Genomic DNA, 256,912 nt, shown 5'->3' with positions numbered 1-256,912 from the left:
TGACAGTCAAGTATCATCCAATTGGGTATTGAGTCTTATTGCTTTCCAGTTGGCATAGGAAGACAAGGATGGGATGTGTTGGCCAACTGATGGCTGGAGTGTGGGAACAAGTCATGTGATGAAGAAACAGGAATATACTTAATTACAGCTGCAACCTCAGACAGCAGCAAGACTACAGTATCTTTTCCATTACTCCTGGTTTTGCTGAGAGGGAAGCCTTTTGGAATCCTGCAAGGCTGAGGAAATTAATCCGTATTTAACTGCACCTTTAATACCATTTCAAGGGTAATCTCTCTGTGGGGAAAGAATTAAGTAGGCACATTCTGTTGTGAATCAGGCTAATTGCTCAAGGAAGTTACTTTATTTCCCCAACTCCTGTTATCAGTAAGAGATGAGGTTATTAAGGTCTTATAAAGGTGAAATGAAAACAAAAAATGCAAGTGATCCTTGATGCCACACTCAGTCAAATGTTACCTTGATGTCAAGGACACCTCAACTTTTGAATTCAGCTCTTTTGTCCATGTTTGGACCAAGTCTGTAATGATGTCAGGAGCTGGGTGGTCCTGGCAGAACCCAAACATGACCATCAGTGAGCAGGTTATTGCTAAATAAGTGCTGCTTGATGGCACTATTGACGACATCTTCCGTCATTTTGCTGATGACCGAGAGTAAACTGATGGGACGGTAATTGGCCAGGAGTGGATTTGTCCTGCTTTTTGTGGACAGAACATACCTGGGCAATTTTCCACATTGCTGGGTAGATGACCATGTTGTAGCTGTGCTGGAACAGCTTGGCTAGGGATGTGGCTAGTTCTGGAGCACAAGTCTTCAGTACAATTGATGGGATGTTGTCAGGGCCTTTAAAATATCCAGTGCCTTCAGCCATTTCTTCATACCACATGGAGTGAATCGAATTGGCTAAAGACTGGCAGAGGCTGGTGGCCTTATGAGGAGGCTGAGATAGATCATCTATAAGGCACTTCTGGCTGAAGATGGTTGAAAGTGCTTCAGCCTTCTCTTTTGCACTGATGTTGTGAGCTCCCCCATCATTTAGGATGGGGATGTTTGTCGAGCCTCTTGCTCCTGTTAGTTTTTTAATTGTCCGCCACCATTCCTGACTGGATGCAGCAGGACTGTAGAGCTTTGATCTGATCTATTGGTTGCGGGATTGCTAAGCACTGCCTATCGCATGCTGTTTGGTATGCAAGTAATCCTATGTTGTCGCTTCACCAGGTTGACACCTCATTTTCAGGTATGCCTGGTGCTGCTCCTGGCACACCGACCCGCACTCTTCATTGAACCAGGGTTGATTCCCCCGACTTGATGGTAATGTTAGAGTGGGGGATATGCTGGGCCATGAGGTTACAGGTTGTAGTTGAATACAACCTGATGCTGGTGATGGCCACAGAGTTTCATGGGTGCCCAGTTTTGAGTTACTAGATCTGTTCTAAATCTGTCCCATTTAGTACAGTGATAGTGCCACACAACATGATGGAAGGTATCCTCAATGTAAAGACGGGACTTCATCTCCAAAAGACTGTGCAGTGGTCACTCCTGATACTGTCATAATCAGATGCATCTGAGATACGTAGATTGGTGGGACGAGGTCAATTATGTTTTTCCCTCTTGTTGGTTCCCTTACCACCTGCCGCAGATCTAGTCTTACAGCTATGTCCATTAGGACTCGGCTAGCTCCGTCAGAAATGGTGCTACCGAGCCACTCTTGGTAATAGATATTGAAGTCTCCTACCCAGAGTACATTCCGTGTTCTTGCCACCATCTGGGCGTTTCCAATTGGTAGTCAACATGGAGGAGTACCAATTCATCAGCTGAGCAGGGTGCTAGTGGAGTGAATCAGCAGGAGTTTTCCTTGCCCATGTTTGACCTGATGCCATGAGCCTGGAGTCGATGTCAAGGACTCCAAAAGCAACTCCCTCCCAATTGAATACCACTGTCCAACCACATTTGGTGGTGATGGTAATGGTGATGGAGGGGTCTGGGACACTGTAAGGTATGTATCGGTGAGCATGATTATGTCAGGCTGTTGATTGACTAGTCTGTGGAACCGTCAGCAACTAACGATAGTTTTAAGTCATTTAAATTTGTATTTATGGGTGGTTGGAAAAGCTATAGCTTGAAGTTTATTTTTTTAATTTTTGTGGATCAAAAAAGTGAATCCTGGGTCTAGTTTCATTTCGAGTTTTTCTTTGTGCGTTGGAGCCATCAATTCTGAGGCCCTGTTTGTATACCTGCATTTTTAATTAGGTTTTACAACTCTTGAAGTGAAGAGCTGTGTTACCAAGGGGATTAGTAGTTTAGGGAAGTTAAACAAATGCAAGATAGCAAAAAAACTGTGCTGTTGCCTAGCAACAGGGTCCATGGAGAGAGACCCACAGAGAGACAGGGAGAAGCAGAAAGCAGTTTTAGTTCACTTGGTATGTTGATGCCCCAAGATGAAGGCAGAAAGGTGTCAGAACAAAGAAGAAAGGTCCCAAAGCCAGGGAGTGGAATAGAAAGGGGGTCCTTCTAGTCAAAGGAAAAGAACAGGAATCTGGAAAAGGTCCTGTTAAGTGAAGTTAAGAGTGAGGAGCAGAGGAAATGGCTCTGAATTAAAGAGACAGAGCTGCAGGGAGCAGAATTGGAATAAAGTGTGCTTTTGAGAAGACAGAAGCACTGAGGAGATAGTCAAAGGTCAGTGGCTCCTTGCTATGAGCCTGTGAAGCAGTGGTGTTCTGTTGGCACAGTTTGAATGCACATGGCAATCCAGGGGAGAGGAAAATCACAAGGAGATATCAAAACCTTGGAGGTGGTTCCTTGTTGAAGACATCTGAGAGAAAGTGTCATTTGGGAGAACATTCCAAGATGACTTCTTCAAGAGTGGAGTTTGGAAACCCTCATGTGAAAGACAGAGTTTCCATGAGACCGTTTGGCTCGCAGTGTGACGAGCGTCTGGGGAGTTGATGAGTGATCCATAGCATCTGCTTTAGGTGGCATCTGTCACTTGATCGTGGAGTGTGGTGTGTCCGACCACAGTTCGCCTATTGGTTTACATGGACTCTAATGTGAACATTATCGTATAAGATAGATATTGTAAGTAGTGTTACCCTTATGAATCTGTAGATATTTGTAAAGGTATGGCTACAGGTGAAGGAGTAGTGTGATATAGTTAATCTTTTTCTTGTTTAATAAATGTTTTATTCTTTTGATAAAAGTTCATCAGCAGACTTCTGTGACTCTGTTCAGTAGCCGCCCTCCACATTTCTAAACAAAAAAAAATAAAAGTTAGGATCTGTCAAGCCAGGTTTCACCCAGGGATCTGACTTGTTTGGTAGTAACATCAGCAGATCATGACAGGGCCAGCTTTCCCAATTTTGGCACAGGCTCCCACAAGCTAATAAGGAGGACTTCGTGGATCAACTGGGCTGAAGGTGCGATTGTTGTTTCCAATGCCTAGGTCAATGCTGGGTGATCCCTCCAGGATCATTCATTAACAACTTTGATGTATCAGTCTGATACAACTGAATGGCATGCAAAGCCATTTCAGAGGCCAGTTAAGAATCAACCCCACATTGTTGTGGGTCTGGGGTCTGGAGTCACATGTAGGCCAGACCAGGTAGGGACAGAAGATTTTCTTCACTCTAGTGAACGAGGTGGGTTTTTATGACAATTGTTTATTGGTCACGATTACTGATTCTACACTTATTATTGAATTTAAATTCCACCAGCTACCTTGGTGGCAGGAGCTTTAGCCTGGGCATCTAAATTGCTAATGTAATGATATTACCACTATGCTACTGTCTCCCTGTTTGTCATGTAAGTAGAAATTTTTGATGTCATGATTTGGGTACTTGATCTGCTAATAATTATTTTTCACTCTTAGCAACGCTGAGTGAAATGTGGATACTGTGGCCCAGATGTTCCGGTCTCCAGATCGTTGAAAAATGTATTATGACCCAAATGTGTGTCAGGACCTTGCAGAAGTCCCAACGCACTGACCTCTGAGGCAATTACCTGGGAAATTTGAACTTCCAATGGGCAATTCCCCTGCTCTTCATGACCTGCGAATGTCTCTGACTCTAAGTTAGAGTCAGAGACTTCAGACAGTTCTGATGTACTTACCTGGATAGTTATCCAGGAACTGTTAGACAGAAAAATCCTAGTCTAACCCCTGGGTAACTACTGAACTGACCTCCCAATCGCTCACACTAACCTCCCGACTACCCTCGCTGGTCCCCCAACTATCCCCCTGACCGACCCGCCCTGCCTACCCCACCTGACCCTCACAACCACCTGAGTGCCCAACCCAATCTGACTACCCCTCCAACCAGGTTAACCCCCCAACCACCTGACTACCCCTGACCAGACCTCACTCTCCCCTGACCAGACTACCCCTCCCAACTCAACCCGATTACCCTCTGACCCACCTACCTACTTCACACACCTACTCACCTGCCATGCTACCCAGTCCACCTCATCCACCTGCCACCTTACCCACTTACCTCACCCAGCCTGTCCACCCTACCATCCTACCCATTCACTCATTCATCCACACAGCCATTCACTAACATTCATCTAGGTAACTAATGCTGTAAAAAGAAGGCACGTCCAGTCTTCCCCCAACTCTACTCTGCTGCAATAGAATTCTCCAATGGACTATTCACTCCATATTTCTGGAGAATCTGGGCACTGGAGACCCGACCACAAATGCGTAGCTACGTAAAGGCACAGAAAAGTACGGTCGGAGTGGTAATCCATTGGTGATTGCCGCTTCATGGAAGATGCGGACCTGTCTTTCCAATTGGGTTTTCCCCAAGACATCAGTAAAACAAATGCCTAACATTACTTGACCATGCCATGCTCTTCTGCCCAAGACTGTGGGAGGAGGATCATGTCAAGCGTGAACACTGACATAGATCTTTTGGGCCAAATGGCTTATTTGGGGCTGGTCAGGTCAGGTGCGGGGTAGTCAGGTGTTGGAGATTAGTCAGGTCAAGTCAGGAGGGCAATCAAGTCAGGAGTGGCACTCAGTTCGGCTCAGGGTTTTGATTGGGGGTCGGGATGGTGGTCGGGATCAATGAGTATTCGGCTCTGGTCGGATGGGATAGTCGGGTCGGGTCAGAGTGTAGTCAGTTTAGGAGGTAGTAGTCATGGGGGTCAGAAGGTGTAATCAATGGGTCGGGAGTGGTAGTCAGGGGTCAAGGGAGGAGTTGGAAGGGTCAGTGTGAGTGACTTGGGGGTCAGTCTAGCTCCCTAGGAATTAGACTAGGATTTTTCTGTCTTACATTTTTTGGATAACTGTCCAGGTAGTTATCTCGGAACTGTCTGAAGTCTCCGACTGTAACTCAGCGAAAGTCCCAGGGAGCAGGTTAATTGCCCATCAGAAGTTCAAACGTCCCAGGTAATTGTCTTGGAAGTCAGTGCATCAGGACTTCCGTGGTGTTCAGATGTGAATCTTGGGCCATACGTCTGGTGTCCAACAATCCGGAGACCGGAAGCTTTGAGCCATTAACTTTGTCATAAATCGCTAGTCACTCCTCAGTCATCAAATTGCCCACTTTCAACCTCTCTGTTCAGCAGTACCAACACATTTGATCTGTCCCACTGAACTGATTTCTTCCTATTTTGACTCTATTTTTCTCTGCTTGTCCTGTCTCTTCCCACTTACATCTGTGACACTTTCAATGTCCTCCATCGCTATGGCAGTTTCCAATTTCCTGTCCCTCTCCGCCATGGATGTTCAATCTCTCTGTACCTCCCTCTACTACCTGGACAGTCTGAGGGCTCTCCTCTTTTTCCCTGAATAGAAGCACAACCATCCCCTTCCAGTACAACAAAAATTAAAATACCTGGAAAAACTCAGCAGGTCTGACAGCATCTGCAGAGAGGAACACAGTTAACATTTCGAGTCCATATGACTCTTCAACAGAACTATGGAAAAATAGAAAAGAGGTGAAATATAAGCTGGTTTAAGGTGGGGGGGCGCGGTGAGGGCTGGGACAGGTAGAGCTGGATAGAGGGCCAGTGATAGGTGGAGATAACCAAAAGATGTCATAGACAAAAGGACAAAGAGGTGTTGAAGATGGTGATATTATCTAAGGAATGTGCTAATAGGTGACATTAAGGGTAGAAAGCAGGACGAGCAAGGTACAGATAGCCCTAGTGGGGGTGGGGTTGGGGTAAGGGATCGAAATAGGCTAAAAGGTAGAGATAAAACAATGGATGGAAATACATTTAAAAATAATGGAAATTGGTGGGAAAAGAAGAATATACATAAATTATTGGAAAAAAGGTGGATCGGAAAGGGGGTGGGGATGGAGGAGAGAGTTCATGATCTAAAATTGTTGAACTCAATATTCAGTCTGGAAGGCTGTAAAGTGCCCAGTCGGAAGATGAGGTGCTGTTCCTCCAGTTTGCATTGAGCTTCACTGGAACATTGCAGCAGGCCAAGGACGGACATGTGGGCATGATAGCAGGGTGGAGTGTTGAAAAGGCAAGCCACAGGGAGGACTGGGTCATGCTTGCGGACAGACCGAAGGTGTTCTGCAAAGCAGTCACCCAGTCTGCATTTGGTCTCTCCAATGTAGAGGAAACCGCATTGGGAGCAGCGAACCGGCTGGAACTTGTTCTCACATTGAATAACTTCTCTTTTAAATCCATTCACTTCCTCCAAATAAAAGATGTTGACATTGGTACCCGCATGGGTCCGAGTTAATCCTGCCTTTTTGTGGGATATGTGGAAAATTTCTTGTTCCAGTCCTACACAATCTTCTTCCATCACCTCTTTTACCGGTACAATGATGACTTTAGCAGTGCTGTTTCCTGCTCTCACACTGAACTGGAAAATTTCATCAACCTTCCTTCCAATTTCCACCCTTGTTTCACCTTCACATAGTCTATCATGAGCTCTTCCCTTCCCTACTTCAACTTCTCTGTCTCCATTTCTGGGATAAACAATCAACCAATATTCATTATAAGCCCATTGATTCCCAAAACTAACTTGATTACACTCGTGCAAACCCTGCTTCCTATAAGAACTCGATTCCATTCTCCCAACTTCTCCAGCTTCATCACACCTATTCTGATAGTGCAACCTTCCAAAGCAAAGATTTCAACATGTCTTCTTTTTCCACAACTGAGGATTCCCCCCAACATAGACGACAGGGCTCTCTGCAGTGTCTGCTATTTCCTGCCCATCTGCTCTAATTCCTTCCTTTCCTCACAGAACTCTGATGGGGTCCCCATTGTCCTCCTCATCTTCCACCCATCAGCCTCCATGTTCAATGGATCATCCTCCATCATTTATGTCACTTCCAATGTGACACCACCACCAAACAGGTTTCCTTCCAACATTCCAAAGTTCACTCAATGATATCCTGGTCCACTCCTCAGTCACTCCCAAAACCCTTCCCACGGTACCTTTCAATGCAAGTGCAGGAGATGAAACACCTGCCCATTTCCCTCCTCTGACCTCACTGTTCAAGGCCCTAAACCCTCCTTGCAGTCCAAACAGCAATTTGCTTGTACTTCTTTCAATCTACTTTACTGTATTTGGTGCTCACAATGCGGTCTCCACTAGATTGGAGATTGGGTATCAGCATTCTGGAAAACCTCCAGTTCCAAGTTTCCGATTGCCTGTCATTTTAATTCTCCACTTTGCTCTCATATTGGCTACTCTGTCCTTGGTCTCCTGCAGTGTTCCAGTGAAGCTCAATGTATGCTCAAGGGACAGAACCTCATATTTCAATTCAGCACTCTACAGCAGTGCTTCCCAAACTTTTTGCAGTGTGACCCAATTTTTACCTTTGAAAATTGCTGTGACCCTGGAGTTGGGTGGGGGTTTGCAGTGTGGAGAGCTGTCAGAGCAGAAAGGAGGGATAGCTGTCATAGCAGGAGCTTAGCTAGACAGCGATGGCTTTTTCAGTGATTGTTCTGCAGGCATAGATGGGGCTTCAAAGAAAATTCTAATAGGAAACGCAATTTGAATCGGGGATCGAAATATAAACTTGCGGGCACGTATCAAAAGGCCATGGAGCTGCTCCCAGGACTGTCTCACCAGTGTCTCAACTCCACGGACACCAATACTGCCTTGGAGCTCTCAACCCAAATTGCTTGTCCCGCAACCCCAGTGGGAACCCATGGACTACACCCCCTGACACACCCGACAGTTTGGGAACCCCTGCTCTACAGTCTTCTGGAGTCAACATTGAGTCCAACAATATCAGCCTGTATTTTTCTGCCCTGGCCCTGCCACCCCACACCTCCCCGCCTCCACCCCCGACCACTATCATTGTTTCCATTTTTTTTGCCTCGATTTTCCTTTTTGCTTTTGGATGGTAGCTGTTCCTCACATAGCCATTAACTCTTCCTCGAAACACATCTCTTGTTTTTTTTACTTGTCCCATTGTCAATCCCTTTGGTCTTACACCAACAACTCTTTTGTCATTTAACCTCTGTTGTCTTCCACCCTATGAAGGACCTTCCTTTCTGTTTGTTTTTCATCTCTCTGTCAGTGTAGATAACGCTGAACTGCCTGTACCTAAAGAGGTACCTGATGTTGCTGCAGTTCCAGATAATGTGGATCCTGTAAGAAATTCAAAAGACGTGGAGTTACAACATTCTACCCAGATCAGGAAACCACCTGAGAGACTGAACCTATAATTCCATGACCAGTGTACATATTTGTAATGTCATGAAGGCAGATGTTCTTGTAAATACAAACTGTACAAAAAACTTAAAGGAGGATGAATGTAGTAATTGTAGCTTTAAGGAATGTAGTGACTGTAGCTTTAAGACTTATTGTGTTGTATAATATCACATGACAGTGTGAGTGAATCAGCTCTCAGTATGGGGAACCTTTGAGTGGGAGTTCTACTTCAAGTTGAGGAGCTCAATGGGAGCATATAACAGCTGCTGCAGTCTGTAAATAAAGTTTGATATTTCTAATGAGAAACCTGCCTGGAAAATCAAGTCCATAACAAACTGGCAATGAGGATATATCGGGTCTGGCGTTGTCCCTAGCCTAGCGACTGTGAGTATCTTGTGTAAACAGAAGAAAAGGAAGATATACTCACCAGATATGCCGCATTTTGGCAGGATTGACCTCTTCAAACCATCCACAGAGGATTGGTGTCAATATGTAGAATGCCTCTATTTTCAGGCAAACCAAATAACGGGGAAGGAAAAGAGGAGAGCAATTCTCCTAAGTGTTTGTGGGAGTAAATCCTATAATTGAATCCAAAGTTTGACAGCCCCGAACACCCTGATTCGAAGACCTTTGGTGAATTGGTAGACCTCGATAAGGGGCACTTTCAACCCAACCCTCAATCACCATGCAGAGGTTCAGGTTTACTTTGAGAGTTAGAACTCTGACCATTGCTACATATGTGGCGAAATTGAAGCAACTGACTGAACACTGTGATTTCAGGGAGACCCTAAGTGATATGATCAGCGATCGTTTGGTCTGGGGTGCAAAATGACGTCATTCAACAACGATTATCAGCTGAAGCAAACCTTGATTTTAACAAAGCATTTGAATTAGCGCTCGTGATGGAAAGTGAAGAACAGGACGAGCAGGCTATATAAGGTGCACAAAATGGCAGTGTTTTCCAATTGAGATGGGAATGGACAGTCAGGTGTGGTGCGAAAAGTTGGGACTCCGCCGCAAAGCGGGAGACAGTCCCCACTACCTGAAAATTTAAAATAAATACAGGAAACAGCTCAGCAGCAAATCTGAAAATGAATTGTTATTGATGTGGAATGAATCACACTCCTGAAACATGCCATCTTAAAGAGATGGAGTGCTGTTTTTGCTATAAAAGAGGGCACATACTGAAGCATTGTAAAGCAAGATTGAGACAGACTCCTAGGCAGCAAACTAAGTTAATTGAAGTACATAATGTGGAAGAACCAGCAATTCTGATATTTACTCCCTATTTAATGTAAAAGTAGGGAAGTCAGAGCAAATCACTGTTACTCTGCAGGTAAATGGATAACCTTTAATGATGGAAGTGGACACTGTTGCTTCAACCACTGTACTGGGAGAGCACACCTTCAAATATTTAAACAAGGGTACTCAACAATTGAATTTGGAGCAGACTTCAGTCAAATTGAAAACTTATACTGGCGAAGCTATTCAAGTGAAGAGTATTACCATTATACCTCTTTATTACAACATTCCACCTCGATCAGGAAACCATCTGAGAGACTGAACTTATAATTCCATAACCTGTGTATATATCTGTAATGTCATGAAGGCAGATGTCCTTGTAAATACAAACTGTACAAAAAATTTAAAGAAGGATGAATGTCATAATGGTAGCTTTAAGGAATGTAGTGACTGTAGCTTTAAGACTTATTGTGTTGTATATCACCTGACAGTGTGAATGAATCAGCTCTAAGTACAGGGAACCTGTGAGTGGGAGTTCCATTTCAAGTTGTGGAGCTCAATAGAAGCATGTAACTGCTGCCACAGCCTGCAAATAAAGGTTGAAGTTTCTAAAGAGAAACCTGCCTGGAAAATCAAACCCATAACATTTTCAGATTTCCAGCATTTGCAGTATTTTGCTTTTGCTCTTTTATGGTAGTTCAGTGGAAGGTTAAAGGTTCCAGTCTAGTATTAGGAGCAAAGGCACATAATTGAATCCACAAATAGCAACCAGCTGATTGACCTATTTTGGTTGCTGTTGATTGAAAGATTAATTTTGGCCAGGACTCTGAGATGCATGGTCATAAACCTAAAACTTTAACTCTGTTTTTCTCTCAGGGGAGTCTGCCAGATCCGCTGAGTTTTTGAGTTATGAGGTTTAGTCTTATATTAGAACAGGGCTACAAATGAGTCCTGGACAAAATTAATCTTTCAATTTTGTGCCAATAACTGCTCTTCAAGGGTAATTCATATGGTATGAAGGGCATTGAAACATCCTGAGAAAGGTGAAAGGACGCCATATCAAAATGCAATCTCCCTTCACCCCAGCACCAAAGCCAAGTACGGTATCCATTCAGAAAAACTGCGGAGGACGCATGCGCCAGCCCAAGGTACGCAGCATCAGGAGCTGGGAACGCAGTCGCCTCCAGTTCAACCAATCAGATTGCGGCAACCCTGCGCGCAGCCAATCCCTGCCCTCCTCCGATGATTGACAAGGGGGTTTTTTGGGCGGCCATTGAAGTTTTTTTCGTTCCATTGATGTGACGCAGTCGCAAGTTGCAGAGCTCTGGCGTGGAGAACTGGTCAAGCCGGTTCGCTTCTTTGAGTTTGAGCCCACGGGTTCTGGGTCTGGGTCTGGGTCCTGGTCTTGTGGGGCAAGGCGCCTTCCCGGTACTAGCTGTGAGTTCCTGATTTTAATGCACAGAAGGGTTAAGACTGAGGTAAAACTCTTTTTCTCCAATGACATTGGTAATTTCTTGGATATTATATCGTCACTGGGGTCGGATTTACCCGCATCTTGGTTACAGAGAGAAACTCCTCGAAACAGGATTATACTGAGCGTCACGCCTCACTTAAATATTTCACACTGACGTTATGGAAGAGGACATTCCTGACTAGAATGGTGAATAGGTTAGGCGAGGTTGGATGTACTTTGTTCTTTTGATGATTTGAGATTGCTGCAGGATTGCTAACAAGGCAATTAGTTACTGCAAAGGAATGTCAAACTTGCGCTTCAAGTATTAACCACAGCACATAGTTTATTTTCCGACGAAATCTGTTTTGAGGTAATTTTATTTCCAGATTTTTCCGCCTCGTTTATTGACAAGCCATGCCAAGGTAAATAGATGCATGTTGCTGTTATCATATTGTAACTAAAATGTCACTTTGACATCAAAGTTGCAGCTTTCCAGAATCTGACCAATTTGTTGTAGATGATGAAAGATGGATATAGTTGGATTTTTTTTTATCTTTGTGAACTTATTATTAATTTTTGCTGGGAGTTTCTTCTTTTGAAGACATTGACTTTGTGGTCTTATAATTTGATGAACGTGTATGTATATATTACACTTAGTTTGTTATTCTTAGGTTCGGAAGTGTTACTTACTAGAGTTTTCAAATGGGGAGAATGCAGGTAGTTGAAAAAAATCACCACTGCCATAATAACTTGAAATTGCTTCTGCTTCCAATATTTACCTAATATAATTTTGAAGAAGTCCCTACCTCAGATTTACTGTGAAGTATTCTATACAACTGTTGTGAAGAAGCTTCATCCAACCCTTCTCCTTATCCAGTGATAGCGAATAGATGATCCATCATGAATCATTTTTCCAGCACTCTATTTTTATCATTATTGACTAAGCAGAACAAATCCGCTATCAAAATGCTTCATAATTTCAATTGACTGTAATGAAATATCATTTTGGCATTTTCTATTGTAAAGTGAAAAATTCTGGTACTTCGTGTTATGGTAGGTGGATGGTAAATGCCAAGCTGCCCAAATCCCAGAGGGAAACTTGAAGGAGCTGCCGCATCAATTTGCAATTTCTACTTATTTTGAGATGTGGGCTTTGAATTCTGTAAAAAGGCCACCAAGTCTTATAGGTTTCTTACATAACTAAATTAAACCTCCATCAATAGAAGGAAATATTTTAAGCACGTATGTAGATCTACAAATTACTACTATGTTGAAACCCCAGTTACACCTCTGTTAAGGCAACATTGAGAGATATAGGTTTTTAATAACAAAATAACACAATACCCTGATCAGTTGAATTGAAAGTGAGTTTTTCTCAGCTTCAGTTCCTCATAGACAGCTGCTTGATGCTTAAATGCTGGAGGCTTTTCACACTTGTTAGATTTTAGAATCCTGCCCTTACACACAACCTTTGCTCCTTTATACGCATTTTCCCTTTTGAGTGCAAATTCCCTTTGTTTCACTATGTTTTTGGATTTTATCTTTCTGGACTTTGTTTTTCTGATAATCTATCATGGTACCAATTTTACCAGTAATCTTTGGGAAAAATAAGCACACTATTTCTTAACTTCTCCCTAACATTTCACCCCCTCTTTTGAATTCAAGCTAGTCTAGTTTATTCAAAAAGCAAATGTTCCCTTTACACCTATGTTTACCTACTTAACATCTCAAACCTAGCTTATTTTCTGTTACATCAAAGCCTTCAGACGAGTTACCTTCAATTAAGACCCCCCTCCCCCACCCACACACACACACACACACACACACACACCACTATTACTCTTCAATAAACTCCAATAACATGAAAATTATATCTTCCACAAGCTTCAGGTAACTGTAGCTTCCTATGTCTGGCATCCTAGTGAAATAAAAACAAAATGCTGCAAAAATGCAGCAGGTCGAGCAGTATCTGTGGAGAGCAACAGAGTTAGTTTTAGGACAAGGACATTTTCATCTGCAGTGTTTTGCTTTGTATCTATGTATCATTGTATGATACCAGGGTATCTATGCTGAATGCTCTGTGTTTTTCATATTTCAAAATTTTTGCATTCCAAATCTGGTTAGGCCAGTTAAAATAGTGTGCAATGTTTTGAATGAGTTCGTTTATTTCTCTTGCTCTTAAAGTCAAAATTTTATTGCGTTTGTTTGGCTTTATCTACTTGTATTTGCACGTTAAGTGATTGCTCCTTTTTTTTTTCATTTCTCCCAAAATGTATTAATTTACTCTTCACATACTTATGCCATTTTGCTAACTTGTCTGTCTTGGAGTATTTTACAGTCTCTCCCTGTTAGTATTTGTTCAAGACAAAAGTAGGTTTATGTTAAGTCCAAATATATATTGGAGTCAAATTGGACGTAATACTTAACCCTTGGTATGGCACCCACTTCTTGTAGGTGACCAACATCCTGTTATCTGATTTCTGTATCTTACCCGCGAACTTACTGTTGCAATTTTTCATACCAGGCTCTTGAATTTTTCCGATGGAGCTTCTTGTAAGAAACTGTCAAGTACCTCCTGAGTACACTTTTTTCCAAGTGACCATTTGGATAGAGAAAAAGCAATGGAAAAATTATGATAAAGTGAAGGGAAATCTAAGTTTCCTGCACTTTTAATTGGTTTTTGTATTTGTGTTGTGCTTTTAAATTCTAGTAGAAGTCATCATTACAAGTCCCATCCTTTTTTTTAACTGTACCAAGAATGGTGAATCATGCACAAAAAAAGAAAATTAAGTAATGTGACTGTGATGAGAGCAGAAGGAGAGAAAAGTTATATTCAGTAATCACATACTGCCATCTCATTTCTCAAATCCCTGGTTACTGACCGCTCTTGTGCCATGTGTCTGACAGCTTAATCTCTCCATCCTGCCTAATTTTAATACCCTTGTTTTGTTAGCTGAGTAGGATAATTGATCTCTAGCTCTGTCATTTGCTGAGGATAGCCCCTAATTTCACAACCTCAGCTCCAGTGGGTGTAATTGTTTACTTGGTGCACAACCAGCTGATCTAACATTGTTTGGGTTCACCACATCCAGCTCTGGGCCTCTTATATTCTGGGCTTCTATTCTTTGGATCACTGAGTGGGCTAAGACTCCTTTTTATTTTCTACGCTCAACTGCTTCCTTAAGTTTTTGGCTTTCAGGCTTTCCACTCCTTGCACAGTAGAAGGAGCTTGCTTCTCTAAGCCTTGCATCGTTGCCTTCAGTAAAAACCTGCAAAAAAAGAAAATCTCATTGCTTGACTTTGTTGTGCCCCATCCTCTAGTCTTTCTTGGCTGTCTGTTTACCACATGCTAACCTCAAGTAACTTGGGACTGTTGTACTGTTACGGTCTATGTAAATGCCTCGTTCTGCTTTTCAGCCCATCAAGTTTATGCCAGTCTTTTCCCCATTTGAATCACCCACACTGCTACTTTCTTTTTCTACATTTGAATAAGTTATCATTGAAGCAGCTTTCCAGTTCTGTTTTCAATTCTCCATCAACCCTTTGAGGAAGGGTATTCCCCATTCTAACCCGTCAAATTTTTTTGTGACTTCCCCTTTTTTAATAAGTTTCTGCCCGCCTGCAACTGACTCATTGATCAGAGGAGCAAATGATTTATTCCACTGTGGCCCTGAATGTGGAAGACCTTGGTTATCATCATCAGCCATCTCAGCTGTAATGGAAAAAGTCCCGAAACCTTGTGGGCTGTAATCCATCATTTGATGTCATTTCCACCAATCTAAATTTTAAAAAATTGCTTTCAGTTCTTGTGCCAATTCTGTTTTAGTCCAGAATGTAACCAGCAGTCAATTGCTGCCAAATCTTTTCTTCAGCACTGCTGTCAGCTTAGAGATAAAATACAGCTCACATTTTTTTCCAAATTAAAGAAAGAACACCCAGGATACTGAGAGCTCATTACTTTCCCACAATGGTATGGCACTGGACAAGATGCGCTCCTTCTAGTCAGATTGCCTAGTTTTTATCTTCAGTAATATCTGGTTAGTTTGCACATATTGTACACTATTGCCTTCCCTCAGAAAAAATCTTCAGGCTCAGTGTTTATATCAAGGTTTCAGGCGAAGGATGGCACTTCTTCAGAATAAGTAGTCGGTGACTGACTTTTTGGCAGATACTCCTTGCAATTCCTGAGGACAGCTTCAAAAATTGTAAATTCCTTCTCCAAATGTTCATCCAATTCAAGTATCAGTGAACCTTTTCACTAGCTTTCTTCGCAGCACCAGTTGGGTCTCAGAGCAGTCCATTAGGCCATGCCCACCAACAAAAAAAAAGGCAAGCATTTAAAGGGGACTTGCGGCTATCAGAAATCAGCCTGAGCTCCACGGCAGCCTGCTGCCTCTGAGCTTATGAGCCCAAAATATCGTATCGCAATCCACTGTTTGGGAAGCCCTGCTCGACTTTCTTTACAATGGTTTAGTGAAATGGTTTCCAACTGAATGAAAATACTTTGTCCTGTTGAAAATAACTCGTAGCTATGTACTGTATATGATTCAACACCTTGTGTATGAGTATTATGTACCCCATATAAATGCAATTTCCAGGCCAGCAATTGAGGAACTCAGTATAATTCTGCTGGCTTTGGAAACAATGTGCATGATTGAAGTGAAAGGCCAAACATTGTCCAGGCCAGATATTCTCTGGTAGGTAGCTGTTGCATGGAGATTTACAGTAGTTACAAGATGGGCATCAGACTTGCTTTTTATCTGCAAAGGGAAAGATGACCAATAAAATTTCTTCTGAAATTTTAAAAAATTGTTTCAGTCAATAAAAATTTTGTGCAGAAGCAGTGAAGCTTTTACACAATGTTGGATTTGTTATTTATTTGTACCTTTCAGTTGCTGTTTATTTTGTAGTTTGTGTGTAAAAGGGATATAATTAAATCATTCTGAAGTGAGCATTGGGAGAAATTGGCGACTTTTTTTTCAAAATGTTTCCTACAAATATCTCGTCATTGGACATTATTTTTAACTGACTGCAACATGTATATTTATTGATTGAAATAAATGCTGATGCCTATTTTAATGAGTTTTGTTCTGAAGTTGCATCAGACTGAATTGGGAAGAAATGATTAGTAATGATGAACACCTTGTTCTTTGATAGGTGCACACAGTGGAATTTCAACGAAAAGAAGTTGGCTGTTCATATCATTATATTGGAAAGACATCTGAATCCCAAGAGAAGATTAAGAACCAAGAATCTGTAGCTCTGTAAACACACAATCAGGATATTTTGTTCTCCTCCAAGATGGATATTACAACCGATTGTAAACAAGATCTCTCAAATGAACTCTATAGACTTGGAACATTTATCGACTTTCCATCTGATGTCCCAGTGTCTGATGCAACATTGGCCAGAGCAGGTTTCTTTTATACTGGTGTCAAAGACCAAGTTAGATGTTTTAGCTGTGGTGGCATAGTAGAAAACTGGCAGCATGGAGATTCTGCTATAAGAAAACACAGGCAGCTATTCCCAGCTTGTCCATTTATTAACCGTACATGCATGAATGAACAAATGAACTCTAGCTTTCCAGTCATGTTTCATGACCCCTCAAACTCTGAGGAAGTAGCTAATCATCACCCTTCAGAAAATGGCCCTTGCAGCCACTTGAATGGTGATTGCCAATTTCATAACCAACTTCTCAGCGATCCTGTGAAAAGTAGAAGTATTGAAGACATGTCCCATCTTCGACCCAAGAATCCTGCAATGTGCAGTGAAGAAGCCAGACTCAAAACCTTCACTACGTGGCCTAGTTATGGCATTGTAACACCAAGAGAGCTTGCTAAAGCAGGGCTTTATTATTTATGCAAAGATGATCATGTACAGTGCTTTTGTTGTGCTGGGTTAATGAAAAATTGGGAACCTGGAGATCGAGCAATGTCTGAGCACAAGAGGCATTTTCCTATGTGTGCTTTTGTTTTGGGACACTCTGTTGGAAATATACCAATTGATCCAAATTGCAGCAGAAAATATGTTAACCAGCCATTAAATGGTGAACCAAAAGCAAACTTTTTTAATCTATCCAAACACCCAGACAAGCAAACATTAGAATCCCGGCTTCAGACATTCAAATGCCCAGAACGTTTTCCACTGAATACTGCTGACCTAGCAGGAGCTGGGTTTTACAGCACAGGTATTGTAAATTTCTTGAAAATTCAAAGTAGTAAGTATAGTTCAGACGCATGAGCTGAATAAAACAATTATTTTGTTTCTGTTTCTTGCAGTTAAAAATAGCCATTGCACTTCATCAGTGAAAGTGTAGAAATGGAAAACATGTTTAAAAAATAACTTCTGTGTTAATGTTTGTCATTGAGGAAGAGGATAACATGCCAAACATCCCAAGGAAACTAATATTGAATTGGAAATGGCGTTTCGCCTAAGTTAGAAAAATAACTAATGAAGAAAATAATGGGACTGGAATGATAAATCTCCAGGACAAGATGTTTTCCATTCCAGAGCTTTAAAGGACGTAGTAGATGCCATAACTATAATATTCCAAAGTTCTCTTGATTCAGGAACCATTGCTTTAGATTGGAAAATTGCACATGCCACTCTGCTATTGAAGCAAGGTGAGAGATGGGAACCAGGGAATTATGGACTTGTTAGCCTAACATTTGTTAACGGGCTATTTATGCAATCTACAGTTAAGGATAGGGTGATAATACCTTACTTTCAAGTGATCAGGGAGAGTCAGGGTAGATTGGTGAACCTGATTTTTTTTTTTCATTTTGAGGAGATGACTGAAGTCTTGGCCAGGGAAATGTCTATGGATGCTATTTATATGGACTTCCAGAAGGCACTTGATAGACGTAAACTGTTAGCTCATGGTGAGGCTTGCGGAATGAAGACAAGTTATTGGCCTACTTCAGAAATAAGCTGAGCTGTAGGAAATTGAGTAGGGAGAATGGACAGGTACTCTAATTGACAGGATGTGACCTAGTGGGATCCCACAGGGATCAGTGTTGGAGCCTTGGTATTATGATTGCAATTAGTTAACAGCTTAACTGTGTGTGAACTTATAATGAAATTTGATCATTAATCATGAATAATTCTATGGCGGTCCCCTCTTTGGTTCTCAGACAAAATGCTGCAGAAAACTATCCCAGACATAGTGAAGAATTTCAGCTTTCTGACAGGCTTGTCTGCTCACCCCATTAAAATCTCTGTCTTTACTGCATGCTTATCTAATTGCTGCATGTATACAATCTACCATTTATAGCTATTACCAAGACGCAGATACACAACCTGTGCTACAGTCTTAAATCTTTTTCAGTTTCTTCATTCTATCCATCAAGTGTATCCACTGTCTGCTTGTCTCTCGTATCCTCTTAATGTTGAATTGAATTTGTTCCTGAGCACGAAGGCTACTCCTCCCCTCTATCATTTTCTGTACCTTTCTTGTAGACCTCACTTGGTTTATTTAATTCCCAGTTTTGGCAGCCTTGCAGCTGTGTCTCAGTAATTTACACCTGCAATTCATTCAGTTTTTTCCTTTATACTGTGTGCATTTATAAAAGAATGCTTATTTGGGCCACACATTAACCTGTGCTTCTGCTCCAATACTTTACATGCATTTCTTATTTTTCTCTCCTGGTTTAATTACTTCGCAACTTTTAGTTTTCCTTTTTTACCTGTACTGTTACCTAAAGCACAATCTCTGGTTTGTCCACTACTTCCCTTTCATTTGTTTTCAAATCATTATCTAAACAATTTGCACTGAACCACTCCCCATACCAGCTTTTGGGTCCTTGTGGCTGCCCCTCTCATTACTGCTGCTAGGTCCCTGATTCCATCTCAGTTCAGGTGAGCTTGTTCTTCCCAATGTCTTTGATCCCAAAGTGGACTATAATAGCTGGATCCTCCTCAGTACTTTGCAGTCATGTGATATCCTGAACCCTGGCAGGCAATGCAAACTTAGGAATCATCGCATTGCAACTGTACTGTCCCTCTGACTGTATTGCCTCCTACTACTACCGTATTGCTTTTTACTTCCTGCCACCTGACCACCCCCACCAATCTCCAGCGTTTTGTACCAAGGTGTTTTGGATAGTTTGCTGATCCAATGTGTAGACTTTATCCTCATCCACACAGATAGCAAAACCTCAAACATGTTGGGTGAGACACTGCCAGTGCTGTACCTGGATCCCCTTGTGTGCCTCACCTGCAGTCACATCCTCTTGTCCCTAATCACTAATCAGACTGTTATGAATGTGAAGTTTTATAAGATGGTTATATTTTGGACTGTCTCTTTTAATAAATGGTAAAACAGGTGATGGTTGTTATGGGGACTGGGAGCCCAGGTTGAGACTTAATGAAACCCGCATGCCACATTTCAAAACTGAACACACTGTGGGAGGCAGCTGTTCTTGCTTTATGCAAACGTGGAGACTCCCAGGTGGTCCGATTTTAAAAACCCTGGACACAGATAGATGGGGAGAAAGTGTGTCCTGTAGAGAGAGAGAGATGAGGACAGCAGCCGTGCAGAGGGAAGAAGGTTTTTTTTTCTTGGTTGGCTTCCAGAGGGATTGTAGGTGTGAAGACGTTCTTTGGTCCAAGAGACAGAATCTGTGGAAATTTAAGGATTAATCCTGGCGGGAGAGAAGTTTGGAATTTCTCAAAGATGGTCACTGGACACTTCTCCACGTTTTGTTGAGTTGTGGTGAGCCAGTTGCAAGCTGGGAGTAACCTTGTATTGTTTCCTGTAAAGATCGCAGTTCTGTGGAGAGCGTGGTGCAAAGTTTAAATATGGCATGGGGTTTTCAAGTGTGCGGAGATATTCTTCTTTTGTAGTTGGTGTTAATTGTTGACAAATGTTGAGTCAATGTTGATTTTAGTCTTTTAATTTTGCTTATTCATTTATGGGTGTTTATTGTCCTCATTCAGAGGGCATTTTTAGAAGTCAGCTGGATTGCTGTGGGTCTGGAGCCATGTGGACGGCAGATATTATGACACTCAGCAATGGTTTTGTGATCATTATCAGACTTTTAATTCCAGATTTTTATTGGATTTAAATTTCACCATCAGCTGTGGTGTGATTCGAACCTGCACATCACCCTGGGTCCTGTGGATTACTAGTCCAGTGACAAGACCACGATACCACCGCCTCCCCATACAAGATTTTAGGTTCTGAGACTTTTATGATTCCTTTTAAGTTGGTCGCTGGGAGCTCATATACATTTTTAAAGTTATCAGTCTCTATGGGGATCATAACATGACATTTACAATTTCTAACATAAGGGATGGGACTGCCTCCCGGATCAAATCGTCCAGGCAACTCCTTCCCTGTCTTGATGCCTTGAAATACCTGCACCTTTGTCTCTAGCTCAACAACTTTGAACTGAACTTGCTCAGATGCAGACGTTTATTACAGATGTTTGTCTTGGATCACAGTACTCTTGCAAACTCCGAATGCTGCAGTTGCAGCGCACTGCCAGCGCTACCGTCCATATCTAACTTTGTTTCGTTTATTTAATTGAAATCTTTGTTTCATCAATATGGATTTCTGGTTCATATAATTTATTATAGGTAGATTAAATGTTAACCTAAGACTTACCCCATCGCCCTTTGTACTGTAATGTCAGTTTGCAATTTTTTTCCCCATGCTGCTCTTGGCTTTGCCCTTGGGTAAACAAACACATTTACAATATAAACAATACTATGCTCATTATTAAGCCCTGATTCTGCTACTAGCTCTATGCTGACTGAGTTTCCCTGTCTGGTGTAAACTGCTGCCACCCTCTTTTTCAATCTCAGTTGCCTGGAGTTTCCACTGTCTCTCTAATTGGTGTTGCCATCATGAACGGGTATAGAAAATCATCAATAAGACTAATGCAGTGTTGGCCTTTATACCTAGTGGACTATAAGACAAGGGGCTAGAAATTTATGCTACAGCTATACAAAGCTCTTATAAGAATGCACCTTACTACTATACTGTGAGCAGTTCTGGATACCAACCCTTCAGAAGAATATGTTGGCCTTGGAGGGAGCACTGTAGATTCCCTGGAATGATACCTGAAGTTGATGTTAAATTACAAGGAGAAATTATACAAACTAGAGTTGCTTGGAATTTAGAATGTAATAAGATTTTATCCAAGTTTTAAAATGTGAAGGCAAAATGATGGGATAAATAGAAACTATTTTTGCTGGTTCGCGGTACCAAGACCGGGGCGGGGTATAGACTTAAAGCAAGAGAGCCAGGTCCCTCGGGAATGAAATTAAGAATAGTTCTACACATAAAGGGTAGGAGAAGTTTGGATCACTCCACCATGGACATACGTTGATGCTAGGCTAGCTATTAATTTTAAATCTGGAATTGATGCATTTTATTAACAAAAGATATTGACAGATTATGGAGCAAAGTCAGCTATGATCTCATTGCATGGTCTATTCCTGTTTCAAAATTCTCAAGCATATTTGGAGAAATTTGAATCTGTTTGAGTTTAAGCTTTTAAAATTCTTTTGAAGTAGATCACCATTCTATATAAATAGATATACAGTGATGTAAGCAGGTGTTTTCCTTAATGAATAAGGGAAAATAATTACTTAAAATTATTTGTTACAAAAATGCTAATAACATTAAAAATATTCAAATGTAAATAAATAGTGGGCCGAATCTTCAGAGGAGTGGCAGTCAGTGTCAGATTGGGACTTAACTCCTACTTACTTAGCTTGCACTGGAGCTCCATATTTCTCACCCAGACATCTGAACCAGGCCCCCTGAGAAATGTGGAAGAAATCTGCTGCTAGAGTCCTTCCTTCATAGTGTAGGACAGATGAGGGAAACCAAGCTATGCCCCTTTTTTCTTTTTTACAGCACTAGCTGCTGCATACTGGTAATTGTCCTAAAGCCACTTTGTCAAGTTGTAGAGAGAAGCTAAGTAGGTGAGGGGGTTGGATGTGGGGGGTATATGGAGGTCAGGGGTATAGCTACCTAGGAGTTTGAATTAGTTTTAATCTTCCTAACTTTTCCTGAGTAACTATTCTGCTAATAAGTCAGAACCACCTGAAATTTCAGACTTGAAATTGGAGTTTGAGGGTTCCGGAAGCAGGATAATTGCCCAACGGAAGTTGAAACCTTGGCAATTCCATCAAAATGCTTACACTGGGACTTCAGAGGGGTCCCCCAGGGCATCTTCCTCCAGGGTACAACTGGAAGATTTGGTCCAATATTATGGCTAATTATTATGGAAAGAAACTGCATCACCCTCTCACCCCCAGCTAATTGGCACATGGAGGCTAGGTTGGTTATGAATGGCAGATTTCCTACTTTTGAGTTATGGAAATGAAACAGTTGGGTCATTGAGTGGAAACCTTGGCTTTTGATAAAGTTTTTCCTGAGGTCAGAGATGCCAAGATAAATTGTAGATGTCCAGCTAGCAGTTGATTTAATCCAATCATAGTTTACTATCTGGAGCCTGTGTTGCTGTGCATTTAGTTGGCCATCACGGGTTTCAGTTTGCAAACTTGGCAAGATAAATTTAAGAGGTAAACATCTGTTTTGTTAGAACATGAGAAATAACAGTAGTAGACCATAAAGCCCTTTAAGCTTGCTCTACTGTTCAATATGATCATGGGTGATCATCAGCCTTAACTCCACTTTCCTGTCCCTTTGATTTGCTGAGAGAGACAATCCCCTGGGATAGAGAATTCCAAAGGTTAACAGCCCTTTGAGGCCAAGAGAAATTTCTTCACTCAGTCATAAATAATATGCCCCTTATCCTGAGACTATACCCCTGTGTTCTAATTCTCTAGCCAGGGGAAACAACATCTCAGTATCTACCCTGTCAAGTTTCTTCATAAACTTGTATGTTTCAATGAGATCACCTTCTCATTTTTTCTAAACATTAGAATATAGACCCAATTTACGCAGCCTATCATCCTAAGACAACCCCCTCATCCCAGGGACCAATCTAGTGAACCTTTGCTGTACTGCCTTCAATAAACGTAGATACTCCCTTAAACATGGAGACCAAATCTGTTCACGGTACTCCACGTGTGGTCTCATCAAAGTGCTGTTCAATTGTAGCAACACTGCTTGATTATACTCCAAGCCCTTGCAATAAAGGCCGACATGCCACTTGCTTACTTAATTGCTTGCTGTACTTGCATGCTAACTTTGTGTTCCAGGTATGAATACTCTGAAATCAACATCTACAAGTTTCATGTCTTTTTAATTAAAAAAATTCTGCTTTTCTGTTCTTACAACCAATGTGAATAACTTCACACTTTCCCCCCACTTAAACTGCAGCTGCCACCTTGTTGCCCATTCACTGAAGTGTCATCTTTGCCTTCTGCCAAATGACCTCCAATACCCTTTTCAAATATTGTCTACAAGTGATCCTGAATGAAGCAAGTGAATGCATTGCCCCTACAATTGTTCATTTTTATAAACTGCATGCAGCTAATTGCCAAGTGTTTGCAATCGCAGAATTTTTATAGTGCAGGAGGAGGCCATTCAGCCTATTAAGTCTGCATTTGCTCTCTGAAAGAGCATTCCACCCAGTCCCATTCCCCTGCCTTATCCCTGTAACCTTGCACATTCTTTTTCAGATAGCAATCCAATTCTCTTTTCAATACCTCGATGAAACCTGTCTCCACCACCCCCTTGGGGAAAAATCCTTTTGCCAATCATCTTGAATCTGTGCCCTCTAGCTCTTGATGCTCCCTTGATTGGGAACAGTTTCTCACTATTTACCCTGTCTAGACACCTCAGGATCTTGAATACCTCTTATCATGTCTCCTCTCGGCCTTCATTTCACCAAGGAAACTAGTCCCAACCACTCCAATCTGTCTTCATAGCTACAGTTCTTCATTCCTGTAATCAGTCTTGTGAATCTCCCCTATACTGTCTCCAATGCCTTCACATCCTTCCTCTAGTCGGGTGCCCAGAACTGGATGTAGTACTCCAGATGAAGCCTAATTCATCTCTTATACAAGTTCAACATGATCTCCTTACTCTTGTACTCAATGCCCTTTATTAATAAAGTCTAAGATAATATGTGCTTTATTAACTGTTCTCTCAACATGTCCTGCCATCTTCAATGACTTATGTACATATACACTGAGGTCCCTTTGTTTCTGCACCTCCTTTAGAGTTTCTCCCATTATTTTATACTCTCTTCATATTCTTCCTGCCAAAATGAATCGTGTCATCTTGATCACCACAGTCTAGGTCATGAATATATATCAGGAAGAGCAAGGGTCCTAACCTGACCCCTGGGGAACTCCACTGCAAACCATCCTCCAATCTGGGGAAAAAAACATTTGTCACTACTCTCTGTGCTGTTTCCTGTCACTCAGCCAATTTCTTATCCAAGATTTACTTATGCAAAATGATTAGATGGTGTTTAAAAGCGGAGTATTTTGTCTATCATCAAGAATCATGAGGGAATATCCAAACCTTGTGAAATGTATTTTTAGGTCCACACATCTTGTAAACTACTGTCATTTCAGATCGCTACTCCTTGTTTGAAAGATTGAATTTGGACAGCGTCCATCAATAGCTTGTGGTTACACTTTTTTATCTTGACTGTTAACTGGGCTGAATATTGGTACGAATAAGCTAAGGAGGGAATAAAGACAAATTATTTTTTTTCTTGTTTATAACTTAATTGAATTGCTTCTACGTTTGCCCAAGTTTAGAGTATCAGTCAAGATTCTGTCAAGTGACAGTGTGTACTCTTCTGAAATTTTGCTTGAGGGGAAAACCTACAATGTCATTAACTTCTCTCATTCCCACATTTGGATAAATTTGACTCTGCTTAATGATTAGATTAGTTTGCAGGAAAATTTCCCTTCCTCCCACTGCTTCAAAGGTGAGGGTTTTTTTGACTTGCACAACACATTTTTATCAAGGCAGTGACTGTTTTATTCAATTCCAGGGCTATCAACAACCCTCCAGTGCAGTACTTGTGGTCAGTTGACCGTGTGGCCTACAGATCGAGCAGTAAACTTGTCTCATGCTGGTCTGTATGGCCAAATAACACAAACCTTGTGTACTTGCTCCAGAGGAGTGTGTCTCAATTGTGTTCATGAGAAATGCATGGTATGAAAAAACATTGAGTTTTATAAAAGTCTTTTATTTTCAGAGGACTTATATCGTGCAACATATACTGGTTGTTTCAGTGAATATGAAAAATGCTACATTTGACTTAAAATTTCAGGTGATGAAGACAACGTAAAGTGTTTTCACTGTGATGGAGGCCTGAGAAATTGGGAATCGAGTGATGAGGCCTGGGAGCAGCATGCAAAATGGTTTCCAGGGTAAAATATCAATGTTTTCAACTATCTGCATAAGTGATATGTGACTGAATTCTTTGCCGTTTTCAATTGGTTTAGTGTTCATGGGGGTTAGTTACCTACTTCCGTTCCTATTTTTTTTACTATTGTCTTACCCCTTTGGCTTTGCAAACCAGATAATGTGCAACCATGAGGCAAGTTGTCTGCAGTCCCACCAGATTTGAAGTGGAAATTTACATTTTGTGTGCAAACTTCTTTGGATGGAAATTGTTTTCCTTCTTGTGGCACTTTGTCAAGAGCAGAAAATTGTACACAACATTCTCAGTGAGCTAATCACATCTATTTGAGTTTGCAGTCAGGGTACAATCTCTCGGCCTCAAGGGACATTGGCTCAGATCTTCCGGTCTTGTCATCAGAGACCAGATCTATTTCCCCAGATGCATTATGGGACCCTTGGAAGTCCCAATACAGTAACTCCATGGAAATTGTCTGGGGAGTTTGAACTTGTAATGGGCAATTCCCCTTCTCTCCAGGACCCTCAAAAAAAAATGTCTCCAGCTCTTGAGTGAGTTGGAGCCTTAGGGTTCCAGATTGCTTACTTGGATAGCTACCCAGGGAATGCTAGACTGAAAAGTCCTAGTCTAACTCCTGTGTAACTATACAGCTGACCCCTTCAGCACCCCTTGACCTGACCCTATCTACTTACCATACCTACCCACTCTTACCCATACTTTCTCTCCATGGCTTTTCAAAGAAGCTTTGGACATTTTAAACTCTATTTGCCATAATATGGTAGCTAGTTCTGTGAAAAGGGAGCGTGACTTATGTGTAAGCTCCCTTTGCTGGTGTCTTCAAGATTTCCTGCACTGAGTCAGCTTGGAAGGATCCTCCATCGGAAGATTACCCAGAAAAATCTGAGGAAGGTGAATGGGTTTCTTTTTGGAGGTGGGATCTGATCAGGGTTTCAATCCTGATGGGAAGACTTGGGCCATTATTTCAGCTTCAAAAAAAAAACTGATGATTTGATGCTTCCAATCTAACTCTTCTGAATTCAGTTGAAACATAAATGCATTGCTGAAATGCCTGCGAAATAACTGCTGTGTCCAAATAGGTGTGGGTTCCTGAATCAACAGAGAGGCCAAGACTTTGTCAGTGATGTTCAGTTGAGGAAATTACAATCCGGTTCTACTGTAAGTTCACTTTTGAAATGTTTTTGTTTTACTCAAGTGAAACAAGGTGTCACTGGAATCTAGTGATTTAGTAAAATTCTTAGTTTGTTTATTGTAATTATTCAAATATTGAATGTATAATCACCATGCAGGTCTCAGGATATATGAATCAGCCATGTACATAATGGGCTACTTCTGCAAGATCTTGACCAGATTAATTGCTGTGTTACATGGCAAACTGTATTATGGGTTGGATGAACATAGATGAAACACCCTCCATCACTTGTCCTCTGGTAATGACCAATATAACTGAAAACTCAGCATGAATGAATTAATGGTTTGGATTTTCCTGAGGCTCTGGAGTGGTTAGTTCAGTGTTTTCCATTACACCTCTGAAAGCTGAAACTGTCAGGGTGTCGGGCGTGGGCAGATTAACATGGAAACCCTGAATTTGTGGTTTAACACCGTGCTCCACCATAGCCTGCGCTGTGATCTCCCCAACCCGCAGAGCCGACAGTCGTTGAAATCAGCAAGAATTTCAATTTATCCACTCCCACCTTGTTGTAAAACACCCTTTTAAAAAGTTGCACCTTGTTCAATGTGGTGGTGTTGGATTTTTAATGATGGTGATTAATATAATTTGAACCAAACTGGCCCTGAAAAAATAATTTCTTGTCATGGAATGGTGTTAACTGATGGCTTTTTAAAATAAGCTTAAATTTTTTTTCACAATATTTATCCTTTACCTTGTGTGTATGTCCCAATTTTTAATTTGCTCCATGTAAAAGAAAAAAGTGGTTATGTATTTTACTACTTTTTCATTTCCGGGTTGTCGGTGAAAATCCTTTAATCTGATTGGCTCTTTCAGCATCTTGGTGACATCATTCCAACTCCATGTTGGAAATGCCAGTAAAGGATGCTGCAGTCAGATAGAAATTAAATTCTCACCAGAGAAGTCACGACATCTCTCATTGAGGCTTAATCTGAGATTGGGGGCTAGTGCCTTTGCCTTGCCGCTGGCTACAAACACCAACCAACCTGTTGCCTTAGTTGGAGATGACCATATGAAACTGACTGACAGGAAAACAGCTGGTCCCCCCCCCAGTCTACCCCACATCCTGTTGACTGGATCATCATGAATAAATACTTCTTTGCTCCCTTTGCAGCTATGTAATCTGGAAGGGCAAAATGCTGTTGGAAGAGTTCTCACCAACTCCTTAAGATGATGAAAGCCAGCCGAGACTATAAAATGGATCAAATTTCATCTGTAAAGGCACTTGCCTTCTATTTGATGTGATCTCTGACCCAGTCAAGAACCAGCTCAGCTCCCTCTTGAAAACCTTTAGAAAGTCACCACCCACCACAACAGCTGACAATGTTTGTTTCTAGGGGTTCCCTACTCTCTGGGAAAAGAATCACTACCTAACATCTAGTTTGTTCTTGATTTTGTGTAATTTAACCTCTGGTCCTCTCTGATCTGTTGAACCAGAATAATCAATAGGAATGCTAATCAGCCCTTGAAATATTTTATAGACTTCTATCAGGTCTTTGCTTCTCTGAAGTAAGTAGATTGTGGTCCTTGAGTCTGAGTAGCTGAGGTTCTTTGAGCCAGTAACTAAACTTGAGGCTATCTTCTGGACTTGTGTTCAGAAAAGGTATTGAAGGATATGAAACCAAAGTGGTTAAATGGAGTTAACATAGAGATCAGCCATGGCTAATTGAATGGCAGAACAGGCTTGAGGCCTGCACCATTTTCCATGTTATAGCACTAATTGAGGCAGTGAAGTTTTGATTGGGCATCAACTCCAAAACAATGTCAGTAAAGAGCATTTTAAGTCATATGCCTATCATTAATTTAAGTATATTATAATGTCTTGGCTATAACTATATTCAGTACACCACTAGTGGATTTTCAGAGAAATTGTCCATTGTGTGACTTAGATGAAGGTATTGACAGAATGTATCTAAGTTTGCTGACGGTACAAAACTAGGTGGGACAGTAAGCTGAGAGAAGAATACAGGCTGCAAAGGACTTTGGACAGTTTAAGTGAATGGACACTAAAGTGGCAGTTGGAGTATAATGTGGAGAGCTAGGAGATTAGTTACTTTGGAAAGAAAAAAACATTTTTTTAAATGGTCAAGCTTTTAAATGTTGCTATTCAGTGAAGTTTTGGTGTCCTGGTACAAAAAGCACAATATGTAGGTACAGCAAGCATTAATAAGTCAAGTAGCATGCTTGTCTTTATCGTAAGGCAGCTGGAGTACAAGAGTAAGGAAGTCTTGCTACAATTGTACAGCATTTTGGCGAGACCATGTTTGGAATATTGAGCAGAGTGTTGGTTTCCTTGTTGGAGGAAGGATATAGTTGCCTTCAAGGTGGTATAGGCAAGGTTCACTAGCATGATTTCTGGGATAAGAGGCTTGTCCCGTGATGAGCGGTTCAGTTGATTGGGCCTAAACTCTTGAGTTTGGAAGAATGAGAGGTGATCTAATTGAAACAGACAAGATTCTGAAGGGGTTTGATGGGGTAGATGGTGAAAGGTTGTTTCTCTTGGCTGGGGAATCTGTAGTGAGGGCACATTATCAGGATAAGGGGCTGATCATTTTAGAACAGAGATGAGAAATTTCTTCCCTCGAGTGTGGTGGATTTTTGAAACACTCTTCTCCAGAGCATTCTAGATACTTTGTCACTGAGAGTGTCCAACCCTGATATTGATGGATTTTTGGACTTAAGAAGAATCAAAGGGTATGGGGATTGGGTGGAAAAGTGAAATTAAGGTCAAAGATCAGCCAGGATCTCGAGGAATGGTGAAGCAGGCTGAAGGGATTGTATGGCCTACCTTTGCTCTTCTTTCTTTTATTAATGCTTTACTTTTTAAGCTTATGGTATTAATCTCCCTTTTTGTATGGTATTAATCTCCCTACTTGGACCTAACCAACTAGGAGGCAACTGTTTATAACCAGTTGAGCCACAAGATCCTGGGTTGAAGTCCTGCCCCAGAGACTTAAGCACATAATCTAGGCTGACAGTTCAGACCAGTTCGAAGGTACCATTTTTTTCAAATGGTGTTAAACCGTGGCCCCTTCTGCCTCCAGTGGATGTTCATATTTAAAAAAAAAAAAATGTATGGCACTTTTTGAAGAAAGATTAGAGGGGTTACCTTTGGCATTAAGGCCAATATTTATACTTTAACCAATACCAAAAAAACAGATTCTGGTCATGATCGCATGACTGCAGGATTTTGCTGTGTGGGAATTGGCTTTTGTTTCCTACAAGAAAACAGTGACTACTGTCAATTAAGTACTTGTGAAGTATAAAATGCTTTGAGATGTCCTACAGTCAAAGTTCTCTATGTATACAAGACTCTTAAATGTAACATTTTCTTAACCTTTAGCTTTCTTTGAACATCATTTGGAACTTCTCAAAAACATTTACCTGAATGGAATGTTAAATTAAGGAAGTTGGTCTTAAATAGACACGAACAATGTGACAAACTTAACCACGTATGTGAGATGCCACTCAGCTAAATCACTGCAGATATATCTTCCAGGTTTTTAGTTCAGTGGAAATCTGACAGTTACTTGCCAATTCCCAATGTGTATATGTGTCAATATTGTAGAGAATTTCTGTTCAAAGCAGTATTGCAGAACTTTGCCCGATTAGATTTTTGGAAGGTTCCAGCTTGAGTTGATAGGAAAACTGGAAGTTTAGATATTTGTGTGTGTTTAACCTTTAACTTAGTTTCATTTGTGTTAAGAGGGCTGAAAATTGGCAGGACATTTTTTGCCAAGGGTAGCATGTTCTTCTTCTTTGATTTCTACAGGGCATCAACATGCTTGGTGCTTACCACCAAATGTTAAGTTCTGATGTTTGAATGCATAAATAACTATTTTGAGTTTGAAAATTAACCTTGTGAACTGTTTATCCACAATATATTTTGTTTCAGACTGAAGCCTTCCCCCAAAATGGTCTTTCTGCACATCTATCAGAATCTGGTTAGTCTTTTACTAACATTTAAGTTTTGTGAAATGTCGTGCAGGCATTGACCATCAATTGAACCATTATGTATTAGCATTGATTTTTTACTATCATCTTTGTGTAACATGATTATCCTGTTAATGTTTAATTCCTTTTCTCCTGATTGTGATTGATATTTCATCACTCTATTCATGTCTTATATATTGATATTTTCAGAAAGCTCACTTATGCAAACCCCAGTAGTTCAGGGTGCTCTTGAGATGGGATTTGACAGCTTGCTAATAATGGAATTAGTGAAAAGGAAACTTAGATCGGCACATGATACCTACAGTTCTGTTGAAATGCTGGTTACGGATCTTCTGGCAGCTGAAAGAGAAACACAGGATCAGGAACGTGAGGACCAGAAGGAAGGTAATTGTACCAGTGCTATCCCTTGCCTCTCCTCTCACATCAAAGTTCTAGCAAGTGTTCTATTACTTTAACAGGAAATACTATTTCTTTGAACCTACATGAACTAAAGATAATGTACAGCAGAGAAAAGGGCTGTTCAATTCAACTGGGACATGTGGCGTTCGTGCTCCACAGGAGGTTTCTTCCACTCTTCTAACCCTATCAGTATAACCTATTCCTTTCTCTTCATGCTGAAAATTGTAAAATAGATATGCTTGCAGGGACTGGGTAATGTAGTAGATTAGGATTGTTCTTGTATTCAGGACATCTCCAAAACTGGCTGCAAACTTATGTGACTGAAATTTTCTCTTTCTCAATGTACACATTCTGTTTGCCTTGTGTTTTGAGCAGTCTCTATTCAAATTCTTGTTGATTTGAATTCTTAGTCTCAAACTATCTTGCATTCAACTTTGCTCGTATGCGACATGACTGGATTAGAGCTAAGTTATCAGTGGAGTGGGAGATATTTATTCCCTGGAAGATTGTTGAAGAATAGAGCATGAGTTCCTCTCATCTGACCATGCTAGACATCAGCTGTGTCCAATATGCAGACAATAGTCTGCAAGGTTCCTGAGCTCTGACAGTCTAACCCTGATTAGAGGAAGTGGTGTTTTATTTGGGCTTATTCATTAGTTTTGTTCTGCTGTGAATTTTGTTGCTCTGAGGTTTGAAAATGCCTCTTGTACTGTTGCTTCATTGGTCTTAATCTTAAATTGTACCATCCAAGATCATAACTGTTAATAACTGAGAGGTGTGTTCAATAGGAAGGTGGATTTTAACTACTTGTAATCCCAGAATACCCTCTCAGCCCAATAAGGGAAAACATGGACATCCCTATGGTACATATACACAATAGCAAAATATTGAAGAAACAAATTGCTGGATAAAGTCAGCACATCTGGCAGCATCTGTGGAGAGAGAAACAGAGTTTACGTTTCAACTCAATATGACTACTTGAGTTCCAAAGAAGTCATATTGAGCTCAATGTTAACTCAGTTTCTCTCTCCATAGATGCTACCAGACCTGCTGACCTTTTCCAGCACACTGCAAATGCTGGAAATGCGAAACAAAAGTGCTGGAAATACTCGGTTAGGCAGCATCTGTGGTGAGACAGTTAATGTTTCAGGTCGATGACCCTTTTTCAGTGATGTTAATTCTCTCCACAGGTACTGCCTGACCTGATGAGCATTTCCAGCATTTTATGTTTTATTACCTATAACACATGACCTGGAATAAGATTATTTGCTGTTGCTAAATGCCTGGAATGAATTGCATTCCCTAGTAGCCATGCCCCTTGATTAAGATGAGCATAAAATTCACAACTTTAAGTTTGGGATTGCCTTTCTTCTTAATGTAGCACATCAGCTCCATGATTCAGATGAGTGAAGCATTTTTCGATGTTTCATGGGCAGTCTTGTCTATTGCCATAATCTGCAATGTTTGATGACCTTTAAATAGAAATATATCATGGCTATTTAACTGTTGTACAATAAGCTTGTTTCAGTGTGTTTTTAAACCAAGAATTCCTTACTCTTTGAATATGGTGTTGGCATTCAAGTTGCAAATTTGAATTGTTAAATCGTTTGTTGTTAGAAGCATATATATGTTAAGTTTAACTTCGAAACCCATTTTGACAGTCTCTCTTTAAATAAATCTATCTCTTCGTAGATACAAACCTGGAAGAGCAGTTAAAAAAACTCAAGGAAGAGAAGTGTTGCAAAATTTGCTGGGATCGAGATGTTTGCATTGCCTTTGTACCCTGTGGTCATATAGCCACATGTAGAGAATGTTCTGCTGTGCAGAAATGTCCTATATGCTGTTCCCAAATTCACGAGAGAGTTAGAATATACATGTCTTAATTACTGAAGTAAAATTCATCGGAATTTGTTGCCTCAGTTTTGCAGTAAATAAAGATTTTATTAACTTGTATTGTGAATTAAATGAATATGATTGCAACTTGTTTCCTATTTAAACTTTATTGTGCAGTGACTTTTTCAAATAATTGTGTAGTAAGTTTAATTGTGTGCCAATTAACTAGCAACACTGAACACTTAATGAACTAAACAATGTAGTGTACAAATTAAAATGAATTATGATAAACTATTTGATAAGGCCATTATGTTTCAACAGAACTTGTTGATCATTTGGCAGGATTTTTGTGTAATCTTTTATAAATCTTAAATTGCCTTAAAACACAAGGTCTTAATGCTACAGAACAGAGTACCCACTGTCTCTTGAGCAACTTTTGTAACAGCATCCTCGAACATGGAGGACTGTTTCAGTTGAAGCGTTCAATTTAAATTTCTAACTTATGGTATAAAGTGATAAAATTTCAGACTCTTAATATAATGAATTGCATTGAATTCACAGCATTTTAGTACGGCACTTTATGAAACTGGCAGGATTGAAATTGTGGTTAGTGTTGATTTTTTTTTTGGTGAATTTTCAATCCTTTTTTGGGTATATTGTCAGATGATTGCATACTCTATTTCCAGGAGGGTGGGGTAGAAAACTGGTATAGTATGGCTTTGAATTTAGAAATCTGTCAAATAAATATAACTCTGGTTGTGGATTAGTCTACGTTTCAAAATGGTCTCATTTGCACAATCAAAAGAGGCTGTATTATAGGAAGCAGATGGCAAAGGAGTCATGGAGTTTAAAAAAAAAGGTACCGTACTTGCAATTTTTGATTTATGATAATGCAGGATTAAATTTTGCTGCTTGAGTAAATTGTAGTTGGAAGTCCCAATTAAGTATACACCGAGGATTTAAATTAAAAGGTTAACAAATGAAAGAAGCCGTGCACTGGTCAACTGGTGGCCTATCGTAACATTATGTGAAGATTGAATGTGGAGTTTTAACATTGGATTGTATAACCAAGTATCTATTCTGAATCAAGATCATGTACTTCAAAATGATGGCTGCACTGCTGTGATCTGAGTTTCACCAGTAATCTGGTAAACTATGATCCACCATAAATGAGCAGACCCCTTCTCACAATATTCAGCCTTTAAGGAATCATCGTGGAATGCATTATTTCTTAATTTGTTTTAAGCTGACGGACAGTTTTTAATTGTTGACTGACATGCGCAAAACAAATGAACATGTAACTTCCTTTTAGTTGGAAGTTCATCAGATTTGAAAGTGAAATCTGTGACTAGCTGCTAGATCATGTACATGGATTCAACATATTCTAGGTCAGTTGTGTACTTGTAGTATTTATCTGAAACTTTGAAAATGTGCTCATACAGGACCAAATTAATACAACTATTTTTAACATGTACTTTAACCCTTTACCTTTTTAAATATCACTTGGATCTTGATTTGATTCAGTTTTTCAGTTGGAGAGTAAAATAGCTTGAATCTATGCTTTTATTTATAATTTTGCAAGGCTGAGGAATAATTTGTAATAAAAATTAATTTTCATCTTATCTTTTGGTTGTGTGGTCACTTCCCTCTGTTTATCACATGCTGCTTTTGCTGTTTTTGTAGTTTTATGTAGTAGCTTCAAAAGATTGGAACCTCATTTTTAGTTGCACCAAGATACTGCTCCTGGTAGGCTCTCCTACATTCCTGATTTGAACCAGGGGTTGATTGCCTGACCTGTTGCTCATGGTAGACTAAGAGATACATGGGAAATGAGGTTACAGGTTGTGGGTTAAGTATGATTATGTTGCTTTTGGCCCACATCACCTCGAGGATGCTTAGTTTTGACCTGCTTGATCTGATCTGAATCACCATGGTGGCAGTACCACACAATACAATGGAGGGTGTCCTTGGTTTCCACAAGGACAGAGGTTATTCCTATCAATACTGTCATGGTTAGATGCATCTGTGACTGATAGATTGGCGAAGATTAAATTGGGTAGATTTTTTGCCTCTGGTTGGTTCCCTTGCTATTTGCCACAGGCCCAGTCTGGCAAATATCTCTTTTGGGGTTTAGTCAGGAGTGATGCTGCTGATCCATCTTGGTGATGGACATTTTAGTCCCCCACCCAGAATATGTTCTGTGTCCATGTTATTTGGAAGAAGCACTGAAGGTCGTGTTCAACATGGAGGAGCACTGATTTATCAGCTGAGGACGGGTAGTAGATGGTAATTGACAGGAGGTTTCCTTGGCCATGCTTGATCCATGCCATGAGACTTCACTCCCTTTTTATGGAGCAGGACATCCCCAGGGATGATGATTGAGGAGTCGGGGATATTGGCTGTAAGGTAAGATTTGGTGAGTATGGCAATCAGAACGTTGTTATAATAGCCTGTGGGACAGCTCTCAATTTTGGTGCAAATCCCCAAATTTAAATGAGGAAGACTTTGCAGGATTGACTTAGGTTCTGGTGCCTTGGTCCATACTGTGGTTCAACTGGTTTTATTAATTTTAAATTTGCAATTTGACACAACTTGGCCATTTGCAAGGACAATTAAATGTCAACCACATTGCTCTGGAGTCCCATGTAGACAAACCAGCTCAGCACCGCAGTTTCCTCCTCTGAAGTGCATCTTGTTGACGGTACACACTGCTGCCACTGTTTGGTGGTGGTGGAGGGAGTGAATGTTGGGGTTCAATGAGGTGCCAATCAAGCAGGCTTCTTTGACCAAGATGGTATCAAGCTTCTTTGGTGTTGGAGCTGCACTCATCCAGGTAAGTGGAAAGTATTCCATCACACTGCTGACTTGTGCCTTGTAAACGGTGGACAGGCTTTGAAGAGTCAAGAGGTGAGTTACTGTGCAGAATTACCAGCCTTTGACCTGCTTTTGTAGCCACAGTATTCATATGTCTGGTCCAGTTCAAGTTTCTGGTCAGTAACCCCAGAATGTTGATAGTGGGGGCTTCAGTGCTGGTATTGCCATTGAATATCAAGGAGAGATGGTTAGATTATCTCTTGTTGGACATGGTCATTGCTTAGCACTTGGCAACTAACATTTACGTCACCCAATTAGCTGAAGCATGAATGTTGTCCAGATCTTGCTGCATATGGACATGGACTGCTTCAGGATCTGAGGAGTTGTGAATGGTGCTGAATATTGTGCTAACATTGGTGAACATTCCCAATTCTGATCTTCTGATGGAGGGAAGGTCATTGATGAAGCAGCTGAAGACACCATTAAATGGTTTGTCTTTGGGTGTGATGGATTAAGCCAATAATGTTACAAATCTCCTGTAACATTTAGGACTTCGTTCAATTCATGAGTTCTTGGCTTCCAATTTTATTCTGAACAGAGTTCATTTTACTTGTTGTGGCTTCACTTTCCCTCATTCATTGTGGCAAAACTCCTTTCTCTTTAAGTAGGTTTTACAGCATTTCTGTGTATGGAATTAGAAAATTGTACACTTGATTTGGCCTGGTCAACTTTTCCAAGAAAGACATTGATTCCTGACACCCCTGGAGTTCAATAGTTCCTTTACTCTTTGTTAACACCGTACACTGCAAAATCATGAGGGTGCTGACCTTTTAACACAACCTGAACAGGAAGTTCAAAGACACAAACTCTTGAACTCTTCTTGGCTGCAGGTCATTTAATGTCCAAATCTGTAAAGAGCCTTAACTAGCCGTGCAGCTGAATTGTCATCCTCTTGTTTAAATGCAGGATTATTTTCAACTTTAAGTTTGTTGCCTTGATTTAAATTTTCAGTTATCCTGGTGAAGCAGGAACTAAGAACTTAGATCACATTGATCAGTCAGAATATCGTTTTTGTCATTTTACTTTTTGTTTCTCGTCTTCCCATTCAGCACAAACCATTTCCAATTCTTTTTATATGAGTGAGTGCTTCAGCATTACTTTATGTTCAAGAACACTAATCCTTCCTCAGTTCCATGGTATCAGTATTAGTCTGGTTCTGTCTATTCCTTAAATTTCTAAACTTTTGCCTGTCAGCTTCTGGCCCTGACTCTTATGCACTGATAAGAGCAGTTTTCATTATCACCAGATTGTATATCTGAAGGTAAGATGGATGCTTCTAAAGCTTTCCCATGAACATGCTTTGCAATAAGACTGTCTAACATTACTAAAACTATTATAACTAAAGGCTGCCAAGTCCCCTTTACCTGATGGCATGCATTCTCAAGTCTTAAAAGAGAGTGGATGCATTGGTTGTAATCTTCCAAAATTGTCTGGGTTCTGGAAAGGTCCCAGCAGATTGGAAAACTATAAGTGTAATTCCACTATCCAAGAAAGGAGGGATTTGAACAAAAGGAAATAAGCCAGTTAGCCTAACATCTTTGATTAGAAATAATGCTAGAATCCATTATTAAGGAAGTAGTAGCAGGACCTAGAAAATCATCATAAAACCTAGGAGCGTTAACATGCTTTGACAACTTGGAAGTTGTAACATGTAGGATCAATAAGGGGGAAGGAGTGGATGTAATGTATTTAATTTCCAAAAGGCATGTGATGAGGTGCCACAAAAGTTTACTACACAATATAAGAGCTTATGTTATTGGGGTAATATACGACAATGGATTGAGGATTGGCAAACCAACAGGAAACCAAGCTTAAATAGGGACATTTTCAGTTTGGCGAACTAGAACTAGTGGAGTGCCAGAATTAGTTCTGTAGTCTGCTAGTTACAATTTAAGTCAATGACTTGGATGAAGGGACAGAGGGTATGGTGGCCAAATGTGCTGACAATACAAAGATATGTAGGAAAGCATTGTGAGGAGAGACAAAGAGCCTGCAAAGGGATACAGTTAAGTAAGTTTGCAAAATTTTGCAGATAGAGGGTGGTGGGGAAATGTGAGGTTGTCCACTTTGGTATGAAGAATAGAAAAGAGGAATATTGCTTGAATGAAGAAAGACTAAAAATGCTGCATTACAGAGGAATATGGGTCTGCTATAAATGAATCTCAAAAATTTAGTATTAGGAATCATGTTAGAAATGTACAGGGCATGGTGAGACCGCAGCTGGAGTACCACCTAAGCTTTTGGTTTTAGTAATTAGGGAAGGATATGCTTTCATTGGGGCAGTTCAGAGCAGGTTCACTGGGTTAATTCTTGGGATGATGGGATTGTCTTTTGAGGAAAGGTTGAGCAGGTTCAGTCTATAATAAAAAAAACAAAAATAAAAATACCTGGAAAAACTCAGCAGGTCTGGCAGCATCTGCAGAGAGGAACACAGTTAACGTTTCGAGGCCATGTGACTCTTCAACAGAACTAAGTAAAAATAGAAGAGGTTGACGAGTCATACAGACTCGAAACGTTAACTGTGTTCCTCTCCACAGATGCTGCCCACAGTTTTTTGCTTTTATTTTGGTCTATAATCATTGGAGTTCAGAAGAATGAGAGATGACCCTATCGAAAGTCAAAAAATTCTTAACGAGCTGGACAGGTTACATGCTGAGAGGATGTTTCCTTCATGAGGAAATCTCGAATTAGGGACACAGTTTCAGAATAAGGGGTCTTCCACTGAAGACAGAGATAAAGTTTTATTCTCTTTCTATGTTGAGGTCACAATCAGATTGGCCATGATCTTAATGAATGGCAGAGGAGGTGCACCTAGTCAGATGGTGTACTCATTTCTTAATAAGCCTGAAGAGTGGGAGTGTTTCAGAAACCAGCAAAGGGCCATCAAAAAGTTGTCAAGAAGGAAGAAATGTAAGTAAACTAGCCAGGAATATAAAAGCAGATTGTAAGAGCTTTTACAAGTATATATAAAAAGGAGAGTAGCTAGAGTATAGGTCGGTCCCTGAGAAGCAAAGAGAGGAGAAATTATAATGAAGTGGCAGAGACTTCGGGAAAATATTTTCTACATTCGTTGTGGAAGACAAATTACATCCCAGAAATACAGGGTGACCAAGGAGCTAATAAGTAAGGAACTTAAGGTAATCCATTTCAGTGCAAAGAGTATTGTATAATCTTAAGGGACGAATTGCTGGCAAATGTCCAGGATCTGATACCTTACATCCAAGGGATCTAAAAGAAGTCACTGAAGAGTTAGGGACTACATTGGTTATGATCTTCCAAAATAATCAGGTTCTCGACTGGTGCTAGTGGATTGGAAATTAGCAAATTTCACTCCACTATTTCAAAATGAAGGGAGAGAGAAAACTGGGAGCTAGAAGCCAGTTAATTTGAAATAAGTTTTTGGTAAAAATGCTCAATTATAATTGGGCAAGTCTTAATAATGCACCTGGAAAATCCTAGCGACACGTTTAACAAAATGGAAATGGTGTTTGACATTTTTTTGAGAAAGTAACTAGTAGGGTAAACAAAGGGGAACCAGTAGATGCAGTATATTTGGATTTCCAAAAGGCATTTAATAAGGTGCTATACAAAAGGGTCATATGCAAGATAAGTGTTCTTGAAGTTAGGGTTAATAGATTTGCATGGATGGAGGATTGGTGACACATTAAGCAGAGAATAGGAAAAAATCGGGCATATTTAAATTGCCAAGCTGTAATGAGTGGATTGCCACAGGATCAGTGCTGGAGTAAAAACTATTTAGAATCATGTAAATGATTTAGGCGAAGAGACCAAGACTGTTGTATCTAAGTTTATTGACAGTACCAAGTTAGATGGAATGTAAGCTGTGGGGAGGACACAAAGACTATCAAGAAATATAGACAGGTTAACTGGGTAATATGGTAGTATACAATATAGTGAACAGAGTCTAGTAATAATAGGCTTGATAGTAAGAATAGCCATTTTTTAAAAAAGGTGTGATACTGTTACATGTTAATGTTCAGAGAGGTTTGGGTGTCCACATGCAAGGAACACATTTCATATGCAGGTGCAGCAAGCAATTGGGAAGGCAAGGGCATTGTAGTAGAAGAATAAGAAGGCCTTGTTAGAATTGTAGAGGGCTTCAGTGCAGTCATACCTGGAGTACTGTGCAGTTTTAGTCTCCACATCTAAATGAATACATACTTGCCTTGTCGGTACCTGAGCGAGAATTTGCTAGATCAGACAACAGTCTCATCCCACGAACCTATGATGAGAGGCTGAGTAAGTTGTAATGTTAATATCTGGAGTTTAGATAACAAAGATCTCATTGATATATACGTTATCCTCAGCCCAACCATCTTCACCTGCTTCATCCATTCATGACATTCCATTATAAAGTCAGAAGTGCAGATGTTCACTGATGATTGCACAATGTTCATTCATGGCTCCTCACATACTGAAGCAGTCCATGTCCAAATGCAGCAGAACCTGGACAATATCCAGGCTTGGGCTGCCAAGTGGCAAGTAACATTCGTGCCACATGAGTGCCAGGCAATCCCATCTCCAGTAAGAGAGAGTCCAACCCCTTGATCTTCAATGGAATTACCACCACTGAATTCCTCACCATCAACACCCTGCGGGTTACCATTGAAAAGAATCTGAACTGGACTATCCATATAAATATGGTGGCTAAAGAACAGGTCAGAGGCTTGGAATGGTGCGATGTGTAACTCACCTCCTAATTTCCCAAAGCATATCCATCAACTGTAAGGCACAGAGTAGGAGTGTAATGGAATACTCCCCACTTACCTGGATGAGTGCAACTCTCACAACACTGAAGAAGCTTGACATCATCCAGGACACCACATCCACAAATATTCACTCCCTCCAATGTCAACACATAGTAGCAGTAATGTGTAGCATCTACAAGGTGCACTGCAGGAATTCACCAAGGCTCCTTAAACAGCACCTTCCAAACCTATGATTACTACTGTCTAGAAAGTGAAGGGCAGCAGATGGGAGCATTACCACCTGGAAGTTCCCCTCCAAGTCACTCACCATCCTGACTTGGAAATATAGCGCCAGCCCTTTACTGTCTCTGGGTCAAAATCCCTTCCTAACAGCACTGTCGGCGTACCTACACCACATAGACTGCAGTGGTTCACTGCCGCCTACTCAAGGGCAATTAGAGGTGGGCAATAAATGCTGGCCCAGCCAGCAAAACCCACATCCCGTGAGCAAATAAAAACAAAATGAAGGGGCTTGACAGGATAGACAGTGAAAAATAATTTTCCCTGATAGGGGCATCTAGAATTCAGGGTAAGGGGTCAATCATTTAGCGCTGAAATGAGGAGAAATACTTTCTGCCAGAGGGTTGTGAACCTTTGGAATTGTCTACCCCCAGAGGATTGTGGATGTTCCATCATTCAATATATTCAAGAATGAGATCAATTTGTGATCTCAGAGAATAAAGGAATATGGGGATTGAACCAGATAGTAGAGCTGAGGTAGAAGGGGAGTGAAGGCATGAAAGCTAAATTTATAGATGAGACAAAGATAGGTAGGAAATTATGTTGTGAAGAGGACAAAAGGAGGTTGCAGATGGATAGATAGGTTGGATGAGTGAGCAAAAATCTGGCAGATGAAGTATAATGTGGAAAAATGTAAAGTTGTTCACTTTGGCAGGAAGAATGAAAGAGCAGAGTATTACTTAAACGGAGAACAGCTCCAGAATTCCGAGGTGCAGAGGGATCCAGATGTTCAAGTGCATGAGTCACAAAAAGTTAGTATGCAGGTACAGCAAGTAATTAAGGCTATTGGAATGCTATCCTTTATTACAAGAGTATTGGTGAGACCACATCTCAAATAGTGTGTGCAGTTTTGGTCTCCTTATTTAAGGAAGGATTAAATGCATTGGAGATGGTTTAGAGGAGGTTTACTAGATTGATACCTGGAATGAACAGGTTGTCTTATGAGGAAAGGTTGAACAGACTGGCCTTGTTTCCACTGAAGTTTAGAAGAGTGAGGGGTGATTTGACTGAAGTATACAAGATCCTGAACGGTCTGGAGAAGTTAGACGTTGAAAGGATGATTCCTCTTGTGGGTGAGTCCAGAACTATGGGGCACTTTTTTAAAATTAGGGGTCATCTTTATGGGACAGAAATTAGAAACTTTTTTGCGGTTTGTACAACTTTGGAACGCTCTGCCTCCGAAGGCAGTGGATGTGGGATCATTGGATATTTTTAAGATGGAGGTCGATAGATTATCTTTAGGCAAGGGAATCAAAGGTTATTGGGGGTAGATGGGAATATGGAATTCAAAACAAAAACAAATCAGCCATGATCTTAATGAATGGCGGAGCAGGCTCAAGGGGCTGAATGGTCTATTGTTCCTATTTCTTATGTTTATCAGCTGAAGGAGGGCTGTAAGTGTTAAATCAGCAGAACGTTTTCTTGCCCATGTTTGGCATAATGTCTTGAAACTGCATGGGATCTCGAGCCAATGTTGAGGACTCCCAGAGCTACTCCCTCCTGACTGCACCGCACCCCCCCCCAACTTTCTGGTACATCTGTTCCACTGGTGGGACAGGACATTGTCAGAGGTGATGATGGAAGAATCTAGAACAGACATTGGCTGTAAGGTATGATTTTGTGAGTATGACAATGTCAGACAGTTGCTTGACTAGCCTATGGGGTAACTCTCCCAATTTTGGCACAGGTGCCTAGATGTTTGTGAGAGAACTTTGGAGGGTGTGTCTTTCTCGTACTCATGCCTAAATCAATGCTGGGTGGCCTGACTGGTTTTATTCTTTGTGCAATCCAGGGCCCAGGATTACCAACTTATTCTTACTCCACCAAAAGTGTTTTAGAATCAATAAATAACTACATTTGATATAAAAATAGTAATTTTGATGAAAATGGCAGAAATGTTCACAGCAACAACCTACAGTAATGTTCACAGCAATAACCTATAACCAGCAAATGACTGTATGATTATTCTTGGTGCTGGTAGAGTTCAGCGTGCTATTGCTGACAGTATGTTTGAGGAAGCTCTTAGCTCTGAAAGTGCCACTGGGTATTTTATATCCTAAATACCTGATCCAAAAGAAAGCAGAAGCCATTCATGAAAGATACTGTTTTAAGACAGAATTGTCCCTGGCTGTGCGTCAATCTACTTTGCACTTCAACCATTTAAGAAAATCTTAAGACCATGACCTGCCAGGAAGGGATTTGTAAGCACTTTAGATTTCTACATAGTTGGGAATCCCACAAATATCTTTAGAATGAGAACCAGGCCAAATATTTATGAGCAACAAATGAATAGGTTTGTCCATACCTGTGTTGCATTGAAACTTTTTTTTTAAATTTGAAAATCAGGCAATTGATGTTCTTCATCTATACATCAGCAATCAACTACTTTTTGTAAATGAGGAACAAATAGTGCATCGCTTACACAGCCACATAAATATTATGAGGAAGCAGGAATGAAAATAATGAAATTAAAAGTACAGAGTAAGAACACCATGGAACAGTGAAATGCAAGAGGTTTGGGGAAGCAAACAAGTGAGGATATGAGATGAAACCCTGAGGGAACGTGGATGGGAACAAGTCAGCATCAACATCAAACAGCAGGCAAAAGTTGGCATAGAGAAAGACAAGGAAAGGATTGAGAAAGGAAGAAGAGAATAATCGGAACAGTGTATGACTCCAACATGGAAAATCAACTGAAATCAAATTGGTCCAACTCAAAAAGCAAGAATTTCCAACAGAAAGATGCTGACCAGGGAACAAGGGACACCATTAGCAAGCTAATTGGAAAATACACAGGCTTGGATAAAATGCAAAGGAAAACATGCCATACGCAAGGAAAACAATAGGAAAAAAGAAGAGAATGGCAAATATAGGAAAAATAAAAGAGGCATGCACCAACATGTATCTAGCCATAGTCCCAAGGGACCATAGACATCTCTCTCCATTAGAGAGGCATTTTGGCTACTTGTAGCTTGAGGTGTGCCACTCTGCAGCATGGGGCAAAGTGAGGAAGCAGAGCCTCCATGAATTACCATAGTTGTTATGGGGATTGAAAGCGCATAGTTGGCGTCATTCCGCATCACATTCTAACCAGATAGCCAGCTGAGCTAACCAGCCCCCCAACATAAAGACAGTGCAAAATAGATTTTTAAAAATGTGTTATGTAATATCTAATAACATGTTTCTAAAGAGTTTTCTATGTCCCTTTACACCACACATCTCTGATAATGCCCTTTTATTGTAAAAATGCATATCCTCAGCCTATCATGAACAATACCATGAGGTCTGCACATTTGAAGTGAAACCAGGGCAATAAAATTAAGACGCAATGAAAGATTTTGAACATTTCAATTGAGTGTTATTGAGGGCACTGTCAGAATTTTTGCTGTTTGATTTCATTTTGTGCAATTATAACCCCAGCCCCAAATGACTATTAATTATAAATTTTACTCTGTATCACTCTGTGACCAGTGACAAGATGCAGCTGAATTATACTGAACATCTCTTGGCGCAAGCTTGAATCTGATGAATTTATCTCGTCTTTGAGGCACCACTCTGTTCTCATGATAGTGAAGACAATGAGTTGAAGTTTATTTTTACTCTGTTAATCTTGCTCCGATATCAGTGATTTCTTCTGATTTGAGTAACTTCATGTTGCCAGTCAGTTTTTGACAATTAGTGACTGTGTACTGTGTATGTGTCTGCATGTCAAAACATGCTGAAATGTCATTTGGGATTTTGAACAGCTTTGATAAACATACACGTACCCAAGAGTTCAAGTTACACAAAACGTTAAGTTGCTGAAGCTGCAATGAAGCAGTAAACTCTATTAGGATCACTTCAACCACAACAGAATTGCTGAAGCAATGAACACCTGGTGTTAGTTTTATTGTTTTAAAGTAAATTTGAAGTCCCCTCTTTCGAAGCGCTTCCATTAGAGTTTAAATGTTTGCATGTACTTTCATCACACCTTTTCTTACTTTTATCATAAGATTTTACAGCACAGTTGGATGCTTTTTTGTGCATCATAACTTTGCTGATTCTATGAAACAGCTGTCCACTTCATTCCATGCCCCTGTCCTTTTCCATCCTCTTTTAATTTTTTTTCTAAACATTTCTCCATTTTCCTTTTGCAAGGCATATGGTTTCTGCTTTCACTGTTTCAGAAGGGGCACAATACATCCTGACTACCCTCTGTTTAAAAAAAAACCCTTTAATCACCTTTAAACCCCCTGTTACTGACTGACTGACTCGTGAAAATAGATATTCTCTGTTTATACGATCTAAAACCCTCATAATTTTGAACATCTCTATCAGTTCTCCTCTTATTTGTAATGTGCAAAATTCAGCCCAAGCTTTTTGAGTCTTTCCTCACAAGTAAAGCCATTAATCCCTGTTATCATCTTAGCAAATATCTTCTGCAATCTACTTGTCGGTAGTCTTCACATTCTCTTGTGGACTGAAACACTCCCCTGTCTCCAGGGGACATAGGGACCGTCCAGACTGTTGTTGACTGAATGTATTTTTCCAGAAGACATTCAAAAGGGTAATTTAAATTGAATGGGTCATTTAATTACAAAACCATGGCTGTCTCAAAACTCTTAACGTGTGAAAGGCTACAACACTGAATGTCTATCAGCCCAACCCACTACCTTTAATGGATGAAGGATTTTGGATTCATAACTGGTCACATGATTAAGACAGCTAGGCTGGCTACATGTTCTTTCAAAAATAACAACATCTCACCAAGGAAAAACTCAGCAGCTCTGGCAGCATCGGCGGAGAAGAAAAGAGTTGATGTTTCGAGTCCTCATGACCCTTCAACAGTTCTGTTCTGTTGAAGGGTCATGAGGACTCAATGTCAACTCTTTTCTTCTCCGCCAATGCTGCCAGACCTGCTGAGTTTTTCCAGGTAATTCGGTTTTTGTTTTGGATTTCCAGCATCTGCAGTTTTTTGTTTTTAACATCTCACCAAGGTTCCTTTGACAGCACCTTCCAAACCTGCAACCTCTACCACCTGGAAGGGCAAGGGCAGCAGATGCATGGGAACATGACCACCTGCAAGTTCCCTCCAAGCCACGCATCATCCTGACATGGAACTATATCACTGTCCCTTCACTGTCGCTGGTTCAAAATCCTGGAACTCCCTCCCTAATAGCACTATGTGTGTACCTACATCACATGGACTGCAGTGGTTCAAGAAGGCAGCCTTCTCAAGAGCAATTAGGGATGAGCAATAAATGCTGGCCTAGCCAGCAATGGCCACATCCTGTAAAAGAATGAAAAAAGCTGTTCAGATTGGAAACACCATCTGAAAAGCAATTGAACCACCTATGCAGCCAAAGTAAAACACTGTATCTTGAAAGTGGAAGAAGAATTCTCCTCTAACCTGTTCCACCTTCAAGTTTAGCTAAGAGCAAACCTCCTGGCAATTCAACGACAAGATCCTTGCAGCTTACTGAGGATTCTTTGCTTTACAATACCACCAGTCCAGCTAAAGCATCAATTCATCTGATAAATTATGGATCAGCTACATTAGAGACTGAAATTGTACCAGATAGTAACTGTATTTTTTTTCTTCATCTGTATCTAATCTTTGTGTGTTGAGTGTGTAAGATGTCACGTTTAAATCTCCAGGGCAAGTATGTGATAATAAATAATCCTTTTTTTAATTCACAAAAGCTTGCTGCTGGAAAATATTTAAATTGGGACACAGCACTCAGAGGCTAAGAAAACACGCTAACCTCACACATAAAAATACCTTGATCACGGACAATAGGAAAACACATAAACGATGCCATGACATCATTCCCTCTCCTATTTATCTTGAATATGTCTTTAAAGAAGTAGCATTCATGTTGCTTTTTTATTCTTGGAATGCAACTGAGGTAAGAAAAGTCTGAACTTCCTTTTGGCTATAGTTACTTTAAAGAAGATTTTTTCTCAAATTTCTGAGTAAACTTCTGTGAAATGTTTAATTTTTGTATTAATTGGGAAAATGATACACAATGAAGTAACTGTTACTCCTCTTTCAGGTATCTTGTAGAAAGGGCATTAATGTATTGTATTACATTCTACCTGGGGAATGGAATCCAGCTGCAATAGGGTAGCTGCACCTCGCTCCACTCTGCTTCAAGTGTCCCTTGTGAGATAATAATGAAGGCATTACAGTTCTGTCACTATTTGGGATTCTTCAAACAATTCTGTGTGCAAGCTAACAGCATAAAGGGAGTTTCTATAGGCAAATATCACCTCCTCTCCCCAGATGGAAAATGAGTTTTGCCAATTTTCTCAGCTTAATGTTGGTGTCGGCGCCTGCTTAAATATGATTCCATGCACACTAACAGCCTTTGATACTTCACTGAAGTGTACATTCTTTACGTGGATTATATTCTGCCCAGTCCAGGATAGAGACCAATTGTAGCATCCCTGCTGCCAACCAGCTAAGACCAGTAAATCAACACAGAAATTGCATTTAACCTAACATGTTGGCTGTTTGCCTCACATTATCACCAGCTTTATCAGCTGAGCCATAAGTAAAATTGCTGAGCTGTACTGGTACACGTCACAGAGGCTGGATACACTATTTTCAGATAATATGACATGTATTTTGTCCTCTTGGCTCCCTGTGAACAAACAGAAGAAAATACAAGTGAAAATGTAACAAGAAAAGTTTGTAACAAAGATTGTAACAAAGACAAAGCCTCTAGGCTATTTGACTATGGAAGATATCACAGTCAAGCTAATCTGAACAATATAGCTTTTTCATCAGTTTCCAGATGGGGACATTCAAAGGCAATTGGGGTAGCATCCCTTGTTGATTACTTTTTAAAAAACCAAGCTAATAAACTGGTTAAAATACAGGTTGTAGGTGAGAAGTGTAACGATTTTCCCCTTTTAAAAAAGATATTCAAACCCCCATACACTCACACACAAACACAAAACAGGACAAAACAAACACAGTCCCCTGCAGAGACTGGAGCATGGGAACATTTCTTTTAAAAAGGTAAAATTTGAAGAGATCTCGATGCTGTTGATCTAACAGAATTCTTGTCACAATAGATATGGAACTTCTTTCAGGCAGCTTTTTTGGTGAAACGGTCTTTGATGACTTACTTATCACAACTTTGCAGACTTTCAAAATAAAACAGACTCATCTGAGATGTTTCTGACGAAGGTTGAACACAAAGGTGAGGCAGAGAGAGGGAAAGAGAGAGTCTTTTTCTTGCAGCCTGCATCTCTGACTGAGAGTCTAAAATGTTCAAAGAATACTTCTCTTAGGCAGGGTGTTTTTAACCAATCAGCAAGAGTCTTTAGCCTGGCAACAGCAGTTTTAACGTAGATATACAAAGTATCTCTTTCCTCTCCAGGAGTTCCCCATTGGACATGTATCTTGACCTATGATTTATTGAAGAATGTCATTTTCACAGCACCAAATTAATCTCACAGTCTTTTAAAAATAACTCAGGAGGGAGAATGTCCATAATTCAATGTCCTTCAGACTTTTCAAAACGGATTCTTCACGCAATAGGCTAGTCAGCTTAACATCAGTAGTAGGAAAAATAATGGAATCCTTACTAAAGGAGAAAATAAAAATAATCAAGCACCAAAAATATTATAGTGAATAGACAATTTGGATTTCAAAAGGAAAACTCTTTCTTGACAAACCTTATTGAATTCTTTGCAGAAGTAACAGAGGGAGTAGGCAAGAATAATGTCGTAGATGTAATATGTCTAGTTTTTCAAAAGGCCTTTGTAAACTCATCACCTAGTAGATAAATGTATACAGTCAGAGCATTCAGAGTAAGAGGACGTGTAAAAATAAATGGTTTGCTGGCTGAAAAGATACAAAGCAAAGAGTTTGGATAGTTATTCAGTGACAGAAGATCGGAAATGGGATCCCACAAGGAGAAGTGCCGGGATCATTATTGTTCACAATTTTAAAAATTCATTGGGTGTTGTTGACAAGGCCAGCATTTATTGTCCTTCCCTAGTTGCCATTGAAAAGGTGGTGATTAGCTACCTTCTTAAACTGCTGCAGTCCACTTGGTGATGATACTCCCATAATGCTGTTAGGCGGAGAGGATTTTGACCCAGCAACCATAAAGGAACAATTATATAGTTACAAACGAGGATGGAGGGGAACTTGTCGGTCTTGGTGTTCCAATGCACTTACTGCCTTTGTTCTTCCAGAGGTAGAAGTCACAAGTTTGGAAGCTGCAGTCAAAGAAGCCTTGGCGAGTTGGTGTAGTGTATATGGAAAATGGTACACACTGAAGATACAGCACACCAGTAGTGGAGGGACTAAAAAGCTTAAGATAATGGATGGGCTGCCAATCAAGTGGGCTGCTTTGCCCTCGTTGGTGTCGAGCTTCTTAAGTGTTGTTGGCATTACACTGATCCAGGCAAGTGGGAAATATCTCATCACCTTCCTAACATGTGTCTTGTAGATGGCTGACAGGCTTTGGGAAGTGAGAAGGTGAGAATACTGGTTCCAGAATTCCCAGCTTCTGATATGCTCTTGCAGCCAAAGTATTTAGGCGGCTGGTCCAATTGGTTCTGGTCAATGGTGCTATCTCGGTTGTTGATGGTGGGGAATTTAGTGATGGTAATACCACGGGGATTTATATTAACAATTTAGACTTTGGAATGATAAACACAATTTCTAAATTTGCAGATGACACTATAGAACCATAGAAAAGATACAGTGCAGAAAGAGGCCATTCAGCCCATCCTGTCTGCGCTGGCCAAAAAGGTAAAAAATAAACTATCCACTCATTTTAATCCCACTTTCCAGTGCCTGATCCATAGCTTTGCAGGTTATAACACTTCAGATGTAGATCCAGGTACCTTGTAAATGAGTTGAGCATTTCAACCTCAACCATTAACTTAGGCAGTGAATTCCAGACGCTCACCACTCTCTGGGTGAAAACGTTTTTCCTCATGTCCCCTCTAATCCTTCTACCAATCACCTTAAATCTATGCCTCCTGGTAATTGACCCCTCAGCTAGGGGAAACAAGTATTTCCTGTCTACCCTATTTAGGCCCCTCATAATTTTGTACACCTCAATTAGGTCACCCCTTAGCCTCCTCTGTTCTAAGGAAAACAACCCCTAACCTATCCAATCTCTCCTTTAAGCTGCAATTTTCAAGCCCTGGCAGTATTCTTGTAAATCTTTGAACTCTCTCCACAGCAATTATGTCCTTCCTGTAATGTGGTGACCAGAAGTGCACAAAATTCCAGATGTGGTCTAACCAGCGTTTTATACAGTTCTATAATTACAACCCTGCTTTTGTATTCTATACCTCACCCAATAAAGCAAAGCATTGCATATGCTTTCTCGATCACCTTGTCCACCTGTCCTGCCACCTTCAAGGACCTGTGGACTTGCACTCCAAGATCTCTCACTTCCTCAACCCCTTTCAATAGCTTCCCATTTATTGAGCGTTCCCTTGCTTTATTTGCCCTTTGAAAATGCATTACCTCTAGGTTGACTTCTATTTGCCACTTCTCCGCCTACTCAACCAAACCATTGATATCATTCTGGAGTTGACAGCTATCCTCTTCACTACTAACTACATGGCCAAATTTTGTGTCATCTGCAAATTTCCCAATCATGCCTCCCACATTTAACACGGAGCCTTGTAGGACACCACTGGAAACCGTTTTCCATTGGCAGCAATACCCTTTGTTTCCTGTTACTGAACCAATTTTGGATCCAAACTGCCACCTTCCTCTGTATCCCACAGGGTCTCACTTTCTGACCAGTCTGCTATGTGGGATCTTCTCAAATGCCTTACTCAAATCTACGTAGACAACATCCACTACACTACTCTCATCAAACCTCCTTGTTACTTCCTCAAAAAATTCTATTAGATTAATAAGACACAATCTTCCCCTAACAAAACCATGCTGACTATCCCTGATCAATCTGAGCCTTTCAAAACGCCAGCATATCTGGTCTCTAAGAATTGATTCCAATAATTTGCCCACCACCGAAGTCAGACTGACCGGCCTACAATTTTCTGACCTATCCCCCTTGCGCCCTTTTTAAATAATGGTGTAAAATTCACAGACCTCCAAATCTTTGGGACTTTGCCTGTATCTAGTGAGGATTGGAAAATGATCCTCAGAGCATCCGCTATCTCCTCCCTGGCTTCTTTCAACAGCCTGGGAGACAATCCATTTGGCTCTGGTGATTTGTCCACCTTCAAGGATGCCTGTCCCTCAGTACTTCCTCTCTCACTATGCTTATTGTATCTAATATTTCACACTTCTCCTCCTTAACTAGAATGTCTGCATCATCCCACTCCTTAGTGAAGACAAAGTACTCATTGAGAACCCTGCCCACATCTTCTGCATCAATCCACAAGTTACCATGTACATCTCTGATAGGCCCTACCTTTTCCTTAGTTAACCCTAACCCTACCTTTTCCATAGTTATTCTCTTGTACTTAATGTACTGGTAAAACATCTTAGGATTTTCTTTGATTTTAACTTCCAATATTTTTTGTATCCTCTCTTTGCTTTCCTAATTTCCATTTTTATTTCACCCCTGTACTTTTTACACTCCTCTAGGCTTTCTACAGTATTAAATCTTTTGTGACTGTCATGAGCTTTCCTTTTCTGCCAAATTCTAGAAATATATTCTTTGGTATTACTATTCCAGTAATTTGGAAGAAAAAATCCCTTTGGAAAAATAAATCAGCCATATTATTCCGTGCTGTGGAGGGTGGACTGAGTGATATTTGTTAACTTGACCTGTTTGCAAGCTCCTGGAGTTCATTGTCAATGATAAACAGAAAATGCTGGAAATACCCAACACGTTATGCAGCAGCCGTGGGAAGAGAAAAACATCTTTCGTAATAACTGGAAGTTGGGAAATATAACAATTTTTTAAGCGTCATTTCACTGCAGTGTTTTTATCCCCGTTAATTCCTAACAGAAGATGTCCCTGGGCACCTTTTATTCCACACTCATTAATGTATTGAAACGCTTATTACGGATAGGATTAGGCTTTTCAATGCAACGTTATCAAATTATTTAATAAGCGTACGTACATTTCTTTAGTAAATGCATAATACTTTTAGCAAAATTACAACTGAAACCGACGCTAATTGACACATTACGAAAACACGTGAAGCAACACTGACATGGAGCAACACCAACACAATTGTGAAGACGGACGAAAGAATACACGTTCTTTCTGCAGATGGAGCCTGTTTCCGGGTCTCTCTGCGCAGTTGTCGTCGCGCAGTTCGATGCCGAGAAGGAATTGTGTCGACGGGAGCAGTGGCGACCTCCGAACGGCAGGGGGGGGTTAGTGGGTGGGGGTGGGGAGCGCTAGATTGGTTGTGACGGGGTGGGCTGTCGATTGGTGGGTGGGTGGCGGTTACCGGGTGAGGGGGAGAACACGCGGCGCCACTGGCAGCCGCCGGCCGACAGGGGGAGCCCGCGAGCCGGAAGGCCCCGGCGTTGCCCGATAGAGGGCGCAGCGCCTCCCCTCCCCCACTCCGCTTGCCCTTTGTCCGCCAGATGGCAGCTTCACCTTCAGTCGGAGTGAGCGCAACGACATAAACTGCCGTTTGCCAGAGCGAGAGAGAGAAAAAAATTAAAAATAAAAAAAAACCAAGCACTTTATCCGGTGAGGGCTTGAGAGTGAGTGAGTGAGAGAGAGAAAGAGAGAGAGAGAGAGAGAATTGGGGGGGGGGGGGGGGAATTTGGAAAAAAAAGAAAATCAGCCTCAGCTTCCCGAACCGTGGATATCAATAAAATATCGAGAGGGGGAGGGGGAAAACCGGAATACAACAGTTGTGGAGAGAGGGCAAAAAAATTATTTATAAAAAAAAAGGTAAGGAAGAGATTTTTTTTCTCTCTGGGGGCAAAACGTGAAGAATGTTCTGGAAGAGGAGGAGGAAAGAGGGGGGGGTAAAGTTGCGGTGGGTGAGATGTGGTGTTGCTGTTGGAGTCGGGGGGGGGGGGGGGGGTGGTGGTGGTGGTGGTGGTGAAGTGTTTGGTGTGTTTCTCCCCTGGGTGGTGTGTGTGTGTTTTTTTTTCTCCAAGGGCCTGTTTGTGGGAGAGAGATTTCAGCAAAATGGAGGCCGGGGCCCGGGTTTGTTTTTAAAATTCGCAATTCGGGCCTAGTTAGAAAGATCGAGAGAAGAAGAGAGAAATCTCTCTCTCTCTCTTCCTTCCACCACCCCCCCCCCTCTCCCCCTCCTACTCTCCCCCCCCCCTCCCTCCCTCCCTCCCCCCCCTCCCTCCCTCCCCCCCCTCCTCCACCTACTCTCCCCCCCACCCCACGGCTGATTAAAGTCTTTCCAACCTCTCAGCCTCCTCCCGTCCCAACTCCCGGCTCCCACCCAATTTACAAACAAGCGAGAGAGAGAGAGAAAAACTCCTCCACACACACACACAAAATGTCGAAGAGTCGCTTCTTTTTTTAAACTGGTGGGGGTGGTGGTGGTGGTGGTGGTGGGGGGGAGAGGAGGTTAGAAAACAATATTCGGCTTTGGCGACAGCGCTGGAGAAAGTGAGACTTTTTGGCGCCACTTTTTTTATTTTTAAAAAATTAAAAAAATTTTTTTTTGGCAAAACGCCTCGGCCCCCCTCATCCCCTCCTCTCCTCCTCCGTCCCACCTGTGTTTTTTTTTTAAATAAGGAAAGGGGAGCGGAGTCTCTGCTTTTATTGCCGACGACGATCTTTTTTGGATCAACATTTTTTTCTCTCTCTCTGTAGAATCACTTCCTTATCGGAAATAGAGAAAATAAAAGCTGCTCGTTCTTGTTATTCGCGTTCTCGGCCAAAGTAGCACTCCCTCCCCCCTGATTTAGTCAAGTAAAACGCTTTATAATGTTCTTTAGTGAGTTTTATTTTGTGTTTTAAAGGGTTTAAATAATCCTCTTAGCGAGTAAGAATGGCTGTAGTCATGTCCGGGTCCATGTGACACTGTTGTAAACACTCAGCGGTGGAGGGGGAGACATTATTAAGTTTAAGGGGCTTCATTTCACTTTTAATGATCTTTGCCGGCAGAAGTCGCTTCTTAGCACTTTTTAAAAACTCCATAGATTTGCCATCTCTTTTAACGTTTTGTGTTCAAGGATGATTTTGGTTTTCAAAAAATATTCACAGTAAACAGATCCCCATAAATCACCCTGCAATTTTAGCCACACCCTGTTTATGCCTAATCTGGTAGATTTCGTGGGAAGTCCGGCAACTCGGTTTCTTGTTAATCGGCGATTTGTCTTTATTTTTGTAAAGCAAAAATGTTGGAACGTAAGTCGAGGAATATAAATTGGCTGAATTTTTTTTTCGTGTTTTTGTTCCAAGCTTTGGATAAACTGTTGACGTTCGCAGGGAGTTTTGACTTCTACACTTTTAAATGTTATTTGCTATTTACTAAAATGGTTTAAAATGACACTGTCGGGAGTAAGCTTCTGATCCTATGTAAATTATTTTTCCAACTTCGACTTTTGTCGCGTGTGCGTTTTCATCCAGACATTCACTATTCCACAATTTACTCATAAAAACAAATACGTGGCTGCTTTCATCTTCGTGTATCTGGACGTGTTTATTCTTAGTACATTGTTCTTTGAATGAAACGAAAGCCACCAGAGCTTTTAAACAAATTCAGTTGTTCTACATTTTAGCTCGCAAACGAGCATCCTGTTGACGACAGCTATCTTCGTTGTAGTTTATAACTGAAATATCCTCACAGGGATTGAAATAGTGGACTTCTGGTCCAGGTCATCACAACAATTTGTGCTGTGGTAACACCCTCGTGTAGTTAGTTTAAATTCCAGTCCTTAGTTAGAGCCTGCTGTTCAAGTTCATGTGTGTAAACTAACATTGCATCTAAAATTGTTTGTAACTGTTGCATGCACAGTTTATAAAGATGGCATGTCTTTTTGAATATCAGCAGAATGACTGTTAATATAGTGAATTGTACTTTGTTGTGGTTAGTGTGTTAATACAGTGAAATTGTAGCTATTTGTGTTATGGAGAAATTGCATAAGTTATCATAAATATTGACTTATGCTGCATATACAGCAATTTTTCAAACACTGTTAATGTTCGACTTACTTTTGTATAAAACCATTGTTTAAAAAAGAATAGTTATTTCAATACTTAATTTGGTTCTAAAGAATCCAAATTGTCATATGTATTCAGGTAAAATGATGCATAGGGTAGGTGAAGCAGTTTAGTTTTGCGGTGAGACATTCTAATTGAATATTGGAATGGTTACCAAGAGTCCAAGCCAGTGCTCATTCAAAATGACGACAGCATATTACTCTGAAAGAAGCTGAACTCGCAGTTGAACAGGAAGTGGTACAAGTGAACCCCAGCTATCGGATTAAATTTCTCAGCCAATAATGTCCGTTGCCCAGCTGAAAATTAGATTCCATTGTCTGTCCTGTTATCACAATAATGTCAGTCTTCTGTAGAAACAGGGCATAAATGATTGAATTAGAGTGCATGCAACAATGTGTATCTTGTTTGGACTGACTCATGAAATGATAGGATGAGATTAGTTTAGGTTTCTGTGGGTAAAACATTTTAACAGAGTGACTACCCAAATGATCCTTGAATTTCAGCATAGGCAGTAACATTTTTTGAAAAATTTCCAAAGATGCAAGTGCTTTTATTATTACCAATTAATGTTGTTTAAAAGTTTTTACCTTTTTTTTTAAATACACAATTGGCAGAAGAGAAGCAGGCCTCAGTCCCTTGAAGAGAAAATTAATATTTTGTGCACTAGAACTCAGTTATAAACAAAATGTATTTTTTAAACCAAGGTCGCCCTTTAAAATCTGCACTGGAGTTAGAACTATAGAAGAACAACTTGCATGTTTTATGGTGACTGACATGGAACTAGACATTGCAAAAGTTTGAAGAAGAGTTGCCTGAGATAACAGGTGACGTGGTCAAAGTTGATTTTGTCAAGGCTTTTAGAGTTGGAGAGATGTAGAAAAGTGGAGCGTCTTAACGGAGAATTCTGCTTGTTAAGGTACGTTGAGTGGACACACTGGCACTGTTGGAGCAGGAAAGGAAATAGATACAAAGTAAACAAATACTGAAAGAAGTAAGGGTTTAAGCTTCTGGTATAGAGATGGAGAAAGTAACAAGTTGGATGGAGCAAGGTCATGCTGATGGGTTGAGGGGGTGGGGACAAAGAAAATGCAGGCAACTCCTTGTATGCCTTTTGCTAAACACTTAATTTGTGAGGGCAGTTTTGATTTTGACAGAAATGGCTCGTTGTAGATTTGGTTGACGGTGTCTTGCCAACCCTGTTGCATGTCCGTTTTTTCTAAACTCCATTCTGTTAAATTTTGTTTCCGTTCTGTGGGCATCATACTGGTGTCGGCAACCTCAGTATCTTGTCAAAGCTCTTGAAGTCTCCATTTGAGTGATTGTGTTCTGTGGCTTCATGCCAAATTGCTTAATGATTTGTGATATATCTGGTCAACTGGTCTCAGTCTGGAAATGTATGTTTATTTAACATTGGTCAGAATTACTCGTGTACACATCCACTATTCCCCACAATCTGTTTAAACGATTAATATGGATCTGCTCTGAACTAATCACAGATCTAAATTTAACTGTAGCATGTGAACTGATGAGAGCAGCTTAATTTAGATTTGGTCTGAACGTGATGTACCCTCCTCCAGGATCATTGTAATGTGGGAAGACATCGACCTAATTGTTGGAAGTCTTGTGATGTAATTATCATGACAGCTTTTGTTTTATTTTTTCTGTAAACAGCTTTCATTGTAATAGCATTGCAGAAATATTTAGAGCTATGATGGAAGTATGTGCTAATGCTTTGTTATTGATCAACATTGTGTGCACATATTTATTTCCATTTATCTTCAACTGATAAAGCTTGTGTGGATTATTACTATTTCTAACGCATTGAGAGAGGCAGAAATGTGAGCCACATTTGCTTTTTTTCTTGCGACTGACAAAAGGGATTGATATTTTTCAAATTCTTCATTCCAAATTTTTGTCAGCTGTGGAGTTTAACGATAGTGACAAGCAAAAAACTAAATACAAATGACTAGTGCAAATACAAAGCTGTTGTAGGCTCTCACCTGTCCAGTGAGACCAAAGAAAGCTCACAGGCAACACCTGTTCCCAGCTGGTGGTATTCCCTGCAGTATTGTTTATGCTGAAATCATCTGGTAATAACAATCATGATGTCCTGCTGAACAAATGAAAAGCACCATTGTAGATGACATGATGATACAGTGTAGTACATTAAGTACATTAAGATACGCTGTAGAACTTTTTCTCCTGCTTTTCTGCCCTCCTCTCTTTAACTGAAAGCATAGCTGAAGACCAAAAGAAAAGGAATCAACCATTCAACCTCTTGAGCCTGCTCCACCATTTTTATAGTTCATGGCTCATTTGTATGGTAACTGTATTTGCTTGCTTGGTTTCATATCCCTTAGTACCCTTACACAAATTCAAAACTGAGCTTGAGATTTTTGTTTTCAATTCACCTAGTTTCCATAGCCTTTTGAGAGAGAGTTCCAGCTTTTCATTATCTTTTGATTGAGTGGTCAGGAAGAACTTCTTCAATCAGCTTAGCTCTAATTTCAAGGTGAAATTCTGTGGCTGCTAGAAATCTGAAACAAGAACAAAAATTGCTGAAATGTTCAGGTCTGGCGGCACCCATCGAGAGAGAAAGAGTTAACATTTCAGATCTGTGACCTTTCATCATAACTGGGGGGAAAAAATAAGCAATGAGGTTTATAGCAAGTACAGAGGACAGGCAAAGGGTGCAGCAGAAGGAAGGAAAGAACAGGAGGAAAGGCCTGTGATAGGATGGAAGGCAGGAGTAATTTAAATGACAAAATGGATAATGGTGTCTGAAGAAGAGAGCTCTGGTTATGATCTGAAATTGTTGAACTGGATGTTGAGTCCAGAAGACTGTAAAATGCCTAATTGAAAGGTGAGGCGTGTGTACCTCGAGTTCCATTCCAGTGAGACTGGCTGACCTTTTCTCTCTCTTGACCCCAGAGGCATTGACACCAGCTGTAACACATTTGCCTGGACTGAGATCAGTTAACTCAGAACAGACCAGAATTCAAGCCTGGGGCCTTGTCTTTTGGGCTTTGTACTGCATTGCTGTCAAGATATCATTGGAGTCACTGTGTGTCCAGTGCTGCAAAGCTTGAACTGATTGACTTGTTCAGCATATGTAGAATTGTCAAGATAGTAAGTAGGGGTGAGGATATTTTTAGTACTTGATCAGGATATCAACACTCAGTATAGATATTTGGAGAAGTTTGAGATTCAGCGCAGATTGATGTATAAATAAGCAAGTGTTATGTTTTGAGTAATTGTGATGTATGCTTTAGCTGAGGAGGAATGCAGATGCTGAGTTCAATTTAAGGTATAGATTATAGTTTGTGAATGAAATATCACATTGAAAGAATGAAAGTGAACTAATTTTCCCAATTCAATACTGTCACACCCCCCCCAAAAAAAATCAAAGATTTGTCGCACAAATACTACTTGAAGATTGACTTTGATATTTACTGAAGATTAACTTTAAGTTATTTTCCTCCTTGATAACCATGGTTTATTTATGATGGTGATTTTGAAGCCAAAAAAGGAGCATGTAACAAGATTGAGTTGGACGGTCTGTTAGAGAAAAAGAGTAGGTACAACTAGACTGTAGAGAAGTAGTAAAGTTTAGACACGGGAACAACAGCAACGACTTGTAATTATATAGTAATTTTAAAGTAATGAAATGCCCAAAGGTGCTACACAGGAGAATTATAAGACGATGTATGACGCCAAGCCTCACAAGGCAATATTAGGCCAGATGAACATAAACTTGGTGATAGAAGAAAGTTTTAAGGAGTGTCTTAAAGGAAGAAAGTGAGCTAGAGAGGTGTAGGCAGGGAATTCCAGATTTAAGGCCTAGGTAACTGAAGGCATGTCCACCATTGGTGTAGCGATTAAAATCGAGATGCTCAAAGGACCAGCATTAGGTGAGCGCAGACATCTTGGAGAATTGTGGGGCTGGAGGAGATGACATATATAGGAGGGGAAAGCCCATGGAGGGGATTTGAAAAACAAGGATGGGAATTTTAAAATCAAGATGTTGCTTGACCAGTACCAGTTGTAGGCCAGTGAGCATAGGATGATTGGTGAACAGGGCTTGGTACGAGTTAAGACATAGGCAGCAGAGTTTTGATGATTTTAAGTTTACGAAGGGTGTAATGTGGGAGAACACTAGGAGTGCGTTGGAATAGTCAAATCTTGAAGTAACAAAGCCATGGGTGAGGGTTTCAGCAGCAGATGAGCTGAGATGGGTCAAATTCAGCGATGTTACGGAGGTGGAAATTGGTCGTCTTAGTGCTGGTGTGAATAAGTGATCGCCAGAGCTTTTCTGGGTCAAGTAAGACACCAAGGTTGTGAACAGACTGGTTTAATCTCAAACTACTTCCAGGGTGAGGGATGGAATCGGTACCTAGGGAACAGAGTTTGGAGTGAAAAAAGCAGTTTCAATTTCCTCTATTTAATTGGAGCAAATTTCTGTATATCCAGGACTTGATGTCGGATAAGCAGTCTCATAATTTAGCAACAGTGGAGGAGTTGAGAGAGGTGGTTGCGAGAAAGAGCTGAGTGTTGTCACTATACATATGCAAACTAATGCTATGATTTTGGATGATGTTGCTGATGACCAGCATGTAGAAGAAAAATAAGTGGGTGCCAAGGATAGATCCTTCGGGGCCACTAGAGGTGATGGTGCAGGAGCAGGATAAAAAGCCATTCCATGTGATACTCTGATTATAATTATATAGATAAGAATGGAAGCAGGTGAGAGCAGTCCTGCCCAGCTGGATGACAGGAAAGAAGTGTTAGAGAAGGAAGATGTGGTTAATCATGTCAAAGGATGTACTTAGTAGCCTCCAATAGTGCAGCACTCCCTCGATTCTTGCACTGGTGTCAGCCTTAATTTTTGAGCTCAGGTCCTAGAGTGGGACTTGAACCCACAGCCTTCTAACTCAGAGCTAAGAGTTCTGACAGTTGAGTGACAGCTAACACTGACTATTAATTATAAACTTAAACTTTTGTTTTTGACAGAAGAAGGGGAGAATTCGGGTAGAATTTCCTACGCTCGTTTTCTACTAACTTTGTGGCCTTCCGTTATTAGTTTCAACATATGTTACACTGAAATTTACTGAATTCCTTCCTTTCCTGAAAGCTTCCTCTTGGTCTGATGTGTTTACATGGGTGTTAGCAGCCCTCGGGCATCATCAGTCATATTTGAATATTGGTTCTGAAAGCCCTCCTGGATCAATCAAGTGGGATGTATCTCAACTCAGCCCAGTTTTTTCTGCTCTTTAACCAATGTCCATGCATGTGTTTTTTTTTGAGCAAGATTTACTGTATGACAGTCAAGTGACCTCTCTATTTTTAATAATAACTTGGCTTGGAGCCTTGGAAGCCAGTTCTAACTACTCTGTCTAAACTAGAATCAGCTAATGCAGCACAGACTAGCAGTCGGACCTGAGACCTTTCAAGTCTGAACAGTTTAGTGAGACCAAATGCAGTGCTGTTACCCTCTCAAAAGTTTAAGGTGCTAATTGCTGTGTTTGACCTTTCCTTCTTCCCCCTGCTCAGCATCACCTCTTTCTGGAAGACTCTGCATCTAATTTATACTGTGGTACAGTTTCACACTTGCTGGGATTCAAATAGTGTATTGTTCAGTAGGTTGACCTAGAAATTGCACATTTATTTGTTACTCAAATGCTGGAACATCACAACCAAGATGGATACTGCCCTCAATGCCCATACATCGCACTCTTTCCACCATGGGTAGCAATCTGGAATGTGAGCCCTGAATGATTTTTGTTTTGTTGATACTGTGTTCGCTCGGGGAAATGGGCCTGTGTGGAATCCCACCATTCACCTGGCTGAAATCAATGAATGCAGCTGAATGGGTGGAAATTTATTTTTGAATTTTCAGTGTCTACATTATAGTATTCTTTCAAGGAATGTGTGTGTAACTGGTAAGGCCAGTATTTGTTTCCCATTCCCAATTGCCATTGCGAAAAATAACCCAGCAACAGTGAAGGAATGGCGATATAGTTCCAAGTCAGGATGGTGCATGTCTTGGAGGGGAACTTGCAGGTGGTGATGTTCACATGCATCTACCTTGTTCTCCTAGAAGGTAGAGGTTGCAGGTCTGCAAAGTGCTGTCAAAGGAGCCTTGGCGAATTGCTGCAGTGCATCTTGTAAATGGCACACACTGATGCCATTGTGCATCGGTAGTGGGCGGAATGAATGTTTAAAATGGTGAATGAGGTGTGGATGGCTTTGTCCTGGATGATGTTGTGCTTTGAGTATTGTGGGAGCTGCATCCGTTCAGGCAAGTGGAGAGTATTCTGTTGCATTCCTGACTTGTGCCTTCTAGATGGTGAACAGGCTTTGAAGAGTCAGGAGGTGAGTTACTTGCAGCAGAATTCCCAGTCTCTGTCCTGCTCTTGTAGCTGCATTATTTATACGGCTGGTCCAGTTCAGTTTCTGGTCACTGGTAACCTCTGGGATGTTGATAGCGGGGAATCAATGATGGAAATGTCTTTAATTGTTAACGGGAGATGGTTAGATTCTATCTTGTTTGAGATGGCCATTGCCTTGCACGATATGCACAAATGTCACTTACCATTTAACAGCCCATGCATGAATGCTGCCCAGGTCTTGCTGCATATGGACAAGGCTTGCTTAAGTGTCTGAGGTATCATGAATGGTACTGAACATTGTGCAATCATTCCCAAACATTCCCACTTGGCCTTATGATGTAAGGAAGGTCATAGATGAAGGAGCTGAAGATGATTGAGCTGAGGACACTACCCTGAGTAACTCCTGCAGCGATGTCTCGGGACCGAGATGATTGTCCTCCAAAAATATCAACGATCTTCTTTAGTGCTAGGTATGACTCCATTTGGGGGAGAACCCCTGATTTGCATTGACCAATTTTGCTCGGGCTCCTTGAAGCCACAGTCTGTTAACTGCTGCCTTAATGTCAAGGGTAATCACTCTCACCTCATCTTCGGAGTTCAGCTCTTTTGCCCGTGTTTGGATCTAGTCTGTTATGAGGTCAGGAGTCAAGTGGCCCTGGTGGAACTCAAACTGAGCACTGTTAAGAGTTTAGTGCTTTGCAAGTGTTACTTGATAGCACTGTCGACGATACTTTCCATCACTTTGCTGATCAGGAGTAGACTGATGGGGTGGTAATTGGATTGGGTTTGTCCTGCTTTTGCAGACAGGACAGAGCTGGGCAATTTTTCATATTGTTGGGTAGATACCAGTGTTGTAGCTGCACTGAAATAACTTGGTTAGGGGCATGGCAAATTCTGGAGCACAAGTCTTTAGTATTACTTATGAGATGTTGCCAGGGCCCATAGCTTTATCTGTATCCAGTGCCGTCAGCTGTTACTTGATATCAGGTGGAGTGATTCGAATTCGCTGAAGACTGATATTTGTGATTTTGGGGATCTCTGGCTGAGATGGATCATACACCCGGTGCCTCTGGCTGAAGATGGTTGTGAGTGCTTTAGCCATGTCTTTTGCACTGACGTGCTTGGCACCCCCATCATTAAGGATATTTGCAGATCCGCCTCCTTTGGTTAGTTGTTTGATTATCTGTCATCATTCACAGACTGAATGTGGCAGGACTGCAGAACTTTGATCTGATCCGTTTGTTGTGGGATCGCTTGGCCCTGCCTGCCGCATGCTGCTTCCACTGATTACCACGCATGCAGTCCTGTGTTGTAGCTTCAGATTGGAACGTTATTTTTAGTTATGCCTGGTGCTACTTCTGACATGCTCTTCTGTTGTGTTCATTGAACCACGGTTGATCTGCTGGTTTGATGGCAATGGTAGATCTGCAGGCCATGAGGTTGCAGATTGTGGTTGAATACAATTCTGCTGCTGATTATTCCACAATGCCTTATGGATGTCCAGTTTTGAGCTGTTAGATCTAATCTGTCCCAATTAGTGCTGTGATACTGCCACTCACCACAAGGGATTGTACTCTCACTGTGGAGATGAGATTTTGTCTCCACACGGATACAAGGTGGTTACTCCTTCCAGTACTGTCATGGACAGACACATCTGCGACAGGTGGTTTAGTGAGGACGTGATGAGGTAGGTATTACCCTCTTGTTAGTTCTCTCTCACCTACCGCAGACTCAGTCTCCAGATACTCTCTTTGGGATTCGCCAAGCTTGGTACGTGTAAGTAGTGGTGCTACCACTCTTGGTGATGGGCATTACAGTCCCTTCTCCCTCAGACTAATATACTAGGTGCTTCTTCCAAATGGTGTTCAACATGGAATTGTATGGATTCATCAGATGAGGGAAGGTAGCAGATGGTAATCTGGTTTTCTTGCCTATGTTTGATCTGATGCCATGAGACTTCATGGGGCTGGAGCCTATGTTGAATTCTCCCAAAGCAACTCCCTCCTGACCGAGTACCACTGTGCCGCCACCACTGATGGGCTTGTTCTGCTGTTGGATCTGGACATGCTTGGAATGGTGATGGTGGTGTCTGGGACATTGGCTGTAAGATATGATTCTGAGAGTATGACTATGTTAGTCGAGTGCTTGACTTGTCTGTGGAATAACTCCCAGTTTTGGTCCAGACCCCATATGTTAGTAAGGAGGACTTTTCAGGATCGATTGAACATGATGTGCTGCTGTCATTGCTTGTGCCTTGGTCAATGCTTGGTGGTCTCTCCTGGTTTATTTCTTTTCGCCTTTTCTGTTCCAGTTGCCTGCATGGCCATAGGGAAACTTGTTTTTTAAACAAGCTTTAGTATTACAACCATGTCCTTTAATCACATCCAATAAAGTATTTGTAAAAATTTTTGTCTTAATGAAAACTGATTTGTTCAAGTAATATATTTATATTTTCACAATCTTATGGGATGCCCATCTTGTGTTTCTGAATCAGTCACTCCAGGCAATTTGTGTTCACCCCTGTTTCATCACAGCTCAGAAACCTTGCCTTCTGTGAAGCAAAAGGAATCGTCTACATTTTCTGTGGATTGTTGGTGTAATGATGTGTTTAGAAATAGTTTCGAATTGATGCACTTATGTAATAAAATCAGGCAGTGTATAGAAGCTGCTGAATCATCTATAGAAAATCACAGTTGAAAAATCTATATAAATGCAAAGCATTTAATTTTATAAAAGTAAATTAATTTTAGCGGTTGCTTTAATTTTTATTTGAGTTTCCCTGTTCTGACAAATAAAATAGCCGAAGTTGCAATGAAAAAGGCCTTTTTTATTGTGATCAATTCAGGGTGCACACTAACACTGGAAAAAAAAATCAGAAAATGAGCAATATCCCTTAATCACAATGCAAGCTTGTATCATGAATATAAACCCAAATTTTCAAAGGGCATCTGTTTTTGTCATTAAATATCAGAAAGTAGGTAAGATTTTGCTAAGTATCACTGTGGACTTGAGTAAGATTTTTTCATTCATTCATGGGCTTTGAGCCAGCATTTACTTTGCTCATCCTGATTTAACCTATAGAAGATGGTGGCGAGCTGCCTTCTTGAATGACACTGCTCTGGGTGGTGATGGAGGGATTTCCAGGATTTTGACCCAGCGACAGTGAAGGAATGATTATATATTTCCAAGTCATGATGGTGTGTGATTTGGAGGGGAGCTCAAAGATGGGTGTGTTTCCGTGCACCTGCTTTCCGTGTCCTTCTAGGTAATAGAGGTCGCAGGCTTAGAAAGCACTGTTGAAGAAGCCTTTGCGAATTGCTGCAGTGCCACTTGCAGATGTTGCACTCTGCAGTTAGTGTGTGGTTGGTGGAGGGGTGTTTGTGGATGGGATTGTTTATTCTTGGCAGTGACAAGTTTCTTGTGTTCGAGCTGCTCTCATCAAGGCAAGGGGAGAGTATTCCCTCACATTTCTACATGCGCCTTCTAGATGGTGGACAGGTTCTGGGGAGCCTGGAGGTGCATCACTTAATGCAGAATACCCAACTTCTGACCTGTTCTTCTGGCCACCGAATTTGTGGCGGATCCAGTGAAGTTTCTGGTCAATGGTGATCCCCAGGATTTTGATGGTTGGAGATTTAATCATGGTAATGTCGCAGAATGTCAAGCGGACATGGTCCGACCCCCACTTTTGGAGATGGTCATTAACTGACACTTGTTTAGCATGAGTTTACTTGCCACTTAGCCCAAACTTGAATATTGTCCAGGTCTTGTTGCACGCAGGAGACGGTGTCATTATTTGAGGAATTGCAAATGGAAATGAATGCTCTGCAATGATCACCAAACATGTCAACTTCTGACCTTATGAAGGAGGGATGGTCATTGATGAATCTTCTGAAGGTAGTTGGCCCAGGACAGTGCCCCAAGGAACTCCTGCAGTGATGTCATGGGGTGAGATGATTGGCCCGAACAACTACAGCCATTTTTCTTTCTGTGAAGTATGACTTCAGCCAAGAGAGTTATTCCCCAAATTCCATTGACTTCATTTTCCAAGGCCTCCTTTATGTCACAGTCAAATGCTGTTTTGGTGTAAAGGCAGTTGCTCTCGCCTCACTTTCGGAATTCGATTTGAAGTGATATGGTTTATGATGCACCAGAGCTTCAGCTTTAAAAAAAACATATAGTATTAGAGGTATTCCTGTCATTTTAAAATTGTACAGAAGATTTGTTTGAGAAACTAAATATACCAGTTTTTAAGTATAGATGTTAAAAAGGCATCCTACAAACTGACCTTATAGTTTGTTTATGCTTGTATATCCAGTAACCCTGGGCTGGGAAAAAGAAAAATCAGACTTTGTTCTTCTGCTTTTGTTCAGTGGCCCTGCAGAAAGTCTGCACATGAATGTAGGGGAGGGCAGGATTGAGCTTGGCAGTGATGTTTTCCACAGTTGATTAGCCTGCAAACACCCTTCTGTTGACATATAAAGCATGGTGACTTGAATAATATACTGGAGTCATTGCTTTCAATGGAAATAAAAATCATGTTTTTTATATAAGGGCAGATAGTTGATCAGCTTTTTGGTTATCACCCAAATGCACAAGATGAATACCCCCCTCCCACCTGCCTACCCAAAACCAGTGTTTGTTGAACTTTGCATCTGTGTATCAGCAGCTTGAGAGCTGAAAATTAGATTGAGGGAGTGGGAAGAAAGAGACGTTGTTGGATTTTTCAAAATATCTGTCAGCAGCAATTCAACAATGGCAGCTCATACAAGGATATTTCACTACGTTTATTAACTGGCATTGCTCATGTGAGAGGGGGCTGCTTTTATGTTCATTTTTTTCTCCCAAATCAAGTTTGGAAAGTTGCACAGTTGGTAATTTTGTGATGTATTGAAGCAGCTGTTTAAAAAAATGTATCAACTGTAGGGCAGCAAGAATTGACAAAGAAAACTAATTATTACATATTTTCAGTTCTACGTTGTCATATATCGACCAGTGTATGACCCATACATGCCATGTATTTCAAAATACTAAAGTATGATTTCTGAATAAGTGACCCAGAACTGAGATACCGGTAACCAGCTTACAAACACATGTGATTGTCTGAATTCTATGACCAAAGTTTTTTATTTCTTTTTGGAAGTTTCTGGCATCCACATTGCTGGAAGTAGAGATAGAGATCACAGAGTCCAACAGTGGTCTTGCAAAGCAACAGGGCTATCTGGAAAATGGTTGGTATGATAAACAAAGATAGACAGTTGAGGGTTACTTGTACTTCCTAAATTTAAATCCTTTTTGAGTTCCATCTGTAAGGGCATTTTCCACAGCTCAAACATGTCTCATTGCACTTTAAAGGAATGCAGAGTTCATATTCCCTCAGTGACCCATAAATTCAGTGTGTAGCATAGTACTGAGCCATACAGACAAGGAGTCATGGGTTCAGGCCCGGGTGTATGCCGAATTACCAGAACTTGGGAGCAGACTCCAAACATCATTGATCTTAGTCCCTAGAATAGAGGAAAATGTATTCTTGCACCTTTAACTGCGCAGCACTTCTTCAGTGCAACTGAATTGAAGTGTCAACCTGGAAAATACTCTCAAATCGTTTAAATGGATTTTTGAACCATAACTTTGCAACTCAAGTGCTGCCACCGAGCCAAAGATGACACGTTAAGTTCATAGCTAACGGTTCTCCATCGACATTGACACTTGCACTCACTGGTAACAGCTGCTGGCTGGAAGGATGGCTGATTGTTTTCCTTTTCCTTGCCCTGGAGTGCTGAGGCCATTTTCTCTTTCTCTAACATTGGGGTGCTGAAGTCACTTTTGCCCTCCCAAACCAAAGGATGCCTTCTGTGACTACAGATCAGTTCTGCTGCCAAGTTATTTCAAATTAATCTCAGATGTCAATTGTTATTGTTACACATTAAGATGCAATCTCTTTGCTGGTCATTAGCAAGAGGAGTTCAGGTACCATTGGTGTCTACAGGGCTATTTTGCCTCCTATTTCTCATCTGCATGCTGCCCCTGGGCAACATTATCCGAAGGCATTTGTTTTCACATGTACGCCAACACCCAGCTGCACTTCACGACCATCTCTCTTGACTCTGCCACTATTGCCAAACTATCAGACTGCTTAACCAATATCCAGTACTGGATGATCATAAATTTCCTCCAGTTAAATATTGGGAAGACTGAAGCCGTCGTTTTCAACCTTTGCTCCAAACTCCATTCTCTAGCTGCCAGTTCCACCCCTCTCCCTGGCAACAGCCTGAGACTAAGCCAGTTTGTTTGCAAACTAAATGTCACATTTGATCCTGAGATGAGCTTTCATCCTAGTATTTGTGCCATCTCTAAGACTGCCTTTTTCCACTTCCATGACATTGCTCGACTTCGCCTCTGTCTCAGCTCATCTGCTGTTGAAACCTTCATCCATGTCTTCATAATCTCTAAGCTTGACTATCCCAACATAATCCTGGATGGGCTTCCACATTCTTGCCCTCCCACCCTGCAAATTTGAGGTCATCCAAAACCCAGCTGTCTAATCTTAACGAGCAGCATGTTCCATACCTTGATCACCCCTGTTCTTGCTGAACTTAATTGGCTCCCTGGCCAAGCAGCATCTTAATTTTAAAATTCTCATCCTTGTCTTCAAATCCCTCTATTGCTTTGCCCCTCTCTATCTTTGTAACCTCCCCCACAACCCTCCGAGATATCTATGCTCCTCTAATTCTGGCCTCTTGTGCATTCCCAGTTATAATTTCTCCATTACTGGTAGCTGTGCCTTCAGTTGCCTGTGCCCCAGCTCTGGAATTCCCTCCCCACACCTCTCTATTTTGCTTTCCTTTAAGACACTTCTTAAAACCTATCTCTTAGACCAAGCTTTTGGTCATCTGACCTAATATTTCCTTATATAGAAGCAAAATACTGTGGATGTTGCAAATCTGAAATATAAACAGAAGGTACTAGAAATACTCGGCAGTTCTGGTGCACCTTTGGTTAGAAGTCATTTTCGACTTAAAATGTTTCTCTCTCCACAAATGTTGCCAGACTTGCTGAGTATTTCTAGCACTTTTTGTTTTTATATCTAATACTTCCTCTTGAGACTTGGTTTTATAACGCTGCTGTGAAACACCTTGTGTTGCTTCATTACATTAAAGGAGCGATAAATATGTTGTTGTCTGGAGAAGTGCTTTCTGTTCAGTGCTCAACTTGCATCTTACCAGTTGTACTATTTAAGTATAATGTACCATCAGCATGGTGGGGATAAATGACCAGGAGTGTCAGTTTACTGTGAAATAAACCACTAGTGTTGCACAGCATGGTAGGAACAGTTTTCGTCAATGAGATCATAGTGTGACTGATGCATTTATGCTGTCACTTCATTACTGCAAAGCATGTACTGTTTTGCAATGACATTGAAGTTGTAGTATGATTCCAGAGTTGTGATCCAACACCATTCTGGATTCTAGGGGGGACAGCCTTGAACTGGTTGACATTTCTAGCATATAATGTCAGCGCAGTGTCAGATCTGAATTAGAACAAGTGCAGCTGGTGTCTTTTTAAAACTGTTCTGTAGTTGACTTAAATGTTTAGAGAGTGCAGACACTTGGATCTGTGCTGTCTAAACATGTAAATTGCACCAGCTGGGCAAACACATCCTGAGCTTTCTTTTGGCCATGGGTTTTGTTGTTTGCATCAGGCAGTATAAATGAGCCACTGTCTTAATAGAATCAATAACTGCAGTATAAATGCACAATTAGTGTACTTAACCAAAATAGAACCTTCGGTATTAAGTTACTAGGAGCATTTTAGGTCTGTACAAACAGAACATGTTATAAATCCCTATCCGTTGAATAGTTTTAGCTTATACTGTATTACAGCACACTTTTCTTTAATTACAAACCTGAAGTACAAACGGCCATACTCCAGCTGATTGATACTCAATGTGTTTTGGTAGACTGCAGTATGAAACCAGTTTTATAAAATTGCCCATTGCAGTTACGTATGCATATTAAGATTGCACAGCAGTAAATCAGCTGCTCATTTTCTGGCAACTGGGTTGATGAGAAGGGGTTCTCTGAACTGTGCATGCAATTGTCTTGTATAGTCAAATGTGTATTTGAAGCTGGTGCCATATGAGCTCTCCAATGTAAGTTTTTGTGTAGCTCTGTCCATATACCCAATGAGTTACTGTATTTCTTCACCCCTTCACCCCAGGAATGGTCAAGTAAACCTTTTCTGAACTGCTTACGCAATTTCATCTTTTCTTAAGTAAGGAGACCAAAATTTTGTATACTACTCCAGATATGGTCTCACCAACCCTGTGTAACAATAGCAAAACTTTCCTACTTTTATATTCCATTCTCCTTGCAATAAACGACAACGTCCCATTTGCCTTCCTAATTACTTTCTGCACCTGCACACTATTTACGATTCATGTACCAGGACCCTTAGATACCATAAGAGTCTTGCAATCTCTCGCCATACTTGATCCACCTTTTTTTACCCTAGTTTCTATCCGCATTTTTATCTCTCCATCTATTTTAATGCCTCTGTGAAGGCTTATAAAGTTGACTATGAGGTGTAAAAGCAGAAAATTCTAATGGAAGATCATCGACCTGAAGTATTACGTTACTCTGTTTTTCTCTTTCCACAGATGTTGCCTGACCTGTTGAGTATTGCTAGCATTTTCTGTTTTTATTTCAGAGTTTGAGTCACTATTTTGCTTTCGTATGAGCACATGGCAGCCTTGGCAATAGAAAATAGCATTGCATGCTCATAGCTAAAAGACTAAGACAGTTAACCATATCTGAAAAAGAACTAGTTAGTCACAGATTTGAGTTAGAGATCAACATGTTCGTGTTTGGGATTTAGTTCTATCAATGCGAAGCCCACTGGTTGGCTAGCAGTCCTTTGAATAGGATGTTCTTTTTTAGGAAAGGGATTTAAAATAATGCTATGGTCAGTTTGTATGTGATAAGATCATCAGAGCCTAGTAATTAGGAGCATTATGGGTGGCGAATGAGTTTGTGTTCAGTGTGTAGAGTAAACAGAAATAGTTTGCAGATGTTTTTAAGCCAACACGTAATTGACTGAATCCAGCAAGCCTTGTACCCAGTAGGTGGTTTTCAGGAGTTGAGTAGCAGTGCTTGTGTCATTCAAAAATAATAAATAGAACACTCCAGAAATATTAAGAGCCCTGAGCATTTGTGATTGAATGTAAAATAACTTATTGCAGTAGCTAAGATAGAGAAGAGGGTGGGGCGATGACCTTTGCCCAGCCTTTGTTTTGGATCAAACAATAAAACAGAGTCCTATCTGTTCTTTTCAATGGATATAAAGTATTCTGTGGCTCTCTTCTGAGAAATAGGGATTTCTTCTGATTTTTCTGGCCAACATTGACCCTTCAGACTAAAAGAAGTTATCTGGTTATTTATCTCATTAATCTTTTTGGGGATATTGCTGTTCACAAATCCATTGCCACTTTCAATTTAAAGGAACTTCATAGGCTGTAAAGTGCTTTAAGATAGCCTGATGTTGTGAAAGAAGCTGTATAAATGCAACTTCTTTCTTGTGGTATCTTGACATCTGTGTCATAATCAGAGGATTCAACAGTTGTGACGTGGCACTCGCCAAAACCTTTTGGCCTATTGTTAAACAAAAGAGAATGGTGTTCTTCTTGGGTTAATGTCAATTCTTTTCTCCAAGTACAAATGTTGACACCAGTCCTGTAAGCATTGGGACAAGTGGTTTCATGAGGAAGTTAGTTTTCTTAAGAGAATTTTTGTTCTATTTCAGTATTCTTGTGGAAAAAGGGATTCCACACATCAGGATTAGTATACACTGTATAGTCCCTCGTCCAGCAGTTAATCAGGAGCTTACTCCCATTGGCAATATCAATGCAGGCCTGAGCAAGCACATAGTGCATCATAAACATTTAAAAGTGTTGGACCATCTGTTGCCTGATGGATCACCTCAGAGATTAGTATGACATGATGGAAATTGATGATCGACCCTGTTCTTTGGAGACGAACTTTGGAGAGTGGATCCAAATTGTATTCTTTGACAATTGTTGAATAGCTTTAAAAGTCTAGAAACTATTAACACATCTTAAAAGCCTTTAAGCAAAGGACAATTGAGGACGAGTCTTGTTGCAAATTGTTTTGACAGGTATATTTGTTGCTTGAAAGGTAAACATTTTTCAGCTACAGCAATACAGGTTTTTATTTCTGATGGATTGCTCACAAGTCTGGGATAAGGAAGTTAATTAGAATGATAACTAAGAGCTGCATTGATGGAAAGCTATGTACATAGATCCTTTAAAAGAAACTACCTGTGAACAAAATTGCTGGATTGCTTAAATATTCCCATGTGCTGCTAACATTGCAATGTTGGTCCATAGATAATGATTAGAATATTTGATCAATTAAGTGAAAAGTTCATACTGTTTTTGGGGTTACTGGCACTTACTTGCCAGTTAACATTTGTGAAAGTGCTGTAGTAAATAGTTATTACAAAGCAAATGTAGTAGCTATAGTTTGCTTTTTTGAAAGTTTCTGTAAAAAGTTCAAAGCTGTGGTTATTTTATCAATTTGGCGACAATTGAAAGTAATTATATGTAAGAGTGATGTGCTGCTCCTGAGGCTGTTTCCATTATATAAATTTTGCTCTGTGTTGCATGCTGGAATTGTCAGTTGGCAACTTGTCTACCAATCCATCATGAATTACATAACTGCATGATCAGTTTTCCATTTAATGTTTAAACATTATCCTCTGATCCTGGCCAAGAGTCCATCAGAGCAAGTGTAACTGCCTTGAAATCTACAAGTGCTATATATATATATATTTAAAAATGATTGTACAGTTTTGGGCAATATATAGGAATGCATTTCCATTTAGTTTTTTTGTTATGCCAGCTTGAAAATGACTACCTAATCACTAATATTTTTCAAAGCAAGAAAATTATAACTTTTATTACATGACAACTAATACCGCAGTGCTTGCTGTTGTGATAAAGGGCGAATATGTACTGCGAAGATCAGCTAGTCACAGCAAAGTGTAGTCTCTTTTTGTGATATTTTTCTGGGTCTTTAATTACTATAAATTCACATTTCATGTAAAGTTGAAAAGCATTACATTTTTCTTCAAGAAGCCAAGCTGTAAAGTTTTCAGTTTAATTTGGAACATTCGAGTGATTTTGATACTTTATACTGGCATCTTAATCTATGCCTAATTTCAACTATTACCCTGGAAATAATTTTAAGTGGTGAGTTTCTCTCTCCTCCCCAGAAATTATTTTATGCAGGCAAAACAATTTCTTTCATATTGATAACACTGTCTTAGAATGAATGATGGTTGGGCGCTCTTTCTGTAATCCCTTCTCTGGGTCACCATGTTTATGCACATTGAAAATTAAGGTGTAAAAATTGTAATTAAAAGTTTGCTGAACAAGAATTTAAAAATTAAATTGAGCAACTTGACACTTGCTCACCTGGTTAAATATTTCAGCTCAGTGTCCAGTTTGTGTGCCACATATAAACTGTTTGGCTGTCATCCAACATATTATAGGAACATTAAATTATTTTCAATCACTTTTGTGCATGTAAATCATTCCTATGTTTAAAAAACATGTTCTGTGGCTTCAAATTTTTTTCTATTTTTTTGACCAGTGCAGACACAATGGGCTGAATGGCCTCTTTCTGCACCATAATTTTTCCATGATTCTAAGTAACATGCTCTTCTTCCAAAGTATCTTTTCCATAATTTTGTTTGGCCTATGAGCTGAAAATAATTAAAGTTCAGGATGTTCACCCTCTTTCAGCTGTTTTTTTTTATAGATAATATGAGGTAAGAATTTTTGAGAATTGCTGAAGAAAGGGACATGCCTATGCTTTTTGTCTTGCACTCATCAGGGCACTTCAAGAATACCAATATAAGCGGAAAACAGCAATTTATACTGTATGTGAAGAGTGTGCTAACTGGAAAGTGTGTTGCTATGGAGAATGCACCAGTTGATGGTGACTGACAGCTGCCAAGCATTGTTTGAAATTTAAACCAGGCAGCTTGACCCTGATTTGTCAAGGCATTGCCCTGAGGAATGAGTCAGCCAATGGTTGTCACTTATTTTGTTAGCTGAAACAGGTGCAATGTGTGCACATGTTCTGTGTGTTAATTTATGTAGCTTCTAGTACACGTAAATATGCCGCACTGCAAGCCTGACTGACGATCTTAAAATGGTTATCAATGTAATTAGCACAGTGAGATTATTTAGCAAATATTGCCCAATCACGGAATTACATCTAATATTGAGCACTGTGTTTTGAATTTTGCAAGCGCGGGCTGGTTGGGTATGGTCTGTAACCTGCTCAATGCGAACAGAGGCTGGGACATGCTGTTTGATACGATCTGCCAGTTTTTGGGGTGTATGGCCTACGTACCGAGTATTATTCTGGCACTGAAATTCATATACCGTATTGCTCATTTGTGTGATAGGCAGAATGTATTTTTGGATTGAGGGCAGCATCCTGCTAGTGGCGAATACAACTTGTGTTGCTACTGCATAGTGCAATGTGGCACAGCTAACTTCACATGTTTCTCAAATTTTTGAGATACCTTGCCCTGCCAGGATAATCTGAGGTAGATTGGGCATTTTTTAGGGCTGAAAGTGATGGCCTTAGGCCAGTTCATGATATACAGTGCAAAATGATCTGATCAGGCTAGCCAATATCCTGCGGGATGCCCATTAAGGCATGTAAGAGAATTGTTACATGCAGCTGTGGATTTAAATACAGGAAATCTATCATCTACATATAGGGAATATGCGAGGGGTAGGAGGTTCAGTGTCATTCCATTGGGGAGACACTTCTCATAGAAACCAATAAGATGTTTGTGGCAGCTGGGCCTGGAGGGGACCCCATGGCAACACCATCTATTTGGGCATATGTGGTGTCATTAAAACTGAACCCAACTGCACGTGTTGCCGAGTTGTAACAAGCCAAAAAGTTGGTAGACAGTAGTTTTAGTGTAACAAATTTAGAGGATTTTTTAAAAGTAACAAAGCAATACTTAATCACCAGGCTATAGTTCACAAGTCACACACAGCCTTTACTCTTTGGAGCAGCTTGGACACAGGTCAGCGCTGTTCTGGTCTGACTTCTTTCTATTTTCCTTTGCTCTTGCTCTTTTTTTCTTTTGTGAGCCCATACTCGCTGGACAGTGAGCCCTTTTTTATCCTCCTTTAACTTTGGTATCCAGGATTTCTACCATATTTGGTAAAAGCAATTGACTCTCACTATTCATAACACAATCAATATGGTCAATACACCATTCAAAGTTATATCAGTAGACCATCGTTACACAATCAATAACTCCATCCTGAGCGACAATTAACAAAGTGTAAGATATGCAGATGATTTGGAGTCTAAATTGTCCTTTGGTAATACAGTTACAATCAGAGTTGAGCATTACAATCAAAAATATGCAAATAACTTAGTCACTTCGCATTGTCCTTTTCTTGTCTCTTAATGTTAAACTATATATTCTGCAGGCAAACTTGATCATTTTAAATTGTTCTAGTTTCCATTTAATCATTCTGAATTGTTCGAACTTTTTACCTTTGTTTCTATAATTGCCTATTTTTGTGTGTTATCTCTAATTGTCACGTGTCACCCTTTATTTGCACCGAACCTAATCAATGCAGTGACCTCTCAGAACTCAACCCAGCTGCTAATCTTTACTCACCAAGAGTCCACACAAATATTTTTGAAGTACAGTACCTAAAATTCATAATGTAAGGAAAAGTATATGAAACCCCATATTTCTTATAATATGAAGCTATTTGACTGTGCAAGGGATCATATACACACCAATCCTGACCCAGAATATGAAGGAACACATGCTTTTTCCTATCTAATCCTTAACCTTGTAAAGTCAGAACAACACAGGAACAAAATTATAGACCAGTCACTTGCTCCAATTGCAATCCTAAGTTGCAACTCTACCACTACATGGATCATCACCTTGGTTGAGAGGCTCATGTGTTCCGTCAGCCCCTCGAGCGGTGCCATCTTTGTTCCTGGTAGAGCTATCAATGGTTGCAAGGTCAGGAGTGATGCCAGACAAAGTGCAGTCCAAAAAGTCCCCTTTGGCAGAACAGGTGAAGGAAGACTGCGTTTCACGAGCTGCAACGACGTTAGAAGGCTGCACAGCAAATTGTCCTTGTCGTCATGATTCGATGCGTCACCGAAATATGACCACCAAACCATCAAGATTGTGTGGATAATGACTGAGCCCCAAAGTCCTCACGTTAAACAAAAGCCATGCACAGCCTTCTTCCAAGTTCCATTTGCCAAGTCCTGTGGTGATGAAGAATTGGCAAAAGGGATAAGGCTGTGAACCTGGGAGCCCCTAGTCTGCATTCAGGCAACAGATGTATGAAGGTCGTTGGACATCTGTTTTGGAACAGAGGTGTCATTGGGCAGCAGCATGTGTAACTGAGCGGTCCCCTTCTGGATATCCTTGGCTCACTGGAAATGGGGAGAGGCTAGAAAAGATGCCCTAAAAATAAGTTGTTGCACTTTCTTCTGGCTGAGGAACCACACCCTGCTTGATCACAAGCTTTGTGGTCAAAGAAAGATAACTCTAACTTTTGCAACTTGGAATGTTTGAACACTCGTGGATAATTTCAAGAATGAACATCCGGAAATAAGAATTGCAATCATGTTACGTGTGCCATCAGGACTCCAAATTGACATTGCCGTACTCAGTGAGACCTGCCTTTCTGGGGAAGGGCATCCGAAGGAACAAATAGGGCGGTGGGGGGTTGGGGGGGGGGATACACCTACTGGATAGCAAAGGTTGACAGCGACCCTTGTGACCACTGAGTTGGTTTTTCTATCTGGAATAGAATCTTGGATGCACTGCCAGTATTCCCCAATTCTACAAATGAAAGACTCATACTTCATGTACAGCTCAGCACTAAACAATATGCCACTGTCATCAGCTTTTCTGCTCCGATCCTTTACTCCAATGGAGACATTAAGGTCTATCCTGACCTTGATGAAATCTTCACTGCCATCCCAAAAATGGACAAGATCATCCTTCTGGGAGACTTTATTGCCAGGGTTGACTGTGACTTTGATATCCGGAGAGGAACCATTGGGGAAAAACCAATGCAAATGGTGCCCTCCTGATAGTGTGCTCAGCATCGTCTCATAACAAACACCCTTCTCTGCCAGAAAGACAAATGCAAAACCACGTGGAGGCATCAGAGTTCAAAGCACTGGCATCTAGATTATGTAATTATTCAAGTCAAAGATCTAAGTGATGTCTGTGTCACTCAATCCATGTGGCAGGCTGATCCTGCTGGACAAGATCATAGACTTGTTCGATTAGTGATAAACATCTAACTAGTACCAAAACACCTCAAGACTCAAAAGTCCAACAGGAAGAAGATCAATGTCTCAGCCCTAAAACAGCCTGACTGAAGGGAGGAATTCAAGGTATAGCTCATAGCCAATCTAGAAAGTCTTCAACCAACTCAATTTCAGAACAGTAGGATCAAATAAATACAGCTGCACAGGACGCCTGTCTCCGGACTTTGGGTTTGAGCAACATCATCACCAGGGCTGGTTTGATGAAAACAATCTGAAACATGTGACCTGGAACAAAAATGAGCAGCTTTTATTGTCTGGCAGAACAACCCAAGGTCACAAGTCAGGCAGCATTCCAACAGCCAGGCAGCATTCCCACAGCTTGAGGCTGACACCCAAAGACAAATCTGGAAGATGAAGGACAAGTGGTGGGAAGAGAGCGCAAGAGATGCAACAATATGCAGCTCATCATGACACGGAAAACTTGATTGAAGCCACAAGGGCCATCTATAGACCATGGTCAAATGGATAAACTCCCCTTTGCTCACCAGATGGTGTCTCTCTCCTTAAGGATGACAATGCCATATGTCAATGCTGGAAAGAACATTTTCCACAACTCCTCAGTCTTGAATCCACAGTGGCTGCTCATACCCTTCAGGCTATCCCTCAGTACCCTGTGGTAGAATCCACAGGTAAATCACCATCAATGGGAGAGCTACAACAAACAATAAAAAAGATTGAAAAATGACACCCTCTGGCTCCGATTGTTTTCTAGCTGAGGCCTTCAAAGCTCCCAGGCTTTGCTCACATAAAGACTTTGTGCACGCGTCCTGTGGATTTGCACACTCAACTAATAACCTTAAATTGGTTGTTAGTATAATTCTTGGAGCACTTGCAATTCCATTCGTGGAAGCACATCTAACTTCAGGCATTATGTTCTGAAATTTTCAAACACAGGATGGTTAAGTACGGTCAGTATTCTGCCTATTGCAAACAGCTGAAGGGATGTACTGTAGATACAATTTCAGTTGTTGGGATGTATGGCTTGCATACATGGTATCTCACCGGCACTGAAATTTATATACCACGTTACTTGTATGGTAGACAGAATGTCGTGTCGGCTTGACGGAAACATCATTTTTTGTAGAAAATACCACTTACATTGTTGCTGCAGAGTAGCAGTGTGAAATGGCTAGCTTCACCTGTTGCTCAAATTTTTGATAGATAACCCTTCTATGGTAATTTGAGGAAGACTGGACACTTTACAGTTCTGAAAGTGGCAACCTTGGCCCAGCCATCTTCAGCCGCATCATTACTGACCTTCCTTCTATGATAAGTTAGAAGTGGAGATGTTCGCTGATGATTGCACAATGTTCACCATTCGCGACGACTCAGATACTGAAGCAGTCCATGTCCAAATGCAGCAGGACCTGGACAGTATCCAGGCTTGGGCTGATGAGTGGCAAGTAACATTTGTGCCACACAAGTGCTAGGTAGTGACAATCTCAAACAAAAGAGAATTTAACCATTGACCCTTGATGTTCAAAGGCATTACCATCACTGAATCCCCCCATTATCAACATCCTGGGGGTTACCATTGACCAGAAACTGAACTGGTCTAGCTATATAGATATGGTGGCTACAAGAGCAGTTCAGAGGCTAGGAATCCTGTGACGAGTAACCCACTTACTGACTCCCCAAAGCCTGTCCACCATCTACAAGGCACAAGTCAGGAATGTGATGGAATACTCCCCACTTGCCTGGATGAGTGCAGCTCCCGCAGCACTTGAGAAACTTAAAACTGTCCAGGACAAAGCTGCCCACTTGATTGGCGCCACATCCACAAACATTCACTCCCTTTTCCATTGATGCACAGTAGCAGCAGTGTGTACCATCCACAAGATGCACTTCAGGAATTCACCAAAATTTCTTCGACAGCATCTCCCAAACCCACGACCACTGCCATCTAGAAGGACAAGGGCAGCAGATAAATGGGAACACCACCACTCCCTTCCAAGTCACTCACCAACCTGACTTGGAAATATATTGACGTTCAGTCACTGTTGCTGGATCAAAATCCTGGAACTCCCTTCATAACAACACTGTAGGTGTACCAATGTCACATGGACTACAGCGGTTCAAGAACGCAGCATACTACCACCTTCTCAAGGGCAGCTTCGAATGGGCAATAAATGCTGGCCTAGTCAGCGAAGCCCACATCCTGTGAATGAATAAAAAAAACCTTAGGCCCATGAGTGAGTATGCATAATACACAGTGAGTAATGATCTGATCAGGGTAACCATAATCTGCTTGAGAACTTAGTGCCTAAAGTTGAATGTGATTCTGTAATTGGACAGCACTTGATGAACAATCCCGAGTGTGTCAAGAACTAGCTTACAACCAATTTAAGATTATCAGTTGGGCTTGCAATTTGGCTCACTTACACTGGAAGCTATGTATATTCATTCACAGGAACCTGTCCTCTGCAGGCAAAAGTAACATGTCCAGGCATTGTGCCTTTTTGAATTAAACATCAGCCTGAGGGAACAAAGTTCCCTGGTCCATTCTCCATGATGTTGCCATGACCAATCAGAGTCAACTTGCCACCCAATCAGCATCCTTTTATCATGCAGTATAAATTGTTGCTATCTTTGAAATTTGGCATTCTTGTGCCTGTCCTGATGAGTCCAAGACAAAAAGCTTGTCGACAGCTTGTCTCTCTTTTTTCAATAGCAGTCATGTTCTGCACTATCGATTGATGGTGATATAGTTCCAAGTCACAATGGTGAATGACATGGAGGGAAATTTGCCGGTCTGGTGTTCCCAACTATCTGCTGTTCTTGTGCTCAAGTGAAAGGAACTTTGGTGAGTTGCCACAGTGTATCATATAGAAGGTTCAGACTGCTGCCACTGTGTGCTGGTGGTGGAGGAAGTGGATGTTCCAGGTGGTTCATGGGGTTCGGTTCAAGTGGGCTTTGCCCTGGATGATGTCGAGCTTATGGAGTGTTGTTGGAACTGCACTCATCCAGGCAAGTGCAGAGTATTTCATCATACTCCTGACTTGCGCTTTGTCAGATGGTAGACAGGCTTTGGGGAGTCAGGAGGTGAGTAACTCTCTTCAGAACTCCCGATATCTGTCGTGCTCTTGTAGCCACGGTATTTTTATGGCTGGTGTCCAGCTCAGTTTCTGGTCAGTGGTAATTCCCAGATGTTGGTGGGGCAATCAACAATGCCATTAAATGTCATGGGTAGATGGTTAGATTCTCTCTTGTTGGAGATGGTATTTGTCTGGCACTTGTGTAGCATGAATGTTACCTGCTACTTAGCAGCACAAGCCTGCATATTGTCCAGGTTTTGCTGCACATGAGCATGAAAAGCTTCAGTATCTGAAGAGTTGTGAACGATGCTGACCATTGTGCAATCATCAGCGAACATCCCCACTTGTGACCTTATGATGGAGGGCAGGTTATTGAAGCAGCTCGATGTCTTGGCCTTGGACATTTCTACACGGGTTCCTTGGGGTAATTTCCTTGGGCTGAGATGATTGACCTCCAACATCCACAGCCATCTTACTTTGCACTGGTTATGACTCCAACAGTGGGGGCTTTTACCCTAATTTCCATGAAATCAATTTTGCTTGGCTTCCTTGATGTTACATTTGGCTAAGTGCTGCCTTGATGTCAAGGGCAATCACTGTCATGTCACCTTTGAAATTCAGCTCTTTTATCCAAGTTTGAACCAAGGTTGTAATAAGGCCTGGTGGAACCCAAACTGAATGCTGTTGAGCAGGTTCTTGCTGAGAAAGTAGAGCTTGATAGTAATGTTGATGATATCTTGATGACATCTATCACTTTGGTGATTGAGGGGGGACTGGGGTAGTAATTGGCCAGGTTGGGTTTATCCTGCTTTTTATGGCTTGGATGTTCCTGGGCAATTTTCCATGTTGGATGGTTGCCAGTGTTGTAGCTCTACCTGGAACAGGTTGGTTAAGGTTGTGGCTTGTTCTGGAGTACAGTAAATCTCTTCTGAGTATATGTTGTAAACATGTGTAGCTGAGAGGACAAAATCAGACTGAAATTTCCATGTAGGTGTAGCTGAGAGGGGAGGGCACTCAACTCTCAAACAACTGAGGCTGAGCGCTGGGCGATTGTTCCTCTTTTCTAGACCACATGACTCTATGTAATTTTCCATGCTACGCGAGTGGAGCCATAGTTCCAGTTAGTACAGAGGCAACCAGGAAATGCTGCACTTTCCTCAGGTGAGAGAAACTCGACCATGACTATGAGGGAAAGAAAGATGTAAATTCCGAATAGCTTTGTTATATCAAAATGCCTCATATCCGTTAAGCCACTTTACAGATGTATTAACAGTTATGTTGATAAATAGGACGATGAGTTTGAATGCAACAAGTTCATGTACTGCAAACAGTGAGCTTGATTGGCCATTGTTGTTGATGTTTAGTTGCAGAATGTTATCTGAAATGGTGGGAGAACCTCTTGCTCCTTGATGAAACATGGAATGGATTGTAATGCGTTCACCTGTTTTCTGATCTGAAAGCTCTGATATTTTCATATTCCCTCAACACTGCACTAAAGTAATGATCTGAATCCTTCGAAGGAGGCTTTAGGCTGCAAAGGAAGATGAGGGTAGTGGGCCTGTGACCAACAAAAATGTGAATACTGGGGACTGGGAGTAAGCAGGCATTTGAGAAGAAAAGCCACTTCGAAACCTGACCAAGAGTGAAGAGAAAGGTTCAAGGTAACTGCAGTACAAAAAATGCTTTGGTTTAACGGGGGCTAATTGAAAATGGTTACAATCAGCTGAATAAGTGGACCACACGTTGCATTTTGGATGGATATAATTTTCTTTTGTCTCACATGCGTTAAATTAAGATTTTGTGGCACTGTATGGAAATCAGTAGTTGGATTAGAACATATCATTCAAAACAGGAGCAGAAGTAGGCCATTCGGCCCCTTGCACCTGCTCCGCCATTCAATAAGATCATGGCTGATCTGTTTGTGTTTCAAACTCCACTTTCTCACCTATCCCTGATAATCTTAGATTCTGGTTAGGCAACGGAATCAATTTACCTCTGCCTTAAAAATATTCCATGACCCTGCCTCCCCCGCCTAATTGCACAACCCTCAGAGAAAAAAAATTCTCCTCATCTCTGCCCTAAAAGGGCAACCCCTAATTTTGAAAACAGTGCCTCCCTAGTTCTGGACTTGCTCACAACAGGAAACATCCTTCCCACATCTGCCTTGTCGAGACCAGTCAGGATCTTATGTACTTCAATCAAGTCCCCCTTCACTCTTCTAAACTCTATAAACAAGCCCAATCTGCCCAACCTATCCTCACAAGACAACCCGCTCATTCCAGGTATCAATCTAGTAAACTTTCTCTGACTCCAACGCATTTACATCCTTCCTTATAAAAGGAGACCAAAACTTTGAAAGTGATTTTAAATTGCTGATGGAGATTTAAGAACAAATCTTTTCAATCTTTGTGCAATATGATAATTTGACCAATTGCTAAACCCCAAATCCACTTGACATTGCAATTTAGTGCAAGAAAAGCACCTGTTCCTTGTTTTACCATCATTAAGCAATGGGCAGCCTATAACTCCAGAACCCTATTGTATCATTGCTCTTTCACAGTTATCCATTTACTGGCTAATAAGTCTGGCAATTTATTGCTTAAATCACTATAGATGTTTTTATTCTACTGTTTTTAAGTAAGGACGCATGATATAACCAGTAGTCAAAATATGATAGCTTTCTACTTGTTGCCTAGGGCAAATTACCAAGATAATAGACAGGTAAAGACATTCCCCAGGTTATAGGGAGTGATCTGTAATGTGCAACTCAAGGAAGAATTACTTGTTTGAAACCCCAAAACCCCACTGCTGTCTGAGGCTCAGGCTCCCCTGGAGCACGATGGGCTTGTTTTCCACCATCACATTGGACTTTAAATCTTTAGCAGTTCCTTTATATCTGCAACCAAATTCTCTGCCTGCTCAATGGTGACTCTGGGGCATAACAGCAATCCCATATGCTTCAATGATTAATTCCCTTGATTGTCACACACACACCCCCCCCCCCCCCCCCCAACTTCAATTCTCCCCGTCTTCTGCCTTCAAATCTAATGCCAGGTAATGGGAACTTAAAGATTGGAACAGTATATGTAGTTTTCTCAGCCTAGATCTATCCACAATCTTTATTTCTCTTCCTTAGAGTCCTTACAATCTAGCTTCCTGTCTTCTCTTCTCCCCATTCGTCTCATCAGACTCATCTTACCTCTATCAGCTTCCCTTTTTCCACTCTGTACTCAGCTCCTGACATCTAATTTATCTTTCAGATCCAATTGCACCCTCTGATCAGACATATCCCCTGTAATGGTGAAAAAAATTATTTTTTTCAAGAGTTTTTATGATTTCTAGCTGCTAACCATGCTTTTAATTTATCTGTTGTTTGCATCAACTCTGATTTTCTGCTGTCTGCTGTACTTAGAGACAATGAACAAAGTATGACACTAAAAGAATGGTGCCATGTGTTGATGGCAGAAGTGTGATTGAGTCTGTACAGGACATATGCATGATATACAAAAATTAAAATATTGCTAATCGATCTCCCATGACATTGTTCACAGAGCCTATGTCTCAGTTGTCTTGAAACTACCATATTTTTCATAATATTGTGGGGTATTGTCAAATAGGCATATGTTGTGTGTGGATGGTCCTGTCTGTGTAGCTGATTTAATTGAATTACAGTCGGATGCAAGGTTGAACTTATCAAAAGAATTAGGTGTAAAAAGGGTATTTGAAATGCTAATGAGAGAGCTAGGGTGAAGTCAGTAGATAGGGTGTGAAATTTGCATTTTAAGATAAGTAGAGGGGTTTTTGGTTTTCAAAAAAAATGATAAAGATTTACAATTGACAGGATAAATAGGACAAGGTTATTACGTTTATTTTTCCCAAAAGGAAAAGCCCTATTGACAACATGAAAGATTTTTATAGTGTGAGAAAAGTAAATTCCAAAGACATATGGAAATAATGGGGTTGACAGATTGATGAGGAAGAAATATATTTAAAGAAGGACAGAAGGTTGTATCAGGGTTGGCCGTGTAAGATCTAAAAGATACACCGTGTGAAACAGACTTGGGGAAACAGCCTCTAGCCACTTTGACTACTGGAACAGCAGACTTTGGCAAAGTTGTTAAAAAGCCTTGGGAATTCCACTGTTGAGTGGGTGCTGTGGTAGCCTTGCTGGATTGCCTCTCTACATTTAAAATCTATTTTGGACTGTTGCCTTAAAAGGGTGTGTAGTTGGGAGTCAGGTTAATTAGGAATTTTGGGATTTGTTATAATATTGAGTAATTGTGTAACTGTAATCTTGTGTACGCGTTTTAATTCCTTTCTTCTGCTAATAAATGTTTTAATTTCTTTTTAAAATCTCTAAAGGTGTTCGTGGACTCATTACTTCTGAATTCAATGCACAAACCTCTTAATAAATACAAATTGCAAAACCGTTATGATAGTGTGGCCACGTTTCCCTTGTGGATTCGGTCAGCCTGGCAAATATCACTTGCTGTATCATAACACAGTACCTTCACGTCCATTCTGCCCTCTGCCGTGTCTCATTTTTCCTTCTGTTACCTGCATTTCTTTCTCCCTGTCTAGTCCTTTCTGTCTCTCTTATGTTAATCTCTCTCTCTACCTTGATTGTTTGAACAACATGATTTCAATGCATACTTCATTTTTGCTGTTTTTGTGCTGATCTCTCTAGCTTTCTCACTGTCCACCATCCTTCTGATATTTTTCTACTTTTCTGATTTTTGGCTTTGCCACAATCTCTATTCCTTCGTGTGTGTGTATATATATATATATATATATATATATACCCTTCTGTCTTTATGTTGATTTGATCCATGTGCCATTTCTATCCATTTTTCTCTGCCATCTTTGCAGATTTCTTCACCTATCTATTCCACTATTTCTTTACCATTTTAGTGACTTTCTCTATCACAATTTTTCTTCCCATTTTTTTCTGCAAATTTCTTTCTGCCTCAACCCTTCCAATCTCTTCTACCCCCAGCTCTGCTTGTTCTTCCCTCTCTATGCTAATGTCTCACTATGCACTTGTGTCTGGGGTGTGTCACCCCATACTCAATATTGCCGTCTTGAAATGGGGCGGCTTAAAAAAATGTACAGCTGGTAAGCCCAAAAGGAAAAGCTGTCCAGGACAGCTGGGAAAAAAAATAACAGGGTTTATAAAGAAGTAGAACTAGCGTGGCAGATGGGCATGAGAGAGATAATACCAGACGGGAATACGATAGGGAGGGGGCCTAAAGTGTTTAACAAATAATACCAACTATTTTTTGAATATACAACTGAGAGTTAAAATCAGGGAAAAGAGAAAATAGTGTGCCTATGCCATAGCACCATGACAACAAATTTTAAATGCCCAACTGTAAGGAAGCAGATATTATAACGTTCTGTTCAAACAAGAATCCAATGGTTTCAATAAAGCTTAAAGTGTATAATGGAGTATAATGTGGGAAAGTGTGAGTTGTTCACTTGGGCAGAGATGAGAATTTCTTTTTCTCCAAGGGTTGTGTGACTTTGGAACTCTCTGCCTCCAAAGGCGGTGGAGGTGGGGGTCATTGAATATTTTTAAGGTAAAGATAGTAGATGCTTGTGAGGCAAGGAAATCCAAAGGTTATTGGGGTAGATGGGAAAGTGGAATTTGAAACACCAACAGATCAGCCATGATCTTATTGAATGGCGGATCAGGCTTAAGGGGCCCAATGACCTAATTCTGCTCCTATTTTGCATGTTCGTATATGTTCAGTTGGCGAAGAGCTCAGATTCAAATTCCGTTGTCAGCTTCACATTTTTCCAGTAAATGTAATGTTTGACATGTGATTGTAAACTTGCTGTGCTGCTTCCATGTAGAGAAGCAAGCTTATAGACAAATTAATCATAAGTAACTATATAAGTAAGGTTGCATGCTGTTTTTTCTCATCCTGTGCTGTTGTATTGCTTCCTTTGCAAGTGAGATCTGTTCATGGGCCAAAATAACCCTCTGATGTGGAGCTGCCCACCTCAGTGCATTGAATTTGACAGATCTGTTTGATCCAAATATGGATTAATTCCACAAAGCTACAGTTATGCAATAGGCCTTCATATAACTGCAGCATAAGTAGAAAGCAGCAGAGTTTGAAACTACAAGAGGGTTCAGGGATGATTGGTGCGTTTTTATTGTTCTCATTTTTATAGTCACCCATTTTGCCTCATGTAATATCTTTGTCAATGACAAATACTTCAAAAATATTTTTAAGCAATGCCCAGCACTTGGGTAGAGGAGGGAAAATTTCAGAGTTTGCAGGTGACTGAAAACTTAAAAGTGTAGATAACGGTGAGGATGATAACAGGATTCAGGGGGTCAGGAGGGCGTACTTGGATTGTTGAAATAAGCAGATTAAATTAATACAGATAAGTTTGAAATGATGCATTATGGAAGGAAGAATGTGGAAATGCAATTTAATTGTACAATTTTGAAGGGCATGCAGCGGGATGTGGCAACAGACTCCTGGGATTTCACAAACACAAACCTTTGAACACGGCAGAACAAGTTAGTACGTTTTCTTAAGCAGCCAAAATCCTGGGTTTCATAAACAGAGACATAAAGCAACAAAAGGAATTAAGTTATGCTGAAATCATTGGTTAAGCCTCAGGTGGAGTATTGAACGTTTCAAGGCACCACAATTTCAGAAGGATGTGAAGGTCTTGGTGATGTAATATAGTATATGGTACTGTATCAGGGATGAGGGACTTCAGTCATGTGGAAAGACTAGCAAAGCTGGGATTGCTGTTCTTACAGAAAGGGTTAAGGTGAGATTTACTCGAGGTGTTGAAAATTATGTAGGTTTTGATAGAGTAGATGGGAGGAAACTGTCTTTGCTGACAAGTTGATAACTGCAGAGGATGCAGATTTAAGATAAATGGTAGATGAACCAGGGTTGAGCAAATCAGAATTTATTTTATGCAGTGATTTATGATCTACAGTGAACTACTTGAAAAGTGATGAAAGTAGAATCAGTAATAGCTCTCAAATCAGTATATAAAATTTTGGTATAATTTTAATACAGATTTGGTTGCTAATGTGTAGCAGTATCAAGTGTGCATTAATGAGAGTGCCTGTGCAATTTTGCATTCCCCATCTGATTCCTGACTCCCGATGAGAAGGTGCATGACCATCTCTTGTAGGTATTGGCCTTGCTCCACTTGGCTTTGTATCAGGTATGAAATCAGCGTGCTGCGAATCTAAGCTTTGGCCAGTCTTAGAATTTTTTAAACTTTGTTTCAGATCTTTTTAGTGTTGGGAAAAAGATAATGCTCTCATCGTGTGCTTTTGATATTGAAAATTAGTGGCATAATAAATATGGCAAGGCACTGGTACAAGGTTATTTGCGTGCACTGTACAGTTTGAGACCAATACCTGTGGTATTCTGACAACTTAGATATTGACAGGTGTGAATGCATAATTGTGTGAAGCAGCAATTATCTCATTTATTTTAATTGGTTGTCAGTTAGATTTTTCTAAATTTTAAAATTTTTTGTTAGTCATTACTTAGTTACTTAGTTTATTCTACCCAGCCCCATCTTAAGACTGGGTTTTACAATTAATACTCAGTTGCACATTCTAATCCTTTGCAGACATTATTCTATGTAATTGCTCACCTGAGCTGTTTGCTCTAAGCAACAGCTATAGGACAAGGATGATGTTTCGAAAGCAGCCCCCTTATGTACTTTGCTTGTTGATTTGAATGCTGAGAGATTTCACAATTCCCTTGATATATGCTTTGCTTTTGCAGTTTTCATGTAAGCTGGTTGGAAGGACTCTGATAATTCTGACAGGTGATGAGAACTTTGCACTGTTTTACTTGTCAAAACTTTTCCAGATGGGTGAAAATTGATCGGTCCCATTGGTGAAAACATGAAGCAGCTGATTGTTACAGTGGGGCTGAGAAGTTCACTGCTCTTGAGGGACACAACAACCAGCGAACTCACTTGTGCTAAAATCTCTATATTGTGCCGCACCTGAATAGGCTCCAGAGGACTCTGCGATGATGGTCCTGCCATTCCTCTCTTGAAGCGGCAGGAACTATTAGTTTGAAAGCTTTGTCTATTTCCCTCAATTTGCACAGATTCTTCTGTGCACTATGTTAATGTTGATAGAACAGGCATAGATCAAGGAACCAGCCCTCCAAATCATTATGCGCCCCTTCACAAAATAAACTAATTTGCTAATTGTGATTAATTAAAATGTTTTCCGTGATTTCACCTGGCAATCTGATCCTGCTTCCCCCTCTCTTTACCCCATTCCTGCTCAACCCCACTTAGGTCAGAAACAGCACTTGGAGGGGAGACAAGTTGTTTCCTACATCGATGTGACTGAGTGGTGGAGAGAACTGGAGTAGCGGGATGGGAGAAGAGCCAGAGTTGCTGGAGGGAAAGGATTTGGGGGTGGAGCAGGGAGCCAGGGCTGTGTGGGGGAAGAGGAGCAGGAGTGGGGTTAAGGTCTGAGGGACAGACCCTGGCCAAGTTTTCAAAACCTTTAGAAAAGAGTTTCAAGATTTTAAAAGTTTAACGGTTTTAAAATGTGTTATAACTGTTTGAAAAGACTAAAAATCATTTAAAAAAAAACAGTCTACCTGTCATTGAGCTGAAGACTGACGTCAAGGAATGTGTCTTCATCTCATGATGTCTGAAGGACAAGTGGCTCCGCTTGCAGTGCGTCACCCTGGGAGCTGTCACTGCTTGTCCTGTTGCTGGGCCCTGCTGCAGGAAAAAGAATGTTTTCACTGTGGCCTATGGAGAAGGTGGTACAGATTATTTTGGGCAGTCTGAGGCAAACGGCACAACTTTGCTGATCAGAGGAAAGCTTGGGCCATTGTAACAGCCTTGCCGTGCCCTGCACTGGAAGTTATCCGAGTTAGCCATTTTCTAACTCTGTGTGCATGTGGACAAGTCAGGGAAAACAACAACATCAGAGTTGAAATTGGTGTCCTTTTACAGCTCTGCAGGGTAAATATAGCACTGAAATAAGATGAGGCATGCTGAAAACCTGCCAAATAGGAATTCCTCCTGTAAGCAGTATTTGTGAGAGACTGTGTCATTGTTGCAGTAACCCTGATGATACTTCCTTGTTAGCACTAGGTTTTGATCCTAGGCTTCCTCATGCTCTTTGATCTTGAACCCAATAAATGGATGTTAGTGATTTGAACCTGGGTTGGAGGAGATCTTGTCCTTTACAGAATTGCCACCACTTCAAGGGCAGCAGCATTTTTACTGGACTAAAACTACACCAGGAAAAAATATTTACTTATTGGGTTGAATGCTGCATCACCTTGGATTTCATTGAATATGCACTCCTTTGCAATTCCATGACACTTCAAATTTTCTCCGTGATTTTCATTGTATAAATATTTGTCTCCAGCACGGCCAATACACAGGCAAACTTGTTTTGTAAGTTGCTCTGCTGTACTTAGACAGTGTCTAGCCCAGTTCTCTTAAGGACAGGTTAGGAAAAATTCTCAAAAAATTATTTTGATCCAAGTACTGTATAGATTGGGTGGAATGCAAGAAGTTGATCATGTAAAGTTATGTGCACATAGTGTGTAAAATGCATCTTTTGAGGCTTTGATGCTTAGAATGTGGCAAATTGCATTTGAAACAGTCTTAAAAAGTTGCATCAATGAGCTAAAGTACAACTTCCTTAATTATTTGGCATATCGCTTTAAAGAAGTGAGTTTTCATTTTTTTTTAAGTGGCCTGTGATATCTTTGCAGGATGGAAAAGAGATAGTGTGCTGTGTGTAAAGTCAAGTCCCAACTGAAAATACTTTATTCTGATTTGACTAATGAGTGTGGATATGTGTGTGTACAATATTCAAATTCTATACAATTTATATATTTTTTGCTTTTTCATTTATCTAAAATTCACAAGAACCACTGGCTCCAAAGAGGATGCCTCCTTTTTTGACCCAAACTTACAAAACTTGGGGAAGGGCCTGGAGTGATCTGGGCCTGAGTCTGATCTGAATTGGTTTGAGGCACAACTTGTGCTGTAGCAACTATTGGTACTCTACTCATATGCCAACTATCCTTCAGGTTCATTTGATTCTTCCCAACTACCTTATTCAACAACGTCTGAAGGTAAAATGTGATCTACATACAAAAAGCTAACCATAACACTACCTAATATCTTGACCAAATTCGTGCAAGGACCACATGTTTTCATGACTCTTCCTGGTAGCATCTTCGGCCTTGTATGATGTTCTTTCACCTTAACTTTCTTGTTCAACTTCATACTCTTTTCTTTCACTCTATACCCCTATCATGTCTCTCTTTCTGCCAGATTTTGTTTCTCCGCGACTGACTGTGCTAAATGGTGCTTTAGCAATGAAAACCTCATTTTAAACCGTTTTAAAAATCCAGCCTTAAGAGGAAGGGCTGTTTTTATGTGTTGGTGGACTGACCTTCGAAGATGGCTGCACTAATAGGTATTGTTGGGTGACTGGGAGAGTACAGTCATGATGGAAATTCTTTAGATGTGGAGAGGCTAGAGATACATTTCACTGCTAATAATATCCTTGATATTCCTGATAACCTAGCTGTTAATCAGGCACTAGGGGAAAGGAAAAGAATGATTTTTCTGAGCGAAGCAGACTTAGGAGTGAATGGAACGCTCAAGAATTTGCTCACCACTGCTAAGCCAAAAGACACACCGGTGTCAGCCCTTTTATGTAAGCTTGAGCAGCACTACAGTCCCAACATTGGAGATTGCTGGAAGCTATTGGTTTGGAACCAGGAATCACCATTCCTGGGTATGTCCTGTTCCACCGGCAGGACAGACCCAGCAGAGATGGGGGCACAGTGCTATACAGTTGGGAGGGAGTTGCCCTGGGATTCCTCAATATCGACTTCGGATCCCATTAAGTCTCATGGCATCGGTTCAAACATAGGCAAAGAAACCTCTTGCTGATTGCCACTTACACCCCTCCCTCAGCTGATGAATCATTGCTTCTCCATGTTGATCACCACTTGGAGGAAGCACTGAGGGTGGCAAGGGCTCAGAATGTGCTCTAGGTGGGGGACTTCAATGTCCACCACCAAGAGTGGCTCAGTAGCACCACTACTGATCATGCTGGCTGAGCCCTAAAGGACACAGCTGCGAGACTGGGTCTGCGGCAGGTGATGAGGGAACCAACAAGAGGGAAAAACATATTTGATCTCATCCTCACCAACCTACTCGCTGCAGACGCATCTGTCCGTGAGAGTGTTGGTGGGAGTGACTACCGCACAGTCATTGTGGAGACAAAGTCCTGCCTTCACTTTGAGCGTACCCTCCATCGTGTTGTGTGGCGTGGCACTACCACCGTGCTAAATGACATAGATTTCGAACAGATCTAGCAACTCAAGACTGGGCATCTGTGAGGCACTGTGGGCCATCAGCAGCAGCAAAATTGCACTCGAACACAATCTGTAACCTCATGGCCCAGCATAACATCCCACTCTACCATTACCATCAAGCCAGGAGATCAACTCTGTTTGAATGAAGACTGCAGGAGGGCATGCCAGGACCAGCACCAGTCATGCCTAAAAATGAAGTGTCAACCTGGTGAAGCAATGACACAGGACTACTTGCATGCCAAACAGCATACGCAGCAAGTGATAGACAGAGCTAAGTAATCCCACAGCCAAGGAATCAGATTTAAGCTCTGCAGTCCTGCCACATTCAGTCGGGAATGGTGGTGAACAATTAAACAACTTACTGGAGGAGGAGGCTGCACAAATATTCCCATCCTCAGTGATGGGGGAACCCAGCACATCTGAGCAAAAGATGCTGAAGCATTTGTAAGAATCTTCAGCCAGAAGTGCCGAGTGGATGATCCATCTCTGCCTCCACCAGAGGTCCCCAGCATCACAGATGCCAGTCTTAAGCCAATTCAATTCACTCCATGTGATATCAAGAAACTGCTGAAGGTACTGGATAGTGCAAAGGCTATGGGCCATGACAATATTCCGGCAATAGGATCGAACTTCCCGCGTCCCTAGCCAAGCTGTTCCAATACAGCTACAACACTGGCATCTACCTGGCTATGTGGAAAATTGCCCAGGTATGTCCTGTACACAGAAAGGTCAAATCCAGCTTGGCCAATTGCTGCCCCATCGGTCTGCTCTCAATCATCGGTAAAGTGATAGAAGGGGTCATCAACATTGCTATGAAGCAATACTTGCTGAATAATGACCTGCTCGCTGATGCCCAGATTGAGTTCAGCCAGGGCCACTCGACTCCTGACCTCATGACAGCCTTGGTTCAAACGTGGACAAAAGAGCTGAACTCCCGAGGTGAGGTGACATCAAGGCAGCATTTGACCGTGTGTGGCATCAAGGAGCCCTAGCAAACCTTGAGTGAATACGAATTGGGGAAAATTCTCCACTGGCTGGAGTCATACCTAGTGTAAAGGAAGATGGTTGTGCTTATTGAAGTCAGTCACCTCAGCTTCAGAACATCACTGCAGGAGTTCCTCAGGGTAGTGTCCTCCGCCCAACCGTAAGGTAAGAAGTGGTAATGCTTGCTGATGATTGCACAATGTTCAGCACTATTCGCTACTCTTCAGATACTGAAGCATGTCCAAATACAGCAAGACCTGGATAGTATCCAAGCTTGGGCTGACAGTTGACAAGTAACATTTGCACCACACAAGTGTCGGCAATGACCATCTCCGACAAGAGAATCCAACCATCGCCCGTTGATGTTCAATGGCATTGCCATCACTGAATTCCCCACTATCAACATACTGAGGGTAACAATTGACCAGAAACTGAACTGAGCTAGCCATATAAATACTGTGTCAACAAGAGCAGGCCAGAGGCGAGGAACCGTGCAACATGTAACTCGCCTCCTGGCTCCCCAAAGCCTGTCCACCATCTCCAAGACACATGTCAGGAGTGTGATGGAATACTCCCTACTTGCCTCGATGAGTGCAGCTCCCACAACACTCAAGAAGCTTGACCCCATCCAAGACAAAGCAACCTGCTTGATTGGCACCACATCTACAAACATTCACTCCCTCCACCACCACCAATGCATAGTAGCAGCAGCGTGTACCATCTACAAGATGTACTGCAGGAATTCACCAAGGCTCCTTTGACAGCACCTTCCAAACCCACAACCACTGCCATGTAGAAGGTCAAGGGCAGCAGATAGATGGGAACATCGCCACCTGGAAGCTACCCTCCAAGCCACTCCTGACTTGGAAATATATTGACATTCCTTCATTGTCGCTGGGTTAAAATCCTGGAACTCTGGCCCTAAAAGCACTGTGAGTGTACTTGCACAATAGACTGCAGCTGTTCAAGAAGGCAGCTCACCACCACCTTCTCAAGGGCATGGATGGGCAATAAATGCTGGCCCAGCCAGCAAAGCCCACATCCCATGAATGAATAAAAAAAAGTAAGTGTTGGAGGGAGCTCAGGTAAACATGGAGGTCGACACAGGCATCAGACACTGTGATTCCTGAATTGCTGTACCAAAATGACATGCTACGTCAAAAGCTGAGTCAGCATCTGGAGAAGTCATGCATAGAATTACAAATTATGGAGGACAGAAAATCCCCATTAAGGCAAGTGTGTCATGCATGTCATTCAAATAGCACACCACTTAAAATTTGGCTCATCACCCCATAGAAAATTCTAGGGGCTGAATTAACACCAAATGGAAACCTATCAAGCTGAAAAAGACCCATGTGTGTATGAATAGTCAAATACGACTTAAAGTCATCAACTAACTCAAGTTGTAGATCGGCGTTTGCCAGATGTAACTTTGAAAAAAATCTGTCCTCTTGACAACATTTTGAACTGATCCTCCACCTTTAGCAAGTATCTGGTAGATTTCATTCTAGTACCTGATATAAAGATACCCTATAATCCCCACATATTCTTAGACTACCATCTGACTTTGGTATTACCACTACAGGAGCAGCCCAATTACTTTGAGCAAGGTGCAAATTTGCCCTTCATTGTAGTGAATGGTGAAAAACCAGCCTTGTTAGGAAGAAACTGCTTTACAAAGTTTAGTTGGGACATGCTTTTTCCATATAGAAGTGAAATTCACAGCGCAAGAGGACGTGATTGCCAAATACCCTCAGGTGTTTCGTGAAACTGGCAAACCGATTCAAGGATATAAGGCCAATGTATGGGTCCAGAGGAATGTAAGACCAGTTTATTGCAGGCTTCATCCAGTACCTTATGCTCAATGAAAAGTAGAGCAAGATTGAAAAGACTTGAGACTGTGAGCATTATCTCCAAAGTAAAACAGAGCAATTGGGCTACTCCTGTAGTGGTAATACCAAGTCAAATGGTAGTGTAAGAATATATGGGGATTATAAGGTAACTTTAAATCAGGCACTGGAATGTAATCTACCAGATACTTGCTAAAGGTGGAAGATCAATTCATGATGTTGTCAAGCGGACAGATGTTTTTCAAAGTTATATCTGGCAAACACCTATCTGCAATTTGAGTTAGCTGATCACTTTAAGTTGTATTTGACTATTCATACACACATGGGCCTTTTTCAGTTTCATAGGTTTCCATTTGGTGTTAATTCAGCTCCTGGAATTTTCTAAGGGGTGATGAGCCAAATTTTGAGTAGTGTGCTATTTGCATGACATGTTTATTTCAGCTCCAGACAGGCAGACCTATAATCACAGGCTGAATAAGGTACTCCAGCGTTTGGGAAAGCATGGAGTTCGGGCGAAGGCACACAAAGTGAAACGTTACAAAATTCTGTATAGTATTTGGGTCACAGGATAGACAAAGGCTACATCCTACTAAGATTAAGATTCAAGCAAAAAGAAATACACTACACCCCTCAATATTTCTTGAGCTGAGATCTTTTTTGGGCTTAGTGAATTACTTCGTAAATTGATACTAATTTCGGCATCCTTGTTGTATCCATTGAAAGAAGTCTTGAGGAATGGTATTCCGTGAAATTGGATATGAGAGTGCAACAAAGCATTCCAGTTGTGCAAAAGTAAATTGTGCAATGCTTGTATATTATGATGTGTCCAAAAGATGAAGCTAGCATGTGATGTATCTCCAGATAGAGCTGGTGCTGTCACCTCTTGTGTTGGATAAAGGTGAGGAGACTGATTGCATTTGTCTTTGGCACCCTCAGCGCCAGTAAGCAGAATTATGTTCAGGACCTGAAGCATTGTCTTTGATTTTTGAAGTAAGGATAATTCATAAATACTTTTATAGTTGTTATTTCATGATTAAAACTGATGATAAGCCACTGATGGCATTCTTGAATACAAATCTCCAGGTCCCACTTTCGCTGAAGCCCAGATGCAGAGATGGGCTTTTATTTTTGTCTGCATATCAGTACGATATTAAGTACAGACGACTGGAAGATCATGTAATACCGATGCGTTGTCTAGATTGTCATCCCTGTCAGAGGCAGAGTTCAACAGGGAAGATGTATTTTTCTTTTCTTCCAGATAGATGAGTTGACAGTCACAATAGATGACATTGGTAGAACAACTCATAGGGACTCTGTATTGGCAGGGGTGTATGACTATATTGCAAATGGATGGCCAACACAGATTCTGGATTTAGAAATCAGGCTTTATTACACATTTTTTGCTTATTTTTAATACTATTACACTATTATGTAGTTTGCTTAATTTTCTCCTTTCTTCACATGTCCATATAATAAATACAACATATACAATCCTTTTCTCCTGAAGAAAGTGTAAAGAAAATTGGTAATGGTCGTTCCTGTCATTGTGCCATTTTACAGAAATCTCATTAGATTTCACAGTTTTGGAAGCTTTATTTTAACCATTTGGTATTTAAATATTTTGATGTAAAGGTTGAAAATAAAATTCAGAATTAAATAGTGACATTGTCAGCATTTGATAGTGAAAGATCAGCTAACATTTTGTGTGTTAATTTCATGAGAGACTTCAGATGGGAAGGGGACTCTGGTATTTTAGTTGTGACAGCCTGATTATGATCCCAAGAGCCCAGTTTCCTCTGGGTGAATTCAAAGGTAACACAAAAACTTGAATACAGTGACAATGAACCTCAACTTCATATGTGTGTTCAGCTTTGAAAGTTCACGGCATGAAAACTGCAGGACCGTATTTGTTTAATTGAATTTATGTTACCGATCTTTAGTTGACCAAGGACTTGTGTGCAAAATATAATTTCCGGAGTTTTTTCTACATTCTTCTTTAGAAAATATCTTAAACATTATCCTTTTTAAAACTATAAACAAGGTTACTCTAGGGCATTTCTCTGCTTTTTTAAATTTCTGTACATATATTGTGAGTATGTTTTAAGTGTGCCCATGGTGTACACAATCTTATTTTTCTGATTCCTGTGAAATTTAACCCAAATTAAAATAAATGATTCACCACAACTTTGTTACTTCATTGTGTCTTGCAACATCTTAAGCTTCTACCGCATTCTCAGACTCAACATGAGCAACACCTAGGGTGAAATCTATGTATGATGTAGATATATATTCAAATTTACAAAATCATAACTGGAGCTGGGGTGGGTGGGAATTGGTTTGCAACAACAGTTTTTACATTAGTGAGTCAGAAAGGCTCCCGAGGTAAGTACAGCCCAGCCCTGCAGTGTCTCATCCTGCTATTTGAACAAGAGTAGTGGTATAAAAGAAACAGAAGTTGGAGATTTGAACCCAAACAGAAAGTGATGACTGAAGTGATTAAGAGCATACAGTTGGAGGGACAAGTGTGAAATGCCTATCTCAGTCATGGAGATGACTTCATAATTCATTAAACACTGTCATAAGTGAGTTTTGTATGAGACCTCGCCAGTGAACTAGATACTTGGTACTTGCCTGATAGATTTTCTCTTTCAGTTTATGAAGTTGGTGCAAAATTGATTATAAAAAAAAAATTCTCCCATGCTTTGCATTTCACTTTTGTAGCTGTCTTAGTAACTGATGCATAGTCCAACGCACACATGTGTTATGGCCAGCTTGAAAATAGAAACAGAAGGATATTTTTGTTCGTCGGAGGCAATAAAATGTTTTTTTATCACAATCAAAGAAACAGTTCAAAATCTTCAACAAAAATACATTCCACTGAAAAACAAAACCTCTTAAGAAATACCTATCTGTGGTTCACTCAAAGTTAAGGATGGTATTAGATTAATAGAAGAGGCTTACAATGCTGCAAAAAACAATAGCAAGTCTGAGGATTGGGAAAGTTTTAGAAACCAGCAGAGGGCAACTAAAAGTTGATAAAAATGGAAGACTAGAATATGAGAGTAAACGAGCCAGAAATATAAGAACAGATTTCACGAGCTTTTATAAGTATAAAAAAGGGAAGAGAGTAGCTCATGTAAATGTTGGCTCCTTAGAAGCAGAGACAGCGACTGAAGAAATGATCATGGGGAACGAGGAAATGGCAGAGGCATTAAACAAATACATTGTCTCTCTCTTTACATTAGAAGACAAAAGTTCCATACCAGAAATAGACAGTAACCTAGGGACTAAAAAGTGAAGAAATTAAGGAAATTAAGATCAGCAGAGAAAATGTATTGGCACAATTTAAGGGACTAAAATCTGGCAAATCCATGAGACCTGATGACCTACACCCTGGGGTTCTAAAACAGCTAGCTGCAGAGATAGTGTATGTGCTGTCTATAATTTTCCAAAATTCCTTAGGTTTAGGAACATCCCTTTAGATTGGGAGTTGGCAAATGTTGTCCCACTTTTCAAAGAAGGAGGGAGAGAGAAAACAATGAATTGCAGGCCAATTACCCTAACAGTTGTTGGGAAAATGCTGGAATCTATTATTTGGGAAGTCTTCACAATGCACTTAGAAAAGCTTAGTATAGTTAGAACAAGTCAACATGGTTTTACTAAAGAGAAATTCTGTTTGACAAATTTATTAGAGCTTTTTTGAGGACGTAGCTAGTCCGGTAGATGAAGAGGAACCAGTAGATGTTCTAAACCTGGATTTCCAAAATGCATTTTATAAGGTGCCACACAAAAGGTCAAAAGGCAAGGTATGGGCTCATGGAGTTGGGCTAATATTTTATCACGGATAGAAGACTGGTCAACGGATAGAAAACAAAGATTGAACATAAATGGGATCTTTTCAAGCTGGCAAGCAGTAAATAGTGGAATCCCGCAAGGACCAGTGCTGGGACCTCAGTTATTTACTATCTATATTTACAACTTAGGTGAAGAGACAGAGACATGAATCAAAGTTTGCTGATAGAACCATAGAAAAGTTACAGCACAGAAGGAGGCCATTCGGCCCATCTTGTCCGTGCCAGCCCAAGGACACCCAGGTGCCCTTTCTAATCGCACCATCCTGCACCCGGCCCATAGCCATGCAGCTTACAGCACTTAACGTGCAGATCCAGGTACTTTTTAAAAGAGTTTAGAGTTTCTGCCTCTACCACCAGTGAATTCCAGACACCCACTCCCTCTGCGTAAAAAAAAGTTCCCCCTCATGTCCCCCCTACACCTTCTGCAACTTATCTTGAAAATATGTCCCCTGGTTCTAGAATTCTCCACCAAGGGAAACAAGCTATCAAGCTAGGTGGGAAAGTAAGCTGCAGGGATGACATATACTGCAAAGAGATATAGGCAGATTAAGTGAATGGGCAACAAGATGGCAGCTTGAATATAATGTGGGGAAATGTGAAATTATTCACTTTAGTCAAATGAATTGAAAAGCAGAGTTTTATGAAAAGGTGTGTAACTTTTAAGTGTTGATGTTCTTGTATAAGGAATGTGGAAAGTTAGCATGCAGGTGTATCAAGCAATAGGAACGCTAATAGAATGTTGACCTTTATTGCGAGGGATTGGTGTACAAGAATAAATAAACGTTGCTGTGATTGCACAGGGTTTTAGTGACACCACATCTGGAATATGATATGCAGTTTTGGTCTCCACATTTAAGAAAGGATATATTTGCATTGGAGGTGGTGCAGCGAAGGTTCACTGGATTGGTCCTTGAGCTGAAGAAGTTGTCCTATGATAGGCCAAGTAGAGTTTAGAAGAATGAGAGTCAGTCTCATTAAAATCTACAGAATTCTGAAAAGGCCTGATAGGATAGACGATGAGAGATTGTTTCCGCTGGTCGAGGAATCTAAAACACAGGAGCACTGTCTCAGGATTGGGGGCCAATCATTTAGGACTGAGATGAGAAATTACTTCACTCAAAGGGTTGTGAATCTTTGGAACTCTCCAACTCAGAGGGTTCTGGATGCTCCATCGTAGAATTCATTTAAGGCAGGGATAGACAGATTTTTGGTGTCTTGGCATTTGGGAATATGGGGATTGGGCAGAAAAATGGAGTTGAAGTCCAAGATCAGCCATAATGGTACTGAATGGCTGAGCATGCTCAATGGACCTGCTCCTGTTTCTTGTGTTTGTGTTCTTCAACAAAAAAAAATCACATTTAAAGGATATGTATTAACTCTGATTAGTTCCAAAATTTAGCAAAATTGCAATATGTAGAGAATACTTTTTAAATTCAGAATTTCTGTCACCTTAATAGAAAATTAATTTGTGTTTAGAAAGTACACTATAAATTAAGAACTAGGAGCAGGTGTAGGCATTTCAGCCCCTTGAGCCTGCCCCGCCATTCAATACGATCATGGTTGATCTCAGCTCGGCCTCAACTCCAATTTCCGGCCCTCTGCTCATAACCTTTCAACCCGTTACTAATTTAAAATCTGTCTATCTCCTCCTTAAATTTATTCAGAGTCCCAGCATCCACTAGTGAATTCCACAGATTCACGACCCTTTGAGAAAAGTAATTCCTCCTCATCTCTGATTTAAATCTACCACCCCTTAGCCTAAAACTCTGGCCTCTCGCTCTAGAATGCCCCACAAGGGGAAACATCCACTCCACGTCTACTTTGTCTATCCCCTTTAGCATCTTATATACCTCAATGAGATGATCTCTCATCCTTCTAAACTCTAGTGCATATAGGCCTAAATTGCTCAATCTGTCCTCATAAGACACGCCCTGCATCTCTGGAATCAATCTAGTGAACCGCCTCCAATGCAACTACATCCTTCCTCAAGTAAGGGGACCAAAACTCTGCACAGTACTCCAGATGCAGTCTCACCAATGCCTTGTACAGTTGCAACAACACTTTCTTATTTTTATACCCTCTTCCTTGAGCTAAAATTCCATTTGCCTTCCTTATTACCTACTGTACCTGTATACAAGCTTTCAGCGATTCATGCACGAGGATACCCAGATCTCTCTGCACTGAAGCATTCTGAGGTTTCTCTCCATTTAAATAATAATTGCCTTTTTATTCTTCCGACCAAAATGGATAACCTCACACTTATCCATGTAAATTGACAAAGTACATTTAAAAAATAATAGATACAAAGAGTCTTTTGTAGTATGGTCTCCTTTAAAACATCAAACTGCAACTCCCAGTACAAATTTTATTTATCGCTGCGCTTGTCATGCTGGAAATCATACATAACTCTGACTGAGACCCCTCCCCCACCACTGCATTTGCGAATGGTGCTGAGCATTGTCCCTTATCCTCCTATTTCTGTACTCACTTGTTCGTGGTGCTAGGAGTAATCCCGGGATTACTACATTTGAGGTCCTTCTTGCTAATTTTTGACCTAGCTCCCTAAATTCTGTACGCAGGACTACATCCCCCTTCCTACCTAACTCAATGGTACCAATATGGACTACGACCTCTGGCTGATCACCCTATCCCAGAAGAATGTCCTGCAGCTGCTCTGTGACATCCTCTGTGTCATATGCCCTGCTTTTCATGGATAGCATATGCCAAGGCAATTTTCCACATTGTTGAGTAGATAGCAGTGTTGTAGCTGTACTGGAATAGCTTGGCAAGGGCGCAGCAAGTTCTGGAGCACAAGTCTTCAGCACTATTGCTGGAATGTTGTCAGGTCCCATAACCTTTGCGCTATCCAGTGCCTTCAGCCATTTCTTGATAGTGTGGAGTGAATCGATTTGGCTGAAGATTGGCATCTGTGATGCTGGGGACCTCTGTAGAAGGCTGCGATAGATCATTCACTCAGTACTTCTGGCTGAAGATTGTTGCAAATGCTTCAAGTGATGTGCACTAATGTGCTGGTCTCCCATATTGTTGGGCATGGGGATATTTATGGAGTCACTGCCTCCTGTTAGTTTCGTTATTCATGACTGGATGAGGCAAGACTGCAGAGCTTTGAACTAATCTGTTGGTTGTGGGATCGCTTAGCTCTGCTTCTGCTCTTGGCATGCCCTCTTGCACTCTTCACTGAACCAGGATTGATCCCCTGGCTTAACTGTAATGTCAGAGTGAGGGATATGCTGGACCATGAGCTTACAGGTTGTGGTGAATGCTATTCTGCTGTTGCTGAGGGCCCACAGTGTATAATGGATGCTCATCTTTCTGAGTTGCGAGATCTGTTCTGAATCTATCCTGTTTAGCATAGTGATAGTGCCATGCGTCATGATGGAGGATATGCTCAGTGTGAAGGGATTGAAGTCCCCCCCCCCCAAGTAAATTCTGTGCTCTTGCCACCCTCAGTGCTTCTTTCCATTGGTGTTCAACATGGAGGAGAACTGATTAATCAGCTGAAGGGGTTGTGGGGGGGAGGAGGGGTGTGTGTGGTGTAAGTGGTAACCAGTAGGAGATTTCCTTTTCTATGTTTGACCTGATGCCATGAGACTTCATGGGGTCCAGAGTCAATGTTGAGGACTCCCAGGGCAACTCCCTCTTGACTGTGTACCATTGTACTGTAACCTCTTGTTGGGATTGACATACCCAGGAATGGTGATGGTGCTCTTTGGAACATTGGCTACAAGATATGGTTCCAGGAATATCACTGTGTCAGGCTGTCATTTGACAAGTCTGAGCATAGCTCTTCAAATTTTGTCACAAGCCCCCACATGTTTCTAAGGAGTACTTTGCAGGATTGGTTGTGCATTTGTTGTTTCCTGTGCCTGAGTTGATGCCAGATGATCCATCCATTTTTATTCCTTTGTGCCTTAGCTATAGCAGTTTGGCACAACTGAGTGGCTTGCTGAGCCACTTCAGAGCGCATTTAAGAATCAACCACATTGCTGTGGGAATGGAGTCAAGTGTAGGTCAGACCAACTGAGGATGGCTGATTTCCTTCTCTGAAGGGCATTCATGATAGTTTCATGGTTACCGTTACTGGTACTAGCTTTCAATTCCAGATTTTTATTAATTAACTAGAATTGCTTCCTGGTTCAGGACTTTGAAAACCCTGTTCTAAAACTGAGAATTGATGAAACAGCTTTCCGTCTTCACACTTCCTGTTATCACTTGGGGGGAATAAAGCAGTGTCCCTTTTCCAGCTCCTTGATTCCGCACCCCCTTCACACCACATTTCTCCCCCTTTTCTGGTCCCCTGTAACTCCCCTCCGCACATCCTTTCTAAATAGCGCTGTACTCATGGACCCTTTCAATTTTCCAAAGTCCAGCACTTAACTGTTTCTCCCATCACCTGCCATTGCCTCAGGTACATCACCCCTGATACTCCCAGACCATGCAACTCCGTGAGTTCATCCTCCAAGTACTCCTCCAACCAGCAATCTTTCCAAGACATTATTCATTATAATTCCCAACTTCAGAATCTCCCTTTCTTTGCTCCTTTTCAGTGCAAAACTGCATGATTTTTTCCCCCCAAGTTGTTGATTGTCATACGCATGTGGGTATAAAATTTGTAAAAGGCTTATAATTTTGCTGTATTGTATTGTCAGATGTTTCCATCAAAGTAACTATATCTTCATTTTCACTTCTGAGAGAATATAAAATCATGAATAATCTTTTTAGTGTACATGCCTAGGACAACAAAAGATCTCCACTATTAGGAATTTCATAAGTTATTGTTTTTCAGAGTGATATGCTGCTACTTTGAAACTGCAGAAAGTAACTCGAGTGTTGTTGTAAAAGAAGTTGAGTTCAGTTGCTTTGGTGAGCAAAGATCAGGCAAAGCATGGGTGTCATGAGATTGTTAGCTTGATCCATAATAGCTGGTAGTTTTGACTTCTGATGTGTTAACCAAATTTCAGTAATGTTTTTAAAACTTTGGAGCGTTTATTTTTCTCTAATGACTTGAAAATAATTTTAACACTACCAGACTTTTTAGGTATTAAAAAGTTTTGTTCACAAATTGACAAAATTGTTTATTTGGTGTTATGATCTTGGTGGAGACCAGTTGCATTTAACAAGAAATTTGAACTCACTGGCTGTTAACCAAAAGAATTATGCCACAAGATTTCAAGTTTTAAACGCATACTTTTACTATATGAATTAAACACAGCAGGTGCTACATACAACACTAATACTTAAAACCTGAAAATCCCAACTGACTACTTAGTGTTCCTACTTTTACTTCCACCCGAGTCCCTCTATACTTTACTGGATTTTGAGGGTTCATTTCTGGGACCCCAAATCATGGTATGCCACAGCTCTGTAATTCTCTTTGAATTTCCTCAAGTGTTCCTGCTTTTCCCCGAGATATGAGGAGTCCTTCTTGGCATTCTTCTACTAGCATCCAGCTAGGTGAAGCCCCCCAACTCCCCATCAATGCTTGTGACGTAGCAACTTAAAGGTGTTCACCAGGTTCTCAAATCCAGGGCTTTTCCATTTATCTTGCAGTTAAAAATTCAACTTTCAAACTAAAAGTTGTATTCCTAAAACACATGAATCATAAAATTAGGTATTCATAACAATCGCTACAATTTGCAGCCAGTGTGTAGCCAGCCATGCAAAGCAATGCTAAGCACGATTTCCATTGTACTCTGGTTTTGGTGCTTCTCCCCTTTGGGGAAAGAGAGAACATGTCAGGTTTCCTGCTATTGTTGTCGTCCAATTTTTTTTTGGTACAAATTGCATTTTAGTTTTGCATGAGGATGGGATAAGATGGAGATTCATTCTCCAGGCTGATGTGTTAGCATTGACCATTTTAATTAGGGTGGTCTGTGACAGTAGAAAATTCCATTGATTTATGTTTGACAGCACTCTCCCCCAGACTGAGAGAATTAGATGACTCTTACAGTGCTGTGGATTCTGTTGGGAGATTTCCAAATGCGACCCTTATCTGCTGCACCTCCAGGATAAATGTAATTTAGGAATATTTCCCTATCCCAACTGTTGACCTGCTCTGGCTGGTCATAATCTCCCTTCTGCCCTTTACTCCAGGCTCCCTCCTCCTAGGAATTGCGTGCATTGCAAATTGAACTATGTTAGGTTAATTTGCTTAATATATACCAAGTAGACTGACTGGGTGGGTATAACATTAGAGGAAATCAAAAAACATATTAGGACATTTAAGATAGAAATGGTGGAGATGGTGTTTAGTCCAACTTAGAGGGATAAATCCTCCAAACTGAAAGGTGTGATAACCTTCAGAAAAGAGAAGGTTATCATAAGGTTATCATGGAAATCATAAATGGTGCTAGGGCTGACTTAATAGAGGTTCTTGAAATTGTAAAGGAGTAGAGATGTTTCCACTTGTGGGGAAGAAGCAAGATGGTCACTAATATATCCAATAAGGAATCCTGGAGAACCTTCTTTACCAAGAGAGTGATTAGAATATGGAACTTTGTACCAAATGACATAGCTGAAGGGAATGGCATCGATGCATTAAAGGGAAAGTTATGTTAACACAAGGGAGAAGGACATACGAAGGATATGCTGATGGGACTCAAAGGAGGGAGGGAGAAGGCTTGTGTAAAGCGTAGAGCAGTTGGGCTGGCTGACTTATTTTTGTGCTGTGAATTCTATGTAAACTTTGCCTTGGTGTAGTCAGTGGCTAAGAATTCCCTTCAAGCTGCTCTGCCATAATTTTGCCAGAAACGTGGCGGTATTTAAAATGTACAAAAAGGTTGTGGCTAACGGTCTTGAAGGTGTGCAATTTTTAAAATAATTCCTTTTAATTTGAAGTGCTGTAATTGCACTAATCAAATTGAATTTATACAGGTTTTTTTCTGGAATTGTTTGAAACATCATACAAAATTTGATATCTGTAATGGTCATAGATATTGAACATTATAGTTATCTCTGAAGCCCAAAAATCAGTTATGGATATAACTGCTATAAAGTAGAATATGAGTAATCTTGTCGTTAGTTTCAAAGAAATATTTAAAGAATACTTGACTGGCTGATCCATATCATTATGTTTGAAACTTGTACATTTAGAGTTTCCAATTTGATATAACTATGAAGTGGGTGCAAGTTGAGCATGATATTGGATCTTGGGTATGTTTTGTAACTTGTACAAATAAATTTTAAAAACATTAGTGTTTATGTTCTTTTAGAATACAATGTACAGCAGTTACAGTGGTATTAATGGTGCTTGCATTTGTTATGTGTTGCTGAATAGTTCTGCATTTTACTCTATGACTCTAATCTTATTTTGCTCTAAATCTGTTTTTGGTTATTGCTATATTCCCACCTCCCCCACCCCCCCAAAAAGTGCTTTATTTTAGGATTCAGTATATCTATACTTGTTACAACATGTGTAACTGACATTCTGTGAACTTTCTGTTCAAGAGATGCTTTGGAGAATGAAATATGTCACTTTAAGAACCCAGTTTCTGCATAAAGCTAGTTTAGGTACAGGGTATCCCTCTTGCTTTCAGTTTGGCATTTTAATTTCTCATGCTGTCTAACCTCGTGACTATTGAATGATACTGCCAGTGTAGTGGGATACAGTTCCATTTCTTGCTCTATGGGTTGGCATTCACTGAGAATTTGACTGGAGTATCCATGGACTAATTGAGTATGTTTTACTGAGGCCCTTGCAGAAAGGAGGTCTTCATTGTAATTATTCATTTAAACTGGATATGAGCAGAGGTTGTTAAGGTAAAACTCTAAATTATTAGTGAAGTTAAAAATTAAAGAAGCTTCCACTTTTCAATAAAATTATTTCTTTACACTGTTGGTTTAAATTTGTAGTGGGCCTCTGAAAAACAATTAGTAGTAACTGCTTCAATTTCCTTTTTTAACTTACTGTAAAACTATGTTGGGAATCAGATTTTATTACTAGCACCAATTTTATTTCCTAAGTACCAAAGAATTGCAGTAGTTTTTACATCATCCGGAGTCCTTCATCTGTAGGGGGATATGGTGGTACAGTAATAATGTCACTGGACTAGTAATCTGGAGGCCCAGGCTAATGCTGTGGGAACATGGATTCAAACCCCACCATGGCAACTAGTGGAATTTACTTTCAATTAATAAATCTGGAATATGAAGCTAGTTCCAGTAAGGCTGACCATGAAGCTATCATCAATTGTCCCATCTGGTTTACTTATACCCTTTAGGAAAGGAAATCTGCTATCCTTACCTGGTCTAGCTTGCATGTGATTCCAGTCCCACAGCAATGTGGTTTACTCTTAACAGCCTTCAGCAATGGCCTAGTAAACCACTTAGTTCAAAGGCAATTAGGGATGGGCAATAAATGCTGGCCTTGCCAGTGATGCCCACCACCATTAAATATCTTAGGGAGCAAAAGAGGTCCTAGGTTGGTGCGAAGCAGCATAAATACAGTATTTGTTGAAGTTGCTTGGATTTGGCATTTTTCCCCGTTGTGGTTCTGTGAACTTGGAGCATTTTTTCCACATTCAAGGTATGAATGTTGAGTCAGTCCAGAAAGGCTAATTATCCTTACTTATATTTTGCATTGGTATAAATTGCAACTGTTATAAATCGTATAAATTTAACTTCTGAAATGGCTTAATGAACATTTAAAAATAAAAAGTGGAGATACTGATTTCCGACCTTTATTTCCATAGGCAGTTGACGGTTGGCTATCTGAAGAGCAGGTAGTATAGCTCTGCAGTTGTGCTCCCACTTTCTCATAAATGGTACTAGTGCCATCAATATAAATGCACTATTACTTGTTTAAAACATACATGGAATAATCCTGATACAAAATATGACTGTTGTATTTGTAGAAAGCTGTAATGTGTGTATTGTTTACTATTTTACCATTTCATTGACCTGATTCGATGTATTTGGCTTTTCATCTAATTGGTGGAAATTGTGCTTCGTGTCCCTATTACTCCTGTAACGATTTAGCCATGGGAACCCCATCAGTTGCAGGGCCAGGGCCTTCAATGACTTGCTGCACTAAAAGCTCTTGTTTTACTGATCCTGCTTCTTCTTGCCATCATTCTTCACCTGCTGGTCTTGCTCCTCATAACCTTTCTTAACTGTACAATTTTTTTGATGGACGGCACCATCATTGCTGCAGAAGCTGCTACTATGTTTGGATTTGCCTGATCTGTGTTCTCTGTTCAAGTCTCAGACTTGCTTGTTCCCTCCTAACCTATTGTACTTTGATTCTAGCAGCAACTTGAATCCTGACTGCTGGTACTCCTGATCCTGTTGGCCTTGTACCTACCCCCATGTTCCAGAGCCAGGAAAATGTAAATAGGCTTTTAAGCAGGGAAATCAATGTGTGGCTATACCTGGAACATTTGTGCAAAGCCTATTCAAGACAAGAGGGGAGGCAGAGCACTCCGAGTCAGCCTAACAGTCCAGAGAGACCTTTGAGCACCTGATTTGTACTGAGACTGATGCACAGAAACATGCTTTTTTCCATTGGAAGTTTCTTAAATGAAAACCCCAAAAGCCAGGAAGTAGCTTTTTTAACATTTGAAGTTCGATGGATTTAACAGATTATCTTTGCTGGTTTCTACACATTTGTATCAAAGGGATGAATTTGTCAGTTATCTACCCTTATGAGGGTTGTTTTATATCTGCAACTTGTGCCTGTGTTTCTCTCTCCCCTAATTCTTGCTTCATCCCCCCCCCTCTCTTGCACCCCACACCCCCTCCCACCCACCAGAGCACACTCATATATGCAGGTAAAAATTTAACAATTGGTCATTTTTGCCAGTCTCTGACCATCCCACTCTGTCTTCATATACTGTATTACTTCCTGCTGTTATTTTCCAAAGATGCTGAACCTAATCGACATCTCATTCAAGACTCTTGGTTTTTCTTTTAGAGAAAGCATCATTTCACTGTTCAGTTTGTGTCCTTTGGGCTGTCGTCATGGTTTGTCTGTTTGAGTTGGCCTGGTGGATGGCTACCCCATTGCCAGTGATCTGTTCTGTTGGCACTCATTCTCAGTCTCCTTCTTTGCCATAGTTGCCAACTGGAACTGGAACTCCTCTTTCAGACTAGACCTCATGCTCTTTCCTTGCCATGTGGTGTACCCCTGCAACTAGAACTTCCTCCTCTCTAATAGCTGTTAATGCTATGGATGGCTGCCTCAACAGTGGTTGGACAGGACAAGTTTAGTTGGGGGAAGCAAGGCTGATGAGAGCCAATGCAACAAAGGATCCTGAGAGATGGTAGCCATGAGGAATTTTCAGTGGAGCAGCTGTTTGAGCACGGTGATGCTCGGGCCCCAGGTCAATTATTTACAAGTTGTTTTTTCCCATTCTGATGAGCATTTAAATATTCTTTAGACTTGAACTCATCCCACTTCCTTACCCCATTCCCCTCCCCCGCCTTTTGTTCTTGCTTTCCTTCCTTTCTCCTTCTATCACTTGTTCTTCCCCTTTTAACATTCCTGCCCTTTCCTTCCCCTTCTTCAGCTGTCCATCACCCCCATTGTTTCCTCCCTGCCTGTTATTCTTTGACTCCCTCCCCCTCCACCCCCTCATGCTTTGTATTTATCCTTTGGCCTTCAATCTTTCTCCTTCATACTCTACCCCCTCCTTTGGTCACACTCCCATGACTTCTGCAGCTACATTTTCCCATCTCTGAGAATGTTCCTTAAAGACTGCCCTGGCACTGAAATCTTCTTTCTTAGGTGGCTGCCCATGTGGAAATTTCTTACATCTGCATTTCTCAGGGGATCCACCAATTGCCAAAATAATATTGGATATGGGGTTCGTGGATTACACAATCCAGCTAGCCTTTTACAATTTTTATTGAAGATTTTAAAAAAAAGTTTTTGACTCGTCTTCATCCTCTTCAAAGTGTTGCTAGCTACCGGAGGACTGTTTCAAATTCAAATGGTCATTCCTTCATTATTTTCCTGGACACTTAGTGTTGGCAATCTATAAACAGTAGGCTGTTTCAATTCTGTTATCACTCAGTCACACTTTTCAGCCAATGTTGCCCTAATTTCTCAACGGTGGCGAAACTTGGCTAATTTCTTCCCTGCTCCCATGTGCCAAGTGCACGAAGACCCATTTTTGCTTCCTAATTTCTACCAGCCAGCATTGGACTGGGAATCAAACCTGGAGCTTCTGATCTGGCTGACTGCGTGCTACACTAGATGAACTATCAATGTAAACTATAAATGTGAAGAGACTATAGGGGAGGAAGTCAAAAGATTCAGTTTTATGTTTTCTTCCTTTCAGGTTTTGCGTTCTGTGACTAGAAGTGACTAGGTTGGAACTGAACACACTGCTGTTGTGAAGTGGGGAGGACAAATAAAATTTATTTTTGTCACGGAAGATGTGTAGGAGATGATAGCTGAACCTGAAATACCCACAGAATTTCATCTCCCTCAGTAAGTTATTTCAGTTATTCAGCCACACAATGTTTTCCATAATGAAAACTGCTAGTCTTGCATGTTTCCCAACTTTGTACAATTAATGTTTTTCCTTCCTTTCCTGAAGCTAGTGATTTGGGCTGGGGGTATGGTTCAGTGGGCCAGTAGCCCACTCAAGAAACTATTCATCGTATGTTAGCCCAAACAGTGAATTTCAGCAGACTGCTGGACTATGGAAGAAATCACCGCGAAACCCAATCCTGTACTTAGCACACTGAACCCTGGTTTATTCGATTTCCCCACTTCAATACCAAGTTATGGAGGCTAATGGACTGTAGTACCACATCACTTGGGGCATTTACTAATGTTCAGCACGATTCAACAGAATTTTCAGATTTGGAGTACACTTCCTTTGATTTATATTTTCATGTCTTGAATCAGGTGATCCTTGTTGGCTCGATATTTGGAATCTTGAATTTCAACATTTTATTTTTCTACACCTTTGTAATGTTTCTTAGATATCCCATTTGTAATTATTTAAGCCAATATGCCTTAAAAAGGTTGGCCCATTCATTCACCCTTAATTTCTCCAGAGCAATCTGGTCTGACCTGTAGAAATAGAAATTCATCAGATTTCTTAGTGTAATGTGGCTTTTCTTGGACCTCTTCCTAAATTTGCTTTTACCTTAATCTCATTGACTAGAGGTCCTTACGTTGATCTTTTTCCCTGGCCTACATGCATTCAGACCAATTATTTTTAATTCATTGGTTTGAATGAAGTGCTGGCCTCTTTGTGCTGCAAACAGGCAGGAATTTGGCACTTTTTTGTTCTGTGATGAACTCCTCGGCTATCCCCAGTAGAGACTCCAGATTCGTCCATCTTCTATTCCTGCTAGGCAAGTCATCTTCAGTGCTATGGCTTCACTCTGAATCCATGTATCCTTACTAAACCAAGTTAACTTGCAAAATATGGTAGCTTGATAGTTTTGATCCAGTGGGTGCACAAGGAGAAAAAATTAGTTTTTCCTCTTAGTTTTGCAATTATCTGCTGACGGGTGTCTTGTTCAAGAATATGAACTCTTTGCTGTCCAGCATAGCATGTCTTCTGCTTTCTATTCAAGCCTCTGTTGTTTCATTTATTAATTAAGAGCAATGCTTCCAAGAATTGGACACAGCATTCCAGCTGTGGAGTCTGGGCTGCACACGAGCAACTCAAGGTTACTTTAACAGCATCTGGCTCCCCTGTGAATTCTGTCACCAAGAAAAAACAAGTAATGCTGTTGTGACCCACTGCAAGTCACGCACCAACCATCCTGACTTTGATATTCATCATTGTTTCTTTATTGTTGCTTGGTTTATGTCCTGAAATTACTTCCTTTACACCATGATGGGAGAACTGTCATCACTAAAGATTGCAATGGTTGAAGAGAAAGTTCACCAAGACTTTGTCAGGGCATCTAAGGGTGAGCAAGAATTACAGCCTAGCCTACGTCAGCCACATTCTGAGATCAAATTAAAAAGATATTATCCAAGTATATGATGAACGTACTTGGACATACCTGGTATGCTGCAACTTTGCTGACAGTTGGCTGCTCCTTGTCTGCACCGGCCACCTTCAAAGACTTGTGACGAGGAACTGAATATTAACAAAATGCCAAGAACTGTAAATTCAGACTCTGGGAAATATTACAGAAATGCTACACGTGGGGAAGAGGAGAAGAAATTTAGCTGTAAAAGATTATTTCAATACAATAGCAAATATGAGTACTATCAAAAAAAAGTGCAAACATTAAAACTGAGCATGCACAAGACATACTCAAGTATTCTAAAGTATAACTTTCTCAAAGCTTCACAAGGGAGACATGAACAATATTATCCTCTTAAAAAGAGAACAAAAGCAAAATTAATCACTTCACTATTAATGGGATAGGTATCCAGACAAATTGCAAGAACTCAAATATAATAAATATTTGGGTTTGATGGAACTTATCTTGAGTATCAGAGATGAGAGAGCACCTTAGTGAGGAAATGGGCATCATCGAATTGGTGAACATGGGAGAAAATAGAGTGGAAACAGGATAATTTGATGTCCTTCTTCAAAAACATTTCATTGAGCACACATAAGAACAAATTCAACCTCATGTAAAATTCTTCTGTGTAACAGCCACCTAGGAAACATAGGGACATCTGGCTTTATAAGGAGAAGATCCTGCTTGATCAGCCACCTTGAATTTTTTCAGGATGTGATAACCCAAGTGGACTGTGGTAGACCTTATGATGCTGTGTAAAATTTCTCACAGGCTATTACTTATTGTCAAAGATAAGGGGATTCAAATTAAAACTTGGGTAAGGACAAGAAACTGATTCATGACTGAAAAAGTGGGAGGTACTTGTAAGAGGAATCATATCAGTTAAATCATGCCCGACAAATCCATTAGGTTTGTTTTGAGCATGTAACTAACAGGGCAGATAAAGGGGAGGTGGTCAATGTCCAAAAAGCATTCAGCAAGTTGCCACATAAAATGTCATTACACATGATAAGGTCTCATAGGGTTGGGGGTAATGGATAGAAAATTAATGGGTAGAAAACAGAACAGGGATAAACAGCATTTTCAAGTGGTGGTCAGTAACTGATGTTGTGCCTCAAGATCAGTACAATCTATATTAATAGCTTAGATGAAGGTACCAAAAGTAACACATCCAAGTTAATTGACAATACAAAGCTAGGTGAAACCGTAGGCTGCAAGGAAGGCGTAAAGACTGCATAGATAGGTTAATTAATTGGGCAATAATTTGGCAAGTTGAGCATAATATGGGGAAAAGGTTATTTGCTTTGGTGGGAAGAATAGGGGAAAAAAAACAATGTTTCTTAAATGGCGAGAAACTTTTAAATGTTGACGTGCAGAGAGCTTTGGGTATCCTTGTACAAGAAACACAGAAAACTGCAAGCAAATGCACCAAGTGATTAGGAAGTCAAATGGCATGTTGAGCTTTTGCAAGAAATTTGTGTGCATTAGTAAGATAGCCTTGCTACAACTGTACAGGGCTTTGGTGAGACCATACTTGGAATAATCTGCACTTTTTTGTTCTTATTAAAGGAAGGGTATACTTAATCTTGGAGGCAGCGAACAAAGGTTCACCAGATTGACATGTGGGATAAGAGGATTCCCCTATGATGAGAAGCTGAGTAGAATCGGCCTCTACTTTCTGGAGTTCAGAAGAATGGTGTGCGCATTGAATCATTTAACATTGAGGAGGCTTAGTGGGACAGATGCTGAGTTTCCTCTGACTGGAGAGTTGAGAACTAGAGGCCATAGTCTCAGGTTAAGGGGTCTCCTATTTAAGACTGAGATGAGAAATTTCTTCACTCAGAGGGTTATGAATCTTTGGAATTGTTTGTCCCAGAGTAGATACTCAGTAATTGAGTAAATTCAAGGTTAAGAGATTTTTTGCTCTGGAGGGGCGTTGTAAGATTTGGAATTTGGACAGGTAGATTGACTTGAGCTCAAAATCAGTTGTGATCTTATGAATGATAGAGCAGGCATTAAGGGTTCCATGCGCTTTTCCTGCTCATATTTCTTATATTCAGAGAGAATTAGAGTCGAGTGCCCCAGGCCTTGGTCCTGGGATCGCTATTCTTTTGAATTTGTACAATGACTTGGATTCAAAAACAATGCAAAAATGGTTTGATTTGTGTACTCTTGTCAAATATGGAGGAACAATGGAATTGAAGGATGCTGCTCAGTATCTATAAAATGAGGAAAACAAAATATGTGAGTGGGGCAATGTACGATGAAATTTAATGCAGAGCAGTATAAAGTGCTGCATTTAAGAAGGAAAAACGGATGCATGCATACTTTGAGTTTGTTGAAATAGTTCAGGGTGAGGCTGGAAAAGACTAAAGACTTGATGGGTACAACGCTCAGTATATCCAATAAATTCATATCAACAAGGCCAACAAAATTTAGAATAATGTCGCTGAAACAGTGGAATACAAGTCCTGAGAAAGTCTGAGCAAGTTGAGTAAACTTTAGAGTATCTTTTCAAAGTGCTTCTGGAATATGTCTAATATTGGTTGCTGAGAAATGAGGGAATCACTGACTACTGGAAGCATTGCAGTGAAATTCCATGGGGCTGATCTGGAATGTTAGGGATCAAAGTAATGAAGGCTGGAGAAGCTTCAGCTTTGCAGCTGGTAAGGAGTCATCTGAGGAAATGATCATATGGAAATCTGCAAGATGAGTAAACCATATAGCACAGGTTACTTAGAGTGCAAGAATATGATGAGGGGACACAGCCAGTAAAATGTAAAACTAAGACTGATAAATAGGAAGTTCTACACGTGGAGTGACTAACATTTGGAATAGACTTTCAGACAGATTGGTTGAGGTTCTTCCACTGAATTCATTTCTGAAGCAATTAAATGTAGCAGTGGTGCTAGTGCAGGATCTTATTGGATGGATAAATTATGTTGCATCAAAAATTCTTCCTGTAAGGACCATGTGCATTAAAGCTACTTCTGTGGAAATCAATGCTGTTAATAGGTGCATAGACCAAAATCCTGACAACTGGCACTATCTGAAATATAAGTGTTACTTGATGAAAGCAGTTCTGGGCCATGTTCATTGTTTGCACACATTGAGTAAACCTTGCTCTGCAATTTGATATATTTCCTAAATCAGATGATCATACTTCCCATACCGATGCCAATGAAGCAAAGTATTCTGTCTTAATCAGTTATGTTCTTCTTCTGCATTGTCATTGTATAAAATATCTGGCATTATTGTTGATGAAGTGAGACAAGCAATTGTGAGAACATAGTACGATCAGCAGGCAAAATGCTTCAAAGAATAACGAAGTTCGGTAATAAAATAAAAGCGCAACAATGAGATTCATTGATACCTGGTCCTGGAATTTATCCTATTTCTGCTGTGGTCAACTTTGGATCCAGCTTATTTGCCTGCTTCATGTGGCTGCATGAAATAGTAAGCCCTGGGTGGCTTCTAACTTCTCAAGTGAGCTGTGCCCCGAAAAAGAACACAACTTTGATTTCTTTCAAGTACCGAAAATATTGTACTTGTTGTTTGTTGCAGCTTTTGCAATTATGTATGGTTTCTAAAGCAGTATGCACTCAATCCTCTCTTGTCTGCTTGTATTATTGAACAGCACATCAATAGACCTATGCCATTGAATGTATATTCCAAGTATAAGAACATAACACAAGAAAAAGGAGTAGGAGTAGGCCATTTGGCCCTTCAAGCTGCTCACTATTCATGGTTGACCTGATAGTGGCCTTAACTCCACTTTCATACCTGCAACGTCCCCCCACCCCAAATAACTCCTGCCTCTGTTGTAGATCAAAAATCTGCTGCAGCGTGGAATATATTCAGTGACCTAGTCTCCACTGCTCTCTGGAATAGAGAATTCCAAAGATTAATGATCCTCTGAGACAAGAAATTCCTTCTCATTTCCATCTTGAATGGGAGACCGCTTATTTTGCAACTGTGCCCCCTGGCAGTTTTACATTCCCCCATGAAGGGGGAATCTCCCATGTCAAGCCGCCTCAGAATCTGATGTTTCAATATGTTCACCACTCATTTCTCTAAACTCCAGTGAATGTTGGCCCAACCTGCTCATCAGGGGGAAAACTCTCTGCTGGTTGGAGTCATAGCTAGCACAAATAAGTTCGCGGAAGACACGAAAATTGGTGGGGTGGTAAATTGTGAGGAAGATAGCCTAAGATTACAGGAGGATGGAGACAGGCTGGTCAGATGGGTTGATCAGTGGCAAATGGAATTTAATCCGGCTAAATGTGAGGTGATGCGCTTGGGCAAGACAAACAAGGCATGGTTATAATGATGAATGGTAGGACCCTGGGAAGTACCGAGGATCAGAGGGACCTTGGTGTACATGTCCACTGGTCCCTGAAGGTAGCGGGATAGGTAGATGAGATGGTTAAGAAGGCATATGGGATACTTGTCTATATTAGCCGAGGCATAGAATGTAAGAGCAGGGAAGTTATGCTGGAACTGTATAAAACACTGGTTAGGCCACAGCTAGAGTGTTGCGTGCAGTTCTGGAATCCACATTATTGGAAGGATGTGATTGCACTAGAGAGAGTGCAGAGGAGATTTACCAGGATGTTGCCTGGACTGGAGAGTTTTAATTATGTGGAGAGATTGGATAGACTGGGGTTATTTTCCCTGGAGCAGAGGAGATTGAGGGGGAACCTGATTGAGGTGTATAAAATGATATGGGGCATAGATGGGATAGACAGGAAGGAACGTTTCCCCTTGGCGGAGGGATCAATAACCAGGGGGCATAAATTTAAGGTAAGGGGCAGGAGGTTTAGAGGGGATGTGAGGAAGAATTTTTTTACCCAGAGGGTGATGGGAATCCCAAACTCATTGCCTGAAAGGTTGGTAGAGGCAGAAACCCTCATAACATTTAAGAAGTATTTGGATGTGCACTTGGCATACAAGGCTATGGGCCTTGTGCTGGAAAATGGGTTTAGAATAGTTAGGTACTTGTTTGACCAGTGCAGACTTGATGGGCCGAAGGGCCTTTTTCTGCGCTGTGGACCTCTATGACTGTAAAGGAAGATGGTTGGAGGTCATTCATCTCAGCTCCAGGACATCACTGCAGGAGTTGGTCAGGGTAGTGTCCTCAGCCCAACCATCTTAAGCTGCTTCATCAATGACCTTCCTTCCATTATAAGGTCAGAAGTGGGAATGTTCGTCGGTGATCGCACAATGTTCAGCACCATTCGCGACTCCTCAGATGTTGAAGCAGTCCATGTCCAAATGCCGCAAGACCTGGACAATATCCAGGCTTGGGCTGACAAGTGGCAAGTAGCGTTCGTGCCACTCAAGTGTCAGGCAATGGCCATCTCCAACAAGAGAGAATCCAACCATTGCCCCTTGCTGTTCAATGGCATTATCATCACTAAATCCCCACTGTCAACATCCTGGGAGTTACCGTTGACCAGAAACTGAACTGGACTAGCCATATAAATACTATGGCTCCAAGAGCAGGTTGGAGACTAGGAATCGTGTGACGAGTAACCCACCCCCTGACTCCACAATGCACCATCTACAAGGTACAAGTCAGCCATGTGATCGAATACTCCCCACTTGCCTGGATGAGTACAGCTCCCACAACACTCGAGAATTGACACAGTCCAGGACAAAGCAGTCCACTTGATTGGCACCGCATCCACAAACATTCACTCCCTCCACCACCGACGCACGGTAGCAGCAGTGTGTACCATCTACAAGATGCAGTGCAAGAATTCACCAAGGCTCCTTCGACAGCACCTTCCAAACCCATGACAACTACCATCTAGAAGGACAAGGGCAGCAGATAGATGGGAGCACCACCACCTGCAACTTCCCCTCCAAATCACTCACCATCCTGACTTGGAAATATATTGCTGTTCCTCCACTGTCGCTGGGTCAAAATCCTGGAACTCCCTTTCTAACTGCACTGTGGGTGTATCTGCACCACATGGACTGCAGGGTTTAAGAAGGAGCCTCACCACCACCTTCTCAAGGGCATCTAGGGATGGTCAATAAATGCTGGCTTAGCCAGCAAAGCCCACATCACATGAATTAATTTAAAAAAAAAAATCCTTTCCTCATGAGATAAACCCTTCATTCCAGGAGTCAATCTAGTGAACCTTCTCTGAACTGCTCCCAATGCAAGTATATCCCTCAAATAAGGAGACCAAAACTGTATGCAGTACTCTAGATGTGTTCTCACCAATACCCTGTACAGTTGTGGCAAGGCTTTCCTATTCATCCCTCTTGCAATAAAGACCAACAGCTACCTGCATGGAATCCCTCTGTACTGCAGAATTCTGCAATCTCCATTTAAATAACATTCTCCTTATCTATCTTTCCTGTTTGAAGTGGACAACCTCACATTTTCCTACATTACAATCCATCTGCAAGATGTATTGCCCATTCACTTCACCTATCTATATATCTGTAATGGCCTTCGGAGCATTTTGCTGAAAATAGCCCTGCAGGTTAAGTGAACCTGTGCTTAGTCTTTTTCCAAAAATATACTTCATTCATACAATATCAAAAAGAACATTACAAAACACTTCAAAATGGTCATTACTGAAAGCGGAATGATATTCAAATTTTCTATAGAGATTATGTTGCATTCGAGGTGCTTCAATACAATTGTGATGCATGTAATATTTACTGTCTGCATTCAATGTGAGTCATACAACCTGAGGGGTTCCATACAGCTTCCAACCCCTCGGTGCACTATGGCTGAAAGGCCTTAGATAGCGACTTTTCCCCATTGTGCCTCTGTAGCCTCAGCATGTGGTCCTGGACCTTAGAATGTGCCAGTCTGCAATGCTTGGCCATGGCTAATTCTTCGCACAGGAAGACCAACAACTTCCTGGCAGACCAATGAGTGTCTTTCATTGAGTTGGTGATCCTCCAGCTGCAGCTGATGTTTGTTTAGGTCTGCGTCCCTGGGAATAGCCTGTAGAACGGAGTCCTGCATCACACAACTGCTTGGGACGAACCTCAACTAAAACTACTTTATCTCTCTTCACCCCTTCTTTGCAAAGGCACACTCCACAAGGAGGCGGATAACGATCTCTTCCCCACCACAGCCACCTCAAGGGCAATGTGCGGAGGGGGTGAGACTCCGGCTGTGTCGGAAGGATCTGAAGGGAGGGCCATTCTTGCCACCAGCCCCACCTCCTCTTAGTGCTTGTTTGAAAGTTCTGGTGATGAGACCTTGTACCAAATGAGTTTGACAGTCTGCTTAGGGAACTATCTGATGGGATCCACCATCTCTTTGTGCTTATTGCTAAGGCCATTAAATAAGACTTGTTCTTGCAATACACATCTTATGAATTGCAACTGCACAACTACAGCCTGCAATTACACTTGAGTTTGTAGCACCATTTCCAAGTTAAAAGTAGTTGTTGGAGGAAAGAGTTCTTCAAAGGTATTGTTTAAAGCGTGTTCTCACCGTTCCTAGATTTAGTTGAAGGAAGTCTCCCTCATATCTAAAATGTGCAACTATTGGATTTGCTCCAAGAAAAGGGTTTATGGGACTTTCTGTCATTGATCCTGTGATGAGCGTGCGACCTCGTATTCGTGCTATTCCAGGACCATTTTTTCCACCTCCGTAGCATTGTTCGACTGCTTGCCCTGTCTCAGCTCATCTGTTGAAATCCTCATCCATGTCTTCAGTACCTCCAGACTTGACGATTCCAATGCCCTCCTGGCTGGTCTCCCACATTCTACCCTCTGTAAACTTGATGATCCAAAACTCTGTCCATGCCTTAACTTGCAGAAAGTCCTGTTCCCCTGTCACCTCTGTGCTTGCTGACCTACACTGGCTCCTGGTCAAGCAATGGTTTTAAAATTCTCATCACTGTTTTCCAATTCCTCCATAGCCTCGCCCCTGCCCATCTCTGTAATCATTTCGAATCCCACAACCCTCCAAGATATCTGCACTCCTCTTATTCTGATCTTTTGTATGTTCCCAATCATCATGGCTACTAATGATGGAACAGTTGCTTCAGTGTTCAGTGTCTAGGCCCCAAGCTCTGAAATTCCCTCCCTGCACCTCCCTGCCTCTCTTCCTCTTTTCAGACACTTCTTAAAACTTAGCTTTGTGACGAATCTTTTGGCCACCTGATCTAATATCTCCTAGCTTGGTGTCATATTTTGTTTTATAATGCTCCTGTGAAGATCCTTGGGACGTTTCATTATGTTAACGGTGTGATATAAATATACGTTTTTAATATTGTATTGTCTGTGGGAATGATCCATGTTTAAATAAGTTCAAAGATGGTTGCTATTGACTTTCCAGCTTTCTTGCAATTGCATCTTCAGTTGATTATAGTTGGATTGATTGACTCTGGTATCTACACCAATAGTTACAAGTCATGTGGAAAATTGGTCTGAAAAAATAGCACGTAGATTGAATTTACCTTCTATCTCCCAGTTCAGTTAAGCTTGTCAAGTCGGTATTGCAAGTGAAGTAACCTTGCACAATGTTCCATCTCTGTTAACATTGATAATGACTGTAATGGTGTAAATGCCTTCTATTCTATTTTTCCCCCCTCCCTGCCCAAGCCATTAATCTTGGGTGGTTTGGGAGTTAAAATATATCCCCGGTGTAGATGGAGAATCATTTCCAGCATTTTCATTAGTGTTTCTGTCAAATAGAATCATGGGTGTGTTAAAATATTCATGTAGCTAAACTGCAAGTATTTGTATATCCATTTCACCGTCATCCAAAAACACACACACAGTGGAATTTTATTCATAAATCTGCAATTTTCAACTCTATGAGGAAATGCATTTTTATGCAATGAGTTTTATCACCACCCTGTGTGGAAAAGAAGATTTTCCTAATGTAAACAAAAAGAAGTTCATCAAGGGCATAATTAATTCTAAAAACTTAATTTGAGTTCTAATTAATTTATCTTTGCCGAGACTCTGCCTACACTCCTCCTATGGAGTGTTTATTAGCCTACAGAAGGTATAAGTCATCAGTCACTTGTTCACAAGTATCTTTTTCTCTTTCTGGCAATATAACAACAGCTTGTGTCGATAATTTGAAGTGCATGATAAATGCTGCTTGGATACATCTGTAGTGAAGCTAAGATGCAGAAATGCCTTGTTTTAGAGCTTCTGTTCAGTGGATCTTTGCTTCCAATATTGCATACAGGAATATTTTATTCCTGACATTTTATTGCACATGGTAAAGGTCAGTGGCATGACTAAAATGGTTAATCCTGAATGACATGGCCTTACACAATCGCACACTACTTATTGGTGATGTATTTTGCTGGTGCTACATTTCTTCTTGGTAGCTATTTTATATTGCCAGATGTTTGATGGCAAATTAAATTCTTGTTTGTATAGATTGCCTTAATACTAATGCCCAATTTGACTTCTTTTCCAGGGAGACTGAAACACATTTCTCCTCTGATACTGATTTTGAAGACTTTGATGGAAAAACTTACAATCCAACCAAGGTGAAAGGCACTGTGAGTTTACCAGTCAATTTGTAGACTAGTTTTTGTATGCAATAAATGCTATACCTTTTGTTATATCTATGCTTTTAGGCTTCACCTGCTTTTTGCCAGTCTCTCTTGTAAAAAACTGTATTCTAGTACTGGAGATGCATATTTTCTTGATCCCACAAACAAAATGATAATGATCTGAAATTGTTGAACTCAGTGTTAAGTCCAGAAGGCTGTAAAGTGCCCAGTTGAAAGATAAGGTGCTCTGCATTGAGCTTCTTTGGAACATTGTAGCAGGTTTCATAGCTTGTGCAACAGCTGACGTCAGTGCGACATATCTGTGAGGTTGAGAGTTTTCTGCGTGGCATGTTTATTGATATGGTCACCCCACAGCTTTAGGCAGAGGGGGAATTGGTGACTGCTAGGCAGTCAGGACCAGGCAGGTGGTGCAGGAGCCCCGAGTACATCTCACTCTTCAACCAGTAAGAACTCTGAATCTTGGCAAGAGCGATGGCTCCTCTGGGGAGTGAAACCAGAGCCAAGGAGGTTCACGTATACAGGGGGGCAGGAGGAAGATTGGGAAATAAATTATGCTGGGAGATTCAATTTTTACAAGAACAGGCAAGTTACGGTCGCAGATGTGAACTAAGGATGGTATGTTGCCTCCCTGGTTCCAGGATCAATGATGTTGCTGAGTGGGTGCTGGTGGGGGAGGGGGGCAGTGGTCATGGCTCACATCAATATCAGCAACTCGGTAGAAGGGGAGATGAGCACCTGCAGGCAGAGTTTAGGGAGCTAGGAAATAAACTTGCAAGCAGAATCTCGGGTAGTAATTTCAGGATTACTCCTAGAATCATGCACTAGTGAATATAGAAATATGAGGTTAGAATAGATGAGTTGGTGGCTGGGAAGATGATGCAGGAGCCAGAACTTTAGAATCCTTGGGCATTGGGACTGGTTCTGGGAGAAATGAATGGTTTAAACTAAATTGGCAAGGCTGTGGTCACCAAGAAGTGTTCGCGAGGAAAAATAAGCTACAGAGAATTGGAAGAGACAGATAGCACTGGAATCAGGAATATCGTGGGATTAGGTGGAATCAGAGTAAGATGGAATGAAGTAAGTTTACTGTGCATGTGTCTGAATGCTTGAAGTGTGATAAATAAGATTGGTGAGTTGCAGGCATAGGTAAATGCAAGGGAATATGATGTGACAATAATGGAGATCTGGCTCAAAAAAAGGCAGGACTGCGTTTTAAATATTCCTGGATACTAAATCTTCTGGAAAGATCAAGAAGGAAAGAAAGGCGTTTGAGTAGCAATACTGATTGAGGAGAACATTACACGCTGGAGAGAAAGGATGCCCTAGAGAGGTCAAGGACAGAATCTATTTGGCTAGAGCTAAGAAACAATCGGAGGTATCATTACATTGCTTGGTGTATTTTGCAGCCCACCATTGAGTGGGGAAGATATAGAGGAATAAATTTGCTTGGAAATTACAGGCAGGTGCAAGAACTATGGAACAGTATAATGGGGGACTTCAATTATCCTAATAAAGACTGGGATAGCAATAGTGTCAATGACAGAGAGGAGGAAGAGTTATGAATTGTGTTTAGGAGAATTTTCTAGATCAGTATTTTCCTGATTCAGTGATGGAGGAGATACTGCTGGATCACATTCTGGGGAATGAGGTGGCTGAAATGGATAAGTGTCAGTCGGGGAATACTTAAAGGGCAGATATCATAGAATCGTAAAGTTTAGGTTAGCTATGGAAAAGGACAAGGAGTAATTTAGAGCAAAAATAATTAATTGGGGGAAGGACCATCTTCACTGGGGTAAGAACAGATCTGGCTCAGGTATATTGGAATCCAAGATTGGACTACAATACTAATGGAACAATGGGCTGCCTTCAAAGAGGATATATTTTAGGTGCAGTCAGGTTACATTCCTACAAGGGGGGAAGGTCGGACAAAGAAATCCAGAGCTCCCTTGGTGACCGTGATGGAGAGTAAGATAAAGTAGAAAAAGTGTGCGTATGACAGTTGTCAAGTGGATAATACAATTGAGAACAATTTTGGATGTAGAAAATTAAGATGTTTGTAGGTGGGGGCATGGCTGAGGTAGTAAATGAGTCCTTTGTATTTGTCTTTACCAAGGGAAGAAGATGCAGCCCAAGTCATTGTGAAAGAGGGGGTAGTTGAGACACAGAATGGGCTAAGAATTCATAAAGAGGAAATATTTGATAGGTTAGCTGTGTTTAAAGCTGGTAAGTCACCAGGCCCAGATGAGATGCATCCAAGGATACAGAGAAGTAAGGATGGAAACTGCAGAGGCACTGGCCATAATCTTGAAGTCCTCCTCAGATACGGGGGTGGTGCTAGAGGACTAGAGAATTTCAAACGTTATACTATTGTTCAAAAAGCCCAGCAACGACTGTCCAGTTGGTTTAACCTCAGTGGTGGAAAAGCTTTTAGAAATGGTAATTTCTAATTCTACTTAATGTGGATTAATTAAGGAAAGCCAGCATGGACTTGTTCAGGGCAAATCATGTTTGCCTCATCAAAAATCAAGCAAGTTCATGGAGTGGATTGATTACGGTCATGCGGTTGATCAAATGCCACATAACAGGCTTGTCAGCAAGGTTGAAGCCCATGCAATAGAACAGGCAGTTGCAGCATGGACGCAAATTTGACTGAGTGGCAGGAAACTGAAAGTATTCATGTATGGTAGTTTTTTGGACTGGAGCAAGATATATAGTGGGTTTCCCCAGGGGTCAGTGTTCAGACAGCTGCTTTCCTTGATCTAAAACAATGACCTAGACTTATAGAACACAATTTACAGGTGGCACAAAACTTGGAAATATTGTGAACTTTGAGGTGGACAGTGATGAATTTGAAGAGGACTCAGACAGGCTGTTGGAATGGGCAGACAAGTGGCAGATGAAACTTAATTTAGAGAAGTGTGAAGTTATTAATTTTAGTAGGAAGAACTAGGAGAGGCTGTATTAAATAAAAGATTCAATTCCAAAAGAGCATAGGGGCCTGCAGGTATATGTTCATAAATTATTGAAGGTTGCAGGGCAGGTAGAGAAAGTGCTCAGTGAAGCACATGAGATCCTGGGCTTTATAAATGGGATGTAGATGTCTCAAAGCAAGGAAGTTATGATGAACATTGGTTTGGCCTCACATGGAGCAGTGCCCCCAATTCTGGGCAGCACACTTTAGGAATGATATGAAGACACTGCAAAGGGTGCAGAAATGATTCACGCGAATGATTCCAAGGATGAGGAACTTCAACTACATGGATAGTTTGGAGAAATTGGGGCTGTTCTCCTTGGAAAACAAATAAAGAGATTTAACGGAAGTTTTCAAAACGTTGAGAGGCCTGGACAGTGTAGATAGGGAGAAATTGTTCCTATTGGCAGAAAGGTCGGGAACCAGAGGATTTAATGTGATTGGCAAAAGAAGCAATGGTGGCATGAGGAAACATACGCAGCATTTTACGCAGTGTTTGGTTGGATCTAGAATACTCTGCTGAGAATGTGGTGAAGGCAGATTCAGTTGAGACCTTTAAAAGAGAGTTGGAAAATTTTTTGAAGCAAAGAAATTTGCAGAGCTTCAGGGAAAAAGCAGGGGAGAGGCCAAAGAGTTGGGGTGGCACCACAGGCCGAATCTCAGTCTTTCTTGTGTTGTAACAATTCTATGATTCTGTGAAAGTTTAAGAGTGGGAGCAAGATGGAGAATTAAAATAACCAGGAGACGATAAGCTCAGGATCCTTTTGCAGACTGAATGGGGAGTGTTCGGTAAAGCAGTTACCCAGTCTGTGCCTGATCTCCCCAGTGTAGATGAACCCATATCGTATCAGTGAATGCAACATGCTAAATTACCAGAATTACGAGTTTCACTTGGAAGGATTGTTTGGGGCCTTGGTTGGTAAGAAAGGAGAAGGTAAAATGGGAAGTGTTGCACGCTCTGCGCTTGCATGCAAGAATACCATAGAAAGGGTGGGGATGTTGTGGGTGGCTTAGGAGTAGACAAGGGTGTCGGGGAGGCAACGGTTACTTCACAGTGCTGTGAGGGGAGGGTAAGATGTGTTTGGTGCTGCCATAATGCTGGAGGAGGCGGAAATGACAGATCATGATCTTTTTCATACTGTGGGTGGTGTTGTAGAAGGTGAGGACAAGAGGACCCATATCGTGGTTCTGGGAGTGAAGGGAAAGAGTGAGAGAAGAGGTGTGTGAAATAGAACAGACATGGTCGAGGGCCCTGCCAACCATGATGGGGGTAATCTTCGATTGAAAAACTTGGAAGACTTATCAGAAGGTTGCATCATCTGAACAGATGCAATAGAGATGGAGAAACTGGGAGAATGGAATAGAGTCCTTGCAACTAAGTGGGCTAGGAGGAGGCATAATCAAAATACCTGTAGGTGTCAGCAGGCCTATAGTGAATATTTGTTGATAGCCTATCCCAGAGATAGAGACAAAGAAATCAAGGAAGGGGAGGGTAGATTTGAAGATGGACAATGTGAAGGTAAGGAAAGGATGGAAATTGGAAGCAAAGTTGATGCAGATTACCAGCTCTAGGTGAGGTCAGGAAATGTAACTGATGCAGTCATCAGTGTACGAGAAAAAGAGATGAGAGAGGAGGCCTGAGTTGGTCTGGAACAAAGAAGGTTTCACATAATTCCAGACACAGGCAGGCACAGCCATAACCCATGTGGGTACCCGTAGCAACGCCTTTTATTTCGGTTCTGCTTTTGTATTTTCCATTGTATAGGTGCTTTTGCAGCTGTCGTGGAGGCAAAGAAAAGCATTATGAAAATTGGAAAATAATTTCATTGGATTTTATAAACCTGACAAGTGTTTCTCTGAGCCTTGCAAATTGAATCCAAACACCCAAATGTGTTAAATTTAAACTTTCCTACCATTTTCTGCTGTAATGGCAGTGAAAAACATGGCAGTGGAATTACGTTCTTTAATGGGATCTACAGACTTTTAAAACGGTTGTACTCTTGCTTCCTTCATGAACTACAGTTGTAAACCTAGATATTCTTGTATGGGTAGATTGGCAGGCAGATGGGGAAAAAAATCATAAGACCATGTCAGTTATGTGAACTGTCGTCAACCTCCTTTTCCCCAGTGCTTCATTAAGTTTGGTGATGTCTGTTCCTTTTTTTCTCGTGGATAACCATGAGAAGAATCACATTTAAGTTCTCCGAGTCAAATGAGGCCACATAAGTGCTGAAAAGTGTCTGTCTGCAAACATGTCAAAATAACATTTTCTGCCAGGACCATCAGAGGCTGCAGGACTTGTACAATGACATTTGAGTTTGTCCTGTGCATGACTGAGCTAGACCTTCAAGAAAGCTCACACAAAAGTAGGATTAGACCATTCAGCCCTCTCGAACCTGTTCCTAAATTCAGTTAAATCATTGCCTATCTGTACCTCAATTCTATTTACCCACCTTAAGTCCATATCTTCTGGTACAATTGGCTGATTTTCAACATTGAAAATTTCAATTGACCTTACAACTATGGCGTTTGAAGAAGTGAATTTCTGATTTCCACAACATATTGTGTGAAAATCTACATCCTGTTTTCAGTCCAAAATGGTCTAGCTCTAACATATGATTATGCCCTCTTAAATGGGATAGCTGCACCAGAGAAAATAGTTTATCTACCATAGCAAATCCCTTAATCATTTCAAATACCTTGATTAGATCAGCCTTCAACCATCCAAACTCAAGGGAATATAAGTCAAGCTTCTGGACCCCAACCTGATCATTTAACCCTTTAAGTCCTGTTTTAATTCTGGAGAGTCTGCATTGTACCCCTTCCAAGGCCAACATATCTTTCTTGAATGACACTGAATGGATGGGATCTGACCAAAGCTCTGTAACACTTCCTCACTTCCGACCTGAAGTTTTGATTCCCAATCTTCTTGAAATAAAGGCCAGCATTCTATCATTTTTATTCTTTTTATATTTGCCCACACTTGGTGATTTGAGTACATGAACACAAGTGCTGTTCCACAGATCCTTGTGGCTCACCATTTAAAAAAAAATACTGGTTTGTTTTTTTCAGATCTAAAGCAGACCACATACTTCACTACACTGAACTCTTACATGCTGTAGTTTTGCCCACTGCCTTAACCTGTCTGTACCCCTTAGTAACTTTATGCCCTCATTTGCACAACTCTCTGTCCTTCCTTAGTGTCAATTGCAAAGTTGAATATTCACTGAATGTGAATTGGTTGGATTTTGCGGTCAGTAATGAAGCGAGTGCAGCTAATGTCGGAGTCCTGAATGACAGACTGCAACTTGAGGATTTCCACAGTAACCTATGTATGCCCGATATCCTGAAGTTGCTGTCACTTTCAGAGGGATTATGATGGCAAATAGCAACAGTTTCCTGTCAACTACCCCACTAAATCTGGCCCAAAAAATCATTTGCGAATATGCAAACTCTCCATGCCTTTATCCAAATCTCTCAGGCTCAATAACCTATGCTGATTCAGCTTATTTCAAGGGTTTGCAGTTGGTGATGGTGGGAGAGAGGGGAACAGCAATTCCCCTCGATCACTGGGTTCAGGAAGGGAAAAGTCAATGTTCCTGATCATCTTGGATGCTGAGCAAACACTGTTGGAGGTGTATGTGTCTGATGAGAGCACCTGAATAGTGTATACTTGGCTAAAAGCACTTCGACTCCAGCAAGAAATGGAGAGGTCAGGAGACACTAGAAGGCCGTTTTTGTGTGAATACTGATATGAGTTGGTAGGAGGGACATTGCAAGCTAAACAATGCTCAAGTGAAACGAGTGTGCAGAACACAGCCCTCTCATCCAATGAAGACAAGTCACAGGTGACAAGAAATTTCAAGAGGAACCCTTGTAACAATTGGAAGGATATTCAAACTTATCATCGCTGCTAATCAACATAGGAGCCCTTTTACTGCCCAATGCCACCTATAAGACCTCAGGCAGAGGAAGCTGCCACCCATACCCAATGTTCACTCATGGATTCCAATCAAATGGTGAATTAGTGATGCTTCTGTTGTACCAGGTAGATGTGTTTTTTTTTATAAAAAAAAAGACGCTGTAAGTAGTCACTTTCTTTGAAAGATGCAACATTTAAAAAAAAATATGGTTACGCACAAATGTGCCACAAGTGATAAGTTAACTTTCCTATCTTCTGGTGATATTGTAAAATATCTTGTGTAAAAGTCTTATTTTTAATTTTTAGTCAAGTAAAAAAGCAAAAAAGGTTTCCGGAGAGAAAGGAAAAAGTGGAAATGGTGCAAAATCTGCAACAGGCATGAACCGGATGAATGGACATCACCAACAGAATGGGGAAGTGGAAAACATGATGCTATTTGAAGTTGTAAAATTGGGCAAGAGTGCAATGCAGGTAAAGTTTATTAGGTAAAATGGCTGAGCAATTAATTTGTTTTCCAGTGTAGGAAAATGACTGCATATGAAACTGACAGAACCATCCAACATCTTGCAGGGTGCCTAACATGACTGCTATTCTCACAAAGCATCATAGTCAAGCAAATGAGCAATGCAACCCTACAAAGAGGCAGCTGCAGCATGTGTCAGTTTCACATGCCACTTTATGTACAAATGAGAAACAGATGCTGCAAGGAGCTGCAATTCCTGGGTTTTAATTAGCTATTTTCAGTTCATTTTTGTTTAGTGCTGACAGGCTGATGAAGCAAAAGTGCATTATCAATTTGATAGTGGAAGCAGTGTCCTTTCATTAATTACAATACTTATTGACTTTTGGCCCATTTGTGGCATGAGCTGAGTGCTTGCTTGAATGCTGAAACAAAACTCGGCTTTTTTGAAAGTAAGAATAGGCTAACGTTCCTATTGTTTTTGCGGGTTGTATTTATTTCTTTCCCCTCTCTCTCCACCTTCAGTCTGCCCCTCGCTCTTTTGCTTCAGTCCAACTCCACCCTCCCCTTTGAGTCCACCCCTCTGACCTCCCCTTTCAGCCCACAACTTGCCCTCCCCCTTCAGCCCACCCTCTTGCCATCCACACCCTTCCCTTGCTCGTGCTGTCTTGGCTTCCCCTTCCCCCAGCACACTTGCCAGCCCTTTGCTCCCTCTTGTTTCTGTTATTTTCATTTATTTCTTGTCTCTCCCCCCACATTGCAGTGTCTCTTCTCTCCCCTGTCTCAAAATTTTTGTATTCAGTAATAATGGTAGATGTAAAGCTGTAATGTATTAAAATCTATTTTTGAAGTTGTGATTCATACTTTTCTTATCTGCTTTCGTAGTCTGTTGTAGATGACTGGATTGAATCCTACAAGCATGACCGGGATACAGCACTTCTGGATCTCATTAACTTTTTCATTCAGTGTTCGGGCTGTAAAGGTGGGTTGTGGCAGTTTAAAAAGTCAATTTATTTTGAATCTGTTAATCAGGATGGAGTCTGAGTCTTAGTATTTCCAGTGATTTTTGACAGTTTCCCCAAACACATTTGATTTTCTTCTCTTAGCATATTGGATGAGGTGTGTAGAACTGAACATTTAATTTCACCAGGGGACATTAACACAGAATCACACAATGCAGAAGAGGCCCTTCGGCCCATTGAGTGTTCACCGACACGTGAGAAACACTTGACCTACCTACCTAATCCCATTTACCAACACTTGGTCCATAGCCTTGAATGTTATGATGTGCCAAGTGCTCATCCAGGTACTTTTTAAAGGATGTGAGGCAACGCGCCTCTACCACCGTCCCCAGGCAGCACATTCCAGACCATCACCACCCTCTGGGTAAAAAAGTTTTTCCTCACATTCCCCCCTAAAGCTCCTGCCTCTCACCTTGAAATTATGTCCCCTCGTGATTGACCCTTCAACTAAGCTGCTCCCTATCCACCCTGTCCATGCCCCTCATAATCTTGTATCGATCAGGTCAGCCCTCAGTCTTCTCTACTCCAATGAAAAGAACCCAAATCTATCAAACCTCTCTTCATAACTTAAATGTTTCATCCCAGGCAACATCCTGGTGAATCTCCTCTGCATCCCCTCCAGTGCAATCACATCCTTCCTATAATGAGGCAACCAGAACTGCACACACTTCTCCAGCTGTGGCCTCACCAAGGTTCTATACAACTCCAACATGATCTCTCTACTTTTGTAATCTATTCCTCGATTGATACAGGCAGGTGTCCCATATGCCTTTTTCCACCCCATTAACATGCCCCTCCGCCTTCAGAGATCTATGGACACACACGCCAAGGTCCCTTTGTTCCTCAGAACTTCCTAGTGTCATGCCGTTCATTGAATACTTCCTTGTCAAATACTCCTTCCAAAGTGTATCCACCTCTCACTTTTCAGGGTTAAATTCCACCTGCCACTTATCTGCCCATTTGACCATCCTGTCTATATCTTCCTGTAGCCCAAGACACTCAACTTCTCTGTTAACCACCCGGCCAATCTTTGTGTTATCCGCAAACTTATTAATCCTACCTCCCACATATTCATCTATGTCGTTTATGTAAATGACATAATAGGGGACCCAGCACAGATCCCTGTGGTACGCCACTGGACACGGGCTTCCAGCCGTTAAAGCATCTTTCTGTCATCAACCCTCTGTCTGTCCTACAATTAAGCCAATTTTGAATCCACCTTATCAAATTACCCTGTATTCCATGTGCATTTGCCTTCTTTATAAGTCTCCCACGTGGGACCTTGTCAAAGGCTTTGCTGAAATCCATATAAACTACATCATCTGCACTACCCTCATTTACATACCTGATCACCTCCTCAAAAAATTCATTCAAATTTGTTATGCATGACCTCCTCTGACAAAGCCATGCTGACTATCCCTGATCAAACCTTGCCTCTCCAAGTGGAGATAGATTCTCTCCTTCAGAATTTTCTCCAATACTTTCCCTACCACTGATGTGAGACCTACTGGCCTCCAGCTGTAGTTCCCTGGCTTATCTTTACAACCCTTCTTAAATAGCGGAACCACATTAGATGTTCTCCAGTACTCTAGCACCACCCCCGTGGCCAGAGAGGAATTAAAAAATTGGGTCAGAGCTCCTGCAATCTCCTCCCTTGCCTCCCTCCAGCAGCCTGGGACACAAATCATCTGGACCTGGAGATTTGTCCACTTTTAAGCCTGCCAACACCTCCAATACCTTGTCTCTCCCTATATCAATTTGCTCAAGAACCTTGCAGTCTCTCTCCCTGAGTTCGATACCTTCATCCTCATTCTCTTGGGTGAAGATGGATGTGAAGTATTTGTTCAACACTCTACCAATGTCCACTGGCTCCACCCATAGATTGCCCCCTTGGTCCCTGGTTATCCTCTTCCCATTGATATACTTATAGAGTATCTTGGATTTTCCCTACTTTTACCAGCCAGAACTTTCTCATATCCCCTCTTTGCTCTCCTAATTGCTTTCTTAAGCTCCACCCTCCACTTTCTGTACTCCACTAACGCCTCCACTGATTTGCTTCTCTTGTACCTGTTAAAAGCCTCTCTTTTCCTTCTCATCGTATCCTGAATACCTCTGGTCATCCATGATTCTCTGGGCTTGTTACTCCTTCCTATCACCCGAGAGGGAACATGTTGAGTCTGTACCCTCCCCATTTCCTTTTTGAACACCCCCCACTGCTCCTCTGTAGATTCCTCTACAAGTAGCTGTTCCCAGTCTACCTTGGCCAGATCCTGCCTTATTTTACTAAAATCCGCTCTCCCCCAGTCCAAAACATTTTTTTGCAACTAGTCTATTTCTTTGTCCATAACAAGCTTAAATTGCATCATGTTGTGGTCACAATCACTAAAATGCTCACCCACTCACCTCAGCCACCTGTCTGGCTTCATTCCCCAGAATTAGATCCAGCACTGCGCGGTCCCTTGTTGGACCCCCTACATATTGACCTAAGAAGTTCTCCTGTGCACATTTCAAGAAATCCACTCCATCCAAGCCCTTAACACTATGTCTATCTCAATTAATGTTGGAAAAGTTGAAATCACCTAATAAAATTACCCTATTGTTATTGTTTTTACACACCTCCGCAAATTGTGCACATAGTTGCTCCTCAATTTCCCGCTGACTAACTGAGAGTGTATAATAAACACACAACAATGTGGCTGCCTGTTTTTTTTATTCCTAAGCTCTAACCACAAAGCTTCGTTCGATGCCCCCTCCAAGATATCATCTCTCCTTACTGCAGTAACTGACTCCCTACTAACAATGCAATGCCTCCTCCTCTTTTACCCTCTTCCTTGTCTCGCGTGAACATTCTATATCCCGGAATGTCGAGCTGCGAATCCTGCCCTTCCCTCAACCATGTCTCAGTGATGGCTATTATATCACAATTCCACGTGTCAATCCTCACCCTTAACTCATCCGTTTTACCTGTTATTGTCCTGACATTAAAGTAGAGGCCGTCCAATCTTGCCTTACTCCCTTGAAATTTAATGCAGCTGTACTCCCTCTGACTTTATTGTTTTACTGTATTATGATTTGTCCCTATTCTGCTAACATTCTGTGTCCCCTCTCCCTGCCAAATTAGTTTAAACTCCTCCCAACAGCACTAGCAAACCTGCCCGCAAAGATGTTAAGTTGTGATAAATCAAATGATATCCCTTTGGTTTATTGAGGTTTCAACCAGCCTGGTCACACATTTCATTGGTGAATATGAGCAGAAATTATTTTCTATTTATTGTTGTTACCACCCTCTGGTGGATTTGGTTTTCTATCTAAAAGAAGGGGTCTTAATCACTGAAAGCAAATGTAGTTATAGTTGGTGAGCGGAGAAGCAATAACATCTTCCTTTCATTGCTTGAGCAAAAGCAAATTCGAGTATTTATCAAACTTAAATGTGGTGTTACTTAACCTCCTGCCTTTTTGCAAGGATTCAAGTTTTTGTGCAGCATTTTCACTTAATTGGAATTTTGATATCCTGAGAGAAATTGTTTAAGATGGCTAGGAACCTCAAGTTGATAGCCCCAGGAAAGCTTTGTCATTCTTGCCACAATCCAAGATGTCCATGTTCTACAAAGTGTATATTTGCGCACTAAAATTATACAGCTGTCTTCTGTGGCAGCTGAAAATTATTTCTTCCTGTTAAAATCACAAAGCAAAGCTGTTAATATTGTTGGACTGAAGCAAGATGTTAACATTCCGGGTCAGTCCATTCCATAACACTAGAAAAATGCAGTCAGAGTCTGTTGAGTCACAGCCAATTGCAGGCAATTTGAAGAGGCAAGCATTTTTGTGAAACAGTGATGCTGATAGCAGTCCATTGAAATGAAAAAAATTGATATACAAGTGTTGTGTTGCTTCCCTTCCCCATCCAAAAAAACTAAATATATGACAGTTGGCGACTAGAAGAGTTGCTGAAACTTAAGCCAAACTGATTAATTTCATATTTGAAATTGTTCATACTTTTGATGTAGGTGCATTAGCCTAATAGATATATATGAGTAGCAGGCATTTTTGCCTCTATTACTCTAGTTGGAAAAAGTATGGGATCTTACAGTGCATAAACATAGCTTCTGCATTTGCTTATACGCTTGTCCCCACTCAGTAAAAAGTAATTCATTTGATTTGAAGTGTTTGAATACATTGAGAATATTATGAGGAATTATTCATTTGTAACTTCCATTTTTTCTCTTTTTTCCCTTTTTTTAATCTTTGTTTTTTTTTGCATTCATTCACCCTGTTTTGTAGGTGTTGTAACTGCTGAGATGTTCCGTCATATGCAGAACTCTGAGATAATTCGTAAGATGACAGAGGAATTTGATGAGGTAATTTAAAACAAAATTGTTTTGTAAAACCAAATACTGGCAATAAAATTATAAATGTTGGAAATGCATAACTTGTCGGATTGTATCTGTGGATAAAGAAACACGGTTAAAGTTTCAGGTCCTTCACCATTTGTCAGTCCTGATGAATTGTCAATGATTTAAAACATTAAGTCTTTATTTTTATAATTTTCTATACATATTCAGGGTCTCAGCAAGGGCTTTTGTTAAAAAAAGTTAAATCAAAAAACAAAACAAATATTTCTGGAAATACTCAGCATCTGTGGAGAGAAACAGTTTTTGGTCCATCACCTTTCATCAGACTTAATGAGTTGTTAGTGAAGTTAAATTGCCATCATATTAGACTTCCAAATTTGTTTAAAGGACTGAAAAATTTTTGGGCATTGGAAGTTTTGGAATTGCAGTTAATATAGATGGCTATGTCCAGTGTTGTATTTGGTTCTAGTGAAGTTCAAGTCAATCCAATTTTGGATTTTGATGTTGAGTGTATGTTGCAGCCTTCACGGATTTGTAATTTATTTGAAAAAGGCACTATGCTTGACTTTTTTCATTTTCATCAAATTTGAGGTGGGTGTCTGTTGTGTGACACTAATAATTTTTAATTGAACAAAACACAAAAAAGCCAAAAGCAAAATAAAACTATTGAAGTTCCAACACTTTAGTGACATCTAGTGAATCGCATGTTCAGTCGTAATAGTTGTATGTTAGTGCTTAGTACTTGAGTTTAATCAATTGCACAATATATTAATCATCTCACAGACAATGTCCCAGACGCCATCATCACCATCCCTGGGTATGTCATGTCCCACCAGCAGGACAGACCCAGCAGAGGTGGGAGCGCAGTGCTATACAGTTGGAAGGGAGTTGCCCTGGGAGTCCTTAGCATCGACTCCGGACTCCATAAAGTCTTATGGCATCAGGTCAAACATGGGCAAGGAAACAACCTCCTCACGAAACCACTCTCCCTCAGTGATGAATCAATGCTCCTCCATGTTGGAGGAAGCACTGAGGGTGGCAAGGGCACAGAATGTACTCTGGGTGGGGGACTTCATTGTCTATCACCAAGAGTAGCTTGGTAGCATCACTACTGACCGAGCTAGAAGAGTTCTAAAGGACATATCTGCTAGACTGGGCCTGTGATAGGTGGTGAGCGAACCAGCAAGAGGGAAAAACATTCATGACCTCATTCTCACCAACCTGCCTGCTGCAGATGCATCTGTCTATGACAGTATCGATAGGAGTGACCACCGGACTGTCGTTGTGGAGATGAAGCCCCACCTTCACATTGAAGTTACCCTCCATCATGTTGTGTGGGACTACCACTGTGCTAAATGGGATAGATTTCGAACAGATCTAGCAACTCAAGACTGGACATCCATGAGGCGCTGTGGGCCATCAACAACATCAGAATTGTACTCTAACACAATCTGTAACCTCATGGCCTGGCATACGCCCTACTCTACCATTACCATCAAGCCAGGGGATCAACCCTGGTTCAATGAAGAGTGCAGGAGGGCATGCCAGTAGAAGCACCTAAAAATGTGGTGTCAACCTGGTGAAACTATAACACAGGACTACTTGTGTACCAAACAGCATAAGCAGCAAGTGATAGAGCTAAATGATCCCACAACCTACGGATCAGATCTAAGCTCTGCAGTCCTACCACATCCAGTCGTGAATGGTGGTGGACAATTAAACATTTCACTGGAGGAGGAGCCTCCACAAATATCCCCATCCTCAATGATGGAGGAGCCCAGCACATCAGTGTAAAAGATAAGGCTGAAGCATTTGCTACGATCTTCAGACAGAAGTGTCGAGTGGATGATCCATCTCGGCCTCCTCCGGAGATCCCCAGCATCACAGATGCCAGTCTTCAGCCAATTTGATTCACTCCACATGATATCAAGAAACGGCTGAAGGCACTGGATACTGCAACTAATATGGGCCCTGACAATGTTCTGACGATAGTACTGAAGATGTGCTCCAGAACTTGTCATGCCCCTGTACAAGCTGTTCCAGTACAGCTACAACACTGGCATCTACCTGGCTACGTGGAAAATTGCCCAGGTGTGCCCTCTCCACAAAAAGTAGGACAAATCCAAATCCTGGCCAGTTAGCGCCCCATCAGTCTACTCTCTCTCAATCATCAGTAAAGTCATGGAAGGGGTCATCAACAGTGCTATGAAGCAACACTTGCTTAGCAAAAACCTGTTCACTGACATCCGGTTTGGGTTCCGCCAGGGCCACTCTGCTTCTGACCTCATTACAGCCTTGGTTCAAACATGGACAAAAGATCTGAACTCCTGAGAGGTGAGATGAGAGTGACTGCCCTTGACATCAAGGCTGCATTTGACTGTGCATGGCATTAAGGAGCCCTAGCAATACTGGAGTCAATGGGAATCAGGAGGAGAACTCTCCACTGGTTGGAGTCATACTTAGCGCAAAGAAAGATGGTTGTGGTTGTGGGAGGTCAGTCATCTCAGCTCCAGGACATCACTGCAGGAGTTCCTCAGGGTAGTGCCCTGGGCCCAACCATCTTCAGCTGCTTCTTCAGTGACCTTCCTTCCACCATACAGTCAGAAGTGGGGGTGTTTGCTGATGATTGCACAATGTTCACCATTTGTGACTACTCAGATTCTGAACCAGTCCATTTTCAAATGCAGAAAGACCTGGACAATATCCAGGCTTGGGCTGCCAAGTGGCAAGTAACATTTGCGCCACACAAGCGCTAGGCAATGGCTATCTCCAACAGGAGAGAATCCAACCATCATCCCTTGATGTTCAATGGCATTACCGTCACTGAATCCCCCAATATCAACATGCTGGGGGTTGCCATTTACTAGAAACTGAACTGGACTAGCCATATAAATACTGTGGCTACAAGAGCAGGCTGGAGGCTAGGGGTTGTGCGATGAGTAACTCATCTCCTGACTCCCCAAAGCCTGTCTGCAATCTACAAGGCGCAAGCCAAGAGTGTGATGGAACACTCCTCACTTGCCTGGTTGCGTGCAGCTCCCACAACACTCAAGAAGCTCGACACCATCCAGGACAAAGCAGCCTGCTTGATTGGCACCACAGCCACAAACATTCACTCCCTCCACCAACGACGCTCAGCAGCAGCAAAGTGTACCATCTTTAAGAAGCACTACAGGAATTCACCAAGTCTCCTTCGACAGCACTTTCCAAACCGACGGCCATTACCATCTAGAAGGACAAGGGCAGCAGATAGATGAGAACACCATCACCTGCAAGTTCCCCTCCAAGCTACTCACCATCCTGACTTCGAAATATGTTGCCATTCCTTCACTGTTGCTTGGTCAAAATCCTGGAACTCCCTTCCTAAAAGCACTGTGGGTGTGCCTACACCACATGGACTGCAGCAGTTCAAGAAGGCAGCTCACTACCACCTTCTCAAGGGCAACTTGGGATGGGCAATGAATGCTGGTCCAGCCAGCGAAGCCCACATCCTGTGAATTAATTAAAAAAAGGTAATTGTTTTGGTGTTCTGAGTGATACAATTTCAATGAAATGCTGAAATGGCTATAAAATTCTAATTAGAAGGAATGTAGAATTAAGGCTTGTTAACCAGGCTATTACTCTTTGAGTCAAAATGAGAAAGGAGTGCTAAGTTAAGAAGCAGATATGGTTAATAAATTTAATTTTGTGTGATTTTTGCCCACCCTCCAAGTAGGTTGAGTTCTCTTTCACTGATCCTGACACTTCACCCTTACATCAGTGAGAGCAGCACCTCATGCTTTATAACCTTACTATAAGAGAATGTTACTCAGTTTTGCTGAATCTCCAACCTTGAGGCTGTGCTATCCGTCACATGTGGTTCTTTTGCTGCCAACAGGAAGATTCTGACTGCTTAAGTCTGGCATCAGCAGATAAATGTTTTCGATTTTGTGACTTGCCGTCAGATTAGGCACCTTTTATATTCCTACAAAATGCACAGAACTGGCTTTGTATATTTGCATGTTTGGATCATGATGCTATTTTAAAAAAATGTGTGATCTGTAACTCTATAATTGCTTTAGGAATTGAGATGATTAATTCTCCACCTGATTTCTACTGAGTTAACTATCTGTCTTGTTTTCTCTAACCAATTTTTTTTCTATTTTCTCATACTTCAGGACAGTGGTGATTACCCTCTTACAATGCCTGGTCCGCAGTGGAAGAAATTCAAGTCTAGTTTCTGTGAATTCATCTCTGTGCTTGTAAGGCAGTGTCAATACAGTATCATATATGATGAATACATGATGGACACTGTTATCTCCTTGCTAACTGGGTTGTCAGATTCCCAGGTTAGAGCGTTTAGACACACCAGCACATTGGCAGGTAAGATATCCATTTTATCGAAGTACAAAAGGTGGTTTCCATGAAGTTATATGTTGGTTTTATTTTTTTCCATTTTGAATCTATATTTAAAATTGCATACTCGATTGCATTTTGTCTGTGTACAGATGTTTAATATTAAATAGTTGACTGTACAGCACAACTTATAAGTATTCTTTTTGTACAATGCTATGCTGTTTTTTCCCTTTGTGCATGTGAAAATGTCTTTTTTTCAAAATCTTTGGTTAACTTTTATGCAGCTATTATTGCAGCTTTGTTCAGTATCTGTTGAGCTATCACATGTTGCCAGTGCCTTGATTGAGTGCCTTCCTCATGAGCAAATGAAAAACACTATTGGGTCATGGGACTGTGACTCGTTTAATAGGGGTATAATCTTACCACCCCGTAATGTATTTTCTTAGGTTGGGAAGTGAGTTTATAACATTGAAAAACAAACCATGACTAACAAGGGAGCCAAAAGATATTGGGGTGGGCAGAAATGTGGAGTTGAGGTCACAGGTCAGCCATGATCTTAGTGAATGGTGGATCAGGCTTGAGGGGCTGAATGGCTCCTGATTTGTATGCTTGTAAATAGGGTTACAGCAAGTTATATGTATATGCCTTCGTCAGATTTTGGACATACTCGCTGTCAATAAACTAGAAACCGCTGGTCTAATTTTAAGTAGTAGTAAATTCAAATGCAAAAGACTTGGGCAAACTGATCTCCTTCAAATATTTTCATTCTGTTGAAATTGGTTCCTGCTTTTAACTCATTCTTTTCAGAACCCCAAAGCTGCACAGTGTGTTTCCTCCCTTATTTATGCTCCTCCACATTTGTAATCTTTAGCCTTTCAAAACCCAAGCACGAAGTGACCTCATCACTTGTAATTTAATGAATTCCTTCCACTGTTCTTAATTTTGGTGGTTTCCCCTGTTTACTTTCATTTGAATTTCAGTTAAATAAAATCAAGGTGCATTTCACTTGTTCTACAGCAGGCTTGTCCAACCTTTTTATGCCCTCCCACTCCACACACATTTCCATTTGTTTCCTCACTCAAGGGGCTGATGAATAGATTTTGGAAAGGTGCATGAATTTCAAAAAATAAGTTGAGTCCGAAGAAAAGAAACAATTTGCAGAGCAATAATAAAGCCGTGTCCAAGCAATAAATTGATAACTTAAGAAAAAGAGTAATTCATTAAAATGACCATTAGAGTGTCAGAGTAGGTGTGTGTGTCTGGCTCACTCCCAGTCTCGGAGTTTACTCACCTACCCTTGTGCACTGAGAGAGTGGGTCAGAATATGTATTGGCGTCTGGGGTTGAGGGTGAATGAGAATCCTGAAGCTGGGAATGAGCCCGACACACACTCACTCAGACACACAGTCTTCTCTCCTCTCTCCTCTTCTCTTCTCTCCCGCTTCCACCCCTGATTTCTTCCCCACCCATGACAACTTCTCTCCCTTGGCTTCCCACACACCCTCCTCTCTCACCGGGCCACTTAACGTTGCTAGTGATTGTTGCTCATCTAATTAGAGACTGTTTCTCTACCCTAGCAAATACGGGACAGTAACAACCTGTGATAGGAGGAGCAGCTCCTTGCAGAATCTTCAACTTCACTTACCTGTCTTACTGAAATTTTGAACAGTGGCTCCGGGGCCACACAGAATGGCTTCGCGGGCCATGGGTTGGACAAGGGGAGATGGTAGTGTGGTGGTAATGTCACTGGTCTCGTAATCCAGAGGCCCAGGTTAATGCTTTGGAGACATGGGTTCAAATCCAGCAGCTGTGGAATTTGAACTCAGTTAATAATTCTGGAATATAAAGTTAGCCTCAGTAATGATGACCATGAGACTATCAGCGATTATTGTAAAAACTCATCTGGTTCAGTAATGTCCTTTGGGGAAGGAAATCTGCCATCCTTATCTGATCTGGCCTACACTTGACTCCAGAATCTCAGCAATGTGCTTGATTCTTAACTGTTCTCCGAAGTGGTCTAGCAAACCGCTCAGTTCAAGGGCAATTAGGAATGGGTAACAAACGCTGGCCTTGCCAGCGACACCCACACCCTATGAGAGAATAAAACAAGCCTGTTCTACAGTCGTAACCATAGTTTGCAATCTACAATGTTAAAAATGGCATCATTTTCTTCAGCTGCTCCTTATGAGACCGAACCTGATTGAAGTGGTTCTTGTTATGCTGCAGATGTTACTATTGGAGTTAGGGTCTGTGTGAGAACAAGAAAACAAAACTACTTTGTTTGTGTGATTTCCATGTTTTCAACAATGCAAATCGCATTATGGTTACAAATAAAAAAAAATTCCTCAGTACTTGAATACACAATTATTAAACCATCCAACTGTACCTATCTTGCCTTTGTAGCTATGAAGTTGATGACAGCGTTAGTAAATGTGGCATTAAATTTGAGTATTAACATGGACAACACTCAACGGCAATATGAAACTGAACGGAATAAAATTATTGGCAAAAGGGCCAATGACAGATTGGAGCTCCTATTGCAGAAGAGAAAAGAGGTTAGTGAAGTATCTATATAGCAACTTGAGTAAATGCTTCGAGGACATGCGAGATTTATTTGTTGCAATCAAAAGCAAGTAACTGGACTTCTCAGAGATTTCCTTTATTAAATTTTCTCTCTTTCTGCTAGTTTGTGTTAGTTTTGTGGATTGTATTGTTGCTTCATTGGCATTTCATTCAAACCTTCACTCCCTCTGCTACTGACACACAGTGGCAACAATGTGTACCATCTACAAGATGCACTGCAACAACTCACCAAGGCTCCTTCAACAGCCCCTTCCAAACCTGCGACCGCTACCACTTGGAAGGATAAGGGTAGCAAATGCTTGGGAACACAACCACCTGCAAGTTTCCTCTAAGCCATACAGCATCCTGACTTGGAGCTATGTAACTATTCCTTCATTGTTACTGGGTCAGAATCCTAGAATTCCCTTCCTAACAGCACTGTGGGTGTACCGAGACATTGACTGCAGTGGTTCAAGATGGTGGCTCACCACCACCTTCTCGTGGTCAATTATGGGATGGCCAATAATAGCTGGCCAAGCCAATGATGTCCACATCCTGTAGATAAATAAATTAAAGAAAATTCCTAAGTGCTGAAGTGAATGCTTCTTCACAGCCTGTGGCATGGTAGAGGAATATGTTTGGAAACTTGAAGTTGTCCTTGTGATTGAGTCATATAAATTATGAAACATGTTTTTAGATTATAACTATGAACCTGGTACGCAAAAAAAATCTGTACAATTAACTCCTGGTTTCTCATGGAAAATTGTTTAAGATTAAATGATTTGTTTCACCCTTGTAATCATCTTCAATTTTTTTCATTGCACTGCAACAGTGATTTAAATGATTTGTCATATTTTGCATCCACTGCATCAAAGAGACACTCTTGCATTATTAGAATTTTTGTATGACTATGAGATGCATTTTAAAATAGCTGGGTAGCCTGTTGCACAAGAACTTTGTGTGGAATCTCTTTTAATGTTTGGAAGTGCATGATCCCATATTTGCTTCAAAAAACAGTGCTGTGCCTGCATAGATGCATGCATGTGCAAAACTTTGCAGCTGTTCTTTGTCAGTCTGCTGTATGACAAGGAGCTGCCAACAGAGCATCTCTGGCAGCAGGTACTATACTTAGTTGTTGCAGTATAACTGTAGCCTCTCAAACCCGCCCCACCCACTTTTCCCATTTACTTTCAAAGGTCGAAACACAAGGCAACTTGGTCGTCTGATGTCATGCCCAAGCTACCATTTTAATTAATGTACTGGCAAGCTTTTTATTTTTAAGGGGCATCATAGTGCAGTGCATTGTTAGCCAAATGGACTGTTGCCTGAGCTCTGCTAACCCGTAATTTAAGTACTCATAACTTGGAGATTTTATAAATTGTGGTCAGGGAAAAGTGTGCAGGTGGGCTTTACTTTATAAAATATGTCATAGTCTATATATGTTTAGATATGTAGAAGATATCTGATGGAAAAGAATTACTCATGTTAAATAAGCAAGTAAACCTTATAACTTGCAAGGAATTACATTATAAAACAACTTCCATTTTTGTAAAGTATGCTGTTCATAGATTTTAGTGTGCAGTCAGTGTCATTGACAGAGTTTATTTTTTATTGTTTCCTGTGATTAAAGTATTTTAATGTGTGAGGTTAGTGTGTTTTCTTACCCTCCGAGTGGTTTGTCCCAATTTAAATGATTCCAGTATCAAGCTTTTGTGAAATCAAAAATAAAGAAAAAAAAAACGATTATTTATTAGCACACACTTGCCCCCGAGGTCTAAATGTGATGACTTATACACTAAGATTAGATACAGATGGAGAAAAAAAAACTATGATTACAATTTGGAACAATTTTAGTATCTTTCATAGCAGGCCTGTAGCTTAAATAAATTGATGCTTTAGCAAGAATGGAGGCCTTTCAAAGCAGAGGATTCTCAGTAAGTTGCGAGAGTTCTTGTTAAATGGCCAGGAGGTCGGCTCTCAGTTCAAATTGCAACAGGTTGGGGGAAGAGTCCTTCTCCCACTTTCAAGGTATGTTACCTTCGCTGCGTAGTTGTTTTGCAGCTGGTTTGATAGCTTTGATAGTGTTTCTGATAGTATCCGTTTCCGAATAGCCTTTAGTGTCCGCTTTTAAAAATATAACTTTAGAAGTTTGTAATATCTTCATTACTGGACTGGGCATGAGAGATGGACTGCAGTTACACTCATTTAGCTTTTTAGGAAAAAGAGATTGGATCCTTTCATTTTGCCTGACTTGCAGTGTTTTTTGTATTTGTGTGTGATTTTATATTTGTTGGGGGTATGGAACTAAATTGCACACTTGCTGAAAGGTGATGATACTTTACCACCTGTCATGTAAGCACCATGCCTGGAGGTTTACTGGACTGATAACTGGTCTCCATGGGTTAAATTGAGGGGAGAGATTACACAAATTTGGTTGTGTTCCCTGTAATTTAGAAGTTTGAGTGGCTTGATTAAAGTTTTCAAGATGTTAAAAGGAACTTGTAGGGTAGATAGAGAGATACTGTTTCCCATGTTTGGGAAGTCTTAAGACGAGAGGGCATAATCTAAAAATTACAGCCAGACTTTTTAGGACTGAAATTAGGGAACACTTCTACATGTGCAGGATGGTAGAATTTTGAAGCTATCTTCCATAAAAGACAGTTCATGCTGTTAATTGTTCATTTTAATTTTGAGATTTATGGATTTCTGTTAACCAAAGGTGTTAGGATTATGGGGGCAAAGATGCGAATATAGAGTTCGGTCACAAATCAGCCATGACTAAATTGATTGGTGGAATCAGCTCAAGGAGCTAAATGGCCTACTCTGGTTCCTATGCTCCTACGTTTCTGCTTGATTGCGCAGTTTTTTTCAGCGCAATTTGTACAAAATTGGCAAAACCAGTGCAGAAGATTGTGGAATTTTTCATGCAACTTTTGTTCAGTGCAACTTGAGTTTCAGTAATCCTTTGTGATAGCTTGTACTAGAAGCCAGCTCTGCCTACAAAATTGGCCATGGCCCAAGATCTGACCAATCACACTTGAGAGCTTCCACTGATGGCAGTCATGAATGGATACTAATAGGCATGCTTTAAAAGTTTTTGAATGGCTTTCCGTTGAATTCAATCATTAACTGACTACTGTACACCAATATAACCAGCAAGTGGTTCAATGTAGCTTTTTAAAGTTAGTTTTAATTTTATAAAATCACGTTACTCACTGGTTATGAACTGAACATTGTTAATTGAAATGCTTCTTTTTGTGATAAACCCATTGTCAGCTGTACTACTCAAACTGCACCAAGTCACAACTCTTAAATATATCCAGGAAGCTTTTTTTAATGCAACCACTTTTTTGTTTTAAATTGCATTCTGAAATACTGTCCAGTTGAGCTGCTTCATGGCAAGTTTTATGTTTGGCGACATGCAAATAGTTTGAGCAGGGACTAAAGGTAAAGAAACACTTCCCAAAACTTGTAGAATTTTGGGTTTAGCTTAAGTTTGGATTGCTGATTGGCACCCAAAGCAGAAATCCTAAGACCCAGTTGTGGAAATTAGCTTAGATTTAATCCATGTCTTATTTCATTTTTTTCTCTCCCTTCCCAGCTTCAAGAAAATCAGGATGAAATTGAAAATATGATGAATGCCATTTTTAAAGGAGTGTTTGTACATCGATATCGGTAAGAGCTTCGAGCTGCCTTGCACTTGAGCATGGTTTGGCCTGTAGCAAGAGAAATTGTGCTGTGCGTGTTAGGTCATTTTATCATGATTGTGTTGTTTTTTTTCCCCTCAGTGACGCAATCTCTGAGATAAGAGCAGTCTGCATTGAAGAGATAGGGGTATGGATGAAAATGTATAGCGATGCCTTCTTAAATGACAGTTATTTGAAGTATGTAGGGTGGACCATGCATGATAAGGTAATTAGACCATTTTTATTGTAAACGCCTAATGTGCAGATATGTTGGAACTACAGAAACATGATTGAATTTTTCTGTAAATTATCTTGTATTTTGTGGTGTGGAACAAGAAGTGTATTTGAACACTAAATATTACTAATTTCATGATTACAAGTCTGTGGAATGTTGGGCTCTGAGGATGTGGTTGGGGAGTGGGACGGGGGAATGCTATATATTATCATAGAAAATCTCCTATTAATCTTCCTGATGTTGAGAAAATACTTTATTCTTTTTGCATCCACCTGCCCCCAGTCAGTACTTCAATGCTATAAAAAGAAATATGCTTTGTTTTTCAGCAAGGGGAAGTGAGACTAAAATGTTTAACAGCCCTACAAGGTCTCTATTACAACAGAGAGCTCATTCCTAAACTTGAACTTTTTACAAGTCGTTTCAAGGTTAGTTCATTTTAAATTGTGTATTACTAGATTTATAAATCTAGTTTTGAAAGTTGTACCTTGTGCACCAAGTGTGTGTAAAATAATTTTTTACTGGTACGCACTTCTGGTCTACAAAATCTTTTATGTTTTCACATTTTTTCGCACTATTCTGAAAATTTTTTTTCTTCATTATAAATTCTTACCCCTATGTTCATAATGGTAACTGCTTATGTACTACGATGTTGCAATTATGCAATGATACCAATATTGATGCTCAACTCAGTGCCTCAGTTATCCATCTGCCCAGCTCCTCACCCCGTACTTCAAAGAATATCATGAAAAACTAAATATAACTGCTCAAACAAAAGAAGTAAATTTAATAATGTGAATCTGAAATATGTATTATGTTGTTCTTGCATTCTCACCACTCAGTGCTGAAATATATCAGTGCCTCACACAATGCTCCAAGACCACGTTGCTTCCCTTACAGTGCTGCCATTATTTCAGCACAACTCCTCATGTCAGTAAGTCAGCACACCAGTGCTGCCAAATCCTTTGTTAAAACCACAGTATGGTGCTATGAAAACTTATAATAATAGCTGCTGCTGAGCTCCACAATTCTTTTTTTTATTCATTGGCTGTGGGCGATACTGGCTCGTTTTATTGCCCATCCGGAATTTCCCTTGCTCAGAGGATATTTAAGAATCAATCACATTGCTGTGGGTCTGGTGTCACATGTAGACCAGACCAGGTAAGGACAACAGATTTCCTTCCCAAAAGGACATCAGTGAACCAGATGGGTTTTTACCACAATCGACAATTTTAATTCCAGATTTTTATTGAATTCAAATTCCACCATCTGTCATGGCAGGATTCGAACGCAGGTCCCCAGAGCATTACCCTGGGTCTCTGGATTACAGCGACAATACCACTATGCCATCACCTCCCCTGTACACCTAAGTCTAAGTATTTATAAAGATAAATGTTCTCATTGGGGCTTCATATTCCTACCCTAATCTGCTTTGCATTGCCTATCACCTTGTGTTCAGGGCTTGGAATAAGGCAAAGGGTAGAAGTTCAATATACAGATAAGAATAGTTAATATTAAAGATCATTTATTTATGTTATAAATGTTATCCCCTCATTCAAAAAAAGGTGTAAAGATAAACCCACCAACTACAGGCTAGTCAGTTTAACCTCCGTGGTGGGAAAGCTGATAGAAACATAATTGGGACAAATTTGACAGCCAATTTGAGCAAGGTTAGATTAATTAAGGAAAGCTAACATGGATTTATTAAAGATAAATCATGCTTAACTGACTTGATTGCTTTTTTTGATGAGGTAACAGAGAATTGATGAGGGTAATGCAGTTGATCTGATTTATATAGACTTCCAAAAGGTGTTTGATAAAGTGCCACGTAATAGGCTTGGCAGCAGTTTTGAAGCCCGTGGAGTGGAAGGGACAGTGGCAACATGAAAACAAAGTTAGCTGAGTGTCAGGAAACAGAGTAGCGGTAAATGTTGTTTTTTGGACTGGAGGAGGGTGTGCAGTGCTGTTTCCCAGGGATCAAAACTAGAGCCACTGTTTTTCTTTATAGATTAGTTACTTAGACTTGGGTCTTAGGGCACAATTTCAAAACTTGCACATAATACAAAACTTGCAAATTTTGTGAAATGTGAGGAAGGTGGTGATGGATTTCAGGAGGACTAAGACAGGTTGATGGAATGGGCAGGTATGTGGCAGATGAAATTTAATGCAGACAAATGTGAAGTGATTAATTTGGTAGGAAGAATGAGGAGCGGCAATATAAAGTAAAGGGTACAGGAGCAGAGGGACCTGGGTTATTTGTGCAAAAATTGTTGAAGGTGGCAGGGCAGGTTGCGAAAGTGGTTAAAAAGGCATATGGGATCTTGTGCTTGATAAATAGAGGCATAAAAATTAAAAGAAACAAAGAAGTTATAACAAACCTTTATAAAATATTGATTTGGCCTCAACTGGAATATTGTGTCCAATTCTGGGCACTGCACTTTTGGAAAGATGTGAAGGCTTTTTGAGAAGATGCAGTAAAAATTTGAGACTGATTTCAGGGATGAATGGCTTAAGTTGCAGGGATAGATTAGCAAAGCTGGAGTCCTTGTAGAAAGAAAGTTGAGAGGAAATTTGGTGCAGGTGTTAAAAGCATCAAGGATCAAGACAGAGTAAATTGAGAGAAACTGTTGGCTTTGAAAGAAGGGTTGAGAACCAGAGAGGACAGATTTAAAATGATTGGCAAAAGAACCAACTGTGACATGAGAAAACATGTTTTTAAGCAGCAAGTGGTTAGGATCTAGAATGGATTGCCTGCGAGGGTGGTGGAGGCAGATTCAATTGTGGCTTTCAAAAGGGAATTGGATAAGCAGCTGAAGATTCACATTTGCAGGACACATGAAGATATTTTAAAAAATAAAGTGCTGGGTTGCAGGGAAAGGGGAAGGAGTGGTGGGGCTAGTTAAAATGCTCTTAGAGAGTTGATGTTGACTCGAAGGGCCAAATTGCGGTCTTTTGTGCTGTAGCCATTCTATGATTCTGTGGTTTTCACAGAGAAAGGGCAATCACAGAAATTACACCCCAAAACAATGCTAAAAATCTGAAAAGGCCATGTAATAAAATTGGAGTTGGATACATTTCATTCCCACAGATTGATGTTACACGGCATAAACATCTTCTGATTTACTGTGAATTATGCTATAAAAGATGGTGTTTTAAAACAAAATCATAGGCATGGCTAATATGTTATGACAAGATGATGTCTGTGAAAACGGTAAATAGTTGGAGCACCTATGTACCAGAGGAGCGTTATCTATCAGCAGAAACTACCTGATCTTCACGCCAGCAGTAGATAGCAAACACTTAATGTTCAAATAACCTGCAGTGAAAGCTGCTCATCTAACTTGTTTTGAGGCTTTTCTGTATGAATAAACTATCTTTTCTTTTTAGGATAGAATTGTTTCCATGACTTTAGATAAGGAATATGAAGTTGCTGTGCAAGCCATAAAACTTCTTACTCTTGTTCTGCAGTAAGTAGAAGTTATACTTTACTTGACTAGATTTGGTAATGTGGCCTATCAGAATCTTATACTGGTAAATGGAATTTTATAATATTGTGCAGCCATTTGAGATGCATCTTTTCACTGACTACGTTGGATTGGGACATTTCAGAATTAGTTTCACTTTCATCATGAGGTAGACTACCCTTTTACGTTTACCTATAATATATTAAGTGTTGTGTGTAGCACATATGCATTTCTTGTACTCCTTGTAAATAACCTTGAATTATTTTGTTCTTGTCAAGTTAGTTCTGTTAGCCTGGCCATAACACTTCATTATACCCATCTGTATTCATTGTACAAATGCTTAGCTTTTATTGTGAATTCCCAGCTCCAAGGTAACTAACATTGTGCGCACAACTCTCTTTTGTTTGAAGTCTGTTCAGTTTTGGCTCCTTGGTTAATGAGTTGCTTCCTGTAAACAGAATTAATTTCAAGTTTGAAAGTTTTCTGGCCTTCTAAAAGTCATACAAGCTATTGGTATTTTTAAAAGCGCTTAAAGCGAGTTGCTCTCCCATCTTTTGCCTGTATTTTCTAACTTGTATTTTCTAACTTATAGAGGCTTGCTGCAACTTCCACTTCTCACTGTTGCAAAATAATAGAACCCATCCCTTTATTCATATCTCAGGACTTGCTCTTCATTTCAGTGGTACAGTGGCACTTTACCCACCGTACAATCCATGCACTCCTCATTACACATAGCACACACATGCTCGCTCTCTCTCTTTCCCCAAGGTCCTAAAGCATTCTGCTCTTCAGACGCTCAATATTAGTCATTGCAACCTCCTCTCAGGTATCCCACGCTGCAAAACATGTGTACTTATAAATCCATAACCCCACTTTTGAAAGACACATATGCAAAATCTTCCATACAAATAATTTTGTATTCACGGAAACTATAGGCTGGATTTTTGTGGCATAAAATGGCTGCTGCGACTGAGTTTAAGGACTCCTGGTGCCCCCCAGATTTCACCAACACTGGAGAAGGGTTTGGGTTGGTGCAGGTCGTGAGCCTGCATCCCGACCTGTTTGGCTCCATGTGGGGATAGGCATCTCCTTCCCTCCGCAACGTACATGGAGTTGGGCCAGCTTTTCAAGGAATCATGGTTCATGGCCCCACAGAGGTGTAATAAACCATAGGAACATGAGGGAACCTTGTGAAAGGTAAGTTCAAAAGGCCTTACCCATGCCCCCATGCCAACCTCTCCACCCACCCCAAGACCCTCATACCCTCCATGCCAGCTTATATACCTTCACACATCCCCCAAGGCACCTTATTCCTGCCATGCCAACCTATGGCCCTCCACCTGCACCCCATGGTGTCTCAACCTATGGCACTTCCATGTCCACTCACCCAGTATACACTCTACAGGACTACTGAACTCTATAATGACAACAGAATGTGTAAAAAAAAAAAATGAGGTGTAAAAAAGTCATTCATTCATAATTTTCTACTTTAGAAAAAAAAATATTTTACTACAATGCTAAAGATGTGTCACTTACCTTGGCCTTTAAAGTATCAATAGTTGAAACTGCAAACACTTGACACCTCTTTATCTTGTGTAAATAAACATTGTGTAATGGACAGAATAGATCGCAGAGAAAAGGCTGTCAATCAAGCTATGTTTTCACCTGGGCACAGCTGTTGGGACAGACTAATGGATGTATGGACTCGCAACCAAGCCTCTTCATGCATTCTTTGCTGAAAACCAAGACATCCATTAATCTGTTGAAAAAAGCTGTGCATTAGGGAAAGCATTGCTTGATTGACAGCTCTTTCTCTGTGTAATGGATGGAATAGATTGCAATGTTTATTTACATAAGAGATAGCAAGTGCTTGCAATTTCAACTCTTGATACACTTGTATAGGGCTGTAGTAAAAACATTTTTTTGAGCAGGAGATTATGAATGTTGAATTTTTAACAAAAGCATGTGTGATTGCATTCTTTATTTTAAGAAATCTTTTTCATGTATGCCGTTGTCACTATAGGGTTCAGTGGTCTATACAGTGCATATACTGGATCAATGGGCATAGAGGGTATGAGGTGAATTACAGGTGTGGGTGGAGTGGCTTAGGCTGGCTTGGAGGGTATGAGGAGCCATGGAGGGTGGATGGGAGGCTAAAAGAGGCATTGGTGGGGCATAGGAAGTGAGAGAGTTGAGGGCTGTTCTTTCTTTTATTGATTTTAATTGTAATTGGAAGGAAGTCCCAGAGCACCGAAGCGGGCCATTCAAACAGCCTGCCTCAGCACCCAGCAGCCCTTGTAGTTGCCTCTGAACTCTTTCCAGGCGTAGCGAGCCCGACCCTAGCACGCAGCACCCAAAAACCTACCCGCCCCCATGCCCCCAACTTTCTCCCAAGGCAGATGTGCCCAGCCAGGAAATGACCCAACTCCCGCTATCTGCCTCCATGATAAAATCCATCCCTATTTGTGCAATTTTTGTATATGCTATATGTATATAGAATTATGTAGCATATACAGCATAGAAACAGACCATTTGGCCCACCCAGTCTGTGCTGTGTTTATACTCAACATGGGTCTCCTCCCATTCCATCTGCCTCAACTCAGTTTTGCAGCACACTTTTCTATTTCTTTTTCTATGATGTACTTGTGTGGTCTCCCTTTCAAAGCATCTTAACTTGAACTATTCTCGCCACTCTGAGTAAAGGCATTTTCCCTCATTCCCCTAATGGATTTACCTGTAACCAGTGTTAACAGTCTTTACTTTTGGATTCTCACACAAGGAAACATTCTCTCCACACCTTGTCTAACCTGTTCATAATTTTAAAGATCTCTAATCAGGTTATCTCTTAAGTTTTCACTTTAGTAAAGAGAAAAGCCGGGCCCAACCTGCATTGTTCTTTAGGTCTCTTCCCATACCTCGTGGCATATGAAGTAGACAAAGCATGTGCTTACATTTATTTCCATGGCTAGTTTTTCCTGGAACAGGTCACTATTCTGTTGGCAGAGTCTAAAGCCTGGGGGCATAACTCCATACCAAGCGTTGATGACCAGGGTACTCTCCCATTCTTACTGCTTGCCATAGGCGTATTGGAATGATTTACAGCCAACCTACATGACATACTTATATATTTTTTAAGTTATTTAATTCTAGTTCCCTTTATTCATAAACCTTGATAATGTTAGGACTTCTAAATATACAGTTTTGTTCTGTTAATTTTTAATTAACTTCTCCAACACATACTGTATTTTTAACAAATGATGCTTTTGTTCACAACAGCATCTCAAACATACCACCACGATAATTGATCGTCTTAGCAAGCACATCATATGTGCATAAAATCATGGAATTTCAGCCAAAATACTGTTAACTCCCACATTATTCTGTAATTAAAATAATTTGGTTTATTAAATGTGAACTGTAGCTCAGTTGTAACACTTTCACTTGTTGAGTGTTAAGAATATGTGTTCAGGCCCCACTACAGAAACTGGAGCATATAATCTGAGCTGGCACTCAGTATTGCACTGTTCAAGGTGTCATCTTTTGAATGAGACGTGAAGTTGAGGCTCAGCAACCCCTTATATGAATTTTTTAAAATAGTCCCATGTTACCATGTCTGCCCTGTTCACCAGCATTGCAATTGAAAAGTCCTTCAGTGAAGCACTTGGCTGTGCGGCGGGGGGAAAGAGGGAAGAGAAGTCTAAAAGGATCAAGATTGTCCTTAAATCCGTATCTCATATTTACACATTTTACAAAAAGTAGCACATTCTCTCACTCAATGAGCAATGCCTTGACAGATTTCTAGCTATCTATTTAATGTGTGCATTTAAAAAAAATATTAATTTGAACAATTAAATTTCATTCACTGGGTCATGTGCTAAACAGTTTATAATTGTGTGAGATAAAATGAGAGAATGATGTGTCTAATATATAGCTCTGGCAGTAATTATACTAGTGTTGGTGTAATCTAGTACCAATTTTCTGATTGGAATATTAAAAAGGAAGCTCTTTCTTAAATTCACCATCATCTGAATGAAGCCATTTATGCTCTTATATTCCTTACTATAGGGGAAGCGATGATGTCCTTACCTCCGAGGACTGTGAAAATGTTTATCATTTGGTTTACTCAGCTCATCGACCTGTCGCTGTGGCAGCAGGGGAATTTCTTTACAAAAAGTAAGGAGCAAAATCAATTTGGAAGTGTGTATAAGGGGAATAATTTCTCAATTTTTGTTGTCATATAATTGTTTTCCTATCATGCCTGTTAGAATTGCATAATAAAGTTGTAGCAATAAGATAGTCATTTCAATTAAATATTGTTGCTGTTTAACTAAAACTTGATCATATGTTTTCTGCCTCGTTTAATAGACTTTCACATAGTCTGCGTGTAAGTGTTTTACACTGTGTAAGTGATTCAGCAATCATATCTGGTCATTTTACTAAGGAGTTATTAGAACTGAGCTTTTTAATTTGTAAGTTCACTTACCTTGTGCTCAAACTTTGTGGGGGGGTGGGTAGGTCAGCAGAGGGACCTTGTCTTCAAGCTTGACACTACTGTAAATAATGAATTAAATCAAAAGTTCAATTATTATGACGAACATTCTTAATAACAGGATGACTTTGGAACTTCAGACTGTTTACCTGTGTTGCTGGCAAGAAAGTGACCATGTATACATTTTAAGAATTTATATGCTGTACTGCCTCAATGGTTCATGTAGCTTTAGATTCTAGATTATTCTTGTTTGATGAATGGAAAAATATTTATGCAGCAGAAAAATATAACTAGGTATTTATTTTGTTGTTTTCCAATTTAGTCCAAATATAAATTTCAGATTTAAAAGTTGAACAACCACTTTCAGAGCACGAGTTTCTTGTATTATGCAGTATGTTGCACGGTTACTGGTTGTATTGCATCAGCTCTGATAGTTTCTTGCTCTTAATTCTTCCTTGCCTGGTGTGCTTTTTACCTATTCTGGTTTCTTGTGTTCAGAACTTTCAAGTACATCACTGCTTACAGATCGTGATGTCCAGTTAGTTCTTGAATGAGAGTATAGATTACATTGTGTACTTTGGAGAATATCAAATAACAGTTAATGATGCAGGTATTCAGCACACACACTTGCGCATGCACGCACAGTCAGCTTTTTGGTGATATCTGCATGTTAACATTAACTGGTTAGCAATTTCGACAGATGTGTTGATAATGTGTATTGATTAAAAGCAATACTGTAAGTCATCTTCAGAGTTATTGTATAGCTAACTGAACTCCAAAAATACTTGCAAACCTTATGGTTTGCATATTTTAAAATTTGCCAAGCCATTTCATTACTAGGATATGGCAATTGTTTTGACATACTTTGCATTTTTGTATTGGGCAACAAATTCAGCTTGTTAGCCCCTGTTCTTTGAGTGCTACGAATGCCCCCAGTGGGCAAGTCGTTGGCTTAGGGGTGGAGAGCAGGGTGGCGAGTCGGCACAGTTTAATCGTGCCGCAATCTTCAAGTTTGTTTTCGGGTGCTATCAGATATAGCCCCATCTTCTCCTTTGAAGGCTTATTTCCTACACCCAAAACTATTGCGCACAATATTAATTATAAAGCATATCTTGCAATGCCATGGCAGCCACCAAAATTTCTGTTCTAATGCTTTACCTGCCCCAATTAATGATTTTCAAATACTTCAGATAAACAGGTTATTCACTGTGCATTGTTGCTTCCCTAGCTCTAGTGATCCTGACACTCAACAGGTTTGTTGAGCTCTTTCAGCTTTCCCTACCTGCTCCAAATATCTCGTAGCCTGCTACTGCTTTTCCAATAAACCTTTTTCAAAAGCACCAATTTGTTAACTTTAATGTACTATCAGCACGGTAAGATAAGCTACTATTTTGGGTTAATCACAGCTACGTATGTCTGTTCCAGTGAACTCCAGTAGTGTTCAGAGCCAGTAAAATTTCACTGATAGTCTAAGATGTAAACTGTTGAGCTCCTTTAAACATTAATTAGGAAAATTACTCAGGAGAAAATCTCACGTAATTAATTAGGTCTTGTAAGCAAAAGAGCTATTTATTTAAATGGGTTTTACAGTACTTGAATCATTTATAATATTTGCTAAGTTCAAGGGATATTTATATCCCAATCAAAAGCTTGTTAAATATGAACTCCAAGGCTGCTGACCTTAGTTGGGTGAGTTTTGTGAGTTGTGCAAGCTGGGTGAGGTATTTGGGAGAATGAAGTATGTTGTTGTTTTTGGATATGATCAATTTCCACTTTGGATGCAGAATCAGTAATTTTTGAAGCAACTTTAGCAGTAACTGCACAGGTCCAGAGTGTCCTAATTTTGCTGTTCCCTCCATGAAGAAGGATGTCTGATGGCAAGAAGTGTCAGAAATCTGGTCAGGTGGAAGTGGGGGATGATGGATTGTAAATTGAATCAAAATTCTTTTCAAACATTTTAATTTTTTTGGTGCTATTATGATGTCTTTGTTTACTTTTAAGGCTTTTCAGTCAGAAAGATCCTGAATCTGATGAAGGGGCAGTAAAAAGAAAAGGAAGACAAAGTCCAAATGCAAAACTTATCAAGACACTGGTGTTTTTCTTCCTAGAGAGTGAGGTAGGCTGTTAGTTCCAGTACATTACCATTAATTAAGGTACGTTAACCATTAATACATAAACTCAAAAATGGGTTTACTGATAGCATTGCACAAGAATTAGGACTTTATGTAGCTCAATTTGTTTTTCCTAAAATCATTTTTGTAATTTGATTGAAAAAAGGTCATTTGATCATCATTTGTGAGATCAAATTCTTCACACTATCCTGTCTTGTGTAATTCCAATTTGTGGGAAAAAAATTGGTTCAAAGTGCATTGCCCAGCAGAGAAAGCAAATTGGTCTTTTGTAACTGCTGCTTCCCAGTAGGTCAGCAGATGCCAACTGCAACTGTTCCTTCTGATTTTTTTGTTCACCTGCTCAAAGAGAAGAATAACCCCTGCAGATATAATCTCACCCCATCCCACTATGTGCAATGGTGGTTTTTTTTCCTTTCAGGTTTGTAACTGAGAAATGAATCTCTTGTGAGTTCAGCTCTAGAGTTGCATACTTCATTGCTGAAATCCTAAATGGCAGTAAACAAATTGCAGCTGGAGCAACAATACACACTCATTCCAGACTGTTGAAGGACTATAATCTGGTACAGTGTGTTGTTTCTAAAGAGCCACAATGTCCAACTGAACTCGGACGTTATGGACAAAAGTAAAGTACTGCAGATGCTGGAAATCTGAAATAAAAAGAAAAAAATGCTCTAAATACTTAGCAGGCCGGGCAGCATCCGTGGAGAGAAACAGAGTTGATGATTCAGGCCGAGATGACCTTTCATTAGAACTGTTCAAAAGAACTCTGTTTCTTTTCTTTTCATTCATTCAAGGGATTTGGACTTTGTTGGCTGGGTCAGTATTTATGGCTCATCCTTAGCTGCCCTTGAGAAGGTGGTGGTGAGCTGCCACCTTGAACTGCTGTAGTCCATGTAGCGTAGGTACACCCACAGTGCTGTTAGGAAGGGAGTTCCAGGATTTTGACCCAGCGACAGTGCAGGAACAGTGATATATTTCCAAATCAGGATGGTGAGTGACTTGGAGGGGATCTTGCAGGTGGTTGTGTTCCTGTCGATCTGCTGCCCTTGTCCTTCTAGAAGATAATGGTTGTGGGCTTGGAAGGTGCTAAGGAGCCTTGGTGAATTCCTGCAGTGCATCTTGTAGGTGGTACACACTGCTGCTACTGTGTGTTGGTGGTGAAGTGAATGTTTGTGCGTGTGGTGCCAGTCAAGTGGCTGCTTTGTCTTGGGATGGTGTCAAGCTTCTTGAGGGCTATGGGAGCTGCACTAATTCAGACAAGTGGAGAGTATTCCATCACACCCCTGACTTGTGCCTTGTAGATGGTGGACAGGCTATGGGGAGTCAGGAGGTGAGTTACTCATTGCAAGCTTCCTTCCCTCTGACCTGCTCTCATAGCCACAGTATTTATATGGCTAGTCCAGTTCAGTTTCTGGTCAATGGTAGCCCCCGCAGGACATTGACAGTGGGGGACGCAGTGGTGGTAATGCCATTGAATGGAAAGGAGCGATGGTTAGATTCTCTCTTGTTGGAGATGGTCATTGCCTGACACTTGTATGGCACAAATGTTGCTTGCAACTTGTCAGTCCAAGCCTGGATATTGTCCAGGCCTTGCTGCATTTACACATGGACTGCTTCAGTATCTGACGAGTAGCGAATGGTACTGAACATTGTGCAGTCATCAGCGAACATCACCACTCCTGACCTTATGATGGAAGGAAGGTCATTGATGAAGCAGCTGAAGATGGTTGGGCCTCAGACACTACCCTGAGGAACTCCTGCAGTGATGTCCTGGAGCTGAGGTGACTGACCTCCAGCTACCACAGCCATGTCCCTTTGTGCTAGTTATGACTCCAACCAGTGGTGAGTTTTCCCCCTGATTCCCATTGACTCCACTTTTGCGAGGGCTCTTTGACACCACACTCAGTCAAATGCTGCCTTAATGTCAAGGGCGGTCACTCTCATCTCACCTCAGGAGTTCAGCTCTTTTGTCCATGTTTGAACCAAGGCTGTAATGAGGTCAGAAGCAGAGTGGCCCTGGCGGAACCCAAACCGGGTGTCAGTGAACAGGTTATTGCTAAGCAAGTGTTGCTTCATAGCACTGTTGATGACCCCTTCCATGACTTTACTGATGATCGAGAATAGACTGATGGGGCAGTAACTGGCCAGGTTGGATTTGTCCTACTTTTTTTGCACGGGACGTACCTGGGGAATTTTCCACGTAGCCGGGTAGATGTGTGCCTGGTGCTGCTCCTGGCATGCCCTCCTGCACTCTTCATTGAATCAGGGTTGACCCCCTGGCTTGATGGTAAAGGTAGAGTGGGGGATATTCTGGGCCCTGAGGTTACAGATTGTGCTTGAGTTCAATTCTGCTGCTGCTGATGGATGGGTTACAGTGCCTCATGGATGCCCAGTATTGAGTTGCTTGTTCTGTTCGAAATCTAGGGTTTCCTCTGTGAAGAGTATACTTCGTCTCCACAATGACTATGCGGTGGTCACTCCTGCTGATACTGTCATGGATAGATGCATCTGCAGCAGGCAGTTTGGTGAGGATGAGGTTTTCCTCTTGTTGGTTCCCTCACCACCTGATGCAGACCCAGTGTATCAGCTAGGCCCTTTAGGACTTGGCCAACTCAGTAGTTGTGCAACTAAACCACTCTTGGTGATGGACATTGAAGGCCCCCCCCAACCACCCAGAGTACATTGTATGTCCTTGTCACCCTCAGTGCTTCTTCCAAGTGGTGTTCAACATGGAGGAGCACTGACTCATCAGCTGAGGGAGGGCAGTACATGGTAATCAGCAGGAGGTTTCCTTGCCCATGTTTGACCTGATGCCATGAGACTTCATGGGGTCCAGAGTCGATGTTGAGGACTCCCAGAGCAACTCCCTCTTGACTGTACACCACTGTGCCGCCATCTCTGCTGGGTCTGTCCTGCCAGTGGGACAGGACATAGTTAGGGATGGCGATGGTGATGTCTGGGGCATTTTCCGTAAGATATGATTCCGTGAGAATGACTATGTTAAGCTGTTGCTTGACTAGCCTGTGAGACAGCTGTCTGAATTTTGGCAGTAACCCACAAATCCTAATAAGGTGGAATTTGCAGGGTCCTAAGTTCAGGCCTGGCTTTGTCATTGTTGTTTCTGGTGCCTAGGTTGATGCCAGTTGGTCTGTCCAGTTTCATACCTGTTTTGAGATGTTTTAGCAGTTTGATACAACTGAGTGGCTTGCTAGGCCATTTCAGAGGGCGATTAAGAGTCAACCACATTGCTGTGGGTCTGGAGTCACATGTAGACCAGACCAGGTAAGGACGTCAGATTTCCTATCCTAAGGGACACTGAACCAGTTGGGTTTTTATACCAATCGACAATGGACATTTCATGGTCATTATTAGACTTTTAATTCCAGGTTTTTATTGAATTCAAATTCCACCACCCGTTGTGGCGTGATTCGAACCTGGGTTCCTAGAGCATTACCCTTGGTTTCTGGATCATTGGTCCAGTGGCAATACCATACAAAATTTGCTTCAGACTTTGCAACGTGAAAAAGAAAACCACTTATTAACCAGAACAGCAGTATTAAGTTCTATGATTAAATTAAACAGTCTAACCATAGATTTTAGACATTGTTCTTATGAGAATATTATTAAGAGAAGCAGTGGCACAATTTTATGCTGAAATTCTTTAAATGCAATGTATTCTGTTACTTAGATTACCAAGGATTGAGCTACCATAGGTTTGCATTTTAAAGTAAATTAAACAGGAGAAAGGAGAAATAAGTGAAAGCTTAGGTACATTATTAGAGCTGATCGGTTTATCCACAAAATCTTAGGATTGACTTGCTCGATGCTGAATTAATATTGTGCTGAAATCTTTCAACTGATAGAATCATTTTATTTTTATTTTTCCATTGATAGCTGCACGAGCATGCTGCTTACCTTGTGGATAGCATGTGGGATTGTGCAACGGATTTGCTCAAAGATTGGGAATGCATGGCTAGCCTTCTTTTGGAAGAACCACTCAATGGAGAAGAAGGTAAATTATATATTCAAATAACTTGCGTGACACCACATTAATATGCAAAAGCTTAGTAGTAAAGTTGAACTTTGAAAAATGTAAATGAAATGTGTGGAAAAAAAGAATAGTTTTTGAATTTAAAAATAATTCATTGATGACTCAAATGTATTCACGTGGTATAACCAAAAGAAGAATGAACACTCTCCTGTTGGCTTGGTATGTAATTGTATGAAGTAAAGTAATTTTGAGTTGTATGAACCAGGAAGGCTCCAGGTAGGTGTTATGATTTCATGTGGGATAGTGATGGGGCTGCAGCATGTGATCTTAGAATCCCCTGGATTAGAGAGCAGAATGAACTTAGTCTGGCTTTTCACTGCTGATTGCCAATCAATTAACTCCTTTTAGGGGCCACATATATGAGGATAGAAGTTACCTTTGTTGCTATATCCCTATAGCTAATTAATCAATTGCCATTTACCAGCAAGGCGCACACAGCTCTTTCCCCTTATCAGGCAGTGTGCCTGTTTCAGAAGAAATCTAAAGGTTGGTACTTAGATAAGATGCAGCAAAGTTTCTGTGACCCACTTCATGCACCATGTAAGAAATAAGAGGGCTGAGAGGAATATTGGAAAGGGTGAGTTTGCTGATCCTAAATGAAACCCTCTAATCTCTTTGCCCTGTATCCTATATGTATAATAGAGTTTATTGAACGTTAATTTTTTGTTTTTATTGAGGATATGTTAGAATAGTTGTGATGTTATGTAATGCAGAAGCCTTGGCTAATGATCAGGGCGTGAGGTCAAATCCCACCATGTCAGCTGGGAAATTTAAATTGAACTAATAAACTAAATGTGGAATATAAAACTGGTATTAGTAATGGCTGCCATGAAACTACCAGATTTCATAAAAACCCAACTGATTCACAATTCTGTCATGCTTGCCTGGTCTGTGTGTGTTTTCAGAGTCACAATAATATGGTTGACTCTTAACTGCACCCTGGGGTGGTTGAGCAAGCTACTAAGTTTTCTTCAAGAAGACAGCTCACCACTGCCTTCTCTAGAGCAATTAGAGATGGGCAATAAATATTGGCCTTGCTAGTGGCACCCACTTACCGTGAATATATAAAAGCATTGTAAGGTGCATCTTCTTTTAGTAAAAAATTACGGCTAAAATGAAATTCTTTTTCATGTACTCTAATATTCCCCACTCAGTGAGCAGTACATGTCACAGGGGTAGTGTTCTAAATGCTGTTCTTTTTTGTCTGGACTTTGATGGAGTGATGGGGAAAGTGGTGGTAGAGTCAGCAAGTAATTTTCTCATTTTGTTTTATTGTGTGCACTGGAATAAAGCCTAAACTTTTCCATTTACTTATTGACTGAACAACTATTGCTTTTTCTAATAAGTGACATGGCATCACCAGCATTCCCAGTCTACAACAATAACTTGTATTTAAATACTGCCTTTAGCATTGCCTAAGGTGCTTCACAACTTCAAAATAAGATAAAAATTTGACACTTTTTATTTTTCTATGGAATATGAGTGTCACCGCCAAGGCCAGGAATTGTTGCTAATTCCTGATTGCCCTTGAGCAGGTGGTGGTGAGCCGCCGCCATAAACCTGCAAGCTATCTGCTGTAGGCACACCCACAGTGCTATTATGAAGGGAGGTTTAGGATTTTGACCCAGTGACCGTGAAGGAACAGTGACATAGTTCCAAGTCAGAATGGTGTGTGGCTTGGGGGGAATTTGCAGGTTCCTATGCATCTGCTGCCCTCTGTGTACCAGTGGTAGAGGGAATGAATGTTTAATGTAGATGGGATGCCTGTTAAGCAGACTGCTTTGTCCAGGATGGTGTTGAGCTTATTGAGAGTTGTTAGATCCACAATCATCCAGGCAAGTGGAAAGTATTCCATTTCACTTGTGACTTGTGCCATGTATATGGTGGACAGGCTTTGGGAAGTCAGGAAGTTGAATTGCTCACTGCAGAAGTTCCAGCCTCTGACCTGTTAATGTAGCCACAGTATTTGTATGGTTGGTCCAGTTCAGTTTCTGGTTAATGGCAATTCCCAGATGATGGTGGGGCAATCAACAATGCTATTGAATGTCAAGAGGAATGGTTAGATTCTGTCTCATTGAAGATGGTCATTGCTTGACGTTTGTGTGGCTAGAATGTTAGTTGCCACTTAGCAGCCCAAGCCTAAATGTTGTCCTGGTCTTGTGTTGCGAATGGCACTGAACACTCTGCAATCATCAGCACCAAAAGAGTAGGTATTAGGACTAATGACCACAAAGCTTGGGTAATTAGTTTTTTTCTTTAGCCTGTCTTAAAGGAGAGGAATGGGGAGATTTGGGGAATGAATCTCAGAGCTTAGTGCTTAAGTAGCTGAAACCATGGCCACAACTTGTGGTATGAGGGGTGTGGGGGATGCACAAGAAACCATATTTGGTGGAATGCACAGCACTTGCAGAAATGTAGGGTTGGAGAAGGTTACAGAGTTGGGCAGGGCCGAGGTCATAGAGGGATTTATACTGAGGACAAGAATTTTAAAATCAAGGCATTGCCAATTCAAAAACCAGTGTAGATCAGAAAGAATGGGTAATAGCTAAGTGGGGCTTGGCATGGGTTAGCATACGATATGAGGCTAGCAGGAAAGAATTCGAATTGTGCAACCTGGAAGTAACAAAAGCATGGATGATTGTTTCAGAGCAGATAAGTAGAGGAGAGGGTGGAGACAGGCGATGGATATGGAAGTACTGTTTTATCTGATGAACAAAGTTATGCAGTCAGAAACTTAGCTTAGGGTCAAATAGAATGCATAGGTTGTAAACAGTCTGGTTCAGCCTGAGATAGTGACCAGGGAGGGGGATAGAATTAGTGATGAATAAAATAAGTTTGTTGTGTAGTCTGATGACTGTGTCTTTTGTCTTCCAAATGTATGATAAGTTATAGTTATGACTCATCCAGAACTGGATGCCTGGTAAGCATTCTGGCAACACTAAGGCCCTGGATGGGTCCAGAGGGGATTTGGTGAGGTAGAGCTGGGTGTGGTCATCGTACATGTGGAACCTGATGTCAAATCTTTGGATTATGTTTGAGGGGCACATGTAGATGTGAAATATGAAGAGGCCAAATGTAACTTGTTGAGCAACTCTGGAGGTAATGGAACAGGGAAGAGAAGAGAAGCGAATTCATCGATTCACTACCTACAGCAGGATATGCAAGTGTGGAATCAAGCAAGGGTAGTCCCACTCAGCTGACAAATGAAGGCAGTGTAGGGGAATGGTGTGGTCAACTGTGCCAAAGGTTGCAGACAAGTTGAGAACAATGAGGGGGGCTAGTGCAACATTTGTCAGAGTCATAGAGGACCTGTGACTTTAAATAGAGCCATTTTGGTGCTGTAGTGGGGTGGAAATGCTATTGGGGTGGTTCAAACATGGAGTTGCGGGAAAGAATTGGGAAGCGATAACATGTTCAAGATTGGGCGGCAGTTTACAATGCTAGAAAGGTCATGGGTGGGTTTTTTAATGGAGGTGGTGGTGGCAGATTTAAAAGAGAATGGGGCACTACCTGAGCAAGGGGAGCAGTTTACAGGATCAGCTAATGTTGGGGTCAGAAAAGGAAGTGAAGTGATGGGCAGTTTAGCAGGAATCGAGTACAGAATGTAAGAAGAGGGTCTTGTGGAAAGATGAGCTCAGAGAAGGCATCAAGGGAGATGGGAGAGAAACTAGAGAAAGGAACGGACTAAAGGCAAGGGGAACCTTGGGGAAAGCTTGGCTCAATGAGAAATGGAGGGATGTTACAGCTGTACCTGAACAATTGGCCTTGATTTTCTTGACAAAGGTGACCATGAACTCCTTGCATTTGTGGTTGGAGACGAGGAAACCTTTAAGGAGGCGGTTGGTAGAGAAGCGAAGCCTGGGGTTACCTTTGCATTCTAGGTTGATCCTGGAGTTGAGGTGTTACAAGTTGTATTTTGTATTTCATACTCTGACATATGAACTGGATAATTTAACAAAAAGTAGGTTCTTCATTCTTCTCAATTTTATAAATGTAACTGCACTGCGGAGGAAATGAATTTAGGGGGCTGCTTGCACAACATGGTTTGAACCCAGTATCAAATCCAGGCCAGATTAATTGTACCCATTATTTCAGAACATTTTAAAAGCACTCTGCCAACTGTGAAGCTCTAAATAAGTTTTGGAAGTCTCAGTGTAGTTCTTAATAAGTCTGGTTCCACGGCTCAAAGCGTCATAATTTGGTTTGGAGGTAACAAGCTCACTCTGAGCAAAAACGTGCTATGTGGGGAAAATTTGCATTAATATGGCATGCTGTTAGGGAATGCTGCTCTGGTTTGGGATTTAGGCACATATAGGAGTACAGAAAGACATACATTTGGCTCTGCTGTATGTGGGAATTGTTTGATGTTGACACCAATGCTCCTGCTAACCTGATGGCTGTGCAGGAGCCTGGAAGTTGCTGCTTAGGGCTTTGGCCTGCAACATATGCGGCCATGAAAATATTTTTAAAGGGACCATGCACTGAAAAACTTGGTGCATGGAATGGCATTTAAAGAACATGGGTTACCACACTAGTTTTCAAAAATAGATATATTCAATTTCTCAGTTACACTTACTTGCACTTTTTTTTTACCACCAATGTGGTAGAACATATTCAGAGCAGTTTACAACAGTGTGGGCAGAGACTGGACAGGAGGATGAGTTTTGAACAGACAAGCAAGTTCAAATGGATTTTGGGGTGGCCCACATGAGTCTCTACTGAAGAATCTGCTCCAACTTTGGAGCAGACAATAAATATCTTTATTTAACAAGCTCACTCTGAGCAAAAATGTGCTATGTGGGGAAAGTTTGCATTAATATGGCATGCTGTTATGGAATGCTGCTCTGGGTTGGGATTGAGGCACATATAGGAGTGAAGAAAGGCATGCATTTGACTCTGCTGTATGTGGGAACTATTTGATGTTGACACCAATGCTCCTGCTAACCTGATGGCTGTGCAGGAGCCTGGAAGTTGCTGCTCAGGCTTTGGCCTGCAACATGTGCGGCCATAAATATCTTTATGTATCTAAAGATAAATATCTTGTGTTGACAAGGACAATAATTCAGAATAAATAAATGTCCACTTTATAAATTCTAATGGGTTTTCTTTTTAAAGTGAGCTCCAAATAATAATTGGATGATTTTGTCGATTGTCTGTGGGAAAATAAAATTCCCATTTGACCTGGAGAAAATGAATTAAGTTGACTCCCACCTTTCCATTCCACAAGTCTTGACTAAGTTAAGAAAGCATCACTGTTCAACCTGTGATGCAGGTCAGAGGACTCCAACAGGTCAGACTTTGTTTGATAATTGCTCCCCTGAAGCACCTTGGGTTGTTTTACTGGAACTTCTGCACAGTACCATTTCCATTACAATTAAAAATAGTTGCATTTTGCTATGAAAATACTTCAAAATTTGACCAATTTTATAGATTTATGTTTTAAAATGTTGGTAGGCTTGAGATGTGAGAAACATGTTCTCCAAATCTAATCTGGATCAGTTCTGGTTTGATCAGTTTAATCAGAAACTCTTATCAATTCAATTGCTGGTACTTGTATTTCAGATTACTTTGATCCTAGTGACCCTTGTTAAATGCTTTTTAATGTTCAGCAAACAGGTAAGTGCATTGTCTCTAACGTTCTTTGTGCAACCTTGACAGAGCTGCATAAAGGACACTGGCAAGATTTAATGACAGAATGTTTTTCCTCTTTTGTGTAACATTGTTGGTACAGGTTGTGTGATGTTACCTAACTGTTGAAACAACAATCATTTGATGTGGGGTCTAGTTGAAAATAGTTAAGGAAAACAGCAGTTTTCTTTCATAATTCCCTGTCGAAAAAGACTAACACTGCATTTTTTTTTTCTTCTCAGTGCTGACTGATAGACAGGAGAGTGCACTTGTTGAAATTATGCTGTGCACAATACGGCAAACGGTAGAGTGCCATCCTCCAGTTGGCAGAGGTTCAGGTAGAAAGGTATGACATTTCAATAGCATTATCCAAGATGCTCATTTGTTTCAGGGTTCAGTGAAGTACAGTTGAGGTACAAATACTTTATTCACTTGAGACTTAACACGGTTAGATTTTGTAAGTTGTTGAGCTCTTACTCAGCTTCACCTCTCTCAACTCATCCACTGTTTCTAAATTATCAGACCGCTTGTCCAACATCCAGTACTGGATGAGCAGAAATTTCTTGCAACTAAATGTTGGGAAGATTGAAGGCATTGTCTTCGGTCCCTGTCGTGCACACAGTTCCCTAGTCATCACTCTCCCTGGCAACTGTCTGAGGCTGCTTGCAACCTTAGTGACATATTTGACCCTGAGATGAGCCTTCAACCACATGTTTACGCCATCAGTAAGACTGCCTTTTTCCACTTCTGTAACAGTGCCTGACTCTGCCCCTCCCTCAGATCATCTACTGCTGAAACCTCAACCATGGCTATTTAACCTGTAAATTTTACTATTCCTTCACACTGCAGGCTGTCCTCCCTTTGTACCCTCTATCATTCTATCCTCCATAAACTTGAGGTCATCCAAACTACTGCCCGTGTCTAAACTTGCAGTGTGCTCCTTTCATCTATCACACCCGTGTCCAATAACCTACACTGATTCAAAGTTAAGCAGTGCTTCAATTTTAAAACTCTCATCCTTGTTTTCAAATCCCTCTATGGCCTTGTCCCTCCTTATCGCTGTAATGTCCTCCAGTCTTATAACCCCTAGAGATATCTTGCAATTCTGGCCCAATTTTAATCGCTCCACCATTGGTGGCTGTGCCTTCAGCTGCCAAGGGCTAAAGTTCTAAAATCCCTTCCCTCGGCCTCTTTGCCACTCTCTCTTCCCTCCGCACACTTCTTAACATGTGCCTTTTTGACAAAGCTTTTGGTCATCTGCCCTAGGTCACTTGGTGTCAAAATTGGTTTGTAATTCTGTGAAGTGCCTTGGGACATCTTGCGACATTAATGGTGCTATATAATTATAAGTTGTTGTTTGCTCTTCAAACCTGGGAGGAATTATTTTGAACTGTATTACTTTGGGGGTATAGTGTCTGCGCTTACTAGCCTATCTGATGGGAGCAATCTGAGATCTGCAGCATAAAAGATGAACCTTTATATAGAAGTGCTGGCAGCGTGCATGCATCGTGGCTCAAGCAGGTAGTGGCAGTCGTGACTGGAAGATATCCTGACCTGGGAATCATTGAAGAATAGCACAATGTGGGAGAAAGCTGGCTCCAGGGTTTACTGATGCTGTATTGGAGACCTTGCTGGAGCAGTTACAAAGGAAGAAAGATGTGCTGCCTCTGCAGGGGGCCAGGAGGCCCTCTAGATGCACAGTCAAGGGAGCAAGAAGTTAATACCAGGAGTCAAGCCCAAAGACCTAGATGTAGTGCTGCAAAAATTCAATTATCTCACATGAGACTGATTCAAAGTAATTGGCTAAAGGAGTATTAGTGAAGGAAGGAAAGATTTTTTCACTGAGGGAGATTGGAGTCTGGAACAAACTTACTGAGAGGGTAAAAGCAAAGAACTGCAGATGCTGGAAATCCAAAACAAAAACAAAAATACCTAGAAAAACTCAGCAGGTCTGACAGCATCTGCGGAGAGGAATACAGTTAACGTTTCAAGTCCGAATGACTCTTCATCAGAACTAAGGAAAAATAGAAAAGAGGTGAAATATAAGCTGGTTTAAGGGGGGCTGGGACAGGTAGAGCTGGATAGAGGGCAGTGATAGGTGGAGATTGCCAAAAGATGTCATAGACAAAAGGACAAAGGGATGTTGACGGTGGTGATATTAGCCAAGAAATGTGCTAATAGTGTCATTAAGGGTAGAAAGCAGGACAAGCAAGGTACATATAGCCCTAGTGGGGTTGGGGTGGGGGGAAGGTATCGAAATAGGCTAAAAGGTAGAGATAAAGTAATGGCTGGAAATACATTTTAAAATAATGGAAATAGGTGGGGAAAAGAAAAATATGTATAAATTATTGGAAAAAGGGTGATTGGAAAGGGGGTGGGGATGGAGGAGAGTATTCATGATCTAAAGTTGTTGAACTCAATATTCAGTCCGGCAGACTAAAGTGCCTAGTCGGAAGATGAGGTGCTGTTCCTCCAGTTTGCGTTGAGCTTCACTGGAACATTGCAGCAGGCCAAGGACGGACATGTGGGCATGAGAGCAAGGTGGGGTGTTGAAATGGCAAGCGACAGGGAGGTCTGGGTCATGCTTGTGGATCGACCGAAGGTGTACCGCAAAGCGGTCACCCAGTCTGCGTTTGGCCTCTCCAATGTAGAGGAAACCGCATTGGGAGCAGCGAATGCAGTAGACTAAATTGAGGGACGTGCAAGTGAAATGCTGCCTCACTTGAAATGAGTGTTTGGGCCCTTGGACGGTGAGGAGGAGGGAAGTAAAGGGGCAGGTGTTGCACCATCTGCGGTTGCTTGGGAAGGTGCCATGGGAGGGGGTTGAGGTGTAGAGTGTGATGGAGGAGTGGACCAGTGTGTCCCAGAGGGAACGATCCCTGTGGAATGCCGCCAGGGTGGTGAAGGGAAGATGTGTTTGGTGGTGGGATCATGCTGGAAATGGCTGAGGATGATCCTTTGAATGCAGGGGCTGGTGGGGTGATAAGTGAGGACAAGGGGGACCCTATCATGGTTCTGGGAGGGAGAGGAAGATGTGAGGGCGGATGCGCGGGAGATGGGCTGGACATGGTTGAAGGCCCTGTCAACCACCTTGGGTGGAAAACCTCGGTGAAGGAAGAAGGAAGACATGTCAGAGGAACTGTTTTTTGAAAGTGGCCTCATCAGAACAGATGCGACGGAGGTGAAGGAACTGAGAGAATGGGATGGAGTCCTTACAGGAAGCGGGGTGTGAGGAGCTGTAGTCATGGTAGCCATGGGAGTCGGTAGGCTTGAAATGAATATTGGTGGACAGTCTATCACCAGAAATTGAGGTAGAGAGGTCAAGGAAGGCAAGGGATGTGTGACAGATGAACCATATGGAAATGATGGAGTGGGGGAAATTGGAAGCAAAATTAATACATTTTTCCAGGTCCAGACCAGAGCATGAAGCAGCACCGAAGCAGTCATCGATATACCGGAGAAAGAGTTGTGGGAGGGGGCCGGAGTAGGCCTGGAACAAGGAATGTTCCACATACCCCATAAAGAGACAGGCATAACTGGGGCCCATGCCTATGGGTACCATAGCCACACCTTTTATTTGGAGGAAGTGAGAGGAGTTTAAGGAGAAATTGTTCAGTGAGAGAACAAGTTCAGCCAGACGGAGGAAAGTAGTGGTGGATGGGGATTGTTTGGGCCTCTGTTCGAGGAAGAAGCGGAGATCCATCAGACCATCCTGGTGGGGGATGGAGGTGTAGAGGGATTGTACGTCCATGGTGAAGAGAAGGCGGTAGGGGCCAGGGAACTGGAAATTGTTGATATGATGTAGGGTGTCAGAGGAATCGCGGATATAGGTGGGAAGAGACTGGACAAGGGGAGAGAGAGAGAATGGAGTCAAGATAGCAAGAAATGAGTTCTGTGGGGCATGAAGAGGCTGACACGATCGGTCTGTCGGGACAGTCCTGTTTGTGGATTTTGGGTAGGAGGTAGAAGAGGGCAGTCTGAGGTTGGGAGACTATGAGGTTGGAAGCTGTGGAAGGAAGATCTCAGAGGAGAGGGTGGTTAAGACAGGTTCTATCGAGGTATTCAAAAGGGAATTGGATTGCAGTGTAAAAAGAGACAATATGCAAGGTTACAGGATAAGGCAGGGGAGTGGAACTAGGCAGAAAGCTCTTTCAGAGAGCCTGCACAAACTCAATGTGCCGAATGGCCTCCTTCAGCATTGTAAAAATTCTGTGAAATCATCACAACATTGAGGCTGATGGGTAATTTTTTTCTCCTTTAGATACTTTGCCATTACTATAAGCCTGATTTATATTTATAGTGCGTAAAATTTATTGTTCTTTGGCTTTGTAAGGTAAATTACTCAACGTCCTTTGTTTTATAACTGGAACACATATTAAGCTATTAATTTAGCATTTATTGTACTTCACAGAGTATTTTTATTTTATTGACCCTTGCTGAATGCTGTTGAATACTTCAGAGACAAGCAAGCACATTGTTCATTTCCTTAATTCTAACGTCACTTGGTGCTGAACGAAGCTTCCTCTTGGAGTAAACACTTTTGATACTGGAAACTAAGACATGTTTGAACTCAAGTACTTCTAGAATGGAAAATTTTTCCTCTTGTGAACAGTTGTTGTGTGACCACAAAAGTTGCACAAAAGAGGATATCAGATTTTGTTGAGAGATAAAGGAAAATGCATTGCTGTTTCTAAGCATATTTCTGCCATTTTTTCTTGTGTACATTTTTAATGATTAGTAGCGTTCAGGAGAGATGGGGAAATAACTAGAGGGGGACAGGTAAATAATATAAGAGCATTTATGTTTACACCATTTAAGTCTGCATTTTTGCTATGCAAATGATAGGTATTGACTGCAAAAGAGAAAAAAACTCAGTTGGATGACCGGACCAGAATTACAGAACAGTTTTCAGCAGTCCTTCCACAGCTCTTAGCAAAGGTAATCTTAATATTTTTCATAGCCTTCATTGCATTAGAATATCCCTGGACATGTACGTTTGCTCTTCAGTTGTAATGCAATTGACTAGAGGTATATGTGATCTAGATTCTATACCTTTGCAATCACCCTCAAGTGTTTTTTTTACATATAAAAATTTTTTTTGTTATTTCAAGCTGATCACTAGATTTCACAAAAGCTATTGCAAGTTGATATCTCTCTCTCCTGTCCTACACTCAACTGTCTACAGTGATGGAAATTCTAAAGAATTGATCTCTATTCCATACACCGCACTTGGTGTAGAAAGCTTAAAAGATGTGCGGCTAAGATTTTGGCCGATGGATAGTTGGGTGGTGTGTGTGTGGCCGGGGGGGGGGGTGTTGATGTTTGCAACTGAATGTTCCAAGCTTCCATATGCAGCATATGGGAAGTCCTTTAATATCTTACTCTGGATCCAGAATGCCTTACATGTATAAACTGTCAGCTTGATTAAGTTGGTAACACTCTTGGCCCTGAATTCGAAGTGTATGGCCGCAAATTCTATTTGGGGATTTGCTTGGCTAACAAGTATGGTACCGAGTAAGTATTACATTAATTCAGATCATAAATTAAACCAGGTAATTTTTTTTATTTGTTCATGGGATGTGGGCATCCCTGGTAAAACCAGCATTTGTTGCTCATCTCTAATTGCCCTTGAGAGCATTTAAGAGTCAACCATATTGTTGTGGGTCTAGAGTCACATGTAGGTCATGCCAGGTAAGGATAGCCGATTTCCTTCCCTAAAGTATATTAGTGAACTAAGTGGGTTTTTATGACAACCGATGATAATTTCAAGGATACTGTTACTAGCTTTCAAATCCAGAGTTTTTTATTATTTGAATTTAAATTCCACCAGCTGCTGTGGTGGGATTTGAACATTTGACCCCAGAGTGTTAGCCTGGGCCCCTGCATTGCTAATTCAGTGACATTACCGTTAAGCCACCTTCTCCCTTTAATCTGCCTACTGAAGGAACTATTAAAGATCCTATGGTGTGGTGGCTGCACTTCAACATAATTTGATCTATGTGAAGTGGATTTGTTGAATTTCCAGCAGTTTGGGACGTTCTATGAGATATAATAAGGCACTGTATAAATATGCCTGTGCTCATTGTTTTGTTTCTCTCTCCTGCCCTTCTGTAATGGAGAGTGAGTAGCCAGAAGGACACTGATTCATGTATTGCACACCAATTGTTCAAAGTAATGATAACAGAACAAAGATTGATGTGGGCAACAGTGGAAGTAATACAGGTAAATGAAGACCAGAAAGAACTGTAGGTGACTATGGACTAGGACAAATACAAAAACAAGAGATTGATAGTTTCTGTTTTTATGACTGGAGTCATAAACTCTAAAATAGTAAATGAGTTAGAATAGCATTAAAACCACTTGGACTCAAGAAAGATAGATCATGAGTATTTTTTAAATGATAAGCCAAGAACTGGATTTTGGGGTTCAGTTGCAGAAATCATAAAGCTATTGGACAGGCATATATATAAAAAAAATTAAAAGGTTAATGGATATTTGCCTTTACCCTCAACCCTCAAAAGGGTTTGAATACAAGGTGGTGCTGGTTATGTTACATCTGTATAGACTCTGGTTTGACCCAACATGCAGTACTACATTTAGTTCTGGGGTACTACATCACAAGAAGGATAAATTAACTTTGGCCGGGGTGCAGCATAGATTCACCAGAATTATACCGGAGCTAAAAGGGTTAACTTATGAGGACATGATGCATACACATGGGCATGTGTTTCCTTGAGTGTACACGATTAAGGAATTATCTAATTGACATGTTTAAAATGATGAAAGGAGTTGAAAGGGCGGATAGAGAGGAACTGTTTCTTCTGGCCAAAGAATCCAGAACAAGGGGGCATAACCTTTTACAGATGGTGTCAGAAAACATTTCTGTCACAAAGGATAATGAAAATCTCAAACTCTTTTGCCCCAAAAATCTGTTAAGGCTAGCTAGGTCAGTTAAAATTTCAAAACAGAGATTGATAGATTTTGATGAGGCAAGGGTATTAAGGGTTTCAGAACCAAGATGAGTCGATGGACCATGACAGTCATGAAATGGTGGAATAGGCTCGATGGGCTGAATGACCTTAGAGCCATCCCAATGAAAAGGACAGGAAAATTGATCACTCAACATGAAGAGCTCGTATTCGCATTGGTTGGATGGCCAAATGACTCTCATATCTGTGATTTCTGTGAAGCATTCAAGTTGATAAGATTAAGGCACAAATGAAGTAGATTAATTCATGAGACACGAGAAATTTCAAAACCAGAGCAGCAGTGCTAAATGAAACAGAACCCAAAAGTATTTGTGCTGTGAAAACAATGGTGCTCTGCCCACTTAGTTTTTCTGTACTATGCACCATACCCCAGCCAAAACTAAGGAAGCAAGAAATCAGACCCCTGTAACAGCTGATTTTAACCAGGTAATAAGTGCCCAAGTGTATCATTGGGCGATTGACCCTTCAGTTTTCTCTTCCAGTGGAGAAGCACCTTTCCTTCACCTTTTTACATTTTTTTGCAATAGATTAAATGCATGAAAAAATAATTCAGTAAACCTTTTCAATTTACTTATCAATGCTGTTTGTATTTAAATGTACAGGCTCAAGCTGTGGCCTTTTTTTATCTGTGGCATGTTCTTCTGGATCTCATCGTTAGCCCCACACTTAGCCACTATTGTTTCTGACACTCACTAGCAATATTGTCCATGAGACTGTGTTCTCTGGCCCATACAGTTCTGCCTGAAGAGAGTACATCCTGTGTACTGAGTGATTTTTACTGAAAGAAGGAAAAAAAACTTGTATTTATATAGTGTTTCACAACCTCAGGATACCCCAAAATGCTTCACAACCAATAAATTACTTTTGAAGTGCAGTCATTAGAGAAATATATATTGTATGCACTTTGTGTGTAGCAAATTCCAGCTCCATTAGTGAGAGTGCTGTTGCTGAGCTAAGGCTGACTCCCTGAGCTAAGGGACCCTGAATTTTTGAATTAAAACAGTGTTTAAAATGTTAGTTAATTTTCTGTTGTGCTGGTGCTCTTTTACAGTCATCTTCATTTTGTTGACCATTAATTGAATTAGCCATTTGGATATGAATATTTATTGTTTATTATCTTTTCCCCCCCCCCCCCACAATTTTGAGCAGTACGCTGTTGATGCAGAAAAAGTGACGAACCTTTTACAGTTACCGCTGTTTTTTGACTTGGAGATCTATACAACTGGTCGACTAGAAAAGGTGAAAAAGACAGTACTTTTATACACTGATATTCTTGCATTGTTGTGTAGATTCCTTCTAAAATTTAAGTTAAGATTTTCGTAATGAGAAATTTATATTAGAATTTCAATAAAAATATAAATAAGAATAGCTCCTGTATCTTCTGTACTATAATTTTGAAAGAACACATGAAAATCCTGTAGCCCCATGAAAGTAGACAATGTAATACTAAAACAAAGAAAGACCTAATGAAAACTTAAAAAGTAAAGCATAATATTTCAAATAAATGTGAACCTGAAATCGAACTGCTTCTTCATAGTGCTGAATCGTTGGGGGCAGACAGGCCAAGCCCCATTTTTATGGCACCAGCTGTCATATTTTGGTTAGTGTTCACTAATATACTGAAAAGCTGGGATGTTTAAACAGCTTATTGTATGAGGGGATGGGTGAGGTAAGGGAATAGGCAAGCAGGTAAGTAGATAGGGTGCAGTTGGCTGGGGTCGGGTTTGGGGTCGAGGTGAGGTTAGGGGGCATTCGAGGATGAGGGTTGGCGGTGGAGTTGGGTGGTAAGGTTGGGTTGGGGGTAGTCGGGGGCGTCAGTTGTTGTAGTTACCGAGGAGTTAGACTAGGATTTTTCTGCCTAACATTTCCTGGGTAATTAGCCAGGTAACTAAGTTGCAACTGTCCAAAGTCTCTGATTTTAACTCAAGAGTTGAAGACATTTTCAGTGGGTCCTGGGAAGTAGGGGAAATTACTTGTGGGAAGTTCAGACTTCCTGGGAAATTCCCACGGAGCCAGGGGTCCCAATGTATGTCTTGGGAAGTATGTCTTGTCTCCAACGATCAAGAGACCGGAAGACCTGGGCCCATGACTTTGGCCTAAAAATTTTAATTTTTTATATACTTCGTGTAAAAGTCTATCCTAGTTTTTCAGGGATTATTAATTACTTGCTTGTCATTGCTCTGGTTCATTAATTTAGAGGCATGTATGTGAAACTTTGGATTTTCCTTCTCCCAATTCTAGTGGCAATCTCCTAGCCAATCAACAAGACTAATGTGTACCATGTGATCTATCACAATGCTTTTGAGAAAGAAGAACAGGTACACAACTTAGTTCAAATTGGAGAAAAAAAAGTAGCAGGATGGGTTACAATCATCGGCAAAAATTGTTACATTATCACCCACATAGCCATCTGTCTATCTGCCCTCAGAGAAGTGAAGAAAGATGGAATTTCAGAATTCAAGGCCAGCGCCAGCTGGTGCACAAGATTCATGAAAAGTTGCGATTTAGTACTCCGTCAGAAAATAAAAATTTCACAGCATTTACCACCTGAACTCAAACCTAAAATCATCAAATTCCACTGTTTTGTCATCCAACATGGAGAGAAGAATGTGTTTTAGTTGCCCTGCATTGGAAATGTGGATGAAACACTGATGAAGTTTGATCTGCCAGCAAACAGGACTGTTCCAAAATTAGTGAAAAAGTCCTCCTTGTAAAGATGACTGGCCTTCTTGTGACATAGTTCACAGTGGTTCCATGGTGGATGGCACAAAATTCAAATCACTGGTGATATTTAAACGCAAAACTGTCCCCAAAGAAAAATTTTAGAAAGACATTGTCGTGCATGTTCACGATAAAGGTGGTTGTAAGAAATGGAACAAAGAAATTGAATTTGAGACCAGGAGTACTCTGCAATGAAAAAAAAATGCAAGTCTGTGACATGTTCAAATCCCACCTGGTCAGTGATGTAGCTTGTGATATGAGATCAACCAATGCTAATGTTGCAGTTATTGCTGGCAGTCTTTAGTGTTGTTCAACCCTTGGATGTGTGTATAAATAAAACTCTCAAGGACAGTATCCCATGTAGACGAGTTGGACGTTGGAAGGTGTCAAACATTCACGATAGACAGAAATATGCGAGCATCCTCACTAGTAACAGTGTCAATGGGTCATAGGTGTGTGGAATTAACTTGATCCCAATATTGTCAAAAAATCATTTCAAAAATGTGGAATATTGAATGCGCTCAATGATACAGAGGACATTTACTTGTGGGATATGCTGCTGCTGATGATGAATGGGAGAAAATTGATATGTCGTACAGTCAGGCTATTGAGACAAATTTTTTGGTGATTCAGATAGTGATCAGAGTAATTTTGAAGGTTTGCTATGGGAAATGTTGTAGTTAATGTGTTGTGCTATATATTCATATTGTGTTGGATGAAATGTATATAATTTCTGATGTTATAAAATAAATGTTAGAGAATTCGTATAAATTCTTAATGCTGCTGGTTTTTACTTTATTCCATTGCGGCGATTTTTTTTGGGCTCAAATTAAGCACGCATGTCAGTCCCTCAGAAACATTACCCAAGTGAAAGTTGACCCCCTGACTTTTGGTCTAAAAAATTGGTCTCAAAAATTAGGAATTTACATCAGTATACACAGTAGTTCAACTGCATTTACAAAACATGCAGATAGGACTTGCAACAAAACATGAACCTATTTAACCCTTTAGCTCTGATGAAGCGGGTAGACCTAAAATATTAATGTATGTTTTCTGTTATATATGCTAATGAATTGCTGTTTTTTCCAGAATTTTCTTTTTAAAAAAAAAATTCATTACAGCATCAGTGTTTTTTTTTTGGTCAATATTATGAAGCCCCTTTTACGGAGAATGAAAGAATAAACAAAATTCTTTCAATCTTTGTGCTTATATTGCTTTATGAAGTAGTACTATATGTTAACTTGCACTCCCATATGAAGGAGTTTGAGTTTTTTGCGATAATAACACATGCTTAAAATTAAAAACCATCAAAGATTTTTAAGTCCAGAGCAGATACTTTTTCATTGTGCTATTGAATTGTAGTTTCATGGTTAGTTGTTTTGCCTGTTGTTCTGTAGTGAAACTTGATACGAATTTGTGCCTTGTAAAAGTTGTTTTAAAATCCAGTAATGTGATTTTGGCCACCATGCTAATAAAAATGTTTTGTCCTTTTTTATTGAAGCACTTGGACTCATTGTTGAGGCAGCTGAAAAATATTGTAGAAAAACATGTGGACACTGATGTCTTAGAGGCTTGTTCAAAAACTTACCATGCTCTCTGCAATGATGAATACACAATATTCAACAGAGTGGACATCTCAAGGAGCCAGCTAATTGATGAACTGGTAGATAAATTCACTCATATGCTTGAAGATTTCTTGCAAGAGGTTTGTATCCAAAAGGTCATGTAGAAATCCTTTTGATTCTGTGGTACCTTAACTGTCAGTTTTAAAAGAATGTTTTAATATGGTCATGTTGCTTTGTTTGCTGTTGATATTTTGTACAATTTTCAAAAGAATATTTCATTAGAATTGGTGCATTATTAATCTTCTATAAACTTAATGTATCATTAGTATTCTTTCTTAAAGCATCAATTCAGCCTTGCTGCCTTAAATTGTCTTTTATAATTCTACATTTAAAAAAGACTATAGCAGATTAAAGACAAACCCAGCACAAATTTGTTTTAAATGCACTTCATTATTAATTTAGAATCAATAGACATGTAAAATATTTTCCCATTAAATACAAGATTGAAACTTATTTCCTTTCATCAGATTGGGATGTTTTGCAAAATGGGAACTTGGAGACAATATGAGAAAGTAAATCATTTGAGGTTAAGGTTGATAACCATACAAATGAATTTCTTTTTAATTCAAATTGCTATCTTTGGATTACAATAGTTGTTTCTAAAATATTAAAGATTAAGATTTCTGACTTCATATAACTTTGTTGGAGCTGGTATTAAATTTGTAGAAACTTTTAAGAACAGGAAACTCATTTAATGTTTACCTTCTTATGTGTCTTAACACCTTTCCAAAGTTTCATACCAATCTGACTGACTGACTAAATTATTACTGAAGCAGATAATGCTACATGACAAAACTTGAAAAAATAAAAGCCCAAATCTTGGCGGAAAAATAATGGTGCATTCACAGTGCATGCTGATATTAATGCATCAGTCAGCCAGCAAGTTCAGGGCAAGGAGGTATACTGAGAGTTTATGAATTACCAGAACTTGCTGCCTGATGTACGCTGATCTGTTGTTCATCTTGCATAAACAGTGCTTCACTCTCAACCTTCCAGTTATTTTTACAACTTGCTGAATTTGCATATTAATTTCCCGTTAAATTTGTTGCAGAAAGTTAGGTCTCATACTTTACAACATTTAACAATGTGATAATTGTTAATGCAATGCCCAGAAAGTGATCAGTGTAAACTGTTGAGTCTTGTTCCTGCATGTAGTAATTTCTTCTGAGACTTTTAAAAACAGAAGTTACGTTTTTTCTATCTTTCTTTCTGCCCACTTGCGCACACACTCTCTCTCTCTCAACCTAGTCTTTCTTTACCTTACTCTCTTTCTGTACCTGATATAACTTAGTCACCCACTCTAATTCCTTTGATCTTCCATTTAATTCTTATTCTTTAAATCTCATCGGATAAAGGGAGAGACTGTAATTCAATAAAAACCCAGTTGCCCCATTACCCTCATGCCTTGAGCAACTTCAAGGCTTGAACTAAAGGGTGCAAGGAAAGGTCTAATGGAATATGCTGCAAGATGCTTTGTTCCAGTAAGATTTCGGACAGTATGTTTTGTTTTGTATTCTGAAGTTTCTATGGACTTTAGTAGCTGTCAGCCATCTTTTTAAAATATTTTCCACATAGTTAACCAGCTTCTACTCTCTGCACTTCGTGATGTATTCCATCAACCATTGAAGGAAAATATATTTGTTTTCATTCAGTTTCATATTTAAGAAAAGTTTCACAATCTTGAATTCTTTTTGAGAGTTGTGAGCAGTTTTCAGAATGAAATTAGTACAGTAATAAAATCAGACCACCTACCTCATTACCATTTGGATTTATGTGACAGTTTGAAATGTGCTGTACTTAACACATCAACTTATTAAACGTTTCCATTAATTTTCTCCACCTAATAATATCACAAGAAATATAAACTACAGGATTTTTATTTGTGGGGGAGCAGTAGCAGTAACGCTTTAACATCTCAGCTGAATAAACCATTTCTTGAAAAAGAGCCTAGAATGTGGGTGTCAAAGGGTTGCCTAGCCAGGCTTGATCCTCCGAACATCCAGAAGCAACATGCACAATTTTCAGTTGGGGTGGCTGTATGGTGATTATGAGTGCCAACTTTAACAATGTTCTATATTTGAGTACAATTTGGTGTTTGTGACTGAAATTTCAGTTATTGTATGTAAGCACTTAAAAAAAAAATTGGCACTGATTAGACCCCGCCAAGTGGCAGTGTATGTTCCTTTCAGTATGACTTGTCACTCAATTCTCATAGGAACCCTCAATGCAATTTCCATTTTAGTCCAGTATGATTTTTCTTCTAAGTTTGCACCACGGCACTGAATCCTCAGTGTATCTTTCAATACCAATCAATATTTTAAACGTGCCAAGAGAAAAATCTTAAAAGCTTCTGAATTCAGAATTGATCTTTTTGAGGAGGAGCTGCTGTGTCAATACTCAATTTATGAGTAAGATGCACACATGAAAAATTAGTTGGCATTCTGTTCCCATTGGTGTTGTCTTTACTGGGAGGCTTATTTGGTTAATTGTTAAAGAATAAAGTAATATTTGAGTATTGTTGGAAAAAAAGAGACATGTCTAAACTTTTTGCCTTGCAATTATATATTGCTATTCTCGTGAGTGTCCTGATAAGGGGAAGACAACAATTTATACTGTATGTGAAGAGAGTGCTGATTGGTTGGCAAGTGGCATTACCATGGAGAATGCACCACTGATGGTGACTGACACAGTGCTTGGCAGTTAACTGTCACCCACTATCAGTGGTGCATTCTCCATGGCAATACCACATGCCAACCAATCAGCACTCTCTTCATATACAGTATAAATTGTTGTCTTCCCCTAATTGGTAGTCTTGCGAGTGTCCTAATGAATGCAAGATGAAAAGCTTAGATATTTCTCTGTTTTCAGCAATACTCAAGTTCTGTACTACCAAGCAAAAATAATATTTATGCAGACAAAATGTTGATGAGGTAGCTGGGAAAAGTAAAAGCAATTTGGTAGTTATTTGGTACATGTATTGACTAATTTTAATACTGGAACAGGATGAAGAACTTGATGAAGATGATGCTTACCAGGTCCTGTCCACATTGAAAAGGATCACTGCCTTTCACAAGTAAGGACTGTTTGTGCATGTGTGTATGTGTGCCCCTGAGTGTTTATATGTTTGCTGCTTATGATTAATCAGGAAAAGCAACTTTTTGTAAGCATGCGGAACATTTTACCATGTTAAAATAGAATGCGGGGTGTGTTCTTTTAAGGTTAGAAGGTACAAATCATCTTCATTGTAGAAATGAATGGTATGCTTAGAGGTTTGGTTGGAGCTGTTTATTTGAGTGATGTATCCGTTAAGTTGGAGATGTTGAGGAACAGATATGTTAGAAAGACCGAGCTAAAACACTGTGTTACGAGTGTTTTGCATTTGTAAGAAAGAGCAGAGTGTAAGTTACAGTATTTGTAAGAATCAGTATTTTGATGCGTTTGAACTTGTGTACATTTGCACCAAGTTGGTGCAGTTCAGTTTTTATTTTGTTTAAATTTCTCTCTCCAGGGTTACTTGAGGAAGTAGAATTCAGTGCTAGGAGGACTAGAGCTGACAGTCAAGAATGTAGGGAGAATGATTCAGTCAGATTTGGGTAGAATAAACTTAAGACTTGATAAATTTGAGAGTAAATAGTTTGGCTTCGGAATTAAGAATGACTGAAGCATTGCAGGTTTTAACATATTGCTAGTCGACCTCTAGTGATGTTGGTCACAGTGTTGAATGTTTTATAACAATAATGGAATTAATTGAAGTCATATTGTCAGAGCTGGGACAGTTTATTATTTTGGTTTGCAGGGAAAAGACCTATTTCTGAGATTGAGTCCATCACCTATAAAATTTTAAATGAAAGAATTGTGTGCCAAATTTTGAATTGGTTGGATTTAAAATTGAGTTCTGAGCAAAGTGTTTTATAATTAACCTATTTCATTAAAAAAATTAGAGTTGGCCAAATTTCCTTTTTGCTTATCCTGCCGAATTTTAATCCTAGTATCAGAAAGCCTCCACCTTCTATTAAAGAATATGCACTTAGGGCCACTATCACTTTTTGGGCTAAACTTTACAGTTATTTCGAATAGGATCTGCAAAATTAAAACTGATTAATGAGCTGTTCGTCTAGACGTAGGTTAAGTGCAGGTGTTTTGTCCATACTACTGGTGTTCTTGAGTTACTTCTGCAGCTAGAGAATGGTGCTCAGAGATCATTGGGCACTGTTGTCCATGCTGTTCTTCTGTAACTGGACACAGGTCTTTGGATATAATGGAAGCCAATAGGAGGAACGCTTACATTTTGTACTGCCTCTTTGCAGCTCTTCAGACTAATGAAAACTAAGGTTGCTACTGAGGCATCATGTTTGCTCCCTCTTGTGTTGCAAGTTGTCGATGGAAATATTCTCTACTTGCTACTGATGATGTACAGTTGAAGCAAAATCACACTGACTGCCATTATACGTCCAGTGTAATATCTTACAGTATGTATATTAGGTCCAAATTGTAAGATTATTCTTGTTGTTGGAAAACAGCCTCCACATGCTAAACTCTTGTCAATTCCTGTATATCCCTTTTCTCCTGCCACTCTCTCTTACATCTTCCAGGTGCTGCTTATGCTTTTCTTCAACAAATGAGAAGACAACACATTAGATTCATTGGATCCAAGCCAGAGCCCAGACCCTAAGGTCCAAAGGCTTCAGTGTAAATGTTAAGTGGGTAATTTAAATTGCAGTCAGCGGTGTGCACTCCTGCTCTGCCGCTGACTGGAAGATCTCAGCCAATATTTCCTCTTGTGGGGAAGAGCATAACTGGAGCTCATTAATGTAAGATAGTCACCGAGAAATCAATAGGGAAATCAGAAGAAACTTCTTTACCCAAAGAGTGGTGAGAATGTGGAACTTGCCACCACAGGGAGTATTGTAAGTTAGTGTACATGCTTTTAAGGAGAAGCTAGACAAAACATATGAAGGAGAAAGGAACAGAGGGTTACTATGATATATTTAGATGAGGAAGGATGGGAGGAGGCTCGCATGGAGCTTAAATGATGTCATGGACAGTTGGGTCGAATGACCTGTTTCTGTGTTGTATATCCTTTGTAAACCTTTTTAAAATGCAAATGCTGTTACAGGTGTCTTGTTGAATTTTCATTATAGGTTTAAAATTATTATTTTTTTCTTTTCTAGTGCTCATGACCTTACAAGATGGGACTTGTTTGGCAGCAACTACAAACTGCTGAAGATTGGTATTGAAAATGGGGATATGCCAGAACAGGTAATAATTTGATTTTAAAACTGCAGTATTGACTTGCACCAAATTTCTTCGTAGTGTATTTTATTTTATAATTAAGTTATAGCATGCATTTAAAAATTATCTTATTTTGAAATATGTTTGTTTTTTAGATTGTCATTCATGCACTACAGTGCACTCACTATGTTATCCTTTGGAACCTAGCCACTGTTTCTGAAGGCAGTTCAACAAAGGTATGTAAAAAGAGTGTAAGCTAATTTGTCTCATATTTACAAATGCGTTAAAACTTAAGAGCATTGTGGCATGTATTAAAATATCTTTCAAAGTGAAGGATAGCCCTGGAATTCCAGTGGTGCAGAAGGAAAGAAATTGGTGGTTTGCCACAATGTGGCATGGGAAACGAGTTGGAGCCCAATTTTGCTGACTTTCACCCTGTTCAAATAGTGGCAATCCTGATTGGCAATAGTGTGGGGGAATCTTCCGTCGCACCTTCTGAAGATTTTGAGGATATTCCCAAGCTACCCAGGAAAATCCATTCCAATTAATTACTGCCTGACCCACCCCTATCTATGCACGGACTTAAAGAAGGCCTCAATAAGGTTTAATAATAAAAACAAAATGCTGGAAATACTTAGGACAGGCAGCATCTATGAAGAATGAAATGATGATCTTCCACCAGAACTGAAAAAAGATAGAGATGTCATCTCCAGGTTTTTCCAGTTCTGATGAAAAGTCATCGACATGAAACTTTGTTTCTCTCTCCGGAGACGTTAGCTGACCTGAGTATTTTCAGCAATTTCTGTTTTCATTTCAGATTTCCAGAATTTTTGTTTACGTCCCCACAAGTTTTTAAAGTTTAAGCAATGAATCTCAGGGGATCAATTATCTTAAAATTATTGATCATATTTTCCTTCGGGAAAATTTCAAAAAATTACATCCTCCTCTTCAGGACTTGTGCTCTACCATTTGAATGTACTCTGATTTTCAGGCAGCAATCACATTGGACATAGTTGCACATACATGGGTCTGAGCTAAGGAAATGTTGTTAGCTGCAGGTTGCCACACTCTGCCATTCTTCTGGTGGAACAGGAACCCTAGAATTTCAGATCCATAGTTTCAAAACCTGTTGACTACATCTTTCCCCTGTTGAGATTGAACTTCAATGTGAAAATGTTATGGAATATAACCGTTTAAAGCACTTCAGTTTCATATGTTGTACATAGGAGTATTAACCACTTGTAACTGCTCACTAATTTAGCAGTTACTCTGATTACAAAGAAGATTCAGATCTTTAAATTGCACTACAGAATTTATCATAGAAACTTGTAATTATGGAGTGAATGCTTATCAAAGCACCAAAGTATAGAGAGCTGTGGTCAGGCCACACATTGAGTTCCTTGTACAGTTTTGGTTGCCAAGATACCAGGGAGAGATTTAAGTATTGCTGTAACATCACAGCATTACAGTTATGAGTAACAAAGAAAAATTGAGATTTCCACTTTGAGAGGTATCCTGTTGAGGTATAGTAGACAGTAAACATTAAAGTATAGGTAAAATGCAAAAGTTAAAATTGACAGATCAGAAAGAAGTTTCAGTAATTCATACTAGGCAAATGATTTTTCTTAAATAAAAGCAAAGTGCTGGAAAAACTCAGCAGGTCTGATAGCATCTGTGGAGAGAGAAACAGAGTCAACGTCTTGAGTCCGTATGACTCTTCGAGTTGCTGCTTCAGATGTTGATCAATATGTAGGATGGACTTGTGGGTTGAGTATTGGATTCATTTTTATGAAACAATTGAATACCTTAATGATTGTTGGTTACTTGAGGCAGACCCAATGGCTGCCCTTCATGTTTTCCTTCACTACATTGTGTTGTCCTCTTGGTGGCAGGATTACCATACTCCCACTGTTAGTCCTACGCTATCAGTGCAATGGCGCCTTCCAATGTTGCATATTCTGTACTACTTGAATGTAACATTATTTGCTCAAGATGAGTTCTGGGTCACATTGTGAAATACAGGACAGTACTAGGACTGCTGACATGCTTAAGAATTGTCGACATGCTAACCAAATAGCTCTGAAGAAATATTAGAAGTTGCCACATTTTACTGGGCAATATTCAAGTACATTACATACAGTTGATATCATCAAGCTAAAAAGCATTTATAAATGTAAATCCCTTTAACTTCCATGAGCCTTGTCACAGATGAATTACTGAATTCATTGTCACCAATGGAGTAATTCTATATTTTACAGCCACTCACAAAATTATCAGTTTTATTTGTGCTTTTCTAAGTAGAACTGTGCATATTTTCAAGATACATTGATCACCAATTGCACAATAGTAAATGGTAAGAGACGAGTGAGATGCTTGGAGGTCACATCTCTACTCAAGCGCAAGTTTGCCATTGTACCAGCATCAATAATAAAAATTTTACGATAATGATGGGTTAGGAATGCCATTCGGCACTTCATAATTTGTCCATCCAGTTTGTACCTAAAATCCTCCACTGTGGCATCCAATTGCTTAATTTGTTTTCAACTCTAATCCTCAGTATGGAAATCCATTCTATGTATTTTTTAAGTAGTTTATTTACTTTAAGTATGCAAGTTTAAAAGACTGTTTAGTAAAATTGCAACAATTGTAACAAAGTAAATTGATATGGTGACTGAAAATTCTGTTGAAAAAATTTACTGTACAGAACTGATCACAAATGTCATTACAGCATATTCTTATCATTTAAAGGTGTTTGTAAGCGTACATTTTTCTTTCAGGACCAGCTAATAATGTTACGAAAACAGATGCGAGCTTTTTGCCAGCTCTGCCAGCACTACCTGACGAATGTTAATACAGCTGTTAAAGAACAGGTAATAGAAATAACTTCTTAAGCCACACATGTACATTGATCATGCTGTTCAATTGCAAAAATGGGGATTGCCAACACTGCTTCTTACAGTGACAAACCAGTAACAAATCACACAAAAGGTGGTGCTGCACTCAGTTGAAAGTTCCCTCCTAATTTACAATTCGCTTAACTATTTTGGATCATTTCTGTGAAAATAGAATTTTTCATTAGCCTCATTTGCAAATTGGTAAAGGTGTTGCCATGGGGAATGCACCAGGGAACAGTTGTCCCCCAATCTTCTGTTTAGTTGAAAAAAGCCTAATGCCTGGACATGTTCTTAAGTGTTAGTTATGATGTTTTGGAAGGAGAAACAAGGAACAGAAGTGTACACTAAATGGAAAGACACTGGAGAGAGTAGATGAATGAAGAAACCTTGATATTTGAATGCAAGTAGATAAATTAAGATGAAGATCATTTTGAGGATTTATGAATGGAGTACAGAGCATAAGACACCATTGTAAATTTGTAAGTGCAATGGTTAGTCCACAGAGTACTTTGTGGAACAAAAACAAAAATACCTGGAAAAACTCAGGTCTGATAGCATCTGCGGAGAGGAATACAGTTGACATTTCGAGTCCGTATGACCCTTCATCAGAACTAAGACATATAGAAATGAGATGAAATGTAAGCTGGTAGAGGGGGGTGGGACAGGTAGAGCTCGATAGGGGGCCAGTGATAGGTGGAGGCCAAGAAGAGACTGCCAAAGATGTCATAGACAAAAGGACAAAGGGGTGTTGACGGTGGTGATATTATCTAAAGGATGTGCTAATGGGGACATGAAGGGTAGCAAGCAGGACAAGCTGGTGGCAGATGGCCCAAGTTGGGGCAGGGTGGGGGGAAGGGATCAAAAAGGGCTAAAAGGTGGCGATGAAACAATAGATTGAAATAAATTTAAAAATAGGAGGGAAAAGAAAAATATATTTGTAAAAAAATTATAAATTATTGGAAAAAGGGGGATCAGAAAGGGGGCGGGGATGGAGGAGAGAGTTTATGATCTGAAATTGTTGAACTCAATATTAAGTCCGGAAGGCTGTAAAGTGCCTAGTCGGAAGATGAGGTGCTGTTCCTCCAGTTTGCGTTGAGCTTCACTGGAACAATGCAGCAGGCCAAGGACGGACATGTGGGCATGAGAGCAGGGTGGTGTGTTGAAATGGCAAGCGACAGGGAGGTCTGGGTCATGCTTGTGGACAGACCAAAGGTGTTCTGCGTTTAGTCTCTCCAATGTAAAGGAGACCGCATTGGGAGCAGCGAATGCAGTAGACTAAACTGAGGGAAGTGCAAGTGCTGCTTTGTGAGTGGAGCTTTGAATGCCCCATTACAAAGATACCGTTAATGCCACTATGCAAATACACTAACTTCACCAGAATGATGTCAGAGGTGTGAAATATAGTTCTAAGGAGATACTTGAAATACTGGGACTATTCCACTGGAGCAGAGAAAGCTAAAGGGAAAATTATTTTTTTTTAAATTATGAAGGACTTTGAGGAGACAGGGAAGAGGAGTCATAAATTTAAAATAATCATGAAGCAAGTAAGGAGAGATGATAGGAGCAGCTGCTTTACAGTGAGGGTTGTTTTGGCACAGCGCATGGTTGAGCAGAAATTATTGAATGTCTCAAAGGGTAAAGTTGATAAATATTTTTAAGTAGAGGAAAATGCAGACTGGTGGGTGGAGAACATACAATGGAATTGGTTTTGGACTATCACAAAGAGGCAACATCGACATGATAGGCCAGATGGCATCCTTATGTGCTACAAATTTCTATGTTCAAACGAAATCAATCTAATCTCAAACTACCCTTTCAGTCTGCTCATTAATATTTTGCTTAGAATTGACAAGAAGGCCACAGTATTTACACCCTTTGGCCTTAAACTGACAGTTCAAGTTGAAATTGGGTTACATAATATAATGCTTCTGTCCTTGTAAAGCAGCATATCCCCCAACCTGCCAAGAGCAGGAGAGTTGTGGTATGAATGCACCAGCCCTCTTACTTTTTTGGAGATTACTTTATCAAGTTGTTTTTCATCCTAAAAAATCATGCTATTTGGATCTCCTCTTGTACCTGGAACTCTGTCTCTGTACTGTGTTAGGTACAGAGGCAGCCTACATTTATCATTAAGGTTCTTTATTTGGTAACCTTTACCTTTAAATTGGTGCCTTGGCTGGCCTGGATGGTGACTGAGACGCAACCAACCAGATTGTTAACACTGCCCAAGTATACAGCAATATCTATCCAGTACCTATTCTTAGCTTGGCAGTTTCACATTGGGATCTTAGCCAGTCTGAAGGACTAATCTCAAAGCTGTATTTTTAGCATATGACATTGGAATTAATTTAGTTATATAGACCTAAAATAACAGGCCTCTCAGAAATAAATGAACTGTAGCTTTACATCCTAGAGGTCTATAACTTGCTACAAGATAGAGAGGCATACTTAAAAACAATAATATACATGGAAAAATACTTCTATAAAATGCATTTAATTGGTGCAATGATTTTGTGTTCAAAATAGACTCAGTAACTTTCAGTAATCATTTCTGTTTTGTTTTGTAGGCTTTCACTATCTTGTGTGATATTCTGATGATTTTTAGCCACCAGATTGTGTCAGGTGGGCGTGAAGTACTGGAACCTCTGGTTTACACTCCAGATTCGTCTCTACAGTCAGAGTTGCTCAGCTTCATCTTAGACCATGTATTTATTGACCAGGATGAAGACAGCCACAGTACAGGTGAGAGCTGTTCTATTTCATACATACTTATCTATACCAACTGAGTGCAGTCCGTTACTTGAAGACCTTTTCCCTATAATTCTCTAAAAAAAAAAAAATAATAATTTTTAAACTGAGGTTTGGTACAGAGCAAGTTTGAATCCTGAGTAGAACTTCTTGATACAGACACCCAGTGCTTTTGAACCGTAGATTTGCTATAACACTGCCTTGTCACTTTTTGGTAAATTAAACTTATTTTGGTTGTGTATACATTTTTGGAGTTGTCATAGGGTACACTATTTGTATAGGTTAACTTTGGACACCACGTATACTGAATATTTGCAATTTGCACCTGTGTACTTTTTTATAATTTTAGTTAATGTGACACAACCCAAGTAGATAAGGTTGATGAAAGGAACTCAATGAATGTTGTCTATGTCGATTTTAAGCAAGTGCCTGACAAAGTACAACAAAAGACTGATTAACAAAATTGGCTCATGGAATAGGAAGGTCAGCATCAATTTCGATAAAATTATTGGCTTAAGGACAGCAAACAGTGAGTCATAGTAAATTTAAACTGAAGGATGATAGACAATGGTGTTCTCCAAGGGTCAGTGCCAGGAGCGCTACTTTTTCTGATGTGTTTGTATACATATATATTTAAATGATATATAAATGACTTGGATATTGGAATACAGAGTAAAATTTCAAAATTTACCAGGAGGAGCAGCAATGAGGATGATACTAATCAGCTGCACAGGACATAGGCTAACAGAATGGGCAGACAAGTGACAGATTGAATTTAGTACATAGAAGTGTGAGGTGATGTACTTTGGCACAAGAGACAGAGGCAATATAATTTAATGGCATAGTTCTAAAGAGCATGCAGGGATAGAGGGAACTTGGGATGCATGTGCATAGGTCTTTGAAGGTGGCAGGACATAATGAGAGTTGTTAGCAAAGCATACAGGATCTTGGGCTTCATAAATAGAGGCAAAAGCAGGGAAGTTATGCTAAACCTTTACAAAGCCCTATGTCCAAGTATTTGGTCCACTTCTGGACATCACATTTTTAGGAAGGAATATGTGGGTTCTTGAGAGGGTGCAAGGATATTTACCACAATGGTTCTAGGGATGTGGGATTTTAGCTACAAGGTTAGGTTGGAGAAGCTGGGCTTGTTTTCCTTGGCGCAAAGGAGAATTAAGTGAGATTTGATAGGTGTACAAAATTACAAGAAGTTTAGATAAAGAAAAACTGTTCCCGTTACCTGATAGTGCAATGATTAGGGGACACAGATTCCAGGATTTGGGCAAGAGTTGCAAGGGTAATGTGAGGAAGAACTTTTTCAAGCAGTGAGTGGCAATAACCAGGAGTTTGCTGCCTATGATGGGAGTGGAAGCAGTGAAGATCAATGATTTCAAAAGGAAATTGGATGGGCACTTGAAATAAACTTGCAGGGGAATTGGGCTGATTGCTCCACGGAGAGCTGGCATAGACTCAATGAGCCGAATGGCCGCCTTCTGTGTAGTGCTTGACACTATAACAAGTAGGAAGAGAAACATCAAAGAATCAGAAATAGGTTAAAAAACGTGCGGAATTGGCTTTAGCTGCACATTGACCTTAGATCCTAGTGGCAATTGCATCTGACGTTTCTGGATAATGGTTAGCATTATATTGCCAACTCTGGTTAGAGGTATTGCTGGAAGTTTGAATGCTCGATGTCTGATCATATGACACTTACCACTGTTTGCAAATGTTACCACATTTACCTTTTAACGGTTGAGTTCCTTGAAGTTGAGTATCTTTGCTCATGGTTTCACACCAGTAACGCCCATGTGAGAAGTTCCGTGAGTAAGTATAAAAAGTACATGGGTGCAAATATGAAGTGCAAACTACTTTTCCCCTTGGTTGCTTGCAGCAGTGCTTGGAATCATAATTGTCCTTTCTTGGAGATTCCTTGACAATCCTGGAGGGTTGGCAACCTCCTCCTGGAAGTTGCCAGTGAATTTCAATCAGGACAAAATCAGGGTCAGCTGTTGAATCCAAAAGGTGAATGGTTAAGGCTCACTTATGAATAATGAGCACCTGGGTAAGATATGAGTGGAGGGAGCAAAGTACCTATTGATGGAAGAGATGAAGGAGAAACATAATGTGGTTAATGCAGGGGAAGGAGGAGAAAATCAAGAGGGCAGTGATGACAAAGGAAAAAGTACAGTGGGGAGGTGAGGCACTGATGAGGGGAAGGGTGAGAGGGAAGTGAAAAGGTCAGAATCCTAAGGTGGCAAAAAGGGGAAACTGAAGATGGAGGAAGGATTTGCAGGAGAGAAACCAGAGTTGGAGAAAATTTGGCTCCATCAGTAACTCCCTGAAATTACACTGTTAGCTAATTCTGGATTTTCGCCCCTTTATTCCCCATTCAACCAACATGGAAACAGTCTTTCACTAGTTACCCAGATTAAAGTCCCCAGGTTTGACAATTTAAAAAAATTCATTCATGGGATGTGGGCTCCGCTGCCTGGGCTAGCATTTATTGCTCTTCCCTAGTTGCCCTTGAGAAGGTGGTGGTGAGCTGTCGTCTTGAACTACTATGGTCTATGTGGTGTAGGTACACCCACAGTGCTGTTAGGAAGGGAGTTCCAGGATTTTGACCCAGCGACAGTGAGGGAACAGCGATTATATTTCCAAGTCAGGATGGTGAGTGACCTGGAGGGGATGCTGTTCCCACTTATCTGCTGCCTCTTGTTCTTGTCAGTGGTGGGTTTGGGAGGTGATGTCTAAGGAGCCTTGATGAGTTCCTGCAGTGCATCTTGTAGATGGTACACATTGCTGCTACTGTGCATTGGTGGTGGAGGGAGTGAATGTTTGTGGATGTGGTGCCAATCTAGTGGGCAAGATTCTTGAGTGTTTTGGGAGCTGGACTCATCCAGGCAAGTGGGGAGTATTCCATCACACTCCTAACTTGTGCCTTGTAGATGGGGAGTCAGGAAGTGAGTTACTCTTCGTAGGATTCCTAGCCTCTGCTCAGTTCTTGTAGCCACAGTATTTATATGGCTAGTCCAGTTCAGTTTCTGGTCAATGGTAACCCCCAGGGTGTTGATAGTGGGGAAATCAGTGATGGTAATGCCATTGTACATCAAGGGGCAATGGTTACATTCTCTCTTGTTGAAGATGGTCATTGCCTGGCACTTCTTTGGTGCGAATGTTACTTGCCACTTGTCAGCCCAAGCCTGGATAATGTCAATTTGGACATTGACTGCTTCAGTATCTGAGAAGTCGCGAATGTTGTTGAATATTGTGCAATCACCAGCAAACATTCCCCACTTCTGACCTTATGATGAAAGGAATGTCACTGAGAAGCAGCTTAAGATGGTTGGACCTAGGTCACTACCCTTAGAAACTCCTGCAGTGAAGTCCTGCAGCTGAGATGAATGACCTCCAATAACCACAACCATCTTCCTTTGTGCTAGGTATGACTCCAACCATTGGAGAGTTTTTCCCCCGATTCCCATTGGCTGCAGTTTTGCTAGGGCACCTTGATGCCAAATGTGAGCTTGATGTCAAGGGCAGTCACTCTCTCTTCACTTCAGGAGTTCAGCTCCTTTGTCTATGTTTGAACTAAGGCTGTAATTAGGTCAGGAGCTGAATGACCCTGGCTGAACCCAAACTGGGCGTCAGCAAGCAGGCTATTGCTAAACAAGTACTGCTTGATAGCACTGTTGATGACTCCTTCTGTTACTTTGATGATGGAGAGTCAGCTGATGGGGCGGTAATTGGCTGGGTTGGATTTGTCCTGCTTTTTGGGTACAGGACATACCTGGGCAATTTTCCACATAGCCGGGTAGATGTCAGTGTTGTAGCTGTACTGGAACAGCTGGGTTGGGGCCTGGCAAGCCCTGGAGCACAATCTTCAGTACTATTGCTGGAATATTGTCAGGGCCCATCGCCTTTGCAGTACCCAGTGCCTTCAGCCATTTCTTGATATCACACGTCCCTTCACTGACAGCTCCTGTCTGAGCACCACTCCCACTCACCACATTGCTGTTTCTTTTGCTGTTGCCATGACTCTGCAGGAAATGCTGACTTGTGTTCTGTTGTTTCACTCTTTTTCCTTAACCCCACCCCATGTGCTCCTTCAATCTCCAATCACCTTCTCCCTTTACTGCCACCACAAGCATCTGTCTCCAGTCGGACCCACTAACTCCCGCCTCCAGTCTTTTGCTCCTGAGTCCCTCTTTACCCTATTCTGGACAAGCAATATGCTTCTCCCAGTTCAATCCCTCTTTCTCCCTGTTGCTTTGAAAACCTGTTCAGTTTCTGTTTATCCCCATTTGCCAGAAAAGACTTAATTAACCTTTCCTTCTCAATAGTATTAAAGTGGAGTGTAAGCGAGACCAATGAAAGGTGGGAAAGAGGAGACTGGCTTTAACCAGATGTACTAGAACAGCATTGTAAGTTAGAGCAAAATGACGGAGGCTGGTGGTGTGGGGAGAGAAGCTGGAGGTCTCAGATGTTGATGTTTTGAGGAAACAGGCTAACAGCGATGGCAGGAAGTGATGTCACCAAGCAGTGTGAGGTTGCCCATGGCTCCAGCAGGCAGTATTAAGTATAAAGTTCTGTTTTTCTCCCTGGTTGCTGGCAACAGTGCCCAGGTGCTGCTTCATCTATTCCTGCAGTGTTGACAATTCTAGGTGGCTAACAGTTTCTTCACTTTTAATTGATAAGTAGTAAAAACTATTGCCCATGTAATAACTATTGCCTGTGTTTTACAGATGGACATCAAGATGATGAAGCTAGTAAAATTGAAGCTTTACATAAAAGAAGGAACCTTCTTGCAGCTTTCTGTAAATTAATTGTATATAATGTGGTGGACATGCATACAGCTGCAGATATTTTTAAACAGTACATGAAGGTAAACATTTCTGAACTTCGTTAAATTTTGCATGCAACTGAGCTGCTAACAAAGCTGGGGAGGTTTATCCCAGAGAAAAAGTCACTGGGGCTAACCAAGTTTGTTTAAAAAAAAATTTACGAGGGAACCAGGTTAGTTTTAGGCAGAAATGACATGGGGGTTTGAGCACAGCATGCTTTAAAAAAGATGGAACTGGCTAGATGGATCACAAAGATTTTCTCTCAGTTCTGTACGTTCATGCATAAATCTAGCTTCCATAACGGGCGACTTGTATACTTAAACCTTAGGATATTCCGCTGCTGCTTGATCCATGTGAATAATGAACGTATAGAACAGATGTGTTCTATATCCAAAAGTTCCATACAGTGCTAAACTATTGCCATGGGTTGTTAGAATTTGTACAACTTAGACCCAATTATCAGAATTGTTAAATGACTAATTAATCCATTGTGCTTACTAAAACCATGATTGTTTATACTTAGTATTACAATGATTATGGAGACATCATCAAGGAAACTATGAGCAAGTGCAGACAAACTGACAAAATTCAATGTGCAAAGACCCTCATACTTAGCTTACAGCAGGTAAGATTTCAAATCTTTTTGGAAGAAGAGTTGGGCTACAAATTAGGACGGTTTCTGTAACAACAAACAATATTCAGGGCACAACATACAAGGTACTTGAATGGACATTAAAACTGTTATCAATATGTTGAATAAGATGATAATCCTGAAAGATGAAACCTTGAGTTCTTTTAGGGGCTATTATTTACTCAGCACATATCAGGCACATTCCTATTTTATGATTTTTTGATAATTTATCAGATTATTTGTCTTGGATGAAGAGTTATAGTATAGTGTAAATAACCATTAATTACATAAATCTAAATAAGGTGCATTAACGTGTTTAGTTTGCATTTTCATTTCCCTGGCTTGTTTTTACATATTTGGAATAGAGTTCTTCAATGTATTAACCAAAGCTATTTCTAAAACCCATCTGTTTTTGGTTTTTGATGGTGTTCAAAAATGTTAAAGGTAATTGGTTTCTTTGCATGCAATATTCCAGTCAGGCCATGAAAAGGATACAGTATTGGTGGAAAAAGCAAGAGAGAGGAAAAATACAAATGAAATAGTTAAATTTGTTAATTAACCAAGCTTGATTATCATCAATTAGCAGATTATTTTATTTTTCAAGACATTACATATCTCTCAGCATTTTTATGTCCTTTTGAGAATTACTTGCTACCCCATGCACATTATGATTTTTTAATTCCTCGCAGTTATTTAACGAGTTGGAACAAGACCTTGGACTTAACTTTGATCGAACAGCTCCTGGTTTTAGTGGAGTTAAGGAACTTGCTCGACGTTTCTCACTAACGTTTGGCTTAGATCAGCTAAAAACCAGAGAAGCCGTAGCAATGCTACACAAGTAAGTCTTTGTTATGTTGTATTTAAAAATATTTTTCTTTCTGGAAGGCATGGTTTCTAGGGTGGACAACACTAAGATCAAAAAGCACAGTAACAAAAAAAAATTCAGCCCGTCAATAGCAACTCACATTTATATAGTGCTTTTCACATAGCAAAAACATCCCCAGGTGCTTCATCAGATAGAAATTTAATACCAAGACACGTCGAGAGATTATTGCCAATCCAGAAACCAGTGTAGGTTAGCTAGTACTGAAGTGATGGATGAACAGGACTTATTGTGAGTTAGGATACAGGCAATGGAACTTCAGGTGAGCTCAAGTTTATGGAGGTGGGAGGATGACTAGAAAGGCTTTGAATAATCTGGAGGTAACAAATGCATTGATGAGGCTTTGAGCAGCAGATAAACTGAGGTCAGGCGGAGACAGGCAATTTGAGAGAGGTAGGGATAGGTGTTTTGGTAGGAGAGAATATGGGGTTAGAGGTTGAGCTCAAGGTCAGGTCCACTCCTTTCCCAAGTGTAGTACAGTATATTTTTTATTGGACTTTACCCAGTTAATCTCCCAAGGAGACATTTTTCATAAACATTCATTCTCAAAATGCAATCAAATAAAACTACAACATATTTATCCTCCCATTAATTTCCACAATTCGTCCTGGCTTGCTGCATTCTACAGTCATTTACCCCAGCAGCACCAGTGCCATCATGTCCTGTGGAGAGCTTAATCATCTGTCTGTGACCCTTCTCTATGATATATGATCCCATTCCAAACCAGATCAGTACTTATCCAGCTTTTTTTGAAGATGTTAATTAACACGGTTTGTTAAATGCTTTTGCTGTGGATTAGTTTCATATGGCCAGTAATGGAGTTTAATGTGTACTCTTTCTCAAGTCTAGTTAATTTTTTAGCCTGTGGCCTCTACTTAAATACTTGAAGGCTAAATTTAACTGGCTGCTGAATAGCATCAATGCCTCTGCATTTCAAAGGCTTGGATCAAATTTTTGAAGACAAGTACAAGAGTTGCCTATTTATTGAAGGGAATGAGTCTGGTGAAAACTCTGGTAATCTCAAAAGCAAAATACAATGGATTCTGAAAATCTCAAATTCTTTTCATTCATTCATGGGATGTGGGCCAGCGTTTATTGCCCATTCCTAATTGACCTTGAGAAGGTGGTGGTGAGCTGCCTTATTGAATCACTGCAGCCCATGTGGTGTAGGTACACGTACAGTGCTGTTAGGAAGGGAGTTCCAGGATTTTGACCCAACAACAGTGAAGGAATGGCGATATATTTCCAAGTCAGGATGTTGAGTGGCTTGGAGGGAAACTTCCAGGTGGTGATGTTCCCATGTACCTGCTGCCCTTATCCTTCTAGATGGTAGAGGTCGTGGGTTTGGAAAATGCTGTCTAAGGAGACTTGGTGAGTCCCTACAGTGCATCTTGTAGATGGTACACACTGCTACCACTGTGCGTCAGTGGTGGAAGGAGTGAATGTTTGTAGATGAGGTGCCAGTCAAGTGGGCTGCTTTGTCCTGGATGGTGTCAAACTTCTTGATTGTTGTTGGAGCTGCACACATCCAGGCAAATGGAGAGTATTCCATCACACTCCTGACTTGGGCCTGTTTAAATGGTAGACAAACCTTGGGAGTCAGGAGGTAAGTTACTCGCCCCAGGATTCCTAGCCTCTGACTTGCTCTTGTAGCCACAGTATTTATATGGCTAGTCCAGTTCAATTTCTGGTCAGTGGTGGCCCCCAGGATGTTGATAGTGGGGGAATCAGTGATAGTAATGCCATTGAATGTCATGGGGGCGATGGTTAGATTTTCTCTTGTTGGAGGTGGTCATTGCCTGGCACTTGTGTGGCACAAATGTTACTTGCCACTTGTCAGCCCAAGGCTGCATCTTGTCCAGATCTTGCTGCATTTGGACATGGACTGTTTCAGTGTCTGAGGAGTCGTGAATGGTGTTGAACATTGTGCAATCATCACTGAACATCCCCTTTTGACCTTTTGTTAATAGGAAGGATAGAAGGATGAAACAGCTGAAGATGTTTGGGCTGGAAATACTCAGCAGGTTTGGTCACAACTGTGGGATAGAAACAGGTTACTCTTTTCAGGTTGATGGTGTTTCGTCATAATGGAAAAGTTAGATATGTAACAGGCTTTAAGCATGTGCAGAGGAAAGGCCAAGTGGGTGGGACAAAGAGCAAAGGTGATCTATGATAGGGTGGAAGGTAGGGGAAATTAAATGACAAAAGTGATGGTGGTGCCATCCTAAAACAAAATTGCTGAGGTAATGATCTGAAAACGTTGAACTCAATGTTATGCCTGGAAGCTGTGAAATGCTGAATTGCAAGATGCATAGCTGTTCCTTGAGCTTGTGTTGGAACAATGTTGGAGGCCAAGGGCAGAGAGGTGGGAGCGGGGTGGAGAATTTAAATGACAAGTGACTGGAAGCTTCACAGTCAGGCTTGTACACTGGAGGTGTTTTGCAAGCAGTCACCCAATCTGAGTTGGCCTCCACAATATTGTGGAGGCTACATCATGAATAGTGAATACAGAATTCTAAATTGAAAGAAGTAGAACAAAATCTCAGTTTCACCTGGATGTTTGGGACCTTGGAGATGAGAAGGGAGGAGGTAAAAGTTCAGGTGTTGTATCACTGCATGCATGGGAAGGTGCCATGGGAAGGGGAAGAGGATGTTGGGGTGATTGAGGAGTGGTCCAGGGTTTCGTGGAGGTAACGGTTCTTTGAAAATGCAGAAAGGGGAGAGTAAGATGTGTTTGGTGGTGGGATCATACTGGAGGTGGAGGAAATGGTAATGGATGACATGTTGAATGTGGAAGCTGGAAGGGTGCAAAGTAAGTATGAGAACTCTGTTGTGGTTTTGGGAGGAAGGGGAAGGGCTGAGAGCATAAGTGCAGGAAATGGAGCTCACATGGTTGACTATAGTGGGGAGAAAATTTTGTTGAGGAGAAAGAAAGATGTATCAGAAGCACTGGTATGGACTTTGGCATTATCAGAACAGATAAGATGGAGAAACTAGGAAAATGGAATCCAGGAAGTGGGGCAGGAGGTCATGTGGTCCAGCCCCTATTCATTGCCCAAGGCCCCCTGACGCTCCTCCTAGGTGAAACAGCGGTTTATTTACTTCAATTTAGCATATTGCATTTGTTGCTCATGATGCAGCCTCCTCTACATTGAGGAGATAAAATGCAGACTGGGTGACCGCATTGCTCTATTCAGTCCACAAGGATTGTCCCCAAGCTGTCTCGGTCACCTGTCATTTTAATTCTCTGCCCCACTTCCATTTTGACTTCTCTGTCCTTGGTCTTCTGCTATGTTCCAATGAAGCTTAATATAATCTTGAGGAACAGCAGTTTATTTTTCGATTAGGCATTCTATAGCTTTATAAACTCCAAATTGAGTTCAGCAATTTCAAATAATAACTTCTGCCTCATTATTCATTTTTGCTTTTAGATGGCAGCTGTTGGTGATGATTTTGCTTCTTCCATTTAAAATGTGCTCTAGACCCATCTTTGTTTTATTTTTGCCATCTACTTTTGCCTTGCACTGTCACCCCTTTTCTTTCTTAATCTCTTCTGTCTTCCACTCTTATTGGTGCCTTCATCACTTTCCATGCCTCTGTTAAAACCTGATACATCTCTAACTTTGTCCAGTTCTGATGAAAGGACATTAAGTTGAAACATCAACTCTGTTTTCCGCTCCACAGAACCAGAGCTGCTGAATATTTCCATCATTTTCTATTTTTATTTTAATCTTCAGCTAATTCAAGATAATTAGCCGATCTCTATCCATAATATTTTTATTTTGCAGTGAACTACTACAGCATAGTTTAAGTGGATTATTTGAAATGTGTAATAACTGAAAGTATGACTCCTGAGCATAGATAAATGACCTTCCACCCCGTATGTCAAATTCAGTATCCTACTTGTATTTTAATTGTGATACTTTGAGAATTCATTGGTTATTTTCTAGTTTTAATTTGTTAATGAATTTGCAGAGACGGCATCGATTTTGCTTTCAAGGAACCCAATGTAAATGGAGAAGGATATCCTGCTGTGAATTTAGCTTTTCTTGATATCCTAAGTGAATTCTCTTCTAAACTTCTCAGACAAGACAAGAGAACACTGTGAGTACAGTACTTGATTGTAGATGCAGAATAACAAACTTTAAAATTGTGTACAATTTTGCTTTAGCTGTTGTAAAATGTTAGTTATTTTGCAAACCAGTTGGACCTTTATCGAATAATTATTGAAGTGTGTTTTTCCAATTTCAGCTATGTTTACCTCGAGAAGTTTATGACTGAGCAAATGATGTTGCACAGGGAAGATGTGTGGCTTCCATTAATATCATATAGAAACTCCTTACTCACTGGTGATGATGATACAATGTCTGTTGTCAGTGGAATTAGCAGCAGAGGCTCTTCTGTCAGAAGCAAGAAAACAAAACCAGCAACAGGGAAACGAAAATTACCTGAAGGTAATGCATTAGCATGGCTCTCATTAATAAATCATAATGGTGCACTTATTGCATACACGTAATTGCATTTCCAGGATGCCCTTCAAGGAACTGGAAATTGGATGAGTCGATGCATCCATCTACTTAAAAAATATACATCAAATAAGGGTGACCAAAGTGTTTATGTAGAGTAAATGATGCATCAATTTTGGTTCTTTCCTTTCCTTCTAAACTCCAACGAGTACAGGTCCAACGTGCTCAACCTTTCCTCATAATACGAGCCCTTCATCCCAGGAATCAACCTAGTGAATCTTCTCTGAACTGCTTCCAGTGCAAGTATATCCCCCCTTAAGAGACCAAAACTGTACCCAGTACTCTAGGTGTAGCCTCACCAATGCCCTGTGCAGTTGCAGCAATACTTCCCACTTTTATACTCCATCCCCCTTGTAATAAAAGCTCTTTCTACAGCATAGCTAGTAGCAAGGAATTATCTTGCGCCTTTCTGTCTGAACATTGCTAGTCAGCCACATAATACCTTAAATATTGTAAACCAATGTTCAAGATACTTCATACATAACTTCTTTATATAGTGCCTTCCTTTTTAAAATAGGCAGACTCTGAACTTCCGTTTAAGGAACCACTTATCTAAATTTCTTTCAAACTCAAACTGTTTCTCAATCAGGTTAATGATTCGGAGTTGTGGCTCATTGTCGGATCAAGAAAATTGTGTCACCTTTGTGAATGGGCTAGCTCAATACAGGTTAGGGACTAAACTGGCAGCATTTCTAAACTGCAAGTCATCTATTAGACCTACTTGTGTCATCATCATTGATTAATATTATGCTGTCTGATATAAGAACAAGGAGTAAGCCATTAGGCCCCTTGAGCCTGCTCTGCCATTAAGATCTGATTGTGGCCTCAACTCCACTTTCTTGCATGTCTCTCATTACCTTTGAATCCCTTGCAGATCAAAAATTGGTCTACTTAATGAGACTAGCTTTTAATTTTGGATATAATCAATTAACCGAATTTAAATTCCACCATCCCATATACTGGGATTTGAACACATGTAACATCATAATAAATAGGAGCGAGAGAAGCCATTGTCAAGCCTTCTCCTTGATTCATTGTACTTGGCTGATCTGATTGTAGCTGTAACAACATTTCTACCTGTCCCCCATAACCCTTGATTCCCTTGTTGATCAAAAATCTGTCTAACTCAGCCTTGAATATATTCAATGACCCAGCCTCCACTTAACACTGGGGAAAATAATTCAAAAGACTAACGATCACCTGAGAGAAAAAAATTCCTCTTCATCTTCGTCTTGAATAGGAGACCCCTTATTTTTAAACTATACCTCCAGTTCTAGATTCATGCAAAAAGGGAAACGCCCTCATTTCTGTCAAGCCTTTTCAGAATCTTATATGTTTCAACATTTCATTCTTCTGAACTAAAATGAGTATAGGCTCAACCTGTTCAGATTTTCCTCGTAAGACAAACCCTTCATCCCAGGAATCAACCCAATGAACTTTCATGAACTGACTCCAATGCAGGTATATCCTTCCTTAAATAAAGAGACCAAAACTGTACACAGTACTCTAGGTGCAGTCTCACCAACAATTGTAGCAACTTTCCTACTTTTATACTCCATTCCTCTTGCAATAAAGGCCAACATTCAAGTTGTCTTCCTAATTACTTGCTTTATCTGCATTCTAACCTCTTGTGATTCATGTACAAGGACATCTAGATAGATCTGTTTTTACATCAGCATTCTGAAATCAAGTCATGGATCAGCCAATTTGCTGATTGATTAAAATAAAAACAGAAAATGCTGGCACACTCAGCAGGTCAGTCAGTATCTATGGAGAGAGACCTTTCATCAGAACTGAAGCCTTGTTGACTACTAGGTTGAGTTTTACACTTTTAGCCTTTCGATTCCACCCTCTTTTTCAGCTTTTTACTCAGGCTGTTTGACTCTGAGCTGAGCTTCAAAATTGTGCAGCCAGGACATCCTAGTTCAGTTTCTACAACCTCACCGCAGCGGAAACACTCGCTCATGCATTTTTCACCACTGGGCATGACTCTCCAAAGTTCTCTTCAATGGACTTCTGTTCTGCACCGTACATAAATTCCAAAACTTCTACCTACATGCTGTCACGCACTGTCATCATTCAGTACACCTGACCTCGCTAACCTTCAATAGCTTCCGAGCTCCCAGCAGACTGATTTCAGAATCCTTATCCTTGTTGCTAAATATCTCCATGGTATGGCATCATTCCATTGTTTGAACCTTCACAATTTCACCTTTAAACTTGTTTCTATGCTGTTATGATTTTGGCTTACCATGTATTTCTCCTTGTCCAGCTAGTAACCATTTTTTGTGTTGGTATGGCCCTGCATTCTGGAACACTCTTCCCAAGCCCCTCTGCCTTGTTCTACCCCTTTCCCATCTTCATAAGTAGTCTGAAAGCCTTCATTCTGTCATCCGCATGCCTTCAATCACCTCTAACTTTTCTTTTGCTCAGTTTTCACTTTCCTTTCATCACTACTTCTATTCCCACGCAGTGTCTATTTTTTCCCAATCTCCCACTTTTTATGGAGTATCTTGGATGTTTGTCTGTGACAAAGGTATTATTTAAGTTAATTTTTGTAAAATTTTGGAAAACTTTCAGAAAAGCAACATATAATGCTTCTGAGGTAAGTATATAGATATTTTGGAAAATATTTGTTCGAGTTTATTTCATGATGCTCCCCATTGCCGCAATGCGGCTATTGATCAGGTGAAGTTTAATGTTTGGTAGAGCTTTGAGGCAAAGGGAGAACAAGACCAAGAGGCACACAGGGGGAGACCACAGAGCATTTTTAAGCACTGTAGTAAGAAATTGAAGCGCTTTGAAGGGCCAGGTTTTTCTTTCTTACGCAGACCAAAGTAAGTTTCTCACAGGTGAGGGGTGAAAGGGAAAATAGCAACGCTAGAATTGGAGCTTTTTGTCCATTTTTTTTGATCCAAAGTTTCAGATTTTGACATTGTTCGTGTTGGGCATGTGAAAGTGCTCTAAAAGTTAAAAGCTGCTGTTATTTGCCTAGTAAAAGTGTACAAATATTGGAGGGGATATTTCAGGAAGCCTCAGGCTAAAAGGGTGACCTTTCCCTTACATGTATAGTATATACATGGCTATTTACTTTCTGTGCCCCCAACTCCCTCCTCCTTGTTTCAGTTGCCCTGGAGTTGCAAGAACTTCAGGCAAACCTGCATTTTCCAATTTCAAGTCTGAAACTATGTCGTCTTGGGCATTTAAAGGAACTTAGGAGTTGGCCATTTAGCCACTGTTCCAAAATTCAGTGAGACCGTGGCTAATTTGCAACCTAATTCAATATACCTGCCTTTGCCCAATATCCTTTGATACCTTTGGTTAACGGAAATCTATCAATCTTACTTATAAAATTAACAGTTGATGATCTCGTATAGGTTATCTTTTGCAGAAGAGAGTTGTAAACCTCTACCACCTTTTGTCTCTAAGACCCTCCAACTGGGAAAAATAATTTCTTCCAATCTAATCGATCCGTTCCCCTTAATACCTTGAAAACTTCAATCAGGTCACCCCTTAATTTTCTAAATTCCAGGGAATATAATCTTAGCTTGTTTAAGCTCTCCTTGTAATTTAATCCATGGAATCCAGGTTGCATTCTCGTAATTATATGCTGCACGCCCTCCAAAGCCAGTATGTTCTTCCTAAAGTGTTCCTAGAACTGCTCACGGTACTCCAGCTGAAGTATGACTTCTAATCCCTTGTATTCTTTCCTCTTGATGTTAGAGTCGGCATTCCATTAGCTTTTTTGATTATTTTCTTGTTCATGGCATTTTAATCTGTGAACCTGGATACCAAGTCTCTTTGGACTCCATTGTTTCTAACTTTTCACCATTTTGGAAATACCATGTTTAGATCCAATTTTGGCTGAGTATTTACAGCAGTTTTGTTCTAATCACAGAATCACGCAGTGCAGAAGAGGCCCTTCGGCCCATCGGGTCTGCACCGACACGTGAGAAACACCTGATGGCCGTACCTTTGTCTACGTTGAAATACATTTGCCTCAGTTTTGCCCATTTACTTAGTCTATTAATATCTCTGTAATTTTGTGATTCCAACTACACTACTTGCAACGTTGTCTATCTTTGTATCATTGGAAAATTTGGACCGGTGGCTTTCTATCCCATCATCGCAGTTATTGATGAATCAAGTGAATAGTTGACGCTCCAACATAGATCACCATTAGTTACGTCCTGCCAATTAGTGTGCCTGCCTATTATGTCCACTGTCTCCTTCCACTTGGCCAATTTATGAACTAGGTCAATAATTTGTCCTTAATTCCCCAAAATCAATTTTAGCCAACAGTCACTTAAAGATTAAGGTGCTCTGTAAGATTTGAGAGCTGCTATTATTTGCCTAATGTAAGTTTCCAAATATAGGAGGGGTACTTCAGGAGCCCCAGGGCACGCTTCTCACAGTCCTGGGCTTCAAACACACTTTGCAGGTGAAATAGGCATTTACTTGCACAACTATCATTGTAGTATACTGTATGAGCTGCTACGGAATGTAACTTGGGTGATCAAGTAAGTGTGCACCGAGCTTCTGGTTGCCTGTCATTTTAATTCTCTGCCCCACTCCTACCTTGACATTGCTGCCTTCACTTCCTACACAGTTCCAGTAGAGCTCAATTGAATCTCCAGGAATGGCACCTCACATTTCAACAGGGCACTTCAGAGCCTCCTGGACTCAACATTGAGTTCAGCAAATTCAGAGCATAATCACTGCTCCCACGTTTTTCTGGACAGTAGTAATTATGAATGTTCTGTTGTAACTATTTACACTTCTAGACTCAACTTTTCTTTCTTCACTGGTCCCCTTTTCATGCCATTTTCCCTTCCACCACCATTCTTTCAGTCGTTTAATTTCTCCAGCCTTCCATAGACCTTTTAATTCTTTCCTGTCTCTTCCTTAAAATCTGTTACATCTCTAACTTTCTCCAGGTCTGATGAAAGGTCATCAATCTGTGACTTTAACTTTGTTTCTCTCTCCACAGGTACTACCTGACCTGCTGAGTATTTACAGCAGTTTTTGTTCTAATCACAGAATCATGCAGTGCAGAAGAGGCCCTTCGGCCCATCGAGTCTGCACCAACACATGAGAAACACCTGGCCTACCTACCTAATCCCATTTACCAGCACTTGGCCCATAGCCTTGAATGTTATGATGTGCCAAGTGCTCATCCAGGTACTTTTTAAAGGATGTGCGGCAACCCGCCTCCACCACCTTCCCAGGCAACGCATTCCAGTCCGTCACCACCCTCTGGGTAAAAAGGTTTTTCCTCACATTCCCCCTAAACCTCCTGTCCTTCACCTTGAACTTGTGTCCCCTTGTGACTGACCCTTCAACTAAGGGGAACAGTTGCTCCCTATCCATGCCTCTCATAATCTTGTACACCTTGATCAGGTCGCCCCTCAGTCTTCTCTACTCCAATGAAAACAACCCAAGTCTATCCAACCTCTCTTCATAACTTAAATGTTTCATCCCAGGCAACATCCTGGTGAATCTCCTCTGCATCCTCTCCAGTGCAATCACATCCTTCCTATAATGTGGCAACCAGAACTGCACACAGTACTCCAGCTGTTGCCTCACCAAGGTTCTATACAACTCCAACATGACCTCCCTACTTTTGTAATCTGTGCCTCGATTGATAAAGGAAAGTGTCCCATATGTCTTTTTCACCATCCCACTAATATGCCCCCCAGCCTTCAGAGATCTATGGACACACATGCCAAGGTCCCTTTGCTCCTCAGAACTTCCTAGTGTCATGCTGTTCATTGAATACTTCCTTGTCAAATCACTCCTTCCAAAGTGTATCATCTCATACTTTTCAGGGTTAAATTCCATCTGCCTCTTGTCTGCCCTTTTGACCATCCCGTCTATTATTTCCTGTAGCCCAAGACACTCAGCCTCACTGTTAACCATCCGGCCAATCTTTGTGTCATCTTCAAATTTACTAATCCTACCCCCCCACATAGTCATCTATATCATTTATATAAATGACAAATAATAGGGGACTCAGCACAGATCCCTGTGGTACGCCACCGGACACTGGCTTTCAGTCACTAAAGCAGTCTTCTGTCATCACCCTCTGTCTCCTATAACTAAGCCAATTTTGAATCCACCTTATCAAATTACCCTGTATCCCATGTGCATTTGTCTTCTTTATAAGTCTCCCATGTGGGACCTTGTCAAAGGCTTTGCTGAAATCCATATAAACTACATCATCTGCACTACCCTCATTTACATAACTGGTCACCTCAAAAAATTCAATCAAATTTTTATGCATGACCTCCCTCTGACAAAGCCATGCTGACTGTCCCTGATCAAACCTTGCCTCTTCAAGTGGAGATAGATTCTCTCCTTCAGAATTTTCTCCAATAGTTTCCCCACCACTGACGTGAGACTCACTGGCGTAGTTCCCTGGCTTATCACCACAACCCTTCTTAAAAAGCAGAGCCACATTAGCTGTTTTCCAATCCTCTGGCACCTCCCCCGTGGCCAGAGAGGAATTAAAAATTTGGGTCAGAGCCCCTGCGATCTCCTCCCATGACCCCCTCAGCAGTCTGGGACACAAATCATCCGGACCTGGAGATTTGTCCACTTTTAAGCCTGCCAACACCTCCAATACCATGTCACTCCCTATATCAATTTGCTCAAGAACCTTGCAGTCTCTGTCCCCGAGTTCGATACCTTCATCCTCATTCTCTTGGATGATGACGAATGTGAAGTATTTGTTCAATACTCTACCAATGTTCTCTGGCTCCACCCATAGATTGCCCCCTTTGACCTTAATGGGCCCTATTCTTTCCCTGGTTATCCTTTCCCATTGATATACTTATAGAATATCTTGGGATTTTCTCTTTTACCTTTTACTTTTACTAATGTGAAAATACATCAGCCTGGGCATGGGCCAGGTTGGGAAAATGCTTTCCAAAACTATAGCATATATGGGCCACTGCTCAATAATAAACATGTGATCAACTAAGATGTAATTTTCTGACCTAAGCACTTTTGGCTCACTGTTTTATTATGGAGGGCATCACAGTTGGGCCCAAGCCCTGTTTGCACCTAAAAACCACACATGAAGACATTCCAGAAGCATTCATTGGATTGCATTCTGGAGTAAGATCTTTTCCTTCTCACTTCTTTGCTCTCTCCCCATAGTCCTTCAGAATTAAGGCCAATTGTAGTGCCCTAACAGCCATGCATTAATGATTTAGCCTGGCAGAGATTCTGAATCCAAATTGGAGATTTCTTTTTCTGCTTTATGGTTTAGTACTCTTACCCACTTGACCATTGAAGAAATTTATGTAAATGACACTTGAGTGTCTTTTAAGCAGCAGCCACAGTAATAGTGAAGATATTTAGTCCAAACTGCAACTGAAAATGCTGAAATACAGTTTCAATTAACTTCAAAATACTTGAAGCTTTACTTACAATTTTTTCAGTAGTTTCTTGTTGTGCAATACTAAGTTCTATGAAGTTAGGTGTGCAAAGACCCGCAAATTTAACTTCAACCAGTGTGACACATCAATATTTTACCTTTTTCTTCTGACACCCATGTCTGTTCATAAGGGACGTACTGGATAGTGTTACAACCATTGATAAAATAAAACAGAAAATGCTGGAAATACTCAGCAGGTCAGACACTAGCCATGACGAGAGAAACAGTTAAAGTTTCAGGTGGATGACCTTTTGTTAGAGCTATTAACAAGTTAAAGGTGGAACAGGTTTTATACAATTACAGAGACAGGGAAAGAAACAACAGTAGTGAAGGTCTGTTGGAATGCAAGGTGGTAGTGATTAAATAATAAAAGGGATCTGTACCTACACCACATGGACTGCAGCAGTTCAAGAAGGCAGCTCACCACCACCTTCTCAAGGGCAATTAGGGAGGGGCAATAAATGGTTGCCCAGCCAGTGAAGCCCACATCCCATGAATGAATAAAAAAAAGAAGAAAAAAGATCTAAGCGAGATGTAAATGGCATCAGCACAATCATTACCAACACCTAGGTGGGTGGAGATTGTCGAACTTAGATGAGTTCAGGAGGTTGTAATGTGCCTAATTGAAAGGTGAAGTGCTGTTCTTTGATCATCTGTTGAACTTCATTAGGATAGCGTAAGAGGTTGAGGACAGAGCTGTCAAGGTGGGATGGAAAACTAAAATGGCAAGCCACCGGAAGCTTGGGGTCAAGTTAATGGACTGAACAGATCAGTAAAGTGATCAACTGATCTGTATATGGTCTCCCCAGTGTAGAGGAGTCTGCATCGTTAACAAAGAATACAGTAAACTAATTTGAGAGAAGTACAAATAGATCACTTTTTTTGACCAGAAGCAGTGTTTGGGGCCCTGGATGGTGGTAAGGGAGGAGATGAAAGAGCAGGGGTTGAATCTCCTGTGTTTGCATTCAAGGTCCGTAGGAAGGGGAATGGGTGCTGGGGGTGATTGACGTGTGGATCAGGGCCTTGCAGAAGTAATAGCTGCTTCAGAATGCGCAAAGGAGAGAGGGAGGGAAGATGTGTTTGGTGGCATGACCATGTCAGTTAGTGGAATATATTAGATAAATCCCACAACCAGATATCAAATTTATTTGGTTATTAAATATGCCTGGCTTCTTTACAATAATCCTTTTTTCTAATGGCAAAAGATATTGCACATAATGGAAGAGAACTAGACAACTAATTTCATGGCAGTTGAGATGGAGATTTTATTTTAGAAGCACAAGGTACAATTGGTTGTACTTCATAGCTAATCTTGACGTTTCTTGCATTGCTGCCCACTCGATATTCTAATTTCAGAAGTAAATAATGAAAATACTGTTGTGTTAAATGATCCTGTATCTGCAATATAAAATAAGGGTAGTGGATACAGTAATTGTTTCCACATTTGACATTTGGTTTATTCTGCAAATAAATGTGATTTTTCTTTTTCTAATAACTGGTAGTTGCCAGAGGAAGAAAGTAATTCAGCACCCTGGCCAATAACATTGTACAAATGAGATTTTTATACTTGTAGCAAGGCATTTCCAATGTTGTATTTTCTTCCACTTTATTTTGTTGAATGACAAGGCTCTGCTTGTTTAAACATTGTTTTCACAAGTTCACTGAATGCATTGTGGAAGATTTTTATATTGTGAATTGACCAAATACCCAAACATAATCCAATAACATATTTATCATTGTAGTTTACAGTTAATAAATTTGAACTATGCACCTAGAATTTGAATTGAAGGAAAATAATGTGTACATTTAAAAACATTTAGTTTTCGTCTAGTTATGTTTTATTTACAATTTTCAAAATGCATTGTATTAGTTTGGGGCGGAGGACTTTTTCATGTCTGAGATTTAACATATATTCCAATTAATTCTGTAATTAGAATTTTTTTCAAAAATTTCAATATTTTGCATTGTAGATATAGTTATAAACTCATTGTTGGAGGTGAAACTTGTCTTAACTGGTGACTTCCTTTAGATTTCTGTTTGATGAATGTGCTTATTATCTTACTATCGTGAAACATGGATTTCCATGGACTGGAAATTTCTCTTTAGAAAAGATACTGATATCTAAGTTGATTATATAATGACGTTTCCCCAAAACTGAAAGTGCATTTACGAAAGATGAGTTAACGATTTCATTAAACATAGTTCTCACAAGATATCCTCCTCATCTTTGGTTGGGAGAGCAAGGCAGTCTGGCCTCAGTTTCAAGTTCATTCAGTATATTCCTGGAAGGTGTGTTTGAGAATTTTGTAGTTTTTCCTTTGGTCTGTCAGATGTCTTATGTGGAAAGATGCTTTCCTATACTTAAGGGTCCCTAACTCAAGCTACTGGAAATCCAGAATTTTTGTTTGCCTGATACAAGATGTGCACCCTCCTCCCATAGGGAGACACTATCAAGCGATCTTGGGTGCAGGTTCAGAACCACCAAGGCTTTGGGACTGTCTGCTAAAGTTGTGCAATATCCTACTAATAAGTTTCCTGTTGTTTACCCAGCTAGGACCCATTAGGATCTAATTTTTCAGAGATATCTGGAGCCAGCTGGGAAGTATCATTTCCTTCAGTGCTGGGTCTACGCTTCCAACCTAATTTAAACAATCCATGCTTTCTGGTGAAATATCTGTGCACCTGGCTTAGATATGAATGGTGATGTCTGCAATGGACTGACTCTGTTCCAAACCTTTATCACATGCACGCAACCTTGCATGCATTTCAGCCACAAAGAACTCCATCTCCTCACAAGTTGAGGAACCATTGTTATTTGGTCAGAGAATTGTTGGTTTGAGTCCTCACCAAACAGACAACAGATACAAGGGCTTCCTTAGAAACAGGATGAAGAGCAGCATATCTTGCTATAATCAGTCATTGCATTGCAGTCAGAAGGATGGCAGCAACATGGAATTTAACTGTACCCACTGTAGCATCACCAGTTGGAGGTGCAAAGGTTCAGCGGAAACTGCTTGCATCTTTGTGACCCAAACAAAGTTAGATTTGGATATTTGAACATGTTGACTCGGAGTTGATTTTCAGAAGGCACTTTCTCACACCTGTTATGCTAAATTTTGGCAATTCTTCTTCAGATATTGGACATCGACCTTCATGGTGGAAGTACATACAAGGATAGATTGTATACCTTGCTAATATAGATGTTCATAGTCAATGCTACATACTTCATTGTTCATCATCAACTGCTCGATCAAATTTATTATAAATAGGGGCTTTGCTAATACAAAATTACAGCTACTTCCATTTCATCTCCATCAAGTATGTTGCCCAAATTAAATATTACCACAGTGATAGACATTTAAATATTTTTTTCTTATGTTTGCTCATTGCCATGAGATTGATACTCCTTCCAGAGTGCTGATAAAATCTTGCTGCAAGCCAAAGCCCTTCTTTTCTGCATGATTTCTTCCCCAGGCCTCCAAAAATCCATCTCAGCCTAGTCCAGGATCTATCAAATGATCTGAAGAAGCTCTTCCTGGGCACTAGCTCAGAGAGTTTGAACAGTATTTGGAAGAATCCTACATCACAAAACTTTTTGTGTCTCCAACATAGCTGATAGATTGAACTTCAGATTTGAGACTCCCTGTAATTAAAAAAAATTGTGGTATTGCTTGTTGACCACCCAATACCATGTACACTTTTGTTAGATGTGTGGGAAGAATAAATTAGAATTGTTTAAATTTGTCAGTAATCATAACTAGGCTGGTCATGGATATCACATGATGTCACCCATGCTCTCTCCTTTTGTATCTACCATCCCATAAAAAATATCCATTTAACTCTGCTTTGACGTGGTTATCTTGCCAGCTGAAATTTATTCCATTATCTTCTGAGGGCCTCAAACTATACCACACATTACCTGTTAACTTACTATATAATGTTGTATAAAAATTTTGTCTAGTGGGGAATGGAATTTTAATTTTTGCCTTTACCTAGTATGAGTAATAAACCCCTTTGGCTTGCATGAGTTAAATGCAGCTCAGATTCTTTTAACCTCAAAGATAGCTTGGGTCTCCTCCATGTCCCTTCCCCAAAGAATATCATCTTCAATTTACACAAATTCAGCACATTTTACAACATCTTCCTAATAGTTAGTGAAACTGCACACTTAGTACCAAGTCATTTTTGGGCTCCTTCCCCACTGGCTTAAAATTGGCCTAGCTGATGGTGTTGCTAAACAGTCATGCAAAATAAGGCTTTCATCTCAAAAATCTAGTCTGGATCCATATCTTGGTCCCAGTTCTGAAAGGCAGTTCAATTGTCCACTGTGCACCTGGTCTCCTCCGAATTCCATCCTCTATACGCACACAGGCTTTATTAAAAGGGCTGCATACTGAACTACCTGCTGAGTGTAGGAATGTACACGTGTGAATACAGGACATAAGCAAGTGTTTACATTGCACTGTTCAATATTCAAGGCTACTGCATCACACTAGTTGTCCATTAGCATTGTATATGCACGTAGCCTTTTAAGTCTGCTAGAACATTTCCTGCTCAGTGACATTTTAATGTCTAGATGAAATGAAACACTGCTGTTCTCATGTGCTACACCAATTAATGAAGGGAAATTTTAACCTATGATTACCCACACAGAGAGTACTGAGTTACAGTTAGATTGTTCAGAACAGCATTTCCTCCCTGTCTCTTCCAGAGAAAAATTGGAGGGCAATATAATCCAGTTAGTCTTGTGCACCTCTTATCAACTGATTTTAGAATAACATTAGCAGATGTGGGCTGTCCCAAAAGTCCTCAGTTGCAAAGATATGTATGGGAATGGGTCCTTGAAAGGAAGGAGGATGGGAGAAGATAAATTAAGTACTACTTGTTTTCTTTTACAAGACATTATTGGTTTTTGAGTTTAATAGCTTTTATGGTTATGTTGGGAAAATTGAAAAGCTGACATTCTGTGCAACTTTTATAGCAGAGGAAAGCAATGATGGATCATGGATCAGCAGAGAACATAGTCTGCAGTCACCACTCATGATGCAAACTCCACAGTTGACTTCCACTGTTATGAGAGAGGCGAAGAGGCTGAGGCCTGAAGAAGAAAGTTATATGGGGGTATACCAAATGCCACAACAACATCAACCTGCTGTGGACTACAAGTACGTTTAGAGTTGATTTTGTTATCTACAAATACATTTAACCCTTCTCTCAGTTGTTTATGTTGGCAAAAAAATCCTGCAGCAACAAATCCATTTTTTATGTCAACTCTTTCAATCATATTGATAGGAAAGTGGCCTTTACTCAGTTAATGTAATCCTCTTCTGTTCATATATATTTTAGATTGCAATAAGTTGATAGCTAATTTAATTTTTGGTGTATTAAGCAGAAAAGAAAGCCAGAGATGAGTTTCTCACTTGTTTCCTCTCCTAGCAGCTTGCTGTGAGAATAACACTTGCAATTTTTCTCTGGGGCATTAAGCCATCTAAGATTGTATTTGTGACCTTTCCTGGTTATTAGATCTGGTAGCTGCAAAGTGGTGCCTGAAAATGGGCAAAGACAAAAGTTTTAATTCCCCTTTCATTTTAACTTTTCCCTGAAAGTGGTTGCCAATCTTATGTTCCCATAGCTTTATGGCTAAAATAATTCATGGCATTTACAATCAAACTTGGGTACATAGATGGCTAAGTGGTACAGTGAATTTGACGTTAGTCTTACACCTAATGGATGTGGGTTCACAAAGTGCTGAAGTCAGAACTAGCTGGTACTAAATTGGCATTCTCATTCCAAAAGCCGCTAGTGTGAGTTGGAAAATTGTAACAGTGTTACAATTGATTTGGCTTTGAGACACAATGGAGGTTTCCTCTACATCTCATTATATTGAACCTAGCATTTGCTGAAATGGGAAGTGTTCTGTTCTCCAGCACTGATGTACCTGACCCCGCCCGTCTCTTTCTCACATATATGCACACGCTCTCTCACTCTGCCTTTCTTGCTGTCATTTCTCTCTTACATTTCTTTTCCCTCCGTTTCTCTTTCTTTCTCCACCACCCTCTCCCCCCCATCCAGCGCACACTCTTGCACTCGCTCTGTCTCACACTCACACACACATGCGCGCGCGCACACACACGCGCGCACACACACTGCCTCACACACAGTCTCTTTCGCGCGCTCTCCCTTGCGCGGGCTCTCTCTCGCGCGCGCTCTCTCTCGCGCGCGCTCTCTCTCACGCTCGCCCACTCGCTCACGCTCACGCTCGCTCGCCCACTCGCTCACGCTCACGCTCGCCCACTCGCTCACGCTCGCTCGCCCACTCGCTCACGCTCACGCTCGCCCACTCGCTCACGCTCGCTCGCCCACTCGCTCACGCTCGCTCGCCCACTCGCTCACGCTCACGCTCGCTCGCCCACTCGCTCTCGCTCGCTCACGCTCGCTCGCCCACTCGCTCTCGCTCGCTCACGCTCGCTCGCCCACTCGCTCTCGCTCGCTCGCCCACTCGCTCACGCTCACACTCGCTCACTCGCTCTCGCTCACTCGCTCTCGCTCACTCGCTCTCGCTCACTCGCTCTCGCTCACTCGCTCTCGCTCTCGCTCACTCGCTCTCGCTCACTCGCTCTCGCTCACTCGCTCTCGCTCACACTCTCTCGCTCTCGCTCACACTCTCTCGCTCTCGCTCACACGCTCTCGCTCTCGCTCACACTCACTCGCTCACTCTCGCTCACACTCGCTCTCGCTCTCTCTCTCTCGCTCACGCTCACACTCACACTCACTCTCGCTCACTCGCTCTCGCTCACACTCACACGCTCACACTCGCTCTCGCTCACACTCGCTCTCGCTCACACTCGCTCTCGCTCACGCTCTCGCTCACACTCGCTCTCTCGCTCACACTCGCTCTCTCGCTCACACTCGCTCTCTCGCTCACACTCGCTCTCTCGCCCACACTCGCTCTCTCGCCCACACTCGCTCTCTCGCTCACACTCGCTCTCTCGCTCACACTCGCTCTCTCGCTCACACTCGCTCTCTCGCTCACACTCGCTCTCTCGCTCACACTCGCTCTCTCGCTCACACTCGCTCTCTCGCTCACACTCGCTCTCTCGCTCACACTCGCTCTCTCGCTCACACTCGCTCTCTCGCTCACACTCGCTCTCTCGCTCACACTCGCTCTCTCGCTCACACTCGCTCTCTCGCTCACACTCGCTCTCTCGCTCACACTCACACACTCACTCGGTCTCGCTCTCTCGCTCTCGTTCACGCTCGCTCTCGTTCACGCTCTCTCTCGCTCACGCTCTCTCTCGCTCACGCTCTCTCTCGCTCACGCTCTCTCTCGCTCACGCTCTCTCTCGTTCATGCTCTCTCTCGCTCACGCTCGCTCTCGCTCTCGCTCTCGCTCACTCTCGCTCTCGCTCTCGCTCTCGCTCGCTCTCGCTCTCGCTCGCTCTCGCTCACACTCGCTCTCGCTCACGCTCTCTCGCTCTCGCTCACGCTCTCTCGCTCACGCTCTCTCGCTCTCGCTCTCGCTCACGCTCACTCGCTCTCGCTCACGCTCACTCGCTCACGCTCACTCGCTCACGCTCACTCGCTCACGCTCACTTGCTCACGCTCACTCGCTCTCGCTCACTCACACTCGCTCACTCACACTCGCTCTCGCTTTCACTCACGCTCACACTTGCTCTCGCTTACTCACACACTCACACACTCTCTCACACTCACACACTCTCTCACTCACTCACACACACTCTCTCACTCACTTACACACTCACTCACATGCAGTTTAAATAAAAACTTAGCTCACTGATGCTGCAGCAGTGTTGTAGCCATTTACCAGTATAACAGCCAAACAGGAATAGGCTGTTCATACTTTGAACATGTTTTGCCATTCAGCTAGATCATGGCTGATCTGCACTGTAACTCCATTTAACTGCCATTGCTCCATATCCCTTGAGGCTTTTACCCAACATTGACCATTGTCTTTGAAAATTTCATTTGACCTAGCATCCACAGCTTTTTGGATGTTACAGATTTTCACTCATCTTCATATGAAAAAATGCATCCTAATTTCACTCCTAAATGGCTCTGCTTTGATTTTAAGATGCTTTTGTTCTGGATATAATCAATAGAGGAAGTAGTTTCTCTGTATCTACCCAATTGAATTCTGGTATCATTTTAAAACTTAGAGAGTTATTTTGATAAAAGGGTGAAAATAGACACTAAGTGGATGCTGGTTAATAAGATAAGCCTATTTGAAAGTCTAGTTTTAGCAGGCAATTTTAATCCTAATTGTTGATTACCATAATTTGAACTTTTCCTGAGGTGCTAAATTAACTATGTGCAGGTTAGGATTCAAGCACTGATTAGATTAGATTTTTCTGGAGCAGTGTATGTTAGCTCCACTTAGTTCTTTCACTGAAGGTTTGGAATGGACTGGCTGACACACACCAACCTGTTTCTGAATTGTTTATGGATCGAGTGAGAGCTTGCATAGATTCTGTGATATCCTATCGGAATCCTGGTGGAGGAGGGATATCCTTCACTCGCAGGGCAGAAAGGGAGTCTGCCTTGCTCTCCTGCAGCAACTACTGCTACTCTGCCTGGCATTAAGTACTTCACCCATTCCTCTCGGGGGCTCCTCTAGCAATATCACTGAATCCCAGATTTGTTCGTTGCAGAAGGAGGCCATTCGCCCCATCGTGTCTGCACTGGCTCTCTGAATGAGCATTATGACTCAATGCCATTCCCCTGCCTTTTCTCCATAACCCTGCACATTGTTTCTATTAAGTAATCATCTAATGCCTCTTGAATGCTTCGTTTGAACCTGCCTCCACCACACTTCCAGACCCGAACCACTCACTGTGCGCCAGAGTTTTTTCTCACGTTACAATTGCTCCTTTTGCAAAACACTTTAAATCTGTGCCCTCTCGATCGTTTTACAAGCCGAAATAGTTTTTCCCTATCTACTCTGTCCAGCCCCCTCATGATTTTAAACACCCCTATCAAATCTCCTCTTAGCCTTTTCCTCTCCAAGGACAACAGTCCCAACTTCTCCAATCTATCTTCGTGACTGAAGTTTCGCATCCCTGGAACTATTTTTCTAAACCTCTTCTGCACTCTCTCCAATGCATTCATATCCTTCCTAAAGTGTGGTGCCACACACAATACCTCTACATAGAATAAAAGCAAAAAACTCGGATGCTGGAAATCCAAAACAAAAAAAAAATACCTGGAAAAACTCAGCAGGTCTGACAGCATCTGAGGAGAGGAATACAGTTAACGTTTCAAGTCCGTATGACTCTTCAACAGAACCACATAATACTCCATTTGAGGTCTGGTTAGTGTCCTATACAAGTTCAGCATAACCACCTTGCTCTTGTACTCTATGCCCCTATTAATAAAGCCTGGGTTATTGTATGCTTTAACAGCTGCTCTCTCCACCTGTCCTGCCACCTTTAATGACTTATACACATAATATACCCAGGTCCTTGTGCTCCTGCATACCCTTTAGAATGGTACTCCTTATTTTATTTTGCTCCTCCATGTTCCTCCTACCAAAATGAATCACCAGCACTTCTCTGCATTGAACTTCATCTGCCACCTATCTGCCTACTCCATCAACTTATCTATGTCATTTTGAAGTTCTACACTGTCATCCTTACAGTTTACAATGCTTCCAAGTTTTGTAACATCAACATGCTGATGACGATGCACTCCCTTTCTCCTGGTGACTCTTGTAAGGTAGAGTAGCACAGCACTTGTCCTTTTTAGGTGAAGTCCTCAGATAATTTACAGAGTAAACATTGATACTGTATTGGTGAACATTTGACAAAGTGCCCTAGAAAGTCTCCCAATGTGTTTCAAAAGCCCTCTTCAAACTTCGAGCAGCAAATGAACAGTAAAGGGTGATTAATATACCTTAGAGGAGCACTTGAAACCCTCTGCAGCAACTACTCTTTCCTCCAATCAGCTGATCATTATGAGGAGCAGGCTAGCCATTAAAACGCTGTGTAGCAGCTACCTTAATGCTCGTGTGTAGGCAATTTAAGTGGCAATCAATTGTTTAAGGTGGCATTTTGCATGAAATGCAGATTAAACTGGCTCGTCAGTTTAGAAATCCCTTCACCTCAAAGGTTCTTTCGTGTTTAAAATATCTAGGGAAAATTGCTCCCACCCTCCACCCCTGAATATTTTAAAACTAATCCTGAGCTATATCTAACCACTATTTTTTAAAAATCAATAATTTTCAGATATTTTATAAGTTTTCAAGGAAGCTAGGATACACATCCACAAACATACAGTCTGAACGAGAAAGCTAAACAGCAAAATGCAACTTAGAATGTTTGTCCAGTAAAGTAGGATATCTATAGATGCAATTATACAGTATAAAGCAGAAACCATAGTTTTTTTCTTGGAGTTCCTTAACTCTGAATTAATTAAAATTAAGAATTCATTTCCAACTTCTTATATGTTTCTATGCCTTTTGTCCAGTAGTCAGATGTCCTGGTTGATTGCCCAGAGACAACAAGAAGAAGCAAGGCAACAAGAACGAGCTGCAATGAATTACGTCAAATTAAGATCAAATCTGCAACATGCCATGTAAGTCCTGCAAAATGCTATAATAACATTTTGCATGATAGAGTGATAAGTGAAGTTAGTAGCTGTTGTCCTATCCATGACCAAGCTGTTTTTCTCAGTTTGTACATTTTCTGCTTAGATTTATTTGTTAAAATTGTAACTGCTGCAAGAAATTATTTTCTATTTGCATGGATCTTTACCAACTTACTAGTTAGCTTTCAACTTTCCTCTTCACTTCTGAACATGAATGGCGTACAACTTATCTAGTTATTCATTGCTAAACATGGCAGGACCACATCAAGCATTTTTGGGCCCTGCTTTCCTCTTCCAAAACTGCTGATTACTTCAGGATTATGCTGAAATGCAAAGATAACCCCTGGCTGCTTTTCTTCACTTCCAACCATCTCCTTAAAGCTCTCTCTTCTGCCAACACCAATAAGTGTTGCCTCTGTTGCAACCCTCCCGTTTCTTTGTCTATAAGCCAAGCTTCACCCCTGCCCCAACTCTGAACTCTTATCTTTTTCTCTTACTTTTCCTATCTCTTCTCATGCCCTCTCCCAGCCATCTGCAATTGAAACCCATCTCTTGCTCCTGTTCCCAATAAACTGCTGACCATCCAGCGTCCCTTCCTGACTCCCACGCTAGCTGATATTGTAAAAAAAACTTATCCCTTTCACATCTGCCATTATTACCCATCTTCAAAAAAAAAATCCACTCTTAACACTTCAGTGCTTCAAACCTAACCGCTTGAAAACTTACCAGTCGATCAACTTCCTTTCCTCTCAAGACCTTGAATGTGATGTGGTCTCCCAAATCCATGCCCATCTTTCCCGCAACTCCAGCTTTGAATCTCTCTAATCAGGCTTCTGACCCACCACAGTACTAAAACGGCCCTAATCAAAATCACAAATAAGGTCTTTTATGACTGACTATGGTACACTAACCCTCGCCCTTCTCTACCTGTTTGCAGTCTAATATGGCTTACCACACTATCTTCCTCCAATGCTTGACCTCAATTGCCCATCCCTCACATGATTCTACTCTTAATTTGTTCAGTTATAGCCAGAGAATCTCCCCGAATGGCTTCTCAGCCCCAGATCGATGCCCCTTCAATTTCTCATCTAAATGATACCCCACAGCAACATTATATGAAGACATGATGCCAGGTTCCACTATCTCTCTCGCCACCTCCATTTCCTTTATGCTGTGAGACTGCTTGTCCAACATCCAGTCCCGGATGAGCCACAGGTCTTTCCTGTTTGATGTTGGGGCGACCAAAGTCGTCATCTTTGGCCTCCGCCACGAACTCTGTTCCTTAGCCACTAATTCCATTTCTTCCTTTGTCATTTGTCTCATCCTGAACCTCAATGTCTTGTTTGACACTGAAATGAGTTTTTGACCCCATAATCATAAAAAGCAGCTTGTAACATTGACCATCTCTGTCCACGCCTAAACGTTTCTTTTGTTAAAAACCTAATACACCCCTTTGTTCTAGACTTTCTTGTAGACTTAATTAATCTAATGCTTTCCTGGCTGGCTTCATATCTTCCACAAACCCCTCCGTAAACTTAAGGTTATCCTAGAAAGTACTGCATTTACCCTAACTTACTCGGTGTTTACCATTTCCATATTCACACGTGTTTCTTTGTGGAAATAGATAGCTAAGAAAGCAGAGCATTAAGAAGCAAAGATCAGAATAGATTTCTATACCGTACCTGAATGTTTTTTAAACCATGTGCCCTTTTCATTTCTCATAGATAAGTGGATCAGAAGTATAGACAGAAAAATGTTCATGTCACAATTTGGGACTTTTTGGATTTGTAAATTGCATACACAATGCTAAGTCAAAAGATATATTCCTTAAAAACAAAAGTTCTTATGATCAACTATCAGAACCACCTCGTGCTTTCAAAGAGCACTAGTAACTTGTTACTACTATCAGCCATGGTATCAGAATGATTGAAGCAGATTTTTCACATTAAAATATTTGTATTGTGTAAACTGCCTCTGAAAGTGCTGGAACAACTTGGGGCATGGTGGGAAATGAAAAATATGTTTGTAATATTCCTTCTGCAGAAAAAGATCTAATCTTAAAAAATATATGATTTATCTATCATCTAGTAGAAAATGTTAATTTTCTGGCTTATCAAAGGCCACCATTTCAGTCTTTGATCTCTGGCTTCAGCAGCCCATGTACATTAAATATCCCCATTACCCATTTGGTGATGTTAATAGCCTATTTTTCCAAAATATCCTGATGCATAGGTCAGGACAGCAACCACTGGCATGAGAATTTACAGATTATTTTCTTTTCTAGTCGACGTGGTACGGGTTTGATGGAGGATGATGAAGAACCAATAGTGGAAGATGTAATGATGTCATCAGAGGGTCGTATTGAAGATCTTAATGAAGGCATGGATTTTGACACCATCGACATTGATCTGGTAATAATGTTCCAAAAAAAAAATAGATCAACTTTTAAAATTTGAGCAAAAATTCTGAATGCAAGTTGTTTTTCTTTTTAGCCACCATCCAAGAATAGACGTGAAAGAAATGAATTAAAACCAGATTTCTTTGACCCTGCCTCAATAATGGATGACTCGGTGAGTCTAAAAATCTTCTGTTAGCCTTCAGAATATGGGGTTTAAGGTGATGATATTTCAGATGTCTATGTGCATTGAAGCATCAAAGTTTTAGAATGCCTGAGGTCCCAACCTCAGCCAAATGGTTAGGAAAAGTGCCAAATAGGTGCTTTTCAATGAAGAGTGGAGAAAGGTAAGTAATAAAGGGAAATAAAATTATTTGTAAGAAATCTGGATTGTACGCTCCAGGAAAAAATGAGGTGTTCTCAGATGGGTACAAATTGAACATACGTGAATTTTGGCAGTTTATGCTAGCAGCTTAATCACAGGATCCTTGGTTCTAGATATATACATTTTCCCTCAGTCCACAACAAGTGAGGTTTATGATAATGCAGTGTATGTTGAAATAACCCTTTACTTGGATGTTGGGGGCAGTGGGTGGGGGGTCCTCAATGGTAATCCATTAAAGTAACTTCGCAATCTAATGTAATACCTTATATAGCAATTCTTATCTACAAATCTGATAGCTAGAAAAGTACACAAATTTAAAATCTTGTTTAAATTTCTGTAAGCAGTTTTCAATGTTTTCACGGAGCAATGTTTCGATGCTCCAGTCATCAAGACTCTGGGATAGGCTGTTTTTTCCTGCCTGTCATTTTTATATGTTGGTTGTTTTCAAGTCAGCACTTAGTAGCTAAGGGGAATATAATTGACTGGTGAATTTATTTAGGAATTGAGTTTCCTGGCCCGGAGGACTTCTCGCAGTGTTTTGGATTTGCTACTGTAACTTAATGGAATTGGATTTTGTTAAATAATATGTTGTACTTGATGTAGTAGTATGCACAGTAAGAAACTATAATATATTTAAATAACATCCGTTATGATCATCTGGTTCAGAATCAGTAACTTGTTTCAAGTAAATGAAATTTTATCACCCTTCTTTGCTAAGAACAAAGTCACAATATTACATGGTTTTAAACAATCAGAAGAGTTTGTACTATCTATCCTCTACCTCATGTTAATTCTAGATGTTAGACATTAATTAACAGGCAAATTGTGGGCAAATGTCAGCTATCAATTGCACCTTAAATGACAGATACAATTAAGACCGATCTTACAAATTGGCTGAACAGTCCAGATTTTATAGGTCACCATGAGTCACCCTTAAAACGCTTGTCTTCCTTGTGAGGAATTTTAGTTTCTCCTTCTAGGAGCTAGTCTGATCCCTAGCCAACAGCAGCTTTACTCCAACCAATTCCCACGGGTACAATCCTAGCCAAAAAGCACACTATTCTAGTCTTCTCGCAGATCCAGCTCTCAGATTTTGCTCTCAGATCCATCTTTTGTGGTCTTCTTTTCCTTACTGTGCCAACTTTCTAAGCATGCATCCCACTGTGTTGGCCAGGCTATACTCCAGCCTCTATTCACAGGCAGTCCCAGCTCCCCAGCTGAGCTGTTGCCAACAGCTGCTGCTTGGACTGATCTGTCTCCTGTTATATCTCCCAAGAGTTCAGCCTCTGTCCTGAGGCAGGGTCAGATGTATCAAAACTAGGTACATTCTGCACCTTAAATGTTACAATCCCACAGGTGCTAAATTACAATGGTTCAATACCCGCACAGTGAAGATGATTTCCATAAATCATTCCTGACTTCCACTGAATATTTGAATCCTTTTCGTCAGTATTTGCTTTAAGTAATTAGCTCTGGCTGTAGTTATGCAGAATGTCCACTAGATGGCAAGTGAACCCTAACTATTAAGGTGACATCTCTTATTCCAAGATTGCTAAGTAGAAAAATAATTTAGTGTATTAAATATAAATTTACTACTTGTGTTTAAATCCTCTTGAAAATTATGGAAAGTTATAAAATGTTTAATTGTGAAGTACCAACAGTATTTCAAAGTTACTTTCCAGAATTACTTTAGTTGTAATTTTTGTTGTATTCTTGTTCTAATAAAAGGTATTTTCCTATTCCTTTTAGGTCCTTGGAGTTTCAATGTTCTGAGAAAATGTCATTTTATGAATGATATCAGAGGTAGTTTTAAAAGAAATATTTTGGTTAATGCAGTTAAACTATTAAAACTGTACAGATTTTCTCCTTTCAGGAGAATGCTTAATGGAGTTGTTCACTGTTCACCTAGATTAAGTGCTTTGAAGAGGCAGTTTGTTGCCTGATAAATTGATATTTTAAGAGACTGTAAAATTATGGAAGCAAGTTAAATTCCTTCCAGTAGTGCCACTGTATTGTGTCTCTGATTAAATGAGCTTGGTGTAGTATGTTTGAAAGTTTCTCTAAACAATTATTTGACTTGATAGAGTTTGGGAATAGGGAACTAAATTTTAAATAAAAAATATATATATGATTGGTGCTGATTTTATAATTGCGAATCTTGTTCAGTTTTTCATACTTTGAAATTCCAAACAAAAGGACGAGGTTTAAAAATTATAATAAAATTAACAGCGTCTAAAATAGCATGGATATTCATGCTTAAGTAATTTTTAAATTTGTATTTTATATTTTATTCACATCTGTCTTTGCAAGCAATCTTCAGGTTAAATGAACTACAGCTGGTCATAGTACAATTTGTTTTAATAATGTAAAATAGTTTGAAGATACTAGACACCAAGAAAATTACCCATTTATGTTATTCCTTAAATTTGGGTTCATGTTTTTAATTTTTATGGTAAATTTTCCGTCATAATTATAAAGTTTCTAATAACTCATAGAACGCTTTTCAACATTGTTCTGCAGTACTCTGGCAGCTGGTTATTTTATCAACTCTATGTTGACATTAACTTATAATAAAAAAAATGTACATGACACTTCTTGCCGGTCTTCTTTCATCTATTAAGTATTTTCTTTAAATCATTCCATGCCTTAAACTGCTTGCAGTACATAACCTCTGAACTCCAATTGCTACAAACTCTTCTTTTATTTCAATTGGATGAATACTTGGCTTTATTTGCCAAAAATAAAAACTTGGCTATTGCATCAAATTTTATTATCAGTTCATTAGATATGCCATGAATAAATGGTTGTCTTCTGAAGACTAGTTTGCTTTTACACACTTTAAGAACATTGCTCATATTTGGCAGTACTGCCTTTAGTGTTCCTTACACCACTGCGTTAAAGAACTGCTGAGGACTGTATATATGATTTTTAAAAATCAGTGAAAGCAGACTTTTCTACTTTTGAAAAAAAAGTTTGTTTCGTTGTTAAGGCAGTTCTTCAAACTGTATGTTTTCAACCAACTGAAATGTTTTATATTTACCTTATCCTGTTGTCCTCCATATTTTGTTGTTCATTGTACTGTTCTGATTTGTATTTATGTCATGAAACAGTAACTTTTTGAATAAAATTTAAACCTATAAGGTTGTGCAATGGTATTCATTGTACAGTGATGTTGCAGAAAAGTATACATATATCAAGAGCAATTAGGGATGGGCATAAATGCTGGCTTTGCCGGAGACGCTTACATCCCCCAAATTAATATTTTTGAAAATTGATACATCTCTTTTGGGAGAAAAATGAGATTTACTTCTGTATCTACAGCAACTAACCTTTTTAAATTGAAGTACATATTGCTTGTGTAATCTGAAAGTGAACAGGATTGAACCTTCAGAACATGCCCAGAATGAACAAATTTATCCTTAAAAAAAATCCTATGAATCTAAAACATGCAAAGATATATTAATAATGGGGTTCTCAGAGAATACTTGCATTGGAGACAGTACAGCAAAGTTTCGCTAAATGAGTCCCTGGGATGAAGGGATTGTCCAATGAGAGGCTGAGTAAACTGGGGTTATATTTTCTTCAGTTTAGAGGAATGAAACATACAAGATTCTAAAGGGCCTTGATAGGGTAGATGGAGAAAGGTTGTTTTTGCTGGTTGAGGAGTCTAAAACAGTCTCAGGATCAGGGGCTGATCATTTGGGCTGAGATGAGGAGAAATTACTTCTTTCAAAGGGTTATGAATCTTTGGAATTCTCTACCCCAGAATGTTGTGGATGCTCCACCATTGAATACATTTAAGGCTGGGATAGACAGGTTTTTGGGGTCTCAATGAATCAAGGGATATGGGGAGCAGGTGGGAAAGTGAAGTTGAAGCCCAAGATTAGCTGTCGTGAATGGCAGAGCAGGCTAGACAGGCTGTATAGTATACTTCTGCTCTTAATTCTTGTGGCAAAGTGAAACTTGGAAATGAACATAGCTAAAGATGCAAAACATGAGTTGGAAATTATTTCTGTACTGTAGCAATAGAAAGCAGTCAGAGTAGAGGAACAAAACTATGAAAGATACTAATGCTGCAAAACTAAAATTACCACTTCTAGGTATTTGTTAGGAAAGATATATGCACCATGCTTAACCAAATAGTAGTATTTGCCAAATAGTCCAAAACCACCTTTACAAAACAGATGGTGAATATGCTCAAATAGCTGCAAACCATGAGTTTTATTTCTTCAGTCCTGGGTTATGTAATAGGATCAATTATTTGGATTAAATTTAAGGAATCCTTTATGATAACCCAGAAGGCAGCAATCCTCTACTTCGGAAGAAGAAAAGATAGCCTAAGTACTCCTTGAATGTTATCAAAATATTCATGAAGTGGATATCAAACATTCTAATGAAGTTTTTTTTGGCTTTAATTTTAATTTTTGCTTTCAATAAAGCTGATTTATGGTTTATAGCCTTAAGTAACAAAGTCTGTGTATTTTTTTTTCTGGAGACCAGGTGAACACAAGAGGCTTGTACCGTTTCCATACTGGCAGTAACATGGTTTCTGTTCAACCCTGGACAACATTACAATATCATGTGTGTATAAAATTGCACAAATGTGTAAGGAGTTCATGTTTTCTTGAAATAGTCGTCTCTGGTGAAAAACATGAGAAAAATATTTTGTGAAGGCCTGGAAATATAACATACAGCTTAGTGGATAGTACATATTTGTTCTCAGGTGAGAACAAGATCAGCTCAATTTTGATGGTATCCAATTAAACAGCTTACTGACTGCAGGGTTGCTTGTGAAGAAAGGGAGACATGTGACTGGTGTGATGCAGCCCACTCCAGCGAGAATCACTTTGAGGAAAGAAGAGGTAAACAAGAAAACAGTTTGCAGGAAAAAGAATGTGAAGTTGTCCTTCATTTTAAAAGGAAACAAACCTCTCTTCCATTATGTCCAAAGTTTGAGATTTAAAACAAAATTTCCAAGGTACAAACATATGTAACTGTATCAATTATACAATAAAAAAGGGAAAATGCTAGAAAAACTCAGGTCTGACAGCATCTGTGGAGAGAGAAACAGAGTAAACGTTTCAAGTTTGTATGACCCTTCAGAGCCCAGATCTTCTCTCTCTACAGATGCTCAGACCTGAGTTTTTCCAGCTTTTTCTGTTCTTATTTCAGATTTCCAGCATATGCAGTATTTTGCTTTTATATTATTGTATCAATTATATATTCATTACACTGAGTGCAAAGCACAGAAGCAGACCATATGGCACAAATGGTCCATTCTGTTCTTTATCTCCACACACGCCTTACCCCATTCTGTTCATCTTACCGTAACCATATATCTTATTCCTTTCTGCTTTGTGCTTATCTAGCTTTCCCTTAAATGCTTCTATGCTGTTTGCCTCAGTTACTCATTGTGGTCGTGTGTTCCACATTCTTGGCAGTTTAGGTAAACAAGTTCCTCCTGAATTCCCTATTGGATTTATACGGGACTATCTACTATTTATCACCTCCAGTTCTGGATTCTCCCACAAGCGGAAACATTTTTCACTATCCTCTATCAGGTCACCATTCAGCTTTCTCTTTTCTAGAGACAAGAGCTTTCCTGGTAAGTATCTCCTTTCAGTTCTGGTATCATCCTTGTAAATCTTTTTTGAACCTTCTCCAATGCATTTACAGTAAATCCCTGCTTAACTTTGACTCAATAATATTTTGCTTCAATATCGTCAATAAAGTAATGACAGTATATCCATTTAACATTGTTTGCCACAGACATTCTGTTCTGTGGCTTGCATGCACACATGACCTTTTTACCAGTGCTCCTGCTGTATGCTGAAGACGCTTTTCCCCCAGCGCACGTTCCAATCCTCCATCCTTGATTCTAGCCCTTGCTTAGCCCCCGCTTCTGCCCTCAGTGCTGAGACCCCTCTTCCCCTTGCTCCCAGCCATGACCTAGCCTTTCCCTCGCTCTCAGTCCTGAATTCCCTCTTTTCCCTGCTCCCATTTGTCTGTTGGTACCACCAAGGACTTCTTCAGCTGCTCCTCTTCTCCTCACTCCCAATCTCACTCTGAAGTACCTGCACTGACCAACTTCTGCCACTAGATGGAGCCTGGTTGATCCAAAACAAGATGAGTGTAATTTTTTTTACATTTATTTATATTACAATATAATGAACTTTTTAAAATTTTATTTTAAAGGCTATTTAATTATGAATGTACAGCATTTCATCTGATTTTTTTTCTACTGAGAAATATCCTAAAGTACCTAACTATACAGTGTTTATTTTATAAAAGCAAAATACTGCAGACGCTGGAAATCTGAAGCAAAAACAAAAAATGCTGTAAAAACTCAGCAGGTCTGACAGCATCTGTGGAGAGAAAGACAAAACGTTTCGAGTCCGTATGATTCTTCTTCAGAACAGTTTATTTTTATTTTGCAAGTTGTTTTATCTAGGAATGCACAGTACAGTATTTCAATTTGCACATTGGTTTTTCCGGGCAAGAAGTGTCTGAAAGAACCTAACTCCAGTTTCAACATTGATTCCCATGGGAACATATAATTCATGTAAAGTCGTTTCAGTTAAGGTCGCAATTTTCAGGAACACAAATACAACTCTAAGTGAGGACCTCCTGTATATCATTTTTGTAACATGAAACCAGTATGCCCAAGTGTGGTCTAACCAAGGCTTGATACAAGTTTAATATAACTTCTCTGCTTTTCAGTTCTATGCCTCTAAAAATAAATCCCAGGGACTTGGTTTGCTTTCTTCTTATGGCCTTGTTAACTTGTGTCACTACCTTTTTGGTGATTTGTGTATGTCTACTCCTAGATATCCCTTTGCTTCTGTACCATATTCAGCATCTTTGTTATACAAGCAGTATGTGGCCTCCTTATTTTTCCTCTTACAAATGCACTTTATCACAATTATTTCTATTGAAATTCATTGCCAATTAAAGACTCGTGTTGCAAGCTTATTAATGTCTTCCTGTATTCTGTTATATTGCTTATCTTTATTATGCTTTCCAGTTTGTTGCTGCTGCAAGTTTTGAAATTTTCAAGTCTAAATCATTAATGTAAATTGTGAATAGCCAGCCCCTTTACTGATCCCTGTGGAACACCACTGCCCCCTTCTGTCAGTTTGAGTAGCTACCTTTAACCCAACAGCTTGCCATCCATTTTGCCACTTGTCCCCTTACTCTTCATACTCTGGACTTAATCATGAGTGTACCTTATCAAAAGCCTTTTGAAAATCCATTTACTGTTACCCTTGTCTATCCTTTGTTACTCCAAAGAATTAAAAACTTGTACATAAGCACTTTAAGACATTCCTAAACACTTCATAGCTAATGAAGTACTTTTGAAGTTCAGTCATTGTTGCAATGTAGGCAAGTGTGGCAGCAAATCCTACAAAATGAAATAAATGGCTAGATAATTGGAAATATAACCCAGCTAATTACTGCTGTATTTCTTGGCCATTGTGACACCTGGGTAAGTCCAGGCCACAGATTAAGATGTTATATTAGCAAATATAATGGCATGATGTTTCCCCATGGTTACCTGATATGCAAGGTCATCGAAGAGAGGCAAGTGATGGAAGCAATCGTCCTGTAGATCCTTTGCATCCTGGACTTGTGGATGGTGGTTTCAGCCAAACCCAGGAGTAGTTTCCTCTACAGTAGAGAGGAAACTCGATACAGTATTGAGTGGTGAAGGAGCATAGTAGATTTGTAAATTGGATTTTTTTGATGAACAACTCAGTGGATTGTCTTGATCCTTTTTTTTGTTGAAGTTTCAGGTCAAAAACAATGTAATTGAAACCATGTGGTTATTTATAAATTCTGAAAAGTGTCCATTATAAAATCACAAGTTAAAGATAAATTGTTGATATGAATAATTCTCCATGTCAGATGTGTTCTGTCTTCTGTATGGGTTCACAATTCTGCTATCTCTAACAAGGTAACTGGTCCTGCAGAGGTGGTCTTGATTTAATGCTTTGGTATCAGTGTGGTTTAGTGGTGTTACACTTGAATCAGAAGGCTCAAAGCCCCACTTCAGATACCTGAACACAATCTAAGTTGACATATGACAGTGCAGTAGGGAGCACTTGCTGTCTTTCGGATAAGATATTAAACTGAAGCCCTGTCAGCCCTCTCAGATGAAAGTAATTGATCCTATGGAACTATTCAAAACATGGGTGGGGCATGTTCCTGCTGTCTTCCCTAATAATTATGTGCCAACCAACATCACTCTTAAAAGAAAAAAGACATTCCGGCCTTTGACTCATTGTTTGAGAGAACTTATTGTCTGAAATTTGGCTCCTGTGTTTCTTACATTATTATAATGACTATATTTTGGAAAGTATTTTAATGGCTGTGATGTGCTGTGTGTAGTCACTCAAAGCACTACATATGTGCAGGTTTTTAAAACTGATCAAAGCTTATCTGCACAACAGACCTCATGGCATAAAAGGAACAGTAGCAACATGGATACAAAATTGGCCAAGTGAGCAAGTAATGGTTAATGGAGGTTTCTTGGGCTGGAGGAAGGTTTGTAGTGGAGTTCCCAGGAGCTGGTATTGGGACTCTTGCTTTTCCTGAAATATATTAATGATATAGACCTTGGTGTACAGGGAACACTTTCAAAATTTGTGGATGATACACAACTTGGAAGCATTGTAAACCGTGAGGAGGATGGTGTAGAACTTCAAAAGGCCATAGACAAGCTGGGGGCATAGGTGGCAGATGACAGTAAATAAGGTACTGCTCTAAGGGGAGTGCATAAGCCATTAAAGGTGGCAGGACAGGTTGAGAGAGTGGCTAATAAAGCATACAGTATCCTAGGCTTTAATAGGGATATGGAGTATAAGGCCAAGGAGAATGTTGAACTTGTAAGACACTAGTTAGACATTAGCTAGAGTATTGTGTACAGTTCTGGGTGCTACATTTTAGGAAGAAGAGATTGATGAGAATGGATCCAGGAATAAGAAACTTCAGTTATGAAGATAGATTCGAGAAGTTGGGACTCTTTTCCTTGGAGAAAAGGAGGCTCAGGAGAGATCTGATAGAAGTATTCAAAATCACAAGGGGCCTGGACAGAGTAAATGGGAGTAAACTTCCCATTTCTTGAGTTTCCCTGATGTCGGTCGGTTAAATGGCCGCCTCGTCACTAACTGACCCAAACTATTTGAACGGAGAATCTCCCGCCAAGAGCCAGATTGACATGGTAACTGGCCAATCGACACCCGGCTGCTGTCAGATTCCCACCTTCATTGGCTGGTGCCTGCTCTGGATTATCCAATCGGAATGAAAGGTAGGTGGGTTGGTGGGTGGGGAATTGTTGACGAAGGTGGTGGAGGGAAGCTAGGGGCGGGGTTTTGCTGCCCCCGCTGCACTCTCCTCGTTACCGTCCATTTTGTTCTCGCCATATGGCGGTGATGAATCCGGTCATCGCCACTGAGATTTACATCGCCGTCTGCCGCTGCGCGATGTTGCTGTCGGCGAGGAGCGGCGCCGAGGTGGAGCAGGTGCAGGCGGATCTGTGTCGGTTGCTGCCCTACCTGCGCCAGTCGCTTTCCTGCGTCGTGTGTGGTAAGCGGAGCGGCTTCGATCAATACAAGTCCCCCCGGGGAACTGAACGTTCAGGCCGTTTAGCCTAATAATAACTCGCGAAACGACCTAAAAGTCAGTGAGAGTCAGTGGCGGCAATGGAGGGTCACTGGTGCTTCTCAAATGGAAAACAAAAACGAAAACAGAATTACCTGGAAAAACTCAGCAGGTCTGGCAGCATCGGCGGAGAAGAAAAGAGTTGACGTTTCGAGTCTTCTTCTCCGCCGATGCTGCCAGACCTGCTGAGTTTTTCCAGGTAATTCTGTTTTTGTTTTTGTTTTGGATTTCCAGCATCCGCAGTTTTTTTTGTTTTTACCTTCTCAAATGGAAGCTTGTTGCTGGCGGATGAAACATCTGCCCCGCCCTGTCGGGGAGAAGGGAATTGGTTTTCAGATGTCACATATCGTACTTCAAACCTATAATCTCATTGCTTTGGTCACTGGCACATGAGGGGGAATCCCTGGAATTGGGAAAGAGCACGATTGATCCCTATCATTGTGACACCGGTTTAAGGAAACGGGACTGGCATTTTCAGCCTATTGACTGACTACGTTGATATCGTTCCAGCACATAATCTGCTTTGGCACATCGTTTTGCTATACTGGGGGAATGGCTGCATTGTTGAAATACGACTTTTCCGATTAGATGTTATACTAAGGCCCCACCTGCCTGTATAAGGTACACGCAAGAGGTGGCTTTGCATCAAAAAGTTGTTTTCTTAGCAAATATCCTACCTGTAAACACCACCAACGGAAAACACACGATTGGCTAACCAACCCATTTGTTGTTTGTGGGATGTTAATGTGCAGTGTCGTCCTTGTTCATAATTTTTTGTTTTCTTACACTGACTGTGAAAAGGTGCCTAGTCGTTGCCTCAAATACAATTCTGTATTTAACCTGTTCCAGGAATATAAAGCTCATCACTTCCAAAACTTTACTGGTAAGTATCTCAACACAGCAGGTTGTTTGTTAGATCCTCTCCACAGATGCTATCAGACCTGCTGAGTTTTTCCAGGTATTTTTGGTTTTGTTTTGGATTTCCAGCATCCGCAGTATTTTGCTTTTATCTTAGTGTTTGTTAGTTACTTGCTGATTCAGAGTTGTGACATGAACAAACTGATCTTATGCTGGAACATCTCGTTCTAGTTGGATGTTAGACATGACTGGCAAAAATTTGTTTCAAATCTATATACTGTACCAAGCTAGTTTCAAGAAGGCGAGAAAGGATTTAGATTTCACAGATTAACATGCCAGCTTTTTTCGTTCAGTGCCTATGTTTCCTTTGCTAAATGTTTTGAAAAGGAGCACGAAAACATCATTGAAAGATTCTGCTCTCCATCTTCAGTTTAATAACCTCTTCTGAACTAAATGTCTAACTAATTGCCTAAACTATTGCACCATGTTGAATTTCATTATGATGACTTTGGAAAACATTGCAGTGCCAGTTTTCTCAGGTGCAAGATAAAGTGCAGACCATGTTATACATGATTAATGAAAATCAAATCCATGCCTTTGTTGCCCTTGAATCTGTTATATCAACAACAGCTTGTATGTATAAAGCACCTTTAACATAAACTATGCCAAAACACTTCACAGAATCTCACAGTGCAGAAGAGGCCCTTCGGCCCATCGAATCTGCACCGACACGTGAGAAACACCTGACCTACCTACCTAATCCCATTTACCAGCACTTGGCCCATAGCCTTGAATGTTATGATGTGCCAAGTGCTCATCCAGATACTTTTTAAAGGATGTGAGGCAACCCGTCTCCACCACCCTCCCAGGCAGTGCATTCCAGACCGTCACCACCCTCTGGGTAAAAAAATTTTTCCTCACATCCTCCCTAAACCTCCTGCCCCTCACCTTGAACATATGTCCCCACATGACTAGCCCTTCAACTAAGGGGAACAGCTGCCCCCTATCCACCCTGTCCATGCCCCTCATAATCTTGTACACCTTGAGGGACGTCCCTCAGTCTTCTCTGTGCCAATGAAAACAACCCAAATCTATCAAACCTCTCTTCATAATTTAAATGTTTCATCCCAAGCAACATCCTGGTGAATCTCCTCTGCACCCCCTCCAGTGCAATCACATCCTTCCTATAATGTCGCGACCAGAACTACACACACTACTCCAGCTGTGGCCTCACCAAGCTGTGGCCTCAACTCCAACATGATCTCCGTACTTTTGTAATCTAGGCCTCGATTGATAAAGGCAAGTGTCTCATTTGCCTTTTTCTACCCCATTAGCATGCCCCTCTGCCTTCAGAGATCTATGGACACACACGCCAAGGTCTCTTTGTTCCTCAGAACTTCCTAGTGTCATGCTGTTCATTGAATACTTCCTTGTCAAATTACTCCTTCCAAAGTATATCACCTCACACTTTTCAGGGTTGAATTCCATCTGCCACTTATCTGCCCATTTGACCATCCCGTCTATATCTTCCTGTAGCCCAAGACACTCAACCTCACTGTTAACCACCTGGCCAATCTTTGTGTCATCCGCAAACTTGCTAATCCTACCCCCTACATAGTCATCTATGTCCTTTAAATAAATGACGAATAATAAGGGACCCAGCACAGATCCCTGTAGTACCCCACTGGACACTGGCTTCCAGACACTAAAGCAGTCTTCTGTCATCACGCCCTCTCTCCTACAACTAAGCCAATTTTGAAACCACCTTATCAACTCACCCTGTATCCCAAGTGCATTTGCCTTCTTTATAAGTCTCCCATGTGGGACCTTGTCAAAGGCTTTGCTGAAATCCATATAAACTACATCAACTGCACTACCCTCATCTTCACACCTGGTCACCTCCTCAAAAAATTCAATCAAATTTGTTAGGCATGACCTCCCTCTGACAAAGCCATGTTGACTATCCCTGATTAAACCTTGCCTCTCCAAGTGGAGATAGATTCTCTCCTTCAGAATTTTCTCCAATAGTTTTCCTACCACTGACGTGAGACTCACTGGTCTGTAGTTCTCTGGCTTATCTCTACAACCCTTCTTAAATAGCGGAACCACATTAACTGTTCTCCATTCCTCTGGCACCTTCCCCGTGGCCAGAGAGGAATTAAAAATTTGGGTCAGAGCCCCTGCGATCTCCTCCCTTGTCTCCCTCAGCAGACTGGGACACAAAACATCTGGACCTGGAGATTTGTCCACTTTTAAGTCTGCCAACACCTCCAATACCTTGTTACTCCCTATGTCAATTTGCTCAAGAATCTTGCAGTCTGTCGTCTCTCCCCCCCACCCCCCCGAGTTCAATACCTTCATCCTCATTCTCTTGGGTGAAGACGGATGTGAAGTATTCGTTCAACAGGAATGTTCTAAAGCCAAGATTTACATTCAGCTGCATAGGAGATATTAGGGCAGATGACCAAACGCTTGGTCAGAGGTGTGTTTTTAAAATTGTCTTAAAGGAGGATGGAGAGGCAGCAATGTTTAGGGAGATTACAGAGATAGGAAAGTGGGAGACCACAGAGAGATTGAAAACCAAGATGGAGAATTTTGAAATTGAGGCATTGCTTAACTTGGAGCCAATGTAGGTTGGCAAACACAAAGGGTATTGGGTGAATGGGACTCAGGCAGTAAAGTTTTGGATGATCTTGTGTTTACAGAGGGTATAATGTGGGATGCTGGCTCGGAATGCATTGGAATAGTCAAGTCTAGAGAAAGCTTTTAACTTAAGATAAACTGAAGCAAGGACGGAGTCGAGCGATGTTATGGAAGTAGAGATAGGCAGTCTTAATGATGACGCAAATCGGTGGTCAGAAACTTGTCTCGGGATCAAACGTGTCACCAAAGTTGCAAACAGCCTGGTTTAGCCTCAGACAGTTGCCAGGGAGAGCAATGGGGGTGATAGCTAGGGAATGGAGTTCGTGGTTTCAGCTGTCCCAGTGTTTAATTGGAGGAAATTTCTGCTCATCGGTCAGACAAGTGTTCTGACAATTTAGAAAAAATGGAGGTGAGGTAGAGTGGATGTTGTCATGTGAAAACTAACGCTGTGGTATTGGATGATGCCATCAAGGGGTAACATGTAGATGAGAAAGAGTTGGGGGGGGGGGCGGGGTCATGGTTAGATCCTCAGAAAATCAGAGGTAATGGTGTGCAAAGCCATTCCTAATGATTAAAAATATAAGAATGGAACCAGGCAGGTATGATCCCACCCTACTGGATAACGATGAGAGGCATTGGAGTATGATGGTGTGGCCAGCTGTGTCAAAGGCTACAGACTGGTTGAGAGGATAAGGATGTATTGTTTACCTTTGTTACCATCAAAGGATGCCACTTGTAACTTTAAGAGCCCTTTTGGTGTTAGCTATTTTGGTACTGCGGCAGGAGTGAAAGCCTAATTAGAGGGATTCCATTCTGGAGTTTTGGGAAAGATGGGGAACAGATTTGAGAGGTTAAAACATGTTCAAGAACTTTTGAGAGGTAAGGGAGGTTGGAGATGGGACAGTAATTTGCTAGGATAGGTTGGCTTTTTGAGGGCAGGGGTAATGACGGCAGATTTGAAACAGAGGGACACTAATTGAAAAGAGAGACCGTTAACAAAATCAGCCACTGTGGGAGCAAGGAAGGGAAGTTGAGTGGTCAGCAGTTTAGTGGGAATAGATTTGAGGGAGCAGGAGGTGGAACTCATGGGCAGGATGAGTTTGGAGAAGAGAAGAGGGGAGATAGGAAAGATTAAAGAACAATGCAAGTTCAGGACTATAGGGCAGGGAGAAACCTTAGAGAAAGTTTGGCTTGATGGCTTAAGGGAAGGGAGGAATGTAGCAGAGGTAGCTAAATGGTTGGCCTCAATCTTAGTGATAAAGAAGTCCTTGCACTTGTTTCTGGAGGGATTATTTATACAATGCTCTCTTTGGTGGACTTTTAAGGTGGAGTTTGATTCATTTGAGATGGTTTATTCAGTAAAATTGACATCAAGGAGCCTTACAGCCTTTCAGGGCATTATTAATACATTAGTTAATTAAAAACGAAAAAAAGATTTGTATTTACACTTCATAAATTGCTTTTCAGGACATGTCAACAAAGTACTTTTTAAAGTGTTACTATTTTAATGTAGGCCATTAATTTAATGGCAGCCAATTTGCATGTAGCAAGTCTCCACAAATAACAATGTGACCATCACCAGATAATCAACATTGCAAAAAAACAAACTGAGGGATAAATATTGGCCAGAACGCCAGGATAACTCCTGTACTCTTCTTTGAAATTGTTCATGGGATCTTTGACATCCAATTCAATACAAGGTGTCAGCCTTGGCTCAATGGAGGTGGTCTCTTCTGCATATAAAGATTGTGGGTTCAAGTCTCACTTCAAAGATTTCATATAGTACAAGCTGACACTACAGTGCAATATTGAGGGAGATTCCATCTTTTAGATTGATTTTAAACAAAGTTCTGTCTGCTCTCTCAGGTAGATGTAAAAGGTTCCATGAATTCAAAGAGCTGCAAAGTTATGGTGTCTTGGCCAATATTTATCCCTCAACCAACATCGCTAAACAGATATTGTTGGATCAACCAAGTCAGCCTACTTCCTTTCATTGTTGACTTTGAGTGGCTCTTTAGTGCATTCAGAGGCTTCAGTGACAGGTCCCATCACAAAGTTAGTTACACAAAGCTCATGGTAGCAGCAAAGCTCAAGTAGTCTCTGTTTTCAGTTATCTTTCCGATGCCATGACATCCAAGGAACTTGACAGGTTGATCATTGACATCATCATCATGACACCAGCTCACAGAGCAAACCACTGAAAGAAAAATATTTTTTATATCTATTCTTTCATGGGATGTAGCCATCATTAGCAAGGCCAGCATTTGTTTCCCACCCCTAATTGCTCTTGAATTGCGTGGCTTACAATCTGTAGAGTAGAAAATCAACTGCTCCCCCATCTTGCTCAAACAATAAGAGATCCTCTTTAATTAGGCAACCTCTACTGACTCATCTCCTCTCTCTCTCCCCCCCCACCCAGTTCATTGGGCTTGTTTCAGAAGTTTCCTCGACCTACCTCCAACTTCAACATTTCAGAGGGCAGATAAGAGTCAACCACATTTCTCTGGATCTGGAGTCACATGTAGGCCAGGTCAGGTAGGGAGGGCAGATTTCCTTCCCTAAAGGACATTAATGAATCAGGTGGTTTTTTATGACAAACGATGATGGTTTCATCGTCACCATTATTGGGATTAGCTTCCAATTCCAGATTTTTTGATAAATTGAATTCAAATCCCACCAGCTGCTTTGGTGGGATTTGAACCCAAGTCCTCATTAGCCTGGGCCGACTGGTCGAGTGACACTGTGTGGAGAGAAATAGTATTAATGTTTCATATCAATGACTTTTCATCAGACCAGAGGAAAAATAGGAATGTAAAAGTTTTTATGTCAGTGGATTTGAGGAGCAGGCAGAAAGAACAAAAGAGAATGTCTGTGAAAGGATGGAGGCTAAGAGAGAGTAACTAACAAGAGATTTCATGGTGAAAAAGCCAAAAAAGAGTGGTAATGGGTATAATAAAGAAATAAAAGATGTATAAACCCAGAAAATGCTGGAAAAACTCAGCTGGTCTGGCAGCATCTGTGGAGAGCGAAACAGAGTTAATGTTTCGAGTCCAATATGACCCTTCAGAACTGAAAAGAGGGAGAAATGTTATGGGTTTAATGCTGTTGAAAAGTGGGGAGCGGCAGGTGGAGCAAAATGGAAAGCCAGGATAGCTTAGAAGGTGAGGGAGGTTAAAAGACAAAGATGTCATGGAACACAAGGCAAAGTGAGTGGTAATGATGGTATTAAAATCTAAAGCCTCGGCCCAGAGTAGGTGTTAATAGCAGAATAAAGGTCTGGCTGAAAGCAAAATAGCAGAATGCATTACCAGCAGAGAAAGGGTCAATGCTATCTGAAAGCAAAAAGAATGAGAACACGATGCAGACTGACATCTAGGGGCAGAGTTTAAAATGGAGAACAGAGTTCATAGACTGAAATTGTTGAACTTAATGTTGAGTCCAGAAGGCTGTAAAGTACCTAGTTGGAAGATGAGATGCTGTTCCTCCAGCTTGTGTTGTGCTTCACTGGAACATTGTAGCAGGCAGAGGGCAGAAATTTGAGCATGAGAGCAAGATGGTGAATTAAAATAGCAAGTGATTGGAAGGTCAGGGTTATGCTTATGAACTGAAAGAAGGTATTTACAAAGTGGTCACTCAGTCTGCAGTTTCTCTCTAATGTAGAGGAGACCACATTCTGAGCAGTGAATACAGTAGATTAAATTGAAAGAAGTGCAAGTAAATTGTTGCTTCACCTGAAAGGAATGTTTGGGATCTTGGATGGTGAGGAGGTAAAGGGACAGGTGTTACAGCCCCTGCGATTGCTCGAGAAGGTGCTGTGGGGAGGAGGATGAGGTGTTGGGGGTGATAGAGGAGTAGATTGGGGTGTCACAGAGTGAATGGTCCCTTCGAAATGCTGATAGGGGAGGTGAGGGGAAGATGTGTTTAGTGGTGGCATCATGTTGGAGTTGGTGGAAATGGAGGAGGGTGATCCGTTGAATACAGAGGTTGAAGGAGTGGAAAGTAAGGACAAGAGGAATCATATTGTGGTTCTGGGAGGGAGGGGAAGGAGTGAGGGCAGAAATGTGAGAAATGCATCAGACACGGCTGAAGGCCCTGTCAGCTGAGGAAAAAGGATAACATGTCAGAAGCGATATTGTGGAAGGTAGCATCATCAGAACAGAAGTGACGGAGAAACTGGTAGAATGGAATCCTTACAGGCAGCAGGATGTAAGAAGGTATAGTCAAGATAGCTGTGGGAGTCATTGGGCTTGTAATGAATATTGGTAGACAATCTATCACCAGAAATGGAGACAGTGAAGTCGGGGAAGGGAGACCATGTGAAGGTGAGAGAGAGGGGTGAAAATTGGAAGCAAATTGATGAATTTTTCCAGTTCCAGATTATGAAGTCATCAATGTACTAGGAAAAGAGGGGGCTGGTCTGAGTAGGAATGAAACAAGAAATGCATAACTACCCACCCCCTTTGGAGGAGTTAAAGGAGAAATTGTTATTTTTAATTATTCATTCATGGGATGTTGGCCATGTCAGCATTTATTGCCCTTCTTCAGAGGGCATTTAAGAGTCAATGACATTGCTGTGGGAGTGGTTTCATTCCAATTTTTTTGGAATTCAAATTTCACCATCTGCCATGGTGGGATTTGAACCCAGGACCCCAGAGCATTACCATGGGCCTCTGGAATACCAATACAATGACAAAACCATTATGTCACTGTCTCCCCTTGTTTAATGAGAGAACAAGTTTAGCCAGGCGGAGTGGGCGATGGTGGATGGGGATTGTTCAGGTCTTTATTCATGGAAGAAGCACAGAACTCTCGCAGTGTCCTGGTGAGGAATGGAGATGTAGAAAGATTGGACATCCATACTGAAAAGGAGGTGGTTAGGGACAGGAAACTGGAAATTGTTGAAATGAAGTAGGGTGTCAGAAAAATCACAAATGTAGGTGGGAAGAAACTGGACAAGGGGAGAGAAAATTGAGTCTTAGGAAGAAATAATTTCAGTGGGGCAACAACAGACTGAAATGATGGATCTACCAGGACAGTCCTGTTTTTGGACTTTGGGAATGAGGTAGAAGCGAACTGGTCAAGTTTGAGGGACTAAGAGTAATAGATCTTGTCTTATGTTCCATGACATCTTTGTTATTTAATCACTCCCATCCTCTAACCTATCCCTGAATTTCTGTGTTGCTCTACCTGCCTCTCCCCCGTTTTTCAACAGTTTAAAACCCATCACACTCCTACCTCTCTTCAGTTCTGAAGAAGTCATACTGGACTCGAAATGTTAACCCTGTTTCACTCTTCACCGATGTTGCCAGATCTGTTGAGTTTTCCCAGCTTTTTCTGTTTTAATTTCAGATTTCCAGCATCTGCAGTATTTTGCTTTTGTTAAATAAAAGATATATCCAGGCTACTTGGCAGCCTGAATCCGAATGCAACATGAAGGGATAATAAAAGAAACAAAACAAGTTTATAGGTTTTCTTTGTTTCACCTGATGATGCACATTCACATATTGCCTTGATATTAGTACACATAACAAAATTTGTTCCACAAATGGATGGAAAAAAATAGAGGCAACATTGCTTGGCACTACCTGAAGAAAAGCTGAGTTCTGCTATCCTGGCCAATATTTATCATTCAACCAGCATCGCTAAAAAGAGTATCTGGTCATGCATCTGTTGCGAGCCCAAGAAAAGGAATAAAAGAAAACTTGCCTTTTAAAAAATGAAGTTTGAGCCTTCATAGACCCAAATCTATAAGTCCCAGTAGGCCTTAATGGTTTCTGTGCATGTGCCAGCCCTGGAATGGCTGCACAAACGCTGATCGTTCCTTTTTCCGATCTTCGGGTGGTTCTGCGCTTGTGCCGGCCAGAGAATTGCTGCACATGCATAACATTCACGCCTTTAAGCCAGTAAATGGCCCTATGCACATGCGCAGTTGGTTCTTTTTTATTTATTTAAAGGGAGCCCTGCACCTACACAGAACACGAAACAAAAACAAAAGTGAAACTGGGTAAAAAGATCAGGTGACTCAGAAGAAAAACGGCATTCTCGAGATGGAGACAGGGTGGGAACTGCAGAGAGCAGATTTCCCAGAAGAAAGTCCCAGAAACCAGTGGGTGGGACTAAAGGTCCCAGGAAGACTGAAGTCAAGGGAAAAGAACAGGAATCTGAGCAAGGTCCTGTTCAGTGAAGTTAAAGTAAGGAGCAGAGGAAAAGGCTCCAAAATAAAAAGAGAAAGCAGTGGGGAGCAGAACCAAGGCAAATTGGGCTTGCAAGAAAAGAGAAGATCTGAGGAGACAGCCAAAAGTTGGTGACTCCTTCCTCCAGACTTGTGAAGCAGTGGTATTCTGTTGGCATAGCTGAGTATCCTAGAGAGTGCGTGGAATGCAAAGCTTAAATGCGCATGACAATCCAGGGGAGAGGAACATAGGAAGGAGAAATTGAAGCCTGGAGGTGAATCCTTGTTGAATACGTTTGAGAGAAAATGTTGCTTGGGAGAAGATTCCAAGGTGAGTCCTTTGAGAGTGTTGATTGGAAACCCCCGTGTGAAAGAGAGTTTCCATGAGACCAGTTGACTCTCAGTGTCTCTGGGGGAGTTGATGAGACATCCACAGCATCTGCTATGGCTCTGTCACTTGATCTTGGAGCGTGTTATGTCCGACCACAGGTCGCCTATTGGTGAACATCAGACTATAAGATTTTTTTGTAACTTGTGTTATTCTTATGAATCTGTGTATACCTGTTAAGGTATGGTTGTGGGTGAAGGAGTAATGTAACATAGTTTATATTTTTCTTGTTTCATAAATGTTTTATCCTTTTGTTTAAAAGCACATCAGCAGATTCTGACTTTGTTCAGTAGCCACCCTCATGTTTCTAATTAAAAATTAAAAGTTAGGATCTATCAAACCAGACTGCAACCTGGAATCTGACTTGTCCAGTAGTAACATCAGCTGGGATCATGGCATATCTCATTGGTGTTATGTGGCCTTGTTTGTGTAAATTGGCTGCTCTGTTATCCTGCTTTATGATAGTTACCGCACTTCAAAAACGCTTTGGGACATCCTGCTAAGGTGAAGACAATTTGTGATCTCATTTTTATTCAAACACTATCTTGTACCTGTAAACATGCCCCAGGCCATTGCTGCAGGAGTTCCTCAGAGTAGTGTCCTAGGCCCAAGCATCTTCAGCTGTTCCATCAGTAACGGACAGGTCAGAATTGGGATGTTTTCTGATGATTGCACAATGCTCTGTATCATTTTCATTTTCTCTTACGCTTAAGTACCCTGTGCTGGCATGCAGCAAGATTTAGACAAATTCAAGCTTGAACTAATAAGTGGCAAGTAACATTTGTGCCACCTAAGTGCTAGGCAATCTCTAACAAGAGAGAATCTGACCATCTCCCTTTGATATCCAACAGCTTTACTATCACTGAATACCCCAACATCAACATCCTGGGAATTAAACATTGACCAGGAACTTAACTTGACCAGCCATATAAATTCTGTGGCTACAAGAGCAGGTCAGAGGCTTGGAATTCTGCACCAAGTAACTCAATCTGTCCATTATCTACAAGGTACAAGTGAGGAGTATGTTGCGATACTCTCCACTTACTTGGATGAGTGCAACTCCAACAACACTCAGGGAGCTGAACACTGCCCAGGATAAAACAGCCTGCTTGGTCAGTACCTCATTCATCACCTTAAACTTTTGCTCCCTCCACTACTAGCACACAATCACAGAATCAGAAGAGGCCCTTTGGCTCATCGAGTCTGCACTGACACAATCACAGCAGTATGTACCGTATACAAGATACCCTGCACCAACTAGCCAAGGCTCCTTTGATAGCACTTTGCAATCTGTGACCTCTACCATTTAGAAGAACAGGGACAGTGGACACATGGGAATACTACCACCTGAAAGTTCCCCTCCAAGCCACACATTGGAACTATATTATGGCTCCTTCACTGTCACTAGGTCAAAATCCTGGAGCTCCATCCCTATCGGCACTGTCAGTGTACAAACACCAGATGAACTGCTGAAGTTCGAGAATGTGGCTCCCCCCTGCTTTTTCAAGGGTAACTGGAGATGGGCAATACATGTTGGCAGCAACACTTACATCCCACAAAAGAATAAAAAAAAAGCATTGAATCTAACTTCTGGATGAAGGAATTGAAGAGTAGACCACATTTCAAATTAGATACATAAAAGACCTTGCAAAATGTGCTCACGTGGATTTTGGATTCCTTCCATTATATTGGCGGGGCTATGCAGCAAGAAAGCTACTATTTGGCTTAAGCTACTAAACTTGATCTGGAACACTAATGTTGTTTGGTAAAATAGTAGCACTTGCCTCCTTGTTATCAGTGATGGGCAAAAATGTTTTGCAACATGTATAGTATACATTTAACTGGACCAGCTGTACAAATGCTGTGGCTACAAGGACAGAGGTTGGGTATTCTACAGTGTATAATTAACTTGATTCTTCAAAGCCTTTCCACCAAATACAAGACCTAAATCAGGAATGCGATGGAATACACTCCACTTGCTTGGATGAGTGCAGCTTCAACAAGATTGAAGAAGCTCAACATCATTCAGGACAAAGCAGCCTGTTTGATTGGCATCTCATCCACTACACTGTCCACTATACTAATGTTCACTCCCTCCGTCACTAGTACACCATAGCTGCAGTACTATCTACAAGATGCAACTTGCCAAGACTTCTTCAAACTTATCTCCAAACCAAAGACATCTACCACCTAGAAGGATAAGGGCAACAGGTTCGAGGTAACACCACAACTTTCAAGTTCCCCTCTAAGTCATGCATCATCCTGACTTGGAAATATATCACCAATCCTTGACAGTTAAGAGGGTCAAAACACTGGAACCTAGAACACTTTGGGTGTACCTGCACCACATGGACTTCAGTCGTTCAAGAAGGCAGCTCAACACCACCTTCTCAAGGGCAATTAGGGAAGGGAATAAATGCTTTCTTTGCCAGCAATACCCAGAATCCGATGAACAAATAAAAAAAAGAGGAGGGATAACAGCCTGGGCAAAGAACCTTATTATGACTCTCCCATTCAGATTACCCATAATATCTCTTTGATCTTTAGCATAGCTTTTTAGTATCCAGGATACATTTTTTTAACGGCAGACAACCTATTTTGCAGCCCTCCATTACTTCATCCATGTTTTTATTCTTTGTGAATGTGCCTAAAGATCTGCACATTTCCAATAGGAAGTGAATGGATAGCAAGTGATAGCCAAATAACTTTAAAAGCATGTGGTAGCTAGTTATTTCTCTATGTGATGCATTACAATTGAGTCATATTCACTGGTCCACACGAGTACTTGGGTTACTGACCGCGAGAGCATGCTCAGCTGATGTTTCTTCCCTATGTAGCATGGGTTACTAAGACATTTTATTGTACCAGGAATGTGGTTGCAGCCCCCATAGATTTTGTTGCAAATCTTTTCCCAAATTACCTTGGCAGAACTTATCATCCATCTTTGTTCAGGAAGGGCACCTAAAAAATCAAACATTTTGTTCAGTAGCTAATCCAAACCTGGGATTTCCATTTCAACACACCACCCTGCTCTCATGTCCACATGTCCGTCCTTGACCTGCTGCAATGTTCCAGTGAAGCTCAACGCAAACTGCAGGAACAGCACCTCATCTTCCGACTAGGCACTCTACAGCCTTCCGGACTGAATGTTGAGTTCAACAATTTCAGATCATGAACACTCTCTTCCATTCCCAGCCTCTTTGGCCATTTTGATCCCTTCCCCCCACCCCACCTGCACTAGGGCCATCTGCCACTAGCTTGCTTCCCTTAATGTCCCCATTAGCACATCCTTTAGATAATATCACCTCTCCTGGTGTTTGATAAGGTGTTTACTAAAACACCCCTTTGTCCTTTTGTCTATGACATCTTTGGCAGTTTCTTCTTGGCCTCCACCTATCACTGGCCCCCTATCGAGATCTCCTGTCCTACCCCCTTCTACCAGCTTTTATTTCACCTCATTTCAATATGTCTTAGTTCTGATGAAGGGTCATACGGACTCAAAACATCAACTGTATCCCTCTGCGCAGATGCTGCCAGACCTGCTGAGCTTTTCCAGGTATCTTTGTTTTTGTTCTAGATTTCCAGCATCCGCAGTATATTGCTTTTATCTTATTGTTTAATTTGACTGCCACCTCTCTTCAAGGAATGTCTACCTTGAAGAAGTATTGCTCTTCCCTCTGACAGGATTTCCGCCTATCTCTTTTGCCTTGTTCACCTTCATTGCTTTCCATTTCTCTCCTGGTGTTTGATAAGGTGTTTACTAAAACTCGCTTTCACAGCCATATTTCATTCCTCAACTTACCCCACGTGGATTCCAGCTGAAGTTCCATCTCTCATGTTTCGAACCCACCCAGGATTACAGGTATCTCCGGGACATATAACGCTCCTTGGACTGCTGTTCGCATTGCATCCTGAGATCCACACTCAGTGCCATGAGCCGCCATATGAACACACTTGACCCCTCCCTCCAGCAGCACCGACGCACCCTATTTCTAAGCTGTGCTTACCCCCAGTTTCATTTTGTTCTTTGTCTCATCCGACGCCTCAACAAGAAACTTTGCCTTTTTCTTTCAGATGCAAAGGAACGCAAGCTCCAACAAGTCATCGACACCAGCACCCATCCAGGACCCTCCACCCCTGCCCATCCCTCTGACCCCATCCCGTCTTCCAATCCCAGCCCCTCCGTGTATTCACCATACTCTCTGACCTTCCCCTCTCTGATGCTGAATGTTCAGTGCTCAGCAAAGGACTCAGCGTCATACCCTTACGCCCTGATCTCAAAGAATTTCGGGCTCGGCACGATGCTGAGCTCTTCTGCCACCTTTGTCTCCGTGCTCACTTCTTTGGGCAGGAGTCCTCTCCCCGTTCAACGGATCCTTTTACCCACTTCCAATATTCTCCCTCCACCTGGACCCCTCCCTCTGGATTTTTACCTGCTCTTGATCTTTTCATTAAGAACTGTCGGCGTGACATCAGTCATCTCAATTTCTCTGCTCCTCTCACCCACTCTAACCTGTCTCTTTCTGAACTTGCCACACTCTGCTCTCTCAGGTCCAACCCTGACTTTGTCATCAAACCTGCTGGCAAGGGTGGTGCTGTTGTTGTCTGGCGCACTGACCTCTACCTCGCAGAGGCTGAGTGTTGGCTCGCAGACACTTCCTCCTACCTCCCCCTGGACCATGACCCCACCACTCAACATCAAGCCATTGTTTCCAGGACTGTCACTGACCTCAGCTGCTCTGGAGATCTTCCCTCCACAGCTTCCAATCTCATAGTCTTCCAATCTCGGACGGCCCGCTTCTACCTCCTACCCAAAATCCACAAACAGGACTGTCCCAGCAGACCGATTGTGTCAGCCTGTTCCTGCCCCACAGAACTCACTCCTTGTCCAGTCTCTTCCTGCCTACATCCACGATTCCTCTCACGCCCTACATGATATCAACAATTTCCAGTTCCCTGGCCCTAACCGCCTCCTCTTCACCATGCACGTCCAATCCCTCTACATTTCCATCCCCCACTAGGATGGTCTGAGGGCTCTCTGCTTCTTCCTCGAACAGAGGCCCGAACAATCCCCATCCACCACTACTTTCCTCCGTATGACTGAACTTGTTCTGTCAGTGAACAATTTCTCCTTAAACTCCTTCTCACTTCCTCCAGATAAAAGGTGTGGCAATGGATACCTGCATGGGCCCCAGTTATGCCTGTGTGTTTATGGGGTATGTCGAACATTCCTTGTTCCAGTCCTCCCACAACTCTCTCTCTGGTACATCGATGACTGCTTTGGTGCCGCTTCCTGCTCTCGTCTGGATCTGGAAAAATTTATTAATTTTGCTTCCAATTTCCACCCCTCCATTTTCACGTGGTTCATCACTGACACTTTCCTTCCCTTCCTTGATCTCTCAATCTCAATTTCTGGTGATAGACTGTCCACCAATTTTCATTTCAAGCCTACCAACTCCCGCAGCTACCTCAACTACAGCTCCTCACACCCTGCTTCCTGTAAGAACTCCATCCCATTCTTTCAGTTCCTTTGCCTCCGTCGCATCTGTTCTGATGATGCCACTTTCAAAAACAGTTCCTCTGATGTCTTCCTTCTTCCTTTACTGAGGTTTTCCACCTACGATGGTTGACAGGGCCTTCTACTGTGTCCCAGCCCATCTGCCATGCATCCACCCTCACACCTTCCTCTCCCTCCCAGAACCATGATAGGGTCCCCCTTGTCCTCACTTATCACCCCACCAGCCTCCACATTCAAAGGATCATCCTCTGCCATTTCCGCCAACTCCAGCATGATGTCACTACCAAACGTATCTTCCCTTCACCCCTTGGCGGCATTCCGCAGGGATTGTTCCCTCCGGGACACCCTGGTCTGCTCCTCCATCACCCCATACAATACAACCCCCTCCCACGGCACCTCCCCATGCAACTGCAGAAGGTGCAACACCTGCCCCTTTACTTCCCCCCCTCCTGATCATCCAAGGGCCCAAACACTCCTTTCAAGTGAAGCAGCACTTCATTTGCACTTCCCTCAATTTAGCCTACTGCATTCGCTGCTCCCAATGCGTTCTCTACGTTGGAGAGACCAAACACAGACTGGGTGACCATTTTGCGGAACACCTTCAGTCTGTCCGCAAGAATGACCCAGACCTCCCTGTTGCTTGCCATTTCAACCCTGCTCTCATGCCCACATGTCCGTCCTTGACCTGCTGCAATGTTCCAGTGAAGCTCAACGCAAACTGGAGGAACAGCACCTCATCTTCCGACTAGGCACTCTACAGCCTTCCGGACTTAATATTGAGTTCAACGATTTCAGATCATGAACTCTCTCCTCCATCCCCATCCCTTTTCTGATTCCCCTTTTTCCAATAATTTATAATATTTTTTTACAACTATATTTTTTTCTCTTCCCTCCTATTTTAAAATTTATTTCGATCTATTCTTTCATCTCCACCTTTTAGCCCATTTTGATCCCCCCCCCCCCCCCCATCCCACCCGCATGGGGGCCATCTGCCATCTTGCTTCCCTTAGTGTCCCCGTTAGCATATCCCTTAGATAATATCACCACCGTCAACACCCCTTTGTCCTTTTGTCTTTGACATCTTTGGCAGTCTCTTCTTGGCCTCCACGTATCACTGGCCCCCTATCGAGCTCTCCTGTCCCACCCCCTTCTACCACTTATATTTCATCTCATTTCTATATGTCTTAGTTCTGATGAAGGGTCATATGGACTGGAAACGCCAACTGTATCCCTCTCCGCAGATGCTGTCAGACCTGCTGATTTTTTCCAGGTATTTTTGTTTTTGTTCTGGGATGTAAGTAGTAACTAAGCTATTTGAATATCAGGTTTCGCATGATTAAGATTAGTCAAAGATGACCATGTTCGTCATCTGGAGTGTTGGTAGGATTCCAGTGGGTATGTAGGTGACTGCTAAGGCTGATCTGCGCCTGGAAGGTTCTGCTGCAAATAGGACTGGATATCACAGACAATTGAGTTTACACCATAGTAATAGGCTGGGCAAAGAGAGTATGTTTCTAGCAGAACTGGGGGAGATCAATACAAAATAGTTACCAATAAATCCATTAGGGAAATCAGAGAAAATGTCTACCTGGAGAGTGATAAGACTAGAGCTCAGTAGCACATGAAATAATTTAGGTTAACGGTATGCATTCATTTAAGGGGAAGCTAGATAAGCATTTGAGGCAGAAGGGAATAGACAGTCTTGTTGATTGAGTTGGATGAAAAAAGATAGACGGAGGCTTAATTGGAACATAAATGCCAGCATACACTGGTTGAACTGAATGGCTTGTTTTTGTGCTGTGCATTCTATAAATGAGGACAAGTGAACCAAACCTTAGAGAATTAGGGAGAGAAGTTTAGACAGGTAATGCTAAATTTTAGGGCCGATGCAGCTGAAGGCACGTTCACGTATGGTGGAGTACAGAAAATCTGGGATGCGCAAGGGGACAGAATGGTAGAAGCACAGAGATCCTTGAGGGTTGTGGATTGGCGGAGGTTACAAAGACATGGACAGGCAAAGCCACATAGGCTTTGAAAACAAGGCTAAAAATTTTAAAATCAAATTGCCACCAGTCAATGTAGGTCAATGAACATAGGGTTGATTGGTGAACAGGATTTGCTGCAAACTAGGATATGGGCAACAGGGCTTTGGATGAATTCAAGCTTATGGAGGCTGCAAGGTGGGAGAATCAGGAGAACATTGGAATAGTTCTGGCACAGATGAGGGTTTCAGCCACAAAAGAAATTCACCAGTACACAGCAATTACCTATTTTTATTCTAAAACCGAACTTTAAACAGATTAATAACCTGGTTGTACATTATGTTACTGCATTAATTCCTTGTTAATTAGGAACTACAAGGGTAACTAGAGTTCAGGTCACTTAGGCCGTGTCCGTGTCATGGACCTCTCAGGAATAGAAGTTTCTCAATACTATTCTACAAGAGAGCTAATTAATGTAACAAGTGTGTTTTCACTAACCATTTTCAAACTAGGCTGAGAGTTCAAATTGATGAGCACTTTCTCCCTGTTGTGCTGGAAATCGGCTTCGATATTTTGGCTATAGAACATCTCTAAGGATTTTTAATTATCCATTATTATATTAAGGAACGAGGACGAATGTCAGGTCATGAACTGTATTTTTGGTCGCTTTTGACTTCTTTGTCAGAACATCTTTGATTTCAAAGAAAATGGAGGAATGCTCCTTTGCTTCTCATGGTATTAAACTTAATATACTAATTTAAATTTTTGTTTGGTGTTGGCATGGGAGAAAGGGTTAGAATAATATAGGCTAGAAAATTGAGTGTAGGAGAATGAAGGGAATAAACTATGAGCTTAATTAAAACTCTTATCATTTTCTGTTTACCGGAATTAGTCAGCACTTTAGCCAAGCTATTCCAGTGCAGCTATGACATTGCTATTGACTCAGCAGGGTAGAAAATTAAAATAAAAACAAAATACTGTGGATGCTGGAAATCTGAAATAAAAACAGAAAATAATGGAAAAACACAGCAGGCCTGGCAGCATCTGTGGAGAGAGAAAAAGAGTTAAAGTTTCAAGTCCGTATAGCTCTTCTTCAGAGCTGATGATACTAAACTTAAATTAGTATATTGTATTCAATTAGTATATAGCTCTGAAGAAGAGTTATATGGACTCAAAGTTAACCCTGTTTCTCTCTCCACAGATGCTGCCAGATTTGCTGAGTTTTTCCAACATTTTCTGTTCTTACTGTAGGGGGTAGAGAATTGTCCCCAGGTATATCCTATGGGCAAGAAGCAGAACAAATTAAACCTAGACAGTTATCATTCTGTGTCAGTCTTCCCACACTTGTCAACAGGTTACACCTAATCTGTGCTGAGTTCAGATTCTGCCAGAGCTGTCTGGTTCCAGATGTGAATGCAAGAGACTGATTGATAAGTAGTAATTAATGCTTGTGTCGTGTAAGTGCCAAGAAAAGGCCTAACCATTTTACCTAACTTTCAATAACAGCATCATCACAAATTCTGCCACTGTCTACATCCTAGGATTTACTAGTAACCATAAGAATGCTAGATCAGCCACAGTAAACTCCCATGGCCACAAGAAGAGGCTGGGCACACCGCAGGAAGTGGCTCACTTCCAAACTCTTCCCCAAGTGCAAGGCATGCTTGTGATGGAATACTCACCACTTGCCATGGTGCAGCCATTTAAAATTCCAGAATCTCAATACCATCCATGACAAAACTGGCTGCTTGACTGGCACCTCTGCTACTGTAGTACAAGTTAACATTATGGAGACAGCTTTGCCTCCAATTTGTAAACCCTACTGACTTGAACATATATTGCTGGTCCCTCATTATTGCTGGATATTGATCCTGTTTTTTCTGGGAGAGCAGTAATTAATGGAGAAGGTCTAGTACCATCTCCTCAGGGCAATAAATATAGGCTTGGAAGTGCTATTCACATCCTAAGTACACATGTAAAAAAAATTAAAAACCAGATTCACTTGATATAATAACCCCAGAATAAATATACTATGTTTGGACAGATGGCTGAGGAACAAATAAAGCCACTTAATTAATATGCAAATATCTTGTGTATTTTATTTGTATGTATGTTTGGCAGCTCATTTTTGTTAGAGACGTTTACATTTTGTTGCTTGACTTTTTTTGAAAAATATATCTCTTGCACAATTTGGGTGATCCATATAAAATCTTCAGGACAAATCAACATACAAAGTTTACTATTCTGGGACATTGTGATTGGTCCAGTTTGTACTACTGTTCAGTGCAGCTGATGTGGTTGTTATTTTTCTGTCTTCCACCGAAAGTTGTTAAGTCTGTAACCTCTTTAATTCTTTGCTCATTCTCTGATTGGTTATTGAGTCTGACTTTTTATCGCCTAAGCCACAGTCCATTGAAGTGTTTACTCTACACCTCCTTAATAAAGATAAACTAGCACTTATATAAGCACACCCTCAGGATATCTGTGTGCTTTACAGGCAATGAATTTCTTTAAAAGTGTAATCACTTATATGAACAAATTTGCTAATTTGAGCAGAAGGTCCCTTGAACAACAGTAAGAAAAATGACTAGTTAATTTATTTTACTGGTGTTGATTGAGAAATGTTGACCATGATACTGGGAAAACATCTTCCTCTTCAAATCTTTTCATAGGATCTTTTAAGTCAATTTAAGTAGACAGAATAGGACCTCATCCCATTTTAAAAGACACATTTGCAAAGGGTATGAGGGGCCATCATATAACCAGTAGTCAAAATGCAGAGAATTTTCTGTTCAGTCCTTGGGCCCATTACATTTTACCTAAATATTGAATTGATAAGGAAAAGGGAACAAGAGTTCTCCAACTTGAGTGGCCTGAAAACCAAAAAAAAAATTGAGTAAAAACACCCAGTAATCCACATTCTGATGCTGTTCTTTTTTGAAAAAAGCAATAATTGACCACAATTGATTGGAAATTTGATTTCAGATCTACTATTCTTTGGAGTGAAAATTGTATTTAGTCTTGTGCAACGCTTGTGAATTTTATATCTTACAAAATTGTGTCAATATTAAAACAGCTAATTTACTTCAATTTCATACCTTTCTTAATTTGAAGCCTTAGATAAAAAGAAGCTTATTTGAAATTTACATGACTTACTTAGGACTGAAGTCACCTTGGTCATTCTCTGAATACTTTCCAATGCATCCATATGCTGCTTTACAATGTAGACGAGGAAGACTTTTTGGCCACTCTGAATTCATCCACCCTGAAAAATCCAAACGTTCCCTCATTTCAGTATTGAATTTTTTAAATGATTGAAAGGTTTTTGCCTTCATTACTCATAGCTGGAAGTTTATTCCACACTTTGATGGTCCTGTATGCAAGGAGGTATTTCCTGATACTGATCCTAAAATTATCTTATGCTAGTTTGAACCTATGATTCCTAGTTTTACACTTCAGTTTAATTTAAAATAATATTCCTGGATAACCTTAATATACCTGTAAAATTTCTTTATACCTTTAGGAGATCACTTCTCAGGTGCCTTCTTTCTGTGCTGAAAAATCAGTTATATCTAGTCTTTCCTCATAACTCGGACCATTGGTGCTAGGCTTTATTTTGTTGTCTCCTGTATTAAAAGGTTTGTCTTGTTTCTTGGCACCCAGAACTTGATGTAGTATTCAAGATGTGGTCTGACAAGCCACAATGCTTTTTGATCTTTAATTCCTTTGATTTATTCACTGTTATAGTTCAGCATTCTCTCAGCTTTGTTGATTGCATTGGTCAAAAATGTTTAGTGTTGAGACTAAGGGCAGAATTGCCCCAGATCTGCACTAAGTGTGGGTGGGCAGGAAAAAGGATATTTTAGCTGCTGGCTGCAATGGCAGATTTCACGCCATATCGTCCCAATCCTGACTCATTAATCATGCATTCCCGGGAAACACACCAGGTCGCTGGTGGTGCGTCCTCTGATTGCCCGCTTTGCCGTCACCTCAGCCCTCCAGTAAACTGGGTGCCATATTTAAAAGCTGCCCCTGTAAAGAACTAGCACTCTTCAAGGGATAGAAGATGCTGTGAACTGATGGCTGGTAAAGGGAGGAAACATGCTGCCGTCAGATATAGCGACACCTCCCTTGAGCGCCGACTGGACACGGTGGAGGCCTGCTGCGATGTCCTCTACCCCTCCCCTGGGCAGAGGCCAACAAGCAAGGTCATCGATCCAGCATGGGAGACATTGTCAGGGGTGGTCAGCGCCAGTGCTCTGCAAAAGACGATAGCCACCCAGTCCAGAAAGAGGATGAATGGTCTCATCCGTTCCACCAGGGTAAGTCACTCTTATTGCTTTCAACTCTCACACTCGTACATCCATCACACATCCACAGGGATCTCACATTTCAAGGGACAACACCAATAACTCTCACACATACCCTCGCATCTCCATCAGACTCTTATCTTCAAGTTCATGTCCTCATCCTGTGCATGGCTCTGCTCATCACACAAACATTCCATGCAGTGCCATGCATCCTGCTCACACTCTCTACATCTGTTTTCATGCAGGAGAAGCTGGCTCACAGCAGCAGGGAGAGGTCCCAGGCCAGGGTGGGGGAGGGGGGATGCGGGTGGAGTGGCCCACATTAGGCCCCTTACTCACTTTGAGGAATGTGCCATTTGCTTTCTGGTGAGGACATGGTCCCTGCCTGCAGTGACAGTTAGGTCTGTGGCGAACATACATGTCAGGATCCTGCACCACAACATGTCTCTCAACACAACTGTGAGTGCTCTCTCTCCTGCTTTATGCCTCTGCTGCCATGCACTAATCATCTCTACTTTGGTTCACAATGAGCTCTGTCAGGCGACCAAAACCAGCCAGCCAATCCCTCAGCTGCATCCAGGTCCTCACCTCCAGCCAGGAGGACACCTCCTCCATTGAAGAGCCGGATATAAGCAACCTGGAAGACTGGTTTCAGTGTTGACCCACACCCCCTACCAGCACAGAGACACACATCTCAGTGGGGCCTAGATGTGGAGTATGCTCAGGTTCACAATCTTGTGGTCACCTCACGGACATGTAACCAGAACAGGGGGAGGCAGGTTCAGCTGAGTTCTATGGCATGTAGAGGACTGCTGGGAAAGAGGCATCTGTGAGGTCTGAGTCAGATGATGTGCCTCTGGATTCGTGGAGAGTCAGCAGAAAGCAGGGGAACATCATGCAGAGCTGTTGGAAGCCCTCAACAGAGTGGCACGTGATTTGGAGGAGTGTATCGTCTACCTGCTATCTGATGAAATGGTGCCCAGATGTGCGTGTAAGGAAGTCTCCATGGGAAGGATGGCAGGCGCCACAGAAACTCTGGTCCAGCAGAACGTGGAGATGTGTGCAGACCTGCACTTCATCCCGGTAGCAATGGCTGAATTTCTGCAGTGGCAATACAAGAGGGAAATGGGGCACCTCGGCCTCCGTCCAGGTGCTCCTTCCCCTCAAGGAGTCAGGCTGGGGCCCTCAAGCACCCGAAGGAAGGAGGAGCGGCAGCTGGACATCCCTGGGTCATCCACTCAGGAATCTCTGAGGCTATCCTCTCCCTCTGAGACCCCTTTGCCTGTGACCCCCTCAGTCTCATCCTCTGTCACCACAGGAGGACAGCCAAAGCAAGCAAGGGCCCTCAATGCCTCAGTTCTCCAGAGGACCCACTCTGAAATCATCAGAGGCAACAGGGCCAACCATTGTACAGGCTGCCTGCACCCCTACCCCTGTTGCGGATGACAGGGCAGCGCCTAGAGAAGTTAAGAGTTTCTGATCACAAATGGTTGCATGGGTGAATACATTTTGTCATTTTATAAATGGGAAAATATACTCACTTTCATGGAATAATGTGTAATTGTGTATTTCAGCTTCATTTACAGGCTTTGCAAGTCCTCCCCCTGCATCCCCCCCGCCACGCTAACATTTCAGCTGCACACAGCCAGACCATGAGTGATTCTGGAGGGACAAGTGTGTGTGTGGCAGGATTTTTTGGAGCCTTGTGCAAACACTGTCCCACGCACACGGATCCTTCCCCCATCATGCTCGCTCAATGTCCCAAGCATTTTCAGTGCTGCCTGCTGGGGTTCTCTTTCAGTTGTCCAGCTGAGCTGACCTGCACTCTACCACCCACTGATCGCACTCCCATGCAGCACATGTTCTCACCCAGCATGAGGCTCCTTTCACTTTCAATTTTGCAAGATGGTTGTGGTGAAGTATGTCTTCAGCTCCCCATCCTTTCCCCTCTGCTATTCACCCGTGTCTTTTTCCCCATCACTGAACCCCCCCCCGGCATCACCTTTTACCTCCCCACTGGCAGCTACCAGCCAGAACCGTTTTCTTTCCGGGATGTTCAGGTGAACATGTCTTCCCTATCTTGCTGAGAATCCCATCCCCATCTGCATTGACCTCCTGGACCACCACCTTCCCACTCCCATGGTCCATATCTGCCTCCAAACCCTACCAACCACCCTCACTTCTACTGCTACAGTCGCACCCTCACCCTCTCACCCTACAGGTTCACTCTGCCCTTTCTCATTCACACCATTCCCTCCTACCATGCCCTCATTTCGCTCCCCAGAAAGTAGTCATCGACTCAACAGACCCCTCCCTTGCACATTCACCTAGACATCCCCAGCCTACCTTACTCCTTTGTCCATCCCGTATGCCTTTGTCCACCCAGTATTCCTTCATCCACACAGTACTCCTTCCCTTGCACCTTCCTCCCCCCTTACACCTACCTCCTCAATTGCCGTATTCTCGCCCATTACATCCTCCTCACTCATTCTCCCTCCTCCCCTCTCAACCTCACACCCCTGACACCATCATTTTCCTCCAACCTCACATTCCCCCCCCACCCCGGTACCCCTTGCACTCCTGGTCAAACTTAGACCTTCCTCTCCCAGCACCCCAGATATACCTCCCCCTCCCACTCACAGCTGGACCTCTCTCCCCACCCCTTCGACGATAATTCGTAACAGACCATTGACCAAGACACGGATGTCCCGAAGCAGACCCTCAACGGTGACCTAGTACTTCCCATGAGCTGCTTTGTGGTGGAGCCATGTCCATCAGAATCCACCCAGCATGCGATGCACATGTTCCTCCAAGGCCCGGTTGCTGTAGAGCTCCTACATTATCTTCTCCTTGAACGTCTGCAATGTGAGCAAGGCCCCCGACAGTAAGTCTCTACTTCTGCACATCACGCTTATCAAGACATGTTCTGCACCAGTGTGTTTTCCTGCTGTGGTGGGCGGTAAATTTGATGGGGGATGATTCTGGCGAGCAGGGCAGATGTATTAAAATGATCTTCCCAACGTGTGATGGCGGGAAACCAGTTTGCAGGCGGAGCAGACGATTGCAAACTGGTTTCACGGCATCGTGAAACCGATTTTTGATCTTCCCATCATATTGTCTACTTACACCCGCCATGACGCCCGATGCCAACAGGGACGGAAAATTCCACCCTTAGACTCCAAGGTCACTTTCCACTTTATCCATGGTGGTTTAATACCATGTATGTATGCCACCCATTTTTCCTTCCTATATGTAGCACATCATACTTAAATGCATTAAATATCATCTGCCAAAATTATGCCCACTTAACATATTTCTTCCTATTTATTTTGTAATCTTCGAACCACTTTCCAATTTCACTTCCCCCTCTAGCTGGTATCATCTGCCAATTTTCCACTTTGCATTGGATCACTGAATCCAGATTGTTAAAGAAACATATTAAGTTTTCAATTACTTCTCTCAGTATCCTTTCCCAGCTGTGATATAGTTTCCCCAGTCAAGATTAATTTCCTAACTTTCAGTCAGTTTCTTATCCATTCTCAGGATTTTTTCTGAATCCCTACAGCTTTGAGTTTAATGGGCATTTGTGTGAAACTTCAAAAGTCTTTTAGAAATTGAGGTATACCACATCACACCATATCACAGTCCACTTGGGTTGTCACTTCCTGAAAGCAATCGAGGAAGTTAGTCTAGTGGGATCTTCCTCTCCTGGATGCATGCAGACTTCTGTTATCTTGTTTATTGTTATATAGATTATCCTCAAGTTTACTCATAATTCCTTATTTTATGATGGAATAACTAAAACTACATGCTATTTTTCCCTCACTGTTAACCTGTATGTCATGTTCTAACTTCTAGAGTGCATTGGACTAGTCAGTTAAATATCTGAATTACCATATTAATAACTGCCTCATAGTGACCAATTCTTTGCTACTTGTGCCCCGTTTTGTGTAATACATAACTTTTACTTTGTCAGTCATGTTGAAACCGCTTCAAAATATGTATTTTAAGATTTCTTTCTTTGATTTAGGTAACCTACTGAAAAATCCAGTTGGTCCAAAAAAGTCAGCCTGCCAACATTTTGTATGTAAAAGTTGTACAGGGCAGAAAATGCAAATGAAGCCTTCCTGCAGTTGGTGCAAAGACTATGGAACATTTGTGGAAAATGAGCAACTTCATATTCTTCTAACTTGTTATAAGAAACTTTGTGACTACATAGCTAGCTGTGCCATATTGGAGAATATTTCAGAAAAATACACCTCACCAGTTAACCTAAATATTTTGTTGGAAGAGGCCATGATGTTGGTTCATGGTGAAATGGAGTCCAGTGTGTTGTGTTGCACAGATAAAGCTATGAAAATAATAAATAAATTGACTCCACTCCAGGTTGTACAAGTACAGGTGGTGCAAAAATCTTTTGCCTCCAATCAACCAACTGATCTTGCTGATGCCAATATAAAAGACAGGAAGAAAGTGGCTAGTGTCTTTAGTAGAAAGATTTGCAAACAAAGTATGTCACAGACAAATGATGGATGTAGTATGAAGAATACTGAGGATAAACGTATAATTCAAGCATCCACTGAGCAGATTCCTGTATCTCACATACCACCATCTGACAAAAGTTCCTTCAACTTGAACAAGCCTACTGACAACAGACACAGCAGTGTCGCTGAAAGGTTGAAGAATATGGTGAAAAGTTACAATGCTAAGTACAAAACTGTAAAGAGGTTAGGCAATCAAGAATGTGCTAGTTCAGTGAAATCTATGTGCAAAAAGTCAAAAGGGAAACCTGGGTGTAAATGTGGCCGTGCAGCATGTGCCCCCAGCGTTCTCACTTGCAGGGGACAGAGGTGCCCTTGTTATGCGAATCGTAGGTCTTGTCTAGACTGTATCTGCTGTGGATGTAACAATTCCTACATGGAAAATGGTACAAAGAAATTAGAGTCCTTTGCAGTTCCAGAGATAGCTCATAAGCAGAGCAGATTATTGAAGAGTGTTGGTAGTTCAGTTCCAATAGGCCATGCAAAACAAATGTAATTTTAAATAATGAATATGTTACCATAAGTTATCAAACAGTTGTGCAAGTCTTGAAAGGTTTCAATTTGGTTTCAAAAAGGACAGCCAAAATTTTGAATGCACCTAGAGAGCAAACAGTTTTGTACTGTAACCTTGTTAAGTGATTTATTATTGTCATCTTGGTTTGAAGAATTTCTGCTACCCTTTTCTATGGTCTAGTACACAATCCTTACCCTTTCTCCCATTCCAGAACAGCTTGCTGATTTTTTAAAATAATAGAAGGAAGCAGAATTGTTTCCTTGACAAAGAGAACTTGATGGCTTTTGTTCAACTCCTCAGATGAAGCTTCATTCAATATGGAGAAGGGTAAACTAAAGAAGAACAGAGGTAAACAGGAAATTTGGGGAAATCAAATAAAAATATAATGACAGATATGGGTAATGGAATGAGAAAACAGAAGTAATTTGTACAACAAAGGCTAAAGATTTTCTATATTAAAATGGAACACATGCAAAATCTGGCAGTTTCGATATACCATCATCCTGTTACTTTAGAAGGATGGACCCACTTGCCAATATACTTGAGTTAACCAATTTGGTGAAATTCTTTTGCAAGACAGTCCTAGTACCAATGTACAGTGTACTTTAAGAATGAAAAAATCTTTAAAAAAAAGGTTTGAAAAATTCTAAGGGAAGTTTAGAATTGTTCTGTTTTTCACAAATATTTGCTCTAACCCTCCTGAAACTATGATGTGTTATTGGTCATTTACATATGAGTGCTCCCATCTTTGGAGTAGGTTCTACTGTTGTGAAAATTATGGTGTTCTGTTGCATACAAGAGGAATTTTCATCTTTAGGTATCCATTTAAAATCAACCAAAGAAAAGTAAATTAATTTTAGAGTCACTTTTGACATTTTTCAGGAGGATCTTGCTAATAGGTAACATCTTCTGTTTACTTTGTGCGCTTTTGAACAACAATAGAAACTTCAGGTTTTTAAAGTAATCCAGTTGTGTTTTGTTTATATAAAAATAAACCTTTTCAAAAAACAGTGAAGGAGAGTAAAGAGGTGTAAGGGTTTTCAAGACTGATGCATTGATATTATAATTTTGATGTTAAAATAATGCCAGTATACTGATGTAGTTTAAGACCTTATGACCAAATTAGTGTGGTAAAACTGCTGAAGCCAAAATATCAAACTACCTCCAGTGAAACCTATAAAAATAGGTCGTCCGATGCTCAAGTAGCTCTTTGGCTCCGATTTAACAGGTGAAGCTCCTAAACGACCCATAATTTGATGTGTATCATGTCACACAAATTCATATTACTTCCAAGATGTTCCAGTTTTCTTGAAAACTTGTACACTCTTGCATGCAAATTCACATTTTTATACTTGTTCATTTGCAGCATTCTTTAAGGTCTTGAGTTTACAGTAAGGTTACTGCTATAGACATTTATGATCCTTTCAGTGGTAAACATGAAGCAGAAAAGCTCGGGTTTTAATCATTCAGATTCCCCAGAATCTCAATTAGTATATCTTCTGAGCCAATAATTTTCAAAAACATTTTAAGAAAAAGAGCTTAGAAGTTCCGTTGTGTAACTTTTTTAAAAAAAAGTAGTGATACCAACAGTCCCTTTTGAAACTTCTGTTTTTCTTTGCCTGCCTCAGTGTTTTTTTGTTAGGAGAGGTTAATTTTTATAATTATCAACACTGCTGGAGTTATTGAACTTCCTCATATAAAGGAATTGAACTAATAGGGATGCCACATTAATACAGTGAGTGCTTCAGCTACAGTCTCACCTAAAATTTGTAAATCAGTTCATCATCTTGACGCATTATCATAGATGTTAGCATGTAAGTCAACCTTTGAGGCCTCGAAAAATCCCTCCAAAAATGGGGGTTGGCTTATACACCCAGTAAAAAATGGTAAATGGTGGTTGTAGGTGATTGGCATTTTGAAATGTCATCAGTGGAATGGGCGTATCAAATTCCTGTGCTTCTTCACAACGCAGCCTGTAAATCCTGCTTAATCCCTTGCAACACAGTTATCAGGTGCTGGTAAGTAAAATTTGTGTTTGTGGGTGAAAAATTAAATCTGACTACTAATCCAAGTATCGCATGTTGTGGCTGAAAAGATGGTCAACTTATATGCTGAACATATGTTAAAAACATTATTTTTGAGTCTGCAGAAATGGGTCATTTTATATGCCGGGTCGACTTACACTCTGTGGTTTATGGTAGTTTTGATTATTCCTTCAAGCCAATTCCTTTCAATGATTTTTTCCAATTTTCAAAACCCATTGAAAGGAAATCAGCAAAGAGAGGTGAAAGAATGCTGAAGCTGAATGTAGTTCTTTCCAACTTCTGGATTTTTGAAAGGGTTCTGATGAGATTTCCTCTATGAATTTATCTGATGCAAAATAAGTTGTTGAACCTTATTGACAGCAATAAAACATCTGTTTCAATGCATTGAAGACTTTGGATTGCCTCTCTTTCTCATCCTCCTTTCCTGGGAATTACTATAAAGCAGCAAGCTTAAATGTAGGGTTTTAATGAAAATTTAATTCATACTGATTAGAGACTGCTTGTAACCAGACTTAAGTATTTGATTTGTAAGTGTAGAGTAGATAAATTGTATTGTTTAACTCCAAGACATTAATATATTTTAATAAGCTCAACATGAGATGTTTTTTCTTCTGTCCTTGGAACATAAAATCACTAAC

At 40.9% G+C, this 256,912-nt stretch overlaps 3 protein-coding genes and 1 long non-coding RNA gene across 11 annotated transcripts; 3 read left to right on the top strand and 1 right to left on the bottom strand.

Moving 5' to 3' along the window:
* Positions 1 to 11,168: 11,168 nt before the first annotated feature.
* On the top strand, positions 11,169 to 34,660 carry LOC121282091 (inhibitor of apoptosis protein-like). 5 transcript variants are annotated; one of them, XM_041195550.1, is made up of 7 exons: positions 11,169 to 11,364; positions 16,497 to 17,526; positions 25,556 to 25,655; positions 26,743 to 26,821; positions 30,748 to 30,796; positions 30,996 to 31,190; positions 32,898 to 34,660. In XM_041195550.1, exons 2-7 carry the CDS (start codon positions 16,641 to 16,643, stop codon positions 33,086 to 33,088), a joined length of 1,500 nt encoding a protein of 499 aa, XP_041051484.1. In that variant the 5' UTR covers positions 11,169 to 11,364; positions 16,497 to 16,640; the 3' UTR covers positions 33,089 to 34,660. The 5 variants fall into 5 exon arrangements, with proteins under 5 accessions (XP_041051484.1, XP_041051487.1, XP_041051488.1 ...); XM_041195553.1 differs by having other exon boundaries at positions 11,170 to 11,323; XM_041195554.1 differs by lacking the exon at positions 11,169 to 11,364 and adding an exon at positions 11,393 to 11,546.
* An 11,908-nt stretch (positions 34,661 to 46,568) lies between these two features.
* On the bottom strand, positions 46,569 to 52,226 carry LOC121282209. Its single transcript, XR_005944014.1, has 3 exons — positions 52,076 to 52,226; positions 48,590 to 48,689; positions 46,569 to 48,498 (listed from the first exon to the last, which is right to left on the bottom strand). It is a non-coding gene; the product is annotated as an uncharacterized LOC121282209 (long non-coding RNA).
* Positions 52,227 to 52,651: 425 nt separating this feature from the next.
* On the top strand, positions 52,652 to 220,780 carry stag2b (stromal antigen 2b). 4 transcript variants are annotated; one of them, XM_041196235.1, is made up of 34 exons: positions 52,652 to 52,773; positions 109,242 to 109,393; positions 120,326 to 120,410; positions 127,625 to 127,789; positions 128,664 to 128,760; positions 133,082 to 133,158; positions 137,310 to 137,514; positions 139,890 to 140,041; positions 143,650 to 143,723; positions 143,837 to 143,960; positions 144,296 to 144,394; positions 147,354 to 147,433; positions 151,496 to 151,603; positions 153,921 to 154,035; positions 157,946 to 158,063; positions 163,973 to 164,076; positions 168,576 to 168,668; positions 171,869 to 171,958; positions 174,942 to 175,145; positions 178,068 to 178,138; positions 180,237 to 180,324; positions 180,453 to 180,533; positions 183,075 to 183,167; positions 185,759 to 185,933; positions 190,682 to 190,821; positions 191,304 to 191,405; positions 192,101 to 192,249; positions 196,270 to 196,398; positions 196,546 to 196,748; positions 209,243 to 209,426; positions 214,744 to 214,851; positions 217,148 to 217,274; positions 217,356 to 217,433; positions 219,393 to 220,780. In XM_041196235.1, the coding sequence occupies exons 2-34, from the start codon at positions 109,350 to 109,352 to the stop codon at positions 219,414 to 219,416; spliced, it is 3,786 nt and encodes a 1,261-aa protein (XP_041052169.1). In that variant the 5' UTR covers positions 52,652 to 52,773; positions 109,242 to 109,349; the 3' UTR covers positions 219,417 to 220,780. The 4 variants fall into 4 exon arrangements, with proteins under 4 accessions (XP_041052169.1, XP_041052170.1, XP_041052171.1 ...); XM_041196236.1 differs by lacking the exon at positions 52,652 to 52,773 and adding an exon at positions 54,072 to 54,198 and having other exon boundaries at positions 214,747 to 214,851; XM_041196237.1 differs by lacking the exon at positions 52,652 to 52,773 and adding an exon at positions 54,073 to 54,198 and having other exon boundaries at positions 120,326 to 120,398.
* Positions 220,781 to 227,055: 6,275 nt separating this feature from the next.
* LOC121281811 (E3 ubiquitin-protein ligase MSL2-like) lies at positions 227,056 to 256,656 on the top strand. The gene is made up of 2 exons (XM_041194823.1): positions 227,056 to 227,228; positions 253,205 to 256,656. The coding sequence occupies exons 1-2, from the start codon at positions 227,066 to 227,068 to the stop codon at positions 254,209 to 254,211; spliced, it is 1,170 nt and encodes a 389-aa protein (XP_041050757.1). The 5' UTR covers positions 227,056 to 227,065; the 3' UTR covers positions 254,212 to 256,656.
* The last annotated feature ends 256 nt before the right edge of the window (positions 256,657 to 256,912 follow it).

This window comes from Carcharodon carcharias, chromosome 9, assembly GCF_017639515.1.
Source record: "Carcharodon carcharias isolate sCarCar2 chromosome 9, sCarCar2.pri, whole genome shotgun sequence".
NCBI classification, from domain to species: domain Eukaryota; kingdom Metazoa; phylum Chordata; class Chondrichthyes; order Lamniformes; family Lamnidae; genus Carcharodon; species Carcharodon carcharias.
Note: the sequence above shows the minus strand (reverse complement) of the source record. Positions and strands in the feature narration are given on the sequence as shown.

Bases quoted from the DNA above. Each gene is read 5' to 3' on its own strand.
- LOC121281811 (XM_041194823.1), top strand. From the start codon at position 227,066: ATGGCGGTGATGAATCCGGTCATCGCCACTGAGATTTACATCGCCGTC. The intron at 227,229-253,204 runs GTAAGCGGAGCG...TCTTTGATTTAG, and splicing joins GCTTTCCTGCGTCGTGTGTG to GTAACCTACTGAAAAATCCA.
- stag2b (XM_041196235.1), top strand. From the start codon at position 109,350: ATGATAGCTGAACCTGAAATACCCACAGAATTTCATCTCCCTCA. The intron at 151,604-153,920 runs GTAAGGAGCAAA...TTTACTTTTAAG, and splicing joins GGGGAATTTCTTTACAAAAA to GCTTTTCAGTCAGAAAGATC. The intron at 196,749-209,242 runs GTAATGCATTAG...CAACTTTTATAG, and splicing joins GAAACGAAAATTACCTGAAG to CAGAGGAAAGCAATGATGGA.
- LOC121282091 (XM_041195550.1), top strand. From the start codon at position 16,641: ATGGATATTACAACCGATTGTAAACAAGATCTCTCAAATGAACTCTAT. The intron at 26,822-30,747 runs GTAAGTTCACTT...ATTTTGTTTCAG, and splicing joins AATTACAATCCGGTTCTACT to ACTGAAGCCTTCCCCCAAAA. The intron at 31,191-32,897 runs GTAATTGTACCA...ATCTCTTCGTAG, and splicing joins ACGTGAGGACCAGAAGGAAG to ATACAAACCTGGAAGAGCAG.